This window comes from Marmota flaviventris, chromosome 19, assembly GCF_047511675.1.
Source record: "Marmota flaviventris isolate mMarFla1 chromosome 19, mMarFla1.hap1, whole genome shotgun sequence".
Taxonomy (NCBI): domain Eukaryota; kingdom Metazoa; phylum Chordata; class Mammalia; order Rodentia; family Sciuridae; genus Marmota; species Marmota flaviventris.
In genome coordinates this window covers 8509989-8784833 of record NC_092516.1, presented here as the reverse complement: position 1 = coordinate 8784833, position 274845 = coordinate 8509989, and the positions used below count along the sequence as shown (strand labels likewise).

The 274845-nt window shown below is 52.3% G+C and overlaps 13 protein-coding genes and 2 long non-coding RNA genes across 29 annotated transcripts; 9 read left to right on the top strand and 6 right to left on the bottom strand.

Annotated features, from left to right (window-relative positions):
* Nucleotides 1–1650: 1650 nt before the first annotated feature.
* Nucleotides 1651–41937, top strand: Fam234a (family with sequence similarity 234 member A). Of its 2 annotated transcripts, XM_027940530.2 has the most exons (12): nucleotides 1651–1809; nucleotides 34521–34826; nucleotides 37023–37139; nucleotides 37457–37645; nucleotides 38129–38259; nucleotides 38424–38556; nucleotides 38817–38946; nucleotides 39416–39556; nucleotides 39886–39961; nucleotides 40169–40324; nucleotides 40659–40761; nucleotides 40840–41937. In XM_027940530.2, the coding sequence occupies exons 2-12, from the start codon at nucleotides 34559–34561 to the stop codon at nucleotides 41043–41045; spliced, it is 1650 nt and encodes a 549-aa protein (XP_027796331.1). In that variant the 5' UTR covers nucleotides 1651–1809; nucleotides 34521–34558; the 3' UTR covers nucleotides 41046–41937. The 2 variants fall into 2 exon arrangements, with proteins under 2 accessions (XP_027796331.1, XP_071461632.1); XM_071605531.1 differs by lacking the exon at nucleotides 37023–37139.
* A 1768-nt stretch (nucleotides 41938–43705) lies between these two features.
* Rgs11 (regulator of G protein signaling 11) lies at nucleotides 43706–49611 on the bottom strand. The gene is made up of 17 exons (XM_027940663.2): nucleotides 49549–49611; nucleotides 49329–49425; nucleotides 49202–49252; nucleotides 49027–49133; nucleotides 48316–48367; nucleotides 48167–48225; nucleotides 47732–47808; nucleotides 47514–47595; nucleotides 46789–46857; nucleotides 45753–45782; nucleotides 45615–45676; nucleotides 45409–45522; nucleotides 45194–45309; nucleotides 44935–45022; nucleotides 44716–44854; nucleotides 43918–44000; nucleotides 43706–43820 (listed from the first exon to the last, which is right to left on the bottom strand). Exons 1-17 carry the CDS (start codon nucleotides 49609–49611, stop codon nucleotides 43706–43708), a joined length of 1404 nt encoding a protein of 467 aa, XP_027796464.1.
* A 2225-nt stretch (nucleotides 49612–51836) lies between these two features.
* On the top strand, nucleotides 51837–53793 carry Arhgdig (Rho GDP dissociation inhibitor gamma). Of its 2 annotated transcripts, none has more exons than XM_071605532.1 (6): nucleotides 51837–51921; nucleotides 52618–52797; nucleotides 52880–52963; nucleotides 53145–53203; nucleotides 53302–53365; nucleotides 53445–53793. In XM_071605532.1, exons 1-6 carry the CDS (start codon nucleotides 51849–51851, stop codon nucleotides 53642–53644), a joined length of 660 nt encoding a protein of 219 aa, XP_071461633.1. In that variant the 5' UTR covers nucleotides 51837–51848; the 3' UTR covers nucleotides 53645–53793. The 2 variants fall into 2 exon arrangements, with proteins under 2 accessions (XP_071461633.1, XP_027796335.2); XM_027940534.2 differs by having other exon boundaries at nucleotides 53145–53221.
* Nucleotides 53778–56917, top strand: Pdia2 (protein disulfide isomerase family A member 2). Its single transcript, XM_027940532.2, has 11 exons — nucleotides 53778–54153; nucleotides 54738–54944; nucleotides 55013–55146; nucleotides 55223–55360; nucleotides 55427–55543; nucleotides 55615–55740; nucleotides 55809–56006; nucleotides 56103–56223; nucleotides 56296–56477; nucleotides 56578–56676; nucleotides 56791–56917. The coding sequence occupies exons 1-11, from the start codon at nucleotides 53778–53780 to the stop codon at nucleotides 56833–56835; spliced, it is 1743 nt and encodes a 580-aa protein (XP_027796333.2). The 3' UTR covers nucleotides 56836–56917.
* Nucleotides 56918–57115: 198 nt separating this feature from the next.
* Axin1 (axin 1) lies at nucleotides 57116–95086 on the bottom strand. Of its 3 annotated transcripts, XM_027940375.2 has the most exons (11): nucleotides 94989–95086; nucleotides 89724–90682; nucleotides 73693–73833; nucleotides 71025–71121; nucleotides 67182–67319; nucleotides 63885–64408; nucleotides 63297–63467; nucleotides 61427–61669; nucleotides 59814–59921; nucleotides 58366–58533; nucleotides 57116–57804 (listed from the first exon to the last, which is right to left on the bottom strand). In XM_027940375.2, the coding sequence occupies exons 2-11, from the start codon at nucleotides 90599–90601 to the stop codon at nucleotides 57678–57680; spliced, it is 2595 nt and encodes an 864-aa protein (XP_027796176.1). In that variant the 5' UTR covers nucleotides 90602–90682; nucleotides 94989–95086; the 3' UTR covers nucleotides 57116–57677. The 3 variants fall into 3 exon arrangements, with proteins under 3 accessions (XP_027796176.1, XP_027796177.1, XP_071461721.1); XM_027940376.2 differs by lacking the exon at nucleotides 59814–59921; XM_071605620.1 differs by lacking the exons at nucleotides 59814–59921; nucleotides 94989–95086 and having other exon boundaries at nucleotides 89724–90677.
* Nucleotides 95087–107188: 12102 nt separating this feature from the next.
* Nucleotides 107189–110030, bottom strand: Mrpl28 (mitochondrial ribosomal protein L28). The gene is made up of 5 exons (XM_027940599.2): nucleotides 109536–110030; nucleotides 108826–108978; nucleotides 108319–108453; nucleotides 108149–108235; nucleotides 107189–107591 (listed from the first exon to the last, which is right to left on the bottom strand). The coding sequence occupies exons 1-5, from the start codon at nucleotides 109821–109823 to the stop codon at nucleotides 107484–107486; spliced, it is 771 nt and encodes a 256-aa protein (XP_027796400.1). The 5' UTR covers nucleotides 109824–110030; the 3' UTR covers nucleotides 107189–107483.
* A 98-nt stretch (nucleotides 110031–110128) lies between these two features.
* On the bottom strand, nucleotides 110129–119510 carry Pgap6 (post-GPI attachment to proteins 6). The gene is made up of 13 exons (XM_027940595.2): nucleotides 119384–119510; nucleotides 116317–116494; nucleotides 116015–116222; nucleotides 115722–115849; nucleotides 115313–115581; nucleotides 114904–115223; nucleotides 114405–114495; nucleotides 114189–114312; nucleotides 113763–113899; nucleotides 113097–113275; nucleotides 112877–113023; nucleotides 111786–111902; nucleotides 110129–111486 (listed from the first exon to the last, which is right to left on the bottom strand). The coding sequence occupies exons 1-13, from the start codon at nucleotides 119508–119510 to the stop codon at nucleotides 111190–111192; spliced, it is 2322 nt and encodes a 773-aa protein (XP_027796396.2). The 3' UTR covers nucleotides 110129–111189.
* A 6201-nt stretch (nucleotides 119511–125711) lies between these two features.
* LOC117794822 (uncharacterized) lies at nucleotides 125712–133319 on the bottom strand. The gene is made up of 2 exons (XR_004618692.2): nucleotides 133050–133319; nucleotides 125712–126425 (listed from the first exon to the last, which is right to left on the bottom strand). It is a non-coding gene; the product is annotated as an uncharacterized lncRNA (long non-coding RNA).
* Nucleotides 133320–133450: 131 nt separating this feature from the next.
* Nme4 (NME/NM23 nucleoside diphosphate kinase 4) lies at nucleotides 133451–137519 on the top strand. 2 transcript variants are annotated; one of them, XM_027940601.3, is made up of 5 exons: nucleotides 133451–133500; nucleotides 135793–135926; nucleotides 136162–136263; nucleotides 136389–136501; nucleotides 137109–137519. In XM_027940601.3, exons 2-5 carry the CDS (start codon nucleotides 135912–135914, stop codon nucleotides 137230–137232), a joined length of 354 nt encoding a protein of 117 aa, XP_027796402.1. In that variant the 5' UTR covers nucleotides 133451–133500; nucleotides 135793–135911; the 3' UTR covers nucleotides 137233–137519. The 2 variants fall into 2 exon arrangements, with proteins under 2 accessions (XP_027796402.1, XP_027796401.1); XM_027940600.2 differs by lacking the exon at nucleotides 133451–133500 and adding an exon at nucleotides 133690–133798.
* A 1040-nt stretch (nucleotides 137520–138559) lies between these two features.
* Decr2 (2,4-dienoyl-CoA reductase 2) lies at nucleotides 138560–144968 on the top strand. 3 transcript variants are annotated; one of them, XM_027940598.2, is made up of 9 exons: nucleotides 138565–138841; nucleotides 139965–140033; nucleotides 140800–140851; nucleotides 141446–141581; nucleotides 143345–143469; nucleotides 143542–143635; nucleotides 143854–143958; nucleotides 144205–144422; nucleotides 144669–144968. In XM_027940598.2, exons 1-8 carry the CDS (start codon nucleotides 138762–138764, stop codon nucleotides 144420–144422), a joined length of 879 nt encoding a protein of 292 aa, XP_027796399.1. In that variant the 5' UTR covers nucleotides 138565–138761; the 3' UTR covers nucleotides 144669–144968. The 3 variants fall into 3 exon arrangements, with proteins under 3 accessions (XP_027796398.1, XP_027796397.1, XP_027796399.1); XM_027940597.2 differs by having other exon boundaries at nucleotides 138560–138841; nucleotides 143345–143635; nucleotides 144595–144968; XM_027940596.2 differs by having other exon boundaries at nucleotides 138562–138841; nucleotides 143345–143635.
* Nucleotides 144969–149882: 4914 nt separating this feature from the next.
* On the bottom strand, nucleotides 149883–155183 carry LOC114096908 (uncharacterized). 3 transcript variants are annotated; one of them, XR_011705435.1, is made up of 4 exons: nucleotides 155050–155183; nucleotides 154503–154746; nucleotides 151192–151317; nucleotides 149883–150141 (listed from the first exon to the last, which is right to left on the bottom strand). It is a non-coding gene; the product is annotated as an uncharacterized lncRNA (long non-coding RNA). The 3 variants fall into 3 exon arrangements; XR_011705433.1 differs by lacking the exons at nucleotides 149883–150141; nucleotides 151192–151317 and adding an exon at nucleotides 153190–153633; XR_011705434.1 differs by lacking the exons at nucleotides 149883–150141; nucleotides 151192–151317 and adding an exon at nucleotides 153190–153633 and having other exon boundaries at nucleotides 154503–154742.
* Nucleotides 155184–155642: 459 nt separating this feature from the next.
* On the top strand, nucleotides 155643–216968 carry Rab11fip3 (RAB11 family interacting protein 3). 4 transcript variants are annotated; one of them, XM_027940745.2, is made up of 15 exons: nucleotides 155643–155931; nucleotides 183045–183138; nucleotides 188066–188157; nucleotides 194187–194398; nucleotides 199080–199211; nucleotides 201003–201137; nucleotides 203949–203984; nucleotides 206853–206946; nucleotides 208463–208566; nucleotides 212254–212394; nucleotides 213970–214051; nucleotides 214732–214869; nucleotides 214973–215128; nucleotides 215238–215378; nucleotides 215445–216968. In XM_027940745.2, the coding sequence occupies exons 1-15, from the start codon at nucleotides 155887–155889 to the stop codon at nucleotides 215556–215558; spliced, it is 1716 nt and encodes a 571-aa protein (XP_027796546.1). In that variant the 5' UTR covers nucleotides 155643–155886; the 3' UTR covers nucleotides 215559–216968. The 4 variants fall into 4 exon arrangements, with proteins under 4 accessions (XP_027796546.1, XP_027796547.1, XP_027796543.1 ...); XM_027940746.2 differs by lacking the exon at nucleotides 201003–201137 and having other exon boundaries at nucleotides 155646–155931; XM_027940742.2 differs by lacking the exons at nucleotides 201003–201137; nucleotides 203949–203984 and having other exon boundaries at nucleotides 155794–155931.
* A 13998-nt stretch (nucleotides 216969–230966) lies between these two features.
* Capn15 (calpain 15) lies at nucleotides 230967–243558 on the top strand. Of its 2 annotated transcripts, none has more exons than XM_071605650.1 (12): nucleotides 230967–231235; nucleotides 237147–238587; nucleotides 239024–239232; nucleotides 239336–239519; nucleotides 239630–239853; nucleotides 240335–240460; nucleotides 240539–240710; nucleotides 241107–241264; nucleotides 241347–241576; nucleotides 241672–241838; nucleotides 241910–242088; nucleotides 242154–243558. In XM_071605650.1, the coding sequence occupies exons 1-12, from the start codon at nucleotides 231060–231062 to the stop codon at nucleotides 242329–242331; spliced, it is 3444 nt and encodes a 1147-aa protein (XP_071461751.1). In that variant the 5' UTR covers nucleotides 230967–231059; the 3' UTR covers nucleotides 242332–243558. The 2 variants fall into 2 exon arrangements, with proteins under 2 accessions (XP_071461751.1, XP_071461752.1); XM_071605651.1 differs by having other exon boundaries at nucleotides 230972–231235; nucleotides 240554–240710.
* Nucleotides 243559–251794: 8236 nt separating this feature from the next.
* On the top strand, nucleotides 251795–253755 carry Prr35 (proline rich 35). The gene is made up of 2 exons (XM_027940463.2): nucleotides 251795–252834; nucleotides 253122–253755. Exons 1-2 carry the CDS (start codon nucleotides 251795–251797, stop codon nucleotides 253753–253755), a joined length of 1674 nt encoding a protein of 557 aa, XP_027796264.2.
* Nucleotides 253756–257096: 3341 nt separating this feature from the next.
* On the top strand, nucleotides 257097–271243 carry Pigq (phosphatidylinositol glycan anchor biosynthesis class Q). Of its 2 annotated transcripts, none has more exons than XM_027940606.2 (11): nucleotides 257097–257118; nucleotides 261611–262309; nucleotides 264210–264341; nucleotides 264515–264635; nucleotides 266517–266643; nucleotides 266939–267092; nucleotides 267216–267327; nucleotides 267885–267965; nucleotides 268484–268598; nucleotides 270170–270231; nucleotides 270993–271243. In XM_027940606.2, the coding sequence occupies exons 2-11, from the start codon at nucleotides 261621–261623 to the stop codon at nucleotides 271143–271145; spliced, it is 1746 nt and encodes a 581-aa protein (XP_027796407.1). In that variant the 5' UTR covers nucleotides 257097–257118; nucleotides 261611–261620; the 3' UTR covers nucleotides 271146–271243. The 2 variants fall into 2 exon arrangements, with proteins under 2 accessions (XP_027796407.1, XP_027796406.1); XM_027940605.2 differs by lacking the exon at nucleotides 257097–257118 and adding an exon at nucleotides 258088–258213.
* The last annotated feature ends 3602 nt before the right edge of the window (nucleotides 271244–274845 follow it).

Sequence of the window (274845 nt, the reverse complement as noted above, 5' to 3'; positions counted from 1 at the left end):
CTACAAAGACCTCTCCACAGGTGTGGCTGTATACTGGACAGGTAGTCAGTGACGGGTAAGATCCAATTACAATGGTACCAACCTAAGACAGGAGGCTGACGCCTTGAGGTCAGCTCATCCAATAACGGGTAAGGACCATATGTACTATTGGACAACCTAAGGCAGACACAGTCCCTAAGCCACATGCTTGTTGTTTAAATAGAGAGGGGGAGATGTTGAGAGCCACAGCCTAAGGGGCCCCAGCAAATTTTCAGACTGCCAGCTGATGATTGGCTCACCGCCCCCAGCAACATCTAGCTGATTTGCTCCTCTGCGGTAATGCTCATTGGGCTGTTTCCCTGCCCTTTCAGACCAGGGAGCTGCTCATTGGGGGACTTTTTTGGCTCCGCCCATAGGACCCAGCCAATCGGCCTCAAGAGCAGGAGGATTGTGGGAGGTGGAGAGGCTTGTGGTTGAGAGAGAGGCTTGTGGGAAGCTGGTGGTGGCAGTTGGGCTCTGAGGGTTTTTCCTGAGGAGCTGTTTTGTTTGGCCTGTGGTTCTAAAAATAAAGTTCGTTTCTTTTGACAAGTGGCTCCTGAATTGTGCCCAGCCAGAATGCGGCACACCACCATGCCCTTTTTAGAGAAGGATTTCTTAAACAAGACCAGAAAGTGCCAACCATAAAAGTTTGACATCTTTGTCTATATTAAAATAAATCCTCATTCATCAAAATACCAGTGAAGAGGGGCTGGGGATGTGGCTCAAGTGGTAGCGCGCTCGCCTGGCATTCTTGCAGCCCGGGTTCGATCCTCAGCACCACATAGGAACAAACATGTTGTGTACGCCAAAAACTAAAAAATAAATATTAAAAAATTCTCTCTCGCTCTTTAAAAAAAAAAAAAGATACCAGTGAAGAGACGCCACCAACAGTATTCGCACGACGCTTCTTGGACAGAATCTAGCACTACAGAATAAAGAAATGCACTCAACAGGGCAGGGATGGAAGGTACCAGCGGGCGTGATCAGAAGAGGAACGCTGCCCGAGGCATCGGCGACCGCAGAACCGAGAAGAGCCCACCGAGACCTGGCACATGCCTTCCTGCCTGCCGAAGCTGGTGTGGCAGGGGACGGCCAGAGCCACCGGCGCCGGGTGGGGTCAGTCGGTACAAGCTGAGACCGAGCCCCATGGTTTAGACCAGTATGGCCACCCGCGCGCAACCACACTTGGGTCCAAAGAGAAGCAACGCTCCACCAGAGCGCCGGTTCCCCCGGGGGTTGGCTGCAGAGGATCAAGGGAGCCGCGCCGTGTTGCTCAGCAACCCACGCAGGTCGCCTGGCGGGGCAGTTCCAGAGACCCTTTCGCAGGACGGAAGTGACGCATAGTGGGTGGGGCCTCAGAGGCTGGCGCGTTTTGCGGCGGGGCGGGAGCTTGGCTTGCGGTTGAGGCGGGGTCTGCGAAGAGAAGGAGACCCGCAGCCGCGATCTGAGAGGCTGGCGCGGGGCGGGGCCTGCGTGGGGTGGGGCGGGGCCGACAGCGGGGTGGGCGGGGTCTGAACGGGCCCGCAGTGGGGGTAACTTGCTGCGGGGCAGAGCCTACAGGCGTGATAGGCGGGGTCAGCGTGTGACGGGGCGGGGCGTACGGCGGGAATGGGCGTTTCTAGGGCGGGGCCTGCGGCCGGGGGAGCCACTACTCTAGGACCCAGTCCTGGCGCCTTGGTCTCCGCGGTGCGGCATTTCCCGGTGGCGGATCGCTGCCTCGGGATCGGGCGCATGAGCCAGCTTTCATAGTAGTGTGCGAGGAGCCCCGAGGGTGCCGCGCCCCGATCTGAGGTAACCCGATGTCTCGCGCACGCGGCTTCGCTCTGGTGGGAGCGGCCCGGTCGAGCACCGGGCTGCGGGGCCGCGGGACCGCGGGCGGGGCGCGCCGCCTGGTGACCGGCCTCCTCAGGCTGGCCCGAGCACCCGGAGCAGAGAGGTCATCGCGCTCGGGCCTGCGCGTCCGCTGACCGCCTGACGCTCGGGCCGCGGGGCCGTCGGAGTCCGGATCGGCCCTGCACTGCATCCGCTCTACTGGGCGCTGCGATGATAGGTGAAGGAGCGGACCCCGGAGGTGCAGAAGAGAAAGTGCAGGGCAGAGGCGTGGACACCCGGCGTGCCCGCTGGGGCGGGGGTCTGCTGGCGCCTCGTCGGCTTGCAGTCTTTGCTGCTCCCTTGGCAGACTTGGGGCGGCGGGGTCATGAACCAGCTGCCACTGCGGAGGGGAAGCCCAGGAGCGTGGGAGAGACCAGGGTTTGGTATTGTGGGTGTGGGGGGGTGTCGCCTGCTTACCCCCTCTACTGTTTCTTCTCTGTTGGCCTTTTCTCAGGCTCCTGTGCTGTTATCTGCTGCTGTGTATCAAAGTTTCTGTGGATTAGGCGTTCCGAGTGTCCCTGCCCAGCTGACAGTCCCAGGAGAGTCTGACTGCAGGATGGCTCTCCCACGGGGCTGGTGGCTGGAGTCCCTGACTTGCCTCAGGGCCTTTCCTTAGGACAGCTGAGAGAGAAGGGGGGGGCCCTGGGGGGTGGGGGGTGGGGTGGTAGGGAGGAGGTGGAAACCACTATACTTTTTATGACCTGGCTTTTGGAGCCTGTGCACTCTATTCTTAAGTACAAGGGACTCCACCTTCTGAAGGGAGACTTAACAAAGAGTTTGTGAAAATAGTTTAAAACCACTGTGCCACTTACCATCCCATCCTGTGGGAAAACTCCTAGTTTCTGTAATTCTGGCTGAAGTTCTGGGCTTCATTCATTTGGGCTCTAAATTTCTGTAAATCTAATTAGTTAACCACACATTGGTAAGGAGCCCTCCATCCTCCCTTGAGTGGGAAAGGGTTAGTCCCAAGGAAACCACACTGGGCATGTGGGAAAATGGATTCTCCCAAGGACTGTCAAGGTACTCTTACTCTAGAGAAGGTGTAAGTGTCAGGTAGTCACATCTGACTTGTGCCCTGTTTCTAATCCACTCGTAATTCATCTGCTCCTGCAAGCTGTAGATTTCAAAGAAAATAGTTAATTAATGCTTTAGTGAATGGCTCTTCAGAGCTTAACTAGAACTGAACATTTTTTAAATTATTTTTTTAGTTGTAGATGGACACAATATCTTTATTTGTTTTTATGTGGTGCTAAGGATCACACTCAGTGCCTCACATGTGCGAGGCAAGTGCTCTACCACTGAGCTACAGCCCCAGCCCTATAATTGAACATTTATTCAGACACGTGTTTATGTTTATTTTATTTCTCACCTCTGCTGTGCTTTTGATCTTGGGAAACAAAGGCAATAAAATAAGTGTCTGCTCTCAGCTTTCTAACAGCCTGAAGGAGATCTCCCCAGCTACTCAGAGTCCAGAGCTATAAGGAGCCCCTAAGTTGGAGGGCATGAGGCCTTGGTGGATGTGAGGCATGTATTGGCTTTGAAGGTGGAGTAGGAGTGAGTGGAGGAAGAAGGACAGATAAAATGGTGTGTCCAGAACAGCAGTGTGACTAGAGGAAGCAGAATTGGGACAAACATGGTGTGGGCTTTGGGGAGATGACACTGGAGAGATAGACAGGAGCCAAGAGTGAAAAGACCTCAAAATAATCCAGGTGTTAGTTTTTATTTTAAAATGGTGATGAGCCATTCCAGAATGATAGGCAGGGGAATAACATGACCAAGACATATTTTAGGAAGATTTGAGAGGGCTTTAGAAATTCTAGTGAGAAGTCCTAAGAATATGACATAAAGTGTTGGCCATTGAAAAGAGGGGCTAGAAAGAAGAAATAGATGAGCTATAGTCTGCACAGGTGTTTTTGAGTCTTCTGTATGTCTCACTCAGAATTGGTTTATGTAAAACCTACAGACTTGGTATATTTTGTTCCCATTTTCATTTGTAAAATTCTTCATGGATAGGCTTTCAGAATGCCTCACAAAAAAAAAAGAAGCAAGCAAAAGAAAAGAAGGAGCAGTCTCCTAACCAACAACTAGGAAGCGATGCTGAGAATCGAAGTGAGTTTCCTCAAAAATGAAACAGATGTTAGAATCATCAAGAGATGGAGTGTACAGGAGTAGTGTGCTGGCTGTGTGTTGACAACCCCTGGATGTGGGAAATGTATATACGTGCGGCCATGTACTTTACTTCTTTTTAATGAAAGTTATTTTTTAAAAAGTGGTAAAGAGGTAAATCAAAGCTGAGGGCCTCTGACCTTGTAGGGATGATCAGAAGTCATTGAATTAGAGTTACACTTTATCTTCCAAACAGCTATTGCTTCCCACCACACTCACTTAATGTAAGGACAAGAATGGGGCTGGAGGGGCTGGGGATGTGGCTCAAGTGGTAGCGCGCTCGCCTGGCATGCGTGCGGCCCGGTTCGATCCTCAGCACCACATACAAACAAAGATGTTGTGTCCGCCGAAAACTAAAAAATAAGTATTAAAAAATTTAAAAAAAAAAAGAATGGGACTGGAGTTGTGGCCCGGTGGTAGAGTACTTGTCTGGCATGAATGAGGCACTGGGTTTGATCCTCAGCACCATATGTAAATAAATAAAATAAAGATATTATGTCTGTCTACAACTAAAAATTATTATTATTATTATTTTTAATATTTACTTTTTAGTATCTGGCGGACACAACATCTTTGTCTGTATGTGGTGCTGAGGATCGAACCCGGGCCGCACGCATGCCAGGCGAGCGCGCTACCGCTTGAGCCACATCCCCAGCCCCGTAAAAACTATTTATATATATATATATGAATGAATGACACTGACCTGCAGAAGAGCCACAGGTGAAACACCTACCCTAAAACTCAGAAAGAGTTATTCGAGGACCAACCCAGAAAACTTGAAACTGACTGGGTGTGATGATTGCTCATCTGAAATGCCAGTAGCTCTTATCCCTCAGCTTATCTTTAGGAAGCTCTGTGTGCCATCCTTGGTTGCTTTTAAAGTCCTTCATGTGAAGGAAAAGAATTTATTGAGGCTTTTGAATGCTGACTGCATGTGCTGTGAAATTCTGCCTTTGTCAGGGAATCATGACCTTAAAATTTGTTCTCAGTCGAAAAATGAATGTGGGCCTATTCTTTGCCTCGAGATTATTCTTGGTGAGGAGAGGAAATAGCTGTTCACTGTAAACAACTGGACTCTGTAACTGTCTTTGTCTGACATCTGCTTGGTCAGCTGGAAGCTCCAGTGCTGCCTTCTTAATGTTTGTGGTGTCCCTCAGACACCTCATATTGGATTGCTGTCAAAATACATGGGCCAGGGGCTTCAATTTTAGCTCAGTGGTAGAGTGCTAGCCTAGCATGTATGAGGCATGGGGTTTGATTCTTAGCACCACATATAAATAAATAAATAAATAAAGGTATAAAAAATTGCACCTATAAAATACATGGACCAGAAGCTGGGCATGGTGGCACACGCCTGAAGGGTGTTAAGTTCAAGGCCAGCCTCAGCAATTTATCGAGACCCTGTCTCAAAACAACAAAAAATAAAATGGGCTGGGGATGGGCTGAGGTTGTTGCTCAATGGTAGAGCACTTACTCGCCTAGCATGTATGAGGCACTGGGTTCGATCCTCAGCACTAAGTAAAAATAAATAATGTTATTGTGTCCATTTACAACTAAAAGTTTTTTTTTTTTTTTAAAGGGCTGGGGCTGTTGCACAATGGTGGAGCATTCCTGGGTTCAGTCCTTAAAAAAAAAAACCCATTCTACTGTCATCTATAACTAATTAGAACAAATTTAAAAAGTGATTAATAAAAAGCTACTACACCTTGCACCAAGCCTCTCTTCCCTGTTTATTTCAACACATTCTTCCCTTTTTTTTTTTTTTTTTAAGAGAGAGTGAGAGAGAGAGAATTTTAATATTTATTTTTTAGTTTTCGGCGGACACAACATCTTTGTTTGTATGTGGTGCTGAGGATGAACCCGGGCCGCACGCATGCCAGGTGAGCGCGCTACCGCTTGAGCCACATCCCCAGCCCTCCTTCTCTCTCTTTTAAACTTGTAGGCACACACACCCCATTTTATTTTATTTTAGAAAGAGAGAGAGAGAGAGAGAATTTTATTATTTATTTTTTAGTTTTCGGCGGACACAACATCTTTGTTTGTATGTGGTGCTGACGATCGAACCCGGGCCGCACGCATGCCAGGCGAGCACGCTACCACTTGAGCCACATCCCCAGCCCCCCCCCCCATTTTATTTATTAATTTTAATTTACAAGTTTAAGTTATCCTTGATTTTTTAAAAAGTCTGCTTTGTAAAATTGTTATACCATCCAGTGGGGTGCGGTCATGTAAGCTGCTGTTCTCTGAGTAGGAACATTCAGCCAGCTGAGCTAGAAATTTGGGGCAAACAGCAGGGGGCCTTCTTTACTCCCATAGGAGATCCAGACCTACCATAGGGCCTCACAAAGTGGCTGAGGTTGGCTTTGAACTTGCAGTCCTTCCTGCCTCCACCTCCTGAGCCCTGGGATTGCAGGTATGCACACTGTACCCAGTTTTTCAGGTTCCTTTATAAAGTCAGAGTTAAGACTTGAAGACATGCAGCTAAAATTAAATGAAGTTAGACTTTAAAGCATGAAATACATTTTTTTTTTAGGATGAAATGCTTAATTCTGACTGATCTCTTGTTCATTTAAGGGAACATTGTTCATTGTTCCCTTAAAAGAGAACAGTAAAATGCACAATTTAAAAATTTTGCCAGGGAGCTCGGGTTGTGCTCGGCAGTAGAGCGCCTGCCTAGCGGGGTGGTGTCCTTGGTTCGATCCTCAGCACTGCATATAAATCAATAAAATAAAGGTATTATGTCCAACTGCAACTAAAAAATAAATATAAAAAAAAATTAGCCAGGTGTGGTGGCGCATGTTTGTAATCCCAGCATCTGAGAAGGCTGAGACACAGGAGGATCACAAATTAAAAGCCCACCTCAGGGCTGGGGATGTGGCTCAAGTGGTATTGCGCTCGCCTGGCATGCGTGCGGCCCGGGTTCGATCCTCAGCACCACATACAAACAAAGATGTTGTGTCCGCCAATAACTAAAAAATAAATATTAAAAAAAAAAAAAAAAAGCCCACCTCAGCTACAGGGAGGCACTAAACAACTCAGTGAGACCCTGTCTCTAAATAAAATATAAAACAGGACTGGGGATGTGGCTCAGTGGTTGAGTGTCCCCGAGTTCAATCCCTAGTACCAAAAAACAAAACCTGAAAGTGGGGGATTCTTTCTTTTTGTGGTACGAGGAATTGAACCAGGGTGCTCTACCACTGAGCTACATATGCAGCCCTTTTTATTTTTCTATTTTGGGACAAGAGTTTGTGCTATTCTGCCTCAACCTCAGGAGTGGTTAGGTAGGCATGCCCCACCCCTTATACTCAGCATGAGGGCATTTATTATTAAAGCAACCTGAAATGATCTTTCTTCAAAAATGCAGTTTTTATTACATTTCTGCAGTTTAAAAAATTAGACTCCCCTCCTTTGGAAATATCTGTAGACTTTCCAGTTATTTGATCTGACAGTTTTCATTCTGTCCTTCCTGGAGATTTCATGCTTTCCCTAATTAAAAAACAATTAAAATGAGACTTTTGTTTTTACTTTCTGTTCTCTCTGATTGGATAAACTAATATTCTTAAAGAACTTTTGGGGGGAAAATGAAGTACCTGTTTTCTTTCTTTCCTTTTGTTGTTATTATTTGTTTCAGTGCTGGGGCTCAAACCAGGGGATACCTTTTATTTCCTTTCTGGGTGTGTATGGTATTCCTGCCTCTTTGAAATGTCTGTGAGCTACAAACTATTGCACAATTTTATTGTTCTTGCTCATGATGAGAGTTGTATCAGCATAGGGACAGCCTGTTTGCTCCTGAGGACAGGTGTGGCAGCCCCAGTGGCTTTGGGCACAAGCACTAGCTGTGTCTGATTTCCTGGCAGCTCCACAGTGCCAGGGAGTGACGGGTGAAAACTCAAGGATTGTCCTAATTCAGGTTGCCCTTTGAGTCATTTATTCACCTTAAGCAATGTGTGTCATGTTACTGCACTTTCTTTCCCACACATTTCCTTTCTTTTTTTGTTTTGTTTTATATGTCAAGAAATGTACTTAATAGTTATGATTTCGAAACCTCAAAATTGATAGGAGGAAACTCCAGTTAATTATTCTCTGAAATTTATGTGAATTTCCAATTTCTGTGCTGAAAGAATGGTGACTGAAAGGACACAGAGCTATGAATCTTTTCCTTAGTATCTTAACCGCTTTTCTTTCTGGAAGGCAGTGTTTTTAATTCCCATACCATGGCTTATACAAGTGCACAAGTGCAATTTTGTTTTCCTCTAAGAACGTCTCTTGAGTTCATGCTAACAAACATTAACACTCCTTAGGACTCATTTCTCACCTCCAACACTGGATTTTTTTTTTAAAGAGAGAGAGGAGAAAGAGAGAGAGAAAGAATTTTTTAACATTTATTTTTTAGTTTTCGTCGGACATAACATTTTTGTTTGTATGTTGTGCTGAGGATTGAACCCGGGCCTCACGCATGACAGGTGAGTGTGCTACTGCTTGAGCCACGTCCCCAGCCTCCAACACTGGATTTTACTAGCACAGAGGTACATGTTTTTGTCCTTCCCTTGGAAATTTCAGAAGCTTTGTCTTTTTGGCTGGAGTGGTTCTTGAAGTCCCTGTGGCCCACAGGTAGTGGATCCTTGCTGTGCTAACAAATGAACTAACAGACATACTCGAGATCAGGAATATTGTTTACCCTGTTTGTAGTTTGCAGATGCTTCCTGGCGATATTAGAAGTAAATATCACCAGGGATTGTGGGCTGGGATTGTGGCTTGGTAGAATGATCGCCTAGCATGTGCAGGGCCCTGGATTCAATCCTCAGCATCACATAAAAATTAATGAATGGAATAAAGGTATTTTTTTTTAAAGAAGTAAAATGTTTCTGCTGTGGTCACTTAAAATGCCTAGAGCATGTTTTTCTTACCCCCTTTCTATATGGAATTCAACAATAGCAGTTGCAATGTGAAACAAAAAGAAGAAAGTCAGAGTTCAAACACCAACTCAGTTTAGGGCGAACCTTAGTTCTCTGTTGTTGCGCTTCTTAGGGTCTGGTTAGCATGTGGAGCCCCCTGTGCATGCTGTGAGCCACTAGGCCTCACTTTTTTGTCCTCTGCCGAGGTGAAGGCAGCCCTCACCCTGCACTGTTTGCCTTTGCCCCTGAAACTTCTTCTGACTTCTAGTGGCAGCGAAGAGTGAATATCCACACGAAGGGGCCTGCAGGTTTCCACTTCCAACAGGGAGGAGAATTTCCCATTCTGTTCCCAAAGCCTCTGGGTCATCGTGCTCACCCCGCAGCAGCCTCACTGCCTGGTAACAGAGGCTCTAGCACTCCACTGTTGGAGAAGCTTTCAGGTGCACAGGATGAAGAAGCTGAAAGTAAAACCAGGCAGGCAGTGCAGTGGGCCTAGACTTCTTGCAGGTACACATTTCTCACATCTTCTTTTGAATTTCTTGTACTGTACCAGAAAGAGCCCTGAGAAAACCCAAGGAATCATCTGTGAAGTTAAAAAGTAGCCACTCTGGAAACCTACCCACATGTCAGAAGCTTTAGGTTAACGTGATAATGGGGAGTTCACCTTTTTGTTGTCAGCTTGCTAAGAGCCAAATGGCTGGACTCCATGGTTATGAGTGTAAGTGCCAAAGTACAGCCCGGCCCAGGGACAGTCCATGAGGACTTTCTTTATCAGGCTTCCAGAAACCTTGTCTCATGCTCTAGGCGTTTTCAGTGACCACAGCAGAAAAGCATGGATACCTTTCTGCTGTCGGTGAGCAAATCTTTGAACCTGTCTCTTGCTGTCCTTATTTTCAAACTAGGTGAAATGTGAGCCAACTTGCTTTGACTGTGCTGCTCTTGGGGCCTTTAATACTACACCTGTTTCCTGGTGACTGAGTAGAGTTCCCAGGAAGACTTAGCTCAGGATTTGGGGGTCTTGGGAAGAAATTTCTGATCAGCTCTTCAATTTTCGGAGACTTCCGCATCTGTGTCCAGTGCTCTCACAGCTCTTCTGAAGCAGCCATTGAAGCCATGGGGAGGATGCTTAGCAGGAGTGCGCCTTCCCTTTGGTATTCACTTGGATACCATGTGATCCAGCCTAAGGACCCTGCAGGACTCTGGTGTTTGCCTGGTGCCGTTGTGTATTTGGGCTATATGCTGTGAATATCTTTTTCTTCCCCTCTGTGGAAAGGGAAATGAATGCAGTGGGTAGTTTTCAGGAAGCCAGTAATTATTTTGAAAAAGAGAATTGCAGCATGCCAGGGTCTGGCTGTTCTTTACAGTGGGACTTCAAGTTACCACAAAACTCCACTGTTATCTGTGTTCTCTCAAACACAAATGATACAAAACAAAAAGTTTCTGCCTTTGGAATAAACTAGCTTTGTAGTGAGGTGGCTCTGAGGCATGCATGGGGCTGCTTGTGGGAAAGCTGGTTCTTCTTGAACTTGAATGAACCTCTGATCCTGCCTCCCTTTGTAAAGTTTTTTCATTTTTTGTTGTTGTTGTTGTTTTGGTATCTATGTTTGAACCCAAGGGTGCTTAATGAGTGAGCCATATCCCCAGCCTTTTTTTTTTTTTTTTTTTGCATTTTATTTAGAGACAAGGTCTTACTGAGTTGCTTAGGGCCTCTCGATTAGTTGCTGAGGATGGCTTCAAACTCAGGATCCTCCTGCCTTAGCCTCCCCAGATGCTGGGATTACAGGCGAGCACCACAGCGCCCAGCTTCCTTTCTTTTTTGATTTTATTTCTTTTTAACTTTTTGTTTTGACTAATTATGAATTCAAAAAATGTTGCAAAAATAATATCAAGCTGTTCCTGCAGCTTCCCCGTCCCTGAATAGAAACCTGACATTTTGCAGCAGGAAATTGACATTAGGTAGGCCTTACCCTTTCAACTTTCACATGCACTCATTCATTTGTGTGTCTGGCTTTTTCTGACCCTTCAGCACAGAGAGAGAGCTGTGTGACAGCCCTGGGGCCCAGGGACAGAGCAAGCAGAAGCCATCTCACACCCTGCTCCCTCCTGCCTTCAGTTCTGAGCTCTCACTAGCTGTGTCTGGTGTCTGTCACTGTGCTCAGGCCAAGCTTCCCAGTGGTGCCTGTGTGGCTTGCTCTTAGACACTCAGCTAAGGCTGGAATTTCAAGGGAAAAGAACCCCTGGGTATAATTTATTGTGTTAACATAGGGAGGGGCAAGGCTGTCTTCTCTCCATCTGCATAGGTGTGCTTGTAGGATAAATAGCATTATGTCATTTAATTTGGACCTAGGGTCCTACCAACACTTGGCTCGTCAGTTTTCTCTCATAAAGAATAGAAGACTTCAGAGAAGGATCACATTATCTTTCATCTATTTTTTAATGAAGTATCTTTGTTTTATTTTGGGGGCATGCTTGGGAATCAAAACCAGGGTCTTGAGCATGCTAAGCAAGTAATCTACCACTGAGCGACACACCCAGTCCTATAAAGCCTCTTTACTTTTACTGGGACAAAAGTCTTGGAACTCTGTTAATGATTAGGAGGCAGTCAAGAAGCATGATGCTGCCCAAGTTCTCCTTACTACCTGAGCCACCTCCCGCTTCTGTCTGTTGGCACTGGTGTGCGGCTCCCTCCCATGGGAAGCCTGTCAAACCTCCAAAGACATTATGGGCAGAATTTAATCTCTCTTTTGTGAATCATTTATTGTTGACCCCGATTTAAAAATAGCTGTGTGGGGCTGGGGTTGTGGCTCAGTGGCAGAGTGCTTGCCTTGCACATGTGAGGCACTGGGTTCGATCCTCAGCACCATATAAAAATAAATAAACAAAAGAAAGATATTGTGTCCATGTATAACTAAGAAAAATAAAAATATAAGGATTAAAAAATAGCTGTGTGAGGGAGGCCAGCTTTTGCCAGGATGAGGACTGGCCTTCTGGCATGGCCTGCCATAGCGAGCAAGGCCTGACTGACTGTGGCCAGTCCAGCAGAACTCAGAAACCCAGCTGCAATAGCTATCTGGATCAACCAATCTCTCTCTCTCTCTTTCTCTCTCTCTCTCTCTTGTGCTGGGATTGAACCTAGGGCCTTGCTTGTCCTAGGCATGTGCTCTGCCACTGAACTACACTTGTAGCCCCTGACTACATTTTAATGATAGCCAGGGGAAGGGTTTTGTTTGTTTGTTTCCCTAGGACTTTGGATATTGTGCTAGTTGCTGTCTTTAGACTTTTCTAGACAACTGGTGAAATAATATAGGAGATAAAAATGAAAATTAGCAAACCCTGGAAGGCCCAGCCTGAGGATGCTGGGTTGTTCACAGAATTGCCGATCTGGTAGGTGCCTAGCCTGAGGAGTGCCCTGATGAGACCCTGCCGTGGCCATGGTCCTCCTGCATCCTCGGCCTCCTGTCTTCCCTTCATGCCTGTCATTTCCTGAGAGTGGCTCTCTGTTCCTTCCATCAGCCTCGCATACTCTTGGCATCCTTCCAACCAGTCCCTTTCCACCTAAATTAGCCATAGTCCTCTGGCAGCCAAGAATCTTGCCAAACTTAGAGTGGGAGCTGTGTCTGAGCTGCCCCAGTGAGGAGGTGGTAGGCCAGAGGTGAGCAGGCATTTTGCACCTGTGTCCACCCAGTGGGTCAGATGACGGAGGGGTGTGTGGCTCCAGAAATGTGGTCTGACACCTTGAGTCTGTGCTCCTGGGTCATGATGTTCCCTTTGTGGTGTGATGAGATAAAAGAAGTACTCCCAAGAAACCAAGAATTCTATTGGCTTTGAGTCACAAGTGGTTAAGAAACCAGAAAAGGACCTAATAAATAAGATGGCAGTTGCCACATTACTGGAGCAAGGCCTGACTGACTGACTGACTGTGGCCAGTCTAGCAGAACTGGGAAACCCAGCTGCAACAGTTATCTGAATCAATCAATCTATCTATCTATCTCTTTCTCTCTCTCTCTTTCTCTTGTGCTGGGATTGGTAGGATTCAAAACGAAGGGCTGTAAGCATAGAGAATAGAACAATGTTTGCTGGCCTCTTGGGGACACTGGAGGGTCAGTAACTCCCATCACATGGCCAATGGTCATAATTATAGCAGTGGATTCACACCCAGGCTTTACAGACACCTGGAAGGCATGCAGGTGGAAAAGGAATGAGATGCTGTTCCAAGACAAGCTGGCCTGGAGTTGGTAAGGAGAGCAACTTTCAGCTCAGAATGCCTGTGCTTTCCAACGGTGGGGTTGGGCAACATGGTAGGGGTCTCAGCATCCTCTCTGCAGCAGCGAGAAAGCTCTCAGGTGAGGCAGCCCCCCTTTCAGGACCGTGGAGAGCAGCACTTCCCAGACTTGGTGCGCCACTTGAGATCTTTACTGGATGTGTGAGGCAACTGTTAGGATTATTTTTATTTAAAACTTTTCTTAGGGCTGGGGATGTGGCTCAAGTGGTAGCGCGCTCGTCTGGCATGCGTGCGGCCCAGGTTCGATCCTCAGCACCACATACCAACAAAGATGTTGTGTCTGCCGATAACTAAAAAAATAAATAAATATAAAACTTTTCTTAAATCTTCTCAACTTTTTCTATGTAAATATATTTTCATTTTTTTTAAATATTGTTTTTTTTTTCTTTTTTTTAAGGGGAGAGAGAGAGAGAGAATTTTTTTTAATATTTATTTTTTAGTTCTCAGCGGACACAACATCTTTGTTTGTATGTGGTGCTGAGGATCGAACCCAGGCCGCTCGCATGCCAGGCGAGTGCGCTACCGCTTGAGCCACATCCCCAGCCCCAATAAATATATTTTCAAAGGAAATGTTGGAGTCAAGAGCTCAGTAGGAACCTGGCTGGAGCCCAGAGCCCTGGCCCCTTGGTACATGCTGGCTCTCATCCACTTCCCCCAGATCCCCATGGCTGCCCTGTAGTTCTTTCGTCCTTACACCCTTCCAGCTGCACACCCTTCCAGGTGCTACTGCTACTCCAGAAAACCAGAATAATAGCTTACAACATCTGCAGTGAGCCTATAGATTCAAGGAGCTGAACACACCCCAGATAGGATAAACTCAAAGAAACCTGTGCCAAGACACGTTATAATCAAATTTCTGAAAATTAAAATCAAAGAAAAAAATATGAAAGCAGCAAGACAGAATTGATATTTCATTTTGGGGAAAAGACAATTTAAATGACAGAAGATTTTTCATCAAAACCATAAAGGCCAGAAAGACGCAGCATAATTTGTTCCCAGTTCTGAAAGAAACAGACCTACCAAACCCTGACGAATCTTCAGTGATAGGAAAGAAGGCATCCTCCATGAAGGAAAGACAAGTGTTTCGCCTGCACATAAGAATGGCTGAGGGAGGGCTGGGGTTGTGGCTCAGAGGTAGAGTGCTTGCCTAGCATGTGTGAGGTACTGGGTTCGATCCTCAGCACCACATAAATAAAAGATATTATATCCACCTATAACTAAAAAATAAATATTAAAAAAAAGAATGGCTGAGGGAGACTTTTGGAATGGAAAGGAATGACAGTCTTGAAATGTTAGGAAGAATAGCAGAAAAAGAAAAATAAGGGCAAATGTCATAGACCTCTCTTCTTGTGAGCTTCCTAAGATTTGACAATTGAAGCAAAAGTTTCCACTGAGGTGGTTCTGTATATGTACTTTAGTCCTATAAACAGGGAAGGAGAGTCCAGGGACCTCCAGCATTAAGGTGTCCCTACTTCACTCCAGCCAGCAAGTACTGACACCAGTAGGTTGCAGTGAGTCAACCAGTATAAAGTACTACGCATAGCAACCACAAAAAAAAAAAAAAAAAAAAAAAAAAAAAACTGTAGAAACCCTATAGCTAGCTGGGTGCAGTGGCACACGCCTGTGTTCCCAGAGACATGGGAGGCTGAGGCAGGAGGATCCCAAGTTTAAGGCCAGCCTCTGCAATTTAGTGAGATCCTGTCTCAAAACAAATAAAAAGGGCTAGGGACACAGCTCAGTGGTAAAGTGCTCCTGGGTTCAATCCCCAATGCCAAAACCAAACAAACAAACAAACAGCAACAACAATAAAACCCCAAACCAACCTGATATGTATATCAAATGGGAATTCTAAAATTCAAATTACCCACAGGAAGTCAAGGAAAAAAAAAACAGGAACAACAAAATAGAAGGATCAGGACTGGGGATATAGCTCAGTTGTTAGAGTGCTTGCTTCACGTGCACAAGGCTCTAGGTTCAATCCCCAGCACCACAAAAAAAAAAAAAAAAAAAAAAAAAAGAGCAAACAAAACAAGAAGGCCTAACTGAGAATTCCAAACTGAGAATTCCATGAACAGTAAGTGGTCTGACTATACAAAGTAAAAGATTGGAAAAGTGAATTAAAAAAAAAAAAAAAAGAACAAACTCTAATCTGTGTGCTGTCTAAAAGAAACTCATTTCAAATGTAATGATATAGATAGGTTGAAAATGAAAGGATGGAAAAAGACATTCCATGCAGGCATTAATCAAAGAGAAGAGAAGAGTGACGGTATTGCCAGCAGATCAGACAGAGCAGGAAAATCAGTAGGGACAGAGTAGGACGCCACATAACAAAACAAGAGACAATCCACCAAGAACATGTAGCATCTTCATCACAAATTTCAACAAACGAGAGCACACAACTACTGTGTGATCCAGCAACTGCTGCAGGGAAATGGATCATTCAACCTGCTTGTGAATGTTCATAGCAACTTGGTTCATGTTGGCCCATGCTGGAAGCCATCAGCGTCCCCACAGAACTGGCTGAGCAGGTTGTGGCCACTTACACAGCAGTACCCAGTGACAAAAGGACTGTGGAAAAGGCAGCCATGGGACAGTCCCAGAGGCATGATGCTGGGTAGAAATCCAGGATCCAGCATCAGTTCACAGGCTGCTTCCATTTACAGGCATTCTCCGAATCACAACACTTGAGAAATGGGGAGTGTGTGGTAGTCACACCTTGGGGGTGGGGGGGTAGGTGGGTGTGACAGCGCAGGAAGCACGGGGGCGACTGGCCACACTGCACTGGTGCACATGCTCACAGTGCTATTTCTGAGCTTTGTGAGTCACCACAGTTGCCATGTGACTACCAGAGAAACGGCGAAGGGTACACTGGACTTCTCAGAACCATCTTCACAACCTTCTGTAAACCTGTACTAAATTCAAAATAAAGAGTTTAAAAGGAGGGCTGGAGCTGTGGCTCAGTGGTAGAGCACCTGCTTAGCATGTGTGAGGCCCTGGGTTCAATTCTCAGCACCGAATATAAATAAATGAATAAAATAAAGGTCTAAAAAATATTTTAAAAAAAAGTTTAAAAGGAAACCACAGTTGATCAAAACTGAAACGTTCACACCTATGGGAAGGAAGGATATCTGCTGGGTACAGATGTTCATTTGTGTACTGTGTAGAATACTTGCACACCACCATGGGGAAGGAACTGTTGTGTGTGAATGCCTGCAGGACTCCCTGGGAGATGCTGGAGGAACCTCCCCATGCAAAAATCTGTGTTCCTTGGTGAGTCTCAGTGACTCTAAGGTCTCAAACAAAGCACTTGATCCTTGGGCAGCTCCAGTCTGGAAATAGGATAGGTCTTTAAACTTGAAAAGAGGAATCAGCAGGACACTTGAGATGAGAAAGAGGCTCCTAATGTTTGCAGAAGACAAGGATGATGTGAATGAGGCCCTGGGTTCAAGCCCCAGCACCACATAAATAAAAAAGATGTGAAGGTAACAATTTGAGTCCTCTGTGCACACTAAACCAGATGCCTTGTGACATCTACACTGCTCTGCCACTTTGCACAGAAGACTGGAAGCCCATGTGGATACAAGAAACAGCTCCAAAAAGTGGGCAGGCCAAGCACAGTGGTGTGCACCTGTGGTCCCAGCTGCTCCAGAGACTGAGACAGAAGGATCACAAGTTTAAGGCCAGTCTCCAAGAATTAGCAAGACCCTGTCTCAAAACAGAAAAGAAAAAAAGAACTGGTATATAGCTCATTGGTGGAGCCCTGATGTAGCATGTGTGAGGCCCTGGGTTTGGTCCATAGTACCACATAAATAAGTAAATTGCATTTATTAAAAAGCAGACTATAAGAAACATTTTCCACTTTTACTATTAAAACAGGATTCTGATTAAGTCAAAATGCACAAGTGGTGGCTGGAATTCTATCATACTTTCAGCCCAGTGCAACATAAATCTGCAGGTATCACGCACAAACTATTCAAAATTAAAGTTTATAGTGGAAAAGTCACCATGGTTTGTTTTTTTTTTTTTTAGAATTTTTAATATTTATTTTTTAGTTTTCGGCGGACAAACATCTTTGTTTGTATGTGGTGCTGAGGACCGAACCCGGGCCGCACGCATGCCAGGCAAGCGCGCTACCGCTTGAGCCACATCCCCAGCCCTAGTCACCATGTTATAACTACCTCATCACAATGTACTGCCGCAGTCTGGCTGGGCACAATCAGGAGCCACTTGTCAAAAGAAACTAACTTTATTTTTAGAACCACACACGCCAAACAAAACAGCCTCTCAGGAAAAACCCTCAGAGCCTCAACTGCCACCACCGGCTTTCCACAAGCCTCTCTCTCCCACACAAGCTTCTCTCCACCTCCCACAATCCTCCTGCTCTTGAGGCCCATTGGCTGGGTCACGTGGGTGGAGCCAGAAAAGTCCCCCAATGAGCAGCTCCGTGGTCTGAAAGGGCAGGGAAACAGCCCAATGAGCATCACCGCAGAGGAGCCAATCAGCTAGATGTTTCTGGGGCCGCTGTGAGCCAATCATCAGCCGGCAGCTGGAAGTTTGCTGGCAGCTGGAAGTTTGCTGGGGCCCCTTCGGCTGTGGCTCTCAACATCTCCCCCTCTCTGTTTAAACAACAAGCATGTGGCTTAGGGACCGTGCCTGCCTTAGGTTGTCCAATAGTACATATGGTCCTTAGGTTGGTACCATTGCAATTGGATCTTACCCGTCACTGACTACCGGTCCAGTATACAGCCACACCTGTGGAGAGGTCTTTGTACCAGCGGGGGGGGGGGGTGAGATTCTTTGCCTCACCTCTGTTGGCCCCCAAATTTTAGCTGGACGATCATGACAAGCAGAAGGGAGGAAGATACACCAAGCCAATTGACGGCTCCTTTTGGAAAAATTGTACCACCAATGACATCATCAGCAAAAATACCCCAACACTACCACAAGTCGCTGCACCAACAGATAGTTCACAATGCATACAGGTGAGCTCACAATGTGTCCAGGCAAGTTCTGCAAGCAGTTCAGTGATGGCTATTGCAGAAGCTGTAGATTGGTTTTATCTTTGACTTTACCAGCACTGGGATGAAGATAGGAATTCTGGCAATAATGGCTAAAGAAAAAATTATGTAACATTACAGAAGGCACTAAAAGAAAACAATTTTCTTAACAATTTACATTGTCTTTAAGAGAATTATTAAATATAATGAAAAGGAAAGGTGAAAGTAAACAAACAGATCTGTTAACCTTCTTTTTTGTTTACATATTAAAACAATCCTCAACAGTTGTTTACCCAATTTAAATTAAACCATATAAATCACGTGAAAAAAAAATATTTGGATCCATTTTATCATGAGCGCTCATCATATATGATATATTGACATACATACATTCAAACATATAACACAAAACACAAGTGTGCACACATAATATAATACATACAACACATAACATTATAGTAAAGGCCTTATAACTTTTTACAGGTGAAATCTCCATTGCAATGTTTAAAAACTCTATAGTCAAAAAATAGAACTGATCAGCAAAACATTAACCTAGGTCTGTATGAGCTCAAAAAACAAAATAGAACTTCATGATATGGCAAAGGGCAATAATAAAATAGATATTGAAAAAAGCATCCTGGTTCTGTTGCAGATGTAAGAATAGCCAAACTGGAGTTTTGGATATCAGTTGTTATGGATTTGAGCCAAATCATCTTCTTTTTGGTCTGTAGAAATCGCTTTAGTTAATCTTTCTGGAATCCAAATCGGCTGCTGTTCTCCCTGTGGAAACACATAAACAGACCCCCGACTCCAGACAATCACTGGGTCAGGACCTTGGTTAATCTCTCTGGAATCCAAATCGGCTGCTGTTCTCCCTGTGGAAACACACAAACAGACCCCCGACTCCAGACAATTACTGGGTCAGGACCTTTCCATTGTCCTGTTAGAATATCCTTCCAAAGTACCTTGGGCTTATGCACATTTTTTGGACACATATGCCTTTCCGCAGCACTAAGTCCTGATGAATCCAAATTTAAAAAGTTTAGAGTAAAAAGGGTTATTTTAAGTTTATCTTTGGGGAATATATACCCCTTCCCAATTCCTTCTTTTTGCTTTAATAAGTACATTTTAATAGTTTGATGAGCTCTTTCAACTATGCCTTGTCCCTGTGGATTGTATGGGATTCCTGTTATATGAGTAATGCCAAATGTTGAGCAAAATTGTTTAAAAGAGGTAGAAGAATAACCAGGGGCATTATCTGTTTTTAACTGTTTTGGAACACCCACAGTGGCAAAATTTTGTAAGCAATGAGCTATAACATCTTTAGTTTTTTCTCCGGCATGAAGGGAGCCCATCAAAAATCCAGAAGAAGTATCAACTGTAACATGCAAATATTTTAATTTTCCAAATTCTGGCAAGTGTGTGATGTCCATCTGCCAAATATGGTTAGGTATCAATCCTCTAGGATTGACTCCAAGATTAACTTGTGGTAAAAAGGTCACACAATTTTGACATTGTTTTATTATTTGTCTAGCTTGTTCCTTAGTTATTTTAAAGTGCTTTTGTAAAGTATTAGCATTGACATGGAACTTTTTATGAAAATTTATAGTTTCTTCTAGTGTAGAGAAAATATGTATGTCATGTGTAGTTTTATCTGCTAAATCATTGCCCAAACTAAGGGCTCCAGGCAATCCTGTATGTGCCCTGATGTGTCCTATAAAGAATGGATCTTTTCTGTCCCAGATTAGACTTTGTATAGTGGAAAGCAAAGAGAAAACAGTAGAAGAAGGGGAAATCCTACCAGCATCTTCAAGAGATACTATAGCATTAACTACATACTGACTATCAGAAAATAAATACAGAATCTTTAAACATCACAAAAGCTTGTAAAACTGCATTAAGCTCTACCTTTTGAGCTGATTGTTTGGGTACTAAAAATGTAAAAGTTTGATCAGGGGTAACTACTGCTGCTGTACCATTATTTGACCCATCAGTGAATATATTTGGAGCATTCATGATAGGTGTTTTTCTTGTCATTTTTGGAAAAATTACAGGATGCAATGACCAAAAAGACAATAAAGGATTAGATGGTAAGTGGTTATCAAATGAAACATTAGATTTGCACATGATTATTGCCCAAGTATTTAACTCATTAGCTAACTCATCAATTTGATTCATAGTATATGAAGTAATAATTTTATTGGGAGAAATTCCAAACCCTCCCTTTGCTGCTTTTATTCCTTTGAGTATTAATTGTCCTACAGCCTCAGGATACGTAGTAAGAATAGTGTTAGGAGAATAAGATAAATGTATCCATAATAATGGACCTTCTTGCCAAAATACTCCTGTAGGAATATTTTTTGTTGGTAGTACAATAAATAATAAAGGCAAACTTATATCAATTCTATCCAAATGCATATTTTCCATATATGTTTCAATGATTTTTAATGGCTTTCTTGCTTCAGGCGTTAATATTCGGGGTGAATTTGGATCTGATGGACCTTTTAGGATATCAAATAAAGGTCCCAACTCTCCTGTTGGTATACCTAAATAAGGCCTTATCCAATTTATGTCTCCTAATAACTTTTGAAAGTCATTAAGTGATTTGAGTTGATCTACTCGTATTTGAATTTTTGGTGGACGGACCATGGTTGAGGATAATAGAACTCCTAAGTAATTAATTGGAAAATTTAATTGTACTTTATCTATTGCTATCTCTAGATTATAATTTTTTAATAAGTTTGTAAGTGTGGCATAACATTCTAGCAATGTGTTTTTATCTTTGTGTGCTAATAATACATCATCCATATAGTGAAATATTTGTAGTTCAGGATTTTGATTTCTAAGTGGCTGGATTACTTTGTTAACATAAATTTGACACATAGTTGGGCTGTTAGCCATCCCTTGAGGGAGTACTTTCCATTCATATCTCTGATCAGGACCTTCATGATTCAGTGCAGGGATAGTAAATGCAAAACGTGGACTATCCTCAGGATGAATTGGAATTGAAAAAAAACAATCTTTAATATCTATAACTAAAACATACCAGGTTTTTGGCAAAGCAGACAACTGAGGAATCCCTGATTGAGCAGGTCCCATAATAACCATCTCATTATTAATGGCTCTTAAATCTTGCAATAATCTCCATTTACCAGATTTCTTTTTGATGACAAAAATGGGAGTATTATGGGGAGATACAGAAGGTTGTATATGTCCTTCTGCTAATTGTTGTTTGACCAGGTCATGGGCTGCTTGTATCTTTTCTTTAGTCAGGGGCCACTGAGGAACCCATACTGGTCTTTCTGATTTCCAAGTAATTTTTATTGTTTCAGTGGCCCTTTCTGAAAATCCAACCCATGTCTGTCTGTTCCTTGATCTATTTGTATTGGTGCTGCTATACCTTGTTCTTGTTTTTCTAATCTTTTTCCTTTCCTAAAACCTTGTCTAGTCATAATAGTGGGTGCATTTTGGTTGATGTTATTTGTTAATGTCAAACCTAATTGATCTAGGACATCTCGTCCCCATAAATTTACGGGAAGATGATCCAATACATATGGCTGTATAGTTCCTTCACATCCTTCAGGATCCTTCCAATCTAATACCATTGCACTTCTATGGGGATTAGTCGCCACTCCTAGGCCTCGAAGCGTTTGAGTGGCTTGTTGTAATGGCCAATGTTTTGGCCATTCTTGACGAGAGATGATGCTAAGGTCTGCACCTGTATCCAGTAGCCCATTAAATTCATGTCCTTGAATATTTAATTTTAGCATGGGGCAAGAATCTAAATTTAAAGAAAGCATAGCCCAATCTACACCTGTGGAGCCTAATCCCTTGGAACCTCTTTCTACAGTACGACTGGAAAATTTATCATGTAGGCTGGGTATTATTAGTAACTGTGCTCTTCTATCTCCTGGTGAAATTACTGATATACCCTTTGGAGAACTGGCTATAATTTTTATTTCACCTTCATAATCGGGATCAATTACCCCAGGACTTATCATAAGTCCTTTTAGAGTAGAAGAGCTGCGTCCCAATAATAAGCCTACTGTTCCTTTGGGAAGAGGTCCTTTCACCCCTGTGGGAATGATTTGAACTCCCATCTCTGGAGTTAGTACTGCTCTGGCGGAGGCGCAGATGTCCAACCCTGCGCTCCCTCTGGTTTGTCTGATGAGGGATCTGATGGACAATGTGTCCTGGGCACTACCCTGATGGGGTTGCTGGGTTCCTCCAGTGCTCCGTATATTTGTGGTTTTGGGCCCCGGAGCATTGGGCCCCCCTGTCCATTTTTTGGCAATGGAGCCCGATGCCTTTCTCCACGATATCGTGGATAAACACCTGGTCCTTGTTCGTTTTTTGATAATGGAGTACCCTCTATGGTGGTTTGAGAACGGCATTCATTAGCCCAATGTCTCCCTCTACGGCATCGTGGGCAAATACCTGGTATTCTACTCCTTTGATACCTAGTTTTGTTAAACCCTCCTCCAATGGGGCAATTCCTTTTAAAATGTCCTGTTTGTTCACAATTGTAGCATGTTCTTGGCCTGGCATCTAAAGCCTGTTTTACTGCAGCTGCCACAATTTGCCCTTGTTCATTAATGTCTCTGGCATCTAAAGCCTGTTTTACTGCAGCTGCCACGACTTGCTCTTGTTCATTAATGTCTCTACATAATTTAATATATGTGTTTAAATCTTCATGTTTCCATGGTCTAATGATATCTCTGCACCAACGATTCACTTGGTCATAAGCCAGTTGTTTTATTAATGGCATTGCTTGTTCTGTATTCCCCCAAACTCTGGTAGCTGTTTGAATAAGCCTATCTACAAATTCAGCATAAGGTTCATTAGCTCCTTGTATTACCTTAGATAATTGACCTTGTAAACCTCCATGTCCTTGTAAAGTCTTCCATGCCTTAATTGCATCTACAGCAATTTGTGCATATACACCAGGATCATATGCAATTTGTTGCCGCTGATCCTCATAAGGTCCCTTTCCTAACAACATATCTAGATTTCTCTGAGGATAACCAGCTGCTGCATTTCGCCTAGCCGTCTCCTTGCAAAATTCCTCATTGGCAACCTTCCATAACAGGTATTGTCCTCCATTTAGCACAGCTTTACACATATTAGCCCAATCTGCTGGCGTCATGTTCAAGTTGTTAATGGATTCGACCATGCTTACAGTGAAGGGTGCTTGAGGACCATAGGTTGTTACAGCCTCTTTTAGCTGCTTCACTGTTTTGAAATTTAAAACTTGGTAAAATGCTGCCCTCCTGCCTCAAATACAGGGCATGTTAATATTTGAGATCTTGTCTCAGGATCCCAACTATCAACTGTGGGGGTTGGGGACCTCCCAGCATATGGAGGTGGCCTTGTTAGTTGGACACTTACGTCCTCTGGTGATAGAAAGGTGTTAGTAGCAGTCTCCTGTAGAGGTGGTGCTGTTGGTTGGACATTTACACCCTCTGGTGATAGAAAGGTGTTAGTAGCAGTCTCCTGTTGTAACTTTCCCCCGATGGCTTTTTCTGTTTTACACTTTCTTTCTCTGTCTGACTAGCTTGAGAGGCCTTCTCTTTTACTTGAATCTTTTCCTCTGTCTGACTAACTTGAGAGACCTTCTCTTTTACTTGAATCATTATGTCTTCTTCTTCCTCTACCATTGTCTGAACTGAAGGCTTTGGACTAAGCAAACAAGATATGAACGTCCACAATGGCAATGTGCCAACTGGCAGAGTCCCTGGGCTTTTCTTTTCTATTCTTTTTAAATCTTCACCATGATGGTTCCATTGTGATATATTTAACAACTCCTCCTTAAAAAGCCATGGGCTACATTTTTGTATTGTATCAACGTATGCCCTGATTGTTCTTGATTTTACTGAGATGCCTCCTTCCTCTAACAATTTACTTAACACTCTTTCAGTTTGTTTTTTACTAATTTCTGATCCCGTATTTCTACTATAATACAACCCAACAAGATGACGCCAAACAAAACCGAGACAGAATGAAATAAAAATGGAACAACAAAAAGTCATTATAGCCTTTCTATCCTCCTGACATGTGCATCCGTCCTTTCTCCCTATCTGTTCCTCAGACGTAAATAGTTTTTCCTCAGATGTGAGCGGTTTTTCTTCCGTCTCACTCATCTCCAGGGACAGGCAACTTAAAACAAAAGTGAAGCAAAATAAAAGAGGAATCTTAAAATGGCTACCCATCCTCTCGCCCTGCCCTCAGGGGCGAGCAGTTTCACTTACCCTCAGTCGCTCCCCGTGCGAGCCACCAAATGCCGCAGTCTGGCTGGGCACAATCAGGAGCCACTTGTCAAAAGAAACTAACTTTATTTTTAGAACCACACACGCCAAACAAAACAGCCTCTCAGGAAAAACCCTCAGAGCCTCAACTGCCACCACCAGCTTTCCACAAGCCTCTCTCTCCCACACAAGCTTCTCTCCACCTCCCACAATCCTCCTGCTCTTGAGGCCCATTGGCTGGGTCACGTGGGTGGAGCCAGAAAAGTCCCCCAATGAGCAGCTCCGTGGTCTGAAAGGGCAGGGAAACAGCCCAATGAGCATCACCGCAGAGGAGCCAATCAGCTAGATGTTGCTGGGGCCGCTGTGAGCCAATCATCAGCCAGCAGCTGGAAGTTTGCTGGCAGCTGGAAGTTTGCTGGGGCCCCTTCGGCTGTGGCTCTCAACATCATACTTCAATCAAGATCTGCAGATATGCACCTCCGACAGGTAGGTGCTTTGATGCCAGGGTCCAGCCCCAGCAGAGATCCAGGGGTCCTGAAGGAGGAGTGGCATCAGCTAAAGAAGAGATGGGACGACAAGTTGCAAGTTACAAGCAGCCTCCAGAAAAACATTTGCTGCCCCTAGAGAGGGGCCTTTATTTTTATACCATTTTTGCAGGTGTTTTTTCAGGTAGTTAATGGATAGCCTCAAAGCCCAAAACTTCTTTGATTTACATAATTTTCAAGAGTTACAATCTTTTCTGACACATATTGACTACCTAAGATATTGAGTACATTGTTTAAAATATTTTTCTATAACCTTTGGCAATGATGATTAAGCTTTTACATGTTCACCTCAATCACTAAGTACTTGGCTACACAACTAGACTACATGTCTCTGGACCTATTATTAACTTCTGACTTTAAAGCATACCTATGATTATTGATAAGCTTTCTTACTTCTAAAGTGCCAGTGAAATGCACTTAAAATAGTGAAAGTCTATTACTTAAAAGCCTAGTACTCTGAAGTACCTCTAAAATATATTTATATTAATTTTACATTATTCTATTTTTAATTTCCAAGGTAATTTATTTTTTTCATATGACCTATTTAACTGCTTTCTTTAAAAGTTTCCTTAATCCTTGGTCAAAGCACACCAATTCTTATGTCTTTGTAATCTTATTTTTTTTTAAAGAGAGAGAGAGAGAATTTTTTAATATTTATTTTTTAGTTTTCGGCGGACACAACATCTTTGTATGTGGTGCTGAGGATCGAACCCGGGCCGCCCGCATGCCAGGCAAGCGCGCTACCGCTTGAGCCACATCCCCAGCCCCTTTGTAATCTTTTCTTATTTTAATATTTATTTTTTAGTTGTAGTTGGACACAATACCTTTATTTTATTCATATATTTTTATGTGGTGCTGAGGACCGAAACCAGGGTCTCGCAGGTGCGAGGTGAGCGCTCTACCGCTGAGCTACAACCCCAGCCCAGTAATCTTTAACTAAAGGGCAGGCTTTTTACCTCAACAGGGTGCTTAGTGCAAATTGTTAAGCTTTTCTTAGGAACCTTGATTTGCAATCTTTTTCCCGTGAATTTCTTGAAGAATAACACTATTGTTTATATCCTGAGAGAGATTGAAACACACCTTGGGGCATGTCTTAATTATATCCTTAGTCTCATTCTGAGAATTTTCCTGCAATCTCAGGCAACACGTGCTTTTATTATTGAATGACATATGCCCTACCTATTATCCATATCAGGAGTATCATAAACAAAACACTTAACATTCCCTGTGGTTCCGGTTTCCAGATGGTGCGGCCCTACCACAGCATCCCCCACACTGTGACCCTGTCAGACAGTGGGTGCAGAATGCCTTCACCACTTTGAAAGTTAAAACTATTGGAGGAACTGCAAATAAGGAACATGTAAAAATGAGCATAGCAATGCTGAAGCATTAGAGCATTTTTAAAAAGTGACTCAGAGCGACAAATCTGAGCTCTTGCTGTTAGCCACTGTCCATGGATGTGTGAAGCACTAGTTTTACAATTCTGAGAAGGAAAATGTCACACTGCCATGTATAATCATCTCATTGTGTGCTCTGGACCACACGTGATCTTCAGATCCTCTTTCAGAGTTTGATGCATCTCAGCCAATTTTCTCAGAAAGCTGCTTGTCACACAGCTGCAATTTTTTTTTATTTTTTTATTTTTTAGTTTTAGGTGGACACAATACCTTTTTTTATTTTTATGTAGTTTTGAGGATCGAACCCAGGATCTCACACAAGCTAGGCAAGTAAGTGCTCTACTGCTGAGCCACAACCCCAGCCTACATGGCTGCAACTTTTAATAAGAACCTGGGTATTAAGGGTTTTGAAGACTTCCTTAGCAACCGTGATGAAGCTTCTGGGCTAACTCCTTACTTTGTTTGCAAGGTGGAGTACGGTGGCCCATACTCCTGTAATCCCAACATCTCAGGAGGCTGAGGCAGGAGGATTGCGAATTCAAGACTAGCCTCAGCAACTTACCAAGGCCCTCAGCAACTTAGCAAGACTCTATCTCAAAAAATTAAAAGGACTATAGATGGAGCCGAGTGGTTAAGTGCCCCTAGATTCAATCCCTGGTACCAAAAACATTAAAAAGGCTGACATGGTGGCACATACCTGTAATCCCAGCAGCTTGGGAGGCTGAAGCAGGAGGATCATGAGTTCAAATTTATCAAGGCCCTAAGCAACTCAGTGAGACCCCTGTCTCTAAATAAAATGTAAAAAAGGACTGAGGATGTGGCTCAGTGGTAAGCCCCTGAGTTCAATCCCTGGTATCAAAAAAAAAAAAAAAAAAAAGATAAAAAAAAAAAGGGGGGGGCTGGGGATGTGGCTCAAGCGGTAGCGCGCTCGCCTGGCATGCGTGCGGCCCGGGTTCGATCCTCAGCACCATATACAAAGATGTTGTATCCGCCAAAAACTAAAAAATAAATATTAAACTTCTCTCTCTCTCTCTCTTAAAAAAAAAAATCTGTGTAACTCTATGTAAAAAAAAAAAAAAAAAAAAAAAGATAAAAAAGGCTGTGCCCAAGTGAAGTTTCCACATCTAGACCAGTATTGTGAATTTTTGATATCTTCAGCAGGACCCCTATGGTCCACTGGTGGACCATAGGGGTCCTGCTGAAGATTTCTGTGCTTGTCAGAACAGAAGCAGTGACTTTGGAGACTCTCCCCGGTTTTTATTGTTGGGGTGGGGTTAGCATGCAGGGCCTCCAGCATGCTAAGCATACTCTACCTCTGAGCTACACACCAGCCCTCACTTTTTTTGTGTGTGTGTGTGGTGCTGGGGATTGAACCGATGGCCTTGTGCATGCAAGGCAAGAACTCTGCCAACTGAGCTATATCCCCAGCCCCCTCAGTCATTTTTAATTTAAAATTTTTTTACTATCTAAAAATGTTAAGAGTGAATAAATGATCACTGAGAAAAATGCATGTAGTCATTTCTCTTTTAAATGATTGTCAAGGAGTTGACTCACCAGTGGTCAGAAGGCCCCAGACCTGCATGCTAGTGGTCAACATGGGCATTGGACTCTTGGTCAGCCCACAAAGTCCTCCTGCCGTTGACCGTACAATCATCTACTTTCCAAGAGTCAGATGTGGTTGCCTTGGTCTTGCCTGTTAACTGTAATAGGATGTAGCATAATTCTTCTATAAACTGATGGCAGAGTGCAAATGGATTAGTAGTTTTATAAAAACGACTTGAATTCTTTAGGAAGACTTGTAAAGGTGTAGGTCAGCAAATACTATAATCTAATTCAAGGCCAGGCAAGGTGGCGCATGCTGGTAATTCCAGCAGCTTGGGAAGCTGAGACAGGAGGATCATGAGTTTAAGGCCAGCTCAGCAACAGCGAGGTGCTAAGCAACTCAGTGAGACCCTGTCTAATAAAAGACAAAAATTGAGCTGGGAGTGTGGCTCAGTGGTTGAGTGTCCCTAAGTTCAATACCTGGTACCCCCCCCAAAAAAATCTTATTTGATATGAATAAGACAACTATAAAAGACTGAAAAAATTTCTTATAAATCCAAGAGGATTCTACACTTGGGTCCCCAAGTTCTCCCACTACTTTAAGTTGCAGAGTTGTGGAGGAGGAGCCCAGAGCTCTGGTCTGTGGGCCACACTCAGAGGACTTCCTCCTACATCAGAGGATCAGTGAATACGTGTACATTTGTATAATTCAACTGACAGCAAAGTACGTTATCTTATTTAAGACAAGATACCTGCACTAGTTTGCTTCTAATGATAGGAGTTTTCCTCTCAAAGCCTTTGTTCCCGTCACTTACTCTGCCCTGCTCACGAGTTGCACAAGGACACTGGCCAATAGGCTCTCACAAGGGGCCAGTTACCCTACTTCCCAAATGTGCTGCTTATGAGTAGAGGGTTTTGACCTGCTCCAAGTCATGTGGCCGAGTTGGTCGCCATGGGGCAGTATTTTTTCACAGGTTCTCTAAATCAAAGCCTGGTAGCTGAGAAAGTGTCAGCACCCCCTGATTCCTGCCTGTGCTATCCCATTTGGTCTGATTTCACATGGTAAATCATGCAATCGGGTTTAAGAGTTTATCTTTCCTCTCATTCCTGGAAGTCGCCTTTGTAACTCAGCTGTGCTGGTCACATGTCTGCTCAGACTTGCCAGTGCACGGGCTTTCTGGGAGGGGCAGTTGGAAACCAGTGGCCTGTTTCTGCCCTTGAGAGTCACCTTTTGCACCTTTCAGAGTGTGTATCATATGTCCTTAACATTGGTATTTTAAAATTAAACATCCCGCTACCTTCGTAATCATATTTTGTGCACTATCGTGTGGTCTTAATTTTAGGTATCCAAATGGCTTGGGGATTAGAGAAACGGTTAGGGAAAAGAGCAGTTTGCTTTATCAGCTTGAGTCTGCTATTGCGTTAACTAAAGTGGCTGAGAGTTCCAAAGCAGGAAACTCAGGACACAGTCTCAGATGGCTTGATTCAAAGGAGGGCGCCCTCCCTCTGCTGCTCTTCTCCAGGCTTGCAGTGGAGAGAGAGGCCCTCTTCAGGGGCAGGAGAAATCTGGTCTTCCTCTGATGCTCAGGTGGGGTGCACAGATCAGAGCAGATGCTCAGCCAGTATTTCTCCACTTGGCTGCACCTGGGAATCACCAGGAGAGCATCAGCAGCACTCCTGCCCTGGATCCCCATCCAGAGGAGCTGATTATTTGGTCTGGGATGCTGCAGTAGGATTACGGCAGCTGAGGCTGGGGACCACAGTTGTGGCAGGAACTGAGGGAGATGCACTGTTCATGGCTTCACAATTACTAGATCTACATGGGCTTATGAAGACATAGGTCTGCTGCCCAGGCCTAGTGACCAGCTGAGCTGGTAGCTGGTCAGGTGCTGCTATTCAACACAGATTCCAGTGGCCCCAGGCCCAAGTAGGCCTGGGAAATGTGTACTGGGGAGTGGATAGGCCTTTTTTTAGACTCCCAGGTCCTTTTGAGCAGCACTCCTCATTCTTTTTTTTTTTTTTTTTAAGTATTCATATTGTATGATTAACTATTGTTTGAAAGTAAGAGTGTCAGGGTTGCCAGAGCTAACAATATTAATAAATCTTAATAAAGAATTAAATTTTAATAAACTTTTAAATTTGAAACAGGTTTGGATTTACAGAATTATATGGATAGTTCTTATTTATCGCAATTTCCCCTATTATTAACATCTTACATTAGTATGGCATATTTGTCACAATTATTAAAATGATATGATACAATATTATTTGTAAAAATCCTTACTTAGATGTCTTCAGTCTTTCCTTAATGTCCTCTTCCTGTCCCAGGATCCCACTCAGGATACCACACTGCCCTTGGTGGTCATGTTTCCTTAGGTTCTTCTTGACACTCAGGTGCAATTTTCATCTCAAAGAACAATTTTTTATAGTAGAGGTACATCGCATGCAAAATTTGGAAATAGTTACTTTAAAATAATTACTTCTTGTTTATCTGAAATTTAAATGTATGGTAATATTTTAGTGATGCATTATAATTATCCGTAATAATGGAATTCATTGTTACACATTCATACATGCACACAATATAATGATATAATTTGGTCCATTTCATTCCCCCGTACCTCCTATTTCCCTCCTCATCTTCCTCCCTCTGATCCCCTTCCTCTACTCTACTGGTCTTCCTTCTATTTTTATGAGATCCTGCTTTTTTCCTTGTTTCTCTCTAGCTTCCACACATGGAGAAAATATATGAACCTTGACTTTCTGGGTTTGGGTTATGAAATTTAAACTCAACTGAGCATTCTCTATTTTATCTGGCAACCTGAAGTATGCATGTGTAATTTGACTATAGCCTGACATTATTTTCAACCTTGCCTTAGCAACCCTTGGGGAAAGGGTTGTTTTTATTTTGTCGACATGCATTTACCGAACCCTGTAGCCGATCTGGGACTTGGGGGTGAAGTAAAATAGTTTCTGCCTTTAGGATTCAAAGCCCAAGATGACTAGAGATGCTTTTTTACTTTTCTTTTCTTCTTCTTCTTTTTTTTTTTTTTTTTTTTGTATCACTTAAAAAAATCAAACTTGGCACAATGCATGGGTCACGGTGTCTCTTTTAATTTAACCCCTCTGGTGTCATATTTTTGAAGGGCAGTTGACCACACTTAAAACATGTAAAGGTTGCAGAGCCTCCGAACTAACAGTTTCACTATAAAAATTTATTCTGTTAGAGGTTCCCAAACTTTCTAGGTTCATGGAGCTCTAGTGTCTAGTTTTATCTAGGTTTTCACAGTACCCTTAGACCAAAAGAAATACAAAACAATGTTTTAAGTTGTTAGGTCTAAATAATAAGTATTTATGCCCTAAATTGATAGCTGTTTGAAAAAATTCACATACCCTGGAAGAAAAATAATTTGTATTTAATTGTTAAGTAAATTTCTTAACTAACAAAATGCATGTACCTCTTAGCCATCACACAGCTTCTGAAACCTTCCAGTTGGGTTGGACATAATCACACTTATTTCCAGAATCATTACTGATTTTTGTACAAGGCTCACTCTTTATCACAACACCAGTAAAAACCCGACTGTACAAAGATGTGACATCACTGATCTAATGTTGAATACATGAACTTCCTGGAGCTGATGGTTCACAGCGCACCCCAACAGAGGTCAAGTGTTCCTGCATTTCCCTCAAAAGGATGCAGCTTCTCTGTGAGTTCTCTGTGGCATTGTGGGAGCACCTTGGCACAGGTTTCAGAGATCTTAGTCCACAGAATGCCGGCTCCATTCCTCGGGGCTTGAGGTGAGCCAGGATATCATGATGGAAGAGTGTGGCAGAGGGAAACAACTCATATGATGATCAGGAAGCAGAGAGAGAGCAGCACCCCTCATTTTTGCATAGTGCTTGAGGCTTAAGGGTGCTTGCTGTGCCCGGAAGGTGCTCTCGCTTCTGGTAATGAGGCAGCCACAGCTTAGAGAACTAAGGTTTCCTTCCCAAAGGGTTAGACCTTAAGAATGCCTTAAAGACAGAAATCTAGAATTTTAGCATTGCTAAAAGAACTTCTGAAACATCTCAAGTGTCCCTTCTGGGGACCTGGGACGTAGAGCTAGGTTTGCAGAGCAGAGATCTCTCCTGGCACTGGTGCTTTGCACCCTGGTCCTGCTGTCAAGCCGCTGCAGTCCAGGCCCCTGGCTCCCCCACACCCCAACTGCATTTTCCACAAAGCTTCTGCCACACCTTCCCATGCCATTCATGTGCCGGCTTAATGAGTCCCCCTCATGACTCATTGTTTGATTTCCCTTGCATCCAACTCATTACCTGTATAGCCACACATTTCCGATCTCCAAGATATTAAAACTCAACTCATGCCTCAGCACTGAGGAGAGGACACACAGGTTTGTGTTTTCAGTTGTGCTCAGACACACATGACATAAGATTTTCCATCAGTGCCATTTGGTGCATCTGCAACCATTGCCACACTTCTGTCATCCAGAAGGGAAACCCACTCCTGAGTGGTTCTTCCCCACGTCCCTAACCTACTTAATGTCCTGTAGATGTGCCTGTCCTGTGTGTTTCACGCACACAGAGTCAGACAAATGTGGACACGGGTGTCTGAGTTGAACCAGGGAGTGCAGCCTTGGAGGCTCACTCCCCTCAGCCTCACCTTAGAGGCGGCCCTGCAAGGACGGACCACATTTGTTCCTCCACTTATTTATTGATGAACATTGAGTTGTTTCTCCCTTTTGGCTATGGTGAATAATGAAGCAATGAACATTTATTTATAAGTGTTTTAGTCTTTGCCTTAAATTATTGTTGGTATATAGAAGTGGAATTGCTGGATAGCATGTAACTCTGCTTAACTTTATTTTTATTTATTTATTTTTTTTAACCTGGGCACTTAACCACTGAGCAGCCCTTTTTATTTATTTATTTTTTTTCATCTTGAGACAGGGTCTCACTAAGTTGCTGGCTGGCCTCCAATTTGTGATCCTTCTGCCTCAGTCTCCTGAGCACAGTGATTACAGGCATGACCACCATGCCCAGCTCTTCTTAGCTTTTTTTTTTTTTAATATTTGTTTTGATTGTAGTTGGACACAATACCTTTATTGTATTTATTTATTTTTATGTGGTGCTGAGGATCGAACCCAGGGCCTCGCACATGCTAGGCGAGTGCTCTACCACTGAGTCACAACCCCAGCCCCTCTTCTTAGCTTTTGAGGAACCGCCAGCCTGTTTCCCCACATGGCTGTACCATTTTCCCACCAGCAGTGTTTGAGCTCCACTTCTCACATCCTCACTCGCATGTTTTTTTATTTTTTAAATAAAAACCATTTTAGTGGGTATGTGCACAGGATTTTCAATGAATTATTTTTATTAAATAAAGAAAAACAATGAAAGTCAAAAAGGGAAAAATTCAAAACAGAAAAGAGCAGTCTCTTGTCTGGTCCATTCAGACCCATCCCTCAGTAGCAGTCTTCTGGGGGCCCTCTGTCTGCTGCCCTTCCAGCTTGGACTGCTGGCTTCCTGTTTGGGTAGATAAAGGCTTTAACTCACCTGATCCTGTGATCCCTGCCATCCTCTCCATGTAATTTGTATTAGTTAGGGCACCAGCTTGAATTTTGAAAAGGACCAGGATTACAGATCTCTTGCTGCAGCAAGGCATAAGCCTGTTTCTGTTTCACATCCTACAGCACAAACAACTCAGGGCTGCAGAGGTGGTTTTCAGATTTCACAGTGCCCCACTCTTTCTGGACTTCAGCTTTCCCATCTTCAAGTATGTTTTCCATTTGGGTTTCTGAGGTGGCCACTCCAGGTATCCCTACCACACCCACCATCAACCAGCAGCAGGAGGGGACTGGGCCAACAGAGACCTTCTACCTCCCTCCGCAGCTGGGACTCAGAGGCTGTCACTCCAAGTCTGGCTTTCCCTGCCCCTGTCCATTTTCGTCCTGTGCCTCACTTCTGCTGATACACACTTTGTCTTACTGCTGTAACAAGGAGCTAGTGTTTGAGTGCTTACTATTGTTATTAGTGCATTACATGCACAATGACTTAATCCTTAAAATAGTCTTCTAGTCTCCTAAGTAGATATTATGTCCCTTTTACAGATAAGGGCACTGAATCGCAGACCAATCCAATCATGGTCCCAGGTCACACGATGGGGCAAGGCTGAGATGCCACAGCCCACTTCATTTGAGATTCCTTGAACTTGGAGTCCGTGTGCCCAAGGGTGTCCACGTGTGAGAACGTTGTTCCAGCAGCCTCTCCCATCTGTGCCCATGGAAGGGCAGGAGCTTGGCCAAGCCCTGGAGCAGCAGGCAGGAAGCCCCAGTGTGAGAGTGCCCTTCCTGCCTGCTGTGCACACCCGTGTGCCTTCCAGATTGACTGGAGGCCTGCTGGGTGGAATCTGTTCAGGCCAACACCCTGAGTGCTCAGGAAGCTGTATTTCTGGGGCTGAGGTCGACAGTGGCAGCTGCAGCAGACTGCTGGAAGACTGGACGCTGTGCATGTGTGGGGAGCTGCAGCTGCTGGCTGCTGGCCTTAACTGCTCCTGTTTTACAGATACAGTGACCAGGAGCTAAGCTTTGGGATGTGACAGAATGATGGACAACAAGGATTTAGAAGCTGAAATCCACCCCTTGAAGAATGAAGACCGAAAATCACAGGAAAATCTGGGGAACAGGTTGAAGAATGAAGATAACTTGAAAAGCACACCTCCACAGACCCGGCTGTCCCGCTGCCGCACCGTGGCGTTCTTCCTGTCGTTGTTTACCTGCCTTTTCGTGGTGTTTGTTGTCTCGTTCATCATCCCGTGTCCAGACCGACCAGAGTCCCAGCGAATGTGGAGGATCGATTACAACGCAGCAGGTGAGGAGGCAGGACTGTGGTCTTTGACAGTGAGTCAACCAAGTGTCTGCCAGTTCTGTGCCCCACTTGAAAAGCACACCTCCACAGGGGTTTTAGGGTGCTCCAGAGCAGCCTCAGTGAAACCAGAAGCACTTCTTTGGTTGGGTGGACAGGCACACACAGCTCGCAGCTACTTTTCTTCTATTTTCCTTTATTCTTTTCTGGTACTAGGGATTGAGCCAGGGGTGCTTAACCAACATGAGGACATAAGCCAATGACCTCACATCCTCAGACCTTTTTATTTTTCATTTTGAGACAGGGCATTACTAAGTTGCCCAGGCAGACCTTGAACTTGGAATCCTCCCGCTCAGCTTTCCTAGTCCCTGGGATGACGGGCATGGCCACCGCAACTGGCTTGGTTACTTTCTTTTTGATAATTTTTTCTATAAAACATACAACTGGCGGAAAGACTCAGGTGTTATGAAACATGGGAGGTATGCAGCAGGTGGTGTCATCCAGGCTTATTCTGCTCTAGCCAGAGTGAAGTGTGCCTGTTGAATTGGCCTCCTCCTCTCAGGACAGCATGCACAGTTGTCCTGGCAGTGGGTGGGAGAGCCAGTGACCTCTGCTGCTGTGCTGCTTTGCATACTTGACTTCTTTTGGGGGATAAAGAGAATTTCTCATTGAAGCTTACTTAGTGTCATTTGTCCAGATTCCAGGACCATTGCCCCCCCTCCCCCTGCCTTGTCCTCTTCTCCTGGTCCTAGGAAGGAGGATAGGTTGTTTCTTGTGCCTGCTGGGCTTTTTGTTTCTGTAAAGTCACTTTTTCCAGGTGTTTCATATGCCTCGAGTGTGACAACTCTCTCTTCACATGACACGCTAGGGACTGAATCCAGGGTGCTCTACCACTGAGCTGCACCCCAGCCCTTTTTATTTTTATTTTGAGATAGGGTCTTGGCAAGTTACCAAGGCTGGCCTCCAACTTGTGATCAGCCTCTCTCGAGTCCCTGGGATGGAGGGTGTGGCTGTGTGCTGGCCTTCTCTGTCTCTGAGGTGGTTATGTGGTACTCCCTTCATACTATCCACTTGGTATATTACAGTAATGGATTTGGGGATGTTAAACAAAACTCAAATTGCTGAGGTAGAAGCGATTAGATGCTGGGTGTGTCTCAAAAACAAAACACAGGACTGAGGATGAAGCTGTTGTTGAGCACCCCTGGCCTCCACCCTTTGTATCACAAAACAAACAAAAAGACTAGCACCACAGTTCGCCTGAGCACACTTCCAGCCCATGTTCCGAGAGGCTGATTGGCCTTCCTCCTGGCGGCAGCACCCTGGGCTCCCACCGTGGAGCCCCCCAGTGTGGCAGCAGTCCTCCTGCCTTTCCTTCATGCCAGCCACACCATGGGTCTGAAGCAGCCTCTTTATGGTCTTGCCTTGCAGTTCCCTGATGACTAGTGATGTGGCCTGTCTCTTCATGTGCCGAGGGGCCACGTGTATATCTTCTTAGGGTCCTTTGCCCATTTTTCACTGTGTTGTTTGTTCTGTTATTGGGCCACGGGAGTCTTTATAATCTGGACACTTGTGCCACATGCATATGACTTGCAAATATTTTCTCCTGTTCCGCGGGTCATCTTTTTAATCTATTGATAGTGACCTTAGATGCATAAAAGCTTTGAACTTCGATGAAGTCTCATTAACTTTTTGTTCTGTTGCCTGTGCTTTGGGCGTCATGTCTAAAAAATCATTCCTAAATCCAATGCCATGTAGACTTCCCTGTGTAAAGCACTTTATAGTTTTAGCTCTCTGTTTTGGACTGATTTGTTTTGAGCTTTTGTGTAAGCTAAGGGCCCATTGTCATTCTTCTGCTGTTTGATTTTAAGACAGAGTGTGTCATTTGAGTCTTTGAATAAAAGGAAGCAGTAGGCCTGAATGTGGATGGAGTGTGGCTGTCTGGGTCCCAAGCTGGTCCAGGAGGATCCCTCTCAAACCCAAGCATTTAAAGCACCTGTTTGTACTGCCTGAGCATCCTGCCTGTGTCAACACCTGCTAGGATCTGCCTGGCCTGTCACATTCCTGAACAATTGCTGCTTTTTTCAGTGTGGGGGGAAAACCTGCTCACAGTGGCAGGCAGAGCAGAGCAATGGGTCATGTTAGACTTGACCTTTCTGCAGACAGGCATGGCCTGTGGAACATGGTCCGTGGCTTCTTTTTCAGTTACCTATGACTTTCTGGCCATGGAAGACATAAACAGGGACAGGATCCAAGATGTTGTCTTTCTTTATAAAAATACCAACAGCACTGACAATTCCAACCAATCCTGCGCTGACGAAGGTATTTTGGTTTTATCTGAGAAGGAGGGGCTCCCTACAGGGAGAGGGGTCTTTGTTCTGGGTCACATTCTCACTTTTGTGGTGTTTGGGGAGGCAAGTGGTGGGATTCTGGAAACCATCCCATCCCTCTTCCTTCCTTCCAGGAGTGGGAAGAGGCAAGGGGGCAGGCTTAGCCCTATCACCCCACTTGGGGCTGTGAGTCTGAGCTTAAGAACCAGAGACAAAGGAAGCAGGGCGAGGCCCAGGCCCAGGGCTGCAGGCAGGGCATGAAGAGGGCCAGCTGCACCACTGACTGGAGGCTGTGGTCTCTCCCCTCAGGCTTCTCCTCTCCCTGTGCCTTCGTGGCTGCCGTGTCAGGGGCCAATGGCAGCGTGCTCTGGGAGAGGCCTGTGGCCCAAGACGTGGCCTTGGTGGACTGTGCTGTGCCCCGGCTGTCAGATGGCAAGTCGTCTGCCTGTGTCCTTGTGGGAAGACCCAGTTCTCTCACTGCAGTGGACCTGCTTACAGGTGGGCCCTAGGTGGAGGGCTGGGAGAAGAAAGGCATGGTGAGGACAGGCCCTGGCCCCCGACCAAGGATCTGGCTCCAAGGCACTCTCTCCTGGCAGAAGCTTATACCTGTGGGTGCCACTTGGCCCAGATGAGGCCCTGCTCCCAGCTGGGAAGGGTCACATTGGCCCTGGGTGTTCTGGAGCAGCCCTTGCCCAGTGCCCAGGAGTAGGAGGTTCCAGGTGGAGTCCAGGAAGAGAAGTCTTCCAGGAGTAACACTGCTGTTTTCCAGTGGCCACCGTCTTTTCTCACGTGGGCGTGCCACATCTTCAGCACAGTATCTGTTCCTCTTGACGGGACGTCAGGCCCATTCACACATGTTCCCATTTCTGAATGTGTGGACCACAGGCCCTGAGCGTGGATGACTTCCCCAGGGCCATTGTAAGGTTGCTGGGAAGGTGTCTGCAGTGTACACCTGTACAGTGATGGTGTGCTTGGTTTTAGGGGAGACCCTGTGGAGCCAACCCAGCAGCTTTGGTGGGAATGCCTCTGTCCTGAGCCCTCTGCTCCAGGTGCCTGATGTCGATGGTGATGGGGCTCCAGACCTGCTGATCCTTACCCGGGAGGCCACGCAGGTGCCAGCCCACACTGCTCTCTTCCTGAATCCCCAGTCCCAGCCCCATGCTGCCTCCTCTCTGCCTCCTTGTCCACTTCCACCTTCCAGAGAGGATCGGGTCTGACCCCAGACTCTCTTGCAGGTCCAGGTCTACCTCTCTTCCACTGTCCTTTGTCACTGCAGGTCAGTGGGTACATCTATTCAGGCAGCACTGGGCGCCAGATTGGCCACAGAGGCAGCCTCGGTGTGGACGGAGACAGTGGCCTGCTCCTCCATGTCACCCGGACGGGCGCGCACTACATCCTCCTGCCCTGCGGTATGCCGGCCCCTGCGTTCCCAGGGGGCGCTTCCTACTCACAGGAGTGCTGGTCTTCAACAGATGAGCTCAGCGCCCTGGAGAAAGCAGCATGTAGGGAAGCTGGCTTCTGCCCCCAGGGCATCTGCTGCCCTCTGTCACAGAGGTGCTGGTTAATCCCAAAGTTCAGGGGACCCAAGCACCTGGACCATGGGTGGCAGCATGCTGGGTGTGGGGCTGCCGGGTGACCCTGGTAACTCCTGCTCCTCTGTTTTGAATAGAAAGTTCCCTGTGCAGCTGCTCTGTGAAGGGTCTCTATGAGAGGGTGACTGGGAGAGAGAGCCCCTTCAAGAGAGACCCCCTCTGGGAGAGCATGCTCAACACTTCTGCCACCAGGCAGCTTCTGCGCAGGTTGGTCTGGAGCATGGTGTTTGTCCCACGGGTCGGGCTTTGGGACCTGCAAGGACCACAAGAGAGCCAAACAGGCTGAGGGCCACTGTGTAGCTCTGGGCCATGAGACCATCCTGTATTCAGAAAAGGGACACAGACAGATGGAGGCCAAGCACAGCTGAGGAGAGAGCATCCTGGTGGGATGTTCCTCCTCCCTGGGCAGCCAGGGTCCCTTGAGGAGAGAGAGTCCTGGTGGGATGCTCCTCTTCCTCCTCCTCCCTGGGCAACCAGAGTCCAGTCCCGTTCAGGAGAGAGCGCCCTGGTGGGATGCTCATCTTCCCCCCAGCTACCAGGGTCCTGCTTTTCCTCCAGCTGGGGGGGCTGAGGCATGGGGCTATGTTGTGGGAACCTGCAGGAGTCAGTCCCCACAGGCTTGGTGGGGTGTGAGGCAGCCCAGGGACTGTGTGCTTCTTTCTGCTCCCCTGTCCAGCTCTGGAGCAGTCCGTTACTTGATGAGTGTTCCAGGGAAATCTGGCCAGGACTTGCTCCTTGTGAGCTCTGAGGCCTGTGTACTCCTGGATGGACAGGAGCTGACACCCAGGTGGACCCTCGGTGAAGTCCAGGTCATGAGGTATGGAGTCTATCCCCTTGTCCCCTCCTGGCATCTGCAGCCCACCCCCCTGGCTGGTAGGAGGGTGGAGGGGCAGGCTGGAGGGGTCCACATTCTTCTGCCAAAGGCCTTTTTCCTAGCCATGGTGCTGCCCTGCCCCTATAGCGGGGCCAGTGAAACCTCTGGTTCTGAGGGTCATCTCCTAGTCCTGGGGCCAGATATGGGCATCTCCAGCCCTGTCCTGGTGTGGACACAGAGGACTGAGTGGCACACTGTCCCCAGGTGTTTCCTTCATCCTAGTCTCTTTACAGAGATCCCTTGTGAACTCTTCTTCTCTACTCCTCTTCCAGAAAACCCATCCTTGGCCACTACAAGCCAGACACCTTGGCCGTGGTCATTGAAAATGGAACTGGCACTGATAGACAGGTGGGCTTTACTTCCTCCAGAGATTCCAACTTGACACAGTTGAGAAGCAACACTGTGGCCCCAGAGGCAGCTGCCCTCAGACCAGAGAGAAGGTTCTGGCTGCCCCCAAGAGAGCAGCTGCCTCCATGCTGGCATGGCTAGGGGCATGTGTGCCCATGTAAGCCCTGAGTTTATCCCAGTGCTCCCCAGTGTCCCCTCCCTCCCCAGATCCTGCTTCTGGACCTTGGCAGTGGGGCTGTCCTGTGGAGACAGGCCCTCCCCAGCTTCCCTGGAGGCCCACCTTCTGCCAGTCTGCCAACTGCTGACCACCGCTCGGCCTTCCTCTTCTGGGGCCTCCATGAACTAGCCAGCACCAATGAGATGGTATGGGGGGACACACTTGGGATAGCCCTGCCCATCGGTGGCTGGCCCATCCCAAATCAGTTGAAGCCTAGTGGGAGTGGGCCACAGTGGGGAACGTGCCCTACATTCTCCTAGGGCTGACGGGGGCTCTGTGTTGGGGAGAGCTGATATAATGGATGCCAGGAAGGAACAGGACCAAACTCAGGTTGGGAAGGGGGGCTTCCTGGTGGGTGTCAGCTCTGGGCATGGTAGCTGTAGTGAGGCATCCCTGAAGGTGGCCTGAGTATTGCCTAGGATGTGGCCTTGGCCTGGGGACAGCGGGAGTGTTGAGGCCTGTTGGCGGTCCTCACTCCAGGAGCCCAGAGTCGCCCAGCACAGTCTGTACATGTTCCACCCCACCTTGCCCAGCGTCCTTCTGGAGCTGGTCAACATCTCTGCCCACATCATTGCCTTCGATGGTGAGTGTGGTCGTGGGCCCGGGCACCCAGGTCTGCTCTGGCTGACCCTGAGAGGCTCTAACAGCTTCTCCCCCACAGCGCTCCTGTTTGAGCCGAGTCGCCATGCTGCCTATGTCCTCCTGACTGGCCCAGCAAGCCCCAATGTGCCTGGCCTGGTCTCTGTGACCAAGCACAAGGTACGGGACCTTGTCCCAGGCAGCAGGGTGATTCGCCTGGGTGACGGCGGGCCAGACAGTGATCAGGCCATCAGGGACCGCTTCTCTCGGCTACGGTACCGAAGCTAGGTATAAATGGAACCAGCTGCAGCACGTGGAAAGACTCCAACTGCAGAAGCCAGGCACCCTGGGAAGTGGGCCCCTCCCTCAGCCTCCTATAGAATCCCCACTCTTGACCTGGTGACCACTGTCCACTTGGGAGCCACGGCCTTACTGGTCACGACCGAGGATGTACATGGGGTTGCTCAGGCCCCTGACCCAGCACTCCATGTGCACACTGAGCTGCACTGGGTTTCACTATGCCCTGAGGGTCTTAGCAGGCCAGGGTGCCCCTGCAGCCTCCTGGGCTGTGAGCAGAGCTCACCTTGTGGCATGGCATCCTTGCTCTGTGCCCTCTCCTTGCCAGCTTCTCCCAGGCCAGATAAGCCACTGTAGAATGTGCAACTCCCAGGCCTGATCTGCGTGCCCCTCCTCTTCTTGCCTGGGCCCCCCTCTGCACTGACCCCTGGGATCATGAAGATCAGAGGATGGGTGCTGGGGAAGGCCTGAGGCCTTGCAGCCCTCCAGGCCTACCCAGAGCAGAGGAAGCAGCTCCCATGGGGGGAGAGGAATAGGGATCTAGAGTGGGGGTGCCCCCTACAGGTGGGCAGGGGGCCTGCACCACAGCTCACAGGTGTCCTTACTGCATCCACTTGGTGTCAGTCTGTGCCCTCCGCACACAGGAGCTACTGTCTAATAGAGGCCCCATGTCCCTGGGCATGGGAGCACCTCCTGCCCCACTTCCTGGTGCTCATCTGATGTAGGACTCACTCTGTGCCTTGTCGCTCCTGAGGCCCAAGGGCAACTGCTGTGCTCTGCAAGGAGCAGCCCTGCCCAGTCCAGAACCTGAGCTCTGTAGCAAAGAGCCTGATGATGCCAGTCACCACAGAAACTACAGAATAAACGTGCACTGTCTCGAAGAGCCCTGTGGTCTGGTGTGAGCCTGCCATCTGCCTGTCTGCCCAAGGAGCAAAGCAGGAATTTACTGGCCAGGAATTTACAGGCCCAGCAGTCACCATACAGCCTTGGGAGCGAGTCCTGGGGTTTGAGAACTGCTGATCAGCAGGGCACCAAGCCCCATGTAAGCAGGAGCCTTGGGCCAGCATGGGCCTGCAGTGGAGGGCTGGGTGAGCACCTGCTACCACTGGGGCAGGGCAAGGCTGGGAGGGGCTTCAGGGAGATGCCATGCAGCCTGGAAATGAGGAGCCTGCCAGAGCTTGCTGTGGTTTAAATACAGCTCTGGTCTCGTAGCCTCTAAGGTATCCTTGCTCCTCTTTCTCCTTGGGAAGGCCTGGGGTGGGGATGTGGGGTTAAGGTTGAACAACTGGGTGTTGTGCTAGGAAGTAGGTCCACTGTTCCTGAAAAATAAAGGCAACCCAGCCTACAGAACCTGAGCACAGAGGAGCTATAGGGACAGTGGCATATATGAGAACTGCCAGGGGCTTCAGTAGAGCCATCCCTGGGGGAGGTGCTCTGCAGGTCACCTGATGACTGCTGAGGACAGGAGTCTATTCCCAGCTTCCCTCCAACCACAGTCTTCACCTCCTAAACTTGTTACTATGACCATGGCCACTCAAGGGTCCTAGAGGCTCTGCCCATGCTGTGCCCCTGCAACTTCAGGGCCTTAGAGAAGGCTGGGCACAGCTGCCCAGGAGGTGCTGTGTAAATGCCAGGAGCCCCTCCCATGAGCGCTTCCTTGGCAGTTTCCTCTTTTGGCCAGCATCCTTACGCCTGTAAGGCCCCTGCTCACCTTGGGCTGCCAGAGCACAGACTGTACCCTCCACCTCCCCAAGTCTCAGCGCAGCCTGGAGCCTGAGAGTCTGCACATTGAGGGAGGTCACCTTTACACCTGAGCCATGCCCACTGACCTTTGCCTTGTGGCCAGCTCACTCACACATGCCTCACGTGCTCACACCACGTGCATTCACCAGCATATGACCAGTGCAGGGCTGAGGTCCTTTTATTTCTGCACCAGAGTGGATGGGGAAAGGATGTGGGCCAGGCCTATGGGTGGGTGGCACCTCAAAAGCAACTAGCCCATGCCTTTAGCCTAGGTCCGGGAAAGCAGGGTACCCTCACCAGAGAGGGAATAACACCAGTAGCCCAAAGGAAGGTTTAGATGGGAAGAATGGACACTGGCTGTGCCATCCTGGCAAAGACCTGCCCTGAGGGAACTGGGAGGCTCCGGGTCAGAGTGACAGCATGGAGTCATCTGTTGAACCTGGGGCGGGTGCCATGGACAGCACACGAGAGTAGGTGGAAGAGGCTGGAATGGTCTCAGCAGGATTAGGGTCATAGGGCGGGGGAGCTGTGCCTGGGCAGAGTGGAGGGCCCAGAAGCCTGCTCGTCCTCATCTCATGACAGGTGTCCTGTTGTGCCAGCTGTCTTAGTGTTCTCTGGTGGGGAAGGGCACCCAGTGCTGAGCTGAAGGCTGCAGAATGCCAGGGGCTCCACATGGCCTCGGCCTTGGCCTCCCCTTTCTCTGGGAATAAGTCCTTTCCTGGCCAAGTGTGGCCAGTGAGATCCCTCCCCAGGACCAGTCCCTTCTGGGCAGGAGATGTCATGTCAGAGGGAAAGGAGAAGTTGGAGAAAGGCTGGCAAGGCTGGGCCCTCTGGACTCAGGTCGAGTGCCACGGGGTGCAGGAGAGGATGGCCACCATCACAGGTGTTGCTGGCTGGAGGTGAGCCTCCTAGCTCTCCTCGTCACCACCTGCAGCGCTTCCAGCTGCTGAGGGCTCCCCAGAGGTGGGCGGCAGAGCAGGGCTGGGGCTCGAGAGCCGAGGCTTCCGCATGAATGGGAATACCCTGTGGCAAGAAGAGGCCAGACAAGTGGCAGGAAGGCCCTGTCTCCTCCCTGCAGGGCCCTCACCACTCAGTGGGCACAGGGACTTCCTGGGCTCACCGTCTCTTTGTTTCCAGTGGAATCACACCTTCTGCCAGTAGGCCCTGGTACATGTCAGACTTCATGAACCTCGGGTAGGAGTCCTGCCAGAGACAGCATCCTGGGCTGAGCTGGAGCTCAGGGGACAGCACTTGCCTAGCACGTATGAGGCACTGGGTCCAACCCAGCATTGCTGGGATCTTGTCCTGCCTACACAGAGGCCCTGACAGGAAAAGGGCTGGCAGCAGCCACCCTGACTTGCCCAGATCAAGGTGGACAGACCTGAGGAGACCTGGCTCCCATCTAGTGGGACCACAATACAACAAAAGATAGCCAGGAGCTACAGTGCCCACACACATGGAGAGGTAAACCAGGCCAGCCTCAGCATCTCGGCTAGGCCCTGTCTCAAAATAAAAATGGCACCCCAGTGCCACCCAAACCAAAACAACTTCCAAGCCTCACTGACCACCCTTGGCCAATACTGGGGCCCAACTTGTTATTTTTTTTTTAAAGTGATAACTAAGGAAGGGTCAAGCATGACTCTGCTGTGGGGTCTGCACACTGGAGAACCACAGCATAGAGTTGTGACATGGAAGCACCAGCCACAGAGGAGGGGGAGGGGACTGGGGGCACACAGGGTAGAAATCCGCACACACAGTAGAGGGCTGCCCTTGCTCCTGACAAGAGGAGTGGGGGAAACACGCCGGCACTAGAGATAATACTTGGGACAAAATCCAAACAGGCAGCGTAACAAAAGCAACCAACACTGTGATGGGCCCCATGAGATTGGGTGGGGACATGAGCCCAGATGGGGCCCACCTTCTTCATGAGCATGTAGATGTGCAGTTGTGCATCATCCAGGACGTAGCGATGGGGCTGATGCAGCCCCTCCAGTGTTCGCTCCATCGTCCTGCTGTCGATGTTGACCCAGTGGGCAGCGCCTGGGGCCAGGAACTGCCTGGGATGGAGATGGCATCTGGGGGTCCAGGCTGGACATGCCCACACACTGGCCAGCCAGTACCATTCCACCACACTCACTGGTACACAGTGTCCACCAGAGTGGGGATCTGGGCCTGCCCTCCAAAGCGCAGCTCCTCACATGCCTCCCAGAAGCTGAGGTTTTCCGCTATGGGCCAGGAGAGCCAAGTCAGAGATCCTACCCAGGGGTAGCCAAGATGGGGATCCAAGGCCTCTTGGGACAGGAGGATCCCAAGCTGGCCGGCAGCCTGGGAGGAAGGGCCAGCCAGCAGCCTCACTCAAGCAGCCTGCCATGAGCAGGGAGTATGGGGCTTCTCACCACTGAACTCCTTCTGTAGAAAGTCCATGAAGTGGGCCCGCCCCATGGGGTCATCCAGGAGCTCCCGGAAGCTAAAGCCCCACCGCTCTACACGGAGCTTTGTGGGCACAGCTACCCTGGGAGGAGAGGGGTAGGGCTGTGGGGAAGTGGGAGACTGACTGCTACCAGCCCCCCAAGCTGGAGGCACACCCATGGTCCCACGGCCCTGTGCTCACATGGGTGCATTCATGGCCCAGTAGGCATCGTCATCTGTGACCCAGGGGTTGCTGGGCAGACATCCTGCCAGGATAGGGTCATGTGGGCCTCGCTGGTGGCTGAATGTCAGGAACCTGGAAGAAGTCCAGGCAGTGCAGAGGGGCCTCAGGGGCAAGCAAGTCCAGAAAGGGGCTGGGCTGGGGGTTTCCTGCCCGCCTGGACTCACGCCTCAAGGCAGATTGAGGACTTCACCCGGGTCCGGCCCAGCGCTTTCCTCGACCACTCTATCTAGGGTGCCAGAACTCTTGAGTCAGGATCAGGGCTGGAGCACAGACCGCCCAAACCCCCCTCCCCCAGAACCTACCTCTCGCTTGTAGAAATCCAAGCTCTGTGACTGGAAGGAACAGGTGGCTGCATGACCAGCAGGTCTCCCCTCGGAACTGGACACCCACCTGCCCAACGCCCCTAGAGCAGAGCTCCTGCCTCACAAGATGTGGCAGAGGAAGGTTCAGCACCGCATCCCTGACTCTTTCAGAGAAAAGCCCCTTCTCCTATCCCTAAACCTGGAAGACCTCTGAGAGTCTTTAGTCTGGAGATTTCTAGAATGTTCCATAGAACCTTCAGGTGTTCCGAGTGGCCTTGATGTCCCCAGTTATGTTTAACTTGTCATATTTTCAGAGGTATTTAAAGTATTCTTTTAAACAACACATACATACGTGAGAAGTTCTTGTACTGACATCACATTGGGGAACTCAGCTCTATCTCAGAAACCTGCGGCCTCACACCACCCCAGGTCCAGCAGGATGGCTGACCCAGGCTCCCTATGCTCCACAACCAGCACAAGGTATGGCGCTGGAGATGTATTCTTCAGACTCTAGCTTTCCCCAGCTCTTTGCCTTTACTCGGGAAGAGTTAGGGTCCTGAGATAAGCAGTTTCCATCAGGAAGAGGACACAAATCTTTCTGGACTCTGGTTTTGGTAAGAGTAGTTGCCTGTCCAGGGTCTGATTTCTGTAGTTTGCAGGTCACAGAGGCCCTGAAGGGAAGTGGAATGGTCCAGGTGCCGGCCATAGCCCTGCTTGCCACCCTCCCACTTCCCTGGCACAGTCCTGGTCTGGGGGAGAGCCCTCCCCTCCCCTCCCCCAGGGCCACTTCACTTACTTGCACCCAGGCAGCAGGTGGGAGGAGAGAGCACAAGAGTTAGGAGGGGGCTTATACCAGGAGTAGAGTAGGGCCCTTGGAGTGGCACATCAGGGGAATTTGGGTGAACTAAAGGACAGAAGGGGGATGGGAGGATGGAGCACAGCCCAAGCTGTCCCATGGTGGGTGGTGGGATGAGCCATGGGCAGGTAGGCCTGGGCAGGTGTGTGTGCCAGGGCAGGTGTATGTGCAGACGCTTACCATCTGCACCTGATTGGCATTGTTGGAGCCCCTCTCTGGGCCCTGCTCCAGCACATTGGGGACCCCAGGCTGCAAGAAGGAAGGTAAAATCAAAGTGTGGAATATGATATGTCAAGAAATTTGTAATGTTTTGAACAACCCACAATAAAAAATTAAAAATAAAAAAATAAAAATAAAAAAAAAAGAAGGAAGGTAAGCTGGGGTGTTAGGTCTCTACCCCTAGGGACCCCAATTCTGAAGCTCTTCATCATTTAATGTGGAAACTGATGAGCAAGCAACCAAGCCTGGCCTGATCCTGAGCTCCATCCTCTTTACTCACTCCCACCCCTAAGAATGGTTCCCCAGATAGAGTGGGCCTTGAATCACCTGCTGGACCTGAGTCTGGGGAAGGCTGGATCCCAGGTAGCACCCCAAAGCTCAGTTCTGTTGTAGCTCCTCCTGGCCCCCACAAAGGCCTCAGTCCCCCAAGGCTCCCCTATAGCCCTCCCTTAGACCAGGAGAGGATCTGACTGGTCCTGTGGTCTGGGGGTGCATGCAGCCACAGTCTTGAGTGTGTCACCTCTGGGTTCTCAATCACAGAATGACAGCTTCCTGTCACCCACCAGAACCAGGAAGGGCATGTCATTCCTACAGGCTCAAGTCAGAGTTTCAGGAAAGGTTCCAAGGATGCAGGTAGACCCCATGTCTGCCCAACAAACCCACCCCCTCATGTCACAGGGACTCACCGGGGGTCTGTTCACCAGCCAGTATGTCTGCTCCTGGCATGCAATGACCAGCCTGTCCCCTTTCCTGCGCTGCTTAGCAGCCCTGGAGGAAGGGGGAGGTTAAGCAGAGTCCCCCCATTCCCACTCTGCTCAGGACCTGGAGCCTGGGATGTTTTCTGGTTCTAGGACTGCCAGGCTTGGTGTCACTGGGTGTGGGCATAGACAGGGACAGGGCTCACCGTAGCTGTTCCCGAGCCTGCATCACTACCAGGTCCCAGGTGTGGTTGATCTTCTTATGCAACTGGTCATAGTGCTCCTGGGGACATGAGGTCTCCAGTGGGTGACCCCTTGCATACCCAGTTCTGGGACATGGACTCCACCTCTTCAGTGAGAGCGAGGGAGCAAGTGATGCGTGCGCGCGCGTGTGTGTGTGTGTGTGTGTGTGTGTGAGATCTTTCCACCTGGAATGGAGGCCAGCCCACCCCTGAGGCCCTGTGCAGGGGCTGTCTCTCTGGCTCTGGGAGCATTTAGCTGCCCCTTCAGGGTAGGTGGGGTGGGGGCCTGCCCAGCAAGAGCAAAGTGGGTATGGACTGTCTCAAAGACTGAGCTGCACACTCTGGGGCAGACTGTGAGGCTTGGGTTCTTCCTGCTAGACTCAGCCTGCTGGGCCTCACCTTCTCATGGGTGACCAGGGCTCCCTGCCTTTGTATGTTCTTCTTGGTCAAGTAGATGGCTGGAAAGACAGGGAACAGGCTGCAGAGGGACAAGCTCTGCCCAATCCTGGGAGCTGGCCCGGTGCTAGCCCCAGGTCCTCCACACTCACCATAGTCCAACTCGGCAGCTGGCCACAGAGTGCTGGTCCAGAAGTAGGGTGTCTAGCCATGTTGTGGGGTAAGGATGTAAGGCACCTCCTGAGCCCTTCCACCCATATACTGCTCACCCTCACAGCTCCCATCCGCTGGCCATCTGCCCACCTCCAAGAGCTTAGTGGACCACTCTCCATTCTTACCACTTGGACTGAGTCCGACTCAAGCTTTAGGGTTTTGCACACAGATTGCTCTCCCCTAGGATAGGGTAGGGGTGGGGGCCTGCCCAAGCCCTGGATGTGGTCACATCAGAGCTTAGGGTTGCCTGGTTCTTGGATGTGATTGGGAAGGGCAGGAAGGGGGGCTCCATCATGTTTGAATAACACGTTGAGGTGCAGGTATCCTGTCCTCACCCCAATACAGCCTCCTTCTTCAGGGGTGGAGGCTTAAGGACATCCCCTGCAGGCAGCTGGCAGAGTTCTCCGCAGGTAATGCCTTTTAATGGGGGTCCTGGAGTGGCCCCAGGAAACTGAAACCCCACCCTTAACTTGGTTCTTATCACAGGGACACTTCCAATCCTAGCCTCCTGGGGAGGGGGCGGTGAATCGCCAGCGGTGACTTCACCACACCCCCCACCAGCGCTAGCAGGCCCGCCCTCCCAAGTCCCCTCCGGAGTCCCCTTTGACAGGCGGCGGGGCAGGCGGGGTCGCTCGGGCGCAAGGCCTGACCTGGAACCTGTAGGGCGTCTCGTCCGGCCGGAGCGCCAGGCTGCGGGGCTCGCGCAGCGGGTATATGTAGCCGTGCTGCGCCAGCAGGCTGCCCAGGTGTAGCGCCTCTGCGGGGGCGTGAGTGAGTGCTCCTCCTGGCCCGCCCTCCCCAGCCCCTGGGCTGGCCGACTCTCACCCTCCTCCGAGATGCACAACTTCCGGACCAGCCACTCCACGATGTCGCCGCCTGTACGGGAGAGGCTGGGTGGGCGCAGGCCTGGCTCCCTGCTCCCCCCCCGCCAAGGGCCCTCACCGCGCCTCACCCGTCACCGCGTGCGGGATGACAGTGATGAGCAGACGCTGGCTCCGCGTCCGCACTCCCTGGTCAGGGTCCTGCATCCTCACGACCATCCGCTCCATCTGGGCGAGGGGACCGTGAGGGGAGTCTCGGCGGCGCCCCCGGACCGGGCTCCTGGAGCGGGCTAGGCCAGCCCCTGCGCGTCCCCCCCCCCCCCCCGGGACCCTAGGGGCTGGAAGGCCCACCTTGCGGAGGTGCGGCCTCTGCGCGCGGGGGCGCCAGCCACGGGGCGCTGGGCTAGCGGCCATGCCTAAGCGGTGGACGTCCGAGCGGCCCCGCCCCTCCCGCCTGGGTTAACCCTTGGGGCCTCGGGCAGAGGCTGGCCACCCAGCCTGTGTCGGAGAGCCTGCAGCGCAGGGCGGTGACAGGGGCGACTGGGACCCAGGGATGCCCTCCCAGGTCTGGCCTGGCCTGAGCCTGGGGAGGTGGGGCGAGGCGCACCTTCGACAGGACGAGGGGGCCCTGAGGGGGTGGACTCGGACCTGGAGCGGAACCAGCAAATAGAGGCTCACCAGGGGAGGGGCCTGAGGGGAACAAGGGTTCTGGGCCTGCCATAGTCTCAGGCTGCCAGTGTGTGTCCCCTAGGGCGGACGGGACCGGCAGCAGTCACTGATGTGGGGTCAGAAGGGTCTCTGACAGCCTGAGGAGTGTTTCCCTGCAAACCATGGCACCCACCGCACATGCCCTGTGTGGGTACCACAGGTTGGTGTGACCCTGATCATGATCATGAGCTGGTCCGCGTGGTTCCCAGCACTATGGGAGCTGTGTTGGCTTTTCCCTGTGTCAGAGTTGTCCTGTGGTTGAGGTTGCTGGGAGTGTGTGACACCGTGGGTTCCTGAACAGGGGTTCTCAGAGACTGGGGAGAAGAGTGGGGAATGGCCACATCCCCTTAACTACACAGGGGATTGGGTGGGACAGCAGGTGAACAGGCAGAGATCCTAGCCAGGGTGCCCTGGAACTATAGAAAGGGGTTTACTGGAGAAGGGAGGTCTCAACACCCCCTACCCATATTCACCCAGATTCCCAGGATCCAGGCACTTTCTGTCCCTTCTCCAGCAGCTTGGCCATCCCCTCCTGAGATATGCCCAGGCCCTCCAGGCCCCATTAGGAAGCCCTTTATAAGAAGTAGAAATGCTATATGTTATATTTATCCTCCCTGTGCCAGAGGTCAGATGGAGGGAGGTGGGTAGGGTGGCCTTGGGCCAGGAGCATCCAAACATGGCCACCTGAATCCATTACCAGTGCTGGCAGTGCAGGTCCAGAATGACATGGGGCAGTGGAGCTGGGGGCTGGAGGGGGCACCTGTCATAGGCAGGAACTCTTCCTCTTAGATCCCAGGTCACCCATTCCCCACTCCCATACACACTGTATGTGGGCGGGGAAGGGTGGGGTGTGTGTCAGGCTGGCTTTGAGACTGAGTGAACATCTGGATGCTATAGGCCATCAGCAGCTGGAGCTGCCCCCTGGAGACAAGTGACCTAATACTTCCAGTCCTGCAGAAAAGGGCAGCAGGGGGTGGGTCTCCAGTGCGCCCAGGGCCCCTTTGCAGGATTCTGTTTTGGAAAGACTGGCCAGGTGAAGACCCAGCCAGAGTGCACAGAGGGCTGGCCTCTTGCTCAGACAGTGGGGCTCTGGTCTGATTCCTGGGTGTCCCCAGAAATGGGGATGGGGTAGAGGTGTCTAAGAAAGGGGACTCAATCTGGTGTTGGGCAACCCCCTTTATTCAGACCCAGCCTTTGGTCTGTCTCCTGCTGAGGGTCTGCTCACCCCTCACCTGCCCTGGCTGACCCCCAACACCCATCCCCAGCTCTCAGGTGTCAAGAAACCCTGGCTTCCCCCTCATCTCGCCTGCCTTCTATTTTCTTCATGGTTCTTTCCCAGAGGGCAGTACCTCCCGAATTATCTGGGTCCCCAGGCCCCTACAGATAAAAACCAGCCCTGCGGGCACATCCTTTAGTGTCTTTGGCCTAGACTGAGCTTCAGGGTGCTCAGACCAGCCTGCCAGCCTGCCGAGGTCCCCTTAGGCTGCGTGCCAGCCCCCGCCCCAAGTTAGGTGGCCCCGGGAGTCCCCGCTGCCCAGACGGTGCGCGGGGGCGGAGGGGAGGGGCGGCGGAGGGCTGCTGGGCCCAGGTGTGGCCTGGCCGCCTGCAGCTAATGAGAGTCGGGGGACTGGCGGGGGGGAGGGGGAACGCACCTGCTGCACTTCTCCAGCCCCGCCCGAGGGCTCGGGGGAGACCCCGGCTCCTGCGGGCGCCGCGGGGCGGGGCGGGCCGCGGCGGCGGCGGCGGGGACGGCCGGGTGCCGGCGCCGTGCGGGCGACACGCGCGTCTCTGCGGGCTGCGCGGGGTCCGCGGAGCGGCTGGGGGCGCGCGGCGCGGGCGCGGCGCTGGGCGCGGGGGGCGCTCCCGGCCGGGATGAGCTCACCGCAGTCGCGCCGGGGCTGAGCCGAGCCGGGCGGCGGCTCCGCGTCGGGCCGCGCGCCACCATGCTGGGCCTGGACGCGTGCGAGCTGGGGGCGCAGCTGCTGGAGCTGCTCCGGCTGGCGCTTTGCGCCCGAGGTGAGCGGCTGGCCGGCAGGGTGGCGGCCACGTGGGCGGTGGGCCTTCCTGGCGGCAACTTTGGGGGCGCGTGGGGACCTCCTGGCGTTGCCCCGGCCTGACTCCAGCGGGGGTGGGGGCTTGATTCCCAGCGACCAGCAAGGGGAAGGAAGCCCAGGGTCGCGCGCGTGTGAAGTCAGGGAGGCACGGGTCTCTCCCCTAGGTGGGGCTCGGGCTCCAGAGAACCCTAGTCTGGAGGCTCCATGGGTGGGGGCTAGAGCATTATGGGAAGGGCCCAGAGGTAGGGACCCCCTGGAGGGCCCCGGGGCCACCACTCTAGCAGTAGTCCCAGCCCCGTGGTTCCCCACTTGGGGTCATCATTCCTCCACGTTTGGCCTCCGAGTCAGGGAGGGCCCCTGGATGGACATCTGGCCAGAAGCAAGTTGGCGCCCCAAGGATGCCCCTTGGCCAGGTGCCTTGGGAGCCTCCTCCAGCCACCAGGGCTCTTGTGGGAGAGGCAGGTGGGATGCTGCCTGTGCCCTGGGAGCCCTCACTGCTCTCCCTGGTTCACCCTCCCTCTGAGCTCCACCACCTGCCTCCTTCCTAGTCCTTTGGGCAGTGGGAGGCACAGCTGGCCAGGTGGGGGTGCTCCAGCAGGGTGCTCCAGTGCCAGGGTCAGCTGGGGGCAGCACCTCATATGCCTTCTCCAACTCCCAGTTCTCCTGGCTGACAAGGAGGGGGGGCCAACACCACTGGAGGAGGCACTGGACGATGCTGTGCCAGAGTACCAGGCACCTGGGAAGAAGAGCGCCCTGGAGATCTGGCAGCTGGACCCTGAGGACGAGAGCCTCACCCAGTACAAGAGAGCACTGCTGGGAACTCTGCCACCTGTAGTGGGTATGGGCTTGGAACCTGGGCCTAGAGGGCTGTGCCTGGGTGGGGAGCAGCAGGGCATGCTATGGACATTGCTCCTCCTCAGATCCCAGCCTGCCTAACGTGCAGGTGACCAGGCTGACGCTGATTTCGGAGCAAGCTCCAGGGCCCATCACCATGGACCTCACAGGTAATGCCTCTGCAGACCACCACCATTTGTCTCTGGAGCAGAGACCTCTTAGGACCCTTGTGCCCCATCCCAAGTCCCTGGGCCCATCCTGAAACCCTGAGGGCACCACACCCCACGTGGGGCTCCTGAGGCAGGATGAGCCTGCCCTGGAGTTAGAGCTTACCTGCCATTTCCCTCCCAGGGGACCTGGCTGCGCTGAAAAGCCAGGCGTTCATCCTGAAGGAGGGTGTTGATTACCAGGTGAAGGTTACCTTCAAGGTGAGGGCAGCTGCGGTGGGGGGCACCGGCCGGCCAGTGCCCTGGCCCCAGAGGAACCTTTAACGCCGTCTGTCCCACAGGTCAACAAGGACATCGTCAGTGGCCTCAAATGTGTGCACCACACCTTCCGCAGGGGCCTGCGCGGTGAGGCCAGTGTGGAGGGCCGGGTGGGGGTGAGGTGGGGTAGGTGGAGGGCAGCCCTGACACCCTGTCCCTCTCTCAGTGGACAGGGCTGTCTACATGGTAGGCAGTTATGGCCCCAGGGCTCAGGAGTACGAGTTCGTGACTCCAGTGGAGGAGGCTCCGAGGGGCGCACTGGTGCGGGGACCCTACGTTGTCAGGTCCCTTTTCACAGACGACGACAAGACAGCCCACCTGTCCTGGGAGTGGGGCCTCCGTGTCTGCCAGGACTGGAAGGGCTGAATCCTGGCTCTGGCCCTTGTTCCCACCTCTGTCCACTGCTGCAAGGGACCCCAAGCTTTCCCTGGCCCCTGGTCAGTGACCAGACCCTGCCCTCTCTCCGTCCTGCATCCCGCCTGGCGCTGTGCCCCATTAAATGTCGTCTCGCTGCCCGCCGTGTGGCCTCTTTATGCCTCCCCCTCCCTCAAGGGGGTGCTCTCAAGCTTTATCGTCCCTGAGAAAGGGCCCAGGTGCTACGTGTCGATTGCTGCTTGGTCCCCAGTCCCCTTATCTACCCCAACCTCCGGGGCCCGGCACTGCCATGGACGGCCAGCTTCTGCCTGTGCTGCTGCTGTTCCTGCTGGGGGCCTCAGGCCTACAGGGACAGGGACAGGGACCTGAGAGACCCTCAGAGGATCTCCTGGAGGATACCCCTGGGGAGGAGGTCCCCAAGGAGGATGGGGTCTTGGTGTTGAACCACCGCACCCTGGGTCTGGCCCTGCAGGAGTACCCAGCCCTGCTGGTGGAGTTCTGTGAGTGTTTGGGCCAGTGTGTGGGGGGCCACAGGGACTACCCAGGGTCTCCAGCCCCAGCCCTGTGGACTGGGGGATCTTCCCAGAGGCACTGTGCCCAGCACTCCAGGCTTCCTAGGAGCACCCTAGGGCAGGGAGCTCTGGGATGTAGTGTGGAGGGGTGGTGGTTATGCGGGGAGGCCCAGGGGACATGAGAACACCCTGTTTGGCCATCTGTGCCCTCAGGCTGACGTCCTGCCCCATGGCCACTTCTCCAAGCTGCTGGTGGAGGGTCTTTCTGCAGGCTCTCTACAGAAGCATGGGGATCTGGGTCTGTGGACACCCTAGTAAATAAATGTCAAATCCGTCCTCGCGGCAGCCTCAGGAGGCAGCCATGTGTGTCCCAGGAACCCCAGCCACACTTTGTTGTCCCTTGTGCCTCAAACTTGGGGGCCTGGAGAATCTGACTCCTGATCTCAGCCCGGCCATGGCCCAGGCTTGGGTGGGGCCTAAGGAGAGTGTGCACAGCACACCCCTGCTCCCTCGGGATCTGCGGGGAGGGGCTGTGGCTGTGCAGGCCTGGCACTCATGGCCTCATCCCCCAGTCGCCCCGTGGTGTGGGCACTGCAAGGCGCTGGCCCCTGAGTACAGCAAGGCGGCTGCCTTGCTAGCAGCTGAGTCGGTCACAGCCACGCTAGCCAAGGTGGATGGGCCTGCGGAGCGGGAACTGACGGAGGAGTTTGGTGTGACAGGGTACCCCACGCTCAAGTTCTTCCGTGATGGGAATCGGACGCACCCCGAGGAGTACACAGGTGTGGGGTAGACACAGCCTGGGGTGGGGTGGGCTGGGGCCTGCCTAGACTGAGGGCACACTCCACAGGCCCCAGGGAGGCCAAGGGCATCGTTGAGTGGCTAAAGCGGCGGGTGGGGTCCAGTGCCACCCGGCTGGAGGATGAAGAGGGTGCACAGGCACTGATGGATGCCGGGGACGTGGTTGTCATCGGCTTCTTCCAGGTAGGCTGGGCTGGGGGCCAGGCCACGGGGGCAGCAGTAGTGGTACCTGCCAGCCTCACAAGAGCTGGGCCTGTAGGACTTGGAGGATGAGGATGTGGCCACCTTCCTGGCCCTGGCCCGCGATGCCCTGGACATGACATTTGGCTTCACTGACCAGCCAAAGCTGTTTCAGAAGTTTGGCCTCACCAAGGACACTGTGGTCCTCTTCAAGAAGGTGAGTTGCGCTGAGGCAGGGGTCAGGGCTAGGGCTATGGCCCTAGCTGACCCTCCTGGTGTCTAGTTCGATGAAGGACGGGCCGACTTCCCAGTGGATGAGGAGCTGGGTCTGGACCTGGGGGACCTGTCCCGCTTCCTCATCACACACAGCATGCTCCTGGTGACGGAGTTCAGCCACCAGGTGAGCTCAGCTGCCTGGGGGTGCAGAGCTGGCTGGATGGGCCCTGGGAGTCACAGGAAACCATTCCACAGACCTCCCGGAGGATCTTCGGCGCCAGGATCCTCAACCATCTGCTGCTGTTTGTCAACCAGACACTGGCTTCACATAGGGAGCTCCTGGAGGGCTTCCGGGAGGCGGCTCCCCCGCTCAGGGGGCAGGTACTGGGGGAGCAGGAGGAAGGGGTGACATGGTGGCAAGATGCCCAGCATGGACTCTCTGCTGGCAGGTGCTGTTTGTGGTGGTGGACGTGGATAACAGCAATGACCACGTACTGCAGTACTTTGGTCTCAAGGCTGAGGAGGCCCCCACCCTGCGCTTGGTTAACATTGAGACCACTAAGAAGTATGCACCCCCTGGCGGGGGGCCTATCACCTCAGCCTCCGTGGCAGACTTCTGCCAGATGGTCTTCAGTGGGAAACTCAAGGTGAGCTGGCTAGCGCCACAGGGTGGGGCAGGGAGGGCACAACCACTCCTGGGGTCCTTCCCCACACAACACCAGAGCTCCTGGCGTGGCCCACAGCCCTACCTGCTAAGCCAAGAGGTCCCCCCTGACTGGGACCAGCGGCCTGTCAAGACCCTTGTGGGCAAGAATTTTGAGCAGGTGGCTTTCGACGAAACCAAGAATGTCTTTGTCAAGTTCTGTGAGTACTGAGGCTGGTGGGTGGGTGGGTGGGTATGCGGGGACCCAGCTAACCAAGTATGACACCTCACAGATGCCCCATGGTGCAGCCACTGTAAGGAGATGGCCCCGGCCTGGGAGGCACTAGCTGAGAAGTACAGGGACCACGAAGACATCATCATTGCTGAGCTGGACGCTACGGCTAACGAGCTGGAGGCCTTCACTGTGTCTGGCTTCCCCAGGCTCCTGTACTTCCCTGCAGGGCGGGATCGGAAGGTGAGGAGCTAGGGCTGGGGCTGGGGCAGCCAGGCCTGGCTCCAGGCTGACGCTGGTGGGCTGTAGCAGGAAGTGCCTTTAGCTTCCCACTCCTCCCCAGATGATGGAATACAAGGGCAACAGGGACCTGGAGAGCTTTTCCAAGTTCCTGGACAGTGGGGGTGAGCTGCCAGCAGAGGCACCCACAGCCCCCTTCCAGGTATGCACCCCATCCAGGGTTCTAAGCCCTGGGCAGGTCACCTCCAGGCGGGGCTGGCAGGACTTGGGGTGGGCCGAGGGCAGAGCTGAGCTGGGCCTCTGTGACCCTTTCTAGGAGCCACTAGCCAATTCCAGTGTGGGGCCCCGGGAGGAGCTGTAGCCACCACATCACTGCCAACTGCAAGTGGCAGGTGATCCTGGCTGGAGAAGCTGTGCTCCGTGAATAAAGAGCTTTGCTCCTGGACTGAGTGTGTGGTTCCTGGCAAGGCTGGCAGCACGGCTGTGGCCAGCCTCAGCCTCCTGGGCCCGCTGCACCGTGTGAGGCCTTTCTGCAGCCATTGCCTGCAGTGCCCCCCTCCACCATGACCTTCACTGATGGGTCTGAGGATGGCAGGGCTCAGCTGGGCCCATCAGCTGTAGTCAGTCACTCCACAGACAAGGCAGCTCCAAAAACTTTTATTTCATTACTATCCAAGTACCTTGAAAAGATCATTGTACAAGTCATTGCATGGAAAACGGCTGGGTCAGCCCCCTGCTGGCCCTGGCCTGAGAAATGTACATATTTACATGGGCCCTTAGAAAGGAGGGTCCCCACCCGCTGAGCTGGCAGCCAGAGACAGGCCCCAAGGTGCTCATTGCGGGATTCACACAGTGACAGGCGAGAGAGGGCATGTTGAAGGCACTCAGTGACAAGTACAATCTGCAGGGGCCCCTGCACCCAGCCTGGGCCTGACCGGGTGCTGGGGCAAGTCCAGGGGGAGCAGTGACACTGGCGTTTGGGACCAGTGAGGCCTGCGGGTTTGCGAGGTGGGCAGCAGGGGCTGCTGGGGTCTCCTGCAGCTCCAGGCAGGTAGCCTGGCTCGGGGACTCTGCTATTGCTGTGGTGGGCCTCCCTCTCCTGGGCAGGACAGACCAGCCTTGGGACTGCTCTGAGGTACCAAGGGCACTGCTGGGCACTCCCTGCGACCCCAGGCTCCGAAGCTGTGCTGTGCTGGCCTCATGTCAGTCCACCTTCTCCACCTTGCCGATGATCTTCTCCTCAAAGATGGGCAGGACAGCCGCGTCCTCTCGAACCTCCTCAAACACCACCCCGCAGTCGAACTCGTCGCTCACCTTTTTGAAGTAGTACCTGGGGATGGGGCCGCAGCCAGTGAGAGGGGTTTCTCCTAGAGCCCACAAGTTGCGTCCACCTGTGGCCATATGGTGCAGTGACCACTGTGGTGCTGCCAGCTCCCTGCCTGCTGGGAAGTGTCCATAGCCCTTGGGAGCCGTGGCCTGGCCCAGGTGCTGTGATAAGGAGCAGGTGGGCGTGGAGAGCTGGGCTCCTCCCGTAGCCACTCGGTGACAGAGACTGACCTGGCAGCCTCCACCAGACTCTGAGGTTGGCTTTCAGGGCCCTCTCCACCCTCTGCCCTTCTCAGGAATCCAGAGGCCTCAGCAGGGAGGAGCTGAATTGTGAGGCTGGAGCCCAGGTCAGCCCAGCACATACACCGACCTGTTTGGGCCTGTTCCCCCACCTTTAGACACAGGCCTGATGCTACCCACTCCCCCACCCGCCCAGTGTGGAGCAGCAGGCAACACCCAGGACTGGGAGCAGTAGGCTGAGGGTGCAGACGAGGGCAGGAGGAGGTGGGAAAGCAGCTCTTCCTGCACAGCGGCACCTCACTAAGGCCCCAGGTCCTCTTCTTACCTGTAGCTGCCCTTCTTGGTCAGCAAGTCCTTGAACTGGCCCAGGGTGACTGTGCGGCCCCGCACCAGGGTCCGGTAGGGAATGGGCTCCCCGCAAAAGTAGTAGGCCACAACGATGCTGTCGCAGGGCTGGGCACTTCCACTGCCCGCCCTCCGCTGCGCCCTCGTCCTACAGGAGAGAGTAGCAGCTACTGGGCCTGCTGGTGCCTGCTCAGGGGAGCTGGGGCCCTCGCTCAGCAGCTCCACACCTGCAAAGACCCTGCCCACATGGAAGTCACCCTGGCCAGTCCTCACTGGCCTACCAGGACAGGTCCTGCTACCTGGTGGGAGGTAGTGCCCACCCGCCACACGTGGCTTCTTGCTGTAGCCAGGCAGAGCACTTGCTGTCCCCACAACCAGGTGGCCACCTGCTAGTACCCGACTAATACCTAAGTTGTGAAGCTCTTGAAATATCCGAAGGGCCAGGACAGGGCAATCAGACCTCAAAGCAAAAGTCCCCACTGGCTATAGCTGGCCAAACCTCCAGGGCCGATGAGGCCAATACAACATCCTGCCCAGAAGGAGGTGGGCCCTTTTCTTGGCAGGTGCCACACAGCTGCAAGATCTGGGAAGGCAGGTCACGACCCTGTGCTCCCAGAAGCTGCCCAGGCACAACAGGGCCTGGCCTTGGGTCCCTGAGCTGGGCACACCAGAAGCTTCCAGAGCCAATCTCATGGCAGGAAGGCAACAATGGGCACTTGTCTCCCTGCCCCCAGGTGAACGGGCCACCTTGGCAGTGTAACTCTTTTGCACTCCAAGCTCCCAGGCACCTGCGTTTCTAGACCTTTCCTCAGTACTGAACTCTCAGAGCTCACGGAAGCCATTAGAGAAGTGCCACCCCAATGGACATGCTTCTCCAGGGACAGAAGGAGCAGGTGAGGAGTGCTCTGGAGCGGGGGCTCTGCAGTCCCTTGTTTACACAGTAGATCCCATCCTTATGCCCCTCGTTGGGGTGAGCCCCCTATGCCTGCCTGGAGCAGGAACCAGGAAGGGGGAGGTCGGCCATGTCCACGTGCAGCAGGGCAGGTCCTCGTTCCTGGCTCTGGCCAGTCACACTGTCCATGAACCACACCAAGTGAGCCCTGTCTAAAGCCCCTGGTACCATTTCAAGGGACATGGCTGCAACCCCACACACCCTAGCCTGGGCACAGGCAAGCCCAAAGTAGGAGGTAGTGCTTGTATGGACAGGCCACGGGCCCAGACGCACCCTGGCCTTCCAGCCTGTCTCCACAGGGTAGCAGTGACTTCCTAGACAGGGATGGGAGGAAAGGTGGGAGCTGGTGCCCCCTTCTCCAGAACTGCCTCAGACATGGTGCCTGGACTCATGCCCAGAACAGCTGCTAGACCTGGCGGGGGTGTGCCAGACTGGCTGGGGTAGGTGGCAGTGGAGGACCCTCCAGGCACACGTACTCTGTCTCGGAGAGCTCCAAGTCCGACACGGCTGGCACCACGCTCAGCACAGGTGTGCACGCTGGCCTGACGCAGGTGCGTCCCCGCTGCATAACCGCCTGCACATACCTAGAGAACAACCCGCGTCACTGGGGAGGGGACCACGGCCAGCACTGCCAGACAGAAGGGCAAGGGGAGGGGGAATGTGCTTGTGGGAGGTGGAGGGGACGCCATACCAGGGCGCCTGACTGTTGGGTCTGGAGCACCACGTTTGAAGAGATTCGAGGGCTGGACAGCATTGTAGAGCTGGGCACTCACCCAGGGGTGCACAGCCCCAGGTTTCTGAGTTCTGAGTTGAGACATGACTTGGGAGCACTGATCTGGGAGTTAAAGCTATGCTTCGTCCTTAGGGACGACCCTCTGTGCTGCAGAGCCCACCTGCAGCCTCCCCTGAAGCACAGGGGCCCTACTCGGCAATCTGGAGCCCCTGGGGATCCATGGTCCTATGAGGGAGACCTGTCCTGGGGTCACAGTGCCCTTCTGCAGGGCCCCATGTCTGAATAGGCTGCTGAACTGCCCTGAGAACGATTTCCACCCTGACCAGCCTGGGCAGGGCCCGCAAGGCCCAAGGCCACGTCCTTCTCTGCTTTGTTCCGTATATCTAGCTGCTTGCAAAAAGCCCATCCCCTGGACAGACAGATAAACCCAGCAATTCCAGGGTTATCCCTACACCTGGAGTTGCTGGAGCCACCAGATGGAACCATGGCATGGGAACTGCACCCCAAAATGCACAGCAGAGGCAGCTCCTGCAGATCAGCTGATGTCCCAGGCCAGGAGAACACCACAGCAGGTGTCTTCCCAGAGTACCCCACCCAGACTGGGGCAGGCTCCAGCCAGACATGCATAGGATCTCAGCACCAAGAGGGAACGTCCCTACACAGAGGAGGAGTGAAGAAGGCTAACAGCAATGTGGCTGCCCCTTCGGTTCAGGTGACTGTCACCCTGGCTCTGAAGTGGGTGCAGGCTCAGAGCCTGTTACAGGTCTGTGGAGCCCGTCAGTGGCAGGGCAGTGTCACCTGACACCAGTGTAGCAGATGGGCTGGAAGCCTGCTGAACCCAGCCTTATCCTCTAGGCAGCCCAGAATAGGGCAGCCCCACAGCTGGGAGGATCCAAGATGCTCAGTGAAGGGCCAGTAACTTCTGAGGGAAACAGAGGCCTCTGTGACCATGGCCCAGGACCTGGTGAGGGACACATCTCTACGTATCACAGAGACCTGACCCACTGGGAATTCCAGCCAAAGGGTCAGAAGCGTATTCTCGCCTGGAGAGAAAATGCTACTGCCCTAGAGAGGAGATGCTGCCTCAAGGGGCAGGCAGCAGGTGTGGCGCTTGGGCCTCAGTGCTGGCTGCAGTCCTGCCCACCACAGAGCCCAGATTACCCAGCGGCTGACGGTCACCTGTCCCTGCTGAGTTGGGGATCTGTGGCCTCCACCAGAACAGGTGCCAGAGAACACGCCGGTTCTCCTCCCCAAGGGGCAGTGGCGACATTCAGTATCCCACCTAGACCCACAGCAGGGCCACCTGCAGCCTCAGCAGAGGGGCAGCAGGCTGTCTGATCAAGTGCCTGCACCCACCTCTGCTTGGAGGGCAGCTTGCTGGCTCTCTCCTCCTCTTCCAGACGCCTGCGGGCCTCCTCCAGCTGGGTCAAGGGGTTGGGGGCCGGGTTGGGAGGCATCGTGGGGTCTTGAATGAAGAGATGCGAGGGCTGGACAGCATTTCGGAGCTGGGCACTCACCCAGGGGTGCACAGCCCCAGGGCGCTCGACGGACAAGGGCCTGGAGCTCTCGTGAACCTGCTGCTTCCTCGCTCCCGAAGACCTTGGGGAGCAAGGACAAGCATGGCAGTCCCAGTGCACTGGGCGGGAGCAGCTGAGGCCTGAAGCCGGCTTCAGGGGCTGGTGAGCTCCTAGCACTCAGTAGGTACATTTCTGTCTCGTGGGTTTTTCAACTTCATTTTTAGCAGCTTTACTGAGATGTGAACCATATACAATATATGCAAACTCTTTAAAACCATACACCATATACTATACATACTATTGTTAATTAAAAAGAAATTATTTATGGTGCATGCCTGAAATTCCAGCTGCTCAGGAGACAGAGGCAAGAGGATGGCAAGTTTGAGTCCAGTCTCACCAGATTAGCAAGGCCCTAAGCAACATACAGAGACCTTGTCTCAAAAAAAAAAAAAAAAAAAAAATTAAAAAAGGGTTGGGGGATATAGCCCAGTGGTTAAACCCCTGGATTTAATGCCCAGTACTAAAAATTTAAAGAGTAAAAATAAAAATAAGTTTTCAGGACTGGGCACATATAGCTCAGTGGTAGAGCACTTGCTTAGCACACGTAAGGCCTTGGGTTCAACCCTTAGCACCACCACCAAAAAAAAAAAAAAAGAAATGTCCATGGTGGAAAACCTGGAATATACAGGAAATTAAAAGAAAAACTAAATAATTCACAATACCCTAATTTATAAATAGCCACTCTCAGTACATACACATCCCCTTACCCACTAAAAGCACATAACATAGCTGGCCTGAAGGTACACATGTAGTTTTCCCTGATTTTCCCACTTAATAATTACAGCCTTCCCTTCACTGTGCCCTGAGAATGTGTTCTCCATCCACAACACCCCACCAATGAACCCCTTGAACAGTCAGCAGAGACACAGCAGTCTCTGGGCCATGGGGGAGACATCAGAGAGGGCTGTCCCCTCAGGCAGGGGCACCTCAAGACAGGGCCAGGGCACCCAGCCCTAGCTCACTTGCCTCCATGGCACTCACCAGGAGCAGCCCACACTGAAGGTAGCCCCCCTACCCCAAGGGCTATCCATGCACACTATCTCTTCAACCACAGAAACTGCCTTTCTTGGGGAAATGTTTGGGACACAGCCCACCATCCTTTGTAAAAACCATTGGAGGGAAACCAGAAGCCCACCCACACCCTAGCCCGAGCTGGGCAGGGCTCCCTGAAACCCTGGGGACAGGCTCTGTGGCCCCAAACAAATAAAGGGAGTGGACAGTTGCCTCCCCTGACAATCCGAAGCCCCACTGGCAGATAGGGCTCCCATTACTCTCTCCAAGTCCTCAAGAGGGTGGTCTGTGCTGGCCAGGTGTGGGCTGACACCTCTCTGTGGCATTGGACACACAAGGGACATGGGATGAGACAGGGGAGTGAGCTGATACTGAGGTCCACAACATGTGGCGCTGGCCCTGGGGCCCTCACTCCACACCACCTTAGAGCAGCCTCTGTCCTCAAGGCTGGGAACAAGCAAGTGAGAGCAGATGGCATCTCCCACGGCTGCTGGCTTTCCTGTCTTGAGCTGGCCCCCTCGGGGGGAGGGCTCATGGCCCAAAGCCAGGAATAACTTCCACAGAGCAGGAGGGCTCCCGTTCCCTGGGAGAGGTTGCTGGCTAGCTCTGGGGAGGGGGCCGGTGCTGTGGGCACTCACCCATGGCCAGCCTTCCTGTGCCTGCTGATCTCCTTCTCCCCCTCGATGATCCACTGCATGATCTTCTGGTTCTTCTCCGCGTCCTCGGCAGGACCCGGCACCTCGGTGCTGCCACCCTTCCCAGGGTCCACCTTCTTGGAGCTCCTTTTGGAAGGTGCGCCTGCCTTTCCCCTGTGAGAGCAAGACCTGGGGGTTGCCCTGACCTTCTCCATGGCCTTCTGAGCCCCTGACACTCCACAGAAGGGCACTGTGCCCACTGCAAGGTGGCTACCTCTACAACAGTCTGCTGCTGCCTGAGCACACCACGGTAAGCTATACTGGTCACCCACAACCCACCAGGAGAAACAAGGTTGACTGCAGCCCTGACCTCCACCTCCTATCTCAGGGCCAAGCAGACCCTCCTTACCCAGACCCTGACCCTGTGCCTGGACCCCACCTGGATCCTGCCCAGGTTTCCTATGACTTTCTAGGGAAGCTCGGGCCTTCACAGGGATAGCCTGGCACCCTGGCCCTACTGCTGGCCACTCACCATCATGCACAGGACAAGGACCCCGCCATTCCCAAAGCAGCCAGTGGTGCAGAACTCACCCACAGGCCAGGTCACAAGTGTTGGGGATAGTGCCTGTATTCTCTGAGCAGCCACGGGACTTTGTTGCATGACTGTGAGGCTCTGGGCCCCATGTGAAGCTGCTCTGGGCTCTGCGAGAAGCCTCGGCCTCCAGCTGCTCCTTGGGCCTGGATGTGCCGTGGTGCAGGTGGTGATGAACGTGCCTGTGGTGGTGCAGGCCAGCCACATCCAGCTTCATCCCGGACCTGGGCATGTGCTTCCCATGGCCCAAGGCTGCACCTCCCAATGTCACCATCTTTGCCATGTGCCCACTGTCGGGGGAGCGGTGGCCAGGCCCAGGGGACTGGCAGCCAGGTGTCCTCATGACCCGCTGCACATGCTCGTCCAGGATGCTTTCGGGGTTCTCCTCATGGGCATCCCGCAGCCCGCCACAGCCCACATCCACATAGCGGGGTGGGAAGTGGTGCCAGGCTGGGGCAGGAGGCAGCTTGTGATTCAGCCCCGGGGGCCCAGAGGGGAGGTCTCCATCCTCACCTTCTTCCTCCTGTGGGGACAGGCAGCACCTTCAGCACCAGTTGTACCCAGAAACCTCACATGGGAGCGCCAAATGAGAGCAAGGACTGGCAAGTGTGATTCAGAGGTCAAGAGACACTGTCCCCCCTCAGGATGTGGTCAGGCCAGGAAGAGATGTCCAATTCCAGGACACCACGTGCTCAAGCCTTCAAGGGCCCTGGAGCCTCCTTGGACCCTGCTGACTCCATTCTGCAGGCTGAGGGCAGTGGCAAGAGGATAAGCACTGAGGGGAGCCACTGACAAAACTCTTCCTGGACTTAGTTTTCCTATGTTTCTCAATAAAGTATTTTTTTTCTTTTGATTGTTTTTTTCCATTCCTTAATTTTACTGCCATACATATATCCTATGACAGCTCCTGAGCAGCTGGGACCACAGACACGCACCACTATACCCACTTACAACCTGCAGCTGGGACCACAGGAGTGCACCCACTTACAACCTGCAGCTGGGACCACAGGCGTGGCCACTGCACCCACTTACAACCCACTTTAATACAAACACATTTCAAGATACTGAACACCAAATTCGTCACAAATGCAAAAGCATCGAAGCAATTAGGACCTGTGTACCAGAGCTGCTGAGGTACATGCAGGGTGGCTGGTCGATTGGCACCTGTGGGACCTGTAGGACAGAGGGTAGCTAGTGGATGCTGCCTGCCTATGGGGCTTGGGAACTCTGGGGGACAGCTCTTAGCTAGGGGTATCTCTGGACTGGCAATGCCACTATTCCTAAGGCAGCAGGAGAGAGGGGAAGGCCAGATGCCTGAGGACAGTCAGGTCGTCCTAATGGTTCTGCATCTGCAGGATCCAACTTGGGGTCTATTCATCGTGGGTGCTGGGGACTAGACCCAGGTCCTCAAGCATGCTGGCAAGAGCTTGACCTCTGGGCCACACCCACCACCCTGGTTGGATTTGGAACACTAGATTAATTTAACTGCAGCTAATGGTTTCACTATCTTCTTGGTGTTTTTATTTTCAAAATTTTATAATGATAATAATTTATTTTAATAATATGGTTATAAATACATTTTAAAGATATGAGACTATTCCTTTATAAAAAGGACTACCATCTACATCATAATGAGAACAGTGCATGGGGCAGACTGGGATCACTGTGGACTGCTTGGCAGAGGTACCATGCCCAGAAGTGGAGGCAGCCCATGGCAGTGATGGCTTGAGGGGAGCCTGAGCTGGAAGAATCTACCTACAGAACCCCCCACCCCTAGTTGGTATCAGGGAGACACATGCTTCTTTCTGAGTCAGAGAAGGTAGTTCTGCTCCCGTGGGGCAGCCAGCCAGGCCCTGCTGAGCTGGTACACGCTGTCATCCTGCCCAGGGCAGAGCCACCCCACCTGGCCAGTTGGGGGTGGGCAGGGCTGAGGTAGCTGAGCAGCCCCACTGTGTGAGCTCAGTGTGGCACTCTCCCGGTCTTCCCTGAGCACATTTCTAGAGCTAGCTGTGATGTTCCCAGGGCCGTTCTCATAGCAGAGGATGAAGTCTGAGACACTGCTATGTACACTGAAACACTGACAAGGTCACAACAGAAACCCAGGGCTCAGCACTGGAAGCTCCGATTGCATGCTAAGGCTGCTCCAAATATTTGGGTTTGGGGACAAGGCTATGTACATTCCTCTTCAACTACCCAATGAGGCTTCCACTGGCACTCCCAGAGGGCTGGCCCAGTGTGTGCACACTTAGCACCATCAGTGCCACCAGATGCCAGCTGCGACATGGCTCCTGGGCCACATCACAGAGCGTCCAGACAAGAGAGCTGCTCCTGTGAATAGCAGCTCACCTGACAGCATCTCACTCTTATCTGCCAGAACCTCCTGGCAGTGAGGCCTGTACACCGCTGCTGGCAGGTGGCCTCAGGCAGATTCCTGAACTTTGGGGAACCACTGAGTCATCCCCAGGGATGTGGAGAGGGTGAGCTAACTAGCATATGGGAAGTCCCCACCAGCACCTTCTCACACTCATGCTCTGCTGCCCGGGGTGGGGGTGGGGGGAAAGGCGACTGCTGCTGGTCTCAGTGGCAAGGGAACCAGGCCTGTTCCCTACTACACTACATGAGGAGCATCTGCCCAATCACTTGTCCCCAGACCAGCACTGCTGGCTCTTCTGTGTGCTCCCCTGGGCAATGTGAGTGAGCCAAATGAGAAGGCAAGCCTGCTGGGGGTGTTAGGGCCTAGGGGGCTGAGCCCACGGGTTAAATAAGGACATCAAGGGAGTGGTGGAGAAATAATTCCTTAGAGAGACATCATAGTTTGAACTTCAGGTATGGAAACTCATATAAATAGGAATGCCTGCATTTTCAAAGTATTTATGGTCACCAAACACTGCAAGGAGAGCAGAGGAGGCCTTTCTATGAGTGGCACAGAGAAGCCCAGGGTGTGAGTCCCATGTGGTGGTCTTGACAGGAAGGGGAAAGCCAGGATGAAGAGCCTGCAGCACTGGCTATCTGCCTCAGGTGGCCCAGGCCACCAATGGGGCAGAGCACAAAGGGCTGCATGGCCCACCACCCGGTCGGTCTGTCAGGTGCTGGGAGCCTGAGGGTCTCCTCCCAGTACAGGGCCACATGGCCCCCTAGGCCTGTGAGAGTGAGAAGGTGCTGCTAGGGTGCAGAGTGCCAGACAAGAGGGTCAGAGGAGCACGGTGCCAGGAGGAGCAGGGGCTGGGCTGACCTCAAGGATCCAAGTGGGGGAACACACGGCAGTGCAGATGCAGCTCTGAGCACAGACCACTCACCATCCGCACACGCTTCAGCCGCTCCTCCAGCTTCTCCTCAGCCTCCCGCGTGCGCTGGACAGCCTCCAGGCGGTGGATAAGTTCCTCAGCAAACTTGTGTGGCTCCACGCGGATCTCCTTTGGCATTCGGTAGGTACGCTGCAGGAAGACATGGGCATAGGCAGCATGCCCCACACAGAGGCCTCCGCCTCTGTGGTCAGCAGCATGTGTGCTGAGGACAGTTTCTGTCTACAGCAGGTGCTCTTCCCTCTTACTCCAGCACACTTTCCCATTGCCCCTGCCCTTGTCTACACTCAGCCCAGAGGTAGGGACTCTAGGGATGACAGACTTGGAGGCTGAATGAGCAGGCTGTAGCACTCTGAACCCAGTACTGCGCCCTGTGCCGAGCACCTGCAGCCTGTGCTCATGAAAGCACTGAGGGCATGACACCAGGGGAGCATGCAAAGGTTCAGTGCACAAGGCCACCAAGGACGAGAGGCTAAAGATAACCCATGTGGCATCGCTGCCAGCAGGCCCAAGGTGGGTATGTGGTGCCAGGGCACCTTCAGGGCCTCTGTCTGGCAGGGATCCATGACAGGCCCGCCAGACTTAGTGCCATACCCAAGTGTGCATGGATCGGTGTGGACTCAGGGGTCTGTTAAAGCATGGGAGGCACAAAACTCAGAGCACAGGGAGAGCTCTGTAATTCAAGAAATTTTCCTTTCTAAAAGAAGGTAAATCTGAAACATTTTATAGTTACATGCTTTTACCTTTCTAAAAGAAGTTAAATCTGAAACGTTTTATAGTGACAGTGCTTTTAACTTTTGGGGAGGCTTTACCTTGAAATAATTTTGAACCTTAAAATAGCTGCAAGATCATCAGTAGGCCTGCACGACTGTACAGCTGCTGGCCTGGCCAGCAACCTGCACGCTCCACAGATCCATCTGCACTAGCTGGAGTGCACTGAGCAAAAGCAAGGAAATGCCACCTCTGAGCACAGGACAGCTGTGGACGCAGCAGCCTGACCCTGCCAAGGCACTCCTGTCACATAGGGCTCAGGCCAATCTTACCCACCCCGTGATGTCCCTGTGACAAAACGTATTTAAAACTCCAAGCCAGTATGGAGCAGTACGACTGCAAGTTCAAGGCCAGCCTGGACAACTTGTCAAAAGCCTGTCTCAAAAATAAAATAAAAAGGGCTGGGGATGTAGCTCAGTGACGTGCTTGTCTAGCATGGGTGAGGCCCTGGATTCCATTCCCAGCGCCACTCACACCCACACCTAATTCAAGCCAAGGTCTAAGCTGGAAAGGACCCAGCTCCTCCTAAGCTAGGAGCAGAGAGGGGCTCTGGTGGACAAGGGAGGTGGCCTGAGGACAGCCAGCAGATGGCTGCCCCTCTGAGGTCATGCAGAATCTGGCCTCTAGTCATGGTGGCTCGAGGCCGAGTGGGGAAGATGTGGGCAGGGGGCTGCGTCGCCTGTGCTTTCCCCCCTGCCCTCCCAGCAGCAGACACTGCACGGCCCTGATGTGCATACCCATGTCTCACCTACAAGACCAGAGGAGAGACCAAGCAGTACAGGGGAGAAAGAAACCCAAGCAAAGGCTGAGAAACATGACATGCAGGGCTCAGAACAAGGCACTTTCTGAATAAAACAGACCCCCAGACAGGTACACGGTGTTTGCAGTTCCAACAGGAGGCTACAGGTCCTGGTCGGCCCACCTACTGCAAGCCCCGAGCCAGATTCTTGAACTCCCTGCCTCTGCAGATTGCTCCTCTAGTGAAAGGGAGCGCATAGGCTCCTGGGCAGCACATGGTGACACCCCATTCCAAGTTGGTACTGTCTAGGGGACCAGACCCCACTGGTTGCCAGCCACACCCTGACTGACAGGAGAGAGGTATCTACTCCAGAGCTGTCCTTAAAGGAGGAGCTCATGGATGGAACCTCACACCATTGCTTCCCGCAAGATGCAGGCACACCCTACCTTGCAGCAAAGGGCCCAAGCACAAGGGCCGTGGGGTTGAGGAAAGGGCAGGGCTCTGGGCCTACCAACGCCCACGCCTCCTCAGTTCTGTCTTCCTGAGTTCCTGTGATTATCGGGAACCTGGGATCTGTGTTCCCCACCCAGAACAGGCTCCCAGCGACTAGCCTCTAGCCCTTCTCTGCTGCATTGGAAGGAGTGCTTCAAGCCTAGACCCAGCTCACCAATGTGCTCTTCAGGCTTTTTTAACACTCTCTATTTTATGTTTAACTCACCCACTCAATCAAACAGTTTTTATCATCAAGGTTCAGCAAAGCGGCACGAATGGCAGAGAGAGCATCCAAGAGGGCTCAGCTGCCCACTGTCCCCTACACCCTGGTCTTGCTGAAATTTCCTGCCACAAGGACCTCCCTCTTTCTAACACGCCTGAAGCCTCCCTGGCCTTAGTCTCCCCTAGTGTCCAGAATGCTTGGCTTCTGAAAATCAGAGGTTGACTGCTGTGCAGAAGGCCCTCACCTTGCACTGGCACTGCAACTTCTGGCAGATCTCACTCCCCTGTGTTCACAGGGCCCCTCTGGCCAGGCTCCAGCACTGGCTTGAGAGGTCCTCCCCATGCACAGGGGGTGTTGTGAGGTACCCACTCCCATCACGCTGGTGTGGACTCATGAACCGTAATTTACTTTCACTGACTTGATGCCTAGACTGCTGCTGTGCTGGTGGGGTCAGGGGCACACCAGTCCTGAGTACAGGGTATGTCCCCCTTATTCTTGCAGCCTTTCCTCTTCCAGGTCTCTACTTGGGCCCTGGTCTGAGTGTAGATACCTACTAAGCACATCAGTGCTCCTGCTATGCACGGGAGCTGAGAAACACATATCCTGCAGGGAGGCCTGGCTGGGAACAGGCTATCTGCTCTGCTGAGGCGCAGGCTGCTCCAGACACATGAGTGGCAGGCACCTGAGGACATGTGCAGATGCACACACACACCACTGCACACACAAAGCCTACAGCATTCTCTGATTTTGTAAGTGGACAGCAGGGAGACAACACAGCTACCCACCCATTCTTTTCCCAGAAGAAAGAATAAACAAGCATCTCTCTTCTCAACCATGAACATGGTTTCCTAATTTGGAAATTAAAGGTTCTGCCCCAAAAGCTAAAAGACACAACTAAGAAGTGCAGCCTGAGTATGTGTGAGGCTCCTGAACACCTGCTCGGTTCCCTCTTCACCACTGTAGAGCTCGAGTGCAAGGTGTAACCACTAGCTTCCCTCATCTCCCCTAAAGCATCTTTCTGTTCAACATCAGTATGCCAGAGTAAGGAAAGCCAACTGCTCCATTTGCAGACAAGGGTACTCTGCCAATGGAGACTGGCTGTGAATGCTCGTAGCCGCCAGCACTTGAGGAGCCACTGTGACTTGGTCCAGGAGGCAAAGCTCAGGCAGCCTTGTGGTCAAGGTGTCTGAGCAGAGATGCCTACTGTCCAACCTCAAAAAAGCTGATTCTCAAAGTTCTCCTGGAGCACAGCAGTGCCAGCTTTCACAGAAACTGTCAGGGGGCTGCAGAAGGCCAGAGCTGGGCTCCATGTCATGAAGAAAGCTTCAAGTTGCTCTCCCTCGAGTGGGCATCTTGCTCACAGCAACAGGAAAAGAGTACCATGAAGCCAAGTGCAGGACAGGTCCTGCCACCATGCACGGCTGTGCAGCCCCCAGCCTGGGGCTCAGGCAAATGGTGCTTGCAACACTGCTGCTCTAGAGTCAGCCAGGTCAGAGCAGGTGCCTGGAGGGGACTAAGCCTCCAGGAAGTCAGGCACCTGCCTCTCCTGTTTGTCTGCTCCTGTGGCCCCACTCTGAGTGAGAACAGGGAGCATGGTGGGGCTTATACTTACAGGAATGTGAGGTAGAGGTACCCTCCCGTTGACTTGGATGCTCTCCTGCATCTCCCTACGGTGCTGCTTACGGGTCCGGTATGGGGGGACTCCATCCCTGTGCAGAGAAAAATGGCAGCTGTTAACTCACAGGGGAAACAAGGCTCCAAAGAGCACCAGTCAATCAGTGATGGTGGCGACAACCACCAGAGTGCAGCAGTCCACGTGCTTACGTATACAGGACAGCACATGCATGCTCACAGGCATGGATGTACTCTCACACATACAGACTTGCATAACACACACATTCATACATGATAGCAAAGCCCAGGAGCTTAGCCACAGTATGTTCCTCCAGCTAGTATTTACTGAGCATTTCAACAAAATTCAGCTCTGCTTGCTTTACAGCTCGAAGTTGATTTCTGAAGGGTAGGATTAGAATAGGTGACAGTGTGTGGTTGCAAAGCTTCAGTTAGTGACTGCTGACTTGGCTCTTCACCAAAACATCTGCAGACCCTGCTTTGTCCCTAGGCCAGGGCCATGATGTGCCTGCAAGGAGCTGCCAAACGGACCACAACATGTGAGGGCTGCAGAAGGAGCAGCTGAGATGCCCCAAGACTGCTGAACACTGGACTTCCACAGCACTGTGGACTGTCTCCTCCAGGCCAGTGCAGAGACAGATCTGAGTGGCACTCAAGGGTCTTCTGGGACTACAGGATGAGGATAGCTAGCCGCAGGGCTCTCTTCGAACGGGACAGCCACGAGATTCAGCACCTGCACATTGCCAAGCACACTTCCCACTGCTACAAAGCTTCTTGGGCACAGCAGCAGCTGGAGCCAGCATGATGCAAAGGAGCCCCAGAGTCAGGAGACAGGACAACTGAGACGCTGGAGTGCCACACATTTCTCTTGCCACCAGTCTTTGGTGACAGGAAGGACTGGGTAGGTGCCCCTCCACACTGGATGGGATGGCCTGTTAAATACTCTGACCACAGAAAGGTCTCGGCTCGTCTCCAAGAGGACAGAATAAAGGTGTGTGAGCAAGGACCCTGAGCCTCTCCGCGCCTGGGCAGAGGTTCAAAGTGCACTCAATCCAAGGGGATTTTCCCACCACCAGAGAACAGGGGAGGTGGGTGCAATTAAAGTACATTTCTTGGGGCTGGGGATGTGGCTCAAGTGGTAGCGCGCTCGCCTAGCATGCGTGCGGCCTGGGTTCGATCCTCAGCACCACATACAAAGATGTCGTGTCTGCCGAAAACTAAAGAATAAGTGTTAAAAAAAAAAAAATTCTCTCTCTCTCCCTCTCTCTTTAAAAAAAAAAGTACATTTTTTTAAATAACCCAACAGGAGACCAAAACACCTAGGCTACAGGAAGACTGTGCACCCCATAATACTCAGCAAATGAGGAACTGGGGTAGGGACCTTGCACTCCAGGGAATAAAATGCTGGTTATAACTGCCCCCCCCCCCGGGGGGGGGGGAGTCTCCTCCTCTAGACACCCGATCTCACAAGACCGTCAGTAAAGCCTCGCTTTTTGCTATACCTTGTGTCTCTCAGGTCAGTCTTTGGGTCTGGACAGGTGAGTGTTTTTTTTATATAGGACACCTGGGATGAGGGACACCTGGAAAGAGCACTCCTGGGTGAGGGCTGGCTACTGGGCTCAACGCCACAGGTGTTCTCCCTTATTTGATGCTTCTGGAGAGAAGCCCAGGTGTTCCCAGGCTTCAGCACCCTCCCACCCCCCAGCACTCCCTGGTGGGGAGAGGGCAAATGGCAACAGACTGGAAGATGGCCATTGTGAGATCCATGGTCGACCAAGTTGAGACTTCAAACCACTCTCCAGGTTAAATGGGGCATCCATTTCTTTTTTTTCCAAATAAGGAAATTTGCAAATTTAAGAAAATATGTTTTCTAGGTAATATCATGTTATAATACTAATTGTTTTCACCAATTTTGACTATTATCAATTTTTTCAACAAATAAATTTTGATCTGTCTTGTTCCTAAGCTCTGGCCCATACCACTGAGCTGAGGACAGTCACAGGACATTCCCATCCCACAGGTTCCCCAGAAGTGTGACAATGCAGGGATGTGCTTCTGACTTACTGTGATAGCAGGAGATGCAGAAGCTCGGATGAAGCTGTGGCACAGTGGGCAGACTGCTCACCTGACCACCCCTTACCATGGGGAACTGGGCTCAGCACCTGAAGCTGCATCACCCTGCCGCCCTAGACTCCAAGCTCCCAGAAGGGCTCGCCTGACACAATATTCTGTACCACACCAAGGGTGTGTACAGAGCAGTGTCAACAAGGAGGTGTCTCTGCAGCCACACAGCCTCCCAGAGACTGCACTCCTACTCTGCAGCAGGCTCCTCTGCCTGCTGGTCTGTGCCTACCTTTTAACTGAGACACCAGATTACACAGCTAAGGAGAAAACAGAACCTTCAGTCTGCCTCCACATATCCCTGGACCTTCCTCTGTCAAGGCTCCAGGCAGCTTCAGGCATGGCATACTTGGGTTCTAGCCTGAGCTAGGTTTCTGGGGGTGCCACCCACAGTGTAGCCCACCTGTGCTTGGCTACACTAGGCCAACTCGGGGCAACTACAGACAAAGCCCAAACCCAGGCCAGGGCAGAGCCCAGAGCCAGCAGCCTGAAGCTAGGCTGCAGCACACTGTGTGGGTGCAACTTACACACTGCTGTCTGTGAGGGACAGGGTGTCAGCATCGCTGGACAGGCTTTGCTGCTCACTGTCGTTGGCACTGGCGGCGGGGGCCAGGGCGCAGCCGGAGCTGACGTAGTAGGAGTGCACTGGCTCCCGCCAGGGTCCATACCTGCAAACAAGGAGGGGACATGAGTGGCAGCCTGTAGTGCCCTTTAAGTCCACATCCCCAGAATTATCTGAATATCTTACTATACGAATTAGAAGTGTCAACAGTTTAGGAAGAAAAATGGACCAGAAAAGGCCAGTGTCCCTCCCTCCCTCCCTCCCCTGTCCCTATGAGTGGGCCCAGGCCTGGGCACCATTCCACCTGTCCCTGCTTTGGGAAGATGTCTCAGTAGGCACAGATGCTCACATGAGCTTGGTTTCTATGCACGTAACTAGAAATGGAAAGAGCATAGAGCTGGCCCTTCATCCATGCTATTGGCTACAAAGCCCACCTGGCCTCCAGGTCCACTTGGGGCATTTCCAGAGCAGGAAACAATGGGCTGGGAAGGGCAGGCCTCAGCAGCCTCAAACTGGGTTGATCATAAGCAACCAGGACACTGGTCTGCCTTCCAGCATGCAGGGTCAGCCTCCCCCCCTGACATGAGCAGCCCCACAAGTGCCAACCTTCAGCATCACATTCTTTACTGAGTATCAAGATGAGCTATTTCCAATGACACCATTGTTGCCACTTTCCCAGGTTAAGTGCTCAACTATTTTTAGGTATAGCTACTGCCACTAAGAATATCAAACTTTGGTAACTTTCTATAAACATTCATTTAGTTAAAAAGAAAAGCTCAAGTGAGAGAGTGAAGTCCCCACTGCAGGCCCCCACCCTGCCTCCACTCTCTCCTGTCAACACCACCTGGCCACTCCAGCAGGATCAAGCCTTCCACATACCTGTCTCTGACTCGGCCTCCCAACCCACCCAATAGTTCCAGAAGTGCCTTCCACATACATGAGAGCTCTTCTACAAGATGACAAGGAGGCAAGTGCAGACAACCCAGTGGAGATCAGGCTTCCCTGTGTAGTGAGCAATGTGGTCAGAGGAGGAGGGAGAGAGGAGGGACACTCAGATGGGAGGAAGGAAAGAAAGCGGGGGGGGGGGCGCCAGCCACCTGCTTTCCTTCTAAACTCCTGAACAACTGCACTGGTTCTCAGTGCAGACCACCAGCACTGCTGACAGCTCTGGCCTCTGAAAACACATGCACCACTGAGCTAATGTGACAAAGCTTTCTGTGGCCAAGGACAGGTAAGGGGGTGTTACCTGTACTGCAGGACCCACTTTGACAGCAGCTGGGAGCTGCAGAGGAGGCTGTGTGTGGCAACCACACTGCCAGGTGGCACAGCTAGGCTCACTGCAGTCCTCAAAATATACTCAGTGGGGTCCACACAAACATGCTCAACTGACTTTTGACAGAAATGCAAATGCCATCCAACAAAGATGGCCTCCTCAACATGGTGCCGGAGCAACAAGCACAAGCCAAAACACCAGACCTATCCCAAATCCCACATTTCCTGCAAAACCACCTCCAACAATCACTTCTGTGGCCACTGGGCATTTTTAGCCCCATTCCTTCCCCTACTCGCCCAGGCCTCAGTGTGGGCCTGCCACCCCATCGGTTCTGCCCACCCCTACTCGGTAACCACTCCACTGTGGTTCACTGCAGAGACTTTAGCACACAGCACTCCCCTCCCACCTGCCACACGAAGAGCTGGCTTCTCAGTGAGGCCCTGGTGCCCAAGACCAGGAATAGGTTCCACTTGCTGCCAAATATGGATCATCCCCACACCTCAGTAAGTCCATGATGAAGAAGTGGCCTGTGTCTTGGGGCTCAGCCCTGTGTACACAGTGGATCACAGATTACACAGTAGCCCAATGTGTACCCACCCAAACCCTTCTCAACTCTGTCCGATGTCTGCCTGGGCCCAGTCACAATCCAAACAGATGGCTCCTCGGGCCACTGTCCAAGGACAATGTCCCACTCCAAAGTCTACTCACCCACAATGTGTGATAAGCTGTCTCCCCCACATATCCCTTAAGCATACCCATGGAGCATAAGCCAGCTGCTCAGAGAGCTGTGTCCCTGGAGCATAAAAATCAAACCAGGGAGCACAGGATGACTTCTTACATGGAGCTCAGGTTGGTTCCCACAGAGAGCCTAGATCATGGGGCTGGGTAGGATGTAACCCTGGAGAGGCAACAGCATGGCTAAGCAGCAGGTCCCCAAACTCAAGTGATAAGAGGCAAGGCAGTCTCGGGGGCTGCGAGACCTGGACAGTGTCCTGATCTCTCGGCTGGACTGCTGCACAGAAAGGACACTATCCCAGGAACAGGAATGGCTGACACTTGGGTATGGAAATTGTGATGTCCACCCAAGACACAAGAGTCTCCCACCTGCTCCAGGGTATGCTTCTGCTGGTCCAATCATCACCCCAGCACCTGGAAACAGAACCTCCATGAAGTTGATGGAGTGCTCCCACCCATACGTCCCCAGGCTACTGCCTCCCAGAGACCCAACTTAAACAGCACTAATTCCATACCCAAAATTGTTGGCTCCTGGCGACATCCTCCAGCTCTCCAGGTGAGAAAAGAGTCCATTAGTCTTGGGGTAAATGTGCTGGGGCCTGCAGGCCACCACTAGTGTCCAGTCCTTTGCCTGAGCATCACATCAGCTCAGTCTGGCTCTGCCTGAGCCTAGACACACCTGATTTCAGGTGAGGGCCTAGCCTCTGCCAATCCCCACCTCCAATGCTTGCTGGTATAAGGAAGGACCCTAGCACAGACCATGGACGCCCCCTCTAGCCTCCCAAAATGAAGAATTGAGGGTGTAGTTTGAGTCGGTATGTGTACCCTGCTGGACCACAGGAGCAAGAGCCAGGTGAAAACGCAGGAAATGGGTCCACAGGGAGCTGTACCTCACCACCCAGGGCAACTTGCCCCAATCAGTGGGCTCCCTGCAGGGACATTCTAGCCCAGTGTCCTCTGAGTGTTTACTGATCACACCGTGGCTCAGCAAGGCCATTTGTGTTGGCTCTCATCCCTGAGTGAAAGCTTCCTTCTACTTGGTGGCTTTCCAGACTGGTCCTTCCTGAGCTGTCTCAGGAAGCCACTCAGGAGTACTCAACAGGCAGTTGCCTGGTGGGGCTTGGGGGACCATGTGGACCAGGTCCCCTGCAGGCTGGCTTGTCAACCTTCTCCTGCCAAACTCCCCAGGGATAGAAGAGTGACAGAAGCCTGCATACAGAGCACTCCTGAGCAGGAGGTGCCCATGGCACAGTTGCAGACAGGAAGTACACACCTGCTCCTAGGCTGCCAAATACCCCGACAGCAGAGTGGGCAGCACGAGTTCTGATGCATCCCAGGAGGGGGAGGGTATCCTGGCAGAGCAACAGAAGCCAAAACCCTCTGCACCCCACCCCTGCAGAGGCACAGTCAGAGGAAAGGGGTGTGCCACAGACACAGGGAACAGAACCACCCTTCCCAGCCAGCCTTCAGGAACATAGCCCTCAGGCCCTACACCTAGCCACCAGACAAATGAGCACAAGAAAACTGCCTCTAAAGCTAGAGTTCCTGAGCCATAGACAAACAAGGGACAACACGCTCACAGCCACTGCCAGGAGGCCTGTGCCTCAGACTCTTTGCACCCCTTAGAGTTCATCTGTTTGCTACTCCAGCCATGCCACTGTCTGTCACCAGCAGCTAGCCTTCCTGTTCTAGAATGCTGCACTGTCACTCCGGAGCTCCCCTCCCTGGCTGGCTTTCCTTGGGATACTCCGTGGAGTCCTCCGCACTGCTGCTCACACCAGCCTCCCATCAGCACAGCAGTATGTGCAGAGTTATGCCCCAGCCTCCTAGTCACAGCCACACTGCACAACACTGTATAGCGGGCAGCCCACCCTGACCCCAAGAGCCAAGCAAAAGCCAGTGCCCCTTGCCACCCTCATGTCCTATCAACAGAGTGTGAATCTAGACGCAAGTCTGGGTCTTCTCCACCGCTCTCATGGATCAACAGTGAGACAAGAAGGCATCACCCTAGCCCAGAGGCAAGAAACCGCCAGCCTTTGTTTGGTGTGTGTCTGCCTGAGAGCCTGCGTTGCTCACAGTCTGGGAGCTGCCAGTCCTGGGCCTGGGAAGGAGGGCAAGGCTGGTTTCCCAATAAGGCAACTCCTTTCCCACTGGAAGGCACAGACAGCAGTGCTAGAAGGGCCAGGTGCATGTTTCCTCGCTACAAATTAGCCTTGTCCAATGCATACACTCACACTCAGGTAAGATCTGCTCTCTTCTTCTTCTTTTTTTTTTTTGGTACTGAGGATTGAACCCAGGGGTGCTCTACCACTGAACTACATCCCCAGTCGTTTCTGAAAAGGAGTCTTACTAAGTTACTAAGGCTGGCCTTAAACTTGCCATCCTCCTGCTTTAGCCTCCATGGTCTCTTGGATGACAAATGTGTGCCATCATGCCCCATCCTGCTTCTGATTTTTAGCAGCAGTGACCCACATTCACATGGAAATATTGTTCCTCGCATAACACATATCTCGCCTCTGCACCTAAAGATCAAAAAGGAGGATACTCAGAATATCCTCCTTTTTGATCTTTAGGTGCAGAGGCGAGATATGTGTTATGCGAGGAACAATATTTTCTCCATGCAAGACAGAGCCTGGCCTCTACCCCTGAGGGATCAAGGATGCCAGCCCCCCCATCTGCACCCCCCATGTCACAGCCTCCCAAGCCACCTCCAGGGACAGGCCCAGATGAAGTGAGGCTGGACAGCCAGGCTGCCCTGGGACCCACCTGTCACTAGGATGGCCCCCTCCTCGGGAAGATCAGAACTCTGGGATACCTCCACAGGACAGGATATGATGGGAGGCCACAAAAGGCGAAAAGAATGAGTCACCAGGCAGTAAGGGTGGAGCTTCACTCTGCTTCAGGTGTTTTACTTCTTCTCATACTTCTGACACTCCACCCACTCACCTCAAATTACACATCGAAGGCCCTTTATGTCAAAATCACACAGTGGGTCAGGAAGGGTGTGTGCTCTGCAGAAGGAAGGTACAGCAGGGGTGTACCTGGGGTGGCATTCACATTTGCCCCAGGGGGCCACCTCGGAAAACCCTGGCCTCCTATCCATCACACCACCACCTACAATTACAGACTGGGAGAGTCATCACTCCAGGCCCTGAGCATCCTAGTGAACAGCACGCCCAGCCTGGGGTTGAGGGTCCCACATACAGTGAGAGCCTGGACACAAACTGGCAACCACACTGTCCCTGGCTCCGTGTCCCACACACCGATTGGAAGGTGGACACAGTGGTAAAGGTTCTGTGTCACAGTTAACTGATTCAAATGCTTTAACAAATCCAAGGATCTGGAACAGCAAGTCCATGAAGCCTGAAGGCTGGTATTCCCGAGAGACACTGCACAGCTGGAGCACGACCGCCACGCCACCACCAAGCTCCACAGAGGAGGCGGCAGCAGCAGGCCACGTCTGCATCTGCTCTCTGGCCCAGTTCTACACTCTGTGCTACTCAACCAGTGGGTATTTAAAATAACCATTCGAACCAGGTACATGGCACACTCCTATAATCCCAGTGGCTTGGGAAACTAAGGCAGGAGGATGACAAGTTCCCAGCAGCCTCATCAACTTAGTGAGGCCCTAAGTAACTTAATGAGACCCTGTTTCAAAACATAAAAAGGACTGGTGATGGGGCTCAGTGGTAAAGCACCGCTGGATGCAATCCCTGATACCCTCCCCCCAAAATAATAATAATAAAAAAAATAACCATTAGGGGCTGAGATTGTGGCTCAGTGGTAGAGCTTTCTTCTGCCACATGCGAGGCCCTGGGTTCGATCCTCAGCACCACAAAAAAATAAATATTTAAAACTAAAAAATAAATATATTTTTAAAAATAACCATTAAATAGCGGTTGTGATGGATTTTATTGCAAAAAAATAGAAATAAAAATTTTTATACGTGTAGTAGATAATGTGGATTAGGATCCTATTTTTTTAATTTATTTATTTTTTAGTCATTGATAGACCTTTATTTTGTTTATTTACATGCAGTGCTGAGATTCAAACCCAATGCCTCACACATGCCTGGCAAGTACACTAACACTGAGCCACATCCTTAGCCCCAGGATCCTATTCTTTTTTTTTTTTTTTTTGGAATTTTTTAATATTTTTTTTTAGTTTCCAGTGAACACAATATCTTTATTTTATTTTTATGTGATGCTGAGGATCAAACCCAGAGCCCTGAGCATGCCAGGCAAGCGCGCTACCGCTTGAGCCACATCCCCAGCCCCCAGGATCCTATTCTTGAGGAGAAATTGAAGGCTGTATATATGCTGAGAAGAATCTAGAGGGGCCAGGCTGAGCAGTGTCATCCACTGCCTGCTCACCTACATTTTCTTGTTCCCATACCAAATGTGTCTCCTACCTGCCTGCAACAACAATGTGCTCTGTATGGTACAGCTGCAGAGCAGTCACTGGAAAGAGGAACTCAAGTATGTAAAAAAGGAGCTCCACAGGAGACACTTCAGGGACCAACTAGTCAGGGCTGTTGAAGTTACAGGCTGCTTTCCTCAGCTCCTGAACCCTTAAACAGCACAGGAGCCAGGTTTGCAGGGCTGGCTGCCTGAGTCCCCAGGGTAAGCACAAGCCCTTCAGGGCCTAGATCTACACAGATGGGTTTCAGAACTGGTTTTAGGGGCACCCAAATCTGATGAAGAGTGATAAGGTTGAAAAGGAGGGGAAAGAAAATTTTTTACATTAAGTGTCAGCTCCTCCCTCGAGCCTTGAACTGTGAAGACACTGGGGGAACCACTGGTTCCAAAGCCATGTGGGTACCCTTCAGCCACAGTCACACTGAGTATGGCACTCTGACAGGTGCAGGGGACTTACTAGCCTTTGTAAAAGAGGTCTGCGTCTGTCACCCAAAACCAGTCCTCAGGGCCTCGAAGAACTCACCTGAAGGAGGCCAGGTCTCAGCTGAAGCTACAAGACCAGAACAATGACTTTTAAAAAGCATGGCTTACTAAAAACCTTAAAAATCTTCATACTTATAAGCCTGGTTAAGGTCAAAAGTCTATCCATAAAATATCTGATCTGTTCTTTTTTTTTTTAAGCCCCCCACTTTTTAAAATCATGACTTTTTTTTTTAAAAAACAGAGAGAGAATTTTTTAATATTTATTTTTTAATTTTCGGTGGACACAACATCTTTATTTTTTTTGTTTTTATGTGGTGCTGAGGATCGAACCCAGCGCCCCGCACATGCCAGGCGAGCGCGCTAACGCTTGAGCCACATCCCCAGCCCCTGATCTGTTCTCTTGAAGTAACTCAGAAACCAGAAACCCCACATCAGGTTCACTCTACTCATGTCCCAACCCCACACCTGGGTGATTTTCAGACTCAGCTGAGTAAAAGAAGCCTCCTCCATGAATGGAGAGCCTGCAGGAGAAGCTGAGTGCTCTGCTTCCAAGCATATCACCTGCCTTGCTGCCCAGGGTCTTTTCCACACTGTTTTAGCAGGATGTTTTAAAGGAGCCTCACTTCACCCAAGTGAATCTGTGGTAACAGCCCACAAGGACCCATCCAATGTCCCTGTGAGCCACAGAAGGCTGACCACAGTTGCCACACATAAGAACAGAAACAAGACAAAAATGGCCTGGACTGTTTTTATTTGCAAATCTTTTTGTTCACCAGCAAAATGTTTAATCCCCAAAGTTTTCAATATACTCCACATAGCACCATGAGTCTCACACTCCAAAGGAAGGGAATGTCCAAGAACCAAGATATGAGGACAACTCATGAGTGGCCTTCATGCATCCCTCTGATGCTCACCCATTATGAGGATCTCGAAGGCATGTTTCTGCCACCATTACCTTGGAGTGCCAACCCTTGATGGGCCCATGGATTCCATAGGCACCCCCCTCCAAGACCCTGGCGAGGGCAGACAGGAAGTCACTTGACCCCCCCCAGGCATCACGACATCACGTCCCATGCAATATTCCCATGACTCCTCACCCGCTCGCCAGCCAGCGACTGAAGATGGGGGTCCACAGTGCATGGCTTCCATGGCCACAATGATGACAGCAGCCAGTCAAGAAAGCTGGGAGAAGCTGGGCGCAGTGGCACACGCCTGTAATTCCAGCGGCTCAGGAGGCTGAGGCAGGAGGACCACAAGTTCAAAGCCAGCCTCAGCAACTCGGCGAGACCCCATCTCTAAATAAAATGTAGAAAAGGGCTGGGGATGTGGCTCAGTGGTTAAGCACCCCTGGATTCAATCCCAAGTAACAAAACAAAACAAAACAAAAAAACTTCAGCCCTTCCTGCTCTGCTGTCTTACCTAGTGTTTTCCACAGTACTTGTCCCCTGAGACACTGGGCGCTCTACTCATCTCCACCAGGCATCTCTCCATCAGCACCCAGCTCCATGAATGAAGGGTTTCTGTTTGCTTGATTCACCAGTCTCCTGACCTAGAGAAGCCTTGTCACACAGCCAGCTGCACAATGCCACATAGTACAATCTTTCCTGTCTGCTCAGACTCAATCTCTCTGGAGCCCACACTGCCACTTTCCCTTGGTCTGCTTTCATTCTCCACAACACTCTTAACAGTCTGCTACCATAAAAAGGGACCAAGTCTTCTAAGATGAAGAACTCCTCAAGAAGACCCAATAAGAAGACCCCAAGAGGGAGAAGCACGCCCCAATTCACTTTAAGACACCAGTGCTTCATCTGTGCTGATGATGCTGGAAGCCCACTGCACAGAACAGCGCGTTCTTAAGAAGGGCAGGGCTTCAACTCACAAGGGGCCGCAAGGGTGCTCAAGGCGCCCCAATGTGATCTTCTAATGAAGAAGAGCCCTCCGTGCAGTGCAGTGGTACACACTTTAACAGAACTATTTGCTAAACCCCAAGTGCAAAAGCTGGCAGGCAACCCCAACATTCCAGACTCACCAGCCAGAAGGCCTTGCACACTCACCCTTCACTGGGCCTTCAGGTCTATAGAAAGCAGGCAATCAAGGGCATCACAGGTCACATCATCAGCCAGGAAGACAGAAACCAAGTCAATACTACCCTATGCAAAAGCAACTCTAAAATCATTTAAGAAATCACATCAGCCAGGTGTGGTGACGATGCCTGTAATCCTGGAAACTGAAGAGGCCTAGGCAGGAGGATCCCAAGTTCTAGGACAACCTGGGTAACATAGAAAGACCCTATCTCAAAAGGAACAATAAAGGGGCTGGGGTTGTGGCTCAGTGGCAGAGCGCTTGCCTAGCATGTATGAGGTACTGAGTTTGATTCTCAGCACTGCATATAAATAAATGAACAAAATAAAGGTCTATCAACATCTTAAAAAAATTTTTTTAAAAAGGAACAATAAAAACAAAAGGGCTGGGGGTGTAGCTCAGTGATAGAATACTCTGGGTACAATACCCAGTGCTACAAAAAAAGAAAAAGACAAAGAAAACATCATGAGAACCCAAAAATAGCAACACAGGACTCTGCCAGAAACCAAGCGCACCCAGTTCATGAGCTGAAGCCCCCTCATGGGGCTGCCTGTGGGATAAGGACAAAGCCTGTGACCCACAGGGAGTGAGCACACCTGCAAGGTATACATGCCCCCCGCGGGGGGGCGGGGCAGGGCTCAGAAAGATACCCACCTCCCATGCTCTGATTTCAAACTCCAGCTCTGACTGTGTAATCAATCAATGTCTGGTGTTTTTTGTTTGTTTGTTTGTTTTTTAATGGTATTCCAGACAGACTAATACCACAGGGTGAGAAACAGGAGAAGTGGCCTCCTTGGAAAGGCAGGGGCTGGGGATAACTAAATGCAGCTATCAACCCTTTAGTGTTATTTTAATTTTTCTTTATGTCCATGTTTTCCAATAAAAAGTAAGGTTATTTTAAAAAGAGCTAAGATCGTATTAAAAGGAAACATTTAGAGCCAGGGGTGGAGGCACATGCCCTGTTCAGAAACACACCAAAGCAGAGACACATCCTGAAGCTCAGGACTGCAACTGACACTCTCAAAGGGCTTCTCCGTTTGAGACTTCTGCAGTCTGACCACTGACCACGCACTTCATGGACACTGGCAACATGTCAGACCAACCAGAGCAGAGAATGAGCACTTTTAGAGTACTGCCCACAGAAGGATGTCCATGAATGCAAGCATGGTGGGCCAACCCAAGGACTTCAGGTCTCACTCCTGGTGCGTGGGAAGGCTCTGCAGCCCTGGAAGAAGGGACAGCACCTATGAAAGACCCCTCTGAGGATGCAGGGAAGACTCATCAGGAGCTTCCTACAACAATCCAGTTGGAGGCAGTGGGAGGCAAGAGGAGATGGTGCTATTGATGGCAATCCACCAGGGCCTACTGCTGACCTGGATGAGGGCAAGTAAGTAAAAAAACCAAGATGGCTTGGGCTGATCTGATGTTGGTGGTGCCACTTTCAAGCTCAGAGAGTTTAGAAGAGGAACAAGTTGGGGTGGGGAATTGATATACCTCACCTAAGGAAATCTGGTTACTATAATCTGAGTATGTATTCACGAACACAATTGTAACCATCTGTAACCCAGATGAGAATTTCACTGTTTCCAACACTGTCTGCATCCAGAGGATGCTGAGGTTGCTACTCAGCCAGAGCTGAAGCCCATGAGCAGCTGCTGGGTGCAGGTTTAGGGGTGCAGGCTCTGCCCAGGCACTACCTCAAGGTAGAACATGACACCCTCAATCGGCAGGTCCTTACTTCATTATCCCCATTTCACAGAAAAATGCAGAGAGGTAAAGTCACACCATAGGCAGGACACCCCCACAGAAGTCAAGCAGGCCCTAAATTCAGCCACTGAGCCTCTCATTCTCCAAGCATACAGAAAGTTCTGGCAGGAAACGTGGCTCTTCCAGTCACTTAGTTCAGGAATAATTTTTAAAGTTTCCCTTGGATTTTTCACAAACAAAAAACATTTTATTTTTAGACCTGGATCAAACAGGAAATACACATTCCAAGAGAGACCGAGAGAAAGCCACACCAGTGCACACCTTGCAGGTCACAGACCTCCTGACCACAATGTGCTGGGCAGGAGCCTGAGTCCTAAAAGACCTATGGGCTGTCCAGCCACCAAGGCAAGGGAAGCACCACCAACTCTGGTTCTGAGCATGACAGTAGTATATAAAGGCTCTCTTTGGAAGTAGCTCCGGTACCCTGTTCTGGAGTTGCCTATTCAGGGACGAAGTTCACCCGTTGTACCAGCCACACATCTGGAAGATGCCAGGGACGGCAGCAGGGCCATGCTCTCCTCTCAGCTTCCTGCAACAAGGCCTACAGCAGAAGGTAGAGGGCTGTAGGGAGGTCAGAGGTCAGGCTTCACAGGTGAGCTGCCTTTTGTCACAAATCACCCTGAAGAGAAGGGGCCAGAAGTCAAATCAGCCTATCCCATGTCTTCAGATTTGGAAACAACAGACTACATTCTCTTCTGCAGCCAGACGCTTTTTACCAGAGCACTTCACTCCCTTGACTCAGAAGCCAGGGTCCATCTTCCAAATGAAGCTCTGTATATACTTTGGGCACTTCCTCTTTTCACAATTTCTTCTCTTGAGCTTTTAAGCCATTACCAGAAATAGTCAATTAACTAACAGGAAGATCCCACAGTCATTCAGGCAAACTCTGAGGGGCCTGGAGAGCAGTGCTGGTCTTGGACCTGAAAGGACACTCTTGTCTTCTGAGTGGTCAGGCACTTCGTGCCAGGAACTCAGCCAAACCATCAAGTTGCTCCTGCTCTGAATGGCATCCATGGTCCAGTCTCTGGCTATGGTTATAGAAACCACTCCTGAGTTGGAGTGGGCTAGTCCTAGTAGGGCACAGAAAACATCCAGGGAAGTCAGGCACAGTGGCGCACGCCTGTAATCCTGTCTACTTGGGAGGCTGAGGCAGGAGGAACATAAGTTCCAGGACAGCCTGGGTAACTTAGCAAGAACTTGTCTCAAATATAATTCACAAAATAGTTGGAGATGTAGCACGGGGTAGAGTGATTACCTAGCATGTAGGAGGCCCTGGGTTCAATCCTCAATACTGGAAAAAGAGAAGAAAAGAAAAGAAAAAGAAGATACCCAGGGAGATTCTGCCCTCGGGGTCTTCTCAGCTGGCAGGAAAGTCAGGGCAGCAAACTGAAATGCCAAGAAACCTCTGCCACCAGCAGCCAGGTTACTCCAGGCCTACCCTGGGCACCTGTATGTCAAGCCAGCCTTCCAAGGGGACTGAAACCCAAGCCGGCCAACTAGTGTGCTGTGGTCCTTGGGCCCGACAGCCAATCATTCAGTAAGCAGCCAGAAGCCTGTTGATTCACATCAGCTGAAACAAAGGCAAAGGAAGGAACCAGTGAGGAGTTCCACGACACCTGGGCCCAGGGGCTCCAGATGGCCACAGGAGGATAGCAAATACAGAAAAAGGTCAAAAGTATCTTATTTTCTTGGTTTTGATGGAGAGCTAAGTATAAGACTCATCTGAATTTCCTCAAGTCACCTATGTGAATATCACCTGGCATACTCAGACAAGCACACAACAAGCACACAAGCAGAGCGGCCCACACTATAGGAACCTAGCTAAGCGCCCTGATGTACAGCTGTCCTAGATGGCCCTCCTGACACATCCCTTCACACAATTCAACACTGCAGCTGATGAGCAAGTGAGGCTGAGCTCAGGGTCTCCTTCAGGTGTGTGGTCGCGCTTCCCTCTCAGCCTCAATCTTCCCTTGAGGAATCACCCTCTCCCGCCTGGGAAGCAGCCATGCTATCTGGGGGCACCCAACTTTCCTTCCAGAATGGCCTTACATAGTTTAAGCCAATAGCACAGCCTCAGGCCCTCAGAACATGGAACACATAAGACACAGTGGCACCAGTGTCCCCCCACATTGGCAAATGCAGGGTCTTCCTTTGATGCTGCGGCAGCACTTGTAAACAAGGAGGCCCAGAGCCCAAGTTCACTGTGTAGCCATGTCCAACACAAGGGAGCCAGCAAAGCAAAACTGACCATCAGGAGGGCAGGGTCAGTGGAACATGAAGGAGAGGGCTGCAGTCAGCCAACCCCTTCTCTAAGCCCAGGTGTCACTCCCCACTTCCTGCCTTCTAACTAAACCCTGGGGGACAAGCAGAGTGCCTCCAAATGAGAATCAACATGAGCCTGGACTAGGGTGGGGTCAGTGACCAAGCACTTGCCTAGCACACTCCAAGCCCTGGGTTAGACACCCGCACTGCAAAAAGAACAAAAACACCTCAGTGCTAATAAGATGCCAACATCAGAGAACTTTAAACCACAACACTGTACCACAGGCAGACTTGGGTGGGACAGTGCCATGAAAGATGGGACTCTCCTAAACTCCAGGCCCCTCTGCTACCAACAACAGCTCCATGAGGGAGCTAAAATGCCACCCAGCAGAAGCAGCCCACATGCTCTATTCATTTCACAGCAAACACTATGTATTACAAATACAGCAAACCAAAAAGAACAACAGCAGTACTGCTGCTATGATCAAGAACTGAAGAGTGCTCAGATGGGCTGGCCCAGGACGTGTAGTCGCCATTGTTTTTAAAATTAGAAATCAGAATTGAGCTGGGTGTGATGGCCAAGTCTGTGATCCCAGCAGCTTAGGAGGCTGAGTCAGGAGGATTACAAATTACTGACCACACCTCGCCTTAGCAACATGGCGAGGCCATAAGAAACTTAAGCAGACCCTATCTCTAAATAAGATATTAAATTTTTTATTTGGATCTGGGGATGTGGCTAGAGTGGTTAAGCACCCTGGGTTCAATATTTTTCTTGCAGCCCAACCCTCAAATTCTCAAATTTAGTGTCATCTTAACAAAGTTTCTACTCTATTGTAAACTTTTTAGGTTTTTTTTGTTTTGTTTTGTTTTTTTAACTGAGGGGCACTTGGCCATTGAGCCACACGCCCAGCCCTATTTTGTATTTTATTTAGAGACAGGGTCTCGCTGAGTTGCTTAACGCCTCGCTTTTGCTGAGGCTGACTTTGAACTTGTGATCCTCCTGCCTCAGCCTCCTGAGCTGCTGGGATTATAGGTGTGCACCACCATGCCTGGCTTAGGTTACGCTTTAGAAACTGTTAGTTACACCAGCCTTAACAGGATTTGTTTTTTGGTTGGTTTTGTTTTGTTTTTTTTTTTTTTTTTTTCTTTTTTGTACTGGGGATTGAACACAGGGGTGCTCTACCACTGAGCTGCATCCCCAGTCCTCCCAGGCAGCTGGAATTATACATGTGGGCCACTGTGTTGAGCTTAACATGATATTTTTAAGGCATATTCTGTCCTAAAAAACTTACTAATAAATAAAAGCATTTAGGAAGAGGCCCTGGGTTCAATCCTCAACACTGTAAAAAAAAATAATAATAATAATAACAACAACAACAATAGGCGGAGTGCAGTAACGCAGGCCTATAATCCCAGTGGCTCCGAAAAATGAGGCAGGAAGATCGTGAATTCAAAGCCAACCTCAGCAAATTAGAAGGCACTAAGTACTCAGTGAGACCCTGTCTCTAAATAAAACAGGACTGGGAATGTGACTCAGTGGTAGATTGCCCGAGTTCAATCATCGGTACACTCCTCCAAAAAAGAAAAAATAAATAATATTAATAGCAGCATTTGGCTGACAACAATAAGAAAAAGGAACAAAAAGATTAGTCAAACAGCCAGGAGCAGTGACCACGCCTATAATCCCAGCACTCTGGAGGCTGAGACAGGATGATCACAGTTCAGAGCCAGTCTCATCAACTTAGAGAGACCCTGACTCAAAATAAAAAAAGGCTGGGATGTTGCTTAGTGGTTAAGAGTTCCTGGGTTCAATCTCCAGCCCCCCAAAAAAGAAAACCATTAAGCCGGGTGCAGTGGTGCATGCCTGTAATCCTAGTAGCTCAGGAGGCTGAGACAGGAGGACCGTTAGTTCAAAGCCAGCCTCAGCAATGGCAAGGCACTAAGCAACTCAGTGAGACCCTGTCTCTAAATAAAATACAAAATAGGGCTGGGGATGTGGCTCAGAAGTTGAATGCTCCTGAGCTCAATCCCTGGTACCAAAAAAAAGAAAACCATTAGTCAATCCACATTGACCACCACTTAATTACAGGGTCCCACTCTCAGGTAACCCTCAGAAGAGTGAGTCCTGTGCAAATCAGCACATGCCAGTCTTTCCACAGCAGCTGGTCCTGGTGTCTAGCAGCTGCACCAGGACCACGGCACCTGGCGGCAGCCTCATGCTTACAGATCTTTAAAGTCCCCCAGGCACCAGCTCAGGAAAGGAGTAGGAAATGCAAGCGTTCTGCTCACACATGCAACAGACGGCGACCTGAAAGCCAAACTGTAGGGAAAGAGTGAAGAAGCAGTTTCAAAGCTGTAGAGACTTCTTGAGAGCTTTGTGGCTCCCTCCAAGCTGCATGTGCACCTACATGCACATGCACAACTGGTGAGGACCACCAGACAAAACATCCAGGCTGCCTTGCACTGACCTACCACACCCACACACAGCTAGCAAGCTAAAGGGTCCAATCCTGGACTCCAAGCACAAGTCCCACAAGTTTCCTAGCACTCAGAAACTTCCCCACCAGGCCTCAGTCGCCAGGAACAACCCTGCAGGATCACTATAGAAAGCTACCGGAACTCTCCATGCATCGATGCACTTGAATGTCCACTCCTCCCTTTACCTAGCCCAGAGAGTTGTGTCTCCACTTCTGTGCAAGAGGACACAAGTCTAACTGCTCCAGGATCAAGTTCCAATGTCATTATGACTTGTGAGAACTTCCACATTCCTAATGATACACCAAGCCGCGCAGTCTGTTCTCAAAGAAAGTATTCTCAACATCACAGACATGACAAATATGGAATCAAACCCTGACATGACCAAAGCGGCAGCCATATACTCAGCTTGGGCTAAAAGATCCCGTCACCAACACCCTTCCCTTGTTCCTTCTCCAGGTCTCAGAGGTGAGCACAGAAAACAGACACCTGGTGACTCACCTGAGCTCTCTGCCCTCGCTGTACCGTCTACTTGAGGCCCTCGGGGCGGCTGTCTCCAGGAGCAACTTCTGAGTGAGCCTGCTGGGGGGGGCACCATCTCTGCCATCATCCTCTTCCACCACGTCCTGGTCACATTTCCACTCCTCATCTTCATTCAAAGTGGGCAGGTATCCAGATATGCCCTTCCCTGTCCCTGACCCTGAGCTCTGGTCACTGCAGACCTTTGGGCTCTCCGAGCCTGTCCTCGTGTATTCCAAGTAAATGTCAGACTTGAGAAAGGACGGGTAAGTGTTCTCCTCCATGGTGGACTGGATCTCCGTCTGGGCCTGGTCAAACATGGCAGGGTCGATCTGCTGCTTCATGACACAGTCCTTGATGAAGCTCTTGGTGGCTGGCTTGGTTTGCCTGGACACGATGCCATTACTATCCAGGATATACTTTCGGTAGATGGCTCTTGCCAGCTTCAACCTCTTCTCCTCGTTTGAATTGCAGGGCTCAAGCTTCCTGAAGCCACTGCAGGCGAACCAGAAGTCCAGCAGGTCAGCACAGCCCTCCTGCTTCAGGAAAGTCCTGAACAGGCTGATCCCATCCTGGTCGTCCAGCAAGGAATGCAGTGACTCGGCCCACCGCAAGTACGGTGGGGTAGGAGAGGCACTGCCCTCAGGCTCGTACCCCAGATCCAGATCTGAGCGCCTCGGGGTGGCTGTTGAGGTCTCGCCTTTAATGCTGACACCTTTCCCAGAGCAGAAACTGTGGCTGATGGGCCTTGGGTCTGTGGACACCAGTTCTCCCTCCTCACCAGGCACTGGGGGCCGGGGGGCATCTTCAGTGAAACTTGCTCCAAGGTCCAAGGGGAAACCCTGCTCCTGGACACTCATTCTGGGACTCTGCGTCAATGAACAACGAGCGCTGCACCCTAATACATCAGTACTTACGGCTCCAAGGGGAGGCAATCTGTCCTGTTGAAACCATCAAGAGGACAAGGGTTAGGAAGGTGGCCCTTGGGACTCTAACAGAGGTTCTCTGAGACGAAGCTAGCGGCGCCGCCCTCCCACTCTCACTCAAAGCAGAAAGCCAGTTCCATTTCCAGCAGAGACATATTTTGGCCACACAGTATGCTCTATATTATATATGACTTGTGAGAGCTTAAAACTACAGGAAGGTCTCTCACACTAAGTGGATGTCCAGAACACAGAGGATACCTCTCCCCTAAAGTGTCCTTCCATGAGACCAGGGGTCTGAGGACCAACCATTCTGGCTCAAGAGCTGAATGACCAGGAGGGCTAGAGAAAGGAAAGTTACTCTCAACCCTGACCCCTGGAACCAGGGGCTCACACACAAAGTCCCTCACACACAAAAATGATCACCTCACCTGCCCAGTCGTCAACACTCAGAAATGGGAGAAGCACGCTATAAGCAGGAGTGCATCTTCCAAGTCCCACAGCCTCTGTTACTCTCTGCTACTGCATCACTTCATATTTGATATGCCTGCAACAGATGCAAGCACCCAGCCAGGTATTTCTCCTACTCTACACACACCTCAAAGAGCAGCTGGCCACAGGTTGCCTTCAATACAGTGGGATTGGTAATACAAGGACACAGCAAGTAGGCATTCAGAAGTCATCAATGCAGGCAACCTTAGAAATGCAGAATTACACTAAACTGTGAGTACCTGTATTATGAGGAAAATGTTCTTCTGAAAACAAATGGTGGATGGGGACATTAAGGGACAGAAAAAGTACAGAACAAATTAAATCTAATTACAAGTATGCTTTTTGGCTAAAGAAGCATATAGCTCATTTGATTTAACTCCCTAAGCTGAAAAACCAAACCACACATCCTCTTAGAGGTTATTCTGCTAGGCATGATGACACAGGCCTGTAATCCCAGCTACTCAGAAGGTTGAGGCAAGACGACTGAAAGTTCAAGGCCAGCCTGGGTAATTTAGGGAGATCTAGTCTCAAAGTTAAAAATAAAAGGGCTGAGAGTGTAGCTCAGTAGTAGAGGGCCCCTGGTTCTATCCCTAGTTCTTGAGAAAAAGGAAACAGTATTCATATATACAAACTGGTGTTTATTACTACTACTGCTGCCACTAGTAGGTGGAAAGTGTGCAGGAGACTGCCCCCGAGCAAGACCTGGAGCCCAAGAGCCCTGGCTGTGCCTCTTAACACAGCCCTTACATCCTTTTAACACAGAATGTAAGGATCCTAGCCAAGCAGATTGGAGAGGGCACTATACACCATCAGGTCAAACACCTGGAGCACTGAACAAGCCAGAGCGCACAAAGTCAGCCCCCCTAGAACCAACTCAAGGGGGCTCTCCCTGGCTACCACTGCACACTGCTGGGCCCTAGCCTCCATGAAATCTACCCCCACACCTACATTCTCACTGCATACTCTTCACCTGCCAACCACTACTGAAAGCCAGAGGGACAAGTCACACACACAAAAAAGGAGGGTCACCAATATGTGCCCAACATCATCACAGCTACAGACTTCTTAGAAGACTGTCATCTCAGCCTCAGCAGGGCCAGCCTGTTTGTTCCTTCAGATCAAGATCCTGTGCTGCTCACAGAACCCCCCTTCCAGCTCACTTTCTCTGAGCCCCATCATCTCAGAGTGAGCACCCTGGGTGTCTACAGCTCCACATCATCTCATGATGTCTAGCTTCCTCTTGTCTAGGTTGCCACTAGAGTAAAAGAGGGCCTGCATCCCTGACCACCCTTCCAGATACACAGCAGTCAGCTCACAAGCCCTGAGAAAAAAACAAGTTACTGGGAACTGAAGAGCAGTAGTTTGTAATGTGAGGCTGGCTACTGTTGCTGTCTCCAAAGCGTTCAGGCCTCCCTATGAGTGACTACAGCAGGACCCTCGGCACCTAACACAATAGTCTCACAACAATGCATACCTACAAATATTCAATTGATTGGCACTCAAGAGAAGATGCTTGTCCTAGACACAGCTTTTTTTCAGATGCTGAGCTATTCTTGTGCAATAGAGGAGGCAGCAAATTCAAGACACAGTCCTTCATTACAGAACTGCAGCTTCCCTTCAAAACTCACATTTTACTGTGTAAACCCAGTCTCTCCTAACCATTTTAAACTGCTTTTCAGAGCCCAGAGGAAATATATCTTATAACTCAAGTCTCTTTGGTCATCAACTGAAAAAAGAACTTCCATGTCCCTAGAAGCACACCAACACCTCCACATATCACTGATGCTGAAACATTCCAATCCCCCAAATCTCCAAGCTCCCCCAGGGAAGCATACCTAGCATTTAGGGAACACACACATACATACCACACATAAGGCAGCTACATTAATTCAGGCGAGGCAATGCCCACGAGCACCAAATCTGGCCCATAGCCTGTAACCACCATCAATAAAGTGATTCCATAAAAGGAACCTGAAGTCTGATATGGTATTTAAAATTCAAAATTCCCTTGGGCAACACCAAGGCACACACTTCTGGGTACCATGTAAGCAAACTTGATGCTATAGGCTTGTGTATGTATTTATTTTACACAAACATAACTTCCAAACATTGATTTATGTGAAGTGTGAAAGTAACCGTCTATTGATGACACTCTTGTGGGTCAGGGCTACTGTTTCCCATGTTATACCCTTCCCCATCATCTAAATTCTGAATGACCAGCGCAGCCCAAAAAAGTTCACTCAGCTTTTCTGAAACAAGAAATCAAAGACAAGTAAACACATGCTGCAAATCAAACAAAAACACTGTGCTGCCAGGTGCAGTGGCACATGCCTGTAATCCCAGTGGTTAAGGAGGCAGGAGGATCATGAGTTCAAAGCCAGCCTGAGCAACTTAGAGAGGCTCTAAGCAACTTAATGAGAACCTGACTCAAAATATAAAAAGGGCTGGGGATGTGGCTCAGTGGTTAAGTGCCCCTGGGCTCAATCCCCACTTCAAAACAAAACAAAACACCATGTTTTATGTGCTTTCGCACACTTACTTGTTCCTGAATGGGACTTCCTAAAACTGAAACCAGCTGGTGCTGGCTCTCTGGGGCAGACAGGAGTCCAGCTGCATATATTTTCTAAAACAGGGACTGTGGATCCAGGGAACATGCATATGAGCAAAAAGAAGGTTTCACAGTACAGTGACAATCCCTCTTGGAGATGGGCTGAGAAAAGTCCCCAGAGGATTGATGTGTCTTTTCCTTACTGTCCTCATGCCAATCTGAAAGTGTGCAGCTCTGGTTTCATGCGGGGGTGGGAGCCGGAGGAAGGCTGAATTCAAATTTTGTGGTGAGGACAGAGTCTAAGATCTAACCCCAAGACAGAGATCTGTATTTTGGCCCCCAACCTGAAAGGATATGGTCTCCAGAGCAATTGGTTTTTGAAACAAGCCAAACCACAGGCTGAACCCACAGAGTGCCCTCCTGTGGTGGTCGCGGCACCATTCCTACTTATGGGGGAGGAGGCAGGGTGAGGGGAGGGAGGACCACGCACACCCTGGCCTCAGTAGCTACTTGGAATCTCAGACACCCTAAACAAGGACCAGGCCCAGGGACCACAGGAGGCATCCCACACTATGTCAACCACATGTCCACCTGTAGAGATCATCTCCCTTTCCTGTTCACACAACCCAAGGTCAAGGCCCTTTCTAGCACACCAAGCAGTCTCCTAGCACCCCCTCAGTCGCCCATTTCCGCCCCCACTCCCTCAGGCTGCAGAGGCTTCACTTCTGAAAGCCTCCCAACACACTCCCCGCCCCGCCCACCCTGGGCCTGCACAGCCCACGCTCCTGCACGCTTCCTCACACACTCCCAGCCTAGCAACCCCTCGCAATCCGCACAGCCAACAATCCCGCAAGCCTCCCTTCACGCTCCATGCCCCGCACACCCTTGGGGCTGCGCAGTCCGCACTCCTGAAAGCCTATTCGCCCCCACGCCCTGCATTCTTGCATGCCTCCCGGAAAACTCGGGGTTCCGCACACCCTCCAGGCTGCACAGCCCGCACTCCTGCACGCCTCCTGGAACGCACTTGGTCCGGCACACTCCCAGTCCCGCACATCCCGCAGCCCCACACCTGCACGCCTCTCCGCCCCACACGCCCTCGGACCCCCAAGGCCCGCACACCTGGTCGCCTACCGGCACACTCCCGGCCCCTGCACGCCTCCCGCGCGCACGCCGCGGACCCCTCTTCCGGGTCCGCGCCCGCCGGCCTAGCGCGGCCTACACCGGCGGCGCGGGAGGCAGGCCCTCCCGCCGCAGGAGCGCGCCCGCCGGCCCCGCGCTACTCACCGGCGCGCGGCGGCTGTGGCGGCGCGGCCTCGGGCCCGGTTCCCGGAGCAGCGCGGCCCATGCGCTCAGCGGCGGTGCGGCGGGCGAGCCCCGGCGGGGGCGCGGCCCGCGGCGGACCCCATCTCGGCTGCGGTGGCTTGGCGGCCGGAGGCCCGGAGGCGGGCGCGGGCAGGCCGCGGACGCCGCCGAGGCCCGGCCGCCCGCTCTCACAGGCCCGCTCCGCAGGGACGCGGCTCCCGCCCGACTCCCGCAGGCTCCTGCGGCGGCGGCGGCGGTGGCGGCCGCGATCGCTTCCCGGGGCCGGGGCCGGGGCCGGGGCCGGAGTCGGAGCCCAGAGCGCCGAAGCCCAGGCCGAGCGCCCCCGCCGGCGCCGCCCGGAAGTGCGGGGGCGGGGCTGGCGGTGGGGCGTGGTAGGGGCGGGGCCTCGCGCTGGGGAGGGGCCGCAGGCACAGAGGAGGAGGCGGGCATTGGGCCTGTCAGGGTTAACTGCAGACCCCAGGACGCGGCAGTGCATTTCGGAGGGTCTCAAGGACTGCAACCTCAGGGAGCCTGCGCTGAGCGGAAGGCCGGCCCGTTGTGAGCACCACAGTGAGCACGCCGGGTCGCAGAGCTTTTCTACCACTCACACCATCGAAGGCGGCCCCGGGTGTCTACTAATTCAGGGCTCCCGAGTCCGGCCCGCGCCCAGCCGGCCTCCAGTCCCCTCGGCGAGGGAGCTGAAGCCGGAAGAACTGGAAGCTGGATGCCTGCCTGGCCGGCCCTGGACAGGAGGCTCTTAAGTCAGGAACCATCACCGCCTGCCCAAGGCATGTGAGATGCCTATGAAAGCAGATGTCCTGGGGGTTGGGCTGTCGTGGACAGGGCAGGGCTGATCAGGATATGAGCTCCTGGTGACTGTCCAGCCCCTTTATTTTCCCTTTCTTTAATTTTTTTAATTGTATAATCTTATTTATTTTTATGTGGTGCTGAGGATCGAACCCAATGCCTCACACACGCCAGACAAGTGTGCTACCACTGAGCCACAAGCCCAGCCCCTATTTTCCCTTTCTTAATACCCACTGCTGTCCAGAACCTCCAGAAGGTCGACTGTGGCTCTGCCCTAGGCAGTAGGGACTTAGGATGAGGACACACAATAAATGATGGCTGCCACTTGGACAGGAGGTAAAATCTCCAGAGCTGTGGGCTAGGGTTGGCCACTGCTGCTCCAAAACACAGATCCCTCTGCCTTAATTTCTCCCAGGCACCATCCAAATTCAGACAAGGGCTCTCCTTCCCACTGCTGCCCAAGGGTCCCACTAGTCCAGGCTAGCCTGAGAAGGAGGGCTTCTGCGTGTCCTGTCCTCTGCCACCCCCATCTCCATGACATCTTTTGTCCTGTCCTCTGCCACCCCCATCTCCATGACAGCTCAGGTCTGAGCCCCCAAGCTCAACAGGCCAACTCCATGTTGCCCACCACCACTGGATGCATGACAGAAGGCCCACAGCTATAAGCACTCAACAGCGGGCAAGGGAATGTGCAGCCATACCTGGCAACAGCCCCTGCACCGGCTCTCCACTACCATCCTGTCAGAACCAGCACCTCTCCCAATCCTGGGGCCCTGCCCACTCCTTAGCCCTCCATCAGCCACTCCCAAGGAGAGGAGATAGGCACTAGCAATTGCTGTCCCTTTGTCTGCCACCCCATGACAGCCAGGACGCTGTGCTTCACAGAGCTATGTCTGCCTGGTACCTCACAGGGGCCCTCATTACACAGCCATAAAACCTCAATCAGTTCAGGCTCACTTCTGCACATCCGAGGCTCACAGCTCACCATCCAACCCACACCTTAGCTGACAGCCATCACCTGGCCTACACTCTGCTTTAAAACTCTGAGCACTCCCAGGAGCCCACACCATTTCAGGACCATTCCTGATGTTATGTCCCACCTACCAACCTCTCCTCAATGCATCTAGTCACTTGCTCACCTCAATGCTTCCACCATGATGCTCTCCCAATGCCACTATCATATCTATTGGATATTGTTCATCCTTGATACCCAGCCCCTTATCCTGCATAGTTAGCTTCTAGGCAAGCACAGAAATCCTGGCTTGGGGTTCTTGAGTCACCAACCCACAACCCACCCTGCTGCCCACCTGTGGCACCTGCCTGGGGTGAGCATGTGCAGAGACATCGCAGGCCTAGCCCCTGTTACCTGACTGTCTGGGGACTCAGCATAGTGCTGGATGCCCAGGGTTGCTGTAGGAAGGGAGTGGCATCAACAGGGGCTACTGGAGTGTCCCAGTCTGCCAAGGTTCATTCCTTGGTCCATCACTATGCCCAGTGGGTCCTGTCAGTGGGTGTTCTACTCACCCATAAACTGCCAGGATAGCCCCCAGGTCCAATAGTGCTGGCACTGGAAGCTTCCTTCAGCCCCTCCCAGCCCAGTTAGCCCCAGAGCTTAGAGGGGACAGTGGGTGGCCACTGAGTCAGCAGTAGATAGCCCTCATGGCCCAGCAGGCCACTATAAGTTCAGGGAGTCCTGGGCAGGCTGCACAAATAGCAGAACCTCTGAGACATTGGGCTTGGGCTACCTCCCCGCTCCCAAACCAGGGCCCCAGTGCTTGCCTCAGTTCTACAGAGCTGCTGCCACGGCCAGGCCAGGCTCTCGGGGTCAAGTCCACGTCCATCCTCTTCCTGGCCCACGGTGGTGGGTGTCCCCCAGCCCTGGGACCAGAACTGGACCCTTGGGCCTCCGGCTCCTTGGGGCCCCTGCCCTGCAGGGACAGGAAGGGAATCAGGAAGCCTGCAGAAAATATGCAGCCCTGCTAGGGTAGATTGTGGTGTAAGCGTGAGGGACAGTGTTGGCACAGGGTGGGGTGGAGGTAGGACCAGAGGAGGGACCTCTGGAGGCCTCTACTCAGAGCTAGCCTAAAGAGACACTGAGGAAGGAAGGGGCAGGTGATGTGGGACAGAAGAGGCTGGAACCTGAGAAATTTTCAGGAAGCAGGTTTATTGACTGCAGGGTTCAGAGGGGGCTATTTCCTAAAAATTCTTTCTCTGAGCAATGAGTCTAGAAATTCTTTGAACTTTATACCCACTGATGGGGGACTTGGGAGGTTCATATGATAAGTGCTGTTTGATCCATCCTTGAGACCAGACAGAGGTTTCACAAGTTTCTTTCTTTTTCTACAAACCTGGCATTTACAAAAAGAGGAAACTGGGCGGGGTTGTGGCTCAGTGACAGAGCGCTTGCCTTGCATAGGTGAGGCACTGGGTTCAATCCTCAGCACCACATAAAAATAAATAAACCAAATAAAGATATAAAAAAAAAAAAAAAAAGAGGAAACTACCAACCACAATGCCCTCTGCACAAGTTTTTGCTGATAAAAAGCTTTCCGACAGGCTAAGAGAAACTTAACATGCCACAAATATGGTGGATATTTCTGCTTAATTATGGTAAGGGTCTTCTGCATGTTGGTCTCTGGCCTGCTTCACAGGCATAGCACTGGGGGCCTTGCTTCTGAGAACTTGGCACCCTCTTTTCATGAAAGAGTCCTTTTGGATGTGAATGCCTTTGGGGGAGCTGGAGTTTGCCAGTAAAGGCTTAGATTTAATTAATTTCCTTGACATTTGTTCAGGCTTTCCATGAATCAATCAAAACCCTTCAAAGCAGGCTGGGGATGTGGCTCAAGCGGTAGCGCGCTCGCCTGGCATGCGTGTGGCCCGGGTTCGATCCTCAGCACCACATACAAACAAAGCTGTTGTGTCCGCCGAAAACTAAAAAATAAATATTAAAAAAAATTATCTCTCTCCCTCTCTCTTAAAAAAATAAAAAATAAACCCTTCAAAGCAAAAATTATGTTGTCACTGGGCATGGTGGTGCATGCCTGTGATCCCAGTGGCTTGGGAGACTGAGGCAGGAGGATCACAAGTTCAAAGCCATCTCAGCAAAAGTGAGGTGCTAAGCAATTCAGTGAGACCATCTTTATTTTTTAATTTTTTTTTTTGGTGGTTATATATGGACAGAATGCCTTTATTTTATTTTATTTTTTTATGTGGTGCTGAGGATAGAGCCCAATGCCTCACGCATGCTAGGCAGGCGCTCTGCTTCTGAGCTACAACCCCAGCCCCATGAGACCATTTTTAAATAAAATACAAAATAGGGCTGGGGATATAGCTCAGTGGTCCAGTGCCTCTGAGTTTATCCTTGGTTTAAAAAAAAAAAAAAAAAAAAGATGTGTCGATGTAGACATAAAAGGAATACTTTGAAACAAAATGAAATTTGTCCACTTGGCTGAGGAAGATCATTTATAAACAAGAGAAGGGAATCACCTAAGATGCCCCTGGAACATGTTCAGAGGAGGGTCTGGCTGTGGGGGAGAACACAGAAGAGGGCAGCTGCAGAGGGGAGACAACCAGTGTCCACATACCAGCTGTAGAGGGGAGGACAAGGAAGACAGATCTGATCACATTCTAGAGGAGGGGGTCCCAGGCTTGGCCTGATCCTGTCTGTCCCTTCCCTGCCCTCATTGCCCAGTCCATAGATGTGGGAGGTGGAGGTGGGCAAGCAAATTAGGTCCCTGTTGTGGGAGGAAGCACTTGAAGATCTTAAGTGGTTTTACTTGTGGTTCTGAACACACTGTGAAAGAAGAATTTTGATGTTCCAGTGCCAAGTGTAAGGCCAACCTTGACTGCCAGCCAGCTGCCTTCACATCACACGCCTGGCCCTGGTGTCCCTGAGTCTTTTCTATCAGTTCGGAGCTGGGGCAACAACAAGAAACCTTAGAACTTATCCCAGGGTACTCATAAGGTCTTTGGTAAAGAGCAGAGTTATGAGTGGGTTGTTCTTTATACTTAGGAAGTTTCCACAGTGATATTACTGCTACAACTAGAAAGCCTCTGTAGCAGGCACCATCTTTCCATTAATAGCAGTATGAATTAACCCACAGGAGCAATACCCTGAGGGACAGAGCTGACCTGTGGGTAGTGGTGAACAGGGTTGCAAGCCTAGTCTTGTGGCTGTCACATCATATACCAAGCCCCCCATTGGCCTGGGGACAGGTGAGATGATACCACCACCTTCCTGAGACATGTGTTCTGCCTTCGGCTTCCTGGGGTGCCTTGCTCCTGTGGTCACTGTGGGCTGGGGCCTCCCTGGGCCCCAACTCTGCATCTGGCAGCCATTTAAGCATTGACATGGCCCTTGAGGGGCCCTTCCTCCCTTTGCCTCCAGGCTATTTCCCAGCCACCATTTTGCACCATCGCTGTTAGAGTTCTCTGCCTCTGGACAGCCTAGCAGCTGGGGCTGGGGGATAGAAGCAGGCTCACACAATCCGGCTCCAGCACTGAAACTATGAATAAGGATTGACACGACTGTCGCTGCAGCAATGGGTAACCCTGAAGGTTCCTGCTCCCAGGACACATGCCAGGTGAAGAGTGGACAATCAGTCTTGCTGGCATGGCTTTTAGAAGCTCCTGCTGAAGTCATTGCTCATCCCCTCTGGTTCAGAGTCCAGAGCTACTATCTGTCCCAGGCCCAGTAGGCTGGCATCATGCTTTCCCCCTGGAGCAAGCAAACTCACGTTCCCACACCAGCAGATCTGACACAGCACCCCAAGTCCCTATGGGCCCTAGGTCTTAAGAGCTGGGCTACCAAGGCCAACAGGAAAACAGTGGTACCAGACCAGGGTAGGGCTCAGCTAGTTCTCTATCCCACCTCCATGTGTCCCACAGCAGTCTCCCTCCTAGGGTACTGGCCACACCCTCTGACTAGAGACTGACCACTGCTGTTCTAAGGGGAGTCCTCCCACACTGCCTTTTGAAAGTATTCTGACCTCAGTGATGTATCTGGGGGACAGAAGTAAGGGCAGGTGGGGTAGCCACCTGCCCATCCCACACCTCAGGTGCCTGGGGGGAGGAGACGAGCAACGTGCCGGCACACCTAGTAACTCCAACTCTGGAGCCTCAGTGACATTGGTGGGGTGGCCACTGGCCCAAAGCCTGCCTGTGTCTGGCGAGGGCAGAGACCTCTCAACTGGAGAGTCCTTATTGGAAAAGTGAGGGTCCTGACCCAACGTCACCCACAGAGCTCTGTGTAATCCTCCAGGGATAGACCTGAGGGGCCTGAGGAAGACTATAGTTGACCTGGTCCAGTCGGGTGTCTCAGATATGTCCTCAGAGAGCTAAGGGCCTCTTCTCAGCCCCAGGGCCATTTCCCCAGGACAGGTGGTGTCCTCTGGTGGGGGCATGACCTCCGAGGGCCTTTTCAGCTAAAATTACATCTCCCTGACAGCCTCACACCACTTGTTCTCACCTTGGGCACACCTGCTGTCCTGCTCACAGACCCCTGCAGTTCCCTCACTGGACACCCTTCCCCATCCTGACAGCCTCTGTCCACACAGGCCTTTCCAGGTTCTGGGTGCCCTTGCACCCTTGTTGTCATTTTTCTTCCACCTCCCTCATCTCAGTGAGTTCCAAACATGCAGAGTCCCAGGAAGCAGAAGCTGGTGACCAGGGGACATCCTTGTGGTGGTGAGGAGATGTCACCCAGGCAGGCAGCTGCCAGTATCATCAACCTGCCTAAGCCCCTCCTCTGCCCGTGCCTCTCCAGGCTGCCGCCCTCTACACTGCTGTCCCAAGATGTCTCTCTCGGCTGCCTAGGAACGCTATGGCCACTGCGGCCAAGTTCTGAGTATGTGATTATGTATGCTGGGGTCCCTCCAGCCCCTTTGTTGCTGTAGAATCTGTCGTGGCAAACAAAAGTGCACTGGATTAGCCACAGTGGATTAAAAGATTTGCTTCTCAGAGTTTACCTAATAACCTAACAATCGCATCAACAGCAGCTTTGAACCCCCAGGATGCACTTGCCAGGCCAGCTGAGAGAGGGAGGCTCTGTGGGCAGCAGGAGTGTGGTCCGGTGGCTGTACGCAGCCCTGCCCACAGGCAGGCTTGCACCCTGGCTTTTGCAGGCCCATCTGGGCAGGACACAGGGAAAGGATCAGACACAAATACAACATGGAAGCCTAGGCAGGGGACTAGGCCTTGCCAGGATCACCTTCCGAGGGCATGGGTGTCAGGGGCCAGGGCTTGCCTGTGCCTGGCCCCCCAGATATACCCATGCATGTCACAGAAACAGCAAGGACATGGGCAACATAGAGGGTGGCTAAGGTGGGCAGGGGACACACGACAAAGGCTCCACTGTGCTGCAGTACAGGGTCCCTCTGCTGTCACCCCAGAGCACGTACCCTTGCTCACACACATGCACATGCACACGTGTATGCACACATTTGCACATATGCACGCACACACTCACACGCACATGCATGGCCCCTTTGATCTCCAAAGGGGCTCCATTGACAAGCTCTTAATCGCAGCTGCCCGTGCAAGGTCTGTGCTCTGAAGTCCCGAGTAATGGGATTTGGCGCGTCTGATCCATCTAGGCTGGCTGCTCCCTGTTATATAGGTGGACAGTTTTTTCTGTCGCTTTTTTTCCCCTTCTCAAAAAAATGCTCCTTAACCACACTGACTTGACACGGCTTGTCGCTGAGCCCAGGCACGGTGGCCAGAACGCCAGGGCCCGGGCCAGTTGAAAGCCTTTGATGCCGCTTCTGTGTGAAGTCTGACGTGAGAGACCTACCAGGGCGGTTTTTGGGTCCGTGGTGCAGTGGGATTCATCTGCCTCCTGTGGTTTCCTTTGTCTCTTCCCCTGACCCTTCCTTGGGACATGTGGGGAGAGGGCCCAAGGGTGAGGGTGCGAGCGTGTATATGTGTGTGTGTGTGTGTGTGTGTATGTGCATGTGCGCGCACAACGGAGGGTGGGTGGGCCCAGGGAAGGGCCGCAGCCACAAGAACAATGGGCTGCAAGACCACGTCCGTCCACCTGTCGGCCTGTTCATCCATCCATCTGTCCACCCGCCTGGCTTACCTCACCTGCCTGGCTCCATACGCCTGCTCGCGCCCCACTGTCCTGCTGTCCGCCATGATGGGCTCAGCCGGCTGTCCACTTCCAGCCACTCCAGGAAGCGGGTCCCTGCTCTTGGCCACTGTGTGGCTGGGAGGCAGAAGCGGGACTCTAGGCTGCAGCTCGGGCTCCCGCCGCCGATTGGCTGAGGCAAGGACCAGATGACGGGCCTCGGAACCCTATGGTAGCCATGGCAACCAGCCCCTTTAGACACCGCCACCCCCAAGCCACTCCTGACTGCTGAGGGAGCAGGCGGCGCCGCCAATGGGCCCATGCCAGGGTCCTGTTGGAGGGGCGATCGGGTGTGGCTGCATGGTAGCTGCTCCCAAACCAGCTCTTGAGCATTTGCCTGTGTTTCATGCATGTCCAGTGTGAAAGGGGCCTGTCCCTCTCATGGCTTGTCTCTGGTGCATATAGGAACAGTTACCTTGCAGTCCCTTTGCAGCTCTTGCTGAGAGTAGGACTTCAGGTCAGGCTTGCCCCAGGGGCTGAGAAAGCCAGGCCCAATCTGGTGAGAAAACAGTGAGTGGGCAGTGGGAATAAGAGCAAGGAGAGCTTCCCAACCTAGGTGGGCAAAGTCAAGCTGTCAACCTACTTCAGACAGCCAAGAGCCTGCCAGCTTAACCATGCCTGCACATCACTCTGCTCTACCCTCACAGGCCATAGCCTGTTGAACGCATGGACCTATGGTTGCAATTCCCTCCCAAGAGCTTTCCAAGGTCACCAGCCTGCCCCTACTCCCTATGGACCTTGAGTCTCCACCAGGCAGGACTCTGGGGCCTGAGCACATTCAGCCACACACTGGACTGTGCCTGTTCTCCCCATGGCTGCAAGCCCTCTGGAGTACAGAGCACTCCTTGCCTGCAGAGCCCATCTGCCCACATCAGCCCTTAGCAAGGCTTTCTCGATATCCCACATAAACCCTGGTCTCAGCAAGAGTGTCACAAACCATTCCTTCATGGACTGATCATCTTGGGAGCTGCCTTGGAGCCAACTCAACCCTGTCTCTGTGACAATCAAAACAGCCTGTCCTGTCCAAATGCCCCGGAAATTACACCACCTGGTCAAGCATCCTTTAAACGCCTCCTGAATGCCCTCGAAGCCTCCATCCCACTTTCTGGCTCAGGAACATTTGCTGAGCAGAATGATCAGTTCTAGGGCTAAAAAGCAGGTACAAGCCTGAGTTATCAGGAAGAAGCCAGGGCTGCAGCAGACCCAGGAGGCTTGTGAGGTCACAGAGGTGGCCTCTACCCAGGCCAGGGCCTAGGAATGGGGGGGCTGGCATATGAGTCCTGAGGCTCCTACATCCGAGGCAGCAGGCTCAGGGGTGGCTGGGTTGGTCCCAGAGAAGTAGGCTCAGGATGGATGTGGCCACTGCTGGTTTGAAGCTATGGCCAGTCTGGGCATCAGGACTTCAGCTACTTAACTGGCCCCTGGATTTGGCCTGACCTGAACCCAGCCTGAGCAGCCCTGTCACAGAAAGAGCCCTGGACTCAACCAGCCTCCCCCACATGCTGGAGCCACCAGCAGACAGGTGTAGTCCTCGGGCAGGGTGTGTATGGGGATGCTGGCCCAAGCCAGCTGGTAGTGGTTGAGAAGATGTGCCCATTCTGGGGCATGGCATGGGCTGGGAGAGGCTGGGGTGCCTTGCACCAGAGGCAGCCAGGATGATGTGGGGCCCATGCTGCAGGGTAAGTTCAGTGGGCCCAGGGTTCCAGCTTGGGTCTGGCTCACAGGGACTAGAGGGAGCCTGGGGACTCCACATGACCTGACCCCGTCTGAAGGTAGTGGAAAGTTCCTACCTTATCAGAGACTGTGGTGGCACAGGCAAGGGAGGAGGCGTCAGAGGACATGAGGTGGAGGTTTGACGTGCACAGGTGGGTGTGACATGTGGATGGACCTCATGTTGGCTCCCTGGGCTGCCAGTGCACACAGGGCCCACTAACCACCCCACGTCCACTCCACCCCAGCTGACACCAAACCTGCCTTCCTGGCCTTGCCTGTCCTATCTCTAGGTGGAGTGATGGGTCACCTCTTCCTGGGCCTCCAAAGCTCAGCCGCAGCAGCAGTGAGGGTCCACTCTGGTACCCAACCTCTTCCACACCTACAGCCCCTTTGACACTGACCTCAGGCTCTGCTGTTGTAAAAACATATGGACTCAGTCAGTCCCAGAACACAAAGGGGTGTCTTGGCCCCTGAGGGCTGGTCAGGTCCAGCTGATGCAGGGCCAGGGTGTGGGCCAGCACAGGGCAGCTCTGCCTTCTGCAGGTTTGATCTTGGTCAGCACAGACCTCTCCATGGCAGGCCCTCAGCAGGAAGAAGGCTGGCAGGTGTAGTCCAGGGGCACAGAAGGGAGGGTGGAGGAGGGCAGGAGGCATGGGCAGGGTCATTGGGGGCCACAGCTCTGTTCCTCGTTCCTTACCTGTGCAGGTCCATGTGTGTATGTATGTGAGAGTGTCTGAGGGGATGCAGTCCCCATGTGCCCACAAGCTCAGAAGGCAGCAGCATGGCCAAAGGCCCAGACCCAGGTTAGTTTCACCGAGGACCACTATCCTTTTCTGAGTCACAGACATCTGTGAGAATCTGATACAGCTGACGCTCTCTCCCACCTTAAAAAGGCTGCTTTGGATGTAAGCCAAGGTCACACCCAGCACCTACTTCAGTTGGGTCTGGCCTCCCTGAGGGGAGTAGGAACAGCCTCGGACTCCTGGAGGCTGTGTGCCCCCTTCTGCCACAGCCTTGCAGTGGCTGGCCTCCATAACCTGATAAGCTCTCGGGCCCAGAGCCACAACCCCCAGTCAACTCTGGCAGGACATGATGCTTGCCTGCCCAGTCTGCAAGGCCTGCAGCCCCACCTGACCCCTACCCTGCTCCAACCACATGCCCCTCCAAGCCAGCCTGACCCCAGAAGCCCCATGGACTGACACAAGAAACCCCACCGTCCTGCTCGCCTGGGGGCCTGGTTGTGGTTAAAGGGCAGAAAGTGAGCAGGGCCCAGTCAGCAGGCTGGGGACATCCTGGCACTTCTCCAGCAAGGGCCTAGGCCCAGCCCCAGCCCCAGCCCCAGGCATGAAAACAGCAGGACTGGGTGGCAGGCCCAGAATACAACAAATCTGGCTGGAGCCAAAGACCTCAGTGCCACATCTATGGCTCAGACAACTGGGCAGAGCCTTGTGGGAGGGCAGGAGCTGACCAAGCACTGTCTGTTTTGGGAAATTTTTTTTTTTTTTAATTATGCACAAAAGAGGTGTGTTATGTGACACTGATAATGTAGGAAGCACCAGGACACTTGGGGACAGACTGAGATTCTGGGGGTACATCCCTTGGGCTGACCCCAAACCAGGCCCCAACCCTCACAAACCCCTTTATGGGCTATGGAGCCTTCCAGACCTTCCTGTCCCTGCAGGGCCAGCTACATGTTCCCTTTGGATTCTGTGCTGTAAGCAAAGCCCAGGCATGGGTGCTCCCACAGCACCCTGGGGAGCCCCCTGCTCCTCAGCCAGTGGCCTCTGATGTCCCCTCTCTCTTCTTGCACCAGCTATGGCCAGGGTATGGTGCTGAGGACATGCACCAGCACCTCTTCCACACACAGCCTGGGGAAAATGCTCCCATGGTCCCTGAGAGAACTGAGGTGCCTCAGTGCTCAGGGCTTTCAGGGAAGGATAGGTTCACACCAAACCTCACAGTGCCTGATTCAGCTTCCACCTCAAGCCATAACCCCAACCAGCAGGATGGGTGGGGGTTGCTAAGGAAAGAGAGGCACTGAGGTGGCAGTCCCTAAGTCTGTGTACTCCCCACCTCCTGTATGATCACAGAAGTTGGTGCTGACGTGCCCACCTATAATCCCAGCTACTGAGGAGGCTGAGGCAGGATGGTTTCCTGTGGTACTAGGGATTGATCTCAGTACCACAGGAAAAAAATTTAAAAGCTGCCCTCAGCAGCCCCTCCAAGTTCCTGCAAAGCACAAAGAGGCCCTCCTCAGTCCCCAGAGCCACCGCAGCGTCCTTTCCATTGCTCTGAAGAACATTCTGTAACAGGCAGGGATAGGCAATGAGAGGTGACAAGTACACTCCTGTTACACCCAGACACTTTAACTACTTGGGACCTCCTCCCAGAGTAAAGAAAGCACCAAACTAAAGCATGATCACCATGGCTCAGTGGAGATGGCAGCTAGAGCCACAGGTGTACACAGCCCACACTGGGTCTCTGGGGCAGGGGTGAGGGAACTCCAGTACTCCAAGCAAAGAAACACACCCACACAAACAGCTTAGCTCAGACTTTACTCACTCAATCCTACAGGCATAACCAATGCTGCCCAGCATGTGCCCCCATCTGGGCAGGCCCTCTGCTTGGAACCAGGCCTTCTGGGGAACTTGGGATGAAAGGCCCCTCAGACCTCCAAAAAGCCTACCCCAGAAGCTCTGTGATTACTACACAAGAACAGGGTTCACACTGCTCACAGGTGGTCCTTATGGCCACCCCAGACTCTGTCCACACTGCTAAAACGCTCACAGGGGAAAGCTATGCCTGACGATCAGAAACAGGAGGGCTTGTGATCACTTCCTGCTGGCTCTCTTCAGTGCCACTGCGGGCTCCAATAGCGCCTGCTGTCGAAGCTGCTCAACCAGCTCCTCTACGTAGACCTTGAACAGGGGTACAGGGTCCTAAAGGGAAGAGGCTCATGGTGAGCTCATGGTAGCCTAGAGCAACTGGGCCCCTGGGGTGGGAGGGAACCAGCCACCCCTGGCCAGACATCCAGGGGAATTGGGCATGACAGGACAGGGCCTTCAGGCTCCATCACAGAGTCATGCCAACCTGGAGGGCAGAGCCCACCCAAGAGACAAGGTTTCTCTCCCTGGGAGTTGCAGGAGTTCCATGCCCACCCCTAGCTTCCTTGTGGTCTCAGATAAACTGAGCAGAGGGAATGGGACAACCAGCTGATATGCTGCAGGAGGACCCCATCCTGGAACTACAAGACCCTCCCAAGAAGAGCCTGGGGGATGTTGGGTGGCCCAGCTAACACACAGCGGCAAGTCCTATTCCTCCCACTGAGAGGCTGGTGCAGGAGAGAGAAGGATCCCAAGGGGCAGATGCCTGCCATGCTTCTCCCAGGCACAGCTGGAGTGAGTTCTCCTCCAGGCTTTCCCCGAGATGGCACCCCCACACTCCTCCACCTGTGGCGCCAGAGAGGCCAGCAGGGCTGGGGCACACTCGCGAATACCTTCTCCTCCAGGAGCCTCTGCTTCTCCACAGCCTCCTCCAGCGTCAGGCCCACCCACTCAGCCTCTTCCTCTGGGATGGCAAACTCCTGTGCAGGCAGAGAGAGGGCAGTGAGGTGGGGCTGGCTAGGGGCCACAAGCAGCAGGAAGGATAGGATGGGGAAGCCTTTACCTTGTACTTGTGGTAAATGGCTGCCCTCTGCTCAGGGTCATCAGGGTGCAGTGCCGGGTCCTGTCGGGCAAGCCTCAGCAGCATTGCTCGCTTCAGGTCCATCCCAAACTTAGAGCACAAGTCCTCCTTCGGGGTCTGGCGGAAGGCTCACATGGGACCAGGTGCTGACAGCAGGGCCCCATCCACCCTGCCAGCCAGCCCTGTCAGGCTTCTAGCCAGAGCAGGCCAAGCGTGGTGGACAGCACAAGCACACAGGCCTGGGTGAATGAGGACAGAAGCAATTCCAAGAGCAGGAAGGAGGTGGCCACACTCACTCAGGCCCCTTGGACAGGTCAGCTACCCACAGTGAGTGACTCTCCTGTGGGCAGGAAGCTTCAAGGGGCCCAGTCACACTTGTTTTACCAGTGACCCTCTACCCAAGATACCACATCCTCCACTGTGGTGCTGCTCTGGCCTCCCTGAGGTCTGACTGGCCACCAGATCCCACTGTCACTAGCCCATGCTTGCCTTGAGGATATAGAAGTCAAACCCATAGGCTTCATCGATGAGGTCCAGAGTCCGCATGGTCACAGTCACAGAGAACTTTTTGTCTAGGATCTCACTGTAGAGCTCACGTTGAAACAGCTGTGGTTTCCACACCTTCTTCACCCTCTTTGAGAGCTGAGGTGCAACAGAGATCTGTGAGTGCTGCTGCTTCTCCCTGGTAGTCTGGGCCTGTGGTGTTCCCCAAGTCCTCATGCTTTCAGGAGACAGGCTCCACCAACCACTGGGAATGGACAGAGGAGCCCCAGCCTAGACCTGGCTGCTCACTGGAGGTTGGCTTCCCCCATCCTTACCCCAAGATTGCTGGTGTGTATGCTCCAGAGGAACACACAGCTTTACATAAGAAAGCTAGACAAAGAGTAGCAGGGGAGGTGTCACGGGAAATGTGTTCTCTGAAGCCAGCAGCAGAGTCCCAACAGAAGCAGACTCAGGAGCCAGGCTGCATCCCTTGCAAAGAACCCGACTCTGGGTCTCAGCCTTTCTAATTCTGCCCACAAAGGAGCAACGCCAGCCCTCAAGTGTCACAAGAATTAGCATCCCACGGCCGAGCAAAGCAGGCGGGTGACCCCCGACCTCCCCTCCTCCCACTCTCCTGAGCACACAGGCCTCACCCCCTTCCTTGTTTCTGACCTAGCACCACCCCAGCGCTGTCGCCCGGATCCGGGCGCACCCACCTTGTCGCCGTTGACGTATCTGTAGCCCACGACCCAGCCCTCGCCTCCCCACAGCCCCTGCTGGGACTCGGGCGGGTAATAGATGGGGATGGGCACATCTTCCACGCGCTCCCGCTGCCCGTTCGCGGGGTTGACCCTGAACCGGGCGCCGTGGGGCCGGTAGTGCACGGGGGCGGGCGTCCGCGCGTCCTCCAGAGAGCGTAGAAAGTGCGCGGGCAGGCGCGCGCAGAGGCCTTGCTTCAGCTGTAGCTGCTTCCAGAGGCGGACCGGGAACCTGTGCAGCGGCATCGCCGCGCGCCGGTGACCCACGACTTGCTCCCAGCGGAGCCGGAAGTGCGGCAGGCAGCCGCGACCTCTGCTCGCCGCTGAATGGCCGCGAAGCCCGTCTGTCTAATCTCGTCCCGCCTCCTTTCTAAGGGACCAAGGAAAGAGCCGGGCAGAGACGGCGGCGAATCAAGAAAGGCATCGTCGACAAAGTGTGGCCCAGAAAGGGCCCGCGAGGGCCGGTACGGGCAGGGCGGGGCTTGCTATCCTGGGCCTCGCCTCCTCCCGCCCAAGGAAGCAGAACAGGGGGAAAAAAAGTAGTGACTCAATTGGCTTGAAAAATCACTGTATAATATTAAATTCACCAATCACATAAAAATATGTCTTTATGCCTTGGAATATTTTACCCCCTGAAACACCATATATGCATGTTTCCCCTCTTAGAGGTTGAGAATGCTTTGGTGGCTGTGCGCAAGGTGCCTGGGGCTGGTGGAACTCCAGAAGACCTGGCCCTGGACAGGCCCAGAGAGAAAGCCCCCAGAGCTGGAAGGGCCGCCTCCTGGTCCTCGTCAGCACCAGCTTTCCAGGAGCCTTTTCCCCACTCAAAGGGAAACAACACTTAGGTATGGGGGCAGAGCTCTCAGGAGCAGGAAGGCTGGGCTGGGTCTCCAGAGACTCCTCCCCAAGCTTCAGTGGGCCTTGTGCAGGGGGCAGCCCAAAAGGATGCTCACCAGACAAGGCAGGGACCTTGGAGTGAGCAGTACACAAGTGCCTTGCAACAGTGTGCCTCCTGGGGCCTTCAGAACTGCTGAGTAGCCTCCTCCCCAGGAGGCTCTCCTCAGGATGGTGGCTCCACTGCAGAGAGCAGGGGAAGGGCAGGGCTCTGCTGTATCCTTGGGGGTCAATCAGCTCTTTGGTGATCTTGGTTTCTCCCACTGCAGCTGCTGCCACTGGGGGGGGGAGGGTGTCCCCATACCTGAGGCAGCTGGCATTCAGGGGCAGAATGTAAAGGATGCTAGGAATGCCCAGCTACCAGCCTCAGTGGACTGGGGTCTCTTTGGCCATGTGGGTCTCACATCATAACTTTACAGGGGAACAGGGAGTCTTCTCTACACCTCTGGCCATTTCAGGCCAGCAGAGCACATGGTACCTGTGGTTTCCAGGGGCCTGTAGAAATTGCTGAGACCTGCAGTGGACTTCAGCAGCAGAAGCAAGGGAGCTGGTTGAGTTGGGGAGTGGTGATCCCTCCTTCTAGAGGAGGGAGCTAAGGTCTCAGGGCAATTTTATTTCGTTAGGAACTAATTTGGACAGGGCTGGACAGGGCTTCTCTCCCTTGGTCCTGCTCCTGACTGAAGAAGTTACAGTAGCAGGTGTCCCCAAGCTGGCTACGTCAAGTCACTGTGTATAGCTCATCCTGATTGTTCTTGCAGATCTGATAGTGGCAGGGGAATTTCTGTGAGCAGGCCCAGGGCTCAGTCTGCTCCTCCCGTGGTGGTAGCAGGAAAGCTGCGCTCCCAGCCAGCAGTATGTGCCAGATGCTGTGAGTGTAGTAATAGTTGTCACTGGTCATCATGGAGGTATAGATGGCAACGCCCATAGAGGCCATGGAGATACCAGGTAGGAGGCAGAAGGCCCAGCGCTGCCATGACGTCGGGTAGCATTGGTGCCGGTGCCTGCAGCGCTGTACCTGGAGTAAACAGCCATACAAGTGTTGGCATAGCCTGGCTGCTCCCAAGAGTCCAGCACCAGTGGTCGTGGGGCTGCCCAGATCTGGGCAGCAAAACCATGAGAATGGGTTGCTGAGAGGGATCAAGGGTACATGGCCACTGGTCCTCAGACCCAGGTCTTAGACACAGTCAGGCTGGGCTTCTATAGGTGCCACCAGAAGCCCTCAGCAGAGGTGGGGCATTTGGGTCCTAGAGTGGATAGTAGGAACAGGACTGAGTGTGAGGCTGTCTGCTTCTAGAGCCTGCCCTGGATCCTTACCCACATGAAGGCCATGATCATAAAAGCAAAGAGGCAGGGCCCCATCATGTTCCAAATGCCTCTGCGATCTAGCTGCAGGGACATGGCGATGACCAATGTGCCCAGGAGAAACAGGACCTGGATGAGACACAGGAATGACTGCAGAGTCATGACATCTTGGACTGGGGGATGGCACCCAGCATGACAGGCAGACAGGTACATGGGCCATCTGTTGCACCCCATTACCCTCCTGCACCTCTGCCCACCCCACTTGGAGCTGCTGGCAGAATTTGCTCTGCTCTGCCCAGGAAGAGGGAAGTATCCTCCTCCAGGTCCTGTAGAATGGCCGCAGGTGAACACTGGCTAGGCACTGGAGGGGAACTGACTTTGCCTGGCAGGCCCCTCCAGGGATGAGGTGGTGATGCCCCTCTCTGAGGAAGGAAACAATCTGGACAGCCATATGTGGCAGCTCTGCACCCATACACTCTCCTGCCCCCTCACCCCTAGGTTTCAGGGCAGCCTCAGTCCTCCCCCAGATAGTTCCTATGGGGGACTCCCACCCCCAAGTCTCTGTCAGACACCTCTGCTCACAACCTGCAGGTTCATGGCCCAACACTCAGCCCAGCCGGACTCCCACACTTTGGAGCTTTCTTCCCTCAACCTCTGTGCCTTGACCATAGGGTTTCCCTGGTGCCCCTGGAGGCAGTACCTAGAGCAGACCTGGCAGAAAATATAATTCACGGGAACCAGAGACTCATCTCACTGGCCAGGTCCAGCTGCCGTGTAAAACCTCCAAAGTGTCCTGCGCATCGGGGAACCCAGGAGCATGGCGGGGTTTCTTAGGGAGGCCTGACCTGGGGTGGGCTCCTCTGTGAGCAGGGCCCAGACAAGGGCTGAGGGCCTTGCATAACCCCACTCAAGACCTTGTTCCTGGTGTCCTCTGATGGCCAGAATTCTTTCTCCACAGCTGCTGCGGCTTCTTCTGAGGATAGCTGACAGTCATGTGAAAATCAAGGCTCAGGGCCATGACTATCCACTGCCTACTGCCTTGTGCAAGCTACATATAAGGGCCTATGCTTCCCCAGAACCCAGCCCAGTCTCAGGTCACTCACGTGTTTCAGGACTGTCTTCAGCCTGGCCATGCAGAGGATCGTGACCCAGGTGGACACCCCAGAGCCCAGGAAGTCGCAGTACTGCAGTGTGTCATAGCTGAGGATGCACAACACCGCCTCCCCTGGCTGGTCACAGGCGTGGTAGAACTGCCAGATGGGGCAGTAAGCAGCAGCCCAGACATCCCCCCCAGGGGTCCCCAGAGGGGTGGGACATGCCTACCGTGGAGAAGAACATGGTGTAGAAGTAGACAGAGGCCTCCACTAGGAAGGCACGCTGCACAGACAACATGATGGGGACCAGGAACATGAGGTTGCTCAGGGTGAGCAGCAGTGCGGCCACCTTCTGCTGGGCCACCGTCTGGGCCGTGCTGTTGTCAGTGCAGCTCCACCCACGCCAGCCTGGGGGCCATGCAGTGTTCAGGGGCCTGAGGCAGGTACCTGGGGCCAAGGCTCCAAGTGGGAAGCCTTCTGAATTCCAGATCCCTACCATCACCCAGGTGCAGACTGCACAGGTGTGGGTAAGAATGGGCAGGTGGGGACAGGTGTGAGCAGGTGTGAACAAGTGGGGGCAGGTATAGACAGGTAGAAACAGACATGGACAGGGAAAACAAGTGTGGGCAAGTACGTATAGACATGGGCAGGTATAAGTAGGCCAGGGGTAGGGGAGCCAAGGTCAGCAGATAGGACTACCCCTGGAGACACCTCACTGTTTTTGCCTAGGCGGTGGATCACAGCAGGCATGAGAATGGGGAGAAACCATTTGGCCCTGCTTTGCCTGCATGGGTCCTCTCTGCAGTCCTGGTGAGGCTTCCACAGGGGATGTACAGGGCTGGGATACCAGTGTCAGCAAAGATTGTCCCTAGGTGTGGAGGTCCCAAGCCCTTACCTGCCTTGCAGCTGCAACCTGCATACAGGTAGCTATATCTTCGCAGCAAGAGGCACTGGCCATAAGGTCCGCAGTCATTCAAACATGGCACCAGGTACAGTACGGTCTCTACATGGACCATGGCCTGTTCACAGACCCTGAAAGGAGGGGACATGAAGAGGTTGACCGCAGCCCTTTACAGCCAACTTAGCACCACTGCTCCCAACAGGCTCATGGACAAATGAACCCAGAATTGAGCTCCAGGTTCCAACAGCCTGGACTGATGCTCCTTCCCCCTGCCAGGGCTGCCATGGAAGGGATGGCCAAGCAGAAAGGGGGATCCACCCTGACACATGGAGACAGTAATTCCTAACTTCTGTGGGGAGCCAGGTTTCTCCCACACTCCCCATCCTGTGACAGCCACTGGTCTCAGCTCAGTTTACATACCCAGGACTCTCAGGGCACAGGAGCTGCAGGGAGAGGTACCAGCTGCTTGTCTCTGGGTAGGGGATGATGAGGTTGGCCACAGGAGAGGAGGCACGCAGAGATAAGGGGTAACCCTGGAAGAAGGCTGCATGGAGTGGGAAGGCCCATCAGAGGGGATGGAGGGGTCGGCCAGTCACCCTGCCAGTCACTCTGCCAGGTGCTGCCTGCCCACTGTACCTGTGGTGCAGTTGAGTGAAGTGTTGAAGCTGAGGAAGGCTGAGGCAGCATTCACACAGGCCACCACCAAGGTGTCCCCTGAGACCTCAGTCTGGAAGGGGAAGCAGCACAGGGTTAGTCCCCTGGAGATGTGGCATGGTGTCCCTCCTAGCACAGTCTCTCTTTCCATTCAGGGGATGGAACCCAGAGCCTCGAGGGAGCCTGACAAGTGCTTGAGTGCCTTTCTTGAGGCTCCTGCTGGATCAGGGCTTACCCCAAGCCTTCCCTCCTGGACCTGCCTCCAGCTGTCTCTGATCCTAGTGACTCCATAGCCCCTTCCTCAAGCTCATCTCTGGGATCTGCTGACAGGGCCAGGCTGCCTCATGCCTGTTGGTGTCACTGTCACCCAAGAGGGTGCCAAAGTCAGTGCACAAAGGCCTAGGTAGGTTATCCAGTACCCTGAGCCAAGTCTGGGCATTAGCCACTTACAGACAGGCCCAGCAGGCTATCAGGACAGTACCTTGTTGACCCTCAGGGTGATGGTGAGGGAACCCCCACTGTCCATGCCGGTGTCGAGGCGGAGCCGCAAGAGGGAGGGAGCGTCAGAACGCACCAGCACCGAGATCCCGTCCATGGGCTGAAAGCGCACAGACACTGTGTCTATGTCCTCCCTCATGACCGGGAAGCTCAGGAGGCAGAAGGCGCCACCGCCCACCCCACTGCTCCTGCCCAGGCCCTGATGGGCAGGGCCTGGGGACAGCTGGCCCACGGAGGTATCATGGCTCTGGTTTGGGCTGTTTCGCAGAAGGCGCTGGAAGGTCATGCTCCATGGCCTGCAGGCTGCCAAGAGTACCAGGCTCAGCTGGAGGAAAGCCTGGGGGTAAGGATGGGGAAGAGACACTCCCACCCAGCCCTCCCTGGCAGCCCACCTGTGAGGGCAGCTTGGGCTATGAAGGCCACTGACACCTGGGGCCCCGCCAGGCTCTCAGCTGTTACTTGTAGCCACCGGCCCCAGGGTGGTGACGGCAACAACAGACGACAGGACAGTGTGGGGTCTGTGCAGGTCAGCACCTTCTGGAAGTTGCTGGGAAGGATGGCCCCGCCCACCGTGAGACGCACAGGGCAGCCCGGGCTCCCACTGGACACACAGCCCTGCAGCTCCAGCAGAAGCTCCTGGGTATACTCAGGGACGAAGATCCTGCACAAGGTGGTGTCCTCCCTCAGGCTCTGCGCTTCCTCCAACCCACTCAGCTGGGGGATCCAGCCTACTTCCCAGCAGGACCCCAAGGCCCAGGACCCAAAGGCTGGGCCCTGCAGACCACCCCAGGCCCCACTCACTTGAGGTAGTTGGGGTGGGAGAGGAGAGTCTGCGGAAGGGGCACATCAGGCTCCAGGATGGAGACCTCCATCGCCCGCATGACCAGCATGTCAGGCTGAAAGACGTAGGCACAGGTGGGAGCAAAGCCCTAGGGAGAGAAGAAGCTTAGGGTGTCAGATAATGCAGGGTATATGGCGAGCAGCAGGCCTTGGGGCACAGGGCTGAACCCAGAGCAAGGGCTGCTCCAAAGAGGGGGATGAAAGGCCATCCAAACACTCAGGGGCTCCCCACCCCTACAGGTGAGTCCCCTCACCTGTACCTCGATCTTCTGGGAGGAGGGGGGCAGATGGGCGGCCACAAACCAGTCCCCAGGGGCTGGGTGGGAGACGTTCACAGAGGTGTTGTCCAGCAGCATGGAGCTCAGCAGTGCCCTGACTTGGAAGGAGGGCTGCTGGATGGTATTGTTGGGGAAGCTGGTGCCCAGCGGGTTGATAACGGGAGGGGCCCCATGGCGGAAGTGCCTAGAGGTAGGAGGATAGGGCAGGGGTCAGGGGTCAAGTGAGGGACTTTGGTCAGATGCGGATGCTGTGGGCAGGTGGGAGGCTGGGCACCTACACGGTGATCTCCACATCGGTGCAGGGCGTGCCGCTGTCCCAGGACACGTGCAACAGCCAGCGCAGCAGCACGGTGTCTGGGGGCACACGGAAATGGAAGAGCCGGATGCTGCCGTACCAACTGTAGGAGGACAGCTTCTGCGGGGCCTGGGAGAAGTGCTCTGACACCAGCCCGACCACTGCAGGAAAAGGCACAGTCAGCCAGTTCGAGGGCCCTCTTGCCTCCAGCAAAAAAAATGAGGCAGGGCTTAGGTGCTACACTCAGAGGCCCCCAAAAGGAAAGGACTCTGGAAACTAAGTCCTGGAGCTGTGCTAAAGCCCCAGTCTTGCCAACTTCAACTTCAGCCAAGGTCCTCACTGCCCTCTGGCCCCTGGAGGTTGTCCCTGGTTTCTGGAGTTCTCCCTCAGGCAGCCATTCCTCCACCTACCTCCCCTGATGGCCAAAGGGACTTCTCATCCTGCAGAAGCTCCCAATATCCAGCCCTGGCCCCCCAGTTCCCTGCTTCCTAATCCTTCTCTTGCTTGCCAGTGTGCCCCATCACTCAAACTGCATGACAGTCTGGCAGAGGTGGAGGCTGAAGGACACAGGAGGTGGTCAGGCAGGAGTCCCCACCCCTCCTGATGACTGCCCTAGGCACTGACCAGAGGACACACTCCTTGCTCCATGGCACAGATGCACAGGTGAAGAGTCTCAACTCCAGTGGCTGCCTGCCTCTCTAGCCTGCAGAGACTCCGACCCACAAAAAGCCCCTGATGGGGGAACCCCAGGTCAGAAGCCTGGCCAGGCATGGGGATCAAGGGACAGCTGGCCTCTGGGCTCCAAGTAGGTGAGAACTTTAACTGCCCTTGGGGCACACATCCAAAGGTGGCTATGAAGACTGAAAGCAAGGGCCCATGGACTTGGTCATCCACTTCTGGAGCCCTGCGTGGCCACGGGTGCCCCTTCCCCTCACTAGGGCCCCTTCCCCTCCAGGGTCCTCATAGGTGGAATGGACAGTGTTCCTTCTGCCAAGGTTAATAAGCAGTGAAGTGCTTCAGGAAGAAACAGCAGCATCTGGTCTCACTCTCTGGGCTGAGCACTCCTACTCAGGAAGCCTCCCTCTGCCTCACTGAGAGAATGGCTGGCACAGGCCTCCCCCAGGGATGGGGAGGGAGCCAGGTGAGCAGCTGGTTCCCCTGCCAGCCTCGTGACTTCTCCATAGAGGCACCTGGAGAAACGACAGCAGCCTGCTGGCAAAGTCACAGGAGCACCAGAGGAGCCTGGCATGGGGGCTGGGTAGGAGTAGGCTCTGCCCACAACTCATCACAGGCTTTTCAGGTGTCTACTAGTCACCAGGTCCCACTTTCCAGGCTGTGGTTACAGAGCTAGGAGCTGCTGTAGGCCCTCAGGTGATATGACAATGTAAATAGAAACTAAAGTTCTGAGAACTGAGGCAGGGCATACCCCTGTCCTCATGTGGGATCTTGAAGAAATGGTCATCCAGTCAAGCATTCCATCTTTGAGGGGCCAGGAAGGGAGAACACCCTGCAGGTGCAGCTCCCTGACTGTCCATGGGAAAAACCCTTACTGGCCCCCTACAATGACAGTACCTAGGTGGTAGCTGTGATATTTCAACAGATAAACAAGAGATAAGAGACCAGTTCCAGGTTGCCCTAAGACTTGATCCCATGTCCCCAGGGCTACACAGCCCCTCCAAAGCTCCTGGAGGTTCTGCAACCCAATTTCCCTGCCCAGATGCCCACTCTGGTATCTTGGTGACATATATGGTAGTCAGCAAGATAAGCCGAGCCCCATGTGATATCAGGAAGGGTGAGGAGCACCAGTCATAGGCACCCTTTCCTGTCCCACACACTCCATAGATAAAGGGTTGGGTGGGGAAAGGGGAAAGGGGAAAGGAAGTCCCTGAGCCAGCCCTGAGACCCTTGTCCCACTTCTTCCAAACCAGCTAGAGACCTGGCTGTGCTCAGAGCCCAGAAGTCACTAGCAGCCTGCCTTTCAGCTGACCTGGGAGGAGGTAGGGTCTAATCCAGGTCACCAGGCCTCTACCCTATCCTGCCCAGCCTAGGTGCTCCCTGCACCACCTGCCAGTGACACCCTCACCAGGGTCTCATCCAGGGGATGGAAAAAGAGGAGAAAGTGGAGTAATCAAATCCAGGGTAGCATTTAATCAGGAGCATTGTCCTCAGGAAAAACTGTCTTTTAAGCTGCACCAACCTCAAAAACCAGAAGGCATGGCCCTCAAGAAACAGAAGCTTAGAGGAGCAGTATTTCAGAGAAAGAGGGAGAGGCTGAGCACAGGGAAGTGGAGGAGCCAGCCCCTGGAGCACTAGATGAACCCCAGAAGCCCGAATTACAGTCTAGAGGTAAGGGTGTGTAGGGACTGAGGTGTAGACAGCCTGGCTGTCCCAGGGCTAAGCAGAACCCAGAGGGGTGGCACACCCTGGTCTAATCACCTCACTGGACCTCAGTCAAGGATGGGAAACCTCAGGGAAGCAAGCAGGTTCCTCCCTAAGAGGAGGTGCCCTTCCTCCAGATCCGCCCTTGCAGGCGGCTGCCTCAGATCAACTGAGTACAGCCTCCAGGAAGCAAGGCGAGCAAGTTCAAAGTGTTTGCACTGGGGGTGGGGAGGCACCACGAAAGGGGTGCATATGGGACCCCCTACTCCGGGGTCTGAACTTTCTTCCATCTCTGCCCTGCGAGAGGAGATGGGGCCCTTAGAACCCCAACCCCACCATTCCTCCCAGCGGGTTTCCGACCCGGGCACCTGAGCCCCTCCACCTCCGCGCTCAGGTGTGCTACCCGAACGCTCTGGGAGCAGGAGGGAGCGAAGCGCACATTCCGAAGGGCCCGCCTGGCCGAGCCCCGCCCGGGGAACGGAAGAAGGAGCACAGGCATCTTCTCCGCCCGAGCGCACCAGGAAGAGCGCCACCGGGTGGGGACGTAGGCCTAGCGCTGGCGCCAGGTGAGCGCACAGGTGCCCCCCGTGAGTCACAATCGGGTCCCGCCCCCAGGCCCTCCCCCCACCCGCCGCGACCCCTGATGGCTCCGCTGTCCTGCGCTCGCTCACCGCTCTTCCTGTGGTCGCCGGCGGTGGCCGGCGGGGACCGAGTTAGCAGCAGCAGCAGCAGCAGCAGCAGCGGCGGCCCAGCCACCGCCGCCGCCCGCGCCGCGCCCCCGGTCCCGGCCCGGCCCATAGCTCCGCGCTTGGCCGGCGCTACCCGGCCCGCGTACCGCGCCGCCCGCCCCCGCCGCCGCTCGGGCAGCCGCCGCCGCCTCTGCGGCCGCCGCCGCAGTCCGGAGTCCGGGCTCCCATTGCCCCGCGGGTTGGGTCGCCGGCGCCCGGGGCACTTCCGCCTGCGAGGCCCCGCCCCGCCGGGAGCCGGGGCCGAGGCTCGGAGTGGGGAGGGCAGGAGGGGCGGCGCGGACCGTGAAGGGCGCAGGGGACGCCGGAGACGACAGCGTGGGGCCGCAACCCCGCATGCAGCGTCAGGGGAGACCTGTGGCCCTGGGTGGAGGGACACGTAGGACGCGTGGGGGAAAGGGACAGAGTGGACGCATGAGGGCCGGAGGGTCAAGTGGAACGCAGACGGACGGGGAACAGAGGGGTCACGCGGGACGCACAGGGGGATGCGGGGCAGAGGGTCACTCGGAACTAAGGGGCACGCTGAGCACGTCTCGAACGCGCAGGAGGTACAAGGTGGCAGGGGCTTCTGGGCCCCGGAGCCCTGGGCGCGTGAGGATTGGTGCGCCTTTCATAGCTGAGTCCTCTGGCTTGGCCTCAGGCCCATCATACCACGAAACCGCTATCAGGATGGGTAAAACCCATTCATGGAAAGATGAAGTCGCTTCTTGCACTTTTGGGAATTTATTAACTGGATAAAGGTGGAGTTGCACATAGGTGGGTGGGACTAGCTCCTCACCTGCTGGCAGATTCCATGCAGATTAAGGATTAGTATACAAAAGCCCTAGGGGAAAACCCAGAAGGTGAGAGAGGCAAGACTGGGGAAACCAAAGAGGTGAAAAGCTTTCTGCAGAGCAAAACTGCAGGAGCAAAGTGTGTGTGTGTGTGTGTGTGTGTGTGTGTGTGTGTGCGCGCGCGCGCGCGCGCGCGCGCGCGCACGCATGCTGTGTGGGTTTGTGGGAGGTGCTCCAATTAAATAAGCTCGCAGAGGTGATCCTAAGAATAAGTGAAGATCTCCTGCAGACCATTAACACCAAAGCTCTTTGAAAATGGTCAAAATGCTACACAAGGTCAGGCAAACCAACAGGAATGGTGCCCCCTCCCTTGCTAGAAACGGACACAGATACTCAGATGACTATTCCTACGGAACAAATCACAGACCCACAAGTTTGATCACACAGGAAAGGTGGATTGTGTAAGGCTGGGAGATTAGGTTGCCTCCGGGACCCACGGGGCTTTCCAAAAATATCTGGAGCAGGTAGCCTGGATTGGTAATTCACCTCTGAAGTCTACCTGTTGCTGTCCACAGAAGTGGGAGGCTGTTTTTGTCCACCACTATTCTGTATAGATACACCTAGAGGATGATCAGTGGTAATATATGGAATTGGAACCATGAAGTATCCATATCATGAAGCAAATACTGTGAAGTACTTGCTTTGTTGTTTGGGAATGTGCTACCAAGTACAGCACCATTAGCTGGAAAAGGGCAGAAAAAGAAAAACTAAACAAACAAACAAACAAAATGGGCAGAACAGGGTGTCCAGAAAGCTACCATTTTTTGAAGAAAACGGGGGGGGGGGGGGCGGGGGGGGGGATACATCTCATTCTCGGTGTGAAAGGCATAGCTGTCTCCGGAAGGAAAGATCAGCAGCGGATTACACTGGTTGATCCTGGGGGAGGGGAACCATGTGCCTGGAACCATGGTGAGGAGGCCCTATACATATTTGAATCTTTGGAATGTTGTACTGGTATTGGGGAAAGAGAGTTGACCTTGCAAGTCCAAGGCCACTGAAGGCCAGAGAAGGGCAGATGGAGAGTGTTGGCTAGAAGGAAGGAGACCCTGAGATCCTATATTTTTTCCCCCCTGGAATGTGGGCTGGGCCCTCTTTACCCCCTGACTGCTGGAGGCTCCCAGGCAGTTGTCAGTTTAAAGGGATAGAGGTCAGATTCTGAATTTTGCTGAGCTGTGATTTTAGTGCACCACACTGTAGCCACTGAAGCGACCCAGAATTGTGCCTGGACAGCAATTATGGTCAGCAGAGGATGCCCCATTTGCTGCCCCAGGCTGGGCTCAGAGTCCCCCTCAGTCCTCCCCACTCGAACAACCTTCCCGAGTGTGCTTCTGTGTCCCGAGTGTGCTTCTGTTTCCAGTGCCTCAGGTCCCCAGATGGGTGGGAATGAGGTTGCAGAACTCCTCTCCAGGGCTAAGTGATAGCTGAACAATGGAAGGAGTTCTGCCACAGGAAGCAAGGCTTCACTGCACTAGCAGTTAAGGAACCATAAATTAAAAGAAGTCACCTGGTTAGGAAAAAAAAAAAAGGTCGGGGCGGGGAGCACTTATTGCCCTACCAGGGAATGAGCACCTCACCCTTTGTGGGCAGGAATGTGAACCAACCTTTAAAAGATAATGTGGCAACATTAACATGAAATAGAAAAATAGGACCTGGGGACAGATACACAAAAGTGTTTGCTGCAGAACTGTTTGCATTTGCAAAAACCTGGGAGCTCCTAGAGGGTTGAGTGAATAATTCATAGATATGTTCTGAATATTGATGCACCTTTTAGACAAGTCTGGGGGTCTTCTGAAGGATGGCCTATGAAGCAGGAAGATCCAGTTGTTGGTTAACATGGATATATCATATTTCCAGGCAAACCAGATTACCCTTCCCCTCCCTAGCTCAGACTCCAGTGAGCACTGGCCCCAGAGTAGACTGCTTGTGGGGAGAAGGTTACAGAAGGGGTAGGGGAGATCCCACAATTGGTGTGCTTTTCAGCCAACCACAAAGGTGTGCTCTGTGTACAAATTTCAAAAGTTTAACAAATGGAGGGTTGGGGCTGTAGCTCAGTGGTGGAGTGCTTGCCTCATATGTGTGGGGCACTGGGTCCAATCTTCATAAAACAAATAAAAATAAACGCATTGTGTTCATCTATTTCTATTAAAAAAAATTTAACAAATGGAAACCAACCAACCAAACTATAGTTCAGTTAGGTCAAATAACCAGAGTTAAGGGGCAGTACTTAATTTCTAAGGGTGTTTCTCAGCTTCTGGCCCTGTTCTGGAGAGCAAGCAAGTATGAGAAGTTCTCTCCTGATTGCCTACCCTTCCCTTGACCTAGCAGATACTCAGCCTCATCTTCTGTTTCCCTTCTAGCTGAAGGCAGGTGCTTGTCCTGCACATATTGCAGGAAAGTCTGAGGCCCTCAGACACCCTGGGCTGCTCTCTCCCATCCTGCACCCAAAGTTAAACCCTCCTTCATACTATTTTCACCCAGCCCTTTTTATTTTATTTTGAGACAAGATTTTGCTAAATTACAGAGGCTGGCCTCAAATTTGCAGTCCTTTTACCTTAGCCTCCTGAGTCCCTTCGATTGTGGGCATGTGCCACTGTGCCCAGCATACTATCTTGTTTCTTGTTGCTATGTGGTGTGTCTTGGGTCAAGAAGTGTGAGTCCTCTTCCTTTGTTATTTTTCAGGATTTTACTAGCTATTCTGGGTTTCTTGCAAGTTCACTGAATTTTAGGATCTACTTGGCAGTTTCTACAAAGAAGTCTGATGGTATTCTGAAAGGGATTGATTTGAATCTACTAGTCAGTTTGAAGAATATTGCCATTTGAACAATATTGAGTCTTCCAACCATGAACACGGCATGTTCTTTCATTTATTTAGAATTTTATTTCTTTCAACAATGATTTATGGTTTTATGTTTTCAGAGTATAAGAAGTCAAAAAAAGATCAGAAAATAACTTTGAGATGGATGAAAATGAAGACAAAACATATCAAAACTTAGGGAATTGAGCTGAAGCAGTGCTTAGAGTAAAATGTATGGCTGCAAACACCTGTACTAAGAAGTACATTCTCAAATCAGCAACTAGTCTCCTACCCTAAGCTCCTGGAAAAAGAAGGCCACTTCTGTAAAATATTGTACAGAGAGTTAAGCCAGAGCAACTAGACAAGGATGAAATAAAAGACACCCAGAAAGAAGAAGTAAAGCTACCTCTGTTTTCCTTCCTTCTGTAAGATCAGGTGAGGCAGGCAGGGACCAAAGGAGGCAGATTTAAAAAGTCCGCCAAAGGAGGCTTTATTTGAGATATCACTCCCTGGCGGAACTGGATCAGATGGACAGAGTGGACTGGAGAAGGGTCTAAGGAGAAACCACCTGGGAGCTTGACTAGACTGGGATTTTATGGGGTTCATGGCAGGAAGGAAAGGGCTTGGGACAAGAAAGGGGATTTTTAGGGTCCCTTGTCCCGCTGGAGTTGGTCAGGGGAACTGGCTGAACTCCAGGATTGGCCAGGGGTTCTGCTGATTGAGAGGTGTTAGTCAGGAGATCCTGATGATTGACAGGTGTTTCCGCCAGTGCCTGATTGATGTTTCTTTCCCGCACGGGCTGCTTTATTCTAAGTCACTGCCACCAACCTGACACCTTCCCTTCCTCCCTCCCGCCTTCCTTTCCTGTACTGGGGATTGAACCCTGGAGCGCTCTACCAGAGTACATCCGGAGCGATTTTTGTTTTTTATTTTGAGGCACGGTTTCACTAAGTTGCTTAAGGTCTTGCTGAGGCTGAACTTGGACTTGGAATCCTCCTGTCTCAGCCTCCCGAGTGGCTGGGAGTATAGACATGTGCCACTGTGTCCAATTCCTGTGTTCTTTCTTTTCTTTCTTTCTTTTTTTTGGGGGGAGTGGGAGGGAGTACCAGGGATTGAACTCAGGGGCACTCGCCCACTGAGCCACATCCCCATCCCCTATTTTGTATTTTATTTAGAGACAGGTCTCACTGAGTTGCTTAGTGCTTCCCCGTTGTTGCTGAGGTTGGCTTTGAAATCGTGATCCTCCTGCCTCAGCTTCAAGAGGTGCTGGGATCACAGGCAGCACCCTGCCTCCTCTGTATTTTTTTTTAATATTCATTTTTAGTTGGACACAATATCTTTATTTTTATGTTGTGCTGAGGATCGAACCCGCATGTGCTAGGCGAGCGCTCTATCGCTGAGCCACAATCCCAGTCCCCTCCTCTGTTCTTATATGGCATGGATCATCTATGTCCAAAGTCTCATGGAAGTCTCTAAAAAACTGTTAAAACTATTAAATGAGGCTGGGAATGAGGCTCCATAGTAGAGCACATGCCTGGCATGCATGAGGCCCTGGGAATTTCCACTCTAAAAAAAACCAAAAAAATAATAAATGAGTTCAGCAAGGGTGCAAGATTCAAAATCAATATATAAAAGTCAAATCTATTTTTTATACTCACACTCAACAGCTGAAGACCAATTCTATTCAAAGTAGTAGCAAAAGAATTTATGCTGTTCAAAAGCTTCTTAAGATCTAGCTGATCTAACATTTCAAATGAAGTATTTTTTATTTTTTTAATTTATTTTTTAGTTTTAGGTGGACACAATATCTTTATTTTATATTTATGTGGTGCTAAGGATCGAACCCAGTGCCGCGTGCATGCTAGGCGAGTACTCTACCACTCAGCTATAACCCCAGCCCCATATTTTTGATTTTCACTACCAGGTATTGAACCCAGGAGTATCTCATCTCCATGGAGCTTCATCCCTGCCTCCCTGCCCCCTTTCTTTTAAGACAGGACCTCACTAAATTGCCTAGGTGGGCCTGGAACTTGAGACCCTCCTGCCTTGGCCTCCAGAATCACTGAGATTTCAGGCATGTGCCACCATGCCTGTCTTGCTGATATCTACTAATGATATCTCATTATTTTATCTGTGGTTTCTGTTTGTGTTTGCAATTATGACCATAGTTTGTCCCATATATTCGCTTTGAAATGATTCAGTATTCCCATCAGAAGCCTGCTGAGAATAAATGCCGGATCTTCTCCATTCAAAATCAGGGATCAAGCAGAGGCTGAGAAGCCCTGGTCCCCCCTTGTTCCTAATCCAGGTCCACTCTCTAGAGTCCTCCTCAGAACAGAGATGTGATTTCCAGGATAGCCTCAGGTCCTGCAAGGCTGCCGCTCCAAAGAAACTGACCCCAGAATTTAGTGCCGGCGTCGTGTTGGGCAAAATGGGGTGAATTAGGACTCATGTGGGACCTTCCATGAAAAATAGCCTGGGCACTTGCGCTGCAGACATAGCTCAGTGGCAGAGCGCTTGCCTAGCATGTGTGAACCTCAGGGTTTGCTCCTCAGAATTGAAGGACAAACGTATCACATGAAAGACCCCAACCAGTCGAAATACGAAAGTGAGGGAGCACACCAGGTCGTCCAGAGATGGGTTTATTCAGTGCAGGCTACAGTAGAGGTGGAAGCGTCTGCAGCAGCAGCAGCAGCAGCAGCAGCAGCAGCAGCAGCGTGGTTTAGGGACTTACATAGCCCCTGAGGGAAATGTGCGTGGTTACAATTGGCCGGGTGATGGTAAGTTCCTGTTGTTAATTTCCTATTGGGCTCCTGGGCAGGTGACCGGTCTTTTGGGGGGCTCTTTTGGTGGACTTTTCCTCCTAATCAGGAAGAAGAAGCCGGAAGCCTAGAGCCCTAGGGGCGGCGGCCATTGTGGGGTGGTGGCCTGGCCCTGTCCTCATTCTGTGCCCAACATTCCTCCCTTTTTGATTTATTAAAATGTAAGGGACACCGAGTCCTCTGGCTAATTCCTGCTGAGTCAGGGGCATTGTGGGGTAGGAGGAGGAGTGTTGGGGGCAGAGGGCTGGATAGAGAAGTTAATAAGTCAGTGAGTAATATCAGCCAAATCAGTAGACGCCTGCCAAAGCCGGTGATTTCGGGATGTGGGGGAAGTCTATGAAGGTGCCTTGTAACCATAGTTCTTCAAGGGCCTGCTCCCAGCTGGACACGATGAGGAGTTCAGGGAACAGCCATGCATCTTCCTGAATCGCCTCCACGAAGGACCGGAAGCATCCCTGGCTGGGGGTCCCAAAGTCATTCCTCTCCTCCATAGATCACACAGGCCACAATTACAGGGGCTACAAAGAGAAGGGTGTAGATAATTACTTTGTAAGATTTGTGGAGGATAGACTGAGAATCATGAGAGACATCCACAATCCCATTACAAGCAGTAAGATCAAGAGGCCTTAGCCGCTGATGAATCCGTGGTGGCACAGCAGAGGCCTCGGACTGGTGGTGTAGTTTGAAGTGAAGAACCCTCGGGGCAGCGAGAAGTTGGTGGGGTACATGAGAAGTTATAGCATTGAGAGGTCCCCTCGGGATGGGTCAGCCTCTCTTGGGAGTGGTTGGTAATGCCTAAGAAGGAGCTGGTTGAAAATTTGGTTAGAGTGGGCTGGGGATGTGGCTCAAGTGGTAGCACGCTCGCCTGGCATGCGTGCGGCCCGGGTTCGATCCTCAGCACCACATACAAGCAAAGATGTTGTGTCTGCCGAAGACTAAAAAATAAATATTAAAAAATTCTCTCTCTCTCTCTCTTAAAAAAAAGAAAATTTGATTAGAGATTGTTGAGATCTGAGAGCTGAGACATCTGAAGATGCAAGGAATGACAGATAAGATGGCAAAAATGGCAGCGAGGGGCCCCAGCAAAGGTAATAGGCAAGGAAGCAGACTCTTCCATGGGCTCCATGCATTCCGGACGAAGGATTGTTCTTGCTTTTCCCTGAGGTCTTTAATGACTTGCTTTAGCTTGTGCATGCTATGGTCAGTCATCCCAGCCTGGCTGACATAATCACAGCCCTCCTTGCCCAGGAACACATATGTGCCTCCCTTTCCAGCTGTTATAAGGTCTAAGGCCCATCTATTTTGGAGGACGACCTCTGCCAGGGAGGAGAGTTGGGCATGGAGGGAGTGGATGGCGCTGAGGGAGGCCTCTGCCATTTGTGTGAGTTTGTCCCCAAGGTCTGCCAGCTCCTGAGAGAAGGATTGAGTAATGACCAATGCCCCCGATGGGATGGCTACCCCTGAAGCACTGTTGAAGCCACAAGGCTGATTCCCGCCAGGACGGCTGCTCTCCTGTGGTGATGACTCTCAGGAGATGTAAGGATGTCCTCAGCCTCGGCCAAGGTGCCAAGGGTGAGGCTGGGGATAAGGATGACAGGTAACAGGCCCCAGCGTGGTGGGGAGATGCAGGAGAACAAGTAGGATCTGCAGAGGAAAAGCGCAGGAGGAGGCAGAGTGACGTTGGTGTTGAGGGTGTTGTGGGTCCCCCCTGGGGCAGAATGAGGAAGTGGTTGCCCAATGGGTGGTGATGTTAATGAACAGGGGAAGACAGGTGTAGGGTAGGAGATATGGGGCTGTTGGTGGCTGGGCAGGACCCAGTGGAGGTGGGTGGCATTAATAGCGACAGGGGCCAGTAGGGGTCACCAAAGAGGCACACAGAGAAAGCAGGAAGAGAAGTTGGAAGTAGAATCTTGTGAAGGAGCTGGAGGGAGAGTGTTAATATCCTATCCCATGAGAAGGTAGTTTAAGGATTTGTGCTGTGACTTGGTGTGAATTTGGGTGGCATTGAGACGTTGTAGGCCCCTTGTGAGGAGGAGTCAGTAATAATCTTTTTTTATGATGATTTTCCCTCTGCTGCTGTACCCGTTGGAGTTGTAGAAGCCTACAGCTGCTATCCTGGATTGCCAAGAGGAGGGATCGGGAAACTGAAATGTAACATTGTGGGACCCACTGGTTGACTGTAGGCACCTGGCCTGATTCCCCATTGGGATTTCCCCATGGTGGGATGGGACCAATGATATTCACAGTTCCAGAAAGGGCAGCCTACCCAGCCCAAGCGATCCTTGCGTCGTTTCGCTGGTCCTCCTCAAAGCATAAGAACTTAGGATAGCTGGCCAAACCATGGCCACATTGATGGGCGCAAGTGGAGACTGCATCGAAGGAGAGGGTGATGGAGGGGCAGCTAGCTAATGGGCAGGAGGACTGATTGAGTAGATGGGTTTCCTGACCATGGTTGTTAAGCTACCAAATTTGAAAAGTGTACATGCATGGCGGGGTACTGCAAGAATTGGGGGCAAGCCTGGGAAGAGGGAGGAAGAAAACGTGTAAGAGGGTCGTGAGCAAGGCTAGCATGATGTCTGGGAGATGCGGAGCTTAAGAGGCCTATCAGGGTGGAGGTGAGAGGTGTAAGTGGGTTTAGGAGGTAGTGCAAGCGAGGTGTTTGAATGTTGTTCCTCCTTGGCGCGGCTGGGAGTCAGCTTCTGTCGGGAGATGTGAATCCAAGGGGACAGCATAGCTGATCCTTCCAAGAGTCTGGCTGCTGTGGGGGTAGATAGGACAACTTGTAAGGGTCTTTTCCATTTTGGGGAAAAGTCTGTGCTCTTGGAAAGGGGAGTATAATAGACCCACATGCCGGAGGTTAAAGGGAAGGTCAGGGAAAGATCGGATGCATCAGGCAATAGGAGGTCTTCATGTTTCCAAAGTCCAGAGTGGATGAAGGAGAGAAGAGGAAAGGAAAGGTTTTCAGCCAGGTGCCAGGGGGGAAGGAGTGAGGCCAGGGGGCAGAACCGGGCATCCGTCCATAAAGGACCTCGAAAGGTGAGAGTCGTGAGAGTTTCTTTGGAAGTACTTTAAGGTGGAATAAGGCATGGGAAGTAGCTTGACCCAGTCGTGGTGAACCTCGAGGGAAAGTTGGGTTAAAATTTCTTTAAGAGTGTGATTGGAAGCTACAAAGTTAACTTTTGGAGCACCTATAACAATTGCCAGATGATTGTGGATGGTAAGGGATGTGGAAGTGCCAGGGTAATCTAGGAATGCTGTGATTTGTTGTGTGATCTGAGAGATAAATTCAGGTCCAACTGGAAGGACTTGGGTACCCCGAATCTTGGTATAATGTCAGTTAATAGAAGGCGGCCACAATGGAGGCTGTCTTGTGGTATGTGGGGAATGCCTCGACCCAGCCTGAGAAGGTATCAATAAAGAACAGAAGGTACTTATAACACCTCACCGCAGGCATGTGCGTAAAGTCAACCTGCCAGTTGGCTCTGGGGATGTGACCTTGAGCTTGATGAGTAGGAAAGGTTCCTGGTTTTAGAGGGGTTTGTGGGTTGACTTGCTGGCAGACTTGGTAAGCAGCGGTGATGTCTTTAATGAACTGTTTGTTGAAGACAGGGTAAAAAAGGTGGAGAGAAAAGTCTGTAGGGCTTGGGGGATTGGGGTGGAAGATTGAGTGTAGGTAGTTCAAGACCTCCCTGCAGTTGTGTAAGGGATGGGTAGATGAAATGGGGAGCAAGGAGGCAGGGTTTAAGGGCACGCAAGCCAGGAAGGAGGTAGAGGTGTCATGTATGAAAGTCACTAAGAGGGAAAGGATGCAGCAAGGCAGGAGAGTCTGGAGTCCCTTGTATCTTAGGAGTTCTTTGAGATGATGGGGACTGGCAATTGTTATAGGTGCTCCAAAAGTTAACCTTGTAGCTTCCAGGAGCAAGATATGGGCCACTGTCAGGGTGTGGAGACATGGTGATCACACCCAAACAGTAGGGTCTAACTGTTTAGACAGATAAGTCACAGGGGCAAATAAGGGGCCTAACATTTGACCCAACACTCCTAGGGATAGATTCTGGTTCTCATGGCAGTACAGCGGAATGGTCTTTGAAGGTCAGACAGTTGCAGTGCTGGGGCTTGCAAAAGGGCTTGCTGGAGTTTTTGGAAAGGTTGGACGGGGTCTCCTGTAGGGACCTTGGAGGGGAAAGACTTGACAAGGTCATATAGGGGTTTCGCTAAGAGAGAAAAGCTGGGAATCCATGTTCTAAAGTATCCTGCTAGCCCCAGGAATGAAAGGATTTCCTCTATGGTTCTGGGAGTCTGTAGTTGCTTGATATAAGTCTTGTGATTGGTGGTGGTAGCCATGGAGCAGTGGACAGGACAGGTTCAAGTAGGTAACCTGGGCCTTTGAAAGTTGGACGTTAGCAGGAGAAACCCGGTAGCCCCTTTCAGCTAGGAAATTGAGAAGAAGTGAGATGTCATTCTGTGATTATTCCAGGGAGGGACTACAGAGGAGTAGGATATCTACATATTATAGTAATCGGGACTGTGAGAGGGACAGGTCATCTAGATCAGTGGCCAAAGTTTGTCCGAATATAGGGGGCTGTCCCGGAAGCCCTGGGGTAAGACCGTATAGATCAGTTTGCGAGACTGGCGTGTTTCAGGATCTGTGTGAAAGCAAAGAAGTCCCGGGACTGTGGGGCCAAGGGGATAGAGCAAAAAGCATCCTTGAGATCTACCACTGAGAAGTGAGTTGAGGAAGGAGGTATAGAGGACGGGATGGTATATGGGTTTGGAATCAAGGAGTGTATGGGTTTAACAGCCTCATTGATCAGCCGGAGATCTTGAACTAAACGAAAGTTGCCATTAGGTTTTTTCACTGCTAGAATAGGAGTGTTGAAAGGCGAGTGGGTGGGTCTGAGGAAGTCCTTGGTTAAGAGATCTTGAATGATGGGCTGTAGGCTGATCAGGCTGGCAGAGAGAAGCGGATATTGGGGTTGACATGGATAGGCATCTGGATGTTTTAAAGTAATAATAACGGGGGAGCACTGTGCAAGTGATGGGGTTGGGTGTCCCATACCTTGGGGTTGACTTTGGGGGAAAGGGAAGGGGGAGTTCCTCCTCTGTTGAAGGGGATATGATTAGTGAGAGAATGTAGGAGACTTGTTGAGATTGAAAGTGATGGATGTCTCAAATTTGAAGAGGATGTCTCGCCCTAGCAGGGGCACTGGGCATTGGGCCATAACCAAGAATTGGTGGGAGAATATGACCCAGAGGAATGAGCAGGAGATTAGGGCAGTGATCCTAGGCATGAAGGTTTGGGCACCTACCAACATGGGTGTTTGTCTATAATGAGTGTGACCCTTGGTTCCTGTGTGGTGATGGCCGTCAGGGAAGGAAATCTTAGGGTCCTGTCAGTCCTCCGCCCCTAGTCCCAGAAGGTCATGTGTGAGGCTGTGGGCCTCCCTGGCCCCCTTCGGGTTCCAGGGCAGTCCACAGCCCAATGACCGGGACACTGGCACTTTGGGCAGGGTTGGATAGGAACCTTTCGGTTAGGGCAAGCCCTGACCCAGTGGCCATCCCTTCCACATTTGAAGCATGGCCCTGGTGGGCCATTTAGAGGTCCTTTAGAGGATGAAGGGGGGGCTGATGCCTGAATGGCCTGAGCCAGCATCTGGTATTTGTGGAATTTGGCCTTTTCCTCCCTATTATTGTAGACCTTGAAGGCCAGTGCCAGCACCTCTGTGGGGTGAGAGGCCCTCTTTCCAACCTGTTTAGTTTGGCCTTTATGTTGGGGTAGCTTTGGGAGAAGAAATGGGTCGTTAGGAACTGTCTCCCATCAGGAGTTTTAGGGTCTTAATTAGCATATTGTTGGAGGGCCTGAGTCAGCCTATCTAAGATAAAGTGGAGGGGGTTCTCATTTTTATCTTGAATGATCTCTTGGAGATTTTTGAAGTTAACTGCCTTCTGAGTTGCCTGTCTGAGTCTGGCAACTAGGCAGGTGGAAAATTGGTCCCTCAGGGCTAATCCTGCGGCAGTATTATAGTCCCAATTAGGGTCCTGGTCAGGGACTGCCTGAGTGCCTATCGGTGGGTGAGCCGAGGTGGTTTGATGAACCTCATCAGCGTAATTATGGGCTTGCACCCAGACTCATCTATGCTCCTCTGGGAGAAGAGTATTGGCCAGGATCAAGTAAATGTTGTGAAAAGAGAGGTTAAAGCCTGAAAAAGGTATTGAAATTCCTCAGTGTATGGGGAGGGGTTGGAAGTGTATGAGCCCAGGCGCTTCTCAATTTGGGAGAAGGGAACATGAACCCTCACAATGACTTCAGCACCCGCCACTTCGCGGAGGGGGATAGTATGTGAAGAAAGGTTGAGTTTTAGAACAGGTTGTAGGGGGACTAAAAGGGGGCTGGGGAAGTGATGGGGTGATGCTGAAGCCAGAATTAGGCAGTCAGTGTAGATAGGTAAATCGAGTCAGATCGGATCCAGGAGGCCAATTTTGAGTGAGTCTGGGAAATTGGAGACAGTCCCCTGTGGGATCTTATCAAGAACCAGCCCCAGCTCCAACCTGTTGCCCAGGTAACCTGTCCCAGGAATTCCTCCTCCCAACAGGGAGCTATAAGGTTGTTAATGTGTCCTTGCCTATTCCATCCTGCCCTACCCCCTTCAGCCCACCTGTTTCCCACCTTTTGGCCTTCCCACCTAGCATTCCTGGGCCTAGTCAAGTATGCAGGAAGGAGAAAGATTAGGGGGAAAAGGCAGGAGAACAAAGGAAGCCCAGGACATACATAAAAAGGGCAGAATACCTCACTTTTTGGGATAACGGGATACCATCTATGGCCCCCTTCTCCCTGGCGGGAGAAGTCTATTACCCCTTTTTAAATAAACCCTGCTTCATATGCTTGCCTCAGCATGCTTCTCTAATAATGTTCAAACATCAACTGCGTGGGAAAGCAGTACTTGTCACCGATAACCAGGTGGTATCAATGCGGGGGGCGGGGGGGGGGGTGGGGGGTGCCCAGGGCTGCGGGGTAGGAGGATTAAAGGCCTAGGCGGGGTGTATTCCCCTCCCACAGTTGGTCAGGGGTACTGTCTGACGATCCACGGTCAGTTTCCCCTGAGAGTCCACCTGCAGGGGTGAGCAAGAAGCGGGAAACTTACCAATTGAAGACCCGTGGTGGATATGGGTCCTGCAACCAAGGAAATGGACTGGGGACGAGTTGGGGCCGGTGGGGGTGAGTCCGGATTGGGGTCCTCACCTAGTGAGGGTGAGGGGAGCCCAATCTGAGTCACGGCATTAATGAAAGACCCCAACCACCCTAAGTATGAAAGTGAGGGAGCACACAAGGTCATCCAGAGATGGGTTTATTCAGCGCAGGCTACAGTAGAGGCGGAAGCGTCTGCAGCAGTAGCAGCAGCAGCAGCAGCAGCAGCAGCGGTGTGGTTTAGGGACTTACATAGCCCCTAAGGGAAGTGCCTGTTGTTAGCTCCCTATTGGGCTCCAGGGCCGGTGACCGGTCTTTTCCTCCTAATTAGGAAGAAGAATCCGGAAGCCTGGAGCCCTAAGAGCGCCCTGTCCTGACTCCGTCTCCAATATCAAACAGTTGCTGTGGTAACAGGCAGAACTAACTCTAGCTGGGTCTCATTATTAAATTTTACTTGCTTCAGATATTAACAGAAACCGACTCGGAGGGTTTCCACGTGCCTGGAGTGGGGAATGGGCCCCGTCGGGTCGCCCCTGGGGCGCACGGGGCGGTCCTGAAGCGCGGCCCCGCCCCGCCCTGGCCTCGCCGCGCGCTCCGCAGGGCCGGCCCGCATCATGGGCAGCCTCTACGGGCGTGCAGCGCTTCGGGCGCTGCTGTGCGGGCCGCGCCCCCCGGGCCCGCGCCAGCTGGTGCGCCCCAGCTCGGGTGAGTCGGGCGGGCGGGAGGCGGGCGGGCGGCCCCGGTCTTTGTTCGCGCACGTGCGGCGGGCAGCCGGGAAGCGCTGGCCCGGCGCGGGCTTGGCCCTGCGCCCTCCTTGCATTCCCACCCTGCGGGGCCCAGCAGCCGTAAAGCCTCAGGCTACTTGGCTCTGGGGGTGCCGAAGGTCCAGAGCAGAAGAAACCCAAAGGCCAGATGGCAACCCCGAGCGTGATGGCGGTCCCAGTGGACCGATGGCTTATAGGGGACTCCCTGTGGAGCCTTTGTTGCCGGGGCCGTCAGTTCCTGGACAAACTGGGCCAGAGTCGGGACACCAGGCCCAAGCCTGCCTGGCCCAGCCCTGTGTGGGACCCCTGCCCTGACGGCCTCCCCTCAGTGCGTTTCCTGAGAGCCAAATATTGTTTTTCTTCCATGCGCTCTGGAAAGCGGACGGCCTCCCCCAGGCACAAACTAGCCAGCACCAGCGCTGGTTTGGGAAACAAATAAGCTAGTGGAGGGAGGTCTTGCCGGGTTCTTCAGCCCCGAGGGGTGTGCTGATCCCCCTCCATTTGCTGCCCTGCGCACTGCACGTCGTTGTTAATTTTCCTCCTGAGGATGGAGCTCTTCACCTGGCCTGCGGCTTGGTATTTTTCCTTCATTCTGCCCATCTTCTTTTGTGCGTCATCCAAGGTCTGGGATGCTCCTTGCTCTGGGAGTGCTTTGGGGCGGCAGGACGATGAGGGTGCCCCCCCCCCCCCCCCCCCCCCCCCCCCGGCAGTGCCCTCTGGAGAGAGGCTCAGGACTGGTCTGAGTCAAGCCTGATGTCCTACAGCTGCTGAGTTCCTGCCTGGCGCCAGTCTCCTCAATTATGGATAGGAACCCCTCCATCTTTCCTCTCAGTCTTAAGCCCCTTGTGTCCCCACTGCCTGGCCCATCTGCACTTCCCCTCTTCTGGGTGCCTACACCAGAGGTGGCTCCTCACAGTGTGACAGGGCTGGGGTTCAGACAGCACCTGCCATTTCCTGAAGGACAAGCGGTGTGCACTTTCCAGTGTAGCTTCTCCAGGTCCCCAGGTGGGCTTCAGGCTAAGCCAGGCTGGGCCTCCCTGGTTTCAGGGCTAATTAAGATGCCTTTTTTCTTTTTTGGTACCCAAGATTGAATTTAGGGGCACCCAACCACTGAGGCACAGTCCCAGCCCCTTTTTTGTATGTTATTTAGAGAAAGGGTCTGAGTTTCTGAGGGCTCTGCTAAATTGTGGAGGCTGCAATTGAACTTGCAACCCTCCTGGCTCAGCCTCCCAAACTGCTGGGATTACAGGCATGTGCCACCATGTCTGGCTTTAAGATGCCTTTCAAAAGAAGCTAGCTCCATTCTCCATTTGGGCAGATTTTATTTATTTTTATTTTTTTTTTTTGGTATCAGGGATTGAACTCAGGGACCCTTCAACCACTGAGCTACATCCTCAGCCCTTTATTTTTATTTAAAGAGAGAGAGAGAGAGAATTTTAATATTTATTCTTTTTTAGTTTTCGGCAGACACAACATCTTTGTTTGTATGTAGTGCTGAGGATCGAACCTGGCCCACACGCATGCCAGGCGAACTCGCCAACGCTTAAGACACATCCCCAGCCCCCATCGTCAGCCCTTTTTAAATTTTTTTTTTGAGACAGGGTCTTACTAAGTTGTTGGGGCTGGCTTTGAACTCACAATCCTCCTGCCTCAGCCTCCTGAGCTGCTAGGATTACAGGTGTACACCACTGCACCAGTCTTGGGCAGTTTTTGCCACTGTGTGGGAGAAACCTGGGGGACAGGCTGCCTTGGGTACCCCTGGGAGGCAGTGCTAGGAGGTAGCTCCTGTTTGGGAGTGCTGTGCTTGTTCCTTCTAGAGCTGCCCTGCATAAAGGCACTCTGAAGCCTAGTGCTGTCTGGGCCCAGGCAGGAACTCAGGTTGGGGAGATGTGAAAGGGTGAGTAATGGCAGCCCTAAATTTTCCCACTTTTAAAGGAGGGCCCTCCTGGACCCAGGAGCGCACCCTGGTTGCAGTGAAGCCAGATGGGGTACAGCGGCGGCTCATCGGAGCTGTGATCCAGCGCTTTGAGAGGCGGGGCTTCAAGTTGGTTGGCATGAAGATGCTGCAGGTATCAGAGCCTGTGTAGTGTTTGAGGTACTGGGGGTGCTTCTTGGCCATTCACAGCTCAATCCAGTGTGAAGGGGGTTTTCTGGCTTGGTATTTGCAGGTGTGGGGAGGTATCTGTCTGGGATGCCAGCCTATGTAGGTATTAACTGCAATGTGCCCTGAGGTCAGGACACCAGTTTGGGGGCGGGCAGGCTCATCTTTAGGGACTCCTCTTACCCCTCTCCCGTGTAACCTAGGCACCTGAGAGCATCCTTGCTGAGCACTACCAGGACCTACAGAGGAAGCCCTTTTACCCAGCCCTCATCAGCTACATGAGCTCTGGGCCCGTGGTGGCAATGGTATGACCGGACCAGGGTGGAGGATGTGCAATGTGGGTGTGTCCTCCACCAAGCACAGGGAAAGGATTGAGCCCTGGGCTCTTGGTGCTCCTCACTTCTCCCCAACTTGTAGCTCTGTACTGCAGGTCTGGGAAGGGTACAATGTGGTCCGCACCTCAAGGGCCATGATAGGACACAGTGACTCCACTGAGGCTGCCCCTGGGACCATCCGGGGGGACTTCAGCATCCACATCAGCAGGTACTGGGAGCCTGATACCTGGGTTGCCTGCTGTGGGGTGAGAAGGGCCATTCCAGCAACAGCATGCAGATCCCAAGGCTTGGGTTTCTCGCTGGGTGGCGGGTGAAGCTGTGGGAGACCAACCTTGCACTTAACTGGGTCACACTCCCCTGCTGGGTGCTGAAGCGGCTGGGTGCTAAGGCTCTCAGTCACAGAAATGTGACAGAGCTTTCCCCACCCTTGGTGGGGGGTGAAGCCAAAGAGGCTTGACAGTGGGACATGAATAATAATAATACTGACTAGAACAACTTCTTTCCCTGCCCTTCCATGCACTTATTGATGATGACACATTCTCATTGATTGTTGTTTTGACTGTACTCTGTGTTGCGTGTTATCTGTCCTGCCAGATACCCTGAAGGGCTGGTGTGGGACACTGGTGGGGAAAGGAGGTTCCCAAAAGTCAGGGTTTGGGCTGGCCGCAGAGGCTGGGCTGGCAGTTTTCTGGCTCCTATTTTTCCTTTTCCTTCTGCAGTCACCTGCTTGCTCCCGTGGGTGCAGGGGAGCAGCAGATTGACCCTAGGGCCCTCGGGTGCACACTGGAGACTAAGCTACTTGTCACCTGGCACAGGAACATCATCCATGCCAGTGACTCAGTGGAAGGCGCCCAGAGAGAGATCCAGCTGTGGTTCCAGAGCAGCGAGCTGGTGAACTGGGCAGATGGGGGCCACTACAGCAGCAGCTACCCAGCTTGAGGGCTTGTGCTGCCCTCAGTGCCCCAGCAACCACCCAGAACCTACTGCTTTGGTCAACAACTCAAGCCACACCCATCCTGTCTCCCCCAAACCACTTTCTTGCTCACTTTCTGCCCCACCCCAGCCCAAGGGAGTTTGAGGCCCAACTCTATGTGCCTTTCTGTATCCTAAATCAGCACAAGATTGGACCAAATCCTTCTGTACCAAAGTGCCAGACAACCTTTGGGCATCCTCAGAGGTCACCTTAACTGCTCCAAAGGAGACACATTAAAATCCACTGATTATAATGGGGGTGGTGTGCTCATTTTGTCTTCTGCCATTTCTGAGACAGTAAAGATGCTTTTATGAAGTAGTAAACAGAATAAAATTGAAGCTTCCTGCCTTGCACACAGAGAAGGGGTTCCCTGACTTTGATGACTGTGTGAATCAGGTAGGAGTCCAGAGCCCTCCAGCCTGAAATCTGGGGAAATTCTAGTGGAACTCTGCCTAGCCAGTCTGATTCTGCTGAAGGAGAGTGGCAGGAAGGGAGAGGTAGGGACTAGGACCACACAAGGCACAATGAGCCTGTGACCATGGTGTCTCCCACTTAGTGGCCTGATTTCATTCAACACCAAGAGCTGCCCAGCAGTAGTATTTTTTTTTTCTGGCACTGGCAATTGCACCTGAGGGCTTCATGCATGCTAAACAAGTGCTCAACCACTGAGTTACATTCCAGACTTTTTAAAAAATTCTAGAGACAAGTCTCCCTAAATCTGCAGAGGTTGGCCTCGGACTTGCCATCCTTCTGCCTCTGCCTCCTGACCTGCTGGAATTAAAAGCCAGCGCCACCGGGCCCACTTGGCGTCCGCACATCTTCACGTTGCCACAAGCTGTTCACATCCATGGGTCCTCCTGAGGTTGCTTCCCTATAGCCCAGGTTACAGGGAGGCCGACCTGGCTGTCACTTCCCCACTTGACACGGAGCGACGGAGGTCTAGGGTCTGGGTTCTCAGCATCGGCCTCCGAGCAGCTGCTACAGATGGCATGGGCGAAGTGCCGAGACGCTCTCCACCCGGCACAGGGGCAGTCCTGCGTGCACGCCCCGGCCTTTTCGGCCCCAGTTTCCCGAGGTCATCCACCACGGGGAAAGCTGTCCGCGAAGCGGGTTCGTCTGCACGCCGAGCGCCCCATGAACTGGCCTTAGTCCAGTAGTCTGAGGGTCAGTGGAGATCGGTCGCCTACCATCACCGGTGGGAAGGACTAACAAAACGCGATTCCACCCCTTACTGCGCCTGCGCCCGCTGTGCGCGGCCCCGCCCACTCCCAGTGGGCCCCGCGCCCGGAGAGGCGGGGCGGGAATTCCGGGGAAGGAGCCTGTGGTGGGGCATCCTGGGATAGGAGGGGCGAGGAATCCTGGGGCCTCTGGGGCGTGGCCGGCGGGTCTCCAATCCTGGTTGGTTGAGGGCGGAGGGCTGGTGGCCTCAAGTTCAGAGCCTAGAGGCTTCGGCTTTCCTGCCACCTGTCCTGCTACCTGTCCTGCCCCGAGCGCCATGGCTCAGCTGCCGCCCGACGTGGAAGAGGACGAATGTCTTCCTGAGTACCGCTACCTGTTCTCCCCGGACCTGCTCCAGTGAGCGCCAAGCTGGGCTGCCCTGGCCGCGCTGGACATGCGGATGGGTTGCAGACTGTGGGAGCTGGTTGCGGCCGGTTAGATAGTGCGCAGATGCTCGCATCGGGATCTCCCGCGAGCTTAGTGGAGAAGTCCGTTTTGACTGGCAGGCTTAGAAATCTTGGGAAGGTGGCTAGAGGGACTGCGGGGGTGGGGGTTGTCTGTTTTGAAAACGTATCGTTGATAACTTTCTCAGAGAATTTTGGTTAAAATTGTCCTTTTTGCTGCTGGGGATGAACCCAGGGCCTTGTGCTCCCTAGGTTAGCGTTCTACCACTAAGCTACACCCCAGTTCTAAAATCATTTTTTACCCCCAAAAGATCCAGAAAGCCTAAAAGATTGCATTTTATTTTCGTACAAAGTCCAACAGGATGGAAGGGCCTGTTCAGGGGACCAAAGTCCTCCACAGGTCACCAGCCCTCCCTGACAGTATTTACTTATGTGGTACTGGGGATTGAACCCAGGGCGCTTTACCACATCCCCAGCATTTTTTGAGACAGGGTCTCATCAAGATGCTTAGGGGGCTGGGGATATGGCCCAAGCGGTAACTGCGCTCGCTTGGCATGCGCTGGGTTCGATCCTCAGCACTACATAAAAATAAAATAAAGATGCCCTGTCCACTGAAAACTAAAAAATATTCTCTAAAAAAAAAAAAAAAAGATGCTTAGGACCTCACTAAATTGGCGAAGCCTTGAATTTGTGATCCACGTGCCTCAGCCTCCCAAGTCACTGGGATTATAGGCATGTGCCACCTTGTGCCTTATTTATTTTTGTGGCACTGGAGACTGAACCCAGGGAAGCTCTACCTATGAGATACACTCCCAGCCTTTTTTTGAGATAGGGTCTTGCTAAGTTGCTGAGGTTCACCTTGAACTCATGATTCTTCTGCCTCAGACTCTGGGGTAGCTGGGACAACAGGTGTGTATTGCCATGCTCAACAAAAGTGACTTTTTTTCTTTTTTTTTTTTGTGATGCTGGGGATTGAACCCAGGGCCTTGTGCATGTGAGGCAAAGCACTCTACCAACTGAGCTATATCCACGTCCAACAGTAACCTTTTAAAAGGTCACTTCTTTTCTTGTTTCAGGGACAAAGTGGCCTTTATCACAGGAGGTGGCTCTGGAATTGGGTTCCGGATTGCTGAGATATTCATGCGGTGAGCACTATTCTGGGTCCCTCCCCTGCTGTTCTTTATTGCCCCTTGCCTAGACCTGGCTGGATCTTGGGGATGAGCCGAGTGCTTCCAGAAGTGGCAAGACTTGGGGGTCTCCTGTAGATCAGGAGATTGTGTGGCTGTGGCTTCAGAGCCTCCTGAGGCTTTTAAGAGCTGAATATCAGGGTGGGCTGCCTCAGATCCCTTTGCTATGAACAGAGTGTGGAGGTGAATTCCACTGGAAAGAGACTCTGGGATACACCCACTCCAGGAGGACTCATCTTCAGGGCTGATGGCCTCATGCAGAACACGGCCACCCATGCCTAGAGTTCCTGTGAGGGTTAGTTGGGATACCATGTCTCCCATGGAACTTGTCTACAGGTGCTGGTGGTGGAAGTGTCAGGGAGTGGGCCAGGGGAGCACCCTGCCTGAGAATAGACTCTGTCCTTCCCCTTAGCCTCTAGGAAGGAGGGTGGAGCATACAGGGCTGTGCAGGGGACCTGGAAGGTCTGGGCCTGATGTCAGTGGCTCACCTCTGCTGTTCCACCATGTCCCACATACCCATGTGGCTAATATATCCCAGAGACCTGGCCCATGTAGGAGGGGCAACCATGTACCTACCTGAGGTCCCTCCAGAGCTGCTCAGTCTTGCTCAGGCCCCTGTGCCTTCTGCCAGTTGCACTTCTGCCCCCAGCTATACTCTACCTGAGACCCTGAGGGAGCCCACTGGTACAACTGCTATCCTCAGGCTTGCCATCTGGTTTTGCAGGCATGGCTGCCACACGGTCATCGCCAGCAGGAGTCTGCTGAGAGTTTCCATGGTGAGAGAGCCTCTCCTGTGGCCTGTCCACAGGTGGCTCTGGGGCCCTGAGCCTGGGCTGGGAAGGTCCTGAGGCCCAGGGGATGCTGACACAAAATCTTGCTCCCCTCTCAAATATGGAGCCTCAGTGGAAGTGGACTCCCAGAGACACCTTTGACTTATAATTCTGATTATTTGTCCTGTGGGGATCATTTTTTAGAAGATAATTTGGCCCCAGGAGAGTTCTCTGGGCTCTTCAGGGCAATGAAGGTCATCATCCCACTGACTAGGTCCTCAACCTGGGGGGAAACTCTGAATTCAAGTGGGGACTGGAAATCATCTGGGCTTCCGTTGATCTGTGATGGTGGCCTGGAGGGTGACCCAGAGGGACAGGGTGGGAACAGGTTAAAGGCAGTGGAGAGTGTGGGATGTCTTACCCATTTTTTACCAGTGCCAAGAAGATGGCCAGATTCAGGTGGTGTCTTCAAGAGTGGGAGCAGCAGGGTCTTAGTGGAACTGAGATTAATCATCTACATCAGATTCTGAAGGTTCTTCTTCAGGCCAGGGCTATGGCCTACCTCTTTTCCTGGCCACCCACCTCTTTTCCTGGCTCTAGGCTGCCAAGAAGTTGATTGCTGCTACTGGCCGGCAGTGTCTCCCTTTATCTATGGATGTCCGAGCTCCCCCAGCCATCATGGCCGCTGTGGACCAGGCACTGAAGGAGTTTGGCAAAATCGATATCCTTATTAATGGTGCGTTGGACAGTGCTTTGATGCTGAGGGAGGCTAGAGGCTTCTGATGGTTATAGTATGGTAATTGAGAGGACCCAGAGCTCTAGTGGAGGGTCAGGGATGGTACCAGAGAGCCCCAACACCTGCACCAGGTTCAGCTCTAATCCACACACCTGCAAGACCCAAGCTCCAGGCCCCTGGCTCTGTTCTTTCCAAGTGGTAGGTTAGCTCAGTCTCCGCTCAAGAGGATGCCCTATGAACATGACTGAATCACAAGTCAGAGGTGCCCTTTGTCCTGAAATTCCCAGTTAAAAAAAAGTAACAGGGCTTGGGGAGCAGCTCAATAGTAGAGTGATGTCTGCAAGACCCAGGGTTCAATGCCAGCAACACATACATAAAGTAGTAGACTCCATTGTTTAGTATAGTTTTAGATTTACAGAATAATTAAGCATTTATTCACAGAAGTCCACATACCTACCCCACATAGTTGTCCTATTATTAACATCTTCCATTTGTTGCAATTGATGAACCAATATTGATTCTTTTTTTTTTTTAATGACACTGGCTTGAACCCAGGGGTCCCCTACCACTAAGCTATATCGCCAGTCCTTTTTTTTTTGTCTTTGTCTTTTTGGTACTAGGGATTTAACTCATTGGGGTTTAACCACTGAGCCAGCTCCGCAGCCCTCTTTTATTTTTTATTTTGAGACAGGGTCTCACTAAGTTGCTTAGGGCTTTGCTAAGTTGCTGAGGCTGGCTTTGAACTTGAGATCTTCCTGCCTAAGCCTCCTGAGTTGCTGGGATTATAGGTATGTGCCATCATGCCTGGCTCCAGCCCTTTTTAATTTGTAAAAGACTATCACTAAGTTGCTGAGACTGGCCTCCAGTTTGTGATCCTCCTGCCTCAACCTCCTGAATTGCTGGATTATAGGTGTGGCCACACACCCAACTGATATATATTATTTACAGTCTGTAGTTTACATTAAGGTTCACTCTTCTGAAATTCCCTTTAAAAACATCTCCTATATTGGTTTCTAGAGTACCACAAAATGGGTGGCTTAAAACAAGAGAAATGCTCTCATGGTTCTGGAAGCCAGAAAATACAAAGTCAAGGTGATAGCAGGGCCATGCTCCAGGAGAAAATCTGCTCTGGGGCTTTATCTTAGTGCAGAGTGTGGGGCAAGCCTTTGTTCCTGGAGTGGGGCTACAATGGCTCTAATCTCTGCCTCTGTCATACAGAGCCTCCCCTCTGCACGTCTTTGTATCCTCTCCTCTTATAAGGACACCATCATGGGATTTAGGGCTCACCCCAATTCAGTATGACCTCAATTTGAGAGCATCTGAAATGACCCTGTATTTACCAGGCATAGTGGCACATACCTCTAATCCCAGCAACTCAGGAGGCTGAAGCAGGAGGCTTACAAGTTGGAGATCAGTCTGGGCAATTTATTAAGACCTTGTCTCAAAATTAAAAAAATGGCTGGGGATGTAGCTCAATGGTTGAACACTCTGGGTTCAATCTCTAGTACAAAAGCAAAATAAAACAAACCCTAATTTCAAATAAGGTCTCGTTTACAGATCCCAAACTCCTCAGAGGATAACATACTGTCCTGTCTTACTTTTGCCTTTCAGGAACTTATCCAAGTACTTAGTCTCCTACCCTGTCCAGCATTGCTCACCACCTATCGGGTGTCGGGCTCACTGTGCACCCTCCCTTTGGGTTTCTGCCCTCCTGGCTCCCCATATTCCCCAGACTTCAGCATCATCATCTGTCTCCTCTGCAGGTGCAGCTGGAAACTTCTTGTGTCCCGCCAGTGCTCTGTCCTTCAATGCCTTCAGGACTGTGGTTGACATCGACACCATTGGCACCTTCAATGTGTCTCGTGTGCTCTATGAGAAGTTCTTCCGGGTGGGTGTCCTCTCAGCCAGGATCTCCCCTCTGCCTGCTGCCCACTTACCACCCCACCCTCCTGTGTTACAGGACCATGGAGGGGTGATCGTGAACATCACTGCTACCCTGAATCTCCGGGGGCAGGTGCTCCAGGTGCACGCAGGCTCTGCCAAGGCAGCTGTGGGTATGGGCAACCCTTTTGGTCTTTCAACTTGGGCTCCCAGGGGGTCCTCTCCTGACCATCCTGGAAGCCACATTCTCCAGGTGATCCCGAGCCCAGTGGTGGGTAGGACAGGGCCTAGCCTTGACCCTAGGCCCACACTCACACCTAAGCCACTCTAGGAAACAGAGCAGCAGCCCCTGCTTCCTTAGACCTTCCCTAAATCTTCAGCTTCCACACAGATGCAATGACACGGCACTTGGCTGTGGAGTGGGGTCCCCAGAACATTCGCATCAACAGCCTTGCCCCAGGCCCCATCAGTGGCACAGAGGGCTTACGGCGATTGGGTAAGTCTTCTGGGGAACATGACCTGCCATGGGGTCACTCAGAGTACTGGGCACCCACAAATACTGCTAGAACCCTGGGGGGTTGAAAAGCCATCCTGTTCTGCTCCACCAGGCCTGCTGAAATTAGCACCATCCATCGTTTTCAGATGTGGTTCAGAGGCAGAGCTGGCTAGGGAGGGTAGAGGACCCTGGTCCTAGGGCTTACTGCAGGCCCCCCTCTTCCTGCCCCTGCTTCCTGCCCTCTAGGTGGTTCCCTGGCCAGAGTAAGCACAAAGGCCCTTGTGAGCCCTCTGCAGAGGCTGGGAAACAAGACGGAGATTGCCCATAGTGTGCTCTACCTGGCCAGCCCTCTGGCTTCCTTTGTGACCGGGACCATGCTGGTTGTTGATGGTGGGGCCTGGCTGACATCCCCTAATGACACCAAGCAGCTGGCAGACTTCGAATCCTCCTCTGCTAAGCTCTAGGTGAGGTGTTGCTCCTGCTTCTGGGGTTTACCTGTGTCCTTGGATGTTCCTGGCCATGCCCTGCAAGGTGGAGCTGTATAATTGCTCCTACCCCAGCCTGAGTACATGAGGGTTGCTGCCGATGGGGTCTTCAGCTATGCAGGAGTGTACAGTGCCACTTGATCTTCCTCAGTGACCTCAGCCTCTGCTGGAGTTTCTGGAGGATATTGGAGGGATACAACTTTTGATACACAATATTGTATCCAGAAACAGGGAATACTTCTGGGAGCTGTCTCTCTTGCAGTCCACAGCAAAGCCAAGAGCACTGGATCTGGTAGTGCAGCCCTTTCTCAGGACTGAGCTGTACTTGCACTCTGCATCCCCTCAGACTATGTCCTGGGCAGGAGTGACTAGCCAGTGAGCCCAGCCTGCAACCTCTCACACAGACATCTAGAATTTTTCCAGGAAATGCAGTATCTTTTTGCTATAAAAATATATACGTTGGCTTTGCAGAAAATTTTATAAGGAAAAAGAAGACCATTAAAAAGAACTACTCACTCTTTTGGAGGTAGGGTTGCACTTGCTTCCCATATTTTTCTGCCTCTCCTCAACTTGGACACTCCTACTGCCCTTTCTCCTCCTGGCCATTCTGCACATGGGAGAGGGCAAGCAGCAAGGCTTCCAGCCAAGGCTTCAGCCCTGTGGCTGCCCTTGTGGGAGGAAGCATCCTCCTCATAGCCTACTGGTCTCCCTCTTCCCTGGCTTCCCAATTCACCTCCACCTCAAACTCTAGACATGTTCAGCTTCAGTCCCGGGAAAGAGATGTCTGATGTAGTTTCACTACTGCCTGCCCCAATTGGCAAACAGTATTGAGTTTACAGCTGTCCACTGGCTTTAGAAAGCCATGATTTCAACTTGCTGTTCCTAACCTGTAAAGTGGGAGCAGCTGTAGGTACCTGCATGAGGGAAGGCATTATGGGTGTGTACACCTGCCTGCTAGTCAGCAGCAGCTCTGTGCTGCCACTCTAGCAGAGATCCTTGTCCCCCACCCTCCAAGCCTTATCATGGTACACCTGATGTCCAGCCTCATTCATCCTCCCTGAAGGTCCTCTGTAAGGACTTGGCAAATGGGGGCTGCACCTGGAGCCTGACTATGGCCTGCATCTGGGACTTGTGTCTACACTGGGCTACTGGCTGTCTCTGGCAGTCAGGGTGCCTTTTTGATGCTGGCCCCTGTGTGAAGGCCACCGGTGCTAGTGGACACTTCAGGACTCTCAGCCCCTCCTATCCTGGCCCACCTAATAGTAGCTTCAGTGAGGACATTTCCTCCTAACTTCTCTCTGGCCAGGATATAAACTCCATGGTCCCTGGTTCACAGCAAAAGAAGGTGGGATGCTGGTGACTGTGCCTGCCCTCTCTAGGAGATGGGCTCCAAAAGGCCTCACTCCAACAACCCTGGGTGAGGCCCTATCTGAGCCATGCTGCCCTGGAATGAGCCAGAAAGCTCAGTATGATCTGGGGAGGTGTCCTGCTTATCTACAAGTCATTCAGAGAATTGAGTGAGAAGCCTCAATCTGTCCTAGGTGAAAGCTGCTCTCCTAGCCTGGGACTGCCTGGTGGCCTGGAGGGGCAACTGTGGGGATGGTGCTCCAATCCCCATACAGGGACAAGATCCACTTGGCAGGGCAGTCAGCAAGGTCCCAGGGAGTTGCCTCATCTTGGAAAATTCTCTGCACCACTGAAGTGTAATATATTAAGTGCTCTGGCCTCAGGCCATCACCCCGAGAGGAGGTGACCTTACCTGTCCTCAGCCATTGCAAGTACAGTGGGTGGCAGGCCTGCTGGAGTGCAGCTGTAGGCAGCTCAGCTTCTACACTGGGCTGCACCTGCTGGTTAAACATTTTGGGCCAGAGTGTGGTGCTGTTGGAGAATTTTTAAAAAACAAAACAAAACAAAAAAAAAAAAAAACAGGGCTGGGGCTGTAGCTCAGTGGTAGAGCACTTGCCTAGCATGTGTGAGGCACTGGGTTTGATTCTCAGCATTGCACATAAATACAATAAAGATCCATTGAAAACTAAAAAATAAAAATACTTTTAAAGGATTATATATATGTGTATATATATATATATATGCACACTCATGTACGTATGTATGTGCATATATATACACACACACATACATATATATATATAAAGAAAACAGTTAAATAGTTACTAGGGAAGTATGGAGAGTGAGAAGCAGAGGCATTCACCAGCCCTCTGGAATGCACAGAGCTTTTTGGCTGCAGCTTGGGGCCTGCTATCCTTCCCCATGAAGCCTGACTTCAGGGGAGAGGCCCTAAGCCTGCTAGTTGTGGCCATCAGATTGTTGCCCTTGAAGGCAGTTAAGATGGGAACATTGCCCAGCAACTGGTCTGGTTAAAAAGAAGCCCCCTTCTGGGACCCATCCTCAAGATTCCCTCCAAGAGGACAGAAGAGCCAGGAAGTGGGCCTCAGGGCTGTATGTCTTTCTATAGTCATGATGGAGACATGATGTTGAAGGCAGCCTGGCTATAGGAACTGGCCTAGATAAGCACCGAGCCATACCCTCAGGATTTTTTATTCTTTATTATCTTTCTTTTTGTATCAGGGATGAACCCAGGGGTACTTAACCAGTGAGTTACATGCTCAGGTCTTTTTATTATTTTTTTGAAAATATTTTTTAGTTGTGGATGGACACAATACATTTTTATTTTATTTAGTTTTTTTATGTGGTGCCTCATGTGTGCTAGGCAAATGCTCTACCACTGCACCACAACCCCAGCCCAGCTCCTTTTATTTTTAAACAGGGCCTCACTAAGTTGCTGAGGTTGGCTTTGAACTTGTGATCATCCTGCCTCAGCCTCCTGAGTTGCTGGGATTACAGGCATGCATGGTTGCACCGGTCTTATGGAGATATATACCAGGGATTGAACTCAGGGGCACTTGACTACTGAGACACATCCCCAGCCCTATTTTGTATTTTATTTAGAGATGGGGTCTCACTGAGTTGCCTAGCACCTTGCTTTTGCTGAGGCTAGCTCTGAAGTCTCAATCCACCTGCTCCAGCCTCCCAAGCCACTGGTTATCTTTAAAGATAGAAAAGATGCCGGGTTCTTCGAAAGGAAGGGTAACTTGTATTTTTTTTTTTTTTGTGGTGCTGGGGGTCAGATCCAGGACTGGTGCATGTTGGGCAATGGCTCTACTGCTGAGCTACCCACCCAACCCAAGAAGGATAATTTCATCTATATGAGCCTTGGGCAGTGAATTTTCTGTACCCTTGGCTGTGGAAGCTGACAGGCCCTGACAATGCTAAGCTTCCCCCTGCCATGGCTGAAGCTGTTTAATTCATCCTCTGTGACTGGGTGTGTGGGTCAGTGGTAACACTACCTCTTATGTATGAGGTTCTGGGCAAACAAAATTTCATCCTTTGAAAACTATACATAAAAATAACACCCAGAGCCAAGATGCAAAGCACCATATCCTCAACAATGGTTCAGGAAGAAGGTGAATGTGCTGAAAGGCTTTGTGTGCTGCATCTGATGAAAGAACAAGCAAACAAATCCCAACTTCTTTACTCCACCCTGTCATGAGGTGTGCAGATTATTTCCCAGATGTCACTGGGATCCAGGGTCTGCAGTGAGCATCTGGGTGTGCTCAGTTTCATAAAGCAGAGAGAACCTTAAACTTGTTCAGAATAAATGGTGATGATTTGGGGAGTTCCACCAATGACTTCTGTTGCCATGGTAACCCTGAGCAAGCCAGCTTTGGCCCGCATGTGCTGCAAACCCTGGGACCAGCGCCTACTCCCCACACTTTCCTGTTGCTGGAAGGTTTTCCCAGATGCTAGGGTCCGCCTCTCTGCCCTTCTCCCTCCTCCCTTCCCAGCATGGACACTGTGAAACCTGCCAAAGCTCTGTCACCCCATGGGGCCATGGTAAACAGCTGAGGATGACTTTCGCACTTGGACATTAGTCCACTCACCAAGTGAGCACTGTGTGTGCTAAGTGCTGGGGGACCTAGAAGTATGTGAGCTGAGCTGGGTACAGTGGCCATGCCTGTGACTCCAATCTCTTGGGAGGCTGAGGCAAGGGAGTCATGAATTCCAGGCTAGCCTCAGTAACCTACTAAAACCCTATCTTAAAATGTGACTCTCCTAGGAGGAGCTGATGTCTCCAGTAGTTTCCTGTCTTCTCTCTGCCTGTGTCCATGTGGGCTCCTGGACTGAGGTGGGGAGCATGAGATGATGGATCCCAGAGAACCTTGCCAGCTGCAACACTGGAGGCTAGCAAGTGTTTCTCTGACCTCCACATCATTTCATCCTTTATCCTATGAGATAAGACAATGCTGCCTGGCAGCAGTCAAGCCCCTTCCCCAGGATGCATGTCCAGGCAGCCAGAAGCATCTTACTTGCGCTTGGCTCTGTGCTGAGGCCTGAGCCTACTGAAACTGGGCAGGAGTGGGGCAGGTGGGGTCTCCAGATTAGAACTTCCTGTGCTGGCCTCAGATCTGGGCTGGTGTGTAGGCCCCAGTTTTTCCCTTAGGACACATCAGGCATTTCTCTTGGAGGCATGTGGCAGACCAACTCTGGCCCTTTAGATCCAAGGGGGGAATGTCTGGGGGATTCTGGGTCCTTCACAGGCTCCCAGGTGGGGTGGGGCAGTGCACTGGAACTTTGGGAAGAAGCTGGGACACAGACCTTTGGAACCCAGAAATAAAACAACCTACCTTCCTTCCTTCTGCTCTTTCTGTGCTATGATCAAACACAGGGCCTTGTGCAAGCTGAGCAGAGCTCACCACTAACCTTTATCCCTACCCCTTCCTTCCTTCCTCACCCCCTGGGCATCGCAGCCCAGCTGCCACCTGCTCAGGTTGCTCCTTCTGCCAGTTGACATCTAAACTCTTGGGAAAGATGGTTTGCTCTGCTTGGATCATGTGTCAGTTCCCTCAATAAATTCATCTGGTGAATGTAAATATGGTGGTTCCCCCTGAAGCCAAGGCTTGGAGAGTACTGCTTCTACAAAATTGGGTTCCCAAGGCCTGACTTGGTGGAGCACACCTGTAATCCCAGTGGCTGGGGAGGCTGAGGTAAGAGGATTGTAGGTTCAAAGCCATCCTCGGCAAAAGCGAGGCACTAAGCAACTCAGTGAGACCCTGTATCTAAATAAAATATAAAATAGGGCTAGGGATGTGGTTCAGTAGTCGTGTGCCCCTGAGTTTAATCCCTGTACCAAAAAGAAAAAAGAAAATTGGGTTCCCAGATCCTCCACTTCGGGTCCTGTCCTACACTAACCCAGGTCACTTATAGACATATCAGCCAAGCATGCTGATAAGCCTCTGTGTGTGTCCCATGTGACTGCATGGATCTTGGGCCCCTTGCCTGGTGCCAGGGGATATGGATAACCTGGAGAGAGTAGTGGAAAGATGGCAGATGGCGCCAAAGAAGGAATGAGAAACAGGTGTCAGAGATATAAAAAATTAACTTTTAACTCCCTAGCATCTCATGAGATGTGGACAATGAAGTGGGCAGTGACTTGAACAGGCATTCCTTGCCCCAGGTCAAAAGCTTTGAGCTGCCATGGAAAGGAAGCTCCAGGGCTAGGAGCCTCCCCACAGGCTGCACTGTGTGTGGGAGGCATGGTGGGTTCCATGTGGGCTCTGAAGAGCTCCGGGGTGGCTGGAGATGCTTTGTCATCACAGGAAGCCGGTGCCAGCAACTTCAACTGAGATGTTAAAATAAGAAAATCTGCAAAACCTTGGGCTGAGTCAGGAGGAGTTAAACTATACCTTACAAACTCATGCTCTATTTTTACTCTGAGAAAAATGTACTTTACCAATTTTGAAGGTGAGAAAAAAATTTCTTCCCACTGAATAAAATATCAGTAAACACATAGCAGAGGCCAGCAGGGAGTGTGACCTAGACCTAAAATTGACTTCTTGCTCACTTTGCTTGGTGAATACATGTTAAAAGGCACAAGGTAGGCAGCCTTCTCATGAGGGACATGAAAGACTGCACACATGCAGAGTGTATTCTTGAACGAGTTGTGACAGGTATTTGGGCCCCTGAGACCTCACAGTCAAGGTTATCACCATGCACATCACCTGTCCAGTCTTTGCCTGCTGGTCATGTCTTCCTCTCACTTCTGCCCTATCATCAGGTGACCTCTAATCTGTTCGCTGTCCCTATAGTTCTTTCTTTTTTTTTTTTAACGTGGTGCTGAGGATTGAACCCAGTGCCTCACATGTACAAGGCAAGTGCTCTGCCACTAAGCTATAACCCCAGCTCTTTTTATTTTTTTTCCTTACTTCCTTCCACCCCACAACCCTGAGGATTGAACCCAGGGGCACTCTACCACTGAGCTACATCCCTAGCTCTTTTCATTTTATTTATTATTTTCTTTTTTATTTATTTGTTCTTTTTAGTTATATATGACAGCAGAATGTATTCTGACATCATACATACATGGAGTAAAACTTCCCATTCTTGTGGTTGCTTATAATGTGGAGTTACACTGGTCATGTATTCATATTTGAACACAGGAAACTGAAGTCCTATTTACTGGACATTCCCATCACCTCTTCCTTTCCCCTATTCCCCCAGTATTTTTAAAAATTTGAAACAGGATATAACTAAGTTGCCCAGGCTGACCTTGAATTTACAATCCTCCTACCTCAGCCTCCTAAATTACTGGGGTTACAGGTATGGCCATTGAACTGGGCACTGAATTTGCATTTTCTAGAATTTTACAGCACTGGAATTGCATAATGCGTACCTTTGTCTGCTGGCTCATTTTCTTAAATATTGATGTTTTGAGATTCATTCATGATGCTGTATGAGTTCATGTTCCTTCTTTATTATTCCTGAACTGTATTCCATGGTATGGATGTTTGTTGATTCACTGTGAGAGAGAGAAAGTCCAGTGGTCCATTTTCAAAATATAGTATTTAGCTTTAAATGTAAAAGTACTGAGGATGGAAGAAAAGGGAAGAGGAAACAGAACAAATGGTTGGGCTGGGGATGTGGCTTAAGCGGTAGCGCGCTTGCCTGGCGTGCGTGCGTCCCGGGTTCGATCCTCAGCACCACATACAAAGATGTTGTGTCCGCCGAAAACTAAAAAATAAATATTAAAAATTCTCTCTCTCTCTCTCTTAAAAAAAAAAAAAAAAAAAGCAACAAATTCTTTAAAAAAAAAAAAAAAAAAGAACAAATGGTTACCAGCCCTTAACATCTGGGTGTGACAGATCCACAGCCCCTTCACAAACAAGAGGTGAGGAGAAGGGGCTGGCCTGAGGGACAAAGGTAAACTTCATATATGGTGGCTTTCCAGAGAACAAAGGGAAGTAGGGACAGCTAAAGGTACATTTCTTTAAATAAACCAACAGGAGACAGCAAAACCTAGGTAGAGCTCCGCCCCTCTGGGCCGCAGACTCCTAGGGAGAGTACTGTGGCCACTTAGGCCCTCTACCCATCCTGCTGGAACTTCCCATGGGGCCAGCTCCATCTTGAACTGTAAGCTCCACGATGCAGGACTTTCAGTGCAGGTACCCAGCCCTATGTGGCCCTCAGTGCTGGCTGGCTGGTGCCCACTTTGGAAACAGACCCTCATTTACCTACTCAAACTATCTTTAAGTCTTTGTGGTAGGCTGGGGCATAGCTCAGTGACAAGGCGCCTGCCTAACACGTATGAAGCCCTGGTCAATTCCCCATGCCCTCAAATTGACTTATAAAGATGACAAGGAAATAGGTGGGGAGCTGCTCATGGTGGCTACACCTGTAATTCCAGTGACTCAGGAGACTGAGGCAGGAGAGTCACAAGTTTCAGGACAGCTTAGACAATTTAGCAAGGTTCTAAGTAACTTAACAGACCACAAAGAAGACATGGCAGGTCTGAACAGCTGACTGAGCTGGACAGTGTTGATTTTAATGTTTTTTTAATTAAAAAATTTTGATTCTCGAAAACATGTTGATTTTTGTTTTTGTTTTTCTTTTTTTAAAAAAAAATACAACAGTGGAATGCATTACAATTCTTATTACACACATAGTGCACAATTTTTCGTATCTCTCTATATAAAGTATGTTCACGCCAATTTATGCGATTATACATGTACTTCGTTTTTGTTTTGGCATTACAATTCTTTTTTTAATATATTTATTTTTTAGTTGTAGTTGGACACAATATCTTTATTTCATTTAAGTGGTGCTGAGGATCGAACCCAGGGCCTCGAACATGCTAGACGAGTGCTCTACTACTGAGCCACAACCCAGCCCCTGCATTACAATTCTTAATACACATATATACCACAATTTTTCTTATCTCTATTGGTGTATAAGGTATGTTGACACCCAATTCAAGTCTTCATACATGTACTTTGTATAATGATGACCATCACATTCCACCATCCTTGATAATCCCCTGCCCCCTCACTTTCCCTCCCACCCCTCTTCCCTATCTAGAATTAATCTAATCCTCCCATGTTCTCCCTCCCTATCCTACTATGAGTCACCCCGCTTTTTTGGCGCTGGGGATTGAACCCAGGGCCTTGTGCATGCAAGGCAAGCACTCTACCAACTGAGCTCTATCCCCAGCCCTGTTTTTCATTAAAAAAATTTTTTTATTAGTTTTTGATGGATCTTTATTTTATTTTTTTATTTTATTTATTTATTTATATACGGTGCTGAGAATCGAATCCAGTGCCTCACACATACTAGGCAAGCGCTCCACCACTAAGCCACAACCCCAGCCCTGTTTTTCATTTCTTATGTTGCCTTTTTTTCTTTCAGAGTTATAGATATGAGTTTATTAGAAGGAATAGGAAAGGGGAAGGGGTACACTCTCAAGGGAGAGGGCGGGTCCTCTCAGAGGACAGGAACCTGTGCCTTTCATCTTTCACACAGTGACCTTTTGTGTGTATGAGGGGTTGAACTCAGGATTAACCACTGAGACACATTCCAGCTCTTTTTTTTAAAGCTTTTTAATTTACTGACTTAAATTTTTTAGTTTAAGTCAGGCGCTTGCTATTTTTCTGAGGCTGGCCTTGAACTGGAGACCTCCCTGCCTCAGTTTCTGGAGTAGCTGGGATCACAGGCGTGGCCGTTTAGCAGGAAGGTGCATACTTTCCACGTGGTGGTTCCACTTGGGCAGGTCTACCAGGTAAGCAATGGACATTTTTCCAGCACTGGCATGCAGGAGCACCTGTCCCTCAGAATCTAGCACCTAGGATCAGAGGGAGCTGTTACCTTACCTACACCCCATTTACAAAGGCTGATCCTTCATTACAACTGCCTCTGAGGCTGCTACCTGGCTAAAGCCCAGCTCTTGACAAAACTGGGGGTGATTTTTTCTTTGAATGTAGCATCTTCCTCATGGATGGACACATCTCTTACAAGAAAATGGCAATAAGGTTTGAGAAGGGAACCCCTCCTTACCTTTTTGTTTTCTAAAAGAGATTTGGAACATTACAGTTATACATAATAGTAGGGTTCATTTTGACATTCATAAAGGCACATAACAATTTTTTTCATTTCAATCCCCCTGGACTACCTCCTTCTCTCTCTTCCTTGGTCTGTTACCCTTCCTCTACAATATTGGTCATTTATTCATTAATTGATGCATTATAGTTACATTTAAGATTGGAATGCACTGTGGTATATTCATACATGCACCTAGAATAATTTAGTCAATTTCATTCCCCTGCTCTTCCTTCCAGCCCTTCTTTTCTCCCCTTGGTGTACTTCTACTGTACTAATCTCCCTTCTATTTTTGAGACCCCCCCCCCTTTTTTTATTTAGCTTCCACTTATGAGAGAAAACATTTCACCCTTGACTTTGAGTCTCATCTTTCTTTTCTCAAAGCCAGACTCACCAAGTCTGGTGCTACATGTTGGGAATTTTGCCATGGGAGATGATTCAGTTAATTAGCAGGCTCCTGGTGTGTACACCTGGAAGCATGTTCAGTTCCTTTGTTTCTTGCCAAAGCTGTTTAGGAAACCACACCTGGAGCTGTTGGCCAAGTGTGAAAAATATTGCTCACACTCGTTCAGGAACGCTAAATTTGGCTACCCGCTGGGGGCAGGGGATGCTCACCTGTTCTGCCACTGCCATGCCTGGTGTCCATGAACCTGTCCCTTTGATGACAGTGACACTAGGGACAGAGGCCACTTGCTAACGACAGCCAAGGGCTTGGGAGGCTGACCAGAGAGATGAGCTCCTCATGCCTGTAATCCCAGAAGCTACTGAGGCTGAGACAGAAGGATCGCAATTTTCAGGCCAGCCTCAGCAACTTAGAGTTAATGCCATTTTCTCGCTAAGCAACTTAGCAAGACCCTGTCTCAAAAAAAAAAAAAAAAAAAAAAAAAAAAAAAAAAATATATATATATATATATATATATATATATATATAAAAAGCTGGGGATGTGGCTCAGGGGCAAAGCGCCCCTGGGTACTCCTCCCCGCCAAAATAAAAATCCCGGGAACAAATTTAAAACGAGGGCCTCAGCCCGTCGCCGCGCGTGCTGAGGTGCGAGTCAGGTGGCCCGCACTCTCGGGAAGGTGCCCCGTCTGCCTCCCGCGAGACCTCTGCAGCAACTCGACCTCTGCGCGGCGCCTGCAGCGCAGCGTTCCCTACACCTACCTGGGAGCCCGGAGTGAGCGCCTCTGCTGGCCCTTTGGGGTCGTCACGTGCAAGGACTTTCTGTCAGTCACCCGCACCACCCAGACTGCTACCAGATTCCAAATGCCACATCCAGATCCCGCCAAGACTCGCATCCGCCCTGCCCCCGCCGCCGTCTTTATATCCCGCTGGCGGGGCGGGGACACAGGCGCGGCGCGCTGACGTCAGCCGCATGGGGCGGGGCCGTGCGACATCACGCTCGGTACCTCAGCATCTCTCGCCCGGTCCTCTATCCTCCGCTCGGCGATCGGCCCCGCGGCCGCCCGCCGCCCGCCCTCCGCCCTCCGGCCGCGCCGCCGCCATGGTTCCGCGCCCGCCGCGCCGCCGCGCCGGGGGCCGCTGAGGCGCGGGCAGGATGGGCGAGGGCGGAGCAGGGCCCGAGCGCCAGCCCGAGCAACCCGGGCGCCCCGCGCGCGCCCGCCCGCGCCGCCGCGGGGATGCCCGCGCCCGCCGCCGCGCCCTGAGCGCCTTTGTCTGCCTCCCGCGCCCGCCGCACGCCTAGCTTGGCCCGGCCGGAGCATGGAGCCGGGCCGGCCGGCCTCCCCGCCGGGCCGCGGCGAGCCGGCGAGCGGGGCCGCGGAGTCGGGGGACCGTGCGCTCTGCGCGCCCTCCCGCCGCGGCCCGTGCCCAGCTCTAGCGCGCGCGGTGGGCGAGCGGCCGCAGGGTCGTCCCGGCCCGTCCGCTGACCCCAGCTCCGCGCCGCCGCCACCTGGCGAGCCCGCGGCCGGCCTGGAGGACGACGCGCGCCTCCGCGCTGTGTTCGACGCCCTGGACGCGGACGGGGACGGCTTCGTCCGCATGGAGGACTTCGTCCAGTTCGCCACCGTCTACGGGGCAGAGCAGGTAACCGGCCGGCCTCGCTCAGCTCGGGTGGCGTTTCCTTTCTGGGCTGAGTTCCCCGGATCAGGACCTGCACCAGCAGCGTGCGTGCTGGGCCCCCGGTGCACACCTTGGGCCGCTGGAAGGAGCACCGCAGAGGCCAGACCCTTAGCAGCCTGTTTGGAGCGTGGTGGCTGCTGTGCATGCTTGGCACTGGTCCTTCTAGATTTCGTCTTTTCTAGTCTGGGAGACAGCGCTTACTGAAGGGATAAAAAATGTTCCTTTCTGTACCTTCTGTGAGCAGTTGCGGGAAGGGAGGAGCGGGAGCCCAAGGCCACGTGCCAAGTGTAGCAGAACTCCACCAGGGCCTTGTCCACCTTTGCGATAGGGGTGCGATGCTCAGCTGGACTGCGGATGCCAGGTGCGCACAGGGTCCCACACACACCGCCTGTGGCTGTTGGGGACACTGATCTCAAGACTGAGCTCTTCCTGTCTCCCTCAGCACTTGCTGGAGTTCAGGTGGAGGTGACATCAGGCTGTGTGTGTTCTTAAGACTCGGAGACATCAACCAGGAGACCATGTTCACTTTTAAAGGTTTGCTCCAGTGGTAGGAAATCCCCAAAGTGCTGATCATGTTGTTCGTTTCTTACACATGCAAACATTTGTTAAGTGGGTGTTCAAATACATATGGGTGTTGGAGCCAGGAGTCTTCAAGAGGTAAAATTGACACACTGCTGCTGAGGGTGTCAACCATAACTCTTTTTTGGGGGCGGGGTGGTACTGGGGATTGAACTCAGGGATACTCAACACTAAGCCACATCCCGACCCTATTTTTTATTTTATTTAGAGACAGGGTCTCACTGATTTGCTTAGCTGCTCCATTGCTGAGGCTGGCTTTGAACTCACCATCCTCCTGCCTCAGCCTCCTTATTCGCTGGGATTACAGTGGTGCCCCATCACCCAGCCCCGGCAACATTAAGAACTCAATCCCAGCGACTGGGGAGGCTGAGGGAGACCATCGTGAATTCAAACCCAGCCTCAGCAATTTAGTGAGGCCCTAAGCAATTCAGTAAGACCCTGTCTTCAATAAAATATTAAAAAGGGCTGGGGTTGTGGCCCTTATTATAGAGACATTACAGAGTCTCACTAAGTTGCTCAGTGGTTAAGCATCCCTGGGTTCAATCCCTGGTACCAAAAACATAAACAACAACAACAAAAAGAAGAACTAAAAAGAAACTCTTAAGGGGCCCATGTATTCCCCCCTTTACCCCAGTACCCACAGTACCATTGAGGCCTACAACCTCCTGCACATCAGTATGGAGGTTGGCCAGGTGCTCACCTGCTTAACTCTGGGCTGCACTATACTGTTCGGGTGGGTCTAGTGGGCAGAAATGTGTCACTGATGACTTTCTGTGGAGGTAGCTGAATTGTGGTTGCTGGCCCAGGTTCTTTTAAGAACCTTCTTGCCACTGGTGATGTGTCTCTCCCCAAACTTCCTCTTGCTTCCTTAACACAGAAGTGTCAGGCCAGCTGCACATCTGCTTTTCTTTACCTGACTGCCCATTTGTGTTTTCACTGAATAGGTGCCATGGTTCTCCAAGGTGGGAACTGGGCAAGCAGGATTCATCCCCACTTTGCAGCTCACATGCTTGGAAGCCCAGAAGGCTATGTAGCTCTCCCAGAGACCCACAGATAGTGCTAGAGCAGGGAAAGAACTAGGTCTATTGGCTCTTCACCCATAGCTGGCTTCTTAGGTTTGGTGGCTCAGAATATGTTCTGCCAAGTTTCATCATACTGACTTCTGTGAAATTCTCTTTAGAAGCATTTTTTTTTTTTTTTTTTTTGTCATGATCTTCCCAGCTGATCTCGGTGGAACAAATTTTGGATTTCTGTTTGGGACTGAGCTTGTAATCACAAAGTAGAAATGGGTCAGAATTCTTTGCTTGATGGTTCCTGGTGGAACCTGAAGAGGGGGTGAGTGCGTGTCTCAGCACTTGGTGGGTTGGGAGTGTGGAGGGGATCTTGTGGTGTGGTCTTCTGTCTGTTCTCTCACTGCTTATAAGAAGCAGTACAGGCTGATTTAGGTGCCCAGAACTGGATAATTTTTCAGGGTGGTCGTGAGAAGCTCTCCATTCCTTTGAGCTATCTTAGTTACTATTTTGGATCAGATAATGTACAGTGTAATGAGAGGGTTTTTTTTTTTTTTTTTTATTTGTGCATGGTTTAGTAGCCTTCATTACCACCCAGGTTTGCTTTTTCTTTTTTTCCCAGTCCCAAGTCAGAAGACATTATAGAGGAGCAAAGACCAGAAATATTTGATAGTGGAATAGTTTAGAGAAAAGTGGGAGTGGTACCCCTCATGATAGATATCTTTTTTTTTTATGTGTAGACCTTTATTTTATTAATTTATTTATATGTGGTGCTGAGGATCGAACCCAGTGCCTCACACATGCTAGGCAAGCGCTCTACCACTGAACCACAACCTCAGCCCATGATAGATATCTTGAGTTCTATTTATTTATTTATTTGGTGCTTGGAATTGAACCCAGAGTTACTTTACCATTGAGCTGTGACCTTCTTTTTTTTTTCCCCTAAGTTTTGGGACAGAGTCTCACTAAGTTGCTGAGAGTTTTACTAAATTGCTGAGGCTGGCCTCAAACGTGCAATCCTCCTGCCTCAGCCTCTTGAATTGCTAGGACTACAGGTATGTACCACCAAACCTAGTTTACTTAAAAACTCTCTTTTTTTGGTACCAGGGATTGAATTCAGGGTCACTCAACCACTGAGCCACACCCCCAGCCCTATTTTGTATTTTATTTAGAGACAGGGTCTTACTGAGTTATTTGGCGCCTTGCTTTTGCTGAGGCTAGGTTTGAACCCATGGTCCTACTGCCTCAGCCTCCAGTAGCCACTGGGACTACAGGCATGCACTACTGCGCCCAGTTTAAAAACTTTTAAAAATGGAAACACATGCTAAATTAGACAGAATAGTTTAGTGAGCTCCCAAGCCTTTGCTTAGTCTCCACAGTTTCAGCAATCTGGCTTTATCTATAAACTCTTCCTTCTCCCTTTTTTTCGGTACTGGGGATTGAACCCAGGGGCACTTTACCACCAAGCTACGTCCCCAGCCCTTTTAATTTTTATTTTGAGACAGGGAGGGGCTTGCTAAGTTTTTAAGGCTTTCCTTGAACTTGGCATCATCTTGCTTCAACCTCCCAAGTCACTGGGAGGAAAGGCATGTGCTGCTTTGCCCAGTTCCTCCCCTGTTTTGTTTTGTTTTTTAATTTTTGGTACAGGGGATTGAACCCAGGGGAGCTTAACCACTGAGCACACTTCCAGCCCTTTTTTGTATTTTATTTAGAGACAGGGTCTTGCTGAGTTGCTCAAGGCCTCGCTAATTTGCTAGGGCTGGCTTTGAACTCACAATCCTGCCTCAGCCTCCTGAGTCACTGGGTGGGCACCAGTGCACCCAGGACCTCCCTGTATTTTTGAAGCATATTCCTGACATTATGTAGTTGCATCCATAAATACTTCAGTATATACATCTAAAAGATAAGGGTTCTTTTTTAAAGGTTCATCACTTTTCTAAATCCCTAGGGACAGTTCAGATAAGCCAGATAATAACAGTAAAGACCATAAATTTCTGTACTTAGGATTTCAAAATACTGACTGTGTGAGACTCCTAGGCCAATCACATTATTGTCTTTGATGGTAGCAACTCAGTTATCTTGGGTTTTGTCTAATTTTCAGAGGCAACATGTCCAGTGTCTTTTGTGTAGCCTGTTTATGAAGGCAGGATTTAAATTATTTAAGTGGGTTATCTGAATCTTTAATCGGAGTGGCTGCTCCCATTTATAATACAGACAGCTGCCTTGTCCCTCTTTCTGAGCAGCATCAGGGCGTTTGGGTCTCCTTATTTCAGCTGGTGGATCAAGTGTGGTGTAACATGACCCAGTGTTAGGTTTGTGTGGAGATAAAAGGGGGAAAGAGCCACAGGGGAGGGTTATGGTTGCATGTTGAAGCCAGGATTTATAGTCAGATGTGCCTGGGAAGTGGGTGTGAAGTTCAAGGCCTTGACTTCTCTGAAGGTTCCTCATTGACAGGAGCCCTCACACTGAGGGGGCTGATGCCTTGATAATGACCACCAACCTGTCATGCAGTGGAGGTCCTAATGTGAAATCTGCGTGTGGGGAGGGGTTGGTTCCTTTCTGTTCTGCCTTCTGAAAGGAATTAGTTATAACCCTAAAGACTTTCTTCACATTTGATTTTTATTCTCACTTAACCTATTGCATTTTAGTAGTCAGTGATTCTTCTCAGAAAACTGCCACTGAGTGCTGAGCACCCTTCAGTAATCTTGGTGGGTATTGCCTATCCTCCTCAGTGCTTGCAGGAGTGGGCTGGTGAAGGAGTGTCCACCTGCTGGTCTCCTGTTTCCCATTCTTGCACCCTTGCCAGTGGGCAATTGGCAATTCCTGGGGATACTGGATTGTGCCTTTCCTTGCTTCAGTGTTCTTTCTAGTCTCTACCCTGACTTTGGACTTGAGTGTGAGTATGTGAATGAGAGTATGTGTGTGTGGACTAGGCTGTGAGTGGAAGTGAAGTGTATGAACTTGTGTGAGCCAGCAGGTGTGTATAACTCTGGGTCTGGGTGTCGACAGAATTGCCAAGGGGCAGTTGAAGTTCCTGATTGGGCTTGGGTTATCACAGCATTGTTAGTGTCTCAAAAAATGCCTTTCTATGGCCAGGCCCAGTGACACATTCCTGAAATCTGAGACTTGGGAGGCTGAGGCAAAAGGATGGTAAGTTCAAGGCCAGCCTGGGCAACTCAGTGAGACCTTGTCTCAAAATAAAAAATAAAAAGGGGCTGGGGTTGTGGCTCAGTAGTAGAGTGCTTGCCTAGCATATGTAAGGCACTGGGTTTGATTCTCAGCCCCACATATAAATAAATAAAATTAAAGTCCATTGATAACTAAAAAATTAAAAATAAATAAATATATAAAAAGGTGTGGGGTTGGGCTCAAGCCTCATTACTGAAGGCACATGCATGCATGCACACACAGACACAAACTAGTACTGGAGTGTGGCTCTGTGGTAGAGCTCTTGCCCAGCATGCACAAGACCCTGGGTTTGATCTCCAAAAGCTAAACAATACCAGTAAATTAAGAAAAAACAAGGATTGCTTGTAATCCTATCACCCAGAGATAGCTACTTACACATTAATATATAAATTAAGATGCATATAACATGTTTCATGTTACAAAAATGATGTAATTCCCATGGTTGTTGCTTTGAATCTGCTGCTGCTTCTTTTTTTTTTTTTTTGGTACTGGATATTAAACCTAGGGCCTTGCACATGCTAGGCAAGTGCTCTACCACTGAGCTACATTCATAGCCTTTTTTGTTTTATTAGGTACTGGGGATTGAACTCAGGGGCACTTGATCACTGAGCCACATCCCCAGCCCTACTTTTTATATTTTATTTAGAGACAGGGTCTCACTGAGTTGCTTAACACCTTGCCATTGCTGAGGCTGACTTTGAACTCTCTATCCTTCTGTCTCAGCTTCCCAAGCCACTGGGATTATAGGCATGTGCCACTGTGCCTGGCTTTATTTTATTTTTTTACATAGGGGCTCATTAAATTGCTGAGGCTGACCTTGAACTTGGATCCTCCTGCCTCAGCTTCTGAATAGCTGGGCTTGTGCCACCAAGCCAAGTTTGAATCAGCTTTTGTGTTTGATTTCTATTAACAATTCAGAATATGTACTTGGCTGGGAGTGGTGGCACCCACCTATAGTCCCAGAGGCTCTGGAGGCTGAGGCAGGAGGATTGTGAGTTCAAAGCCAGCCTCAGCAGCAGTGGTGCTAAGCAACTCAGTGAGACCCTGTCTCTAAATGAAATACAAAAAGGGCTGGGGATGTGGCTCAGTGCTTAAGTGCCCCTGGATTCAATCCTCAGTACCCCCCAAAAAAACAGACAAACAAACAAACAGAGTGCATACTTGAATATCAATTCAGACATATACTTTAATGGAAGCCTAAGCTTTACTTGTCCCTAGGAAGATTCAGAATTATCTTTTAAGGACTATTGCAGTTTACAATCCAATTTACAGAAAGAGATTGTGGACAGTGCTTTAAAGGGCACCAAGCTCGTGACTTGCTTCCCTTCCACATGCTCATTTTGTTTAAAGTCCAGAAACAATCTGAACATTAGGTATGGTAGAAATACCTGACAAGAGGTTTAGATACCCCTTAAAATTATTGTGTAATCCTTGAAGGTAATAATTACAGAGACTCTATCATTGACTGGCACTCACCAGTGAATACAGCAGTGTGCTGAACTGATGGAATGTATGCAATGTGAAAATCATGCATGTGACAAGTCTTGAAGGAATGCTTGTGTCTTAAGCTCTGAAGATAAAACATTTGCATGTTTTTGCTTTGACTTAATTAAGGTTTCTGTTGATACACAGAACACATCTAGAGAAACTCAGATTTTCCAGTAAATTAAAGAATTATATAGAACATCAAATTAGCATGTACAGATGCTTATTGAAGACAGTATTAATTTTTATTGATATTTGGGAAAATGCCTGTTACAAGATGCCTGCAGCAGGGCACGGTGGCATACACCTGTAATCCCAGTGGCTCAGAAGGCTCAGGCAGGAGGATTGCAAGTTCTAGGGAAGCCTGGGTAACTTAAGGAGACCCTGTCTCAAAATAATAAAAAGGGCTGGGGACATGGCTCTTTGGCAGAGTGCCCTGGGTTCAAACTCCCATCAAAAAAAAAGCAACCAAGCAAGTACCTGCCATTCTTGAATGCTGGCTTCCAGCTAGGCATGTGGCTTCCACTATACTTTACATGATGCTTATGTGTAAAGGTAAGAAACTTCAAAGACATTCTTAATGGAAAGAGTTATAGTAACTGCACTGTGATTTCCAAAAATCCTTAAGATAGTAAATTAGGATAAATGGGTTTTGGGTCATGGTGAGGGAGGAAAATAAATTCGTTTAGTAGATAGTTTTATTTTCCTGTCTAGGTATTTCACACTTTTAGGCAAAGGGGTATTACTCTTGTTGCAATCTTAGGACGTTCTTGATTTCGTGTTTCAGCTTGAGCTCATGTTGAACAGGGGTCCTGGCTGTGCATGGGCAGCCATCCTGTCTTCTCAGTGTCTCCTGTGCTCCCTGAGTACTGGTGAATGTAGTAGCCTCGAGTATGGGCTGCCTTTTTCTCCAGGGAGGCATAGTGGGGCCTGGCAGCATGAATGGGTGCTGTAAGCCTGTCCAGGGTGAGACAGGTCCAGGGCCAGAGAGCACCTGAGCATCGCTAGCTTTAAATGGAGTGAGCATGTGAACCACACCTTGGTCTAGCTTTTTTTGCCCGCCACTTCTGCATGTAAATGATGTGAAACCCAGTTTTGACCCATGTCTTCAGGATGATTCAGGGATGTATAGCTCCTGGCAACTTAGTTAAGAAATCTGTGTTGTTGTTGTTGTGCTGGGGATTGAACCCAGGGGTTTGTGTGTGCTTAGGCAAGTGTTCTACCACTGAGCTACATCCCCAGCTCTTTCTTTACAATTTTATTTATTTATTGTTATATTTATTTAGTTGTAGATGAACACACAATATCTTTGTTTTTATGTGGTGTTGAGGATTGAACCCAGTGCCTCACACATGCGAGGCAAGCACTTTACCACTGAGCACAGCCTCCGCCCCTAAAATTTTATTTTGATACTAGTTTCAGACTGGTCTTAAACTTGTGATCCTCTTGCCTCAGCTTCTCTAGTTGCTGGAATTACAGGCATGCATCACTGTTCCTGGCTTTGATTTTGATGACTTTTTAACAAACTTTTACACAAGTTGTCTAAAGGTGCCTAGAGCTGTTCATGCCCACTGCCCCTTTGCAGCAGGATTTCTCAATGTCTGTGAGCATTTACCTTTTGGCCTAGCAATATCATGCCTAGTAACCTACTCTGAAGATGTACCTCCATAGCATTATCTGTGCTGTAAAACATTGAAGCCATCTAGATGTTCATCCAGGTCTCATGGTCGAGAACTTGCAGCTGTAGAGAACAGGAAGGGCCTTCGTGTAAACTGGGAGGAGGCAAGGATACAGTAAGTGACAAGGGAGTACACATTAGGGCATCTTTGTGGGAGCAAAGAGTGGGGATCACGATTCCCAGAGACAGCATAGATGGCAGTCATTGGGCGGATGTTTAACAGGAGCCTTTCAGTGGAAGTGGAAGGGAACCGTGCACTTAAAAATGGTTCACACCACTAGTTAAAGACAAGACAAGAGAGTGGAGGCCAAGCCTCCATGGTTAGGCCCGAGTGCTGGGGCAGAGGAGGCTGGGATGTGCAAGAAGCCATAGCTTGTGACCCCAATGCCCCAGACTAGGCCTCTCTTTTCCTTGATACCCACTTCTGATCCTGACCTGCCCGAGGCAGTGGTCACCCCAGGAGGGCCATGTAGATGTCCATCCAAGTGAGGCCAGACTAAAGAAAAAAATTAGGAGGAAAGAATGTGAAATAAGAAAGAAGAGGAAATAGTTCATTTGCTTCTTTTTGAAAAATGAAATAGGAAGAGTACCAGGCCTTGGCACTGAAATCCCAGCGACTCAGGAGACTGAGGCACTCAGATCACAAGTTCAAAGTCAGCCTCAGTAATTTAGTGAGGCCCTAAGCAACTTTGTGAGGCCTTGTCACAAAATAAAAAAGTGATGGAGTATCCCTGAGTTCAATCCCTGGGGGTGGGGGAGGAAAGAAACCTAGACAGGATAGACTAGAAACTTAATTCAAAAAGGTAATATCTGAGAAACTTAATTCAAAAAGGTAACATCTGAGTACTAGGGGCACAGTGTATGGGGTCTGGATATGAATGAAATTCTCTTTGAGAATACTTTTTTTACATAATTTTGGGTTTTGATCCATGCAAATACTCTACCTATTCAAAACTAATTCAGAATACAATGATAGGGAAAAAAATCTAAAAGTGAATTAAAATAGAAACAAATGAACCTAAATGTTTATTGAATTAGTAACATATGACCCATAGTTTAAAGTAACTCAGGCAGCTTGGATATAGTACTTTAGGATTAGTAGAATACATTCAAAAGAACACAAAGAAACTTGCTACACAGTAGTTTGTTGTTGATAGCCATGTCAGGTAGTGAACCTAAAATTCTTTCCCATATGTTTTAGGGTAGAGAAGGTAATAAACATATTGATTCTGGGAACTAGGGTTCCCTGGAGAAAGAAGATAAAAATGTGGTATGGAAAAAATGAGGAAGAACCTTGTGGTCTTGAGATTTAAATTGGAGGTATCAGTATCAGTTATGATAAAAATATTGAAGGTCCAGGAGCAGTGACACCTACCTGTTCTCCAGGTGATGTGTACCAAAAATTATTTCTCTTAAGGGGTCCAGGGAGCCTTAGAGAAATAAATAAATAAATGACTTATTCTAGGCTCTGAGCAGGCAAGTGTGAATTTTCTTTTCTTTTCTTTTTTTTTTAATATTTATTTTTTAGTTTTAGGTGGACACAATATCTTTATTTTTATTTTTATGTGGTGCTGAGAATCGAACGCAGTGTCTCATGCACATTTGAGCCACATCCCCAGCCCCAAGTGTGAATTTTCTTGTACCAGAAAACAAGAAAGTGATCAGAAATTGATGGGGGACATATCAACAAAAGAGCCACTTAGAGGAGTTCCCATGGCCAAACTGAGACATTTTGAGCATCAAAAAACAATAATGATATTGGGTGTGATACCATTTACCTGTAATCTCAGTTACTCAGGAGACAGAGGCAATAGGATTGGAAGTTTTGAGCCCAGACTGGGCAATTTAGTAAGACTCTAAGCAGCTTAGCTAAACCCCCCTTCCCCCTCCCCCTCCCCCTCCCCTCCCCTTTCCCCTCCCCCTCCCTCCTCCCCCTCCCCCTCCCCCCCAGCTGAGAGACCCCATCTTAAAGTAAAAAATAAAAAGCTGGGATGCAGTTCCCAGTACTGCAATAAATAAGTGAAATCAATAAAAATAATAACCCATTACAGGTTAACATAAATGGCATTTGTATGAAACATGACTGCTTCTAAAATAAAATTGGTGGGGAGAGCAACCTTGTTTCACATTTATGCAGTCTGAGGAGAGCTGCACCTTGCCTGATTCTGCAGGCCATCTGCTGTGTCATAGAGCTCCTGAAAGTTGCTGCACATTTGTGAGAGTAAGCAGAAGAGGACGCAGAGTGTTCTAGAATGTCACAAGATTCATTTTGGTCTTGCAGGACCCCCTCTCCCCTACACCAGACACCAGGGTCCGCAGGAGTCATTGCACCCCATGTTGGGCTTGCCAGAGTGATTCGTAGGCTTGGCTACAGCAGTGGCTGGAGGCCATCAGGGCCCTGTGATGCTGCTGCTCCTGGTCTTCATCTGCTGGTGGAGAGCTCCTTCTGTGTGCTCAGGCATGGTTGGCCTTCAGCCCAAGTCCTGTACTGTGCTGTTCTTTTCCCTCACTCTGCTGAATTCATCCAGGCATCAGTGCCTCAAGGCACTCACTTCTGCTAGTGCCTCAAGGCCTCCAGGCTGCAGAGAGACTCTCTCTAGCCACAAAGAGGCCTGCGACCTTGGTGCTCACACCTCCCTTGGTTTTCTCCAGCCTCAATTTGCCATGCTCTTTTTGCACTTGGGGTGATTTAAGTCCCTCCAGTGAGGTAGTATGCAGCACCCCATTCAGCAGGCTGCACCTGCTCCACCCTCCTCCACTCCCAGACACTCTTGGCCCTCTCTCTGAATGTTCTTTGCATTTGTCCTCCGTTTTAGATTTCTGTCAGCTTGTTCTGTGGAAGGCACACCCACTTACTCCCTTCTGTCCATTCTTTCATCGGAGTTAATTGTAATTTTGGTTATATAGCATTCTGTTTATCCAGTTTTGATTGCTGCTATTGCTCACGGTCAACTCATGGAATGTGCTGTGATCACTTCTCTTCTAGCACAACCTTTTGCTTTTCTTGAAGTTAGTAATCACCTGTTTTCTTGGCTGGTTTTCTTTTCCAGCCTTAGCTTGGGGTTGAGTCAACTTGTGTTCCTGGACTCCTCCATTATTGTGCTGTCCTCTCTTCCAGGTAGAGATTCCCATCTACCCCTCTGGCCCTGACAGCCTGCCTTGGGAGCACCTTTGGTTGTGCTGACTCTGCTCTGTAGGGTAGAACAGTCACTGCCTGGGGAGGCTGGGAGGACCTTGTGTAGATGCTAGGTGATGCCTGCTGCCTGCCCTGTTTGCTGATCCTGGCTGGGCCTATGGTTTTGTGCTGGTCACTGACCATGTGCAATGTCCACTTGTCCCTTCCTGTTTATTTTCCAGAATGTTGGTGTCTCTTTGGTGTTATTTTCCAGGGGGTTTTCAGAAGGGCATGAAGGTATCTGTCTGAGCACACCCCATTCAACTGTGCCTAGGCCTTCCCTATGTCCCACATGTCCACCTGTCACACTGAGCTTGGCACTTGTATCTTTTCCTCATGATTTCTCCAAGGCCCACTGATCTAAGTAGAGTAAGTGCTGTAAGTGGCACAAGCTGGGAACGTGCAGGCAGTGGCACTCTTCTGCGCTGCCTTAGCCTCTCACCTGAAGGTGGTCTTCATGAAACCTTTCAGCACGTGATTTCTAAGTCATTTTTTTTTTTTGTTTTTGTGTGAACATTTCCATAGTGACAAAGTCCACATGGGTGAATTAGGTTTTGTAGCTCTAGGATATCCCAGTTTTGTTAGGCAGTTGTGTTTTTATTAGGAACATTGCCCTGTATCTCTGACTGTGGTTGCTCTTCCTAGCTATGGCAGGACCCAGTTTTCATGCTGTGACATCCAGGCTGTCTTGGACCTTGGAACTGCAGCTGCTTGAATGAGAAGTCAGGCTTTTTGAGCATTTCAGAGCATTCTTTTTTGGCACTGGGGATTGAGGCTGGGGGTGCTGTATAGCTCCAGCCCTTTTTAATTTTGTGTGTGTGTGTGTGTGTATGTATGTATATATGTATGTGTATATATATATATATATAGAGAGAGAGAGAGAGAGAGGGGGGGGGGGCGGTTTATTTTTTAGTGGTAGTTGGACACAATACCTTTATTGTATTTATTTATTTTTATGTGGTGCTGAAGATTGAACCCAGGATCTTGCATGTGTGAGGCGAGTGCTCTACTGCTGAGCCACAACCCCAACCCCTTACTTATTTATTTTTATGTGGTATTGAGGATTGAACCCCGTGCCTCACAGGTGCTAGGCAAGTAATCTATTACTAAGCTACAACCCCAGCCCTTATTTTCTGTTTTGAGTCAAGGTCTCTCTGTTTGAATTTATTGAATCAATTGATTGAATCCAGGGCTTGGTGCATTCTAGGAAGCACTCTGCCACTGAGCAACATCCACAGCCCTGCTCAGCAAGTGTTTTTGGTGAGCACCTTTTGAGTACCTTTCCTGTTGTTGGGCAGTGTTAAAGGTGGGAGGAGTAGAGTGAGTAGGACTGTACACTGCAAACTACTGCAGACAGTGAGGGCAAAAGTGGAGGTTGTTCAAGGCTGCTTGACTATGGACAACCTGCTTTCTCTGGAAAGATCCCAGAAAAGAGCTATTCTTTTCTTCTTTGAAGTGACTTCTTAACTGACATCCTGAAGCTAACGAACGTTAGTGAGGCAGAGGAAGGGACCTTCCAGGGGGAGGCCTAGCCTATGGAGAGGCTGCACAGAGAAGAGGGGGGGTCACTTTGGAAGAAAGGACAGAGAGCCTGCAGGAGGTGTGGCAGACCAAGGCTGCAGGTCTCTTTCCAGAGTGTCTAGAATGCACTAGAATTTAAGTAGAAGAGGGGAGTTAGTAATAAGTAGGGTTTCAAAAGGTGGCTCAGTTTGGAGAGTACAGGAGTGGATGGGGGAGATGATCAGGAAGGCAGAAGGACAGAATGACAGGGTAGGGTGAGCTCAGACTGGTCTAGGGGAGACCACTGAGGGTGGGACTCTGCGCAGGGGGAACAGGGCAGCGACTGCGGGAAGGAGGACATATCCTGGGACATCCAGGGCCATTTGTGCCCAGGAGAGAGCACTAGGCTGGAGGGTATGGTCGAGAGTGCAGTGGTAGGAACAGAGCAGTGGGGCATGTGCATCCCTTCACATGGGGACACCTGTGGTAGGTGCACATGCATAGTGCTCTGGGATCCAGCAGCATGCTGCTTCCAGAGGCTGCAGAGGCCTCCTCCCTGCCATGTGCCTGTGTTTTTTTCCCTTGGTCAAGTCACATTTAATATTATTATTTGGTTACTAGGGATTGCACTCAGGGGCACTTGACCACCGAGCCACACCCCTAGCCCATTTTATTTTTTTAATTTTGAGATAGGGTCTTGCTAAGTTTCTTAGGGCCTCACTAAGTTGTTGAGGCTGGCTTTGAACTTGTGATCCTCTTGCCTCAGCCTCCTGAGCCATGGGATTATAGGCAGGCACCATCACACCTGGCTTACATTTAATATTAAGAGAAAAAAGTCCACCTGCTAGGAATCTCTTGTGTCTGTTTTTGTATGTGAGCAGCACATTCAGTAAATGTGCTTCATTTCTTAAATACAGGCAAGCTGCAAAACATTATTTGTCACATTTACCTGATGCATTATTGGTCAGCAATCTGCTCTATGATTTGGTGATTTTTTTTAACAATATCTTTATTTTTATTGGTTTTTATGTGGTGCTGAGGATCGAACCCAGTACCTCACACATGCGAGGCAAACGCTCTACCACTGAGCCATAACCCCAGCCCTTTTTTTTTTTAATTGTAGATGGACACAATATCTTTATTTATTATATATTTTTTATGTGGTGCTGAGGATCGAACTCAATGATTCACTGGTGCAAGGCAAGCGCTCTACCACTGAGCCATAGTCCAAGCCCCAGACCTGGTGATCTTGTGGACAGTTTCAGAAATTGGGATCATTGAGCATGTTTCTGCATGGAGTCTCAGCTTCTCTTTTTTACTGAAGGTGCACTGTAAGTGGCTTATGAAGCTTGGATGGCACATGGGGATGAAAGTGCTTTCTTCAGAAGTCAGGAGCACAGGGAGAGGCCAGTCTACAGTCTACTGCTCAGGAGCAATGCTGAGCCCAGGAGGCTACTTCTGCTCCATCCTGCTTTTTGGGTATGGATCTGCCATGGATGTTTTGGGCCTGGCTAGCTGGCACCTAAAAGTCTGAGGGATGTTCTCTTGACTGAAAGAGGTCCGTAGCATGTGGCTAGGAACCTATTGACCCTTGGAAGGTCAGAGGTGTGTCTTCCTCTCAGAGACAGCCAGGAGACACGAATTCTCCTGGTTGCTGGGAAGTAGGCTCATTCTTGACGAGGGTGTGTGGAAATCCTGGGTGAGGACTGGGAGGACTAGGAGGTTCATTGCCCTTGATGGTGGGGAACAAGTCAGTAGTGGTGGCCACCCCTGGCTGCACTGGTGGCTCTTGCTCCTCATCCCCTTTCTGCAGATCCTGGAGGGCCAGCCGGCTCCATTTGTCTTCAGATGCATTCCTCATAATCAGTACCTGCTTGTCCTGGTAACTCTCATTTGTCTTTTCATAAAACCAGTCTGAGGCCCTGGTTGAGTGCTCCCCAGACACCATTAGTGAGACATTGCTGGGGGTGGACTCACCTCCCCAACCTACCCTTCAACCCATTGTTGCTGATTATTTAAAGGCTGCACATAGGCAAATGATGAAAATAAATTATTTGTAATGCTCTGTAGTGATAATCCCTGTGCTTGGTACTTTGTAACTTGTCCTACAGACTGATCTGCATTCATGATCCCTCATGTGCTCTGGGGCTAGCTTGCAGCTGGTGCTAGCCTTCCTGGGCTAGAGCCCCAAGCCCTGTGCTGCTCCTGAGCATGTATGCATTCCTACAGTGGGCATCTTCCTGTCTTCTTCCCTTGATGTGAGGACACAGCCCTTGGGTGGGCCATAAGCTCTCTGCTTGGTGCTTTCTGTAAAAGTTATGTGGGGTGTCGTGAGTGTGGGGATGGCAGCTGGAGCTGCAGCTCTGATGGAGGCCTATGGTTCTTTAGTTCATTGGAGCCCTCCGTGGCCTGAGCCTTTACTCATCTTTCTGAGCTGGAGGTTCTTAGCGCCCAGGGCATTAAGACAACTACAAGGTCTGTCAAATAGCGCTGGGCTTTTCTCCTCTTAAGTCTCAAATGGGTGGTGCTGGTGAGGTCTGAGGATTTGCCGCTGGTCTGCACCCAGTCCAGAGCAGTACTGCTTACCCTGGATGAATGACCAGGTGCTTTTAGACTTGAGGGGCCCAGCTGTGGCCTCACCATTTCATCATACCTGGCTGGGGGCAGTTGGGTAGAGAGCAGAGTCTCCAGGGAACTTCCCTTTAGTGAGGTGGCCATCTTGACTCTGGAGGAAAACCCTTGCAGTTCCCAAAGCAGTGGGGTTGCTTGGACTTGGCAGTGTTGGGGGCCGCCCTGTGTGATGTGGGGCTGGCCCTGTAGAGCAGAGGCTCCGTAGGGGCAGGCAGCTCTGAGAAGACCAGGGAGATGCTTGCTGAGAAGAGGCTGAGGTTTGATCCTGACCTGTGGGACCTAAAGCCCACAGCTCTGCGGTTGGGGCTGCCTGCTGGGGACAGCCCCGGCAGCCTGGCCTGCAGGTAGGAGAGGTGCCACTGGCTTTTGTTGCTGAACTGGGTGAGCAGGTGGGTCCTGTGCCCAGCTCCAATTGTACACTAGGGACAACATCCCTATGGCATTATCCTGTTAGGTGAGGCTCCCTGGCTGGGTGCTGCCTGCTGCCCAGCTCAGGCCCAGCCCAGGTGAAGCATCCTCAGCAGGAAATTTGGGGCATGGTGGGTGGGTGCATGGGCTGTGATTTGGAGAAGCTTTTTTTTTTCTTCTCAGTCTGGAGCCTTTTCTCTCTGATAAAGGGTGTCTTTGTTTCAAAAGGAGCAGAAGGTTGGCTGGGGAACAGGGCGGACTCCGCCCTGACTGTTTTTCTGTTGTTGCTCTTTCTGCTTACCCCTCAGGACTGAGCTGCCTGAAGCCCTTCGTGGGTTTCGCCACTGGGAGGCAGCAGTCTTGAGAGAGTAGGTAGAGAAGAATCACTTTTCTGTGAAGGGGTGGTAGCGTTTGCTGGGCAGTCCTGAAGCAGAGAAGTGATCTCAGAAGGAATTTTGCATCCTCGCTTGGTCTCGGGTAGCATGTGAGTGGCCCCTGTGGGCAGGAGGTCGGGATCTACCTGCTCCCTGCCAGGTGGTCATTGAGCAAAAAGGGCAGCAGGCCATCATCCTTTTTTGGGGGGGTACAGTTCCTGGGAGTCGAAAGTCACTCTGCAAGCTCTCTCCCTACTCCACCCACACTCTCAACCCTTCTTTCTTTCTCATGTGTTTACAAAGTTGTTTTCATTGTGGTGTTACATGGGTTGCTTTACTAAAATCCAGGAAAAACAAATCCAAAGTTCTCTTGCTGTTGTAGATTAAAAGCCCTTTCACGAGAAGGTTTGTCCCTATCAGCACAGCTGCCCCTGTCCCCGATGACATAGCTCTCCTTGGCTGGTGAGGAGAAAGAGAGCATGAAGTAGTTGGACATGTCCACCTTGTGCCTAACTTTTTTTTTTTTAACATATATATTTTTTTAGTTGTAGTTGGACACAATACCTTTATTTTATTTGTTTTTATGTGGTGCTGAGGATTGAACCCAGGGCCTTGCATGTGCTAGGTGAGTGCTGCACCTCTGAGCTACAACTTCATCCCCTGTGCCTTTTTTTTTTTTTTTTTAGTTGTTGATAGATCTTTATTTTATTTATTTATATGTGGTGCTGCGAATCAAACCCGTTTAGCCCCAGCCCCTGTGCCTAACTTTTAAGCCTCCTTCTGGGAGCCCTCCTTGGGAACTTTCTACATTTCTGCAGAAGCATCAGTTAGGTTCAGTCAGTAGTAGGTACTGGCTCTCCTAGGCTAAGAGTCCTGCAGGGAAATCTCTGAGCATTTGCACTGTGTGAATCAAAAACCACTTCTCTTTGGTTAGCTGCTGCCTTTCATATAATAACAAGAAACTTAAAAAGGAAAATAAGAGGGTCTGGGGCTCAGTGGAAGTGCATTTGCCTGGCATGTGTGAGGCACTGGGTTCAATTCTCAGTACCCCATATAAATAAATGAAATAAAGGTCTATCAACAACTAAAAAAAAAAAAAACACAAAGAATGATGGAAAAAATAAAAATTCTGTCTAGCATTGTTAATCTCTTCAGCCTTCTAGCTTTTAAATTATTTATTTAAGACAAAACCAGAGTCATAATTAATTTACAGCTTTATCCTAGTTTAAATCAATTGTGAGTACCTCTCGACATCAGTATCTTTATTTCTTTTCCTTTTTTAGGGGGAGTTACTGGGGACACTTAGCCACTGAGCCATATCCCCAGCCCTATTTTGTGTTTTATGTAGAGATAGGATCTCATTGAGTTGCTTAGTACCTCGCTTTTTCTGATGCTGGCTTTGAACTTGCAATCCTCAGCCTCTCAAGCCGCTGGGATTATGGGTGTGCGCCACTGTGCCTGGCTGCCAGTATCTTTTTTTCTGTCTCACAATTTTAATGGCCAGAGAGTTTCTCCTTTACATGAACAGACATGCTAGAATGTATTTGGTCATGATTTTGTCTTGGCACTTGGATTCCTCTATTTACTGTTACGTTCTTTCTTATAGCTGAGTATTCTTGCACGATTTGTACTGTATTCTCAAAAATGGAATTGCTAGGGCAATGGGTATGTAGATTTTGTCAGGGGTGGGATTGGGGATTGAGCCCAGGAGATAGGGTCTCACTAAATTGCTTAGGGCCTCACTAAGTTGCTGAGGCCGACCTTCAACTTTGGATCCTCCTGACTTATCTTCCCAAGTCACTAGGATTATAGGTGTGTGCCACCACGCCCAACTCAGTTTTTGAGAAATCTTTTAATTTTTATTTTTTGCATTGCTAGGAATGGAACCCAGAGCCGCACACATGCCAGGCAAGTTCTCTCCCTCTGAGCCTCACACCCAGCCCCAGTGCCCACTTTTCAGTAAAAAAGGACAGGGGCCTCAGATATCTGAGGAAAGCCTGAATCAAGGAAGACAGGAAAGAAAAAGAGGCAGCCAAAGCCACTGAAGGGAACAGAGTCAGTGCAGAGAGCAGAAAAAAGCGTGGAAAGTAAAAGCAGATTCATACCGTCAGGAAGGTTAGAGATGACAGTACATTCAGAGAACTGGAATTAAAAGGAAAGTAAAGTATCTAGCCAGGTGTGGCGGCCATGCCTGTTACCCCTGCTGCTCAGGAAGCTGAGGACGGATGGCTTCAAATCCAAGGCCAGCTTGGGCACCTTAGCAAAAACTGTCTTAAAGTTAAAAAGTGCTGGGGAGGAGCTGGGGTTTTGGCTCTATGGTAGAGTGCTCACCTAGCACATGCAAGGCCCTGGGGTTCGATCCTCACAACCACATAAAATTAAGTAAAATAAAGGTATTGTGTCCAACTACAACTTAAAAAAAAAAAAGTGCTGGGGATGCAACTCAATGGTAGAGTCCCCCGGTACAATCCCTAGTACCAAAAAAGGAAGAGAGCAAATATGAATCCTGATGCATGACCTTTAGCTTACTTGCTCTAGTGGGTGTATGAAGCCTTAACCTCCATGAGGGTTAAGGCTTCCTCTGGACTCTGTCCAGAGCCCCTGAACCCCAGTGTGGCCTGCGCTGAAGCCAGCAGCCTTCAGCAGGCTGTCCTCACTCAGGCTTGAGGGATGAGCTTCTGCTATTTTCCTCTCTAGCTCTCTAGACAGCTAGGTATAGAAAGCCACCTCTTAGGGGAAGCTAGGGTCCTCTGTCTTTGGTATCCAGCTTTCAGAAGTTCCCAGGTCAGAGTGGTAGTATTTCTTCACTTTGTTTTCTTCCTGATATGAGAATGTAGGCCAGCCTTCCCTAGTGAGCAGGGTATCCATCCATTCTTAGGGAGATCCTCTGCCATGAGAACTTGGAAGCATGTATGCCCTTGACCTTGACTTAAATCTCCTTGACTTGGGGTTTTTTTAAATTTAATTTAAAAAATTTTCTTTTAATTTGTTGATAAACCTTTATTTTATTCCAAGGTGCTGAGAATTGAACCCAGTTCCTCACACATGCTAGGCAAGTGCGCTACGGCTGAGTCAGAACCACAGCCCTAATTTTATTTTATTTTTTTTTTTAGTATTTATTTTTTAGTTATAGTTGGACACAATATCTTTATTTTATTTATTTTTTATTTTTATGTGGTGCTGAGGATTGAATCCAGTGCCTCACACATATCAGGTAAGTGCGCTACTGCTCAGCCCCAGCCCCAACAACTTGAGTTTTATAATAAGCATCACTAAAATGTTTTATTAAACATGTTTGCAGCTGGGTGCAGTGGTGCACACCTGTAATCCCAGCTGTTTGGGAGACGAGGCAAGAGGATTGCAAGTTCAAAGCCAACCTCAGAAAAAGCAAGGCACTAAGCAACTCAGTGAGACCCTGTCTCTAAATAAAATACAAAATAGGGTTGGGGTGTGGGGGTATGATTCAGTGGTTGAGTGCTCCTGAGTTCAATTCTTGGTACTGGGAGGAAAAAATCTTTGCAGGCTGGGTGTGGTGTTGCACACCTGTAATCTCAGTGACTCAGGGTTCTGAGGCAGGAGGATTATGAGTTCAAAGCCAGCTATAGTGATTTAGTGAGGCCCTAAGCAGTTCAGTGAGACCCTGTCTCTAAATAAAATACAAAAAAGAGAGGTAGGGATCTGGCTCAGTGGTTAAATCCTGAGTACCCCCCCCCAAAAAAAAAAAAAAAAAGATGCCTTTCTTCTTTGCCTCCAGTGTGGGTGGAATCCAGGGGTGCTCTACCACTCAGCTACTCCTTAGCCCTTTTTATTTTTATTTTGAGACTAGGTCTTACTAAGTTGTTGAGGCTGGCTTGGAACTTGCCATCCTCCTGTCTCAGCCTCCCAGGTAACTGGGATTATAACACGGCAAACATCTTTGCATTTTTAAGAATACTGCAGTTATCTCTGTTAGAATGAACCAGCCAGCAAAGCTTCCCCACTCAAGCTGAACTTGTCAGCACTACAGATATTCACATCACTAATCAACCTTTAGAGCTCAGCCTATAGGAAAAATTGCCTATCCTTGCTGCTTGTGGCATTTGAAACTAACTACTGTTTTCATGACTGTCACAGTAAAGTCAGAATTTCATGATTTCAGACTGTACAAGTACTAATGGCAGAAAGACTACCTTGTTAGTGGGCTCCACGCTGTGTGGGAGGGAATTTGCATTGCTGCACACACGGGGTGTTTAAATTGATGCAGACAAGAAGGACCCCTCCTCTTGCCCAGAGGGGCCCCTTAGAGTTGGGAGGTTTTGGGGAAGAGGAGCAGTTTTGGCTATCTAGAGAGGGTTTCTTCCTCAGGCCGAGTCTGCTCTTCCGAAAGCTGACTATTGATTCATTCCACAGTGGGCATGGGGAACCCAGCGTCATGGACAGGAGATTGGGACTGGATGGTAATCTGAAGGAAGTGGATTTACAAAGCCAAGTTTTCCTCCAAGGTCTAAATCAGTTAAAATGCAGTTCCATTCCAAGATTTTTGTTTGCAGGAAGCTTGTGTGAATGTCCCATTTTTATGACCTAACAGAGAAATGCATATGCTATGCAAGCACTTTACACACACATGCCCTTTCTCTTCTGAGCTTTCCCCTCCTAGTTTGGTCTACTGAGCTACATAGTTCTGTGTTTTAAAAAGTCGTTGTTTTAAAAAGTGGATGTTTTGCATGTGTGAAAGTGGAGACAGTAAAACACAGACATAATATGTTATTCTTCCAATATAAATATTTAAGTCTACTTCTGATAGCTAAGCATTTACTTTTTTAAAAATGACATACAGGTACTGGGGATATAGCTCAGTTTTCCTCGCATGTACTTTTTTAAAAATGACATACAGGTACTGGGGATATAGCTCAGTTTTCCTCGCATGTACAAGGCCCTGGGTTCAATCCCTAGCACCAAACAACAACAACAACAACAAAAACATAACATTATAACATCCAGAAATAAAATAATTCTTTAATGTTGTCATGGTTTTGCCAGTGCTGCCCTTTTGCTGCTCTTATCCAGAGTGCCACCTTGCAGGTGCTCCTGTTCTTTCCACACTGCCTTACTCCTTGCTTGGTCCCAGAGGTGATGCTGACTCACACTGAGAATAACAGCTTTGTACATTTAAGATACTTCGAAGTTGCCTCCACAGGTGTTCATGAATAACCAGTTATTATATACCTTTCCTGTCTCCTAAGTGCTTGTGAGTTTTGAAAATGGTATGAATCTTGTCTTTGGTTATTTGTCGGGATGGTTTGGATTTGCTCTCCTGGAGTCTAAGTGAGGACAGCTGGAATAGAGTGCATGAACTCTCCTCAGGTGCAAGGGTAGTTGGGCCGCCTGCCCAGAGAGCTCAGGAACCCTGGGTGTGAGCTTGTCTCTCTGGTGTTCATTGGGGTTCGTTAGCTGATGCAGCTCAGGTGTCTCATCATGCTCTCTGTGGACCAGCAGGGAAAACCCACTCTACATGCCTAGCTGCTCTGCAGCCTTTTAGAAAGAAGTATATACGTGCCAAAAGTAGGTGAACTTCAACCAGGCTTTTGAGAGTTGCCTCTGCCACTCTAAGCAGATCCAGTGTGGTCTGGGAATGGTGGAAGGAGCCCCTTGGCTTCTCAGGTACTTTTTTTGAAGATGTGGTGCATGTGTGATAAGGAGAGTAACCCAGGGTGGGGGTGTCTCCCTGTATAGGGTGCTCTCCACAGCTGTTCAGCCTGCTCTTGGTGTTCTAGGGAACTGTGGCTGGGGGCTGTGGTTCCTTCCGTCCACATCTGTGTACAGCCTGTGCAGTTCCTTAGTACGCTTTTCATTGCCAATCCCGCCCTGGTGGTGATTCTGAGGGCCCTGGGCCCACTTGCTGGGAGGTGTGGGCTTGCTTGGACCACTTGGGTTTGTGCCTCCAGGCTGATTTTTCTGGCTGTGCTGGATTTTGCAGGACTGGGTGGATTGTGTTATTTCTCACAGTCTGATTGGAGTTTTTTGGCTTTGGAAAATTAGAAACCAAATCATCAGATATGTGGAAATTGTTCTATCCTCTACAGCATGAAGAAAGTGTAGTTAAAATAGACCCTTAAAAGCATACACTTTGATTCATCCTTGATCATTTAATATGGTAACTAAAGGACCTACTGCTAGTTATTGTTTAAAGAGTATTTGGTTTGGGTTTCAGAATGAACACTGCTAGCAGCTTTGTGTTGGTAATTCTAGGGAATCTCAAGAAATGAATGGCCAGTGTGGGTTCTGATTAGATGACTGTCCAGTAATCAGCAGGACTCTGTGGAAACCTTGTGTGCTTTAGGCTTTCCTGAGATAAGAAGTTAGGCTATTGATAAAGAGCTCTGGATATTTTTTTTTTTTCCCAAGAAATCAGCTGATAAATGGACTTTGGAGCTTAGTGTCATGCTAATGCACAGAGCCCTGTAGTCAAGGGATGATTGCCTCATCTTGCCATTGCTGAAGGAGACGGGGGACTTTGGCCTGAGAGCTCATACTGTTAGGACCAATCAGGTCTGACTTGCTGTTGTACATGATGATGGTGGTGGGAGGGCTGGATGTAGTAACTGGTTCCCTGGGGTCTACTTTCCTGGAGTCCTTGAGTCTAGATCCCCCGGGGTTATGCCTAGTCTCCGTGGCATCTGCTGGGTCCTGAGAAGGACAGTGGTGTGTGCACTAATATCTTCTGTCTTCTTTTCCTGGATGTCCCCATGGGGCTGCCTTTCAGGGCCTGTGCTTTGCCCCCTGGGGCAGTCCCTCTAACTGGACTTGTACAGTACTCCTTTAATTCCTTGTGTACCCGTGGCTGTCCTTGGCTATGAGCCCCCACTGCTCCTGATACCTGTCCAGCCTGTGCAAAGCAAGCAGGATCATGTACCTGCCCCTCCTCAGCCCAGTAGTTGTGTTGTGCTAGTTGGTTGCATCTGGGCCTCACCCCCAGGTTTTGGGGGTATTTCCAAATATTTCAGTAAGTGCATCCATCAAACATGCTTTGAGTTCTCAAGAGTTTCCACATCTATAGAAATTAACATTATTCCTTGGTATCAAATGTTCAATTGGTGTTCTAATTCAGTTGTCTTTGGGTGGAGCATTTTAAATGCACTGTTGGGATCTGACTGTTGTGGAGATCCTCGTGTGCTGCTGGGTTGATGAGACTCTTCTGTGAGGTGTTCCTTCATCTTCCCTGACCACTTTGGCCCTGCCAAACTTCTCACAGGCTGGATGTTACTGGCTGCGCCCCTGGCTGCTGAGGCATGTTCTGTCTTTTTCCTCTGGTGGGTGTGTGGCTGGCTGTGATGTCTGTGAGTCCTTGTACTTTTGACGATGACTGCTGGTGCTCCCTTACTGTGGAGCAAGGCATGGGTGCTCTGGCTCCACCATTCTGTCCTTTTGCAGCTGCCCTCACCTGGGACAGGCAGGCTAGACAGGCAGCTCCTTCCTTTGCCTGTTCTCAGTGTGTAAGTTCAGTGGTATTTATTCTCCAGCAAGCCCCCGACCCCCAAATTTTTTTTAATATTTATTTTTTTTAAGTTTTTTTAGGTGGACACAATATCTTTATTTTACATTTATGTGGTGCTGAGGATTAACCCAGTGCCTCGTGCATGCTAGGCGAGCACTCTACCACTGAGCCACAACTCCAGCCCCCCAACATTTTTTTTTAACATTTATTTTTTTTTGTTGTATACAGTACCTTTATTTTGTTTATTTATTTGTATGTGGTGTTGAGGATTGAACCCAGGACCTCACGCATGCTAGGTGAGCACTCTACCGCTGAGCCACAACCCCAACCCAACATTTTTTTAGACTGAATAATCAGGGTCTATAACTTGGTGGGTTGGAATGTGCTTGCAGTGGTGTCGCAGTTGTCGCCATTTCTCATCACCTGCCTCAATCTCTTCTGGCTGGTGGAAGCCTCTTGCCTGGCTCCTGAGTTCTGTTGGTGGAACCAGCAGCTAGGAGTTTGGTTTCTTTGTGCTTCGGTGTGACAATGGGCACCATGCTTAGCTGGCACAGTTCTAGAGACTCCCAAGGGTCTTGTTTCTTTTGTGGGAAATGAAACACAAGCACCACAACCTGGAGCCATTTTGAATGGATAGAACGAAAGTTTTTGTTTATTCTTCTCCCCCCCCACACACACATTTTTAGTTGTAGATGGACACAATACCTTTATTTATTTATTTATATGTGGTGCTGAGGATCGAACCCTGTGCCTAACGTGTGCTGAGCTACAGCCCCAGCCCAAGTTTCTATTTCTTTAAATAAAGCTGGGCTGAGGATGTGGCTTAAGTGGTAGTGCACTCGCCTAGCATGCGTGAGGCACTGGGTTCAATTCTCGGCACCACATAAAATTAAAAAAAAAATAAAGATATTGTGTCCACCTAAATAAAGCTGGAGGTGGTGGCCCGCACTTGTACTCCCAGCAGCTTGGGAGTCTGAGGCAGGAGTTCAAAGTCAACCTCAGTAACTTAGCAACCCAGGGAAACACTGTCTCTAAAAAGGGCTGGGGATATGGGATATGGCTTAGCACCCCTGGGTTCAATCCCCATTATAAAAAAAAAAAAAAATGTGATGCTTAAAATTCAAATTCAGATGATGGGCAGCTGTTATCCAAACATCCTCCAAAGCTCACACTGAGGCTTAGTCAGCAGTATGAGGTGTTGTGTGGCCATCAGCAGATGGGTGAGTCCCAAGGCGGGCCTGTAGCTTGGCCACAGCAGCATGGGTGTGCTGGCAAGCACTCGGGGTTGTTGTTGCTGCTGGCAGTGGGTGATACTCCACTTTGCTTCCTCTATGTCCTCACTTCACTTTTGTGTGGCTATTTAAAGGGTTAAACAGCTTTTTCTCTTTGAAACTCAAGAAGCTCACCAGCATAAGTCTTGAAGGGGTCTTTGGGCCTGGGGAGTGGGTCTTCTCCAGGTGCTGGTGTGTTCTTTCTGTCTCTGCTTGATCTTCAATACTGGGGAACTCCTCCAGCAGAGCCTTGCATTTGCCCTGTGCTCCAGTTTTCACTTCTGCATTTTGCCAGATCCATGTGCTTGCTTCAGTACTTCTCTCTTTCTCTTGAACCTTCTACTGTCTTTTATGTGTGGAGATCAGGGTGCATGTGAGTTTGTGGAAGCCCTGCCTTGCAGTTCCACATCCCAGAAGGATCCCTGTGTGCTGCTATCAGCACTCCTCCTCCCTGGGTCCAAGGCAGGGCTGATCTGACTTTCATCTCACTGACTTGTCCTTTCCAAGAATTTCCTTTCTTGAAACTGTAACTTGTGGTCTTTCCTGTGGCTTCTCTGCTAGCAAACACTTGGGCTCTGCAGAGTAGCTGGACACAGTGTTGCTGTGGACTCACTGTTCCTTTCTCTGGGGTCATTGTGCTGTACATTGAGCTCATGTTGTACTTTTTAAAGAGACTACCTGCCTAATGGCTCTCAAGGCTGCCAGACCACATAATGTTTCCTGGTGAGGCTCGGGGATTTCTCCTCATCTCCAGAGCTTGCCATTGTCAGTTGTTTTGAGATGGGGTTCCTCTGTGTTGCCCCTGCTGGCCTTGAACTCCTGGCCACAAGTGATTCTGATCCTCTGGTCTCAGGTTCCTCAGTAGCTGGGACTTACAGGCACATGACACTAGGCCTGCCTCTGTGTATGGCTTTTCTTTCTTACAGTACTGGGAATTGAACCCAGGGACATGCTATCCGTGAGCTACATCTCCAGCCCTTTTATGTATTTTATAATTTTGAGGAAGGGTCTTGCTAAGTTGCCCAGGCTGGCCTTGAACTTGGCTCCTTCTGCTTTAGCCTCCTGAATCACTGTGACTACAGGCATGGGCTGCTGTGCCTGGCTATATATGACTTTTTGAAGTGTAAGATTTTTTTATATATATTCTGGATATAGGTCCTTTACCAGTTATATATAATTTTTAAAAAATATTTATTTTTTTTTGTAGTTGTACATAATAACTTTTATTTATTTATTTATTTTTATGTGGTGCTGAGGATCGAACCCAGGACTTTGCATGTGCAAGGCGAGCTCTCTACTGTTGAGCCATAACCCCAGCCCCAGTTATATATAATTTTAAGTATGCAAATACTTCTTCTGATCTGTGTCATGCCTTCTGGTATTACTAAATGTTGTCCTTTTGTTTTTAGTACTGGGTATATGAATAAAAATATAATATAATATAATATAAATGTATATTTATAATATAAATAAATAAATAAGAAGGCCTCGGGATATAGTTTATTTATTTCAAGACAGGGTGTCATTAAGTTGCCCAGGCTGGCCTCCCACTTGGGATCCTCCTGTCCCAGCCTCCCAAGTGATTGCAATTACAGGCAAGTTCCACTGTGCCCAGCTAATGTCTTTTTTTCCCCAAATATTTTTTTAGTTGTAGATGGACACAGTATCTTTTTACTTATTTTTTTCTGGGGTGCTGAGGATAGAACCCAGTGCCTCACGCATGCGAGGCAAGCACTCAGCCATTGAGCTACAACCCCAGCCCCTAGCTAATGTCTTTTGAAGTACAGAAATTTAAAGTTTTGTTGAGATCTGACTTGTCCTTGGCAGCACAGCCTGGTCTTCTTCCTGAAGAGTTGTGCCCTCTGTATCATCCAGATGTGAACCACCCTGTTATACTTTTGTGAGCCTGATGGATGTCAAGGGTCTGTCCTCCCAGAGACCCAGCACTGCTGGGAGAGCATGTCTTGGGTGGTGTGGTTTATGCTCTGCATGAATGTTCCAGGCCCTTGTAGGAGCAACCTCCTGTCCTTCCCATTGGAGTCTGGCTGTCAGCTCCGAGAGCGAGGATCTTACTTCCATGGTGCAGGATCCTCAAGGACACCACCATCCTGTGGTTGGAGCCACTCATAATGACTTTGGCGGCTACCTTTGCCTCTTCCATCAGAAGCATCAGTGGCTTCTACTTCAGCTCTGTACCTTTCTAGCAAGCTGCTTCTGTGTGGTGAGAGGGTCCAGTGCATAGTGTGTGCCCTCCCCAACTTTAAGAAGGCTGTGGGTAACATATTCTCATTTGGCATTTGCAGGTGAAGGACTTAACTCAGTACTTGGATCCCAGTGGGCTCGGCGTGATCAGTTTTGAAGACTTCTACCAGGGCATCACAGCTATCAAAAATGGAGGTCAGTGGTCCCCACCGTGTCTCCACCGCCTCTCCCCTTCCTGCACTGCCCCATGACCACCCATCCTGCTCCACTCCTTGCCAGGTTCCTTCCTGTTCTTTGCTCTCCTTACCCCCGTCCTGCAGAGTTGACAGACTAAACTGCTGTCCACAACTTTAGGAAGCTGCTGACCTTCCCTGAGTTTTTTTGATGAAAAATTTCAGAAATACTCAAGAAGTTGTACAGGAGCACCTATGTGCATTTACAGCAGCATCTGCTGGGTTTTCTTACCACGCCCTCATCTGCATGTCTTTGTCTGGCAATCCATCTATTTAATGGAGAGCACTTCAAGTCAGCATGCTCTGTGCACCCCCTGGACAGCTCAGTATCCATACTGGTCCCCACTATTCAGAGTGTGTTTTCAGGCTTTGATGAAGCATCCTGTGGAATGTGCACACCTGAGTGTGCTGGGCTGTGCTCTGACAGAGCTGGACACTCCACAGGCTGGCAGGGCTGCTCTCAGCACTCCTTCTTGCCCTCTCCTGTTTCCTTAGAAAGGCCTTGCCTCTCCTGAGTTTCATGTGTGGAAGCACATTGTTCACCGCATGCCTCCTGTCTACTCTCGTGGCGTGTGAGTCTCTTGTTCTCCCATGGTAGTTAGTGTCCCTCTGCATGCTGTCCCCACATCCCCATGCTGCTGCAATGGGCACCTACTCTGGGCTGTTGGAGTAAAGCTCTGAGGACCTCTCTGTACAGTCTTTGTGTGGAATCAGTTTTCCTGTCCTGGGAGTAGCTAGCAGCAGTAGCCATGTACTGGGCGTGAGCCCAGTGTCCTCACAGTGGTCTTGCCACTTTACACTCACCCATTGCCCCACACACTGTCCCTTTAAATCAGACTCTGCAACTCTGCTGGTACTGTTCCTTCTCAAGCCCCTGTCTCCTGCTGGTGGTCTGGGAACAGCAGTAGGGTGTCTCACTCATAGCCTCTGCCCTCGTGCTGCACATGGGCCCATCAGACCTTGGCAGGGGGTAGGAGGTCCATAGTCACTGAGTGTGGTCAGGTTCAGGATGACCTTGGATCTCAGGTCTTTTCAGTAGCTGTCTTGTCTGTCTCTGCCCCATATTCTAGCCTGGCAGTGTCACTAAGGGGCTGGGCTTCCTGAAACCCTGAGTTTGCCCTGTGTCCCATTTTTATCCAGACCTGTGCAGGCACCAGCTTGGCCTTGAGCACTCCTCGGTGCTCTCGCAAGGGGGTAAGCCTGTGGGTAGCAGCATGAGGGCTCCTGGGCAAGGCACCGCTTTGATCAGTGCAGCAGGCGGGGACCCAGGTGACTGCAAGGCCAGCCCCAGAGCCCTCTTCGTGGAGGGTGGGAGACAGGAAGTGTGATTACCAGAGAGGGACCCTGGCCAGGGTTTGATTTCTTACAGCACCTTGATATTTCTAACAATGTTAAAAGTGTTTTATCCATTTCTAATTTAGGTTATCCATGAAAACCAAGGTATCAGACAAGTCTAGTAAACACTTTAAGTCAGCTATTCCTGCAAAAGAAAGAGGAAAAAAAAAAAAAGGAAACAGATTTTATTTACTTTGAGACAAAGTCTTGGCAGTACTCTTGCCTCAAGCCTGTCAAGTTGCTGGGATTATAGGTGTATGACATGGCTGACTGTGGATTTGCCTCATTGTTATTCTTAAGTAACATACTGGCCCTGTGCAGGCATCTGGGTTGTTGGTGGTACCTTAACCCTGATTCCCTGGAGCTGGCTGTCTGTGGTGGGACCCTTCATAGCTCCACCCGAGTGGGGTAGAAGGGTGATGGGTACACGGGGCAGGGACCATGGAAGAGACTGTTTCAGCCCAGCCACAAACACGCTTTGCACAATGCTAGTGCTTAAATGGAGTATTTATGTAACCAAAGATTGACTGAGCCACTTTGGAAGACCAGGAGAGGGAGAATGAGGTGGAGTGTGTTAATTGTCATGGGCTGTGCCAGAGCCTCTGTAGAAAAGTCTAGCACTTAAGAATTCGTGGTGAGAATTCTTGGTGACGAAGTCGTAGAACTTCGTAGACAGCATATTTCGATGGGGAGTGGTCAGAGCTGCTTGTGCCCTCAGCCTCTCAGCATGGTCACTTGCTGGCCGTGGACAGGTGTGACAAATGTGTGAGAAGTAGCAGGCAGCAGCTGTGACTCCACGTGCTTTCTGTGAGCATGGTAGCTCTTCCTCAAGACTGCTCCTCTCGTCACAGGCATTACAGTGACCTGTCTGCCTCAGTGGCCTGCTGAATGCTATGCACTGGCCTCTGCTGGTCAGTCACCTTGCCCTGTCTCACAAGGCTGGCAGTGTTCTGTGGTCACATTCCCTGGTAGTCTCAGCACCCTGTTGGCTGTGTGCTATGTGTGTGGCTGGTCAGGGAGAGTCCAGACCGGACTTCCTCTGATTTGGGCAGTTGTACTTTTCAGGTCTCCTGACAAAGTCAAGTCTGGGAGGAACAGCAACCCCTAGGGCAGTAGGTATGAGTGAGAAAGAGCTGAGACAATGGCATCTTCTTCTGGATCCTGTTGAGCTGTGGGGCTACCTGGGGGCTTGACTTGGGTGACTGGAAAGAACTAATGGTTATATCCCCAGGCCCAAGGTGTTGTGCCTTGGGTGGCTAAGGCCCACATCAGGCTGCAGTGAGCTGGCCAGCCCTCTGTCCATCCTTTCCAAGAATGTGGCCCTCTAGCAGGAAGACTACCAGCTTCTGACCCAAGGCTGGCTCCTGGGTCATGTGGGTCTTGAGCTGGCAACTGTGTCTGTCACTATAACACTCATAAAGAAGACTTTGCCAGTGTTCAGGCAGTAGGTGTCCACAGGCGTAGGCGGCCAGGTCAGGCCAAGCCATGTGCTGTGGGATCTTCTCTGTGAGAGAACCAGCCTTAGAATTCCAGCCCAGTCTCAGCACCAGCTTGGTGGGCCTGCTCTCAGAGCTGATGTGGGCTTAGGGAAGGAGCGCTAGTGGGACCACAGATGTGGGACATGCTGCTGCTGGGGCTGAGGCAATGGCTTTGCTTCTCTGTGTTTGTGATTTTGAGACTTTGTTTAGATTTCATCAGGGAGGGAGAGTGAAAATATGAACAAGGCAGAGGTGGTCCTGAAATTATTTCATAGCATGTGTGAAAAAGGAGTGAATACATGATAGCCCAGACTGCCTTCCACGGATGCTTTTCAGACCTTGCCTGGAGCCTGCACAGCTGCCGGCACTGGGGACTAGCAGAGGCTACGTGATGTGTTGACCTAGTTTGCAGGAAAGTGCCAGGAGATTTTACTGTCATGGCTACAGGCCTTGTTTCAGAAACAGCGAGATAGGGAAGGACTTGTTACAAATAGGCCATTGCTCTGGCTCATGTACACCTCAGGCTCTGGAAGAATAAGGGGAATGGGGGTTAGAATTTTTCAATTTTAATTGAACATTGTTTCATTCTTACAGAGATAGCTGATATGAGGATACAAACAATACAAGCTGTGCTCAGGTCTCCCTGGGACTCTGAGGTTGGGTGCCACCCGAATCACGTGTCCAGGTGCTGGAGTGCTGGCTGTCTGACACTTCTGAGTTCTGAATTTCTGTTTAAGAAGTGCAAGCACTCCAGCATCCAATGGTGGCAACCTGCCAGCAGCAATCTGACCTGTGACCAAGTGTGCAGTCCCGTTGCCCTGGGAAGATGGGCCCTCCTGTGCTGCAGAATTCTAATGGTCCCATCTGTGCCAGTGGCATCTGCATCATGAGCTTGAGTAGTTCTGCTGCAGCTTGCTACAACCAACTTACACCAGTGTGGGAACCTTGGCCATTATGGTGGGGTATGGCCGGGTCTGCCTGAAGAGCCAAGCAAGGCTGGACTTGAGACCTTGTTACTCCTGGCTCCCCAGAGGTTCAGTCATACACCCCAGAATGCTGCATTCAGCCCCAAGAAGACTTGTGGTTCTTGAAAACCACAGAGGACAACAGCATGAGTTGCCACGTGTGTGAAGGTTTTAGTTTGCACACTGTCAGGAAATAATTGTCATGATTTTTATTGAGAGACATCTAGAAACTGGATGGGGCAGTAGCATGCCCTTCTGCTCCATGGATGCCCATCCTTGCTTCCCCATTAACCCAGACCTTTTTGGTTGTGGCAACTATGTGATACTCACCCACGTGGTCCAGATCACAGCAGGAACCTTCTTTGGTCCCTCCAGCCTAGCTGCAGGAAGCCATCCTATTTCAGAGCTTCTCCCAGGAGAACTTGGCACTCGAGAGACTCAACTCTGCTTTTTCCATATGTGGCTGGTGTCAGGTGGGTCATGTTGAAGATGCTGAGTGAGTGGTTGATGTATCTTGACACCAGGAGGCAGAAGCTGCCTTGCTGCCTCTTGCCCTGTGTGTCCTGCCTCTGCCTCAGTTCCCATGGAAGGAGGCAGGCAAGTGCAGTGGGATCCATGTGTTTGAAGAGCAGTGAATTCTGTCTGTCCCTCATGAGTTTTGTCTATGAAAGGAAATGTGCATTTTGGAAGATAGTCAAGTAGAAGAGGGGAATGTAAACTGCCTGTGAGTTCAGCTGCAGGATGGGTGTGTCCTGTGCTGGTTCATGGAGCCCGTGCCTCCCCTGTCACCAGGGGTTTGGCTCCTAAGTCTGGATTATTAGTACCTGGCATTCTGTAGAGTCTGAAGGGCTTGGTGCCTTGCTCTTTTTCTTTGGCAGTGGTCTTTGGTTTTTATGAGGAGTGAAGTTCTGCTGTTCTTCCCTGATACCAGTGCCCAGCCTTTGGTGGAACCCCACTTCCTGGGGATGTGGCCTCCAATCTCGCCCTGCTGGCCTCTCCCCTCTTGCTTCCCCCACAGCAAACTCCAGACCCTCCATACTCCTGACTGTGTGGCACCTTGCACCTCCAGAGGCTCCAGTGGTCTCACCAGTGCTGGGTCTTGTATCCACAGAGTCCAACAGCCAGCTGCCCAGCGTGGTGCCTGCCCAGGATGAGGATTCCTCAACCTGCGCTGATGAGTTCTACGACTTCGTCACCTACGAGGCAAGTGTTGGCCCAAGCCTGATGTGTAGCTTCTTCCTCTTTGTGCTGCGTCCTGTTCCAGGGCTGCCCCTCATGAGGGATGAAGCATCTGTCCCATCTTCGCACCTGGTTGCGGGTATTTGGGTGTTGGACTCTGAGCTCTAGGGGCCTTTCACTCCCCACACTGTTCCTGGGCTCTTGCAGGAGTTTCCCTTGGGCATCTATGGAGCAGACGTTGGGTGGGCTGTCAGGGCTCTGTGGTGACAGCACTGTCACCCTCTGCATGCAGCAGAAGTCTGCAAGATTTGAAGAACTTTCAAGCAGTGTTTATGTTTGGGGACATTTGACTTAACACCTGCGTCCTGCTCCACTGTTCTCCACCTCCTGCTCCCAGGTGTATCCAGGGTGGTCATGATGATGTGTCTCCTTAATTGTGGGTCCCTTGTTGCCAACGTCACGGTGAAGAAAGACAGACCCTGTAAGCATGTCCAGGAGGCAGGAGATCTGGTAGCTGGGTCTGGAATGCTTGCTTTATTTATTCATTTATTTATTTTCAGTATTGGGAAATTGAACATGTAGCCTCATGCATGTAGGCAAGCACTCTACCTACCACAGAGCTACATCCCACCCCTTTTAAAAAGTTTTGAGACCAGTTGCTGAGGCTGGCCTCGAACTTAGGATCTTCCTGCTTCATCCTCCCAAGTAGAATGTTTTCAATACAAAATACTTGGAGCCTATAGTCCCAGCTGCTCAGCAGGCTGATGTGGGAGGAGGATTGCTTGAGCCCAGGGTTTGAGGGCAGCTTGGGAAACATAGTGAAACCCCATCTCCCCAAGGAACAACATGGAGTTAACCTAAGCCCTCCAGCCGTGCCAGAGAGGCTGGAGGTAGCAAGCACTAGCCCTAGTCAGCCCTCTGCAGTTTGCTAAGGCAGCAAACAGGCTGGACTTTGAACCCTGTGCTCTGAGCCTCAGCTCCCTTGTCACATGATCAGTTTTAGGTTTACTGAATGGAACCAACAGAAGCTGTCCATTTGTGTGCACCCTTCTGCCCACGAATGTCTCACACTGGTGGGCCTGTGCTGGTACCTAGTCACTAACGAGGAGGACACAGCTGCCTTGGTGTTGTGCTTTCTGTGGTTCTGACCAAGCGAGGGCATCCTGCCAGGCCTCCTCCTCCTATAGTACCTTGGAGCTTGAGCATAGTGTGTTGGCTTCTCTCAGTCCTGTGTGTTTGCGTTTCTCCATGTCTTGCTTTTGGGGGTTTCCAGGTGTGATTTTCAGACGAGCAGCACTAAATACCACTGTGAAACTTATGAAAAGCATCTACTCTTAAAAGAATGGAAAGCTTGCACATCACATAATCATAAAAGTCTCACATGCTTTTTGAGTGCAGAAGGGCGTTACTTTCATTGACTGTACTTGGAGCCTTGCTCCTGGTCATCTGCAGGGATCAATAAGCTTTGCCTGGTCTTCTGAAAATGACTCCAGTCAGAATGGAGTTTTCTAACTGGGAATACTGTGTGCTCTAGCCCAGTGCCTATGGGGTACAGGTGCAGTTGGCTGCTCAGGAGCTGCAGCTTCCCCGGGACCCTTGGGCTTGTGCCTGTAAAGGAGGAGGCCATTGACATGGGCAAGTCAGGGAGGTGGGGCTGATATTGCCCAGATTGTCCTGGGAGGGAAGCTTGTCTAAGTCTTTCTAGAAGTGCAGTGGGCAGTTGCAGAGAGGAGAGGCCCCCCCAGATGACAAGACCACCCAGAGGGGTCCTGGCCATGCTTCCTAGGTGCTGCCTCCTGCTTGCTGGCGTCCTTAGAGAGGTGATGGAAATGTGTCCTTAGTACAGACTGTTATCAAAGCGTAAAACAAAAGCCGCCTGTTTTGGGCCCTGACTGTTTGTTACAGCCAGCAAGGACATCTCCTGGACTTTGCCTCTCCCTTCCTGGTCTGGCCAGCACCAGCGATGGGCTTAACAGAGCATGTCTGGGAGCAGTTAGGTTGTCTCGTATGCTGTGATGTGGCTTCCGGAAGGCACACAGGTTTTGCAGCAGCCCAGCATGAGTAGCAGATAGGAAGACCACACTGAGTGGAGAGAAAACAGCAACTTGGTCCACGCGGAGGTGCGGTTGGGAGGCTGCCCTGCTGGCACACCCTCCCTGGAGCCCGTGCACAGAGCCAACCCTGTGAAGGTACCGGCTAACATCTGAGGGTAAGAGGCGATGCTAGTGTGTACTGTGCCCAGAATTCAGCGTCTCATGGAGGAGGAAGGTTCAGGGAAAAAGGAGCCGTGACCTGGATTGGGGGGAGCCACCCGCAATGGCCTTGGACCATCCATCTTCAGCTTAGACAATGTATTAAATCGTGAAATTTTCTAAGAAGTGTTTTGGATTTTTCAAGTGAGTTAGTAATAGAAGTTGTTGGCATAGACGTACTAGCTCCTGGGCCAAGCTGGGTCTGTCTGCTGGCAGGTTTGGTGTGACCAGGGGTGCTGTACTTGGGGTGCGTCCATGGCTGTGGGTAAGCAATATGCTCCAAGATGCTCCATTGCCTTTCTGGAGAGGCCTCTAGGAAACAAACTTGCTTCCTGGTTCACTGAGTGTGTGTGTGGGATATGCTGCAGTAGCTGGCTGTAACCATGCATCTTGGCAGGGAAAAACTAGGTATTCCTGCCCTCCCAGCTCTCGGCCTCCTGCCTGACTGGGCCACTTCCTATGCCGTCCCTGGGCTTCCTGTTTCTGACTTAAAGGCTCTTTACTATCCCTGCAGGAAGACCCAAGTGCTCACAGCAGTGCTATGTGGACAAGACCAGCAAGACCCTGTTGGTGCCTTGTTTGGAACAGATAGAGGGACAAGTCTGAGCTGAATTGAACTGTCACATGCAGGGCTGGGCCACCCAGTGGTAGATATTGCTTCAGGTGCGAGAGCCTGAGGCTGGGCAGCGCCCACCCTCCTGGGTCTGTCTGAAAGGTGGGAGGCCGCCTGGCACATGGTGTCCCTGCCAGGCTCGCAGGGCAGTCAGAGTCTGTAGCACTGTGCCATTGTCCTGTGTCGGGATGGCGCTATCTGTTCCATGCTGCCCTGACCAAACTCTCTGTGACATGAGCAGCTTCCAGCGCCTGGGCCTCCCTCCCTCCCTGGAAGGAGAAGTGCCTGGTTCCCACTGCGATCTGCATTTGAGGAGAGAGCGCTTACGATGTCAGGGTGATCGGTGAGGAGCAGGGTCCACAGGGCCAGGGACAAGCACGGGGCTCTCTAGAAGTGTTTGGCTTTCTAGAGGGCCCACCTTGAGGTAGAGGCTGCTGCTTACAGGAAGCCAGCTCTGTGGGTTCCTGGTTGGGATCTGACCTCATGGTTCTTGCTGCTGAGGGTCAGGTGTATAACTCTGCCTGTTCCCCTGTTCCAGGACTCAGTGCTTGGTGCTGGCTTCAGGGGACTATCCTTGTGAAAAGGGGTAATGGTCTTTTTGGTGGGGAGCACTGGAAATTGAAACCAGGAGCACTTCACCACTGGGCTACCTCCCAGTTCTTTTTATTTTAATTTTGAGATAGGGTCTTCCTAAGTTGCTTAGGACCTTGCTAACCTGCTGAGGCTGGCCTCAAATTTGTGATCCTCCTACTTCAGCCTCCCAGATTGCTGTGATTATAGGCATGTACCACCATGCCCGGCAAGTGGGCAACATTCTTTTGGAAAATTTTCATTAAATACTGAAGAGCTGAACCTGCTCTTTTGTTGATAATCACATTTTGACAAATCTAAGGAGGGTTTTTCAAGTGCTGGTGGGAGAGTTTGTAGCTGCACCTATGAGTACTGTTCTGCCAGCAGCTCTCCTCAGGTATTGTCAGAGGCTGGAGTTAGGCTTTGTGTCCTGTTCTGGTGCTGTCCCCCAGGGGCCGGCCTCTAGCAGGCCAGCCCAGAGCCCTGGCCAAGTGGGGTCCTAGCCTGCCTTATTTGGAGGGAGCTACTCAGGGCAATGAATGGAATTGGAGTTGACACCTTGTAGGGTGACTTTTTTTGGGGGGGTGGTGGAGTTGGGGGGATTAAACTCAAGGACACTCAACCACTGAGCCTCATCTCCAGCCCTATTTTATATTTTATTTAGAGACAGGGTCTCCCTGAGTTGCCTAGTGCCTCGCTATTGCTGAGGCTGACTTTGAACCTGGGATCCTTCTATCTCAGCCTCCAGAGCTGCTGGGATTACTGACCTGTACCATGCCTAGCCTTAAGGTGACATTTTGGTTTTTATTTCAAAGCAGATTCTTCCTATGGATTCCTTAGTTTTGGTTTTTTTTTGTTTTTTTTTTTTTTTTTTTTTGTTATTTTAGTTGTTGATAGACCTTTATTTTATTTATTTATATGTGGTGCTGAGAATCGAACCCAGTGCCTCACACAGCCTCAGCACCCCTTAGTTTTTGTTTTTTTTTTCCCAGTGCTGGGGATTGAACTCAGGGCCTTGTACATGCAAGGCAAGCACTCTACCAACTGACTGCGCTATATCCCCAGCGCCCCCTTAGTTTTTTTTTTTATGAATTAATTTTCTTAGATTCTGGAGAAGGTTAGGTTTCCCTTGAAAACTTGAGGATGTAATCTGACACCCAGAGTTGCATATTCCATGTTGTTCCCTATCTTAGTCTGGCTTTCTACCCTCTAGAGACTGGTGCCCTCTCACATTAATTTCTGTGCTTTAAAAAGCACCTGCCTGTGTTACCTGCACTCCTGTGAGGTGGCTGCCTCAAGGCTCTAGGTTGAATCCCATGGCTTTCAATGGTGGGTGAGGATGGAGCTGGGTTTCCCACTGGCCCAAAGGCCCAGGCCTGGTCTTGAGATGAAGCTCCAACGTTCAATGAGTCCTGTGGGTAGTCCTTGATGTCTTATCCTCCTTGTGATACCAGATCTGGGGTTTAAAGTGCACCTTTTTCCTGCTAAAACTGGAGCTTTTCTGAAGTCTTACTTGTTTACAAATCATTAACCTGAGATTGTGAGCATGAAATAAAAGCTGGATACTGCTCCTGACCTGCAAGTGCCTTTTAGTGAAAGTTGAGATTGAATTCCATTTGATTTGAAAATGTCCCCTTAATGATTCTTTAGTTTTAAGTTCATTTGTACAGACTATGGATGTTATTGTCTGCTATATGCCAAGCCTATGCTAGGTGCTGGTAAGAGTAAAAACAGACATGGCCAGTGAAAAGCAGATGATCAGCTAGAAGCTGGTGAGTTTTTAGACACTAACCCTTGACTGCATACCAGAGTAGCAGTCTGGACATAACAGCAGTTGATGGTGACTCTCCAGTGAGGGCCCTTCTCCCACCACTGGATGTGAACTCCTCGGTCGTGAGCAGCCTTCATGTCAGAAGCCACAGGAGGGCTCTGCTGGGCTTCACCTGTGCTGTTGAGATACTTTGCATCTGTCTTATGCATGCTTATTTAACTGACTAAAAATGATTGCCAAGTAGGGCTGGGGTTTTGGCTTAGTGATAAGCGCGCTTATCTAGCATATATGAGGACCTGGGTTGTATCCCAGTACAACCAAAAATGTTTGACTCCAAGTGTTTTTGTCTGCTCTTGTACATGTTTCTATTTTTTTTATTTTAAAAAATATGTGCCAGGAGCCATGGCACACGCCTATAATTCAGCCTCTACAAAGGCAAGAGGATGGGAAGTTCAAGGCCAGCCTGGGCAACTTGGCAAGACCTGATCTCAGAAAAAAAAAATAATAAAGGGCTGGGGCAGCACAGTGGTAGAGCACCCCGGGTTCAATCCCCAGAACCACATACATACACACAAAACCCAAAATCAAAAATTCCCCAGAATGGAAGAACTGTGGTACTGGGATGTGGCTCAGTGGTGGAGTCTGTGCTTACCTTTATCGCCCCTGCCCCCACTTCCCCGCAAAAAAAAAAAAAAAACCCAAAAAACAGAACCTGACTCCAATCCTGTTTTATAAACTATCATCTCTATCTAGAGACGTGCTTTGAACTTCTGCTGGGCCTGTATGTCCTCTGCAGCAGCGTCACCTTGCTGCCCAGGCTGATCTGTCTGTTGGTGTTCTTTTCCAGGCCAACGAGGTGACGGACAGTGCGTACATGGGCTCAGAGAGCACCTACAGCGAGTGCGAGACCTTTACTGATGAGGACACCAGCACCCTGGTGCACCCTGAGCTGCAGCCTGAGGGGGATGCTGACAGCGCTGGTGGCTCAGCTGTGCCCTCTGAGTGCCTGGACGCCATGGAGGAGACTGACCATGGTGCTCTACTGCTCCTCCCAGGCAGGTGTGTGCCCACTGCACCTCCTAGGGGACTGCCAGCTGGGCGGATATGGTCCATGGATTGTGCTGTCCGGCGGTTCCTGCCTGTCATCACAGAGCCACCCTGCTGCCCAGTCTCTTGCACTGCCTCCTTGTGGGAGGTGCTTCTCCTGGCAGTGAATGGCCTTGGCTTCGGTGTCTCAAAAGACAAACCCTGACTTGGTCTCCTATGTCTTGTCAGCACACTTCTTCGGAATTGGACAACACAGTGCTCATCAGATGTCTTTGTGGCACCCTATCCATACTACCTGTTCTGATCCCCTGCCCTGCCCCCAGGGTGTCCCAGTTATCCTGTGTTAGAAATTTTTGGGGAATGGCCAGGGTGCTAGGAAAAGGAAGAGCCAGCCCACATAGACCCTGGAAACAGCCCTGTCTCACCCCTCACTGCTGGGAGCCAACACAGCTAGCAGCCCAGAGCATCTGCATTGTTTTTTCTTCTTGTACCTCTCCTCATTTTCAGCACTCATCAGTGTGCACAGCACAGCCCAGGTGTTACAGTGTTGCTGGTGCACAGGCCTGAGTACCCATCCAGTTGGCTCTTCAGAGTGAAGAGCTTGTCCTGTGGGAAGCCCACGCCCTCACCAGGGTGCCCCCAGCCTCCTCCTGGGCATGTTTCCTGCACAGCAAGCCCTGCCACCTCACCTATATGCATGTACGCAGGGGTCCCTTGTAAGCACCCATCTTCTTTGATCTAACCTTCAGGTTTTGAGACGCATTTCGTTTTGGAGCATAGGCAGCTATCATTTGTTCCTTATCATTAGGGGATCCCATCCCACTGGACCAGTTTGCCACAGTTTTTAACCTGATGGAATGTCAAGGGAGTTAAGTTCCTTCCTATTTCCAGCTTTGAGAGTTAAGTTGCTGTGGGCACTGTGTGTCCCTGGAAGCACTATGGTGGGTCACTGGGGGCACATACTGCAGTTTTGAAGTTCCCACAGCTCTTGCAGTCACGGCGGGCAGCTCACAGACGGCTGTGGGTCCCACTGTTCTCTCTCGCCTGAGCTCTCCCCACAGGGAGCCTGCAGCTCTGGGGCAGCAGTGGCATAGCCCAGAGTCTGGGGGGCTGTGCACTTCTTCCTAGGGTTAGTGCCCCCTTGAGCTCCTCTTCTGTGAAGCACCCACTTGTTTGTTGTCAGCAGGCTTCTGTGAGAGGCCAGGTGGTATCTGGCAGTGGGGGAGCATAGGCAGGTGTGCCATAGCTACTGTCTGCAGAAGTAGCCATGGTAGGGTGTGGCCTGCCTTGACTGTCAGGTGGGCTCTGTTGCCTCAGAGGACAGAGTGGTGTAGATGTGAGTCCTTAGCACCTGTGTTACAGAAACTTTCTCCTTTGTTGGTCTGCCTTTCATTTTGAGGAGCAGGTGTTTTTAGTTTTATGATAGTATAGGTTATCCATTTTTCTTCAGCAAAATTAGCATCTTGCTTACTCCATAGTTACTATGATATTTGTATCTGCTTTCTTTAAAGCTTGATTCTTTTGCCTTCATGTTCAGGTATGAACTTCTACGTAGCTGGCTTCTGTGTGTGGTGTAAGGTGGGGGTCATTGCCCAGAGAGACATCTACTGGAGCAAGTTGCCTTTTCAAGTCTCCCCTTCACCTACGGTCCTGTGAGGTGGCTATGTGGGGGCTGCTCTGTACTGTCTTCCTGGGTCGAGGCCACTCTGAGCACCGAGCTCACTGTAGGGTGCAAGTCCTTTGGCTTCATTTTTCACAGTCTTTTTGATCCCTGGGGTCCTCTATATCTGCACATGTTGAGAACTAGCTGCAGTTTGGGGAGATGAGTTGCAGCTGGGACAGTGATGGCTCTGCTGCACTTGGGCGGATCAGCACTCTACTGCTGGTGTCTATCCTTGTACGTGACCTCACTCTCTGTTGCCCAGGTCCTTGGGTTTGGGTGTCCCATGTAGGTGTGCTGTTCTGATGGAGGCCTGGAGGGATGTGCCTCTGGGGCTTCTGCCCTGTGGACGTGGAGCAGCAAGTGCAATTGGCACCTTGGCTTGCAGCAGGATGGAGGGAAGGACAAGCGTAGAGGGGCACTGTGGTAAGGCCTGTTAACTTTGGTTACAGTGCTCTTAAAAAGTGTTCTAGGGGCTGGGGCTGTGTCTCAGTGTTGGAGCATGTGTCTTGCACATGTGAGGCACTGGGCTTGATCCTCAGCACCACATAAAAATAAATAAAGATATTGTGTTCATGTACTACTAAAAAAATATTTTAGGGACTGGGGTTGTGGCTCATTGGTAGAGCGCTTGCCTTGCATGTATGAGGCCCTGGGTTGATCCTCAGCACCACATATAAATAAACAAATAAAGGTATTGTGTCCATCTACAACTAAAAAAATTTTAAAAATATATTTTAAAAAGGGCTGGGGTTGTAACTCAGTGGTAGAGCACTCGCCTGTGCAGGGACCTGGGTTCAGTCCTCAGCGCCACATAAAAATAAATAAATAAAGGTACTGTGTCCAACTGCAACTAAAAAATAAATATTTTTTTTAAAAAAAGGTGTTCTGGGCCGGCGCGGTAGGACACACCTGTAATCCCAATGGCTAGGGAGGCTGAGGCAGGAGAATCTGAGTTCAAAGCCAACCTCAGCAACTGCAAGGTGCTTAGCAACTCAGTAACACCCTGTCTCTAAATAAAATACAAAATAGGGCTGGGGATGTGGCTCAGTGGTCGAGTGCCCCTGAGTTCAATCCCCAGTACCAAAAAAAAAAAAGTGTTCTGACTCAAGTTAATTTGAATTAGGTAGTCAGAGGTGAGGGAATGCCAGACCTGGGAAATCCTGGGGTGAGGTTTGTCTTGGGAGGGTTCCTGACCTGCAATGTTAGCTGCATAAACAGTGTGGTGCCCTGAGGGTTGCAGGACAACAGGCCGGTGTCTGGTTTGGGACATGGTTTTTGGAAATGCTAAAGTTGCAGGTATTAGAGGAACTTGCTAGTGACAGTGATCTGGTTGACCCGTAAGCTGATAGCTCCCATTTTCTGTGGACTCAGTGAAGGAAGAGTGTTTGGACGACCGAGTGCAAGATATCCTGTCACTCGCCCCTTCCTGAGGTGGGAGCAGGGCTCCTCCACCTGGGCCCAGGGCAGCTGTACCTGGCCCCATGGCCACGTGTGCTTGCCCCTGTGGAGTCCTCTCCCTTGTAGGAGTTCTGTCACAGGATCCAGGTGCCTGGCGATCCTGAGAAGCAGGAAACAATTGCCAGGGACCACCTCTTCTGTCACCATGCCCCACAAGGGGTCCACCTGTAGTTAGGGTGAGCCACGCAGTTCAGTTTCTGGGTGACTGGAGAACATACTCCACACAGTAGGCACAGGCTGTAGCACCCAGTGGAGGCTGGAGCTGTGTGTATGGAGCCCAAAGATGGTGTTTTCTCCTGTGTGCAGAACACTGGGAAAAGGCTTACCTTAAAATATGTAAACTAGGCACAGTAACAGCTTAAAATTAACTTGTAATAAATAGAACAATTAAAACAATATACTATGGCTGGGCACGGTGGCACATGCCTGTATTCCCAATGGCTGGGGAGACTGAGACAGGAGGATTGAGAGTTCAAAGCCAGCCTCAGCAATGGTGAGGGGCTAAGCAACCGAGTGAGACCTTGCCTCTAAATAAAATACAAAATAGGGCTGGAGGTGTGTAGCTCAGTGGTTGAGTGCCCCTGAGTTCAATCCCTGGTACCTGGGGGGAAAAAAAAAATACTGCGGTAAAAAATATTTAATCCCAGCCACTCCAGAGGCTGCAGCAGGAGAATCCAAGTTCAAGGCTAGTCTAGGCGACTTAGTGAGACCCTGCCTCAGCATAAAAAAATAAATTGACTGGGGATGCAGCTCAGTGGTTAAGAGCCCCTAGGTTAAATCCCCAGTTTAAAAAAATCCCAGGTGGAGGAGCCCTGCTCCCACCCCAGGAAGGGGCTGGGATTGTGGCTCAGTGGTAGAGCACTTGCCTGGCACATGTGAGGCACTGGGTTTGATCTTCAGCACCACATAAAAATAAATAAATAAGATAAAGGTATTGTGTCCATCTACAACTAAAGAAATATTTTTTTAAAAAATTATGTATTTAAAATGTATTAATTGCTTATTTCTGGAATTTTTCAGTTAATATTCTTGGACTCGGTTGATCTTGGTTGACTGAAACTAGGAGAGAGAGGCCATGGTTAGGATCCACAGAGAGCTCAGGGTGCTTCCTCTTCCTGGAAGGCTCCTGTGTCTGAGGCCCTGGGCTCACCTGGCTGCCCAGGACTGGGCAATGACGTGCGTGTCTTGTGGATGTAAAACTGGGACTTGCTCCCTGTGAGGGGCACCATGTGGGCCTCCTGCCTGCTGCTGGCATGCCAGTCCCTTGTGGTTCCCTCTGACCAGAGGAGTGTTCTGTATTGCCCCTGAGCATCTCAGAGCTGGACCTGTATGGATCCTTTGCATGCATGTGGCTCTGCTGGTGCCTGACACACAGTGTCCTGTGAGGGAAGATGTGAGAAATCCAGTACATTTGGATGGTGCTGCTCTTTATTTGTCAGGCTGAGTATTTCATTAAAATCAACTTCACCTGCTTCCATGTTCTCCCAGGACAGTGGAGCTGGGCTGATGGCTGGCAACTCACTTGTGGGGAGGTGTGGTTGTGCAGCCAGGTGGCCTCTGTTGCCTTTGCAGGCCCCGCCCTCGCAGCCAGGCTGTCGTCATGGTGATGAGCAGCGAGGAACATTTTGAGGACTACGGTGAGGGCAGTGAGGCCGAGCTGTCCTCAGAGGCCCTCTGCAGTGACACCGCTTTCCTCACTCCCAGGTAAAGTGGCCCTGAGCTTACCCCCTCCCTCCCTTTTCCTGGGTAGTTATCCAGTGTCTCTGTTTTGGATTCTATATGTTGGTAAGAGAAAACTTTTTGTGTTCAAGGTGATGTCAAGTGCATCACACTCAGATTTTAAGTTTACATCTGGGTGGAAGTTGGCTGACATACCACCAATCACTGCAAACCTCTGAGGTCTCAGCAGCTCCAGGAGGCTTGAAGGTGTGCTTGGAACTTGACATGCAGGTTCTTTGGCACCTGGTCATGGACCACTCCATGGTCTGTGGCTTGGTTGGAAATAGGTTTTAAAATCTCAAGCAAGTCCTCAGATACACTTGCTTGTAATTACCCAACGTTCCTAAACTCTCTGGAAAGTTGTGGCTTCGAATAACTGAACTATAACTCTTGGAGTGGGGGTGACACACCTACTTTCTCTTAGGGCTGTGCATGAGGAGATCCCAGCAGAGTTCAGAGTTGCCTGGCTTAACCTATTTGAGGACCTGAGTCTGCTAGAGGCTCCTATAGTTCTCCGCCACTGCCAACAGCAGAAGCTAAGAGTCTCTAAACCAGCAACCAGAAGAAGAGATTATTCCCTTGCCAGCCCTGTGGAGAGCAATGCCAGTAGGGCTGTTCCTGAAGCCACTGTGGGGTGGAGGTCCTCTGAGGTGTCCCTGGGGATGAGGCAGTGGGCTCATCCAGTGAACTTGGCACTTCTGAGCCTGTATCTCTGTCCTGCTGTAGAGTTTCTTCTTTTTGTGTAGTTTGCCTCTTACCCAGAGTTTTCATTCAAAAGTAAAACTTCTGTGCTACGTTTAATGTTTTCCTTTCCACCTTTCCTTAAATTGAAACTTTTCTAAAAGAATTTCCACTAGCCTGTGAGCCCTACTGCCCCAAGGATGACCTCCTAACTTCTGCTTCTAGTTGTAGGGACCCCCTGAAGCAAAGTCACAGGAGGTCAGTGAGCATCCCCAGAGATGACATTCTGTTTCTCACAGTTCTCACACATGACAAACAAACAAAAAGCACGAACTGTAGGGCTGGGGTTGTGGCTCAGAGGTAGAACGCTTGCCTAGCATGCATGAGGCACTGGGCTCGATCCTCAGCACCACATGAAAATAAAATAAAGAGATTGTGTCCACTTATAACTAAAATATAAATATGTTTTTTTTAAAAAAAAAAAAAAGCATAAACTGTAATCCCAGCAGCTCAGGAGGCCAAGGCAGAGGATTGCAAGTTCAAAGCCAGCTTTAGCAACTTAGTGAGGCCCTAAGCAACTTAGCAAGACCCTATCTCTAAATAAAATATTAAAAAGGGCTGGGACGTGGCTCAGTGGCTAAGTGCCCCTGGGTACCAAAGAAAAGCACAGCCTGTGAGCAACGCACTGTAGTGCATGGTTCTTGACACTGATGTGTAAAACGGTACAACAGGCCAGCTCCAGCTGTGGTCAGGGCTTGCTGCCATGTTGGCCAAGAGAAAGCTGTGAGCTCCTTCACCTTCTTGTTGGTGAAAGGTTGTGCTTTACACTGAAGCCATTAGCTGCACCAGTACTGTGCCTTGTCCAGGACAGATCTGGCTAGTGGGCATCACCTGGAGCAGGAGGTATGTGTCACAGGCTCCTTGGGGTGATAATGAAGAAGAGCACACGGGCAGTCTAGAGAGCCAGAATGTTCTGTCTGGTTCTTTTCCAGCATGCTTTCATCCAGTGCCCACCTCATCCCCGGCCCTCATGTGGCATCACAGATAACCCGACAGGCCCTCCCCTGTGCTGAACTGTCGCTTCTGTCTCTCTAGCTCCGACCCGCTTGCCTCAAAGCTACACAGCATCCTCACTGACGAGGCTTTTGAGTTTTACTGTAGCCAGTGCCACAAACAAATCAACCGCCTTGAGGACCTTTCTGCCCGCCTGAATGATCTTGAGATGAATAGGTAACGGATGCAGCACATGGCCTTGCTCTCTGTTCTGGGCTGAGGGAGACTCCCGCTGCCATAGCCCCTTGCTGGTGGCTCTGGTCTGGCCAATGCTGGGGACTTCTTCCCAGGCCCGGCCCAATCTCTGGAGCAAAGGAGGGTATCCAGACAGTGAGACTCTTCCTGCAGCCTGGCCCTCCCTGCATGCTGTGAGCTGTGCTTGCTTTCCTATTCCCTCTTCCATCTGCACGAATAGCCTCCTGGCCATTGTCTTCTTGGGGGAGGAAATGAAGAGTCCATTGTGTATGAGGTTGCTTCCCACATTTCACTAAGTGATTATCTTTAATTGAAATGGGAAATTTAAAGATTGGTCTTCAGAAGCATGTTTTTAAATGGCTTTTGGGAATGCCAATTTAGTCAGGGTTGTGTGTGCTCAGTAGGTCCGGCTCTGTGCTGTAGCCAGAGACCCAAGTACAGGGGAAGCCCAATTCTGCTGCTCTGTCTTAAACACCAGCCTGTAGCTGCCCCTTGGCCAGACCCCATTTGTGTCTCTTCCCTCCTGCTGTGGTTTACATCGCAGCCCTCCTTGTCCTGTCCTGTGAGCAGACCCAGCGTGGGTCGATGTTCAGGGAACTCCTCCTGCCAGTTCCTCACAACTTCACAAACTCACCCTAGAAAAGTTGTTTTTGCACATGGGCAAGCCCTTAGGGTAGGCTGCTTTGAGGGATGGTTACTTATGAAGCTTCCCACAGCAGTCCCAGCTGAGCAGAGGTTGTGAGTGACCACACAGGCTCCAGCTGGACAGACGCACTGTGGGCTATGGGAGGGTGGCAGAAAGGCAGACCTTCCGAGTCCGTCAAGGCCACCTGTGCTTCCGGTGGAGCATGCCCTACCCTGCCTGTGCCTTCTGGGCTTCAGCTAGGTAGAGTCCTCCCAACAGTGGCCTCAGTGGCCCCACCTTCCCCTTGTCCACATCTGTGTGTGCTTAACGCTCCTTCCTGTGTTTCCTGCAGCACCGCACAGCACAGGCCCCAGCAAGTGCCAGGCACATTGGAGAGAATGGGGTAACCCAGCCTTTGTAGTCAATTGGCAGCATCAGGGAGCCAGGTGGGTCCTGGCAATGTCAACAAGGCAGAGCAATCTGTGAGGGGCACTCCTGAGGAACCTGTCTCTGATGACTGCAGTGGTCCGCAGTTTGGAACTGGCCTCTACTTAGGGGAGCCCAGTTCTTACCCACCATGGTGTTCAGCTAGAAGTGCAGCTCTTGAAGAAGCCTTGGCTTGGCTGGGGAGGGCTGGTGTTCTTCCTGTGCAGAAGTGCCCCCTGCCAGAGAATGCATCTGAGTGCAGGCCTCTTGTGAAAGGAAATGTGTCTTGTCTTTCTCTTGCTGAGGATTCCCACGTGGAAGCCATCTGTTCCCATGCCAAGGATCTGCCTGAAGGTGGCCCTGGTTACCTGCAGGCCAGAGAACAGGCTAGGCTACCTCTTGGCGTGGCTAGAAAGTCCTTCTCCAAGTACCAGGAAGTCTGAGAAAACCATCCCTTTTGTAGAAACAGAAGTCTTCCTTATCCAGGGGTGTGTTTAAATCATGACCTCTGTTGCTAACTGCCTCTCCAGCTCTGAGGGTTGCTGGGTAGCCTGAGCAGTCCACCCTGGCCTGTTGTCAGAGAGTGTCAGGGATGCTAGGATTGCCCAACGCCAGCAGGGCCCAGTCAGGAGAGGAGCCACGTGGTGCCTCGAACGGGCAGTGTAGTGCTGAGCAGTGTGGCTGTGTGGCCAGAGAGCTCTGAGCAGGGCTGCAGGCAGCTGCCACCAGAGGCCAAGGGCAAGCTGTTGCCCACTTAGAGTGGGGTCTGGGCCTGTAACTGGGGCTGCCATCCCACAGACTTCACAGGGGTGCTGCACTCTCGGGGATTGATGGGGCCTGCCTTTTAGAACCTGCTGGAAAATCACCCTGGCCACCAGGACAGCTGTTCCCCAGGAGTGGTCTTGTCAGAAGCACTCAGCTACCAGGCTGCTGGACAATGTGCTCCAGTGGAGTGCCACCAGAAGGCCACTGGGAGGCACAAATGCTAAGGGACTAGGAGGAGCCTAGTTCTAGTGAACTCACTCTGTCTCTCCAGTGCCCTCTGCTGGCAAGATGTAATACGAAACGCAAAAATGTGTGCTGGGATCCACCTACAAGCTTCAGAGCAAGTGTGAAGGTGAATTTGAGTCAGTGAACAGAGCACTGACGGGGAGGGGGGAGATCTCTTCAAGAGGCTGTAGCAGCGTGGCCTCCGCCTGCCACCATGCCAGGTGGGCAGCCCCTTTGCCTGGAGAATTATCTTCCTTGCCTGAGCTTCAGTCTGGCAGGTCACCCTGTAGGCTTCAGGAACCAGAAGGAGGGTGCATTTGGCCTTTGCCACTGTGGATCATTGAATTGGATTGACACTCACCCTGGGACTGGCCACCTCCCAGGACTCTAAGCCCCTGCCCCACAGGTGTTGGGCCGGGGTGCTGCTGCCTAGGTCAGAACCACTGATGGGCCTAATGACCAGGCCTCTGGGCAGTCATTTGACTTCAGAGGTGCCTGAGGCAGGCTGCTGACCAATGCTGTGGACAGACATGGGCCCCTAGCCAGCTCTGAGCTATAGGCTGGTTGCCTTATCAGGGTCTAGAGGGTGCTGCCGCACCATCCTCGCTGTCCTGCATGGGTGTCCTGTGACAGGGCTAGGGGGCTGGGGGCTGCATGCCTGCACCCACTATCTCCTCCGCCTGAGCTTCCTGCTTCCTGCTGTTCCTCTCTCTGGTCCTGACACTTTTCCTGTTTGTTTGGTTTTTGCACAGCCCAGCCAAGCAGTTGTCCAGCAGGAAGGTGGCAAGGTAGGCAGAGCCTCGACTGCTTGCTGACTATACTGTGAAATGCATTGATAATCTTAGTTTCAAAAAACATTTTAAAAAGCTTTTTTAACAGTTACTCTTTATGGGGGGGGCTGGGGTTGTGGCTCAGTGATAGAGTGCTAACCTAGCGCAGGTGAGGCACTGGGTTGGATCCTCAGCACTGCATAAAAATAAAGAAAAATAAAGGCATGGTGTCCACCTACAACTAAAAAAAAAAAGAAAAATAAATTACTTCATGGTTTGGGATAGAAGTCAGTGGAGGGAATGTGTTGTGGAAAGAATGTCCAGGGCCATGGATTAGACTGGGCCCAAGACTGGGAAGTATAGATTAGGACTTTTGGGTGTTCCCCTGTTACTGTGTGCTCCCTGCCTGGGCTGGAGGACACTACAGTCCCCCAGTGTATGCTGCAGGTCATCTCAGAGACCCAGTGAAGGCTTGCTGCTCCAGAGCCTGCTGCCCAGCCCATGCCTTCCTACAGTGTCTCTCCTGGCTTTCATACTGTAGAAAGTTCTAGCAGGCCAGTTCTGTGACAGTCTGAGATCCCCTGTGCATGGTGTGGGGTGTAGACACCCTTCCCAGGACACTGAGGTTGCTTACTTGCCTCCACAGCCAGCCCTTTGTGGAGGCCAGAGGGTTTCCCTCCCATCACTGCCCAATTTAGGCAGGACATCTCCAGGTCCTGGGGCATCTCCCCCATACCCCAAGTTCCTTTGTTTCAGGGATCATATCACCTGGCTCTGTCCCCATCTTCCTTCCCCTTATCTCCATTTTTTTTTTTTGCCTAGCACATCTTCCTGTGTTATCTTGAGAAAAGAGCTGCCAGGAGGTAAATCCCAGCCCCTTGGGAGTAGTTCTGCTCTGCCCATGTGGGGCCCTGGCTGTGAGTAATTTTCTTCTAGAAAGTTGGAAGCTGTTGCTTGGCTTCTGGGGCCAGGGTTGCTCCAGAGAGGTTTAATGTGTTTCTATTTTTGTTTCTTTGTGACAGTTTTTCCCTCTCGGGAAGCTTCTACAGTGTTTCTTTGTTTCTGAAGTTCAGAATTTTATGATGACTTTAATATTTCCACTAATTATAATGAGCCAGAGAAATGGGCCTGCTCCCCTTGGGTTCTGGCTGTCTTGCTGCTCATACCTCCTGCCTCCCTCTTCATGCTGCAGCTCCTGTGGCCCTTGAGGCTTGGGCTCTGGAGCAGGCAGAGGTGTAGGTCTGCACCCCACCTTTTCTGGTTGAGAAGAACCTAGGGCTCTCAGGCACAGCCTGAATCTAGGATGCACATTCTTTAGCATGTCCACCTTAATGTCCCTGTCATGAGAGCTTTTTGTCCCCAACACATGGTGTCTAGTAGGACTGAGGAAAGAGAGGACCCACTCAGCCATGTCCTGTTGGCCTCCCACAACTGGGCCTAGCAACAGCTCTTGGGGCCTTGTGCTTGGACACGTCCTGGGAAAAGCAGAGAGAGGCGTTTAGCAAGCTGGAGAGGAGACAGGACTGGGCACAAAGGCTTCATCCTTTAAAGAACTTAGTCTTACATCTTTCCAAGAACTTACTCTTCCTCTATAGACACTGTTTGTTGTAAAATAGCCCTGCTTACAGGTATTGGCAGTTAGAGTTTACCTGCAGAGAGGCACACCATTCTGCAGTGAGTCTGTCTGCATATAAATTTCATGCACTCTATCACTGAGATGCCTCCCAGCCCGTTTTCTTTTAATTTTGAGGCAGGGTCTCACCAGGTTACCCTGGCTGGCCTCCAGCTCAGCCTGCTCCTGCCTCAGCTTCCTGAGCCCTGGGCCATCAGATCCTTGGGAAGTGCAGGAAAGTTGTGATTTACTTTGCAGTTTTCAGTCTTTTGCATATACATTCTAGCTGAAGTGGTAGGTTCTGTGCAGCCAGTGGTGGCTCTGTAACCTGGCAGTGTCCCTCACCTCCCAAACCATTTATTGGGAAAGAGAGAAGTGTGCAGGCCCAGTCAATGCTGAAGAGGAAGCAGAACTCCGTTGCTGATAAGCTGATGTAGGTTTTTAGTGTGATGGCTCTGAGTGTTCAGTTAGATCTGTAGTGCAGCTGTTGGTAAACATGGCCTCAAGCACGTCTGAAGGATGCCTAAAGATCCCCATTTCCCAGGAGAGAGAGGCTCATGGAGACTGAGCACTCTCTCAAGGTTACACAGCTCTGAGCCTGGCTCAGTGCTGAGGGTCCAGGGTGTGGAAGGACATGGACACGAGGCTCTCTGTCTGCACAGCTCTGAGAACTGTGTGGACTCTTACTGAACTAGCATTTTCAGATTCACCACCCCGGTGTGAGGACAACAGAGTCAGGTGTCTCCCAGCCATGGGTGGGGCAACACCTGTGGGCATGACTGGACCCAGGTGAGGCTGAGCAAGACCCCCAGGGCCCATGCCTTTCCTTGGGACCCCTCACTGCCACTGCTGCAGGGAGAACCTTGAGCAACAGTGCCCATGCTGGCGCCCAGGGCCAGAGTCAGTGTCTGCCAGCCTGCTCAAGGCAAGCGTGCTTCCTGTCCTGGTGTGGGTGACGTCAGGTTTTATTGCACCCAAGTACAAAGTACCCTGCTCCCGTTAGCTGCCGTGGAGGTCCTGTTCTATCAGGCTCCAGAGAGTGCTGGGAGGACAGAGGCCACTGAGTGCAGCCTGCTCACTCCTGGCCCTTCGGTAAAGGCCACAGCCGGGAGCCCCTAGCTCAGTGCTGGGCCAGGAGTCTGCCGCCCCAGGGTGGGGAGGCTTGTGACCACTATGCTGTCTGCCTTTCGGAGGGACACGCAGGTGCTTGTGTTTGAAGAGCTTGTCATTTGGTTTTCCCTCTTCTTTCCTCTGCTATTGATTCTTTTCCATAGGTACCTGCACCAGTCGGGGGCCCTGACCATGGAAGCCTTAGAGGACCCTCCCCCAGAGCCTGTGGAGGGTCCAGAGGAAGACATTGCTGACAAGGTGGGCCTTGGGCACTGGGGGCTAAGGACCAGGAATAGGTGACTAGTAAGTTCCCTCGGGGGTTTGGTGGCCATGGGGTAAAAGTAGAGCTTTTGATGGTTCATGGGTGGAGCCAGCTGAAGAGAATGGGACTGAGCAGCAGAAGCCATTCACCTTCATGCCCATGTCTCAGGCAGCACACAGGTGCTTGTGTGGACATGTGTGGGTCAGTTTGTCAGTTTGGGGGAGTAGCATTAAGCATGTTCATCAAGCATGTAGAGGCAGGGCCAAGGGTGCTCAGGGATCAGGAGGAGAAGCACAGCCAGCAGTACCAGGAGTAGGCTGTTTTCCCCAAGGGTTTCTCCTAGAGTGGAGTAGAACAAGCAGAGCAGGGAGCTTCACCATGGCCAAGGCCCCTGGTTCCAAGGCCAGTATGAACCTCAGGCAGGTGGCAGCTGCTACGTACTGTACCCTGCCTCTTGCACCTGACTTCATCTCCTCTGCATGCCATCTCCTGCACCTGACCTTGCCTCCTCTGCATGTTCCCTGCCTCTTCTGCACCCCCCCTTCACCTCCTCTGCACCCCACTTCATCTCCTACACCTGACCTCACCTCCTCTGCATGTTCCCTGCCTCTTCTGCACCGCTCTTAATCTCCTCTGTACCACACCTTACCTTCTGCACTCCAACTCACCACCTCTGTGTGTTTCCTGCCTCCTCTGCATATTCCCTGCCTCTTCATACCTCTTAACCTTCTCTGCACCCTACCTCAGGTCCTGTGCATGCCCCCTGACTCTGTAGCCCTTCTCCATGGCAGCTCCACCTCTTCAGCTCTGCACCTTGCTGTGAGTTCTTCCTCTGCTTACCTTCATTCCTTCTCCTACCTGAGCATGTGTGTTACCTCCCATCATGTGAGCTCCCTGAGGGACAGACAGCTTCAGAAATAGGCCTTGCTGCTGGATTTGATAGTACACATCTGTAATCCCAGCAGCTCACGAGGCTGAGGCAGGAGGATCGCGAGTTCAAAGCCAGCCTCAGCAATGGTGAAGCGCTAAGCAAGTCAGTGAGACACTGTCTCTAAATAAAATACAAAGTAGTGCTGGGGATGTGGCTCAGTGGTCCAGTGCCCCTGAGTTCAATCCCCAGTTAAAAAAAAAAAAAAAAAGAAAGAAAGAAAGAAAGAAATGGGCCTTTCTGTCCCCAGGCACCCAGACCTCCTCCATAGGCTATATCTGGCAGAGCAGGGACCCCCACTTGTAGAGGGAGCTGAGCCTTGCTATCCCATGTGCCATTTAGAAGGTTGCTCTCAGGGCTCCAAGGCATTGGACCCCTGATGATGACCTGTGTCCTTGTGCTATGGAGTTGAGCGTGGCCCTAGGGGGAGCTGCACTGTGATGATTATGGAGCAGTCTCCAGGAACCAGGTAGACCCAAGTCCAGTGGATAAACAGCTGTGGAAGTCCTGTGCTGCCCCATCCTGTCCCCTGGTGCAGTTCTTCCACCTCTGCTTGCTCCTCAAGCCATCATTTTGTTATCCAGGTTGTCTTTCTGGAGAGGCGGGTGTCAGAGCTGGAGAAGGACAGTGCTGCAGCCGGAGAGCAGCATGGTCGGCTTCGGCAGGAAAACCTACATCTGGTGCATAGGTGAGTCTTCCTGCAGCCCCCTCTGTTCCCTACCCATACCTTCTCTGCCTCATAAGGTATCCCTGGAGTTGCTGGATGGGCACCTGTGCATAGCTCAAGGGCCATGACTTGCTGGCCTGAAGTTCTGTAGTGATCTGTAGCAGGTGTCCAGGGCCTCGACACACAGGGCATACTAAGATCAAGGGACCTAGGTCGTGATGCTTAGTAGGGAGCAGTTGGAGGTGGAGAGCACAGTTTAAAATCCTAAGGAGGGGCCAGGTATGGTGGCACACTCCTGTAATTCCAGCAGTTCAGGAGGCTGAGGCAGGAGGATTGCAAGTTAAAAGCTTGGAGGATCACAAATTCAGCAACTTTGCAAGGCCCTGTCTCAAAATAAAAAATAAAAAGGACTGGAGATGTTGCTTAATTGTGGAGTTCTCCTGTTTTCAATCTCTAGTACCCCCAAAAAAATCATAAGGAAGGCTGGACACAGTGTTGCATACCTGTAATCCCAGTGATTTGGAAGGCTGAGGCAGGAGTATCACACATTGGAAACTAGCCTCAACAACTTAGTAAAACCCTGTCTCAAAATAAAAAGGGCTAGGGTCATAGCTCAGTGGTAGAGTATTCCTGGGTTCAATTCCCAGTACTGCACAACAACGATAACAAACACCAAAATAGGACCAGGACATGGCTCAACACAGAGCAGAGTAGATGCTTTGCCCACTTGAGGCCCTGGGTTCTATCTCCAGCTCCAAAACAAACCCACAAAGAGATGTATCTTTTCATGGTGGATTTTACCCAGAGCCTTTCTAGGTCAGTTTTCTGGAGAACTTGGAGGCTGGCTCAGGGTCAACCTATAGCCAGTGGGCTGTCAATATGGTGTCACGTTCCTCACGACTAAAACACTCAGGGTCATTCCAGATGAACTTGGCTGCATGAAATAATCACATAAGAGACAGAGATTTTTCTTTGGGGTCCTGTGATGTCTCCTCTGACCTTAAGGGTCTGCAGAAAGAGAGAGAGCACCAGCTGAACCCTTTTATTGAGGAGAAGCCATTCAAATGAAGCAAGGGGTCAGGTTTCAGGGGGTTGATTCTAGCTTTGTGATATCTGATGTTAGCAGGTTGACTGACATCTAGGAAGGCCACACCCAAAGGCAGAGTAAGAGAAGAGGGACACACAAAGGGAGCTTCCATGGAACATTCTATCCCAAACAGGGCAAAGGAGTAGTATTACAAAGGAATAGATGAGTGTAGCTCAATTCCAGGGGTGACCCGCCTATGTCTGAAGACACGCCCTCAACTTCCTGGACCGGGGCAATGTCCAGGTTACCACAAGATGTAGTGACTGGTCAAAGCCTCTCCGCTCCAGGATGGAAGGCACAATTCATTCAGAGTGGCTTGTTCCCCACAACTTAAGATCCCGTTTCTGGAAACTCACTTGAGCTACAGGAAAACTTGGCTTCCCAGAAAGCCATTGGTCTGTGTATGGAGCATTGGTCTGTGTATGGAGCCTGTAGCTCCTTGTCACTGTGCAGCCCACATCCTCTGCAGGCCCTCGCTCACCCTCACACTCACCAAAGGCAGATGTATCTCCCTTTCACAGATAAGAACCTTGAAGCTGAGAGCTCAAATTTGCCAGGGCCTCAAAGATAGCAGGTGGTCTCTGGGACTTGGACACAGTGTGTGCTAGAGGAGGTCAGGGGCCCTGGGTAAGGGCAGGGCCTGCATTGGAAGAGCAGGCCAGGGGCATCTTGCTGGACATAGTTTCCCTCTAGAAGACTGTGGCTGTAGCTGTTGCTCAGTAGCAGGAAAGCAAATGGATGTGACGTACAGCCAGTCAGGATGGGGCAGGAGCCCAAGAGGGTGTCCCGAGAGGCTCTTGTGGGCCCATGGGAGAGGATCTTTGAGCCACCCCATTACCAGGCTGCCAACCACAGCTATACTTGAGCCCCAGGCTAGGACTCTATCCCTCTGAGCCTGTTTCCTCATAAACCACTTGAGCCAAGTGATCATGAGGGAACAGTGGACTCATGTTGTAACCCAGGCCCTCCCTAAGCACAACTCACGCAAGGTAGAAACTCAAAACTGCTGCTGTGGGTTGGGTTGTAGGCTCAGTTGTAGAGTGCTTGCCTAGCATGCATGAGGCACTGGGTTCAATCCCCATCACTACATAAAAATAAACAAAATAAAGGTATTGTGTCCATCTACAACTAAAAATATATATATATTTTAAAAAAAAGACTGCTGCTGTTCAGGAGCACTGAGTCAGGACTTGCCTTCTATCACAGCACAGGTACACGCTGCCAAACAGGCTACACTCTCCTGTGGAGTGCCAGCCAGCACTGCTGCAGAAGGGAATGGGGGCCTCAGGTGTGTGGCCTCTCAGAGGGTACATCCTGAGCCTTCCCTGGAGACCCTTTCTACTTGCCCACCCCCTGAACCAGGGTACCCTCTCACTTCCACCCTGGTAATAGTGAGGCCCCCTTTCTGGTATAAGGCCCCTGCCTCCTGGGGTCTCTGAGTACTCAGACCTGGGAGCATTGTGCCCGTGCAGCTTTTTCTACTCTGTGCCCCTTTCCCCCGCCCTCCCTGCACCTGTGCAGGTTGCCCTTGGTGTTTCACATCCTTCTATGTCTCCAGTGCTCACTGTTTACTCCTTGGCTTCTGGTCCCACTTGTGCTACTTGCTTCTGAGGATGATGATTCCTGGGAGCTGCCTACTCAGGCTGCTGGGAAGCCAAGTTTTCCTGTAGCTCATTTGGCTCCAGAGCTGGCTGACCTGTGCTGGTTTTCAGCCTTTGCCTCTGGACAGTGTGTCTGTCAGCTTCTGGGGACTTCAAGAATTCTCTCCATGTCATCTCTTTCTCATTTCTTTCTCTCAATGATAGTAGTCCTCTTCATTTTCCTAATTTCAGACTTTGTTTTTCTGTGCATTTTTTCCTTTGTATTATCTTCAGGTTTTCTTCCTCAACTCTTCTATTGAGTATAAAACTTTTTTTTCCTGTTTTGATTTTCTTTTTATTCCTTTTCTGAATGGGGCTGGGGATTGAACCCAGGTCCCTCAGCCCTGTTTTTAATTTCTAAGAGTTAGGTTTATCCACTCCTCCTACAGCAGACCTCTGGTTTTTCTTAGAGCATTTGGCCTGAGACTGGCCACCGTGGGACCTGGTTCTCTGTATATTCCAAAGCTTCCTTTGCTATCTTCACTCTCACCCACCAAAGAGGATCAGAGAAGCATGTGACAAGACTAGGGCTATGGGCCTTACTGTGCATGGGCAGGGCCTCTGGTGCTTCCCTAAGATGTCCAACCTGTCCTGCAGGTGGTCATGGAAGGGGCCAGGTCTCAAGACCTGGTCTCCAGATTAGCCCAGAGGCGACTCCTTCTAGCTGTGTCCCCTCTGTGGCCTCTGCACCAGATGTGCCCAGCACCAAGTCCTGGACCTGGCCGAATGTGGTGTGGACCTCACCATGAGCTGACCATGCTGCAGTGAGAACTCATGCTCACCCTGTTGGAGTCTGTGCTCAGCCATTATGTCCATTTGCTGCAGAATGCTGTGGCCCTTGGACTCTGGTGCTTTCTGACCCCTCCCCCAGGCCTCATGTATCAGATCTACAGGGCAAGCAGATGCCAGGGTCAGGACAGTGCCCTGGGAACAGGCACCTGGGAGGTCTGAAAAATACTGTCTCTTCCCCTTTGCATTCAGAGCCAATGCCCTGGAGGAGCAGTTGAAGGAACAGGAGCTCAGAGCCCAGGAGATGGTCCTGGAAGAGGCCCGGAAGCAGAAGGAGCTCCTGTGCAGGATGGAGCGAGAGAAGAGCATTGAAATTGAGAACCTACAGGCCAGGTAGGTGAGGCATCCAGAGCAGAGAAACCCACCAACCTGAAAGGGGAAGGGATCCAGAGAAGTTTAGTTGTAGAGTACAGGGAGCCTGAGAGGAGAACCTTAGAACTCTTCTAAAGCCTCCAACATGCATCCAGAGACTGCAGCATGTTAGCTTCTATAGACCTGTCCCACTCACAGATCCCTGTAACAACACCCCAGCCAGAATCCCAGGAATTTGGGGAAGTCAAGGCAGGGAGATCTCAAGCTCCAGGCTAGCCTGGGCAACAGAGACAAACCTATCTTTTGTTAAAGAAATGGACAGGATTGTTTCTGTGTACACTTGGAATTTACAGTGTCATTACTGGTACATTTACAAATACTGCAGAGGGGAGCCAGCAGGTAACTGACCTGGCACATGCATGCACCCACTGATGGGTGATGTCAGAGGCACACTAGGCCAACTGAAAGATCTCCCAGTGGCCAGAGCTGAGCCACCTGAGCAGCACAGCCGGCAGTCCTGCAGGAGCACAACCCCAGGTGCAGACTGGACGTGCAGCATGGTGCATAGACAATCAGTTGATAAAAACATCTGAGAAGACACAGCCCTCCTTTCAGAGGATTCTAGAGAGTTTCCCTAGACACTCCTTCTTGGAGGTGGTGTGGGTCCCTCCTACTCTGGGCCTCCACTCAGGGACTGGTTCTCTAAAACAGAGTGGGCAGGAAGCAGCAGCCTGGCAGAGGGGACACCCAGCAGCCGTACCTAAACCAAGTGACCCGTGTGAGTGTCAGGAATGGTGTGACAAGACGGGCTCTACATGGTGGTAGGGTCTTGTCTTCCCAAACCCATTGCCCCAGAAAACATCAGACAGAACCAACTTGAGACCCAACGTGAGGGATGTGCCGGGACTGCTACACACTGTCAGGGTCATGAGAAAGCAGGGCAGTCAGGGAGACTCAGACCAGGGGACTAATAAGACATGAGGACTGATGCCATGGGGGTCCTTGGATGGGATTCTGGGCTTTGGTGGGAAATCCATAGCATGTGTGGTTTTGTTGAAAGTATGGCTCAGCTGGGCATGGTGGCACATGCCTGTAATCCCAGCAGCTCAGGAGGCTGAGTTAGGAGGATCCTGAGTTCAAAGCCAGCCTCAGCAACTTAGCAAGGTCTCAAACAACGCCAGCAAGACCCTGTCTTTAAGTAAAATATAAAAAAGGGTTGGGAACATGGCTTTTAGTGGTTAAGGACCCAGGGTTCAACCCTTGGTACCCCCCCCCAAAAAAGGGGAAAGAAAGAATGGCCCAGCTGAGTGTGGGCCATGATGAAGTTACCCCAGGATGAGCAGTGGCAGCAGGAAGGAAAGGGAGCAAGCAGGCCCTTCAGACACTAATTTTGCTTGAAACTTCTCTGTGAACCTAAAGTGTTCCAAACCCAGTATTTAGAAGCATTTGTGGGCTACAGAGAAGCTTCAGCCTTGAGTGTTCGTGTGGGGTCAAGACTGGCCACTGCCCCTAGGAGGATTCCTCCAGATACTGGGCCCTCCCTGCCCTTAGAGGTATATTTTCAGGAGAGTGGTCCAAGCTGTTGTTATGCTCCAGGCTGCAGCAGCTGGACGAGGAGAATGGTGAGCTGCGGTCCTGCACGCCCTGCCTGAAGGCCAACATTGAGCGTCTGGAAGAGGTGAGCCCCCGGTCCGACTGCAGCTGGGGGTCCAGGCCCCACCCTACTCCAGCTGCCCCTCTGCCCTCTGCTCTTGACACCAGCAGGGGAGCCAGGATGTACTGTCAGGGCCTCTAGAGTGGGGAGCTGCTGCCAATTGTGGAGTGACAGCACCTGGCCTGTTCTGTGTGAGGAGCTGCCCTTTTCTGGAAGACACTGGACCTTACCTGGCCTACAGCTCTCCCATGGACTCAGATCCCTGGGGCCCACAGATTCCCAAGGATCTGAGTGAAGGGATGCCCTCCTCCTTAGATATGCAGGCAGAGAGGTGAGACTGTGTCTGTGTCACAGCTCCCCACCTCCCCTCCCCTCCTGTCTTTCCTCCTTGAGTGCCCTCTGGAAAGCTCTGAAACCAGAGGATGTTCCAGGATCACTTGGGCTCTGGCTTGCATGAACCAGAGGTGCCAGGATAGAGCTTCCACAGCCATGATTTAGGTCCCATCTATACAAAGGTCCTTCTCACCCTGCCTCTTGAGAAGTTGCCATTGTGGCCTGTGTGTGCCTTGGCCCTAAGGTAGGGCAGCCTTGAAGGCTTAGGCACAGCTCTGCAGAAATTGATCCTAGGGCCACTATGCTGGGGTGGATTGGGAGCGGGTCTGGGGTGAGCTCTTCATGCACATGAATGATGCCTGTTTTCATAGGAGAAGCAGAAGTTGCTGGATGAGATCGAAGGGTTGACGCTGCGGCTCAGTGAAGAGCAGGAGAGCAAGAGGAAGATGGGGGACAGGCTGAGCCATGAGCGGCACCAGTTCCAGAGAGACAAGGAGGCAACCCAGGAGGTGAACAGAGCCACTGTCCCTTTCCCCACCTGCCCTGTCACATGTGGTGTGCTTCCCATGCATGGCTTTCAGCTGCTAACCGGTGCCCACGATTGCCTTACAGCTGATAGAGGACCTGCGCAAGCAGCTGGAGCACCTGCAGCTCCTTAGGCTGGAGGCTGAGCAGAGACGGGGCCGCAGTAGCAGCCTGGGCCTGCAGGAGTACAACAGCCGCACCAGGGAGAGCGAGCTGGAACAGGAGGTCCGCAGGCTCAAGCAGGTATGGCTTGGACTCCCGTCCACCCTGCCTGGAAGCTTTTGGAAGGCTGCTGTCTTAGCCCAGCCCCCCGCAGGGGCCAGGGCCCCATGTGACACTGCTGTGTCCCCAGGATAACCGCAACCTGAAGGAGCAGAACGAGGAGCTCAACGGGCAGATCATCACCCTCAGCATCCAGGGCGCCCGGAGCCTCTTTTCCACAGCCTTCTCTGAGTCCCTTGCGGCAGAGATCAGCTCGGTGTCCCGTGACGAGGTAAGGGCCCTGCCTACCCGTGCCCATGGTCTGCACGTCCCATGCTGACTTGTGCTCTCCCCACAGCTCATGGAGGCTGTCCAGAGGCAAGAGGAGATCAACCTCCGCCTGCAGGACTACATCGACAGGATCATCGTGGCCATCATGGAGACCAACCCGTCCATCTTGGAGGTCAAGTAGTCCCTCCAAGACCAGCCTGGCTGCTCAGTCCTCCACCAGCACCCAGAGAGCCCCTCGCACCTTGAGGAGCTACGCCCAGGCAGTGGGGCTGCAGAGGGTGCACAGCAGTACCGAGGAGGGAGAAGAAGAGCCCCCAGCCTGTAGTCCACAGTGGACAGGGAGGGGGCAGGGCCTCTCAGTCTCTGTGCAGTGTCATGGCAGTCTCAGGCTGGGACAAGTCCCTCTGACTCCCTCATGACAGACCCCTCTTCCCACCAGGGCTATGACAGCCACACAAGCGCCCTGACACATCCAATCCTGGTTGCTCCAGATGGACCCCCTGTAGGGGACATGGTGGTGTGGGAAGGACAGGTGGGTGAGGCTGACACGTGCAGGGTCTGGCTATGAGCCACAGGCCCCTAGTGCTCTCCTCCCCAACTGCTCAGGACATCACCCAGCCAAATGCCACCTCGATCCAGCTTTAGGCCCAAGGGCCTCCAAGCTGTGCAGCCATCCCATGGCCTGACCCTTGCTACAGTAGCCCTCAGGGACTCTTGACTCTTATGCCAGGACTGGAGCAGGAGCCCACTGAGACTCTTTGCTCTGAAGTCAGGACTTGGGATCCTGACTCTGGAACTCATTGCGTGGATGGTGAACAGTGCTGTCCTGACTCCCAGGTGCAGGGGCCACTTCTCTGGGTGTGGCCTGCCTTGGCCTCCTGGAGCAGTCCTCCCTAGGCGGACTGCCATCGCCTTGGGTGAAGTCAGATTTTTTGGGCCCCGGTCCAGGATCTGAAACCTCATGGCTCTGACTTAAAATCGCTGTTCTTCCTGAGGGTGCAGGAGGGCAGGCTAGCAGGCTTTCCCAGGACTTGAGCAGTGGCTCCTTGCAAGCTGCTGGCCCATAGCCTGTGGGAGTGAGTGCGTGCCTTGTGCACCTGCAGCCCTGCGTCTCCACGTGGCCCTCCACACTAGAGCTTGTGTGGCCCCGTGTTGTACAGTTTTGGGGAAAGCCTCGGGTGTAAATCAATGTAAACTTGGAGGAGAGATTTTTCTATCATGTAGAGTAGGTATTTTTTATAGATTGAAGGTTGATCAATTTTTTAATACTTTACAGAGAGAAAACTATCTGTGTATACACATAAAATATATATATATATATATATATATGTATGTATAATATATAAGTACTGGAGCCTGCCTCTCTGTGCCCAGGTCCTAGCCCTGACATGACTATGGCCTGTCCTGCTGGCCCCCAGCAGTGCTGGGGCTGCAGACACGCTTCCAGGAGATACACCAACCAACCTGCACGCTGCTTCTGTTCCCCAGAGAAATGGCTCTTCCTGCCAGGAAGCAGGAGGGTGGGAGACCAGGAGGGTCTTGCCCGATTTGTCAAGCCACCACAGATTAAAGCTGTTACCATACACACAAACTCTGTCCTCCAGCAGGTGGTGGGCTGGGGTGTCCCTGGGCCAGGCCCTGACTTCCCCCAGGTGTCTGGGGACATTGGTCAGACCTCACAAAATCTTGACTCTGCAGCTTGGCCAAGCCTTTCCCCTTACCTAATGCTCCAGGACAGCATGGCCTCCAGGCTGGGCCACCCCCAGGACTCAGCCACTGTGGGTAGGGTCTGGATCTTTAACTCACCCTAGAAAAGTGCCCTGCCTCAGGGGCGGGTGTGGTAAGACAGGCCCCAGGCTATTTTCTCCAGGTAAGATGTGGCCTGAGTGCATCCCAAGCCTCCCCTAAGGCCACACTAGGCCTCTTCAACCCCTAGGCAGGTGAAGGCCCCAGCATATTCCTTATTATTCCAAAGAAGGAATTTGGAGGGCTCCACAGAGAGGATTTGGACATTTTTTTTTTAAAGAGAGAGAATTTTTTCAATATTTATTTTTCAGTTTTCGGTGGACACAACATCTTTGTTTAATTTTTATGTGGTGCTGAGGATAGAACCCAGCGCCCCGCGCATGCCAGGCAAGCGTGTTACCGCTTGAGCCATATCCCCAGCCCCGGGTTTGGACATTTTTATTATTCATATGCTTATAAACAGGGAACCATCTAAGTGTGGGTTTCTGCAGATGCTTTATGCACACGTGACCATCTTCACAACTATGGTCAATCTGCTTCAGTCCCTACCTGAAGACTGGGAAAGAGGGAAGGGACCTATTCCTTGCTCTCCCCATGGTTCCTGCAACTTCTTAGTTCCTCTCCAGGAACAAGCCTTCTAGGCACAGACTGGTATCACACCCCACTGAATTGCAAGTCTCATAGTGTCCCTATCCCTGAGATGCAGCCTGTCAGGGATCAACAAAGGGTAGGGCCATACCAGGTGGTGAGAGGAACACCCCAAGGCAAAGAACATTGAAGGTTGTGGCCCCAGGATAGACACCAAGAGTTCTGAGAATAAGTGCTATGTCTGATTGGAAGGCAGTCATGTCTGATATCCCCTTGAAACACCTACCCAACCTAGGTGTCCCTGGAGCAGCAAATGGCACAGCTGCAAATCTCTACCACCCTCACACTGACCTGCCTACTTGCCCACTGGTCAGACACAGATGGAGAAACTGAGGCTCAGAGAGGCTGAGGACTGATTTGTAATTACTACCCCAAGAATGTTAAAATTCTTGAGTTATCTTAAGCATTATAAGAATTTATCTTTTTTTTTTCTTCTTCTTTTGGGTCAAACTCAGGCCTAATACATGCAAGGCAAGCCCTCAACCACTAATCTACATGCCCCACTGGGTTCTGCTGACTGCTCAGCTTCCACTCTTCCCAGAGCTGGTAACTTAAAGGGATATAACCTGGCCTGCAATGGGGCTTTGTCCTCAGTGGGTAGAGTGAACAGGAGGGCTCCAAGTACCAGAGCCTCTGGCCCAGGACTCCTGGGTAGAACTGAAATAGAAATTTGGGATCATGGACACATCAGAGGCTGAGTTTCTGCCTGCAGGGGTATGGTCTGCCCTCCCATCTATCTGGGCTGCCCATGGGATCTGCCTGATAAAGCAGGGCCCCAATCTACCTGAAAGCTAGGAGCAGGAGCCTCTCCACCATGGGCTGGCAGCTTCTTAGTTCCATGTCCACAGTCCAGTTGGCCCCACCAAGAGTCACTGGGATTGCTGTGCTGGCCCTCTGGAGTGTCCAGCTCAAAGAAGACAAACACTCGCTTGGAACATGGTGGGGAAGGTGGGTATAAGAGCCATTGTTAAATGAGGTTCCCAGAGACCGCTGCTGAGAAGGGCCTGCAGGTGGGCAGGAGCAGGCCCAGGTCCACTGGGAGCTCACCTGAAGCATGTTCCTGGAGGAGAGAAGGCCTTCAGTCCTTTAGGAGACCCCAGCATGTCCTCCAAGGATTGGGGCCACTCCTTCCCCGCAACTGTGCAGTGGCCTGGTCAGGATATCTCTGGTCAGCTCTTAATGCTGCACAGAGCCCCTGCTTGAGTCTTTCAAGTCTTGGTCCATTCTCTTTGGAAAAGCAGAGGCAAGGCTCAGGCTCAGCAGGTTTGAGTGACTGGTTAGGTCCTTCCACTTGCCGAAGGCCCACAGGGCAGGGATTGGCCAGGGCCAAGAACTCTGTTCTCTTTACGTGAGGTTTTATTCTTTGACACAGTTGTGTGGCCTGCGAAGTGGGTAGTCATGATAGGACAAATATGAGCTTGGGACCAGAATCTCTCATGCCCTCACATCAGGCTCACAGAGTGCCCACCCCAAGAACTTCGATTCTGATGGCCTCTGGGTCTCACTACTGCTGACCCCAGAAGCCTGCACATATTGGGCCCCATGCTAATCTGGGGAAGATACTGGCTGCTTCCGCAGATAGCCGCCTCCAGTCCTCCTCCAGCTGTCTTGTGGCAGCAGCTCAGGTCTGTCCCCTTTTCTAAGTTGTCCTCAGGCCAGGACTTCACTAGCACAGAGCAGAGTCAACTTGATGAGGCAGTGCCTCAGAACACTCAGGATGAATGCAGATGACCAGAGATGCGCCCTGTTCTGTCCCTCCTTGCACAGCCAACATCTTAACAGTATCAAGACTGCTCCTCATGCGCTTTCTCCCATGTGAGGACAGTCCTTGTGCCTGTCCTCCCCTCACCTCCACAGTCTGGCTCAGGAAACCATACAGTGAGCTAACAGGAACCTCAACCATCAGGCATTCCTTCAGCTGCTTCTCTGGCTAGGAGGCCACAAGACACATACTACTCTGCAGGCTGGGCCACTAGCCTCTGGCCAGGGAGCTACCCAGGTGGTACCCAACAGGCTGGGGAGGGAAAGGGCCCACAGCCACTGAGAGCCCACCCACAACTCCATCTTCTCACATAGAAGCCAAGAGCCTGCCCAAGTCACATGAGAGTATCCATTAGTGCCCCTTAGTTCCCTGACCAGGCAGCCTGTTGGCCTGGAGTGGGTGTATCTCCTACCTCAGGGTGCCCTGGTGTGGACTGCCTAACCCTCAGCCTGGGGCTGATTGATTCCAAATAGACGGAGGTGACCTCCTTATCACAAGCATCACAGAACAGATAAATCTGTCACCTCAAAGCACTCAGGAGGCTAGAGTCTATCCTGACTGCCAAAAGCACCATCCTCCCCATCAGGACAGGTATCCCAGAGAAGTATCTGGAGAGTCTGATGGCGCAACTTTGGCTCACTGGCTCTCCTGAAGTATGAATATCCTCCCAGGAGCATGATCTTGTACCTACAGGTCCTACTGTGATGGGTTCAGACTTTATGGAGCAAACTTCACTCTCTCACTGGTAAAACACCGTCATCCTGCTACAAAAATGGACCACAAGCAGCAGCTCTCCCGAGGTCCAGGTAGGCCATCCTTCTGGTCTCCCTCTTCTGCAAGGTCCCTGGCAGGCTCAGATACCTTCAGCTACACTTGCTGGCTGCAGCTTCTGCTCCCTGCCTCCTTCACAGCTATCCGGCTGCAGAGAACAAAGGGCCAAGCCGCCTGGAACTCGCCCGAGCCCGACCCCCAACCCCCGCTCCGCAGCAGCGGACCCCCGACCCAAGCTCCGCAGCAGCCGACCCCCACTAGGGCGGAGCAGGTCTCTGACTCACAAAGGACCCCAGACCCCGGGTCCTCAGGGCCGAAACACGTCTGCAGGGCGCGCGGGCGGAGCTCCCGGCCTGCCTCGCGCGCCGCGCGGCCCTCTGGGAGCCCGGCCCGGCGCGCTCGTGGCGTCGCGTGCGCCCTGACGCACGTCGCCGTGGGCGCCACGCTCGGAGGCGGTGCAGGGCAGCTGGCGGGAGGGCTGGCGCTCCGCGGCTGAGGCGCGCGAGGCCGGCGGGGCGGCGCAGCCGGCGGCGACGGCGCGCGTGCCTCTCGGGGGAGCCGGGGGGCCCCGCGCCGCCCGGCCGCGGCCGCGGAGGAGGCGCCGCCGGCGCGCGGAGGTGAGTCCACGGGCGGCCGGTCGCGCGGGGCCTGGCGGCGCGGGTCGCTCGTGGGGCCCGCGGTGGCGGCCTCGGCGCCGGCCCGTCCTTGAGTGCCCTCTTCTCCCGGCCAGACACGAGGACGCCGCGCGGGGTTCCGGCCATTGGCACTCCGGAGCGGCCGCTGGAGCGCCCGCGGCCACCCGCGCCGCCGCCTCCCTGTTCCCCGCGGGCCTTTGGCGATGGCGGGGCGTTTAGAGAGTCCCCGGAACCTGCTCTGGGCCTGACAGGGAGGCCCGGCGTGCGGCCGGGTGACCCTGGCCGACCGCAGGTAACAGGACCCGGAAGCAGCCGGGAGGCCAGGAACCCGAGACCAGGCCTGGGTGATCCCTGGTTGCCTGCGGGCCTGCACTCCTCCCGGGAGCTCCCCTCTGCCCTGGGCTGAAGGCTGCGGAAGTGAGTCACCGGTGTGGAGCGTGCTGACGGCCAGGGGTAATCCTGCCTGTCCAGCTTTAGTGACTTTCTAAATGCAAAGAGTGGCAAGAGCATGTGTTTCCCTGGCCCGGCGCGGACAGGGGCAGCCAGGGCTCCGTAGCTTAGCAAGGCAGGTGGGTCTTAAAGGAAGCCTGGTTCTGGCCCCTGACCCTACACCTGTGTGAAAGCTTCAGCCTTTCTACCGGGGAACCTGAGGCCCCTCTGCCGCTCCACAAAGGGAAGACAGGCTTTGCCTGGTGTTGATGATGGTGGAAGCTCCTGCGTGTCAGACCCTGCCTACACCAACCTCCCCCTGGCTTCTTCCCAGGCAGTGGGACAGCACTCTGGTAACTCCCATCTTAACAGGTGGGAAACAGGCTGAGGGATAGCACTTGCTGCCAGGAGAAGGGTGGAGAGAACTGAAGCTCCAGGTCTCTGACTCACAAAGGCTACTTTTCAACCTCCTTGTTTCAGGCCAGCCAGGGTTCTGCTGGCCTGAAAACCTCCAGAAACTACATGCAGTTCATGAGCTGGTTTGTGAAGAGCCTGAAGGAAGGCTTTCATCCTCATGGCCATTCAGACAGAGCAGCCCCAGGTACAGCCCTTAAGCTCTCAGTGTGATGTCTCTGCTCACTGCACCAGGTAGGGACAGATACTGAGAAGGCAAATGATATTAAGTGGAAACAATTTGGGCTCTTTGAGAAACACACCTACAGAAATGCAGGCATGCTGGTGACTAGCCACTTCACTCTCATTCTGACCTTGTGGGCCATCCTGAACTGTGAGGCACAGCTGTGGGATTGATCCATCTCTTCATCACACATGCAGGCTCTGAACTCTGCCCTGGGTCCTTGGAAGGGGGCTCTCTGGTTCTTTTGCTGGTTTGCTGTAGCTCTGTAGGACCTTCTAGTACCCTTTCCACACCCACTAGAGCACTTGGTACCGTGGGTGCATCCTGAGGTGCCATGTGGTGTTCTCTTTCCCCACCCTACTTCCTCACTCCCTCTCACCTAAAGCCTAACTCATCTCTAACTTCTCAGCAAGGACACAGGCTCTACCACTGTGTCTTGATCTGCAGAGCCATTTTTAACCCATGCCCTGTCCTGCCAAGAGAGCGCAGAAGGTCTTTGTCAGGCTCCAGTGTTGTACTGGCTCTCTGTACAGGGTTCTGCTGGCAGCATTCCTGTTTCACACATCTCCCCTTCTGGGTGCAAACTAAAAGAGGGTGGGTCCTATTTCTGTCTCTCAGTAGGCCCCATGCCCAGCTCTGTCCAGCCCTGCACTGAACAGGTGGCCAGTAAGCATCCTCAGTCAGCTGTTCACACAGCAGCTCTGGGTCAGTTGGGTTCTGAAGCCTAGGGTGGGGGTAGGGGTTGTTCCTGTAACATTGTAGCCTCTTTGGAAATGGGGAAGGGGTGGCATCATATGACCACAGCTTGTTTCTGAGTCTAAGGAATCTACTTGCGGGCTTGTGACTCTTTCGTGTCACTGGAAGGTGCCAGAGAAGGCTGTGGGTAGACTAGGCTGGGCTTGGAGACCTATTTAGTCACAGTCTTGTCACTCCATGGGCCTCTCTGCATGGTGCCATCAGGACAGGGCCTGCTGCCAGGCCCATGTAGTATAGGGAATGAGAGCTGTGGGAGGACAGAGAGGCACCCTAGCCTGGTGCAAAGACCAGAAGGGCCATATAGCCCTGGGCAGTCCTCCTGTCCCTTTGCATTTTGCTGCATGGTTGTCCAATGATGTGGCTATCCCTCCTACAAGGCTCACCAGGCATTGAGGCAGGCTTGCTCAAGTCTGTGTGTTCTAAGACCACGTGGGACATGTGCCTTGGGCTCTCTGCTCCCGTCCAGGCAAACAGACACACTGTCATGGTTTTACTGCCCCTACCTCCAATTCCATGGTGGTCAGGCTGGAGGACCTGCCTGGACAAAGCTTCAGGATATTAGGGGGAAAACAGGTTGATAACTGCTCTTTGAAAATGTCATCATAGCTACGCTCATTGTGGACAGGCCTTGCAGCTTCTGGCTACTCTGGGAAAGCAATGTGCTTCACTGCAGAGGGAACCTCTTCCACTTTTCTTGAAAAAGTTACCCTTTGGAATTAATGACTCAGGCAGGTTGAATCTCTTGGACCTTCTGCTCTTTGTCCAATCCTACCCCCATCCCCTTTTAATGGGAATGACAGCAAATTCTGGAGCTATTTGGAATCTCTGCCTTTCTGGAGAGGTGGTTATGGAGAAGCCAGAACTTACTGGGCAAGAAAGTGCCAAGAGATCTGCTGTGGAACAGGATTCTGTATTCCCACAGTTCCCTGTCTGCTTCTCTTTGGGGCCAGTGGAGGACTTGGGTGCCCCTGGAATTTCTGTTCTGCTACCAGTAGGGTCACTAGACCACCCAGGCCAGGGTTTTCCTTCTACCATTGACAAGAAAGAAATATGAAAGTGCCAAAAAACAAGAGTGCAGCCAGGTATGGTGGCACATGCATTTAATCCCAGCTGCTCCAGAGGCTGAGGCAGTTGAGACCAGCCTTAGCAACCTAAGAATCTGTCTCAAAAAGGGCTGGCTCACATGTTTTAAGTCCATTGTTCAATCCCCAGCACCATATACACATAAACCAAGTGCTTGTCTTGTATATTTTTTTCTGTTGAAAATAGTATTCCACATTAAACAATATTGAACTTGTGAACTAAAATCCTAAGTATGTGCTTGTTTCCCTGACAATACCGTTTTGAAGAGCATAATGTTTTTCACAATGCATAAATAAGGCGTCTCTTAAGACACATAAAGACATGCAGTATCACCCCCTGTCCCTGCCTAGGATGCAGCAGTATGAGTATGTAGATGACCCTCCAGATTCCTGTCCTGAGCTGCTCAGGAAACCCATCTCTTCTTCTCATACTGAAGAAGGCCAGCGTTCTCAGTCCAGCCCCCAGGGTCTCCTGGGCAAGTGGGGAGTCCCAGAGCTAATCTGAAGAGGCCCACAGCTAGAGCCCCAGTGCTATATTGTGTCTCATGGACCATGCAGTGTTAAGTCCTGATTTTCTTCCTGAGCTAGTGGCTGAACTTTTAAAATTGGACATACTTGGAGAAATCTGGAACTTAAAAGAGAGCTGCCCTGTAGCACATGATGGGAAAGCTTCAGCTTGGGAGGATGAGGGGACAGGGCATGCTTCTTCCCAAGTTTGTTGGCAGAAAGTGCTCCTACTTTTATTTCAGTAGGTGAATTTCACTCTCAGAACCTCCGTGGTTCATTCTCTGAGGTGGACAGCATCCTTCCTGCTCTAGTGAATGGTGGTATCCACTGTCCCTTGTTCACATGACAGGGCAAGATCTGAGCTGGTGCAGGAGACTGCAGAGTACCCAAGGAAGGATAGGGTAGTGAGTGCCATGACAGTGGTCCCTCCATGGTGATCAGGTGTTGAGAAGAACAGAACTGGGATTGTTGTTGCCCAGAGCCCTGCTGCCACCTGTGCACCTTTTCCTGGCAGCCCAAGTTCCCGTCCCAACTGGTGCTGGTCTATGGTGCTGCTCTGCCCCTGGATTCTTGCCCAAGGTCTTTCCTTGTAGCAGTGCCAGGCTGAGGGAAGTCAAGACAGGATCTTGAACAGTCTCCTCTGCCATTCTGGCTGGTCTAGAATTGACCACAGGCCTTTAGAACTAGATTAGACAGGTCAGGGTCCTCAAATCAGGGCAATGAAAAGCCAGCTACACCATGCTGCCCCAGGTCCCTGGTCTACTTCAGTTGTGGGACAGGTGGAGTTCCTAACAGGAAAGGGCCCTCATCCATGTGTGCTGTGGTAGGACAGTGAAACCCTCCAAGTGGTTCTGGGCCCTAATGGGGGGTAGGGCCTGGGCCACATGGGCAGTCAGGACCATTTCCAGGAGTCTGGCCTGTGCAAATAAACTCAAAGACTGTATGGCACTCCCAGGCCAGAGTCCAGACACTTCTGGAGGAGTGTACTGACCTCAGGGCAGAATCCAGCAGGAACTTGGTGTCTTTGGATTCAGCTCCCAAGTTCTGTGGTTTGTTTATGGAATTGTTTGGGCTATAAAACTGTGGAACAGCGGGGTTGGGGTGCTGTGAGGACCCCTTTCTATGGCTGGTACCTTGGACCCTTCATTGGTTTCCTGGCTCCAGAACCCCTCCAGACCTACTGCTGTGCCCTGACAGATTCTGGTTCTCTCCACCTTTTGGGAACCTCCCTTAGGAAAACCATGCTTCCAAGACTGGCGCCATGGTCTTGTCATTCCAAGACACCATAAGGGCAGACCTGGTGGGACCTTGCTCTCCTGGATGTCCTCCTGTTATCTGGGGGTGTCTCCCTGTGCCCTGCCCTTGGCCCCAGATGGAACTCCCTCTGTGTACCCAATAGAGATGCCGGAGCAGAACTGGTGTGGAGCATGTGCATGCCCCAAACCCTGACACAGCTTCCCCTTGTCCTCCAGCCCTGAGGGGCCTGGCCAGGGAGCTGCTGACATCCCTGGGGAGTGACCTCTCCACTTGTCCCCAGGGAATGCCAACCTGCCAGTTTGGGGGGGGGCAGAGGTCACAGTTGAGTCCTCCCCTGGGGTGGGTCCTGGCCTGGTTTCTTATAGGGATGAGAGGGAAGGTTCACTCCCAGTCCTTGGTCCTTCTGCCTTACAAGGCAAAGGCTTTGTTTCCTCTCACAGTTTCTGTAGTTGGCATTGGTTCCAGTTGTCCCTGAGCTGTGGGAAACAGCTCAGAACATCATCCCAGGCAGCAGCTCACTTTTGGTGTCACATCTGACTTGGGGTCCTCCTGGTTAGGTGAGTGCAATTCTGGGGTATAGTGCATGGTAATAGGTGTCAGGCTGGGCTGGGACTGCCACTCTTCCTGCTGTCCCACACATCCTGTTCCAGGTAGGGGTGTTACTGGAGCTGCTGCAGTTAAAACAGTGGCGAGATGGCCTTTTGTAAGATTTAGGAAACAGGGTCCTGTCCTGCTCAACTTGTGCTTCTCTCTGCTCTCCCCTGGCAGCGTGTATCACAGATTAGCAGGACAGGACAGGCACTGGGGACCCTTTGCCTGCACATACATCAGGAGCACAGGATAGGGTGGGCACCTTCCTGGCCTTTGCTGGGTATACCATCCCTAGGTTGTTCTGGGAGTGAGGTATTCCAGCTTTGGGGAGCAGTTCCAGGCAGAAGGTGATATCACTCTACTCTGGCTACTGCAGTGTGGGCCCTGGGCCTGGGGCAAAGGGCAAGTAGCACCAGGGTAATTAGTACCTTGTCCTTTCAGGGCACTGGTGACCTCACTTCCATGCTTCCCTGAGACCAGATATAGGCTGCTGCCCCATTTAAAACCAGGGCAGTGGTTCCCAAAAGAAAGCCCTGAAGGAACTGGCTGGGGCTGTCCCAGGGTTAGGCTGATGCAGGACCCAGGCTGTGCTGATGCAGGGAGTCTACCAGGCCTTGAGACCGAACATCTCTTCCTCACCACACCCTTCCTTTCCCACTGAGGCCCGGAGGCTTGCATATCTTCGTACTCTGACTTTTGAAAAGTGTTTAAGTCACACAGCAATGAGAAAGTGAGCCACCCTGCAGGGGCCTCTGAGCATCAGTGGTTGCCATGACCAAGTACCTAAAAGAGTCTGGCACACAGCAAAGGCCACTGGTGTCTGCTGAGCACCTGAACACATGATAGGCCAAGCACAGAGGGCACTTGCCAGAGCATCAACCTTTGCCCAGGGTTCTTCAGGAGTGGATGGCCCTGGGAAAGGCAACTGAGGCCTGTCATATGGGGAGGGACTGTGTTCTGCTCTGTGTGAGGCCCTCACCCTCCTGTTACATCTAGAGAGACAGAGTGGGCAGCACTACTTTGTAAAATATCCCACTCTATCCCCAGATTATTTAGTCATGGAGCTGTGATGGGAGTCTGGGCACTCCTTGAGGTCTGCCTCATAAATGATGCGTATCTGCTGGTGTGTCCCAGTCCCTTTGCCTAAAAAGTGTCATCCACAGTGTCCTTGGGCAAGTGGGATGGGACTACCGGGGTGACCACCACCTTTTTAGAAGGCTGGCCAGAGCCAGAGGAATGACAGCTCAGGCAGGGCTCCTTGAGCTCCCTATGCCTATGGAGGCCCTGAGTACAGTTCTTAACCTCCCTAAAGGAGGACTTTTGGAGCAATTGCACAGCTGTCCACACATGGGGTTACCCACCAAAGGTGACATGAACAGGATTGGGACTAAAAGCTGTGTCCCAGGAAGCAAACAGAGGGTGGGGTTGGGTTTTGTTTTGTTCTATGATACTGGGAATTGAACCCAGGAATCTCACCCAAGCTAGGCAAGCTCTCTACCACTGAGCTACAGCTCCAGCCTTTTTTATTTTATCTAGGATACAGACTTTAGCCAAGTTGGCCAAGCTGGCCTTGAACTTGCAGTCCTCCTGCCTCAGTCCCCTGAATGACTGGGGTCAGCCAGGACAGAGTCTTCATCACTTTTCCCTGCCATTTCTCTGTTCCTTTGCTTTTTTTTTGGTACTGGGGATCAAGCCCAGGGGTACTCTACCTCTCTCTTCTTTTTTTTTTTTTTTTTTTTTTTTTTTTTTTTTAAGTTGGGGATTAAACCCAGGAGCACTTAACTACTGGCCCACATCACCAGCCCTTTTTATTTTTTATTTTGAGACACTATTGCTACGTTGCTGAGTCTGGCTTTGAACTTGTGATCCTCTTGCCTCAGCCTTCTGAGCTTCTGGGATTACAGGTGTGGGGCACTCTACCTCTGAGCTATATCCCTTGGTCCTTTTTATTTTGAGACAGGGTCTTGATAAGTTGCTGAGGCTGGCCTTGAATTTTTGGTCCTCCTACTTCAACCTCCCAAGTTGCTGGGATTACAGACATGTGCCTTTTTTTTTCCTTTTCTTCTGAGCACTCAGCAAGAAGGGACTATGTTGTCCCTGTCCTCCAGGAAAGATCCCCACATGCCCCTGCCAACACGCCTCCTTGCCTGACCACTGGGAAATTTCCCCAGACTGGATCCTGTTCTGGGAGGGTGTCCTCTGAGCTCAGGGGAGAGAGATGTTCAGGACAGAGTGCTCCCCTGTACTGGTGGACACCATCTTTGCCCCAGGCCTGCTAAGAGACCAGTAGGGAATAGGTGGGGCCTTGCAGGAGTTTGTGCTTCTAGCAGCACACATGGCACCCTCAAGGGCAGTGTATATGGTGCCTCTCAAGGCAAGCAGGTGGCCTCTGAGGTGCACAATTCCTACATTCACAAGTGAGTATGGGCAAGGCCCGCTGTTGGAACACACCAGTTCAGGACCTGGCTGTGAGTAGTTTCTTCCACTGGATGTGGCTTCCACTCACCATCAGCTCAGGGCTTGACTGCAAGAGGGAAGCCAGAAATGCCAGAGCCATTCCCCATGGAGGCTCCTATAAGGAGGAGCTCTTTGTTCCTTTTCTGTTCCGTGCTGCTCTGCCACTGATGCATAACCTCAAGAGAAGCAGGAGTGCTTGCTAATGTGGGACTGACACTGGGTTACTGGCTGGACTTCCCCTGGCAGTGGCAGCCCCGGGAACTGGCAGGCTGAATTTGATCCTCAAAATTGACCCACAGGCTCACCGCTATGCTTGCTTACTACCCCTTCAGAAGCCACCAGCACACATGGGCCTTGAGTCCCATGAGGTGGCATGTCCACATTAAGAAAAGCTGAACGATAACAGTCCAGAGAGCTTGAGAAAGAGAACTCAGGATCTCAGTGATGCCCTGTAAGATGATTTTATGCTGTCAAGACAGCATCCTAGGGCTCGTGTTGTGGCTCAGTGGTAGAGCACTTGCCTAGCATGTGTGAGACACTGAGTTCGATCCTCAGCACCATATTAAAAATAAAGGCATTATGTCCATCTATAATTACTAAAAATATTTTTAACAAAAAAGCATCCTAGATATGTGGAGCTGGAGTTCTTGCTACCCAAGGGTGGCTTGTAGGGCATCGGAACCTGTGCAGCTTTGCTCTGGCCTGGGCTGCCCAGGCCTTCCTTAGGGAATAGACAGGAAACACTGGATTTGGGGGCCACATGATCTCTGAAAGCACAGGTGACACCTAAATAAATGAGCTGGCCTCTACCAGTATGACTATTTGGGGACATTGAAGTTTGAATTTCACATAATTTTCACCTCCCACAAAGTGTTGTTTTCTTTTTTGATTTTTCCAGCCAGTTAAAAATGTCATCATTGTTCTGCTGGCAGGCTGGATTTGACCCTCAAGCCATGGTCTGCAGCCCTGTTCTGCACCAGTGTGCTCAGTGCCTGGTTTGCCCCGGGGGAGAGGCCTGAGCAGCCACAGGACTTGCTAGCGCCCACCCCATCCACCTCCCCAGCCCCTTGGGAAAAACAGCCCCTCACGCTCTGAGGGAGATGGCGGTCAGGCGGACATTATTGCTGCACAGGGAACTCAACTGGCTCTGATTGAAGCCCTGTGGCTTGGGGGTGTCTGGGAGGGGCTAAGCCCAGTGCTGAGAGTCCTCCCTGCCATCATTCTGACTCAAAGGCACCATGCAGCCCATCTGCCTACCACACAGGAGCAGCTACCAGGGCCACCCCAGGCTACCCGTGCACCAAGGATACTTAATGTAGCACCTTGTTTTGGTAAACCATCTTCCCCCAATTGCACCCTGACCAGATTTAGTGTCCCTAGGACTTATGCAGAAGCCAGAGAAAGGACTGATGTCATATAACATCAGGTACAGGGGTGGGGACCACTGTGGCCACACAAGGCTGTTATTGATCAACCCAATCAGAAAGGCAGCCCAGATGCCCAGCTTGGACCAGGTATTCCATGTAGGTCAGCCTCAGAAGGTCCTCCTAGGGTTATTTTCAACCTCCCTTACCCAGTGGGCATAGTAAGATGGCCTCTCTCACAGTGCAGACAGTCCATCTGCGGAGGTCCCAGTGAGGCTTCCTTCTGGTCACCCCTGGGGTAAATCTCTCTGGAGGAGAGACAGAGGGCTAGCCCTGCCCTCAGCCTTGGTCAACCTTGGGTTCTTGTCTTTCTCCAGGTCTGGGGCCATGTGGGTTTGTGTGGCCAGCTGCTGCCCTTCCTCTAACTCTTGGGGCCTCCAAGTACCCTTCTCTGAGGCCTGGATCAACCCTGCCAGCTCCCACCTTTTCTTTCGGTTAGCCATCCTTGTGGTTTCTGCCCCATCACAAGACAAAGCCAGCCATGTGATCCCTTTTCTAAGGAATAGAACACTTTTGAAAACCAGAGACAAGTGATTGGGGGATTGTTGGGTTTCAGGGGCAGGGCAAGGTGACATCCTAGGACTCTAGTATGCCCTGAGCCTAGGGATGGAGGGGTACTTCAGCTCTGTAGGGTGCTAGCCTTTCGAACCTGACCTCCACCCCTTGTGGGGCCTGGCTCTGGGAGGAGCCTGTGGTATTGAATATTCAGGGTGAGGCCCAGGTCTCTGAGCCTGCCTGTCCCCACACCCAGAGCTACTTGGCATGCTGGGAAACCCTCCTAGGATCTAGGGCTTCATCTGTAAATCACACTGTTTCTTTTCTCTTTTATTCTCTCTCTGTGTTTATTTTTGTTGTGTCACTGACCAGCCGGCTACCCTGTCTCCGGCGTGGGCATTCTCCTCTCTCCATGCTCCTGTTCGTGTGCCACCGGCCAAAGGTGACCAGGCCTGGCTTTCAGCGTGGCCGCTATCAGAGGGGCCATGGGGAGCTCCGCCTCCTCCCTGGCCACTGAGACTGAGTCAGACCACGGCTTCCCCCGGGGGCCTCCATACCCAGGGCCCCCGGCAGCGGCTGACTGGTGTAGGAATGGCCCTGGGGGGCCCATCTGGGGGAGTGCCCTGGTTGCCAGGCAGCACCCACGCCCCCGGGCCCGAAGGTAAGAGGGTGGGGAAGGGCTGCCCCATAGGGATCTCAGGAAGGAGGCCTCTTTTTTTCAGGGTGTCCCTCCTTGGCAGAGGCACATGCTCAGAGATGGGGCCTCTGTCTCTCAGGTCTTGGGCACCTTGCTTCTGAAGGCCAAGGGCATCCAGGCTCTGAGTTATCTCCACCTTGGACCTAGCAGGTCTGGGACCCTCCTGGGCCAGGATGTGCTGCTGATCCCACTGTTGGGCACTTCTTTCCTGTGGCCTGCTCTTGTGAACGCTATCTGGAAGCCAGGTGCAGTGGTGCACACCTCTAAACCCAGCAACTTGGGAGGCTGAGGCAGGAAGATCACAAGTTCAAGTCTGTCCTCAGCAGTTTAGCAAGATCCTGACTCAAAATTTAAAAATAATGGCTGGGGAAGTGGCTCAGTGGTAGAATAATCTGGATTCAATCCCCAGTTACCCCCCAAAAAAGTCTCTAGACTAGCTTGGGAGGTAGAGGCTGCCAACCTGGAGGCTGGCTCACACACGAGTTCTGGCTTGCATCCCATGGACTCAGGGCTGAATCCTGCCTGTGGTGCTGCTGCTCTAGCATGGGGACACAGTGACAGGCCTACATCTGCTGCCTCCACACAGCATGTCGTTGCTGCTGGTTTGGAGATGGCCTGATGCTCACCAAACTCTTGAGGTTTGGGGCCTTGGGGTAGATATGGTGGCAGTAGCTTCATTCTCTTGGGAGCCCAGGCCTTTGATCTGAGATTACACATCCCTGTCCTTCAATCTGAGGCAACTGCAGTGCAGTACCTGGCCATGGTTCCACAGACAGCTCATTTACCTGCCTGCCATCTTGTAGGCACAGGAAGGGATGGGCCACATGGAGCTGTGGGCCGCATGTGGAGAACTGTCCTCCAGGGTTAGCTTTGGTGCAGAAGTCTGAGCTCCTGGCAGACCAGGAATCAGGGGGTGCTAGAGGGGATCAGTGAGGCTTCAGGAAAGTGTCTTGTCTAAGACTTACCCTAGTGGATGAGAGCCACTAGGGAACTTGAGGTGCTGGAGAAGACAGTGGCCACTGGTGGAAATAGCACTGCTTCTCTTGCACAAGAAGGCATTGGAGCATGTTACAGTTCCCCTTATCTGCACCACAGGTGCTGGGGAGCAGTGAGGGGATCAAACCCAGGGTCTTACTGAGCTACGTTCCCAGCCCCCTATACATATTTTAATTAACATCTGTTAATAGTGTGGTTCATTTTCAGGCAGTTTGTAGCTTTGTACAAACATCCTCACAAACCCATTTGCAGTCACCCTCATCCCTACCCCCACACTGGCCTCAGACAGCTACTGACATGCTTCCTGACAATAGGTCTGCCTTTTCCAAAAATGCAGCATGTGGCCTTGTGTCTGGCTGCTTCCCTCAGCATGATATCCTCAGGCAACACCTGGCACCAACAGTAGATTCCATTCCTTTCTTTGCTGAGCAGTAGTCTGTCATTAGTATAGCCCACCTCTTGTTTCTGCTCATGGACACTTGGGTTGTTTCCACTTGGCTTTTATGCACAATTCTGCTGTGGACATTCATGTTGAAGTTTGTGTGTGGACAAATGTTTTCCTTTTTCTTGGGCTTACAGTGAGTTTATGGAACTTTCTGAGAACCTGCTACACTACTTGCATTTCCCCATGTTAGACAGTGTTCATTGGGTCAGTCTCTTTTACTCTAACTACCTATTATGTTGTGCAGTGTTATTTCCCTGGTGGCTAATGATGTTGAGCATCTTCTTGTGTTTTCATCTGTCCACATACATCTTTGTATTCCGTGCATGTATATTCTAAAAGACATCATTAAGAGCAGAACCCCTGAGCCTGGGTGGAGGCTGGCTGCCACTACAGCTGACCTGCATTATCTGTCGCATCAGCAGGTAGCATTCTAGCAATGAGCATTGACATGCTTGCTGCATGGGTGGGATTAAGTTCATGTGTGCTGATAAAAATTCAAATTTTTGTTTTTTGAAGTTCAAGGTTTTAAAATCTGTTTTTAACGTCATACTTACAAATTTTACTTTAGCATAGTTCTTTTCATCATAGAAATTTCACACATTCAACCAGATTGTGGTGGTACAGTCCTGTAATCTCAGTGACTCAGGAGTCTAAAGCAAAAGGATCCCAAGTTCAAAGCCAGCTTCAGCAATTTAGCAAAACCCTGTCTCAAAATAAAAAGGGCTGGGTTCAACCCCAGTACCAAAAAGAGAAGTTCCACATATTCAGTAAATATCTAAGCATCACGAAGAAATATAGAGAAAAGCATTTTCTCCCCTGCCCATTTTCCAGAGGGAGAGGCCCTCTCAGCTCTTTCATGCACCCCAGGGCCAGAGTTGGAGACCTCAGGAAGGCTGTCCAGGTATGGACTCCAGGCAGCCTCAGCCATCATGCTCCCTGGGCACTGACACTGTGGTTGTCCCAGGCCCATCTTCCCTGGAACTGTCAGGAGAATGGTGGTAACCATTCAGGAAAAGCTGAAACCCCAGACTAGCACCACAGGTGTTGGCTCTGGAGTGTGCCCTTTGTACTGCCAAGGCTGTGCCCAGAGCATAGATGTGTTGCTGTGAGACTTTGGGTCTTGGCTTGAAGGATCACTCACAGTGCATGTAGATACACTCCTAACCCCTCACTCACCCTGACCACCAGACACCTCCCTTGGGGCCATTGCTCTCAGATAGCCTGTTCCCATGCACACTGCAGGGAGGCCTGGTCTTAGGCCTACTATCTGCAACAGCGAGTAGCAGCCTCCAAGGCATATCAGGAGGAAGTGCTGTTAAAGACCTGAGGAATCCATAGACCTGCTGGCTGGAGAGGGCAGTGTGGGGAAGCTGGATACAGCCGATGGTGGGAAAATAGGAGTTGACACTACACTGTGACTGCCCTACAGGACTCCTTCCAGCACACATGTGCAGGCAGCAAAGCACAGGCATGGGAGTCTGGCAGACCCTTTCCCAGCTCTGACAGGACACCAGTGGGCCAGGAAGGGCTCTGGGCAGAACTGGCAGCAGTGACAACTCCTGACACCTCTGAGAAGGTACACCTGGGCACATTGCCCTCTTGAGTAAATTCTCACAATGTCCAAAAAGGCAGGCACTGCCCCCTCAGGTAGTCCTTTGTAAGGAAAAGGAAGTCACGGACTACCTCAGCCTGGGAGAGCCTAGTGTGCAGATCTCTCTCTGCTAACTGGGTACCTGTGTCCAGTGTCTTGCCCAAGTGCTTAATTAGTGAGCAACTGGTTCAGACTTTGGCCACCTAGAGAAAAAGATAAGGAGGATGCACCCCACCCAGAAAGGGCAACCAGGCGTGGACTGTGGCCAGCCCAAGGAAGAGCGACGTGCCCTTGTCCCCCTGAGAGTGTCGGGTGGAAGCCCCCAGGGCAGAATCTACCATGAACACAGATGGAGAGCCACCAAACCAAGCCTGGTGCCTTTGGGGAATTGGCAGGGTCACTCATTAGGCTGCACAGGTGGTCAGGGGCATTTGTCTCAGTGTGGCCTGCTGGGCCAGCTGCCCCAGAAGCCCAATTCCAAAAGTCAGGTGGCTTTGACTAAGGCCCTGTGAGTGGGACACCTGTCTCATTTATCTCTTCCTGAGGAAAGCCCAGGATGTGCAGCCTCCATGTGCTCCAAGCACTCATTTCCTGGTTATGTCAGGTGGACTTTGTACCCCTCCCTTCCAGCTAGAACTGAGTGTTGGCAAGGCCCAGGGAACTGAGGGCACAACAGGTGTTCTGTGAATTTTGAAGTACCTTCTTTTTTGTGTGTGGTACTGGGGACCGAACCCAGTGGTGCTTTATCACTGAGCTACATTCCCAGCCCTTTTAATTTTTTAAATTTTGAAACAGGGTCTCACTAAGTTGCCAATGCTGGCCTGAAACTTGCAGTCCTCCTGCCGCAGCCACTCAAGTGGCTAGTTGATGCAGGCTTTTACTTATACACTTTGGTAGTATTCTGGCCTTGTCTACTGATGTTTTGTGGATTTCGGGCTTTGAGTCCTTTGTCTCCTCCCAGACCCTTCAAAATGGAGAGTAGCCTTGAGTGATGGGTAGTAGAACAAGTGAGCCAAGGAGGCTGAAGGATAGGCCCATCAGTTCTCCTGGCTGTCGTGCTGTCCCTGAATCCTTTCATGTCATGTCATGTCATGACCCATGTCATGCAGAAGTGATCAGCCCTCAAAGTCCCTGGTCCTTCAGGCCTCTCCCAGCCACAAATGAGCCACTGCTTTCTGTTCCTCCCACCTTACCCTGTTTTCATTTAAACCTTTCCAAACTGTGGACAGGACCTTCCTGACTCAGTTCATCTTCCAGGACAGCTCTGTCATGTCCTCTCAGGTACTGGTCAGACTAGCAGACACCATACCTGGATATAAGCTGGGCACTGGCTATGCTAGCCAGCTCCCAGGGGTACAGAGACTTGACCCCCACACTATTGTTTTTGAGGTTTTTCCTGCTCAAATCTATGCTGACCAGGGGCCTAGGGCCAAGACACCCTACCCTGAGAGTTGTGTGATGTCAAATGCTGCATCAGTCTGTCTTCTCTCTGGAAAATCCTCCTGAGGAGTGGGTTGTGAAGGGTCAGCCCCACACAGGTCACCACTGCCCAGCTCGGCTATGCTCCAAGTGGGTGTGCAGGTGGAGCGAGTTGTCCTTTGGTATGTGCTCTTGCATGTGTGTGCATGTTTCTGTGTATGCCTATGCTGCACTCCGTGCCTCGACCATAAGCCTTTCTCTGAAGAGGGAAAGGGACAGGTTTCTTCTCTCCAGGAAATCTTTCTGGCGTTTATGAGCATAGAATCCCAGGTCAAAATGGACTGCCTGGCCTGGGCTCTGAACCCAGCCAAGTGCACCCTATCTACCCCAGGGTTCTATGGAGCCCCTTCTGTTCACTTGGGCCCTGCACTCTACACTGTGGACAGTGTACAAGGGCAACCAAGTGCCTCTGCCATGTGAATCCAGTCACGCTTCCACCTACCTTTCTTGCAGGGTCTCTGCCTGCACAGAGAATCTGCTTTGGAGTCCTCTGGGTTCTGGGAAACAATTGTGTTGCTAGGGGAGAATTTTTTCCCCCCGTAAAGAGGCGAGTTTTCATTCTTCCTAAATCAAAAGGGTTAGAAGCCCAAGCTTCGTGCCTCATGCCTGTGCCTCACTATAAAGAATAATTGATTTTCCTGCAGGCAGAGCAGCTACAGTCAGTTTAAGAGATATTGTGTAGTATGGAGACCCCCCTCACCCTGGCTTAGCCCCACGGGCCCCACCCTACCCCCAATCCTAGACCCGGTGAGGCCCTGGAGGAGTCGTAGTACATCCCTCCTACCTTGCCTTGGGCCCCAGTGCCTCCCCTTCCATCCAGGAGTAGCAGGGACTTTGCCTGGGGAGCAAACAGTGAGGCCAGGGGCCCAGGAACCCTCCTAGCACAGGTAGCTGCATTCAGGGCTGTAGGCAGCCTCCCTCTGGGTGCTAAGCTCAGCCTCTGGTTCCAGCGCCTGGCGGGAGGGAGTGCCCTGTCCTCAGAACAGTGCTAGGTACAGGCCTCTCTGTCTACCTCTGGGCAGGCCCACATAGCGTCTGTCCTGCAGCCTCAGCTGTGCTTGAGCAGCCCTCTCGGGCAGACTTCATGCAATACCCCCATAACTATCACTGCCTAGCTAACAGAAGGGAGGGCCAGAGGTTGTAGACCCTCTGTCTCTGTCCATAGCTCCCCTGCACCCCTGAGCTCTGGGCACTGCACAGCCTAACCCCACATTGACCACACCAGGTTACCAGTTCTGCAGTCACAGGCAGGTGCCTCCCCCAGGACCATTTGCCCTCCCTGGGAGGGTGGTGTCCTACCATCTATAGGACATCATGATCACGGACCCCACAGGAGCTTCCCTGACCAGGGCCTTTCCTTGCAGCCATACACACTCGCCTGGGTCTATGGCCGCGGTTGGGGAGTGGTCCTGTGCGCGCTGCACCTTCCTGAACCCTGCTGGCCAGCGCCAGTGCTCCATCTGTGAGGCCCCTCGGCACAAGCCTGACCTGGACCAGATCCTGCGGCTCAGCGTAGAGGAACAGAAGTGGCCCTGTGCCCGCTGCACATTCCGGAACTTCCTGGGCAAGGAGGCCTGCGAGGTGTGTGGCTTCACCCCAGAGCCTGTGCCTGGAGCATCCTTGCTGCCCATCATCAATGGGATCCTGCCCAAACCACCCACCATCCTGGTGGAGCCAAAAGGCAGCTGCAAGGAGGAGACAGGCTCTGTGCGGACAGCAGGGATAGTGGCCCCAGAGCCAGCTGGAAGATGCACTGAGGAGAAGGAGCAAGAAGATGAGGAGGAGGGGGCAGAGCCCGGAAGTGGATGGGCCTGCCAACGCTGCACATTGCACAACACACCCGTGGCCAGCTCCTGCTCTGCCTGTGGGGGCCCCCGGAAACTGTCACTGCCCAGGATCCCCCCGGAAGCCCTGGTGGTACCCGAGGTTGTGGCCCCCGCAGGCTTCCATGTAGTACCTGCCCCACCCCAGCCAGTGCTCCCTGGGGAAGGTGCTGAGGCTGACACTCCCTCCACCAGCCAAGGCCCAGCCTCTGCTGACCAGGAGGCTCCCAGGGTACCTCCTTTCAGCCCCTTCTCACCCACCCTGCAGAACAACCCTGTGCCGCGAAGCCGCCGAGAAGTCCCCCCCCAGCTTCAGCCACCTGTGCCTGAGGCTGCTCAGCCCTCTTCCTCCACTGGTTCCAAAGGGCCCCCCCAGGGCCCAGGCCGGGCCACGGCTGCTGGGGCCTCACGCCTGGCAGAGCTGCTTTCAGGCCAGCGGCTAAGTGTGCTGGAGGAGGAGGTGGCCCCAGGGACCATCCTTGCCCGCTGTGAGGCCTGCAGCCCCTCCCCAGGCAGTGATGTCATTGATCTAGCTGGGGACACTGTGCGCTACACACCCGCCAGTCCCTCCAGCCCCGACTTCACCACCTGGTCGTGTGCCAAATGCACACTCAGGAACCCCACAGCTGCCCCCAGGTGCACAGTATGTGGCTGCTCTAAGCTTCATGGCTTCCAGGAGCACAGTGAACCCCCCATCCACTGTCCAGACTGTGGGACTGACAGACCTGGCCCCTCTGCCCACAAGGCCACCAGTCTTCTCTCTGAGCGTCCAGGCCAGTGGGCCTGCCCTGCCTGTACCTTGCTCAACGCACCCCGGGCCAAGCACTGTGCAGCCTGCCACACACCCCAGCTCCTGGTAACCCGGCGCAGGGCTGTGGCGCCCTTAAAGCGTAGAGAGAGTATGCATGTGGAGAAGCGGCGGCAGACAGATGAGGGCGAGGCCAAGGCTCTCTGGGAGGACATCGTGGCCTTCTGCCGGGAGGTGAGAGGCCTCTTCCCCACCTGCTGACTGCTGCTCCAAGCCCCTTCATGCATGTAAGCCCACAGAAAGGTAGGGTGCAGGCAGGGCTTCTCCAGGCAACATGGAAACCCCACTGAAACTGGAGGTCAGGACACCCTTGTGCTCTCAGAGGCTGATCCCGAGGTAGCATCCTCTTACCTCTAAAGGTGGCTGAAAGAACAGCTTCCCTCCCTGTGCTCACATGTGTTGTGACCTGCCTGTCACCATCCTGTGGTATCTAGCTCATTTGCCACATTCCCCAATGCCCACTCAGGTCAGGGTTCTGAGCACTGAAGTCTGGGCTGCACATAGACCCCATGCCATTGCTCTGGGGCTCTGCTGGGAGGGCAGGTTTTGCTTCTGAAAGGTGAAGTGAGGCTACCCTGCCTGGCCTGATGTCCAGCCATGGTCCCTACAGAACAAGGTGAACTTTGTGGATGATAGCTTCCCCCCAGGGCCCGCATCTGTGGGCTTCCCTGTGGGCGACAGCGTCCAGCAGCGTGTGAAGCAGTGGCTGCGGCCCCATGAGATCAACTGCTCCGTCTTCAGGGACCACAGCACTGCATGGTCTGTCTTCCACACGCTCCGGCCCTCAGACATCCTGCAGGGGCTGCTTGGGAACTGCTGGTGAGGCTCTGGGCTCCTGGCAAGGGCCCACAGGCCCAAGGGAGGATGGTGAGGCTGTTGGTCCAGCTATGGTCACTTAGTGAAGCTGCCTAACTCCACACAGGTTCCTGAGTGCCCTGGCAGTGCTGGCTGAACGGCCTGACCTGGTCGAACGGGTGATGGTCACCCGCAGCCTGTGCGCAGAGGGCGCCTACCAGGTGCGGCTGTGCAAGGATGGCACGTGGACCACAGTGCTGGTGGATGACATGCTGCCCTGTGACGAGGCCGGCTTCCTTCTCTTCTCGCAGGTGGGCAATAGGCAGGGGTGTGAGGCTGGCTTCCTCCTCTCCTTGCAAGTGGGCAATGGGCCTGTGGGGGGTGGGCTGAGGCAGGCCTTGTGACTCCAGCCCCTCCCCAGGCGCAGCGGAAGCAGCTGTGGGTGGCCCTCATCGAGAAGGCGCTGGCCAAGCTGCATGGCTCCTACTTTGCCCTCCAGGCAGGGCGCGCCATCGAAGGCCTGGCCACACTCACCGGCGCCCCCTGCGAGAGCCTGGCGCTGCAGGTCAGCTCCACTAACCCCCGCGAGGAACCCGTTGACACTGACCTCATCTGGGCCAAAATGCTGAGTTCTAAGGAGGCTGGGTAAGAGGGGCGGGTGCTGCCATGGCCTGCGGCGTTGGGCGGAGAGGCGAGGCGAACGGTGGGAGAAGCGGGGGGCAGCACCCTCTGAGCTGCACCTGCGACTCACACGGTGCTCCAACGCAGGCTGGCCATGGTCTGGAGGCCTGGCCAGGATCTGCCCCAGGTGGGGCTGGGGCTGTGGGAAGAGCCCAGTGGCCATCGCCTCCTGCATGGAGCCAGGGGTGGGGTGCTAGCCCACAGGGTGCCCGTGGGAGGTATTCAAGACCTGCACTGCCCTGGTCAATGTGTGATCCCTAAGCCAGCCCCATGTTTCCTCATGGTCCCCACCTGCCCCAGCTCAGGCAAGGTGGAGGGCTAAGTCAAAACTTCCTGGGCATGTCCTATGTGGTTCCTGGGGACCCATGTGCCCCAAAGGCAGGGAGGAGCCCCTTCCCACCACCCCTGCCCATCCCAGTTAACAAGAGCCATTCTGCCCACACAGGTTCCTCATGGGTGCCTCCTGTGGTGGGGGCAACATGAAGGTAGATGATGCTGCCTATGAGAGCCTGGGCCTGCGCCCCCGCCACGCCTACTCTATCCTGGACGTCCGTGATGTCCAGGGCTCAAGGTAGGGCCTGGCTGGCTGTGGGCAGCCACATATGTGGACATGGGTGGGAGCTATAGAGGTGTAGGCATAGCCCCTCAGCCCTGTGATCCTCAGGCTCCTACGACTGCGGAACCCCTGGGGCCGTTTCTCCTGGAATGGCAGCTGGTCAGACGAGTGGCCACACTGGCCTGGGCACCTGCGGGGCGAGCTTATGCCACGTGGCAGCAGTGAGGGTGTGTTCTGGATGGAGTACAGCGACTTCATCAGGTACCTGGGCTGCCTGCCTGTCCTTTGGCTACAAGCACAGCCAGCTCTCCTGCTATCTTGGGCAGGCAGCAGCTCATCTGTGTCCTGGCCTTTGTGGGGGCTCTGAGCCACACCTCTGGACAGACCTGGGATCCAGGTCAGTAGGGCTCATGTTCTGAGCCATCCTGTCCAAGCATAGCAGCCAGGACAAGTGCTTCCTTACTGGAAGGACTTTTCTGATCAGTGGCACTGGATGCTGGTCTAAGAGATGCTAAGGGCTCGGGGGTAGGGTGGGGGCGGTCATGCCGCTGGAAGGCAGTGCTGGGAGCCTGTGGGTAGTTGCTGGGAAGTGGATACCGCATCCAGGTGCTGGGCATGGGGCTGCACTCTGCTCAGAAGCCTGTTCTTGCCACCCAGGTACTTCGATTCTGTGGACATCTGCAAGGTGCACTCAGACTGGCAGGAGGCGCGGGTGCAGGGCTGCTTCCCCAGCTCAGCCAGCGGGCCAGTGGGCGTGACGGCACTCACGGTGCTAGAGCGAGCCTCGCTGGAGTTCGCCCTTTTCCAGGAGGGCAGCAGGTGGGCAGCAGGCAGGGGGCTCTGTCAGGATGGGTCCACGGCCGCACTGCACAAGGCCCCAGCTTGCCGTCTGCCACCATAGGCGTTCGGACGTGGGGGACAGCCACCTCCTGGATCTGTGCATCCTGGTGTTCCGGGCCACCTTCGGCAGTGGTGGCCGCCTAAGCCTGGGCCGCCTCCTGGCCCACAGCAAGAGAGCAGTCAAGAAGTTTGTGAACTGTGACGTCATGCTGGAGCCCGGAGAGTACGCAGTGGTGTGCTGTGCCTTCAACCACTGGAGTCCCACTCCACCAGGGCCCCCCACCATGCAGGGTAATGGTTCCCCTAGACCCTAGGCCCCTCCCTCAGAGGCCAAAGGCCCACCCTGCAGGAAGGCCGCCAGCTCCCTCACACATGCCCCCCCACAGCCTCCAGCCCCTCTACAGGGGTTCCGCGAGGTACCCCTGAGCCTCCTGGCCACGTGCTTGCGGTGTACAGCTCGAGGCTAGTCATGGTGGAGCCAGTAGAAGCGCAGCCCACCACTCTGGCGGACGCCATCATCCTGCTCACTGAGAGCCGGGGAGAGCGGCACGAGGTAGGTGAGGTCCCTGTGTGGTGGAGGGAGGCCTGTGGCAGGGGGCAGCTGCCCATGTTGGCTATGTGCAGGGCCGCGAGGGCATGACCTGCTACTACCTTACACATGGCTGGGCGGGGCTCATCGTGGTGGTGGAGAACCGGCACCCCAAGGCCTACCTGCACGTGCAGTGCGACTGCTCCGACAGCTTCAACGTGGTGTCCACGCGCGGCAGCCTGCGCACCCAGGACAGCGTGCCACCCCTGCACAGGTGGGAACCCCCGGCCCCACCCCACCCCCAGGCCCCCACTGGTCCTCACTAGCCCTCTCCCCCAGGCAGGTCCTGGTGATCCTGTCCCAGCTGGAAGGCAATGCAGGCTTCTCCATTACTCACCGCCTGGCACACCGCAAGGCAGCCCAGGCCTTCCTCAGCGACTGGACAGCCTCCAGGGGCACCCACAGCCCCCCACTCACACCTGAAGTTGCTGGCCTACATGGGCCCCGGCCGCTGTGACTGCTGCGTCCTGGGGCAAGGGCTGTGTGTGGACTGCCCACTGCCTCTCACACGCACTTTATGAGGGAGACCCCAACGGAGGACGCTTGAACCAGAATCTCAGGACCCCACCTAGGGAGCCACCAGCCTCAGGGCGCAGCTTCCCTTGGGCCCCCCACCCCTGCCCTGTCCCTCCTCTCCCCTCCCAGCCCCTCAGTCCCCAGGCCAGGCCTCCCAGCTGCCAAGCAGAATACCTCGAACTGGACAGGCTGCTTACTGGCCACTCTGACCTGCCACCTGGGGACAATTTCAGGTGGCCAGGGCCAAAATGGGGGCTGCCCCTTCACAGTGAGTGTGGGGTCTCCTACCAGGGAGAGGCAACCAAGAGCTCTGTTCACAAAACCAAATCTGGGGTCAGGAGCCAAGACCCCATGGAGAGTCGGGACCACCCCCCCTGTGGGGCTCAAGGTCTGCAGCTTCCCCTCTCAGTTTGCCCTAAGAGCCAGCCAGCCTCCTTGCCTCAAGGAGGCAAGCAGGGGTCCCTGGAGCCCTGGCATTTGAGTAATGCACCTCAGCAGGCAGGTGCCTGGTGGCCACAGGCCAGGGCTCAGGGTCAGAGGGGTCCCTGTCTAGCTGCCCCTCCTGCGACACTATGCAATTCCTGGAGCACCTACCAGGATCGAAGCCATGACGGGCAGTGGGTCGGGGCGCTGGGCCAGCCCTGCTGTCTGGCGAAGTGTTCTGTCCTCAGCATCCTGACCATGGCCAGGTAGCCAGGGTCCAGCACCCTGCACCAGTCCCATCCCATGGCCTCAGCCCAGCCCATCATGGGCACAACAGGGCATAGATGCTGCCCATTAGAAGCCCGGGAGCTGAGCTGCCTACCTGTCCAGCATCCCCCCAGCTGTGTATTGAGGCCAGAGTTCTTGTCTGCTGCAGGGACACGAGTCCAGCTCCCTGGGTCCCCTGCTCGGCCACCACTGTCCTGCAGCTCCCGGGCAGCAGGCAGCCAGCCTGCCCACGGCTCTCGCATCCCACGGGGGTCGTGGGTTTTTACACCTAGAGAAACATTCCCCCTTCCCCAGGCCTCCTTTCCTCTGAGCTGTGAATGTTTTTAACCCTGTAAATACGGTCAGCTCTTTGGACACGCAGGCTGTTTTACCAGCTGTCAGTCCCTCCCTGTCCAAGGCTCCACAGGCGGTTCCCACTCAGGCTCCAAGGACCAAATAAAATCATTTTGTTTTGTAAGGGAGCCTAATGTCTGTCGCCACCCTCCTGGGGTCCAGGCCCTGCAGGAAGCACAGGCTGTTCCCAGCTGGTAGGTGGGGTCTCTGCTGGTGGAGCCCTGCTGAGGGGCAGTAGGGCTTGTGCCATGAATGCTCATTGCTGCCCAAGGTCAGCCTCATGTGAGCCTCTGAGGGGTGGGGCAGCCAGGAAGATGCTCTGCAGGAAGGACCAGGTATCCAGGTAGGCAGGAGCTGCAGCCAGACCCTGCAACCTCAGCCAGACGGGAGGGTCCATGTGAGTGGGTTCCTGCTGTGTTCAGGGCCCTGTCTGAACCCATCAGTCACCAGGCAGGAGCAGATGGAGCAAGGGGGGCAGAGTGGGACAGCAGCTCCTGCCCTGCAGTTGCTTCCACGTCCCTTCCTGGCCTCCTGGTGTCACAGGTGATGCTGAGCCACTCAGCCTGTCTCTGGCCAGCAGCCCAGGTCCCTTTTGGGGCTGGAGGACACCCCCTGGGCAGAGCGGGGGCTGGGAGTGTGCGACCAGAGCGCTGTGTGTAAGAGGCCTGTCATAGGCCAGCCCATCGAATGTGAAAGCAATTAAAGCCACCAGCAGTGTTCGCTCCGGGCGGGCCTCAGGCGGCGGGGCAGCTGCCACAGCACATCTCACCTCACGCCCACAGGCCGCCTGGCCCCTCGCGTCTGCGCACCAGGCTGGACCTCTTGTGGGTGGGGGCCGGGTCTAGCTCACCTGTGTATCTAGCCAGAGCTGCCTCTGTCCACCCCTGAGATCCCTGGGCAACCTAGGACCCTGGCTCCTTCCAAGGCCCCTTTCATATGCCCTACCTGGCACCCACCTTCCTTTCCTCTGGCCTCTGCATTCTCCAGCCCCAAGACAGTCCAGGAGGGAGGTCCAAGTTGGGAGATAACTGCCAGGGCCGGGCAGGGTGTCCCCGACAGGCCAGCAGCAGCACACCCTCCCCCTCTGACCCAGCTGATACCCTCCCCTCCCTTTGGATCCCAGCAGGCAGGGGATATGAACCTAAGGTGTCCATAAAGGAGGTGGGGGCACTAGCAGGCAAGACCCTTAGGCCAGCATTGGGCAGGAGGCAGGAAGGGGATCTTGATGCAAGTTGAGGCAGAGTCCTGGAGGAGGAGGAGGAGGTTCTGTGTGGAGAGCAGGTGGGGAGTGGCTGGGCCAATCCAAGGAGTGGGTCTCAAAACACTGTCCCATCAGTGGGCTGGACTGGGCAGTTCGGCCATCTCTAGAGTGCACCTGGTACCTGAGCCAGCCTGTAGACAGCAGGGTGGACTGGCCCTAGAGGGGTTCACAAAGCCCAAGTGAGGAGCAGACAGGACTAGCTGCTAAGGCAGGGAGTGGATGCCAGGGGTCTTAGGGGCCCTGCCTGGCGGTCTCCACCCCAGGGTCTTCCAGCCCTCTCCCCCTCCACTCTGCCCCTCATCCCCTCCCCACATCTCTACCCTTCCCCACCTTGCTCCCCGACTTCCTGACCACTTGGCCCTGTGCCCCAGCCCTCTCCTAGCCCTCACTGTTGGCGCAGCATGCTGCAGCAGCCTTCCTGGGCAGCGGGTTCTCACTGGTGAGGCCTCCCTGTCAGAAGCATTTAGTGTACAAATTAGTCGCAGCCTCCCTGCCTCCCTGCTCTGGGCGCTGGGCTGACAGAGCTGCAGCTTGGGGCCCTCTCCTGCCTGCCCAGGGCATACACTGCCAGGTGTGGACCCCTGGCCACTGCCCACATTCAAACAGGAAGGCCCATCCCCTGGGCAGCCAGGGCTCTCCTTGGGGCCCTTGACTTTGAGCTGGACAGTCATGCCTTCTGGGAAAGCTATGGGAATCCAAGCCTAGGGCCCACTACCTGCATTGTCCCAAGGAAAGCTGAGTCCCGAAGTTGAGGGTAGCTCTGCCTAGATCTGGGTCTAGCTTGCAGGCCCCCACTGCCCCACCCGACAGCCGGCCTGCCACTCAGGCGGGGAAAATCATCTGTGACAAGTCCAGGAAGGCTGGCCCTGGGGGCCGCAGAGCAACACGCTCAGCCTCTCTTCCCAGCATATGGCTGCTGTCGGCCCCAGGCACTGCTCAGCCAGTGCCAGGCTCAGAGACCGGGTGGGGGCATGGGCAACCCGGGTCTCTCGTTCTACCCGCCTTGCCGGCTGCGCCCTCATGAACCAAGAGGCCCCTGCCCCAGCAGGAATGCTCCCCTGACAGGGAGCTCACTCCCACAACAGCACATAGCACCTGCTTCTCACCCTCTCAAGGGCTTCCAAGAGTGCCATTTGTCCAGGAGGGAAGCAGTCGGATCCCGGGATGCCCCAACCCCAGGAACCACATTCTTGCCCAGCCCTCGTGAGCCCAGGCTCTCCCTGCCCACTCAACTTCCCTGCCCTGTTCCTCCCCTCATGAACCTCCCTCAGGTCCCCAGTCTCCTCAGGGTCTTCAGCCTTAGTCCTGGGCAGGACCCTCAGAAAATACGGCCCTCAGTCCAGCCCTGGACGTGCCCCAGCCTGAAGTCCCTAGGACCACATCAAGGAAGGTGAAGCCCAAGGATGCCTGTGCCCTCCAGCCAGTGCTCCTCAGTGAGTGGGCAGGCATGAGCTGTGGCCAAACATCCTGTGTGGCTCTGACCACCCCAGAAAGACCCAGGGCTCCTGCCACTGCACAGACAGTCCCACTGTGGGCTTCAGGGCTGGCCTGGGGGCTCTATCCCATCCTTGTGTCTCTTGGACAGGTGCTGGGTGGCCCAGCCACACACCTGTCCTGGCTAGGGGTGTGACACTGAGGGGATGGGACAGGTCTTCCCCCAGGCACTGAGTGGCCACAGACCCCAATTGGCCTGATAAGCCCAGCACACAAGCCCCCCACACAGTCAGTTCTGGCAGAAATGAAGGTGACAGGCTGGCAGCCGTGGTAGACTGGACAGAGAAGGTTAATGGCTGAGGAGGGGCAGCCTGCACCAGCACCCAGGAACCAGGCCCCTGTCCAGAATCCCACTGGAGCCAGACTGAGTCTCCACCTCTTCTGCAGAGAGGACTAAGGCCCAGGGAGTGTGGGCGGGGGTCCACTGGCTCTGAGCCACAGGGGAGTCCAGTCCCTGTTTCAGGAGGCAAGGGCCACCTCCCAGAGCCCAAGGTTTTCCCCTGGGGGAAGGGTTGTCTCAGCAGGGAGTCATGACCTAGAAGGAAAGGGAGGAGCCACCATGTGGCATTGGATGTGCTTCAGAGCCCCTGGGGCAGAGGACAGGAGACAGCCATCCATGCCCAGCCCCAGACTTCTCAAGCAAACCCAGGGCTTGCCCCAGAGTGCAACCAGGGTGTGCCTTTCCCTCTCAGGGTTTGTCCCTCCTCTTCTCTCCCATCAGGTAGGGGAAGGGGCTCCACTGCTGGGCAGAGTGGGCCCCTCCTGCTACCTCCTGCTTTTCTGACCCTGTCCTGGCCTCCTCCCCCCTCTGGGGCTATCTAGTCACCTGAGCTTCACATGGCTTTGCTCCTACATGACAAGACCAAGCTCCCTCTGACCAGGACTCCCCAAGACTGACTCCCTAAGATAGGTTCCCCAAGGCGAGCTCCCCAAGACGGGCTCCATAAGACAGGCTCTCCATGATGAGGCTCCCCAAAACAGGCTCTCTAGGGCTCTCCATGACATATTCCCTAGACAGACTCCCTAACACCAGAGCTCCCCACAACCAGGCTCTCCAAGACCAGACTCCCTAAGACCACAGATCCCCAAGATCACAGCTCTCTAAGACCAGGGCTTCCCTGGATGATGGCCACAGCCTCCAGCCAGCCCATCCCCTGTGCTGTCAGAAATAGCTTCTCCCAGACCCTCAGAACGGTCAGCCTGAGGCTGGCCAGTGAGGACTAGAGAGAACACAGCTGTCCCTGGGACCCCTCACTCCCACTGTCTCAGAGTGACTTTGGCCTCTCTGGTCAATGCTCATAACAAGGGACGGTATCCTGGCCCCCACTCTCCACAGGGCTGCTGGCAAGATGGCAGCCCAAGCTGTCTCCCAGCCTGGGGCCACCTGCACGGTCAGCTGGTCAGCTGGGCCAGGCCAGTCAGGGAGAGAAGGATGGCATGCTGTTCTGGCCACAGCACCCCTCCCATCCCCCAGCCCTTCTGGGGTGTCCCTCAGGAGTGGGCTAGTGTCAGAAAGGTAACATGGGGGCAGGAGGAAGGTTTTGCCCATCCCCCAAAACCATGGGGCCCTGATCCTTGGTCAGCAGAGGGATCCTGCCATCACCCCACTGCACAAACTGGCTGGTCACGGAACCAGGTGATGCTAGGCTTCTGTGTCCAGTGCTCCTCTCTGGCTACCCCATCAAAAAGGCAACACCAGAAGCCACTTGAGGGTCCTCTTCTTCCCCCCAGGACTTCTGCTCCCCTGACCTAGGCTAGGGAGGCCCCAGGAATCAGTAGCTGAGCCTGCAGGAAGCCTTGGTGTACAGGGGTCAAGTGGCTCTCTGCCTCCACAGAGCAGGCAGTGACTACTCCTCTGGCTGGAGTCACTATGCCGAAAATTGCCACACAACTCTGGGTCAGGAGTCTTCTGAGAATCATAGGCAGACTCCTGGAAGGAAATCATCTGGCTCTGCCCAGCTGCATCTCTGTCCACTTCTAGGTGGAGTGGATGGATCAGGTGAATTTCTGCCGGGACCGGCTGAGAAGTGGGACCCTGGAATGTTCAGTTTTGACAGCTGCAGAACAGCTCTGGCCATGAGGACACTGGGGGAGAGTGTTGCCCGGATTCATGGTGTGCTGGGTGAACACCCAGGGCCTTGAGGTCCCCTCACCATTGCACAGGTTCTCCCAGGAGTGTGGCTAGTGAGAAGAGGTCTTTGAAACAGCAGGCGAATGCAGCCCTGGGGCACCTCCCAGGGAGGGGGGAATGAGGACAGAGCACGGCGCTGGACCCAGATAGGTGTCAGCGCGAGGTGACCAGCCTGAGGCAGTGGCGGCTGTGGGCCAGGCGTGGGGAGCACACCCATTTCGCCTCCGGTTTGGAGTAAAGGATCCGTAGAGGCGAAAGGGCCCAAGGAAAGCTGCAAGGGCGCGCTGGCTCCACTTCTTCAGCTCTAGGCGCGGTCCCTCCCGGCTGGCTCTGGGGGGCACCCTGTCCTGGGGCACAGCCCGCAGCCCCAGCCTGGGTGGCCAGGCGGCTGTCAGGGGCCACAGCCTTGACGGATGAGCGCTGACGCCCCCTCACGCCGCTGCCGGGACCCGGGAGACTTGGCCGCCTCCGCGCACCCCCGCGGCAGCCTGCAGGCGACGGGGGCGGGGACGGTGCCAGGCGCCCCTCACTCGCCGCGCACCTGCGCGCCACTCGGGCTCGGCTGCACCGCGGCGTGTCGGGCGCTGTTCCATCCCGAGCCGTCCGGTGAGGCCGGTGAGTGCGCCAAGGCGATGAGGGAGGAGGTGGGGCGGGCGTCCTGGGCTGGGGCCGTTCCGCCTCCCGCGCCCCAGCCCTGTCGGAGGTCGCTGCGCCCGGAGCCCGCGCCGTGGCGCACGCGCGCGCTTCGCCGCCAACTTCGGTGGGCGCGAGGCGGCGTCGGGGGGACGCGGGCAGAGGCGGCGGTGGCTCCAGGGTCGCTGCCGAGTAAGGGCCGCTTCCCGCGCCCGGCCTCAGTTTCCCTGAGGCGTCCGCGGGCGCGGGCGGGAAGTTCGCCTCTCCGCGCAGCCTGGCGCAGACTTGGCGGGCGCCGCAAGCTCGGCTCGGCTGGCGGACGCGGGTAAGGCAGGCGGCGCTTCCCGCGAAGTTGGGGCGCCGGGCGGGCGGGCCGGGCAGGGCGCGGGGCGCAGAAAGCAGCAGCGCGGCTCCCCCAGCTCCCCACTGCCACTGCGTTTGGGGTCCAGGCTCTGCCAGGGGCCACCTTGGCGCCGCCGCAGCGGGGAGTCGGGGGAAGGGTGTGGGGTCCCAACCAGCTGCGCTTCAGCCAGGGGAAGACTGGGTTCGGCTCCCTCGTTAGCCCATGGGTGGCGCACCCAGAGTCCCGAGTGGTCAAGGAGATCGGCGGGCTGTGACCTGGTGGCTGCCCAGTACCCCCTTCAGCGGGTTCTCCCCCAGAAGGGGATGCTTCCAAGTGTCTGTGAGCTTGCACCTGGGCACAGGTTGGGATGTGCTGTGTGGAGGTGAGTGTTTTCCTGTTGTACCGGTGTGGGGGTGTCCTCCCTCCATGCATCCGTGCTGGGTGGGTCCCAGATGTCCTCTGGGTCCTCATGGGTCAACAGCTGATAAGATGGCTTCCAGAAGAGCCCCCCCTCTTGTGCCTGATCTGGAGGGACGCACAGGAGGAACCCCCATTGAGTCCAGGGGCCCAGGAGGAGCCCCAAATCCGGGCTGGGAGGTGGAGTAGGAGGCAGCACCAGTTGGCACAGCTGTGTGGCTCCCAGGGCTGGGTGATCGATGGCCCCAGCACAGCCGCCTCTGTCGCCTGAGCACTCCTATCTGTCATCTACATCTCGTGGGGTGGGGGACCAGGCAGGGAGAAGGGGCTGCTTTGTACCCACCAAGTCCAAGCTGGGTCTGCAGCCCCTTCCTGGGCCAGCTGCCTCCTTCCAAACTTGCAGCTCTTCTAAGCCTTTGCTGGCCCACACTCCACACCCAGGTTTGGCGATGCTGCCCTGTGGGGCCCCAAACATTTGGAAAGATAGCCCTCCCCACCCCCTGGCCATTCCTCTAATAGAGATGCCCACCTGGTGTTTGGTGGCCACAAGGGTAACTGCAGTGGGTAAAGCATAAACACCATCAGGAAGGAAGGCTGTGTCCAGCAACTGCCCAGCTATCCCCAGTCCTTCCCTGGCCATTGTGAGGCACAGTGTGTCCACACTTGTGGTTTTGTAACCGTGTGTGAGTCCCTACAGTATCTGCCTGTGTACTTGGGTGTGTGTGTACACATATGCCCTAACTCTGCTCTGGTGTACGAGTAGCCATGTCCACCGAGTAGGGTAGGGCTGTGTGTGTGTGCCAGGCTCTCTGCACATGGAGGCCTCCTGTGCAGAATCGGCTTGCCATGCAGAGGTTATTCCTGCAGGGGCTGAACAAGGGCTTCTGCAACCCTGTACACGACACACACACCCAAAGCCTGTGTGTACACACACACCATGCACCTCGCCCAGGCACAAGTGCTGGGGCAGTGGGCAGCCCAGGTGGCAGCCCAGATGGAGTGTGGAGCAGTTTCCAAGCCAGCCTGTGTTGTGGGGCGTGGGGAGAAGAGGGTCTTGGCTGAGCAGGGCCACTGCAGGCTTGGTCATTGACCTGCCTGAAGCCTCCCAGATGGAGCTGGGCCGAGCAGGTGGCTGTGCTGAGGGGCCATACTGTGAAGTTCACTCCCCCAGCCTGGGTTGGCCCCACGTGAGGCTGACTCCCCTCAGACATTTCCCGTGCCCACCTGACACAATGGTGGAGCATCTCAGGCGTGTAGGCACACACGCAGTGTTAACCAGACACTTGCGCCTCTGCTAGTACTGGGCATGAAGCCCAAGGGCACTCTACCACTGAGCTGCTCCCCAGCCTTTTTTTATTTTTTATTTTGAGACAGGGTCTTGCTAAGTGGCCCAGGCGGGCCTGGAACTTGCGACCCTCCTGCCTCAGACTCCTGACTTGCTGGGATCACACAGGTGTGCACCACTGTGCTCAGCTGCCTTTGCTACTTTCTGTCTCAGTGGTCTTCACCTTGGCCTCTGACTCCACAGAGGCAGATGGCTCAATAGGGGCTGGGTCTCTGGAGGAGCAATGGTCACATTTGGCTTCCTTCATTCTCTTACCAAATGCTCTCAGGTGCCTGCCTGTGTGGAGGTGGGGCTGCTTAGAGACTGACCATCCCAGAAATTGGCCTGCAGGGGCCAGCATGTACTCATGGCCAGAGGGATTTGTATAGGATCATCCAGTAAAATGCAGGAAACCCAGTTAAACTTTTCTTTCAGGTAAATGATGAATAATTTTTATTGTAGTTTCCAAATCAGCAGAGCCCATACTTACCCTAGAAAGTTACTGGATGTCTGTGTTAGGTTTGACTGGGTGCCTCATTCTTCATTTGACAATTTGGAGGCCCTATAGGTTCCTGGAGAGGCATTCAGGGAGGGGGCTGAAGCCACAGGGCAGAGGAGGTAGGGGCACCTGGGCTCTTCTCCTGGAGCTGAGGAGCCCTGAGGAAGGGAAGTGGGAAATCTGGGGGACTTGGTGCTGACTGCAGTCCCCTGTCTGCAGGTAGCCATGGTGCCCCAGTCTGCCCACTAGCCAGCCACCATGTCCCGTGAGGCTGGCTCGTGCCGTGTGGGAACTGGGGCCAGGGCAAGGTCTCGGAAACCCAAGAAGCCACACTACATCCCCCGGCCCTGGGGCAAACCCTACAACTACAAGTGCTTCCAGTGCCCCTTCACGTGCCTGGAGAAGTCCCACCTCTACAACCACATGAAGTACAGCCTCTGCAAAGACTCCCTCTCACTGCTGCTGGACTCCCCAGACTGGGCGTGCCGCCATGCCCCCTCCTCTCCCAGGCCCCACATGTCTACCCCAGATGGTTCTGGGGACCCCCCAAGCCATGGCAGGCAGCCCACCGTGCCAGACGCCATGGTCACTGACGGCCTTTCCCAGCGCCATTGCAGTGAGGTCCCTAAGCCTGGGGCCAAGGGGTCTCCAGAGTCATTGCCCACTCTGGCCAGGGCTGCTCAGAAGGGTCCTGGCCCTGGTAGGCTCCTGATGGAGTCCTGGAAGCCAGAGCTGGGCAGTGGTACAAGGAGCATGGCTGTAGGGGTTGTAGCCTCAACAGGCCCTGAGAGAAGTGTCCCCTGCTACCCACCACCCACCCCGGGTGAATTCCCAGAGGCCCAGAGCGTCCACCTGTCACTGCTGGGTGTCAACTACCCTCTTGGCCCTGGCCTCTTCTCCTACCTGGGTCCATCACTGGCTGCTGCTGCCCACATGCCCTTCTTGGCCTCAGCCAGCCCTCTGCTGCCTCCCGCTGCCACCTTCCCCTCCCCACAGTCCCCTGAGCGGGCCGCCCCAGCCCCTCGCCTATATTATCCTCTGCTCCTGGAGCAGAGTCTAGGGCTACCAGCTGGCAGGGCCGGCCCTGCCAAGCCCTCTATGCCCCCTAAGGGACCCCCTGGGACTCTGGCTCCTGGGCTGCTGAAGGTGCCCATTCCAGGGCTGGGGGGGGCCTGGCCCCATGGCACCCCCAGGGATCCAGGGCAGGAGGGAGACCCCCAGAGACAGCTGCCCCTGGGGAGCAGGCTGGAGCTCCAGAAGGCCTCCTCAAGCCTGGCGAAGTTTGGTTCCCAGAGCAGGTGGGTGCCTTGGACTGCGGGTTCTGGGGATCGAAAATTTAGGGAAGGGCTGGGTTGGGGGTGGACCCTGTTCCAAGCTAACTTGCTGGGAGTACAGCCTCCAGGCCACAGAGGAGAACTGAGACCTGAGAGCATCTCATCTGTCTTTGGGGAGCTCCTAGCCCTAGACTGGCACCTTATTCCATTTCCCTGGGGCCATGGGTGACATGCTGGTCAGGGACCCAAGGGGCAGGGTCTGGGGCACTGTGGGGGGCTTTGTGACCTTCTGATTGACTCTTATTCTGCAGCCTGCCATCAGGCTCCTCCCTGATGCTCTGGCCTGAGGACAAGGAGCTGGGTGACCCCAAGGCCTCAGGTCCTGAGGTCCCCGTCGCCCAGCAGTCACAGGCCCAGGTGCTGGGAAGCCCAGGACCTGTGGGTGAGGACCTGACCCAGGCCCTCAGCGACTATGCCAGGGTGGAACAGCACCTGGGGCAGTTGATGCCTGTTGGGGGCCTGGCCCCCCAACCTCTGCGGGAGCAGCTAGGAAAGATCCGTCGAGAGCTGCTCACCATCCACCAGGCACTGGAGCGGGCAGCACGGCCACTGGACACACCTCTTGACCTCTCTGTGAAACGGGTGCCTGCCAAGGGACCTGAGGCACGAGCAGAGGCCTGGGAACTGCCTGAGCTGGGCCCCACACTGGCAAGGGGGACCCCTGAGACTCCCAGCATGCTGGGCCACACAGCACCTGAGCCCTTCTCCAGCCATACCACCAAGTGTGAGGCAGACTCCAGTGTCCCACCCCCCGGCCTTCCCCTCCAGGCCCATGAGGACCCTGTCATTCCTGGCCGTGGCTGGGGTACTTGTGTCCGGGCTGGGGGCTCCCAGACCCCTAAGGATATCCCTGGCCTGCAGAGCCCCACAGGTGCTGAGGTCTAACCACAGCCACATAAGTGTGATGGCCCTGCCCCTGCCCTGGGCCCCCTGCCAGGAGCCTGTCCAGCCTGTGCATGTGGACAGACCCCACCAGCCTGTGATTGAGGCTATCTCAGAGCCCTGTGGAAATTGCTAGGTCATGGTTATTTATTGATCACAGTCATAGACATTAAATAGATACCACCTTCAAACATGCTGCCTGGGCCTCCTTCCTTTGCTGCCCCAGCAAAAGTGCCTGGACATTCCCAAGGAAATGTCAGAGCCTGGACATCTTGGGTGGGCAGTGTCCCTGACCTCCCTTCTGGCCTCCCACCTTCAATCCCAATGCCCTTACTTAGCCCTCCTTGAGGGGCTAGGGACAGAGACAGGATGGGCAGGGAGATGCCTGCATAGTCTGGGCTGCTCAGGATGATCTCACTTGCTTTTTAGGGGTGGGCAGGGTCCTGGGCATCCTGCAGCCCCAGACAGCCCAGTCTGCCCTAGCACAGCTTGTATGTGGTTACATGATGCCTCTTGCATTCTGTGGCTCAGGGCTGCTCACCCTATGTGGCCTTCTCTGGGCCCCCGCCAGTCCCTGCAGCCATGATAGGCATCGGTGGCCTTCACAGCTCGCTGCCTCCCTCCCAGTGCCCGCTTGGCCTTCCAGGGTGGGGGTGGGCATGTCCTCCATGGCCACCGGGAACGCCCAGTGCAAGCTGCCCTCCAGGTGCCATTCCTGTCTGTACCTGGCCGGCCAAGCTGGGACTGGGCCAGCCAGGCTAGGGCCAGTCAGAGCAGGACTCTTGACTGCCCCATTGACCGTGCTGCCTGGTGATAGCATCAGACAGCCACCCCACTGCAAGGCGTTACAGGCAGTGTCTGGAGCTGGGGTGCCAGCTGGCTGGGTGAGGAACACAGAGTGGGTTGCAGATTGGGGTCAACAGGTACCAGCTGAGTACTCTCTGCCCAGAGGCTTCCCAGGGGCTATAGGGCAGAGCCAGCTGGTGTCTGAGGACAGAGGTCCTGAGTCTGAGGTAGACCCTGTGGCACCCCATGTCCACTGCACCCCAGTTCCTCATGCTGGGGGTAGCCTCACAGGAGCAGAGTCTGAACCAACCTGCCTTTGTGGAGGGGTGGGAGGAGGGTGACTCAGCCAGCAGGTCACCTTCCCCAAAGCCCTAATGCAAAGGTCCTGCCTGGGGGCAGTGGCCTGGGGCTGCCTGGTTCTGGCTGTGATGGGGCCTGTTGGAAAGGGTTGGGTGAGGCTGAGAGGCACCCAGGCACATAGCAGAAGTGGGAAGGTAAGGCCTGTGTTCAGGTTTGGGAGAAGGCCCAAGGCAGGAAGTTGTCAGCAGCCTGGGGACTTGGTCCATGTTCCAGAGCTTTCTCGGGCTCTTGCATAACTGGGACTAGCCAACTGCCCCTCCCATTTGTCCCTGCAGGGAAACTGCCAGGCAGCTCCACCCCTCCCTCCACCTGTCTCCAACAACAGAGGCCAGGCTGCCACAACAGGAGCAGGGAGTCTGACCCAGTAGGGACTCTGGCTGGCCACTCTGGATGGGGGCATCAGAGAGTCCTAGAAAGGATCCACCTAACAGATCAGGGCTTGGAGGTCTCCCTGAACTGGTCACAGACAGGGGCTGAGACTGGCAGGAGCTAAGGGAAGGGGTCCCATGAGCAGGTGAGTTTGGGAAATGCCACTTATCTGCCACTCCCTCACTCCCACCCCAGGACACTGCAATGCTGTGCCTTTCATGGGTAGGCCACATCTCCCAGACTCCAGCTCCAAGGTACCTGATCATCTGGGTAGTTGCTGAGCTTGGGGAGCAGACAGATACCCCAGATCAGCCCCATGGTGCCTCAGGAAAGGCACCAGGAGCCACAGTGGGCCATTGCCACCTTTCTTGCAGCTGCAGAAGAACTGAGACTGACTCCACCCATCCTCCTGCCTCTGGCCTCCCTCCCCAACTTCCCAACTTCTTGGGCACCCCTGCTGGCCACCTGATCCCCACTGCATCTCACACTGGACCAGCCTGGAGACCTCATTTGTTCCCGGCCACCCCGGCTGCTTGGGCAGATCCTGGCGCCTGCAGGGGCTGCAGGGGGGCCCCGAGGCCTGCACTGCTCCTCAGATGGCCTGCTCTTTCTGACAGCTGGGGCTGCACCCTGCATCCATGTGCTGGACCTGGAGGGACGCTCCATTTGTCGCCTGTCCTGCTGCATGCGGGAGGCTGGGAACTTTGTTCCAGAGGATGTGGCTGTAACAGCTTCGGGGCTTGTGGTGGTTAGCGACCTCATCCATGGGGCTGTCCATGCTCTTCAACACACTCCCCGGGACCCTCAGGGGCACTGGGTGACGGTGGGCACATTCCTGTCCCCTCGAGGGCTGGCTGTGGATGCCCTTGGCCGATTCCTGGTGACAGATTATGTGCGTGGGGCTGTGCACAGCTTCACATTGGGCCCTACCTGGGAGCCCTTGGCCCCAGCCTCAGTGCTGGGTCTGGAGGGCCCTTGCTGGGTGAGCCCAGAGCCTGACGGGGGCCTTGTTGTGAGCGAGGAGTTTGGGGATGTGTGGCTGTTTGGCAGTGCCTGCCAGCCCCTGGGCTCCCTGGGGGCTCTGAGGGCGCATACCTTTGGTCGCCCAGCAGGGGTGTGCTCTGATTCAGAGGGCAGTGTTATTGTGGCTGATGAACAGAGGCGCCAGGTGACCCTGTTTCCCAGGGCTGGGACGCCTATCTGTTTGTTGTCAGAGGGGCTGCAGCGACCCTTGGCTGTGGCCTGTTCACCCCAGGGCCACCTTGTGGTGGGAGATGCGGGGGACAACCACATCAAGGTGTACCAGTATCTTGGGAGTTGGCCTGATGATAGGCACTGGTAAGGGCAGGCCTCACCATGCCTGGCCAGCCTGAGGCTATGAAGCACCATGGGAGGCTGGTGGGCTCTTCTGGGGCTACTGGCCATGCTTCATGACTCTGAGCCCCCATTATTCCCAGACCTGGTCCTTTTGATGAGTACTTGCATCTCATCCACAGCCAGAGATTAGCTGCCTTTCAAGCTTCCTCTACAAATCTCCCAAACTGGGCCCTCTCTGTGTCTTCATCCAGTGTGCCCCTGGCCCTGCACTCAGCATAACCTGTCCACTCAGACCCTGGCTTGCTGACTCAGGTCTCAGGAAGCCTGGACTTTCTGCTGGCAGTAGAGGCTGGAGGTCCTTGGTGTGGTAGGCTTCCTACCAGCACATACCAGGGAGGATCCTAATCAGAGGCAGGCAGGGTGGGTGTGGCTGGGCTGGGAGGCTTGGGGCAGGGGTGTGGCCCCTCAGTGTCCCCCAACCTCAGAGGCACCCACAGTACTGAGTTTTCAGCAGCTTTTCTGGGTCGAGCAGAGGTAAGGAGGAGACAGAACAGAGGGGCAAACTTTGAGGTAATCTGGGAAGCACATGGCTGGGTCTGGAGTCTCAGTGCCCGCTCCTCCACTCCCCCATGTGAAACCATTTTGAAGACTGAGTCTTCAATTCTCTGCAAATTGCATCCAAAAAGCTCCAAGTGCACGGGGCAGGAAGGTTGGGAGGTTCTAGGTAGCATAGGTCCTGAGTAGCCTTCCTCTGAGGACAGACTTCTGGTGCTTTAAAAAAAAGGAGAAAAACCATGGCCTTTTCTCCTATGTTACAACTGGGGAAATGAGACTTGAAAGGGGACAAGTGTGGGGGTGGGTGCTTGGGGGTTTTACCCAGCAGTCTGCGAACCTGTGAGGGGTCTTCATTGCCTTGCCCGGCCCCTGCAGGCTGTGAGGTGGCGCTCCATCTATCACCAGGACACTGACATCTGTGGTTACACCTGTTGAGATTTTCTCAATATGTCCGGGCCCCTGTGGGTGGGGGATTACATGGGCAGATGTAGAAAGCAAGCGGAGTAGGTGCACAATAAATGTTAGAAGCTGCCCTGGTCTGAGATTTTGCGCCTGTGGCGGGAGGGGCTAGCGACTCCTGAGTGCGCGCTCCTGGTAATCCCGTGGCTGCGGCCTAAACTGGACCCAGCAGGCTTCGCACAGCAGGCCTGCAGAGGTCTGGGGCAGCCCACAGGCAGACAGTAGTGTGGGAGGTACGGCCTGGGGCCGCGGACAGCTCCTTTAGGATTCCACGCGGGGCCTGGCGGTCCCTTCACCCTGGGAAGGCGGGGCCAAGGGGCGTCGGGGTCCCCCAGGGCCGGGCCCTCCGGATCCCTCGGAAGAGGATACCGCTCAGGCAGGACCGCCGCGCGCGCGGAACGCTCGGGCGCGGCCAGCGGGCAGCCCGGGCGCCTTTGGGGGCCGGACCGTCGCGCGGCAACGCGCAGAGCGGACGGAAATGGGGCTAGTGTCCCGCGGCGCGGCCGCGGCGGGGCTGGGGGCCGCGAGCGCCGTCGTCCGCCCGGGCCCGCCCGACGCGGTCCCCAACCCCGTCCCCTCCCCGCCGCCCGGGGGCGCGGCCCGGGGCAGCAGCCGGTGAGCAGGGGTGAGGCCGGTGTCTGCGGGGAGTCCGGGGAGCCGCCGGCCGGGCGGCGGGAGCGAGGGTCCGTGGGGCGTCTCCGGTCCGCGGGCTCGTTTCCTCGTCCGCGCCGCGGGGACGCCGCTGCCGCCCTGTCTGCACCCGCCTGGGCGCGCCGACGGGGCCTGGGGCGTCCTGGCCGCGGCTCCTCACCGCGGGGACGGGCGGAAGAGGTTCACCTGTTCGGAAGGCAGGAGAGTTTCGTTTCGTTGTTTAAACCGTGCGGGTGGAGCTGCACCCTGGAGAGGCCTCACCCAAGGAGGGTTCCAGCGGGTGTCCCCCGCGTCCCCTGGCCCGTTCATGCGGAGGCGGAGCTCCGCGGGAGCAGTTCTTTCGCCCCCGCCTCGGGCTGGGGGCTGTCTCCTTCCTGGCAGAGGAGCTCGCCCGGGCTCAGGCCGTGCTTTCAACCAGGGCTTTCAAGATGCTCTCCTTGCCCAAATCCTGCCTGCCTCTCAGTCCCGCGCCTTCTCTGCTATCGATCGCCTGCTCTTTCATCTTTTTCTGGCTGCTGGATTCCCCGCAGCCTGGCGAGCGCTCTCGCTTGCGCCGCCGTCACTCCTAGAGGCTGAGGTGGGAGTAGAGATGAGAATTCGCCCCATCATTTGTTGAGTTCTCTGGCGCCCCACGGATCCGAACATAAACATCTGCCTTCCAATCTCCTTCCTTAGACGTGAGGAGCTATTTATCTTGTTTTGTTTTTAAGGTAAACGTTGTACATGAACCATGCTACACACAAAGGAAGCGCACAGATTGTGTGCATGCAACTTACCCAGCTACCCACCATCTGTTTACTGTTAGGCCAAAGGTGTTTCTCTTCCATCAATAGCCATGGACCATTTCCCTCAGTTCCTGTGGAAGATGTCCCCCACCAGGCGTGATGATTCACAGCTGATGTGTCCTGAAGGGTTGACTGACAGGAAAAACTTATACCTTTCTGAGTTGTCGACTGTGGCAGTCACCAGCCAAATGCTGGGCACCTCACAGCCAGAATCTCTCTGTCCCTCTCACAATGCCCCTGGTGCCTTGTGTCAGTGGTTCCCTGGAGTCAGGCCCTGCAGAAGTGACTGGAAAAGAAATTGGCCCTTAATGCCAGCCATGGGGCCCCCTGTTGGTCATGAGGGTTATCCCAGTGGTATCAGCTGATTGACCGCCCTCTCTAAATATTGTGGGGAAAGGGCATCTGGGAGTTCTGCAGCTGGATCTGTAGGTACCCTTTTCAACCAGGACCCATAGCTATCAAAGTACCCTCCAGCTACTGGTCTGGTGTACCTGCAGGGCCGATAGCAATTACACCATGGTCTCTTAAGCCCTGGCCGATTGTGTCTGTGTGAGGCCCTCACAGACATGTGTGTCCTACTCTGTCCCCTTGTCTCTAAGGGCTTCATGAGCGCTGAACCTGGAGGCCCATGCTGAGTCCAAGGTCTGTTTCCCTCCCTTAGTGTGGCCACCAGCTTGGGGGTCTTTGCTCAGGATGTCTGCTGTCATTTATGTAGGCGAGATGGGCAAACATGGGCACCCAGATCCTGCCAGCTAGCCTAACAGGCCCTCACCACCATATGGGGCAAGGTGGTCCTGTCCATTAGGCCTGTTGGAAAGGACTCTGGTGAAGGAATGGGAAGCTGTCCTTCTTTGCAGGGCAAAAAGGTTTCAGCCTCACTAGTTCACCTCTGGGAAGGAAAGGCCTGGGGCCCTGCAGAGTTCAGGATTTGCAGCTGCTTGGGGCTTTTCTTAATGCTCCAAGGCCACATTGAGATATTGAGGGGCCAGGAAGGCTGGTGTCCTCTCAGTCTGAGAGAACATGAGGGTAATCTTCCATACCTCCAGGGCCCATGAACTGCCACCCCATGTCTAGATGGCTATATGGTTGAAGAAATACATCCCAAAGTTGGGAAAATACTCCCCTGCTGGGAGCCCTGATCTGAGGTAGCTGCTGGGAATCCCAGGGAAAGATGAGTACTGCTCAGGGTCATTGCAGGTAGGGTGGAGAGTCAGAGTGGATTCAGAAACCCTGTGAGAACAGCAGAAATGTGGTGGCTGGTGGATGCTCTCCCTGCTGTGAAGGGGAGGCTCCTTCAGATTCTGGCACCTCCTGGGCCACTGCGTGGGTGCCTAACTATGTATGTATGGTTGGTTTCCCTCAGTCCAGAAGCACAATGTTTTAAATTTTTATCTTTTTTTTTTTTTAATTTATTTTTTGGTTGTAGATGGATACAGTACCTTTATTTTATTTATTTATATGTGGTGCTGAGGATTAAACCCAGGATCTCACATGTGCTAGGTGAGTGCTCTACCACTGAGCCACAACCCCAGCTCTCTTTATTCTTGTTAACTTTTTTTTTAGTTGTTGATGGACCTTTATTTATTTATGTGGTGCTGAGGATTGAACCCAGTGCCTCACACATGCTAGGCAAGCACTGTACCACAACCCCAACCCCTATTCTTGTTAACTTAATATATGAATCCTGGTTTGTTAAAGTTGTAATTTTTAAAAAATATTTTGTTTATTGTATTTGTATTTTTTTTAGTTGTTGATGGACCTTTATTTTTTTTATTTATTTGTATCGAACCCACTGCCTCACATGCTAGGCAAGTGCTCTGCCACTGAGCCCCCAAAATATTTTTTATTTATTTATACGCGGTGCTGAGAATTGAACCCAGTGCCTCACACATGCCAGGTAAGTGCGCTACCACTGAGCCACAACCTCAGCCCCTGTAATTTGTTTTACTTTGTTGAGACTGTACATTTTGCCATATGCTGCTCAAAAAAGTCTCTAGCCTGGTGCCATGGCACACATCTGTAATCTCAGCTATGTGGGAGGCTGAGGCAGGAGGATTACAAGTTCAAAGCCAGCCTCAGCAACTTAGAGAGGACCTAAGCAACTCAGTGAGACCCTGCCCCTAAATAAAAAGGGCTGGGGATGTGGATCCGTGGTTAAGTGCCCCTAGGTTCAACCCCTGTACCAAAAAATTAAAAATAAATAAATAAGAAAAGTTAGGCATGCAGCTTGGTGGTAGATCTCTTGCTTAGCATGTGTGAGGTCCTGGGTTCAATCCCAGGCACCACCAAAAAAGAAAAAAATACACAGATGATCAGAGTCCTTTACCTGTAGCTCCGGTACCCCTTTCAGGTGATATCTATCATGCACATCACCTTGACTTGCTATTGTACATGCAGCTGCTGCTTCATGGGGCAACACTCAGGCTGGCCTCAGGAGCATAGCCCATGTGAGATGGGTGGCCAAGACCTACCAATCTCTTCCACCAAACCCAGAACTGGGTTCCCCCAGCGTCTGCCAGGACTGTTTGCCACGTCCTGTAGCATGCCCTGAGTTAGCCCTCTCCCCTCTCTTGCAGGGTCCCTGGCATGGTGCTCAAGGCCTTCTTCCCAACATGCTGTGCCTCAGCAGACAGTGGCCTGCTGGTGGGACGGTGGGTCCCGGAGCAGAGCAGTGCTATAGTGCTGGCTGTAGTGCACTTTCCCTTCATCCCCATCCAGGTCAAGGAGCTCCTGGCCCAGGTGCAGCAGGCCAGTCAGGTGGGCATGGCCGTGCTGGGCACCTGGTGCCACCGCCAGCAAGAACCTGAGGAGAGCCTGGGCCACTTCCTGGAGGGCCTGGGCACCATCTTCTCCCATGAGCCTTGGCTACAGCTGTGCCGGGAGAGGGGCAGCAAGTTCTGGAGCTGCAAGGCCATCCACCGGCAAGTGTCTGCTGCCCCTGATGTCTCCAACGAAGACCAGGTCATGCTAATCTTCTATGACCAGCGCAAGGTGCTGCTATCCCAGCTGCACCCACCTACAGTCGTATCTGATCACCAGGATGGAGATGCTATGGCTAGTACTGGGGGCCTGGCTGTGGTCTTTGATACGGTGGCACGCAGCGAGGTGCTGTTCTGCAGTGACCAGTATGATGAAGGCCCTGTGCGGCTGAGCCACTGGCAGTCAGAGGGTGTGGAGGCCAGTGTTCTTGTGGAGCTGGCAAAGCGGGCCTCAGGGCCAGTCTGCCTGCTGCTAGCCTGTCTGCTGTCACTGATCTCAGCAGCCAGTGGCTGCCGGTAGGTGCTCCTGGGATTTGGAGGGTATGGAAAATGGGCAGGCCATTAAGAGTTGCCCCTCAAGTGTGCAGGGGCCCAGGCTCATGTGGGCCCTTCCTTAGGTGTATAGCTCACCCTGGGACTTCAAATTGCCTTCCCTCCCCTGCACATCTCATGGGACATCCCAGGGGTGGCTGTGGTTCCTAATGTTTCTTACTCCTGGGGTGGAGCCAGTTCTTCCAGCAGCCTTGGTTATTGCATGGGGCTCACCAGACGGGAGTATGAGCTGCAGATAGCTCAGATCCCTGAAAGAGAAATCAGATGAGGTCTGCCCTTCCTGAGGTGCTGACTTCTTGAGGCACACAGGCCCAGTGCTTTCCTGCTGCCCCCACTTCTCCACCCAGCAGGGCTTCAGGTGCTGCAATTGCTTCCTCCAGGAGAGGCAGTCCCTCCAGGGTATGGGGTGGCATTCAGTCACCCAGGCTGACTCCCTGGGTGCTGGCTGATCTCCAAAAGCACCTGCAAGGGTGCCAGGAGTGCCAGGGGGTGTTGTGAACAGAGGGCCTAGGAGCTGGGAGCCCCTTTCAGCCTGAGGAGATGTTTCTTTGGTGCTATCTCCCTGTGGAAGCAACTACACGTCCTCATTTGTCTCCTTCCCTGAGGTGTGGGGATTTGCCTTCCCTGCCTACTCAGGGGCTCTGAGTAAGCTTGGGCACTGGCCTGGGAAGAGAGCCCCTGGCAGTCTAGGAGGACACACTTGGCTTGTGGGAGCTGCTGGGGATCTTGATGTGAAGAGTGAGTTTGAGGGTTTCATGACAGCTTTGGGATGAGTGAGGTGGAGGTATGTGTTGAACGGAGGTGCAGTTCTGTCAGAGAAGGTCTTCAGCTTTTATCATGTTCTCAGAGGACCCAGGAAGGTTAAGAGCTGCTCGTGTGCACTAGATATTGATTCTCCTGTCAGACATATGGTTGGTGGCTATCAGCACTGAAAGCATGACTGTCACTACAGGAGTAAAACCCCCTTCCCCCCTCATGGTTTTGTGCCTTGCCTAGCTGCTTCAGGGGTGTCCTGAGGGACCTAGGCCATGCAGAACCCATCTGCAGCCTTGGAGGGACCACTGCACAGGTGGGGGTCTCCATGCAGCCAGTGAGAAGTCACCTTCTGCCTGGTTGGCACTTAGGATGAAGAGGCACATTCTTGGAAGTGACTCAGAGCCAATCATTTGAAGAGGAAGGAGGCCTTTCAACCTTCTAAGATCAGGCCTCCCCTTCCTTCCCGGGTCTTAGGCATGCATTAGTTGTAGCTCTGCACTTTCTAGGAGCCTTTTAGTTTTTTCCTGCCTACAGAGAGGCAGACGTAATGGTGTCTGTGCCCCTGGACGTGAGTCTCTGGTTCTCAGACTTCTATGTATAAAGCCAAGTTGCCATTGGGCAATTTTTTCTACCTTAGCCCTCAAACATCTCTAGTATGTGAAAGCCTGTGGGTATGCCTTGTGAGAAAGCCATGCTCCTTGTGGAGCGGTCAGCTCCAGCAACCTTTGCTGAGCCATCTGGCAGGCAGGGCAAGGCCCGGTGTCCAGAAGGTCACCTGATACCATCTTGGGGCCATCTTGAGACTTAACCTTGGGAGTAGGTTGATGGGTGGAGATGTGCTTCAGGACAGAGCTTTGTGAGGAAGGCAGGCTCTATGAATTGGAAGGCCACCTTCTGGGAGTTCTGCCTACCCGACTTGTGCTTCCTTGCTAGGCCCCTTGGGTCTCTGCAACCTCCTTGCCCTGCTGAGTTCTGGAGTGAGGCTACTGGGTTCTCAGACTAAGTCTGACTTGGCTTTTGCTCTGTTCCTGCAGGGTGAGGGGCATTAGCAGGAAGGAGCACCTGGAGGAACAGAGGCAGAAGCCCTGGTCTCTTGTGTTCCCTGCAGGCTGTGGAAACTGTGGCCCCTGCCCTTCATCAGGAGTAAGCTCTCCACCTGTGAACAGCTCCGGCACCGGCTTGACCATCTAACCCTTGTCTTCAGCACCCAGAAGGCCCAAAGTCCCGCCCAGCTGATGAGGTGTGGGCCTGGCTTGGGGTCTCCTTCCAAGGTGGGACGGCCATGGGCCCAGCCCTTTCCTCACCCCCATTCTGTACCAGACCTGTTGCACTGATGCCCTCAGCCAGGCCTCCCCATGTGACCTCAGGCTTCCCTGGGCTGCCTCACATCACTCCTGGCTGACCCTCTTCCAGGAAGGCCAACATGCTGGTCTCTGTGCTCCTGGACGTGGCCCTTGGCCTCATATTGCTGTCCTGGCTCCACAGCAGCAACCGAATTGGACAACTGGCTGATGCCCTCGTCCCTGTGGCTGACGTGAGTGGGTCAGGGTGGAACCTGGTTTCTGGGTGGAGGGCTCTCCTGGAGGAAGCTGACTCCCCTTTGTTGCCTGGAGCAGTTTTCTTGACCTCACCTTAAAAATACCCTGAGCATGTGCTGTTGGGGTCTTTTGGGACCTGTGTCTTGCGGGGCAGCATTTGCCAAGTACCCACCTTCCCTTCCTGAAGGTGCCTATGTGCATTTGTAGTTGAGGCTTTTAAGGGGAGCCCCTCCTCCCGTCAGGCCCAGTATCGTGACTCTTCGTTGATTCTCCTCTTTGGGATCAGTTCTGCTCTCCTGGCTGATGGTGCCCTCTGTGGTCAGCATCAGGAAACTTCTCAGTGCCTGAGGCTGTCTGCATTGATTGTGATTCCCATGCTGAGACCCAGGGGCACAAGTTTGGCATCTGTGTCCCTGACTTCCCCTGCAGTGTCTGTGCACCATGCTTAGGTCAGGGGCAGCCCTTCTGGCTCCTCCCTCTGGCCTGCATACAGTATTTCCACAATGCCTTGGAGCCTTCCGCGTCTGTCTCCCTTCCTTGGAGCTGAAGCCCTTTCTCTCCCATTAGGAGCTTGTCTTCCCTTAGGGTGGTTCCTTTTGCCCTTTAGCCCAACCGTGGCCTTTGGAGACTCAGTCTCTGCCCTGTCATTGTCTAGGCGGCAGGGATGGGCTTGCTTATGGCCAGGCCAGGACTCTGGGGGCAAGAGTAAGCACCTCTTGGCTCTCCTTGGGCTGTGGGGATGCATGGAGGCCAGCACAGAAGGAAAGTGGGGGAGGGCTTGGCTGCTTCCACACTCTACCTCTTGGCCAAGTTTGTCCTAGACCTCCCTTTTGCAAAATTGCTCAAAAATATCAATATTTAATTAAAAAATGAAAGTTTCTTTTTGCTGCCATGCGCTTATCCCTTAAATATTAAATAAGTTCTATTTATAAAGAATGTTCTTCTCTTCTTGCCAGTTCTGAAACAACTGAGATCTTAGCGTGGAGTTGGGAGGGGTCTTTGATGTGGGTGGATGGGGGTGCAGAGGTGTTGCTCCTGTGGCCTTGCTTTGGCTGCAAAGCTGAAGGCCCTTCAGGGCCTACCCCTGTGGACAATGCTGTTCCTGGACCCTGGCTCCCCTGGGTGGCCAGGACCCAGCTTCCCTGCTTGTTTTCAAGGTCCCTGCGCTATCTCTTGCCCTTGTCCTATCCTCTGGGGGACCCTGCTTCCAGTGATCCCACCTGTTGTCTGGGCCCCTGCTGGGCCTGATACCCTCTCACTTTGCCGAGGTCATCCCCAGGCCTCTGTTGGAAGGTGGTGGGTGGGGTGGGATCTTTGGCAGGCTTCCCTGCAGGGCTTGAGGTGAGCCATTGTCCAGCTTTGGACATGTTGAGGCATTGGGTTGAGGTGAAAGTGGTGAGATGGGAGGGAGAGGAATAGTCTTTATTTTATTTTTTTATATGTTGATGAACCTTTATTTTATTCATTTATTTATATGCGGTGCTGAGAATCGAACCCAGTGCCTCACACATGCCAGGCAAGCGCTCTGCCACTGAGCTATAACCCCAGCCCAAGAGGAATATTCTTATGTGGAAATTGGTGCTCACTGAGGACCATGTGCCCAGTGGGCCAGGGAGCAACTAGAGCCTGCTGGGAGAGGTCCAAGTCCCAGAACTCATTTGTGAAGAGAGGTTCCATGGCCAGACTGGGAAACATTGCCCACCTACATTAGGAGATGGTAGTCTGAACCTGAGGAGGAAGGATGCATGGACTGTCTTTGCTCTGCCCAATGAGCTGGCCTCAGTAGGAGCCCATTATAGGCAATCTCAGGAGGTGTAGATACTGACCCAAACTACCTACCTGCCCCCAACATGCCCCCTACTACCATGTCCCTGCAGCACGTGGCCGAGGAGCTCCAGCATTTGCTGCAGTGGCTGATGGGTGCTCCAGCTGGACTTAAGATGAACCGGGCGCTAGACCAGGTGCTGGGCCGCTTCTTCCTGTACCACATTCACCTGTGGATCAGTGAGTGCCTAACAGGGGGGATGGGTAGTCCCAGCAGGGCTTCATGGGACAGGGACCTGATCCCCACCTAAGGAGGACTGTGGGGCCCAGGTAGGCCCTGCCTCCTTTGTCCCCTCTTCCTGGCTTCCCGTGCGTGTGAAGCCTGCTTTGCTAGGCCATCTTAGCTGAGGGTCAGGGCCAGTGACATGGTCTGTGCACTTGAAGTTCCGTGAGGGGTCCATCCTCAGAAGCTGGGGATGGGGGCGGTCCCAGGACCACCTCAGGCGTCTCCTCAGGGCTGGCCCTGTCCTGCCAGGCTACATCCACCTCATGTCCCCTTTCATCGAGCGCATCCTGTGGCACGTGGGTCTCTCAGCCTGCCTGGGTCTGACAGTTGCCCTATCCATCCTGTCGGACATCATCGCTCTCCTCACCTTCCACATCTATTGCTTCTATGTCTATGGTGCCAGGTAGGCATGTACTTCCTGGGTGCAGCCCTCCCAGCCCAGGGTAAACAACAGGCTCTGGGGCCAGTGGGTGAGCTGTGTAGTGTGATGTGGGCTTGGCTGGCCCTCAGTGCCTGCGTCCTGCAGGCTGTACTGCCTAAAGATCTACGGCCTATCATCTCTCTGGCGTCTCTTCCGGGGGAAGAAGTGGAATGTTCTGCGCCAGCGGGTGGACTCCTGCTCCTACAACCTAGACCAGGTACCAGCAAGGCTTGTGTGGGAGGTGCTCCTGGCTGCAGCTAGCCTACATGGCTGACCCCATCTCCATTCCTTCTGGCCCTGCCAGTGCAGCTTCTTGGGCTCTACCGGGGCAGCCTGCTCTTGTCCATAGTTGCCATGGGGAGGGGGTGCCTTCAGATAGTGCAGGTTTTCCCCCAGCTAGGAGACAGACCCTGATTCCACTCCCCAGCTCCCTGGTCTCTCTAGGCCCTGAGGCTTCAGACACAAAGCCTACTCTGGCTTGTCCCATTCTCTTGCTAGCCCTGCTACAGGGACAGTCTTTCCTAACGTGAGCTGTGTATCCCACTGGCCAGTCTCCCCGTGAGGCACCATGTCCACAGGGCTCCTGGGTGTACCCTGTGTGGTATTAAGAAAGCTGCCTGAGCAGGCTGTCCTGAGTGCATTCAGGAGGCTGAAAGATCCGGACTGTAGTTGCAAGATCAGTAGGGGTGGGCAACAGAATATGGCCAGTGCTGTAAGGGCTGCCCTTGCCCAGGGTCTTGTGATGCCAGGTGTGCCACCCCCTTCTCCCCACAGCTGTTCATTGGGACCTTGCTGTTCACCATCCTGGTCTTCCTTCTACCCACCACGGCCCTGTACTACCTGGTGTTCACCCTGGTGAGCCAAACACATCATTACATGGGGTCATTGCCATCTCTGCCTGTGAGACGGGCAGCTATGGGTCAGGCTGTCCACCCCATAGGCCACATTAGCTTGGTTGTTCTAGACCCTCTGGGCAGTGCTAGGTCCTGGAGTAGTTAAAGGTCCCTAACCCTTCCTTCTCTGAGGCATGTGGCTTATGCTGGAAGAAGAGGTGGGGCTGTGGAGGAGCGCTCCTTCAGTGCTGTGTGCTGGAGGTGGGCAGCACCCTGCTGGCCCAGGCTCTCTGGCATGATTTGTCAGCACGTGGGCCATGGGATGCACCATCTCTGACCTGGTGGGAGGGTTGACTGCTCTGTCCCCGGCTCTGCCCACGGCAGGGCTGCTGTTTCCTTCCTGCCTCCTGGGTATCTGGGCCTTAGGGTCAGGGACCTTGGCCATAGCCCAGAACTGTTGGGTTGCTCTGCTTGGGGGCATGGCCAGCGTGCTCTGGTCATGTCCTGGCTCAGAAGCCCTCAGTGTTGCCCCTACTGCAGCTCCGGCTCCTGGTGGTCACCGTGCAGGGCTTGATCCATCTGCTCGTGGACCTCGTCAACACCCTGCCTCTGTATTCCCTTGGACTCCGGCTTTGCCGGCCCTACAGACTGGCAGGTGAGTGCTGTGTGCTGAGCACCAGTCGCCTGGCAGGCCCTGTCAAAGCAACTGCCACACTGGCTGTCACACTTGCATCTCCTTCCTGGAAGCAGTAGCATGTGTGGTGTGTATGGCAGGGCAGACAGGGCCTCCTGGTCCCAGACATTGCTGAGCAGCTGCCTTCAGTGAGGTGGAGGGAGAGGCCCCCCTTAGGCTGAAGTTCAGGTACACAGAGACTTGAGGCCCAGAGGCAGCTCTTTCTATGCCTCCCTCCCTTCTGTAATATGTGTGGCTTGCTCTAGGGTCTGTCTACATTAGGTACATCTTGTCTGACTGTAGCTCAGGGAAGATCCAGCCCCATGTGGTTGTGTGAGCACATGCCTGATAGTACCCACCAGCCTTGGAGGCAAACTGGGATGAGGGCTGCAGGCTGGCCAGACCCTGTGTGATAGGAGTGCCCTGCACTGTCAAGCCAATACCCAGCACAGTCCATACCACAGGTGGCTGTCCCATTGTGTTCTGATACTGGCTCAGGGGAGATGCCTTTGAGGGAAGGCCGACCCTGGTGGATGTGAGGTTGTGGGTCAGCTCATCTGGCTCAGGGGCTTAGAGCACAGCAGGGGACCTGACAATGACCTGATAGCCACCATCTGGCACCCATTCAGGTGGTGTCAAAGGTGACCAGCATGCCCTGGTGGCTCTGCCAGCCATCTCAGAGCAGGAGGATATAGAAACACATTTGTCAGCTTTGAGCCAAGGTCTGTCTCCTTGGAGGCTGGGCATCCCCCTGCTGCTGGACACCTACAAACCCTTTTGAGAACATCTTTGCAAGCCACTTTTCCTGCTCCCTCCACATGGCCTAGGCCAGGGACCCATGTGCACCTTTGCCCACGTACCCTCTTCCCTGACCTCTTGTTCACCTCAGGGCTGGAGGACCAGGCAGGGGCAGAGGAAGTCCCTATGGCAGCCTGGCTCCTTCCTCACCACCCGTGGCTTATGGCCAGAGCAGGGTCCTTTTCACCTCATATGAAAAGCCATGGATGCTGTGTTCTCCCTCTCCATGTTAGCTTTGGGAACTCTTCACTCCTGTTCTTTTCCAGAACTTTCCACCTTGGGAGGATCTAGGCTAGAGAGCCTGAACTGCAGGCCAGGCTCCTGAGGGTCCTCAGATCAGCCAGCCACACAAAAGTTGGAGGACAGAGGCTAGTAGGGCGGCCACCACCCAGCAAATGCCCTGTCCTGTCAAGAAAGCAGCATAGTCTGCACCCGCCTGGCACCTATCCTGCTCTTCCTAGCCTGCCAGACCTCAGCTTCTGCTTGCCAGTGACATTCAGAGGTTTCAACGTTGCCTAGGAGCCAGCCCCAAATAGGCAGATCCACAGGGTGTGGGGAGGGAAAGCTGTATATGCCCAGAAGGTCCGGGTGCCATCTGGGTGTGCCCAGGGGAAGGGGTCTTCACTGTTAGAAGTCTCCACCCATATCAGCAAGTGGCTGCTGCACCCCAGCAGGGTCCATGAAAGCTGTCTGCGGGGCCCATGTGCTTCATGGGGTAGACCTACCCACTCTTAAGCACCCTGTTCTCCTTACAGCTGGTGTGAAGTTCCGTGTCCTAGAGCATGAAGTAGGCAGGCCTCTTCGCCTCCTGATGCAGGTAAAGTCTCTCTGTACCCTCCATTTCAACCCAGGACTGGGACTCCTACCATGTTCTGCCTGGTTCTGGAACAGCTGGGGCCAGGACCCAGTGGAGCCAAGGGGTAGATTCCATAGAGGAAGCCACCCAGGCTTTTAGGCACCATGGCCAGCAGGGCTGGAGCACTTACTGTGGTCTGCATGACTGATGCCTGGCCCTGTTTAGCCTATGAAGGCCCCCTGCCCAGAGTCACAGATACCCTGGGTTGCTGGGGGCAACCCCACTTGGCCTGGGTCATCTTTTGCCATGGGCCCTATGGGACTCAAGTTCTGGATGGAACAGAACTGACTTTGTGAAAGCCTTGGGACATGCAGGTGTGCCCTATGACTCTGCACCCATAAAACTCCTTCATCTTAAATAGTCCTGGGTGCTTGGTTCCTGCAGGAGGGAGCAGGGCAAGTTTGGGGTCACTTTCCAGGTGTCAGGCTGCCTCTTGGGTGAATCCTTCCTGCTAAATGTGGTGTCTTTTAGATGTTGAGGCAGCCAAGGACTTTGTGATTTTACCTGCCCCAGGAGGCCCTTGGGAGCTAAGTGAACCCTGGCAGGGAGCACTCCAAGAGAATATATAGCTCCCACCTCATCTCGCTGTTCCAGGGGAATATGGATCACCTGCCTCCCTGGGGTCAGCCCAGCAAGCCACAGTGCCCACATCCCAGTGCTTTCTGTGCAGACATGGGTGAAACATTCCCAACAACCCACTAACCACTGCCCTGTCCTTCCAGATAAACCCTCTGCCCTACAGCCGTGTGGTGCACACCTACCGCTTGCCCAGCTGTGGTTGCCACCCCAAACACTCTTGGGGCTCCCTGTGCCGCAAGCTGTTCTTTGGAGAGCTTATCTACCCCTGGAGGCAAGGAGGGGACAAGCAGGATTGAGGGACTGCCACAGCCTTCCCAGTACCACTGCACAGCTTGGTCTTCCTGCCCTCTGCCAGGATAGTATTGACCTTGTGGGCAGGCCAGGTCACACTGTGCTCCTGAGTGAGGGCAGGCCTTGCTCTTGAGTGCCTGTTCTGGATCTTGGGGGCCTATGCAGTCCCTGCCAGGCAGTCAGCTGCCACCCCACAACCCCATCCCTCTCTAGCACCATCTGCCTTGGGAGCCTCCCCCTGGTCTGTTGTGATGCCTGGCAGCCCCCAGGCTTGCCCAGGAGTACCACCACACCCAGACCCTGTGAGGGTGCTGGCAGGTCTTCCTGGCTGGTCCCTAGCAGCCCCACCCTGTCAGGTGGGGCGGAGGGACCCTCCCAGGATGCACTCCTAGGTCCCTGAGGACTTCCAGCTGCTGCAGTAGAATGACCCCATCTGGGAGTTGAAGCAGCTGCTGACCCAGCCCCAGCCCTTATGGACCGGAGCCCTCATCCTGAGCTAGGCAGGCTGGTTTGTCGGTGCTTCCTGGGGACTGCTTTGTGAGGAGGATGTTGACAAGACATTTGTGCCCCTTCGCTGGAAGCTGGGCCATCTGGTCAGCTGGAGTTACCTTTTTGGAAAGTGGGTGTCCAGCCACCTGGCTGCCCCACTTCTGCCCAATACTCAATGGGACAGGTCCTTTGATGAAATCTTCCATCTTCTCACTGGCTTCTTGTGGGCAGACAGTTCTGTGGACTACCACGAGTGGCCTCCAGGATGTAGTTTGGCACTTAGGCCCAGGTTTCCTGCCAGGATCCTGTGTAAGCCAAGCACCCCAGGGAGAGGGAAGCCTGAAGGTGCTGGGTGGTGTGGAAATGTCTGTGCTGAGGGCAGTGAGCCCTGCCCATCTCACGGCACTTGGGAATGCCCATATTCCTTTGCTGCAGGCCACAGCAACACTAAGTACCCAGTGGAGGGTGCTGGTGGGGATAGGTCCTGACCCTGCCTTTTTTGTTTTGTCTTGAGAAGGGGTCTCACTGTGTTGCCCAGGCTGGTCTATAACTGGGTTCAAGTGGTCCTGCCTCAGTCTCCTTATTAGCTGGGACTATAGGTATGCATCCTGTGTCCAGCTCCCTGACTCTGCCTTTCCCGGTGGTGACAATAAAGCCTCCCACACGTGTGGAGCACCAGCGTGGTCTTGCCTGTTGAATGTGTGCAGCAGGTCTGAGGAGGCTTCAGGGTGGGGCGGGCAGACACTTCCAGGGCAGACTTGATTTTATTGAGGGGACTGCCATGGCCTGTTTCTTGTTTGGGGCTCCCTACAGCAGTGCTGTTGGGTGGGTGTGCAGGCCCTGGGCTCTGGCACAGGCCCCAGAGGACATGGCACCATACCCTCATTATGGCCTCAGCTAGGCATAAGGGCAGGACTGGAGGTAAGTCACTCCCTGGAATGAACTGACTCCACCCATCCTGCAGCCTCTAGGGGCCTTGGGGCTTTCTGCTGTTGTTCTGGTGCAGAGAGGGGATGGAGTCCAGAGCAGTCCCTTAGCAGCTCCCTGTCCTGGTCTTCTCCCAAGGGCCAGTAGAAACCAGCTGATGAGTGCCAAAGGGTCTTTCATTGGATTGTGCCCACTAAAAGCCTGCTCAAAACAGCCTCTGACCCCTGTGATGCTAGGGGCTGCCTTCCAGGAGGCCTGTAGCCAGCTTCTGGCCTCAAATGCAGAAGCCTCTGACTGGGGCTTGGCAGCATGCAGTTGCTGGGGCTCAGTGACAGGGGCCATCATATATCCTGCCTGTTTCCCCCCCTGCTGTGCCTGGCCACCCTGCCTATCCTTGTGCTACATATCCACGTCCTTCCACCTTTCTGGGCTCCCATCAGGAAGGATCCTGCCCCTGAGCCCAACCCAGGGCTGTGTGGCCCTATCATGGGATTTTCTTGGCAGCTGTTGTCCTCTGTGTAGAGAACACTGGCTACCTCAGTCATTGAGAGCTGCTACCTGCTGAGGAGTGGCCCTGTTTGGGTGTGTCTCATGATTCTCATGATGAGATGTAGTTCATGTGTTTGTGGCATGCTGTCCTTGACAGGGTGTCACCTTGGGAGCACATGATGTCCACTTGTCTACCTTTGGTGCTGTTAACATTATTGGCCAGGAGCTGTGCCAGGCTTCCTACTACAAAGTTGAGAAGCCAGCTCCTTCATCCACCAAACCCCTTCCTTTGACTGGGCCCAAGTTTCCCCTTATAATTAGCAAGTTATTTGAAACCACTTGGAGCCATGTGGACATCCATTCTTTCACTGCTAGCTGCAGTGTCCACCAGTTCTGTCCATTTGTGTGATGTTAGTAAGATCTATCCTTGGCATCAGGCTGGGGCCAGGGCTCCTTAGTGACTAGAGTTTCCTGGGCACAGGGTTTCAGAGACAAACGTCTGTTTGTCCCAGTAGGTCAGTCTCTAAGGGCTGGTGATATGGCCCAGAAGGCAGTAAAGAAATGGTCTATTTTCTGTTGCTGTAACAAAATACCTGAGACTGTGTGATTTTGAAGAGTAGAGGTTTATTTGAATCATGGATTTGAGGCAGGAAGTCCAGGAGCAAAGTGATGGCATCTGACACAGCACTGTGCATTAGAATATGGCACAGGGCGGGCTGGGGATGTGGCTCAAGCGGTAGCGCGCTCGACTGGCATGCGTGCGGCCCGGGTTCGATCCTCAGCACCACATACAAATGAAGATGTTGTGTCTGCCAATAACTAAACAATAAATAAATAAATATAAAATAAAAAAAAAAAAAAGAATATGGCACAGGGCATCGCAGGGAAGGACAGTATGCATGGCAACTCAGGTCTCTCTATTTTTTGTGATACTGGGCATTAAACCTTGGGACACTTTGCCACTGAGCTACGTTCTCAACTCTTTTTATTTATTAATTTTATTTTATTGGTACCAGAGATTGAACTCAAGGAAATTCAACCACTAAGCCACATCCCCAGCCCTATTTTATATTTCATTTAAAGACAGGGTCTCACTGAGTTGTTTAGCATCTCACTGTTGCTGAGGCTGGCTTTGAACTTGTGATCCTCCTGTCTCAGCCTCCCGAGCCACTGGGATTACAGGTATGTGCCACTGTACCCAGCTCTTTTTATTTTTTGAGACAGGGTCTCACCAAGTTGCCAAGGCTGGCCTCAAACTTGTCATTCTCCTGCCTCAGCCTCTTGAACTGCCATGGCGCCCAGCTCAGGTCTCTTATAAAGCCACTAATGCCATCATGGGGCCCCAGTCTTATGACTTCCTCTAATTATCTCTCAAAAGCTCCTCCCCCAAACACCACTATGCACTTGGGGATTAGGTGTCCAACCCATGAACTCTTAGTGGATACATTTGAACCACAGCAGGCAGCCTGGAGGGGAAGAGCAAAACCACCAAATCTCTTCCTTTGTCCCCTGTGCCCCTCACTTAGACAAGGCTCAGCTGGAGTCTGGCTCTAGTCCTCACCCAAAGCTAGCAAAGGGAGATTGTCAGCACCCTTCCTCAGATGCTCCATAGGAGGGTGGGGCCAACTGGGGACTCCTAAGGGGAGGCCTTGCCTACACATCCACTGTCTGGCTGCTTCACCCTTGGCCTGAGGTCCCTAAGCAGCAGGGATGGTGTCCTGTCCCTTCCTGGGCCCCTTGGGCCACACCTTGTCTGGTGCTTGTTGGACCCCAGTACATTCTTGCACCTGCATGGGAGGC

Excerpts from the sequence above, each read along its gene's own strand:
- Decr2 (XM_027940597.2), top strand. The coding sequence starts at position 138,762 with ATGGCTCAGCTGCCGCCCGACGTGGAAGAGGACGAATGTCTTCCTGAG. Across the intron at positions 140,034-140,799 it reads ATTGCTGAGATATTCATGCG|GCATGGCTGCCACACGGTCA; the intron begins GTGAGCACTATT and ends CTGGTTTTGCAG. Across the intron at positions 140,852-141,445 it reads GTCTGCTGAGAGTTTCCATG|GCTGCCAAGAAGTTGATTGC; the intron begins GTGAGAGAGCCT and ends TCCTGGCTCTAG.
- Pdia2 (XM_027940532.2), top strand. The coding sequence starts at position 53,778 with ATGTCGTCTCGCTGCCCGCCGTGTGGCCTCTTTATGCCTCCCCCTCCC. Across the intron at positions 54,154-54,737 it reads AGCCCTGCTGGTGGAGTTCT|TCGCCCCGTGGTGTGGGCAC; the intron begins GTGAGTGTTTGG and ends CTCATCCCCCAG. Across the intron at positions 55,741-55,808 it reads CTCCCCCGCTCAGGGGGCAG|GTGCTGTTTGTGGTGGTGGA; the intron begins GTACTGGGGGAG and ends CTCTGCTGGCAG.
- Axin1 (XM_027940375.2), bottom strand. The coding sequence starts at position 90,601 with ATGAGTGTCCAGGAGCAGGGTTTCCCCTTGGACCTTGGAGCAAGTTTC. Across the intron at positions 73,834-89,723 it reads AGCGAGGGCAGAGAGCTCAG|GTATGGACCCTGGCGGGAGC; the intron begins GTGAGTCACCAG and ends CCTTGTTTGCAG. Across the intron at positions 64,409-67,181 it reads GGCTGAAGCGTGTGCGGATG|GAGGAAGAAGGTGAGGATGG; the intron begins GTGAGTGGTCTG and ends CTGTCCCCACAG.
- Arhgdig (XM_027940534.2), top strand. The coding sequence starts at position 51,849 with ATGCTGGGCCTGGACGCGTGCGAGCTGGGGGCGCAGCTGCTGGAGCTG. Across the intron at positions 51,922-52,617 it reads GCTGGCGCTTTGCGCCCGAG|TTCTCCTGGCTGACAAGGAG; the intron begins GTGAGCGGCTGG and ends TCCAACTCCCAG. Across the intron at positions 52,798-52,879 it reads AACTCTGCCACCTGTAGTGG|ATCCCAGCCTGCCTAACGTG; the intron begins GTATGGGCTTGG and ends GCTCCTCCTCAG.
- Nme4 (XM_027940600.2), top strand. The coding sequence starts at position 133,708 with ATGGGCAGCCTCTACGGGCGTGCAGCGCTTCGGGCGCTGCTGTGCGGG. Across the intron at positions 133,799-135,792 it reads GCTGGTGCGCCCCAGCTCGG|GAGGGCCCTCCTGGACCCAG; the intron begins GTGAGTCGGGCG and ends CCACTTTTAAAG. Across the intron at positions 136,264-136,388 it reads CTGGGCCCGTGGTGGCAATG|GTCTGGGAAGGGTACAATGT; the intron begins GTATGACCGGAC and ends TCTGTACTGCAG.
- Pgap6 (XM_027940595.2), bottom strand. The coding sequence starts at position 119,510 with ATGGGCCGGGCCGGGACCGGGGGCGCGGCGCGGGCGGCGGCGGTGGCT. Across the intron at positions 114,496-114,903 it reads TCACCCTGAGGGTCAACAAG|ACTGAGGTCTCAGGGGACAC; the intron begins GTACTGTCCTGA and ends TTCCCCTTCCAG. Across the intron at positions 111,487-111,785 it reads TGATCATGGCCTTCATGTGG|GTACAGCGCTGCAGGCACCG; the intron begins GTAAGGATCCAG and ends TGTTTACTCCAG.
- Pigq (XM_027940606.2), top strand. The coding sequence starts at position 261,621 with ATGGTGCTCAAGGCCTTCTTCCCAACATGCTGTGCCTCAGCAGACAGT. Across the intron at positions 262,310-264,209 it reads TCAGCAGCCAGTGGCTGCCG|GCTGTGGAAACTGTGGCCCC; the intron begins GTAGGTGCTCCT and ends TGTTCCCTGCAG. Across the intron at positions 264,342-264,514 it reads AGTCCCGCCCAGCTGATGAG|GAAGGCCAACATGCTGGTCT; the intron begins GTGTGGGCCTGG and ends ACCCTCTTCCAG.
- Mrpl28 (XM_027940599.2), bottom strand. The coding sequence starts at position 109,823 with ATGCCGCTGCACAGGTTCCCGGTCCGCCTCTGGAAGCAGCTACAGCTG. Across the intron at positions 108,979-109,535 it reads GATACGTCAACGGCGACAAG|CTCTCAAAGAGGGTGAAGAA; the intron begins GTGGGTGCGCCC and ends GTTGCACCTCAG. Across the intron at positions 108,236-108,318 it reads CCATTTACCACAAGTACAAG|GAGTTTGCCATCCCAGAGGA; the intron begins GTAAAGGCTTCC and ends CTGCCTGCACAG.
- Rab11fip3 (XM_027940745.2), top strand. The coding sequence starts at position 155,887 with ATGGAGGACTTCGTCCAGTTCGCCACCGTCTACGGGGCAGAGCAG. Across the intron at positions 199,212-201,002 it reads ACCGCTTTCCTCACTCCCAG|CTCCGACCCGCTTGCCTCAA; the intron begins GTAAAGTGGCCC and ends CTGTCTCTCTAG. Across the intron at positions 208,567-212,253 it reads AACCTACATCTGGTGCATAG|AGCCAATGCCCTGGAGGAGC; the intron begins GTGAGTCTTCCT and ends CTTTGCATTCAG.
- Fam234a (XM_027940530.2), top strand. The coding sequence starts at position 34,559 with ATGATGGACAACAAGGATTTAGAAGCTGAAATCCACCCCTTGAAGAAT. Across the intron at positions 38,947-39,415 it reads ACCAGGCAGCTTCTGCGCAG|CTCTGGAGCAGTCCGTTACT; the intron begins GTTGGTCTGGAG and ends TCCCCTGTCCAG. Across the intron at positions 39,962-40,168 it reads GAACTGGCACTGATAGACAG|ATCCTGCTTCTGGACCTTGG; the intron begins GTGGGCTTTACT and ends CTCCCTCCCCAG.
- Capn15 (XM_071605650.1), top strand. The coding sequence starts at position 231,060 with ATGGGGAGCTCCGCCTCCTCCCTGGCCACTGAGACTGAGTCAGACCAC. Across the intron at positions 239,854-240,334 it reads CTGAGTTCTAAGGAGGCTGG|GTTCCTCATGGGTGCCTCCT; the intron begins GTAAGAGGGGCG and ends CTGCCCACACAG. Across the intron at positions 241,265-241,346 it reads CTTTTCCAGGAGGGCAGCAG|GCGTTCGGACGTGGGGGACA; the intron begins GTGGGCAGCAGG and ends CTGCCACCATAG.
- Prr35 (XM_027940463.2), top strand. The coding sequence starts at position 251,795 with ATGTCCCGTGAGGCTGGCTCGTGCCGTGTGGGAACTGGGGCCAGGGCA. Across the intron at positions 252,835-253,121 it reads AAGTTTGGTTCCCAGAGCAG|CCTGCCATCAGGCTCCTCCC; the intron begins GTGGGTGCCTTG and ends CTTATTCTGCAG.
- Rgs11 (XM_027940663.2), bottom strand. The coding sequence starts at position 49,611 with ATGGCCGCTAGCCCAGCGCCCCGTGGCTGGCGCCCCCGCGCGCAGAGG. Across the intron at positions 46,858-47,513 it reads GGCTGGTGAACAGACCCCCG|CCTGGGGTCCCCAATGTGCT; the intron begins GTGAGTCCCTGT and ends TCCTTCTTGCAG. Across the intron at positions 45,523-45,614 it reads TCCTCAATCTGCCTTGAGGC|GTTCCTGACATTCAGCCACC; the intron begins GTGAGTCCAGGC and ends GACTTCTTCCAG.